This window comes from Equus asinus, chromosome 19 (genome assembly GCF_041296235.1).
Source record: "Equus asinus isolate D_3611 breed Donkey chromosome 19, EquAss-T2T_v2, whole genome shotgun sequence".
Lineage (NCBI taxonomy): Eukaryota > Metazoa > Chordata > Mammalia > Perissodactyla > Equidae > Equus > Equus asinus.
In genome coordinates, this window is record NC_091808.1 from 26,862,624 (window position 1) to 27,077,435 (window position 214,812).

At 37.9% G+C, this 214,812-nt stretch overlaps 1 protein-coding gene across 3 annotated transcripts; it reads right to left on the minus strand.

Annotated features, from left to right (window-relative positions):
- Positions 1-33,582: 33,582 nt before the first annotated feature.
- On the minus strand, positions 33,583-161,549 carry CPS1 (carbamoyl-phosphate synthase 1). 3 transcript variants are annotated; one of them, XM_070489802.1, is made up of 40 exons: positions 161,285-161,549; positions 158,971-158,998; positions 149,678-149,824; positions 129,341-129,450; positions 126,102-126,246; positions 125,081-125,170; positions 123,046-123,102; positions 120,801-120,893; positions 116,654-116,743; positions 114,815-114,943; positions 114,146-114,252; positions 113,152-113,290; positions 112,396-112,473; positions 110,755-110,853; positions 108,536-108,631; positions 105,102-105,291; positions 103,987-104,144; positions 102,342-102,470; positions 99,424-99,568; positions 97,715-97,925; positions 96,153-96,351; positions 92,088-92,264; positions 88,606-88,724; positions 72,784-72,925; positions 71,386-71,451; positions 70,861-70,924; positions 68,964-69,145; positions 62,208-62,402; positions 61,723-61,790; positions 60,218-60,293; positions 55,742-55,819; positions 53,169-53,276; positions 51,461-51,550; positions 49,936-50,106; positions 47,648-47,722; positions 44,915-45,013; positions 37,620-37,679; positions 36,872-36,984; positions 35,372-35,501; positions 33,583-34,650 (listed from the first exon to the last, which is right to left on the minus strand). In XM_070489802.1, the coding sequence occupies exons 2-40, from the start codon at positions 158,995-158,997 to the stop codon at positions 34,552-34,554; spliced, it is 4,551 nt and encodes a 1,516-aa protein (XP_070345903.1). In that variant the 5' UTR covers position 158,998; positions 161,285-161,549; the 3' UTR covers positions 33,583-34,551. The 3 variants fall into 3 exon arrangements, with proteins under 3 accessions (XP_070345903.1, XP_070345904.1, XP_070345905.1); XM_070489803.1 differs by lacking the exon at positions 158,971-158,998; XM_070489804.1 differs by lacking the exons at positions 158,971-158,998; positions 161,285-161,549 and adding an exon at positions 156,476-156,521.
- Between the last annotated feature and the right edge of the window lie 53,263 nt (positions 161,550-214,812).

A 214,812-nucleotide genomic window follows, 5' to 3' on the forward strand; every position in this document is an offset into this window, starting at 1 on the left:
CAAACTAACCAAGTGAATTAATCAGAGTACAAAAAGGAATTATAAAGAACTCAGGAAAAACCATATAATGAAACAAGACAGGAAGATGAAACACAACCTTGCAGAGCTCAGAAAAGATGTAAGAAAGAATCACAAAAAATGAAACACATCAGAGAAGCAACAAAAAGAAGACAAGACTACTGAAACACAGTAATCAATACAGAGAAGAATTTTGGAGAAAACAATTAAAATGAATTGGAAATCATAGAAATTATAATTAGGAAAAGAAGGAGAAGGAAGTGTATAACACCGATTCTCTCAAATTTCATATACAGTATGTAAAATATATACTTTAAACAGTAAATCAAAGAAGGGGCATAAGTTTATTTAGAGATAAACAATAGATAACCTAAGAAAAATAATGTAATCCACGGAAATCATTTCACAGAGAAGGGGCTAAAAAAAGGAAATATATTCTAATTTCATTTCTGTTCATTCTAAGAAGTAAAATGATATAGATCGTTAGATCATGAACTCAGATCTACAAAATACAAAAAGAGAAGAGCTTCAGAGAAGAGATAAATGTAAATAAAATAAAATCTTTTGTTTTTCTTATTCTTACTTGAGTTAAAATATAACTTACTTGTTTAAAGTAATAACAGCAACAATGTACTAGGTGCTTATGAATGACAGCAACGTCATAAAGGATGGGAGGAGGACTTGGGAATACTCTGTTGTAATGCCATAAGTTACCTGGACTAATGACTAATATCGCCTAACTTGGAGGTGGATTAGATTAATTGAAAATGTACTTCGCAAATTCTAGGGCAACAAGGACAAAAATACTTTAAAAAAAGAAGTATAATTAATATACTAAAAATGAAGATAAAATGGAATCACATAAAATCCTCAATTGAAACAAGAGATGGCAAAGGGATAACAAATAAAATAAATAACAAATAGAAAACAATTACAAACATGGTATATATTAATTCAACTATATAAGTAATCATTTTAAATATAGAAGTTCTAAATATACCATTAAATATAAATGACAGACATTTTCAGAGTGGATGTAAAAACAAAACTGAACTATACGTTATCTACAAGAAACCCACCTTAAATATAAAGACTCAGGTTAAAGATAAAGAGATACAGAAAGATATCCCATGATTACACTAATTTTTTTAAAAGCTGGAGTAGTTAATTTGAAAAGAGCAAACTTAAGAACAAGGAAAACTATCAGGGATAAAAAGGAACAATACAAAATCACAAAGAATCAATTCTCAAAAAGACGTAACAATCTAAAACATAAATGCACCTAACTCTGGATCATCAAAATATGTGACACAAAAACTCATAGAACTAAAAGGAGAAATAGACAAATTCACCATAATGGTTGGATAATTCAACACCCCTCTTTCAGGAATTGCCAGATTAAGCAGGCATAAAATCAGTAAGAATATAGTTGACCTGAAAAGCGCCATCAACTTGATCTACTTGACATTTATACAGTACTCCATCTGACTACAGCAGAATACATTCTTCTCAAGCTCACCCAGAACATTCATCAGATAGACCACATTCTGAGCCATAAAATATACTTTAACAATTTGAAAAAATAGAAATACTTCAAAGTTTGTTCTCAGACCATGATAGAAGTAAACTAGTAATCTACAAAAGAAAGATAACTAGGATGGCCATAAATATTTGGAAATTAAACAACACACTTCTAAAAGAAACACATGGGTAAAAGAAGAAGTATAAAGATAACTTTAAAAATATTTTGAACTAAATAAAAATATAACCCATCAAAATTTTGTGAAAGCCATGCTTAGAGGGAAATAGCATTAGATGCCTATATCAGCAAAGAAGAAAGATCTAAAATTAATAACACAAGCTTCCACCTTATGAAACTAAAGGAAAAAAGAGCAATTTAAGCCTAAAGAAACAAGAAAAAAAATAAAGCAAAAGATAATAAAATTGAATACAGAAAACCAGTAGAAAATATCAACAAAACAAAAGATTGGTTCTCTGAGAAGTTCAATAAAACTGATAAACCTCTAACTAATCAGGAAGAAAAAGAGAGAAGAGATAAATTACTTATATCAGAAGTGAAAGAGGTGATGAGGTGATGAATGTTAATTAAATCCTTTGTAGTAATCATTTCGCAATATATATGTCAAGTCATTACGCTGTCCACCTTAAACTTATACAAAGCTGTATGTAAACTATATCTCAATAAAACTGAAAGAGAAAAATAGAAGTGAAATAGATGTTATTACTATTGATCCCGTGGACATTAAAAGGAAAATAAAGAAATAGTATTAACAATTCTATGCCAATAAATTTGATAACTTAGATGAAATGAACCAATTCCTTGAAAGATGCGAACTAACAAAACTTACACAAAAAAAATAGATAATCTGAAAAGGACTATGACAATTTAAGACATTGAAGTAATAATTAATAACTTCCAAAAAAGTCACCAGATCCCGATGGTTTCACTAGTGAATTCTATCAAATACTTAAGGAAGAAATCATACCATATTCCACAATCTCTTTCTGAAAATAGAAGCAGAGGAAACACAACTAATTTAAAATTTTATGTCCACAGGAAAATCCACAGGTGAATGTTTATAGCAGCCAAATGTTTATAATCACTAAAGACTGGAAGCAATCAAGATGTCTTTCAATAGGGCCATGGATAAACAAACTGTGGTACATTCATACAATGGATAGTCAGCAATAAAAGAAATGAGGTATCTTTATTAGTTTCTTTAGCTTCCATAACAAGACACCACAGACAAAGTGGCTTAAACAACAGAAATTTATTTTCTCACAGTTTTGGAGACTAGAAGTCCAAGATCAAGATGTCAGCAGGTTTGGTTTCTCCTTCAGCCTCTCTCCTTGGCTTGCAGATGGCCACCTTCTTCTGTGTGCTCACATGGTCTTTCCTTTGCACACACATCTCTGGTGTCTCTCTGCGTATCCAGATTTCCTCGTCTTATAGGGACATCAGTCAGATTGCATTAGGGCCCACCCTAAAGACCTTGTTTTAACTTAACAACCTTTTTGAAGGTTCTATCTCCAAGTAGAGTCACATTCTGAGGTACTGCAGGTTAGAGCTTCAACATATGGATTTTGGGGGGACACAACTCAACCCATAACACTATGAAACTGTGAAAAGATCTGAGTGATTCTCAAATGCATATTGCTAAGTGAAAGAAGTCAGTTTGAAAAAGCTCATATTGTATGATTCAAAGATTCCAGTTGTGTGGTATTCTGAAAAAGGCAAAACTACAGTGAAAGTAAATTATCAGTGGTTGTCAGGGTTTCATAGAGTCCTATGAATCTTTCAAGACCCATAGAACTTTATAGCATGAAATGTGAACTTTTATGTATGCAAATTTTAAAAATCATTTAGGAATCAGGTGATCCCAGAATGGAATGTAGAATGTGGCAAAACAATTTAACTGTACTAAAAATATATCAATGTTACCGAAGGGACTGGTGGAAAAGTGGCTGACCTAAGTAACTTTGGAAGTGAATGGAGCCTGTAAATAAAGGCAAAAGAAACTGCACATAAGCTCTGTACTCTAGTTAATAAAGTTGTTTCCAATGGAGGTACAGGTTAACAGTTCTGACAACTCTACACATGTATACTGGAAGTGAACAATAAGTAAATGGACAGCAGATGGTGAGAGCCATATTTTTCACTGTTGGAGCGGGAGGTTACAGATAAGCTAAAGGAGGAGGCTAAAATGATCATATGGTAATGGATTAGACTTGGAGACATCAGTATGAACTTATGTTTAGCTTCATACAGATACAGATGGCTACATATGAAAGTATGTGTAGATATGTGTCTATACATAAATTAGTTACACGCAGGTATTTTCTTGGTCTGTCAGGTGGGAGGGCTGAGAAACAATAACACCTCAGTAGCAGTGATCACATATAGTATCCACACCTTGACTTCTATTACCACTCCCCAACAAAAGAAACCAGGGCCCCTTGGAGAAATGACTGATTCCATGACTCAGACAGGAAATACACAAGATGAGCCTGGAACACCTTGTAGAATCAAAAAGTAAGAAAGTACTATAAAACAAAACAAAAAAAACCCTCACAATGATGGCCTTACATCAAAGAAACAAAGGGACACAGGAGCCAAATGAGAGAACTCCCAATGATCTATGCTCAAACAATTTGAGCAACATAATAAAATTGTATCAGGTTATAATTCAATGTACAAAATAAATATCCATTAACCCATACTGATATAGATAGATGATTAACTATATTAATAAATTTGAGAGAAGAGACAAATCTCAAGTGCAGAAGAATTTCAAATAATTTATATAAATACTTCATTCTCAAAGAGGTGGAGCATAACTCCCCCCTCCTTAAGTGTGGGGTTTTTTTATAGTGACTTCCTTCCAAAAAGTACAGCATGGAATGGGGGAGATAAAGAGTAATTTTACAATGAAAAAATCGGATGAGCATCATCACCCCAGCTAGGTAACCAATATTAACATTAACAGTGATAAGTAATGCCAATAGTATGGACCCACGATATGATGAGATGAAAAGGACACTTTATCTCAATGGTCTTCCACCCCAAAATACATAACCTCATTCTAATCACGGAGAAAATTTCAGATAAATCCTGACTGAGAGACTTTCTCTGAAATGCTTGACCAGTACTCCTCAAAACTGCCAAGGTCGCCAGAAACAAGGAAAATCTGAGAAACTCTCATAGCCAAAAAAAAAGCCTAAGGAGACAAGATGACTAACTGTACTGTGGTCTCCTGGGAGGGATCCTGGAACAGGCAGAATATCAGGGTAAAAGGAAGGAAGTCTGAAAAAAGTATGGACTTGAGTTAATAATAATATATCAATATTCGTTCATTAATGGGATATACAATACTAGATATATAATGACATAAGCTGATAAGAATGGGGGAAACTGAGCATAGATTATATATAAACTCCTGTACTATCTTTGCTGCATTTCTGTAAATCTAAAACTGTTCTTAAAAAAAAGTTTACTTACAAAAAAAGAAAAGAATGGATACACAAATTGGCTTATAAAACCAAACCCAACTGTTGGCTACATGAAAGAAACACACATGTATTTAAATAAATGTGACTTTCAAGTTTGAAAACAAAAGGATGAACAAAGACATACCCAACACATGAAAATGTAAAAGAAAGAGATAAATAAAAGTAAGAAAATCAGTGTTTGGTCATAAACATAATAACTAACCAAGATGAATACAGAGACAAAAGCAATAAAATAATGTAGGGCATTTTTAATGATAAAGGGTATGATATGCAATAAAGATCTTACCACCATGATTATCTTTTTACCAAATAAAGTGTTGAAATTCAAAACACAAAATCTAGGGGGCCAGCCGGGTGGTATAGTGGTTAAGTTCATGCACTCTGCTTTGGCGGCCCAGGGTTCGCTGGTTGGGATCCCAGGTGTAGACCTACACACTCTTGTCAAGCCGTACTGCGGCAGGCATCCCACATATAAAATAGTGGAAGATGGGCATGTATGTTAGCTCGCAGCCAATCTTCCTCAGCAAAAGGAAGGAGGAGGATTGGCAGTCGATGCAAGCTCAGGTCTAATCTTCCCCCCTGAGAAAAAATTCTGTTAAAAAAATTAAGAGAAATACGCAAAAACAAATAACTTTGCCTGTCTCTGGCCATGACATATCAAGTGAAGAAAATAAATAAATATTAAGCACCATAGATACCTTATTTGTACATGTTCTTGGAAATTCAAACATATTCACTGTATGTAAAGTCACCAAAAACTTCCATTAAAGTTTTAAAAGTACAAATATTGCAGATGAGGGGATTTGTTCATTATGCAATAAAACTAGAAACTAATAACAAAACTCAAAAACAGTTAAAGTCCAAACACTTGGAAATGTAGTCCTTTTTATTAAAGAATTATTGGATTAAAAAATCAGGACTCAGGGCCAGCCCAGTGGCATAGTGGTTAAGTTCGTGTGCTCCACTTCAGTGGACTAAGGTTCACAGGTTTGGATCCTGGACGTGGACCTAGCGCTGTTCATCAAGCCACACTGTGGCAGCATCCCACATAAAATAGAGGAAGATTGGCACAGATGGTAGCTCAGCGACAACCTACTTCAAGCAAAAGAGAAGAAGATGGCCAATAGATGTTGGCTCAGGGCAATCTTTCTCACACACTAAAAAAGAAAAGAAAAATCAGGATTCAAACTGCAGATTACTTAGGAAATAACTAAAGTGAAAACAGTGGCAATAAGAATCTATAAGATTCAGATAAAATTATGGCTTAAAATAGTATTCTTAGCATTGAAAACATTATTTATAAAGAATAAAACAAACTAATGGAGCAATCAAAAGATGATGTTCCAAACAAAACATAACAAAACAAACTAAGAAAATTGGAGGAAGTGATTAGTCAAGGAAACAGCAGAAATCAATGACTTAGAAAAAAAGATTTAGAACTATAAATAAATCTGGGCAAGTTAATTGTGGGGAAGAGGAGAAAATAACGATAGCATACACAAAGTATTAGTTAACTTAATGAAGAAATAAAGGATGGGGCAGCACAAATATACAAAAGAAGAATAGCAGTGAGGATCCAATCACATAATACATTTTTTAAAACATGGACGTACATTGCTTAACTTTTAAATAATTTAATTATGCAAATTTATTATAAAGCCTAAAGTAAATGAATGATTTTTCTTAAAAAAAATACAAAGTTCTAAAAATAACTCAAAAAGAGATAGAAAACCTAAACAGAATAATGACTTTAGATTAAACGACTTTCAAAAGCCATCCCCTTCTCAAAAAAACACCAGTTCTGGACAACTTCACAGTGGATTGATATTATGTCTTTAATTTTTAAAGCCCTAGTATATCAAAGAATGTTTTTTATTGCAGTAACATTGGATTATAGTATTATATAACTTTCAGGTGTACATCGTGATATATTTTGAATTCTGTGTAGATTACACCATGTTCACCACCCAAAGACTAATTACAATCCATCACCACACATGTGCTTAATCACCTCTTTTTCCCTCCCCCCTCCCCCTTTCCCCTCTCGTAACCACCAATCCGATCTCTGTTACTATGTGTTTGTTTGTCACTGTTTTTATCTTCTACTTATGAGAGAGATCATATGGTATTTGACTTTCTCCCTCTCACTTATTTCACTCAACATAATACCCTCAAGGTCCATCCATGTTGTCACAAATGGCCAGATTTCATCATTACTTATGGCTGAGTAGTATTCCATTGTGTATATATACCACATCTTCTTTATCCATTCGTCCCCTGATAGGCATCTAAGTTGTTTCCAAGTCTTGCTATTGTGAATAAGGCTAAGGTGAACATAGGTGTGCATGTATCTTTATGCATTTGTGTTTTCAAGTTCTTTGGATAAATACCCAGCAGTGGAATAGCTGGATCATATGGTAGATCTATTCTTAATTTTCTGAGGATACTCCATACTGTTTTCCATAGTGGCTGCACCAGTTTGCACTTCCATCAGTACAGGAGAGTTTCCTTCTCTCCACATCGTCTCCAACTCTTGTTGTTCCCTCTCTTGTTATGTATAGCCATTCTGACTAGAGCGAGGTGATATCTCATTGTAATTTTGATTTGCATTTCCCTGATAGTTAATGATGTTGAACATGTTTTCATATGCTTCTTGGCCATCTGTATATCTTCTTTGGAGAAATTTCTGTTCAGATCTTTTGCCCATTTTTTAATTGGGTTGTGGGGTTTTTGTTGTTGAGATATATGAGTTCTTTGTATATTCTGGATATTAACCCCTTATCTGATACATTGTTTGCAAATATCTTTTCCCAATTGTTAGGTTGTCTTTTCATTTTGTTGATGTTTTCCTTTGGCGTGAAAAGCTTTTTAGTTTGATGTAGTCCCAATTGTTTATTTTTTCTTTTGTTTCCTTTGCCCGGTCAGACATGGTACTAGAAAATATGCTTCTAAGACTGATGTCAAAGAGCGTACTGCCTATGTTTTCTTTTAAAAGTTTCATGGCTTGGGGTCTTACATTCAAGTCTTTAATCCATTTTGAGTTGATTTTTGTGCATGGTGTAAGATAATGGTCTACTTTAATTCTTTTGCATGTGGCTGTCCAGTTTTCCCAAAACCATTTATTGGAGAGACTCTCCTTTCTCCACTGTATGATCTTGGCACCATTGTCAAAAATTAGCTGTCCAGATATATTAAACCAGACTAGGATAAAACAGAAAAGAACACTACAAGCTAATCTCATTTATTAATACAAAGATAGGAATTCTAAAGACAATAAGAGAAAATAGGTATTTTCTTAACATGATTGAGTTTAATGGAAAAAGCCTAGAAAAAAACCCTTAAGATCAGAAACACAGCAAATATATCAGCGATCACTATTATTGTTTATGGTTATTTTGGGAGAACTAGCTACAAGAAAGATGAGTGAAAAAAAAGTAGAAGTAAAAAATTGAAAAGAAAGGGAATTTTTATTTGCAGATGAAATCTTTGAATGCTCAAGAGAAATAACTGAAAAATAACTACAAACAAAAGACTTCAGAATGATGGCTGGATACAAAATCAATATATGAAAATAATAACCTCAAAATATACAAACAAAAGTCTATTGGAGGATATAATGAAAGAAGATATGTCCTTTGAAAAAGTGATTGTGAAAAAATAACTAGGAATAAACTAAAGAAAAGTATAAGATCTTTACGTAGGAAATCTTAAAGTGTTAGTTTAAGTTTTGGGAAAGACCCAAAGAAGACTGGAACAAATGGATAATAATCCTTGTTCTTGCGTGTCAAATCTCCATGAATTAATTTATAAATTTAAGGTGACCTCAGTAAATAAAAAAACAAGCAGAACAATGGAGAAATGCAGGAAAAGCAATAAATCTTTCTTCCCACTTCACACCACATGAGAAAACAAATTCTAGATGGATTGCAAATGTAGATGTGAACGAGAAAACTATAAAGTTCCTAAATTTAAAACATAGGCAAACACATCATTACATTTGGGTAGGCAAAAATTGCTGAAATGGTATACCAAATGTGCTGATCAAAAATTAAAACATTGTTAAATTTAACAGTTAAGCCTTAAGAAGATTTGTCAAAATACGTCACTAAAATTCTGAAAAAAGCAAACCACAGAGTGGAAGAAATTTGTAATACACACAGCTACACAATAGTCAACTATATTCAACCAGAGGCTCAAACCCAGAATATATAAAGCACTCCCATAAATCAGTAAGAAAAAGGAAGATAACCCAATGGAGAATAGGTGAAAGACTTGAAAGGGTAGTTCACAATAAAGGATATCTAAACGACCAGCACACATATGAAAAGCTGTTCAGTTTCATTAATCATCACAGAAGTCCAAATCTAACCCATATTGCAATATCACCACACATCCACCAGAATATCTAAAATACTGTAAAAAAAAAATACAAATAAACGATAAAACGGACAAATTTTAGTGAGGGTGTGGAACAAATGAAACTCATTTACTGCTAGTGGGAGCATAACTTTGAAAACCTGTTTGGCAGTATCTACTGGAGACGACCATATATGGATACTCTCTGACTCAGCAATTCTCCTTCCAGATAAATGCCCAACATAAATAAACACATGTATCCACCAAAAGACACATACAAAGATGTTCATAGCAACATAATTCAGAATGGCCAAAAAGCGGCAATAACCCAAATGTCCATCAATAATCTAATGGATAAATAAAGAATGGTATATTTACAAAACAGACCATGATTCAACAATGAGAATGAACAATCTACAGCTACACACAACAACATGAATAAATATTCTAAACATATTTTTGAGCCAAAGAAGCCAGACACAAAAGAGTACATGTGTATGATTTTGTTTATATGAAGTCAAAAGCAGTCGTGACTGATCTATGGTGTTAGGAGCAGGATAATAGTCACCCTGATAAGGAAGTAGAGACTGGAAGGGGCCTCTGTGGAGCTAGTCATGTTCTGTCTCTTGGTCTGGGTGATGATTACATGTGTATATTCACTCTGAAAACTTGTCAAGATGTATATTTATGATATGTGCATTTTTTCTATACATGTGCTATACTTCAAAAACAAAGTTTACTAAAGCAAACTTTTATAACAAGACAAAGCAAACTTTATCTAGAAAAACTAACATCATGAATTAGCTTGGAGATTAGGAAAGTTGAAGAATAATGAAAAGGCACCAGCTTTTAATTAAATCATAATTCAGAGTTACAATAATTAAAGGCATGATCATGCAAACTAGTCATTGTCTGTTTTCCCCTCCAGATACGTTATCTGCCTTTCTCTATCCTGCTCTGTGCCCCTAGGAGACTGAAACTCTGTGGAGTTATCATCAGGCAGACTTCTGGTTGGGTTCAACAACGGTAGGCACTAGCCGGAAGTTGGAGGAAAGGAGGAATAAGAAGTCAGGTAATTATTTCCCTGGATCAACTCCTTCTGTGCTAGGACTGTAATTTTGGAAGTAGTCACATTTCTCAATGGCCACATCTCCTTTCATTCCAGGTATTTCCATGGCCACAGTCCTCCCTGAGTTATGGCAACAGTGCTCCCTGTCTTGTCTCTTCAGGCCCATGGGTAGTAAAGCTTTCTTGTGTTATTTCTCCTCCCTGAAGGCTTCACTATACCTATTGAGTTTCCTTAACTTTGTCCACTTCTCTGTAAATAATGCCTTTCAGTAATCTCTTCAAATAACCCTTTGAGCGTATCATCTATTTCCTACAGGAGTCCTGACTGATACACACTATCAGTGGGAACAGAAATATAGCTGTCATAAATAGACAGATTATTGGAATAGATAAGGAAGTCCACAAACTTATAGAAATTTAGTATATAACAAATGTAGTAAGAATATTACTTGGGTTTCCCCAAGTAATATGAAATATTCAATAGAAGTATGAAATATTCAATAGATAGTGTTGGGGTATCTAGATAAACTTCTAGAAAAAAAAATGTTGGTTGCCTCCCTCTCTCTTAAATCTCCAAATGGATCAAAGACACAAATATTGAAAAAAATCTTGAACCACTAAATAATATAATAAAACATGAGCTTTTCATAAGTAGTAATCTCAGATAGACAAAATCTTTTAAGTATATACAAAACACTTATCATATATGAATTCAAGAACTTAAAAATAGACTACTCATTCTTAACAGAGAAATAAATAAAAATCCATCTCAGACAAATTCAAAAGTGAAATAACAACAAATGGCAAAATCAAAATGGGAAAAATAATTCAGATCTAAATAAAGTACAAAAGCATAATTTCTTCTGTATATTAAAGCTTCTGCTAGTTAATTTTGTTTTTAATGAGCAAAGGACATGAGATTGCTCATCAAAAAGGAAAATAAATTATAAATCAATGTTGTCTCAACAAAAAATAAATAAAGGAAAATATTCATATAAATATTTTCATCAAGAGATTCATCTTAACCCTCTTAATCTGCGTTTGGCCATGTGACTGGTTTGACCAATGGGATGCTAGCAAAGAGGATGCATGCAGAAGCTTAAAACATGCTTAAACACTGGGGCTTCTGCTTTTTTGGTGCTTTTGGAACCTAGTCACCATAAGAAAAACACAAGCTAGCCTGCAAGCTGCTAGAGACCCATGGCTCCATCTTTCATTGACCCACCAACCTCTAAACATGAGAGTAAAGTAATCTAGGACCAAATAGCCACCAGCTAACTAGTCACAAGGAGAAACCCAGGCAAAATCAGCAGAACTGCCCAGCTGAGCCTCTCCCAATTGTCAACCCAAAGAACCAGGAGTTACTGAATAACTGTTGTTTTATCCATTGGTTTGGAGGATGGTTTGTTACACAGTAAAAGCTAACTGACAAAAATGGAAAACTTACAGAGAGAAATTTGTCAATATCTATTAAAAATAAAAACTTACACTTCCTTTGATCCAGCAACACCATTCATGGGAAATTATTCTATAGACACACCCAGAGATGTGTGGGCTATACTCACACATGACAAGAATATCATTATCACAGTGTTTCTGATAGCAAAACATTAAAAACAACCTACAACTTCATCAATATAGAAATAATTAAACATAATATGGCTTGTTTGTACAATGGTATTTTATGCAATCGGTAAAGAGAATGGAGCAACTCAATGTACAGATATGGAAAAATATCTGAAATCTATTTGTAAATGAAAAAAGCAAGGAGCAAGACATGCTTTAATTGGAGTTTAAAAAGTTTGTTGTAGAGGGTTTTGGAAGATGGTGGCACAAGAGGATCCTGAGCTCCCCTCTTTCCACAGACACAACAAACCTACAAGTTACATGGTGATCAAATTCATCTGAGAAAGATCTGGAAACTGGATGAAAAAGAACCTTCACAACAAGGGACAGCACAGAGAGGGTGGAAGAAGCAAACATACAGTGTTGCTGAAGAAAAACCACACCCTAGCCACAGTGCTGCTCAAAAGCATGGAGCTTTTCCTGAAGAGCCGCAGACTTGAGCTCCACATTAGGATTCCAGCCCTCAGATCCAGCACAAGAGATATAAGAACCTAAAACACCTGGCTTTGAAAACCAAAGGGGAATGCACCCAGGAAAACGATAGAACTTCAGGGAAAGGGAAACACGCTCTTAAAGGGCCTACACGCAGACTCACTTGACCCAGAAACCAGCACAAAAACACCAGATAGAAAACTGCATAGTCCATTATCTAAAAAGACTCACTTACTAAGCTTGGAGTCTATCCCGGAGAGGCAGGAGGAAGCTGGTCCCCCAGCCCCCCAGGGACTGAGATACTTGTACGAGCCATTTTTATGACCTAGTTCAGCTGTGCTGACACAGATGCTGGCAAGCACCGTTTTGGAATCCTTCCTCGAGCCTGTTAGTGCAGGCGCCTGCTTTGCCCACCAAAGCACCCTAGGCAATGAGGCCCAGACAAGCAGCACAGGCAGCCCAGCCCAGAGATCTGCCCCACCTACCCTGTGTGCCTGAAACCCACTTACACCACAGGGCCTCACAACCAGCCACACAAGGGATCTGCCTGACCCACCAGCACACCTGATTCAGTTGCACACCCCTAGGCCACACAGCTATACCATGCCAAGGGCCTGCCTTGCCCATCAATGTACCCAAGGCAGTTGTGTACCCCTGGCTTGCAAAGCCAGCCTGCATCAGAATCCTGCCTCACTTAAGAGTGAGCCAGCAGTAGCTACGGGGCAGGCAGCCAGCTGCACCAGGGGCCTGCCCTGCCCACCAGTGTGCCCAAGGCAGTCGAGCACCAGCAGGCCATGCAGCCAACCACACCAGGGGCCTGCAGCAGTTGCATACCCTCAGGCCTAGCAACTAGCCACACCAGGAGCCTCACCCACCCACCAGGGAGCCTGCAGCAGTTGTGTGTCACTGGACTTGCAACCAGCCACACGAGGGGCTTGATCGACTACTAGCACCTGCACAATAGTTGTATGCCACCAGGACTCAGCCAGCCACGCTAGGGGTTTATTCTGCCCAGTAACATGCCCATGACAGCTGCACATGGCCAGGCCTCACAACCAGCTGGCTTGGGGTCCAACCACATCTACCCATGTGCCCACAGAAATAGCAGCCCATACAGAGGACACCCCTGGAGTATTTGGCATGAATGAAGTGAGGGGAGCATGCTCCTGGGCCCTATAAGACATCTCCTATACAGGGCAACATTTCCAAGTTGAGGAGATGTAGCTGGTCTACCTAATACATAGATATAAGTACAGAGAAGTAGGTAGAATGAGAAGACAGAGGAATATGCTCCAAATTAAAGAACAGGACAAATATTCAGAAAAAGAACAAAACAAAACAGAGATAAACAATCTATCTGACAAAAACTACAAAGTAATGGTCATAAGGATGCTCACTGAAGTTGGGAGAAGTGGAGAGAAGTGGAGAGAAGAATAGACGAACACAGTGAAAACTTTAACAAAGAATTAGAAAATATAAAAAGGAACTGATCAGACTTGAAGAACGCAATAATGGAAATGGAAAATTCACCAGAGGGAATCAACAGCAAAGTAGATGACACAGAAGAACGGATCAATGATTTGGACAAAAGAGTAGAGGGAATCATCCAAGCTGAGCAGAAAAAGGATAAAGAATTGAAAAGAATGAAGACAGTTTAAGGGACCTCTGGAATAATACAAAGCATAGTAATATTCACATTTAGGTGTCCCAGAAGGAGGAGAGAGAGACAAAGAAGCAGAAAACTTATTTGAAGAAATAATAGCTGAAAAATTCCCTAACCCAGTCAAGGAGTCAGACATCCAGGTACAGAAAGCATAGAGAGTACCAAACAAGGTGAACCCAAACGGTCCACACCAAGGCATATTACAATTAAAATATCAAGAATTAAAGATAAAGAGAGAACCTTAAAAGCTTCAAGAGAAAAGCAAAAAGTTACATACAAAGGAAACCCCATGAGGCTATCAGCTGACTTTTCAGCAGAAACCTTACAGGTCAGAAGGGAGTAGTACAATATATTCAAAGTGCTGAAAGGAAAAAACCTTCAACCAAGAATTCTCTACCCAGCAAGATTATCATTCAGGGTGGAAGAAGACATAAAGAATTTTCCAGACAAGCAAAAACTAAAGGAGTTCATCGCTCCTAAACTGATCTTACAAGAAATGTTAAAGGGACTCCTTTAAGTGGAAAAGAAAAGACCACAAATATAAACAAGAAAATGGTCAAAGAAAACATATCACTGGTAAAGACAAACATATAGTAAAAGTAGTGAATCAACCACCTATAAAGCTGGTATGAAAGTCAAAAGGCAAAAGTACTAAAATCATCTATATTTACAATAAGAGTTTAAGGGCTACACAGAATTAAAAGAAGTAAAATACGATGTCAAAAACATAAAATGTGGGGAGCAAGGGTAGAAGTGTAGAGCTTTCAGTATGAGGTCGAATGTAAGAGACTATCGATTTAATATAAATTGCTGAACACATAGGTTGTTATAGATGAACCTCATGGTATATATGAACCACAAACAAAACCTATAGTAAATATACAAAAAATAAAAGAAAGAACCCGAACATAACACTAAAGACAGTCATCAAATCACAAGAGAGTAAGAACAGAAGAAATGAACAGAGAAGAATTACAAAAACACCCAGAAAGAAAGTTACAAAATGACAATAAGTACATACCTAACTATAATTACTTTAAATGTAAATAGACTAAATACTCCAATCAAATGACATAGGGTGACTAAATGGATAAAAAAACAAGATCCATATAAATGATGCCTATAAGAGACACACCTCAGAGCTGAAGACACTCACAGACTGAAAGTGAAGTTATGGAAAAAGATATTTCATGAAAATATTAAACAAAAAGAAAGCAAGGATAGCAATATTTATGTCAGACAAAATCGACTTTAAAACAAAAACTGTAGCAAGGGACAAAGAAGGACACTACATAATGATAAAGGGAACTATCCAACAGAGGCTATAACACTTGTAAATATCTACATGCCAACATAGGAGCACCTAAATACATAAAGCAAATATTAACAGACATAAGAGGAGAAATTGACAGTAATGCAATAATAGCAGGGGACATTAATACTTCACTTAGATCAGTAGACAGATTATCCAGACAGAAGATCAATAAGAAAACAGTGATCTTAAAAGACACATTAGCCCAGATTGACTTAATAGATATATACAGAACAGGCCATCCAAAAACTGCAAAATACAGATTCTTTTCAAATGCACATGGAACGTTCTGCAGGATAGATCACATTTTAGGCCACAAAACAAGTCTCAATAAATTTAAGAAGATCAAAACAACATCAAATATCTTTTCCGAACACAACAGTATGAAACTAGAAGTCGACTACAAGAAGAAAACTGGAAAAATCACAAATATGTGGCAATTAAGTGAAATGCTACTGAACAACTATGGGGTCAATGGAGAAATCAAAAAATTCCTGGAGAAAATGAAAATGGTAATACAACCTACCAAAATCTATGGGATACAGCAAAAATTGTACTAAAAGGGAAATTTATAGCAATACAAGAAGAAACAGGAAAAATCTTAAATAAACAATCTAACATTACACTTAGAGGAACTCGAAAGAGAAGAAGAAAGGCCAAAATAAAAGTAGAAGGAAGGAAGTAATAAAAATCAAAGCAGAAATAAATGAAATAGAGACTAAAAAGGCAACAGAGAAGATCAATGAAACTAAGAGATGGTTCTTTAAAAAGACAAACAAAATTGAGAAACTTTTTGTTACACATACTAAGAACAAAAGAGAGAAGTTTCAAATAAATAAAATCAGAAACAGAAGAAATTACAACAGATACCACAGAAATAGAAAGGATTATAAGAGAATATTATGAAAAGCTATATGCCAACAAATTGCATAATCTAGAAGAAATGAATAAATTCCTAGAATCATACAACCTTCCAAAACTAAATCAAGAAGAAATAGAGAATCTGAATAGACTGATAATTAGTAAGGAGACAGAAATTTTAATCCAAAACCTCCCAAATGAGGCTGGCCCCGTGGCCAAGTCTTTAAATTCACATGCTCTGCTTAGGCAGCCTGGGATTCACCAGTTCAGATCCTGTGCGTGGACCTGTACACCACTCATCAGGCCATGCTGTAGCGGCATCCCACATAGAAGAACTAGAGTGACCTACAACTAGGATGTACAGCTATGTACTAGGGCTTTGGGGAGAAAAAAAATCCTCTTAAAAACAAAACCTCCAAAAAAATGGAAGTCCAGGATCAGACAGCTTCCCTGGTGAATTCTACCAAACACTGAAAGAAGATTTAATATCTATCCTTATCAAACTCTTTCAAAAACTTTGAAGAGGATGGGATGCTTCCTAACTCATTTTAAAAGGCCAACATTTTTACAAGGCTTCATAACTCATTTCACCAGGCTAACTCATTTTATTGATGCCAAAATCAGACAAAAGCAACGCAAAAAAGAAAATTATAGGCTAATATACCTGATGAACACAGATGCAAAAATCTTCAAGAAAATATTGGCAAATTGAATACAAGAATATGTTAAAAGTATACAGCACAATCAAGTGGGATTTATCCAGGGGTGCAAGGATAGTTTGATATCTGCAAATTAATCAATGTAATACACCACATTAACCATATGAGGAATAAAAATCACATGATCATCTCAATACACCCAGAGAAAGCATTTGACAATTTATGATAAATTTACATCCATTTTTGATAAGAACTGAATAAAATGGGTATAGAAGGAAAGTACCTCAACATCAAAGGCCATATACGACAAACCCACAGCTAATATCATACTCAATAGTGGAAAACTGACAGCTACCCCTCCAGGAACAGGAAGCAGACAAGGATGCCCACTTTCACCACTCTTATTCAACATAGCGAGAGAAATTAGGAAAAAAACAAATAAATGAAAGGGATCCAAATTGGAAAGGAAGAAGTAAAACTGTCACTATTTGGAGGTGACATGATTTTATATACAGAGAACTCTAAAAAAATCAACAAAATCTGTTAGAAATAATAAACGAAATGCAGTAAAGTTGTAATAACATACAAAAATCAGTTGCCTTTCTATACACTAACAAGAAAATAGCAGAAAGAGAAATCAAGAATACAATCCCACTTACAATCATAACAAAAATAATAAAATACGTAAGAATAAATTTAACGGATGTGAAAAACCTGCACACTGACACTATAAAACTTTGTTAAAAGAGATTGAAGAAGACACAAAGAAATGGAAAGATATTCTGTGCTCATGGATTGGAAGAATTAGCATAAAATGTCCATACTACATAAAGTAATCTACATATTCAATGTAATCTCTATCAAAGTCCCAATGACATTTTTCATGGAGATAGAGCAAAGAATCCTAAAACTTATACGGAATAACAAAAGACGCTGAATAACCACAGCAATTCTGAGGAAAATGAACAAAGCTGCAGGCATTGCACTCTCTAATTTCAAAATATACTAGAAAGATATAATAATCAAAACAGCATGGTACTCACAGAAAAACAGACATACAGATGAATGGAACAGAACTGAGAACCCAAAAATACACCCACACATTTACAGACAGCTAATTTTTGACAAAGGAGCCAAGAACATACACTGAAGAAAACAAAATCTCTTCAATGAATAATGTTGGAAAAACAGGACAGCCGTATGCAAAAAAAAAAATGAAAGTAGACAACTATCTTACACCGCACACAAAAATTAACTCAAAATAGATTAAATACTTGAATATAAGAACTGAAACCATAAAACTCCTAGAATAAATCATAGGCAGTATGTTCTGTAACATTGGTCTGGTAGTATCTTTTGGAATATATCTCTTGAGGCAAGGGAAATAAAAGAAAAAAGAAACAAATGGGACTACATCAAACTAAAAAGCTTCTGCATGGCAAAAGAAACTATCAACAAAACAAAAAGACAACCTATCATTTAGAAGAATATATTTGCAAATCATGTATCCAGTAAGGGGTTTAGCTCCAAAATATACAAAGAACACATGCAACTCAACAGCAAATAAAACCAAACAACCCAATTGAAAAATGGGCAGGGAATATGAACATTTTTCCAAAGAAGATATGCAGATGGCCAACAGGCACATGAAAATATGTTCAACATCACTAATTATTAGAGAAATGCAAATCAAAACCACTGTGAGATAGCCCCTCATGCCTGTCAGACTGGCTATTACTAAAAAGACAAGAAATAACAAGTGTTGGAGAGGATGTGAAGAAAAGTGAACCTTTCTACACTGCCAGTGGTAATGTAAATTGGCCCAGTGACTATGGAAAATAGCATGGAGATTCCTCAAAAATTAAAAAAAGTACTACTATGTCATCCAGCTATTCCACTTCTGGGTATCTATCCAAAGAATATAAAAACACTAACTGGAAAAGATATGTGCACACCTATGTTCACTGCAGTGTTATTTACAATAGCCAAGACTTGGAAACAACCTAAGTGCCCATCAATGTATGAATGGATAAAGCAGATGTGGTAGATATACACAATGGAATAATACTCACCCATAATAGATGAAATCTTGCCATTTATGACAACATGGATAGACATTGAGAGTATAATGCTAAGTGAAATAAGCAGATGGAGAATGACGTGTACAATTTTACTTATATGTGGAAGATAAAATAACAACAACTAACAAACACATAGATTCAGAGAACAGATTGGTGGTTACCAGAGGGAAAGGAGAGTTGGGGGAGCGTAAAAGGGGTGAAGGGGTACATGTGTACATCAATGGATGGCAATTAGACTTCTGGTGGTGAACATGATGTAATCTATACAGAAAGTGAAATATAATGATGTACACTTGAAATGGATTCAATATTATAAACCAGTGTTACCTCAATAAAAAAGAAAAAAAGTCCTCCTTTGAATGTTTTCGTGAAAGCAGCTGCTCTGGAGAGCAGAAATGACTATCTGGAAGATCCTTATGGAGGATGACATATTTTTTCACCATGAGCTCTGTTTACATTTTGAATTTTTCACAATGTGCATAACTTTCTTATCCTAAAAGTAAATTAATTAATTTTTAAAATCACCATGTTTTGTTTAAAACAGGATCTTCCCATTACTCTTGGGATACAATCTAAATTCTTTTGTTGCCTGCTCTGATCACCCTTTCAACTGGCTAGGTGAGGCTGTCAACAGCTTGAGTCCTCTCATTTGTTAAATGCCTTTAGCTAGAATAGAATAGTTATTAAACTCTTACTCCAAAGCTAACTCTCCTCTATCAAGATGGCCCAAGGACCCAGGTTATAGAAAGCAGACTTCTCTACTGGCTGACCTGGCTGATGAGAAAGGTCAGTCTCCCCGCAACCCTAGGGAAGAGACCAAAGTGTGGGGGTGGGAGGAAAGTATGTATGTACTGATCCCATGTTTTATTGTCATCGACTAAGAGTGGCGTCAGTGGATAACTGATCCTGTCCCCTAGTTACTGTCAGAAAGTATGACAATAATACCTACTCAAAAGCTTTAATAATCATTTGGCAGACTTCCAAAGCTTAATTGGATTATAGTCAACAACTGATATCATAGGTTAATTCATTTCGTCACCTAGGGGTGAATTTTTGTAACCAGTTTATCTTGGAGGTGTACCAGAAAATGTCTGTCATTGGCTTATTAATATTTTTATAGCCCCCATGAACAATTGGGAACACCTGCTTTGATCTTTTTTTCCAGAATAGAATTCTTATGACCATATTATATAGCTCTCTGGCATAAGGTTTTGGGAATTTGAGTGCCCTTTTATTCATTTGTTGGAATAGATCTGACACTAAAAAATACTTTGGAATCATATGGCTTGTCAAATATTCTACCTAAATTCAGATAGCAATTAGAGGTGAGGAAGAGCCCTGACCTTAACTGAAATTCTGTTTTCTAGAGTTAGCCAAAGAAGATATTTTAAAATTATTTGATGTTTAATATCTTAAAAATTGTTTAACAAGAAATAAAACTCAAAGAGACCACCCATCTACAGACAGTGAATCTTCAACAAAGGAGCGAAGAACATACAACGGAGGAAGGAAATTCTCTTCAATAAATGGTGTTGGGAAAACTCGACAGCAACATGCAAAAGAATGAAAGTAGATCATTATCTTTCGCCATACACAAAATTTAAGTCAAAATGGATTAAATTGAGGTAAGACATGAAACCATAAAACTCTTAGAAGAAAATATAGGCAGTACACTCTTTGACATTGGTCTTAGAAGGATCTTTTCAAATACCATATCTTCTCTGGCTAGGGAAACAAAAGAAAAAGTAAACAAATGGGACTTCATCAAACTAACGAGCCTCTATGAGGCAAAGGAAACCATGAACAAAATGAAAAGACAATCACAAACTGGGGGAAAATAGTTGCAAATCACATATCCAACAAGGGGTTAATCTCCAAAATATATAAAGAACACATACAACTCAACAGCAAAAAACCAAACAACCCAATTAAAAAATGAACAGAGGATATAAACAGACATATTTCCAAAGAAGATGTACAGATGGCCAACAAGCACATGAAAAGATATGCAACATCACTAATCATTAGGGAATTGCAAATCAAAGGACAATGAGATAGCACCTTACACCAGTCAGAATGGCTATAATCACCAAGACAAAAAAACGACAAATGTTGGAGAGGTTGTGGAGAAAAGGGAACCCTCATATACTGCAGGTGGTAATGCAAACTGGTGCAGCCACTATGGAAAACAGTATGAAGATTTCTCAAAAAATTAACAGTAGAAATACCATATGACCCAGCTATCCCACTGCTAGGTACCTATCCAAAGAACTTAAAATCAACTATTTAAGGAGACGTATGCACCCCTATGTTCATTGCAGCATTATTCACAATAGCCAAGATGTGGAAGCAACTCAAGTGCCTAACAACCAATGAGTGGATAAAGAAGATGTGGTATATATATGCATACAATGGAATACTACTCAGCTGTAAAAAAAAAAGACAAAATCGCCCCATTTGCAACAACGTGGATGGACTTTGAGGATAGCATGTTAAGTGAAACAAACCAGACAGAGAAAGACAAGCACTGTATGATTTCACTCATACGTGGAAGATAAACAAATACATGGACAAAAAGAACAGATTAGTGGTCACCAGAGGGGAAGGGGGTTGGGGAGTGGGCATAAGGGGTAAAGGCGCACATATATATGGTGACTGACAAATAATAATGTGCAACTGAAATTTTACAGTGTTATAAAATATTATGACCTCAATAAAATAAAAAATAAATATTTAATTGGATCCCTTAAATAAGCGTGTAAAGAGAATTTTACTTACTCATTTTTCTAGATATTCCAAATCATATAACCTGTTTCTCATTGCCCTTAGAATAAAATTCACGTCTTACCATAGGTTACCATGGCTATTTCTAATCTCATCTCTACTCCTCTTCTTCTCATTCCCTGTAGTCCAGCCCTACCAACTTTATCATTATCTCTCCAACTCACCAAGATTGTTTCTTCCTCTGGGAAGTTGAAATCGCTGTTTTCTATGCATGTAGTATCTTTCCTCCTAATCTTGTCATGAATGTTTCCTCCTTGTCATTTAAATGTGCCTCAACTACTATCTTTCAGACAGGTCTTCTTCATCCTCCTAGTTACTCTCCATCATCTAATTCTGTTAGATCGTCCTCATATCACTTATCACTATTGAGTTTAGTGATTTGTTTGCTTATTTTCCTAACAGTATGTCACCTCCGAGACCTTATCCATCTTGTTCACCAGTCTATCTCCAGGGCTTAGAACAGTGTCCAGCACTAGCAAGTGCTGAATAAATATTTTAAATATTTATTAATTGAATAAATACATAAAGCTGGATTATCAAAGTAGTGACCTACATCGAAGGACAAGCAGCCATAAAATCTAGGTTTTATACGATATGAACAATTTTGAGGATTTAATCCACTATATCCCACATTCCTTTAAATGATTTGTAGGAGATATTTATCTTGCATATTTATGCACAAGAGCAACTAACAGCTTGTGTGCTCTGATCTGGGATCAGAAGTCTCTTGTACCCTATTTTGTTTCTATCCCTGGCTACGAAGAAACACAGGACCGAATCTGAGACCCATCTCTAAAAGCCAGATAGAAATTTATGGTGCACATTTGGAGTCTTGAATTCACCCCTAGAGTCATTACATAGTATCATTTTTTTCTGTTTCTTTATTTTATTTTATTTTATCATGTTGTACTGTACGCATTTCTGTAAGTTGTCTTACATGCTACTTGGAATTAGACAAGTTAAAAAAATAACAAATGTATAAAATATGAGTGTGTATTCAATATTTGTAGGCAGCCTAGCTCAGGATCCCTTCCTCTGCAAATCCTGGAAGTGCCTACTCTCCCCAGAACAAAGGTGGCTCATAAAGTCCATCGGGTACAGTTCAGCATTGATCTAATACTCTCTTACAGTGTGTTCTCATTGTTTTATAACATAGATCCTGTACTATTTTAAGTCCTTATACACTTATAAATGTTCTCTACAGCTCCTAGAATAGTACCTGCCACATAACAGGCATTCGATAGACCTTTACTAGATCAACGAATGAGAAAATGGCTTAATACGTCACATGGCTCAATGAAGAGGTAAAATTGTTTTTAAAACTTCTGAAAAAGAACAAAATGACTTCAATCTTCCTAATATTCTGGAATCATACCTATCAAAGCAATGGGAAATTAGGGAATTTTATGCAGATTTCCTACAAGAACAAAGAAAGTGTTGATGATGTTCAACTGTATAAATATTAAGAGACAGTCTACATCATGCCTTCAGGATATAGAATTTTATTAGATAAAGATTCATCAGCTATGCCATGCTTTTGTATTGATTCCAAAGTGCTTTTTGGATGAACTTTGAAAGCCATTTGCTGAGTGTGGGATTTTGTAGGCTTGGGGTTGTCAATAAATGTGTTTTGCTGTAATTAATAACTATATGTTCTTGCACCTGTGGGGAAGATGAAGCATCTTTCTAATTTCACGTTCAGCGATAAACATGAGCGACTGTCTGCGTGATTCCTCTTTTGATTGCAGCTGCCAACAACTTGGAATGTTTTTAGTCCGGTGAACTCTACGTTCCCTCATTAACTGGTATCCCTATTTATTTTTCTGCCTAAATGGGTAGAGAAGTCGTTTTGTTTAGCTCATTTGGATCTGTTGAGAAAGATACTAGCAAATCAACACCTGTCACTTTTCAGTAAATCCTAAGAGGAACTAGGGCTTTGTAACAGATTTGCCTTGGCAGGAAACAGAATGCTCGAGGATTGCAGTAAATGACTGGATTCTGTGAAACTGCCATTTCTTCCCTTAAAGTGGAGAATGAGCATCAGTCTATTATGGATGTAATTAATCCAAATCCCCTACAAGACAATAAAATTTAATTATGGATTCTTAAAAACTAAGAACCCACCAATTATTGTTAATAGGGTTTTTCTTGATCATAGCTAGTGAGTTAAATTTGTTGAGGCTATTTTTCCAACAGTTAATTTTTTTAATATCATTTTGTTTTTAGCTAAGTAGCTTTGGTATAACATTGCTTTGTAGTGGTAGACCAAATACAGCCCTTGACTTTAGTTTATTTCCTATATTTTGGAGAACAATTAGTTTAGAACTAAATTCTTGAATGTGTCTTTACATAACCGGTGTTCTCTGCACCTTAGAGAAATTCTATCCTTTTTATCTGTTGAAAGGAGTATTTCCTCTCATCTCTGAACAGCTGGGTAACTGTCTCTACATTGATCTTTAGGTGCATCTGTGCTTGAGTGTACAACCAAAGCAAAACATTTCAAAATTCATTCTGATTTTGCCAGATCCTATACTGTTGTGAGTGACACCTTCATCCCCTGAAAGTGTATTAACAAGGACATTATAGATTTAGTGATCCTTCTATCCACAAAGGGTTAAGCTGTCCCCAGAAATCAGCAGTTTATTCTTTAAAAGTAATTATAAAAGCTAATATTAATTGAATGTTTGCTGTGTGCCTGGTACTTTTTCTATAGCAGCCTACATGGATTATCTCATTTACCTGCACTACAGTTCTATAAACTAGGTACCATTATTGCTCCCTCTTTACCGATGGGGAAATAAAGCACAAGGAGTTTAGATAGCTTGTCCAAGGTCATGCAGCAAGTCACTAGTGGAGTTGGACTTCACAGTTTTGTTTTGTTTTGTTTTTGAGGAGGTTTAGCCCTGAGCTAACATCTGCCACTGATCCTCCTCTCATTTCTGAGAAAGACTGGCCCTGAGCTAACATCCGTGCCCATCTTACTCTACTTTGTATGTGGGACGCCTACCACAGCATGGCTTGCCAAGCGGTGCCATGTCTGCACCCGGGACCACACCCGGGATCTGAACCGGCAAAACCAGGGCAGCCGGAGCAGAACATGTGAACTTTGCGGCTCCACCAGCCGGCCCCTGGAGTTGGACTTTAAACCCAAGAAATCCAGATTTTAATCATTATACCCCAGTACTCTCAGTTGATTAGAGGGTAGTAGAGTATGTACACTCACATTTGTGCTCATTTCTTTGACACGTATCATGTGCTTACCGTTGCAAAGCACTGTGATTGATACCATAACATCTTATACATGTGTTTACTACACTTAGGTGTTTCTTTGGTAGGTTGTGTCCAAAGTAATAATTATTGCCAAGCAGACCCAGTCTGTTCCTAGTTCTAGCTATGCAACTCCTTCAGAACTTCCTTTTCTAAACCTCATCCAAAAATATCTTTCCAGCAAAGATTCTCCGTTTTGCTTTTGAGTCAGTCAAAATTACCATTATTATAGACCTTGACCACAGTTGAATTTAAAGTACCACGTAGCCTTCAATAGCAAAATATTATTTTGTGCTGTGGGAGATCTAGGTATCTCTTCAAATAGGAAAATGTTGCTTGGTGCCGCTGATGAGGTTTGCATTGTAAACGGTGTTTACAGCCGTGATGGTGACTGTGTACAGAAATCTTCAGACTTTTGGATCAACTGAAATTATTTGCAAGTCATTTAATTGGAATTAAGGGTGTGTGATTAATTGTAATATGTCTGTAAATTCTTTGCTACTCCTTCCATTGAGAGGTGGAGTTTAGTTCCTCTCTCGTTGTATCTGAGTTGGTCTTAGTGATCTATTTGACCAACTTCAATTCAGGGGAAGTGACATTCTGGGAATTGTAAAGATAGATCATAAGAAGACTTGAAGCTTCCACTTAGGTCTTTCAAAATGCTTACTCTGGGGGAAACCAACTGCCATGTAAGAAATTCAACTACCCTGAGAGCATGTTGAAGGGGCCAATTATAGGTACTCTGGTCAATAGTCTCAGCTGGGTCCATGCTTCCAGTTATCCTTCCCAAGGTGCTATACTTGCAAGCGAAGCCATCTTGGACCTTCAAAACCAGCCCACTACCACCTGAGTACACAAAATGACCTCAACCAATGTCACAAAAGCAGAAGAATCGTACGACCACATCTAGTCCAAATTTTTCACCTCCACAATTATGAGATATAATAAAATAGTTGTTATAAGACACTAAGTCTTGAGGTGGTTTGTTATGCAGCAATGGATCAACACAGTGGAATCAAACCTAACATTCTGATTCTATCATCACATAATCCTGAAGTCCCCAGGCCCTAAAGAAGTCATTTCACATTTTAAACAACATTTCAGTTCTATATGAGGATCCTCCTAAATAAGTATGGACCTCTGACTCTCCCCTGTAACTGGCCCCTCAGAGTGCATCTCCAATGTATTCAGGAATGAGTCCGTTCAAGCTGGCTGTTCTCCTGGAAGACTTCTTTAACCTCTGGGTCCACTGAAAGGCTACCAGCTCCCAGAGCTTCTAACTACAACTCACATTTTCATGAACATCTTCACAAGGACCCAAAGTTCAGTTCACGTGACCCAATGGGTATTCAGACAACAGCCAAATCTGCCTCCATCTGCTTGTCCATTTCGCCTCTCCTCTTCTCTCAGCTCCTTTGATCTCCCCTTTGCTCTTGTTTACCCTCTCCCTTGCAGCTCCATCTCTTTCCCAGACCCACTGCTTCTCTATACTTCCTCCCTTCACCTCTGTATGACCATGGGCAGTCAGTTACTATTATCTTTCAGCCTAAGGCAGTAGCGGTCCTGCCAGCCAACTCATACCAATAAACACGTCTGATTACCAACTACAACATGTCATCACTCCTTTCCATAAAAATCTAAATTCTGCTTAGGCTCGTTCGAGACCATCTCCACCATAATCAAAACCTTCAAATCAAAGTAACCACACTGCCCAGAAAATCACATGTCACAGCGTGAAGAAGTATAATGTCCAACCCCATCATACAAAGAAATTGTCTGCCGAACTGTCACTGAGGCCATTCCAGGAATCCAAATTTGTGAAAATTAGTCTTTATAATTTTATGGTTTTGTTCAATATAATTATATTATTTCTGATGGATATATCAAACTTATTTTAAATTGGGTTAATCTGACTTTGCAGAATATTAAATCTGGCTATCTTAGTCAAAGTAGTATAATATGGTACTGAAATATGTCTTCTTGTATATTAAGAGAAATAACAATTTGCAATCTTGTCTTCCTAGAATACTTTTTTATTCAGGAATTTCTAAACATTTTAACATTGCATCAACGTCATTTTTATATTACTAAGAGGTTAATGATATTTATTAGGACTTCCAGTTTTAGGGCTCATTTTCTTTCTGAGAATATAATAGATATTTAGCAAGATGTGTACTTACTGGTAACCAATATCTTTCTAGTCTTTAAAACTGAATATACAACTGCCTACTAGACATCTCTATTTGGATGTTCCAAAACAATTATAACAACAATAATAATGGCTAACACTTAGCACTTACTCTTTATTTAGCACTACTAGAAGTGCCTAATTTACATTTTCTCAGTCTAACCTTCACAATAACCCTATGAGTAGGTATTATTGTTCCCGTTTTGCAGAGGAAACTGAGGTATGAATAATTTAAATAACCTACTCAAGATCACACAGCTATTGAGTGTCAGAGCCTGAATTCAAACACAAGAAGACTGGCTCCAGAGTCTGGCTTTTTTGTTTGTTTGTTTAAGTTCTTTTTAATAATGCCATAAACCCATGTGGACACAGTCTGGCTTTTAACCCCTGACTACATACCATTTCCATTCTGCCTTTCATGTACACCTGAAACTCAAGGTCCTGAAACAGAAGTGACCATTTTCAACCACAAACCTGCTCTAATTCCTGGGTTCTCTGGTGCCCAAAATCAGCATGTGGCCTCTCACCTGTTTGCCCAGGCTCCACATTATTCTTCATTCATTCAATCTATTCTCCATTCTTTAGTCAAGGTGGGATTTCCCAAAATGCAAAAGTAATTATGTCACCTTCTATCTTAAAACATTTCAACAGCTTTCTGTTATCCTTAGCGAAGTGTTCACACTCCTTAACATGGCTTCCAGGGCTCTTATGATTTGGTGTGCTTCTTCTCCAGCCTCACCATCAACCCTGCATGCTCAGTGCTCCCATCACACTCAGCTTCCTCCAATTCTTCAAGCACAGTGTGTTTCCCTTGCTCCAGGGTCTTCATGAACACTTTTTCCACTGCACATACACACTACAGAACACACCACACTTCTTCACCTGGCAAATTCTTACTTTGCCCTTGGGTTTCATCTTAGATATTACTTCCTTATGGAAGCCTGCCCTGATCTGCCCCAGCATGCATTCATATAGCCCCTAAACTTCCCTCACACAGCATTAACCAAGTTCTATTATAATAGTTTTATTTTTAACTCTGCATTCACCACTGAACTATAAGCTTTTTAAATCCAAAACTTCTCTATCTTAAAGTAGCTACTCAATAAATATTTGTGAAATTAATGAATAAAGTTCACAAAATGAATAAAGACACAACAAGGCTAAAGAAAAGTGATACAGAGATATTATAGACAAGAAACTACATAATTCTAAATTAAATTGTCTGTTTTCTACAAAAAACAGATTTGCATGAATATTCTGTGTGAAATATTCTATGATAAGAAATTAAAAAGCAGTCAGAAGAATGGTAAACGGCCATGAGAAAACTACAACGGAGAAAAAAATAAAATGAAGGTATAGATAAAATATAACTTCCAGAGGTCTATAAATACATCCTTATTTAATATCATGGTCAAGGAGATATACACAAGCATTCATAACATTACTGAAACAATAACTAAGATTGAAGATAATTCTATTGATCTATGCTAGTTTTGAAGAGAAAGTAGATTGAAGATTTATGAAAATTAATGTTTATCTGTGTGTCCTTTACGAACTGCTCCTGCCTCCTAAAGATGTGAAGAGTGAAATTAAGACAGGAGACCCAATGTAAACTGGATCAAGTTCCCTGTGGCCAAGAGAGTAGATAGAAACCTGTAATTAAAAGAGAGGACAGAATGTCACCATTCTGATCAAACACTTCTCAGAACAGTCATTTTTTAGAATCAAAATTTCGTGGTTTCAATGGTTTTGAACACCTACTATCATTTAGATTTGGGGAATACAACAATCAATAAGGGGAATATGTCCCTCTCATAGACCTGTATAAGTACCAGAAACTCCTGATTGGTTCACAGCTCTAGGTTTTAGCTTGATGAAAAGGGATGCTGAGATGATCTGGAATTATTTATATGGATCAACCTCAACGGATCAATGAAAACAATCATTGGTTAAAACCAATCCCATCATATGGACGTTAGTACAAGTACAGTAACCAAAGAACCTGTGTGCTTCATGGCCTTCTGAGAATGTCAATTTGGAATCAGCCTTCCAGAGAGATTAGCATGGCAAAACTCAAATAAGGTGAGCCAGGGATCATTCTCTGATGAGTCAGTCTACAAAGTACCATCTGTTTGCAATCAGAAGTCCCTGGGGTCCGAAGATCAGCGGATTTCAACAGAACCAGGCAGTAGAGTTAGTAACTTCTGAGGTAAACAGGACTTCACACAGTACGGCAAGGCAGGTAAAGATAGATTTAGCACAGGGTGATTTTTTTTCTCTGGAGGCCCCCAATGTTGGGAAAGTCAATTCAAAGTTGCCTAATTGTATTGATACAGTGAATAAAGTATGAGCCTAATTTACATCAAATACTTATGCCCCATGGTTTTAAAAATGTTTAGAAATTCCTACTCACTCACATTTTAACTGCAACAACACCATTTTTCCCCTGCAGTTCCCTATATGTTTTAATTATGAATGGGAAAGAAAGTATATCAAACCTGGCAAATGATATGACATTACGTCCTCAATTTAATTAGAAACATTTTTAAAAAGGATAAATATGTAAATCCTCTTGAATGGAAAGATTAAAATAAATGTTACAGTCTAATTAAGTTATTCCACATAAATTTCATTTGCACCATTCTATGTGGAAATTTGTAAAGAGCCATCGAAAACATTTAGCAGAATATTTCTGTTATGCTAAAGACCTCAAAGCCTTTTAATATTTCATCCTTCAGGATCTTGCATAGGTACAAAGAAGAGAGGCTATAAAAGAGATTCCTGAATGCCCTTAAATTTCAGAAAGAAAAATATAGTCATCTAGACACTGGCTATTAGAATGTACCTTTATTAATAAAATACATACATTTTTTCCAGTTATTTCTCTCCTTTAACAACACTTTTTGAGTTTGTTGGATTCTCTTCTTTCACATGTTGATACTTTGTCTTCATCATGGCTGCGAACAGCACTAAGCTTTGTGTGGGAAATTGTGATTTGGGCACACAAGCACCTTTGACATTTTTGTGATACTACTGGCATTGCTTCCTTTGATGAACAAATGCACTTCTCTGTGGTTTGTGTGTTTCTTCTAGGGAACACCTTAAAAAAATAATTAGCAGACTGATAGTTTCGGGAGAGAGAAAGCGGACCTTTACTGCTGCCAGAAAAGCCAATTTTTTGTTTTGGTCAACAATCAATAGTTTTCTTTGTGGATACAAGTCTTTTATAAAATGAAAGTTGTAAAGACTCAAAAAATGATCTTTAAACAACAGGAAGCATGCACAAATGGCACTAATTTTGACTTGCTGAAGTTTTTTTCTATTAGTGCATTGATCTCAACAGCTGTGGGTACTTAAACTCTCTTTCTTGAACCCTTGCACCCTACATTATGCACAAGATAAGAAGTAGGGACAATTATCACCAATTTTTCACAAAACCCAGAGAGCTGCTCAGGAGGAGGATAGAGGTTCTTCCTCCTGCCACATTACCTTCACACTCACCAATTGCAACAGCTTCTCATAAAATAGCACAGTAATTTCATTAGGAAGAATAGAATTTTTATATATGAGAACAAAGGGAAAAGATACGGTAAGAGAAAGAAGAAAAAGAAAGTTGAGTGAGTCTTTTTCAAGTTAAGGGTGTCTCAAATTATGTGTAATGAAAGGTCTTTGTGGGTTTGATCGGGTGTGTGTGAGCGTTTATGGCACCTGTGCCTGTGGGGGGGCTGCACCAGCAGCCAAATGGTAACGCTGGTGTGTAATTACAGAGCACTTAACTGCATTCAGCCATGGTTTGTTTCTCTGATAATTTCCACTTTCATTGTTCAAGAGGCTGTGGACACTGTAGAAGCTGAGGTTCAAGTACCTGCAGCTGTTGAGATAAATGAATGTTGAGCTGTTTGTAAAAGTTTTCGGTAGGAATGCTGTCTAAGAGGAAAGTTTGACAGGAGTATAGTTAAAATGTTCTCCTTACCTTTCCAAAGCCATAAAATCCTAAATCTATAAATACATCATTCTTTATTCCTCTTCTTCATTTCACAAGCTGGCTGAGCTCCTTTCCACCCCACCCAGGCGAGCCGGTCCTCCTCGCATGCTATTAAATTCTCAGTGTGGAAAAAGTTACTTTGACTTACTGTTCAGCTCTACAGACATAGCCCCTATGTTGTCTGCACTTGCAATGTATAACAGATTCAGACGTTTAAAAATGTGTTAACCTGTTTATGTGAAAGAATAAAAATGTCCCAAAAGGGCAAAGCTTTGCCAATCTGAACACAAATCTCCTTCCATTTTCTTACATTTCCCTCCTCCAACCACAGCTCTTGAATGCATTATTTGTTTGTGTTTAAGTCTTCTTATAGTTTGGAACATTAGAAAACAGGTAACAAAACAAAAATTGACATAATTCCATTTTCAGCACCATGGAGAGAGTGTATCGTGTCTTCTGTTTTCCAAAGACCCTTTATTTCATAAACGAAAATATAGAGTTTATTTAGAAACAATGCTGTTTGATTAATTATTATTACTCTTCTCATTTTGCTGTATTTTCACAAATAACCTGTTCAAATTAATATGAAAATTGAGAACCTTTATTAAATTCCCACAATATAAAACTGAACCACTGCTTCAAAATTTTGGTGCTTTCAGCAAGCAATTCTGTTTCAAACTATGAGTCACATTTCTAAATTGGTCATTAGCAGCCTGCTTACTTTTGGTAAAAGTATACTTTTCCTCTATGTGTGTGTATGTGTGTGTTTAGATAGAGAGATAGATAGATGGATGGATGATAGATGATAGAAAGATGATGATGATGATGATGAAGGATAGATAGATAGATAGTTGTTAGATAGATAATAGATAGAGCAAGCAATAATAAATCAAATGGGGTAAAATATTACCAATAGGTAAATCTGGGTAAAGAGTGTACTACTTTTCTTTTTACAATTTTCTTAAGTCCAATATTACTCCCCAATTGAAAGTTTTAAAACCTCAATGTGGTTTAAACATGCACAACTAAGAATCCAGTCTCAACTTCTGTCCATAGCCCTTCTCTCCAAAAATACCCTGTGCTCCAGTCATATCAAACTACTTGTAATTTCCTCAAATGAATGCCCTTATCCTCTAGTCTACCTGGGGACCTATGACACAGTGTTTAAGACAACACATCAAGCTCTCTCTCCAGAAAAGCCTTTCCTTAAGCTCTGCAGGCAAGTTAAGTGCTGTTAGAAATGACTTTTACATGACTGTCTTCATTAGAAGATATAAAAAAATGAGACTACATTTTGTGTGACCTTAGGCATGTCACTTAACTTCTGTATGCCTCAGTTTATTATATGGAGATGACAGCACCTACTCATAGGGATATTTTGAAGATTAAATGAGCTAACTCATTTAATGTATGGTACTGAAGAAAGCAGGTGCTCCTAATGTTAGTTATTATGGTGATGCTGGTAGTGTGATGGTGATAAGTAGCATAATATCAGAAAAATACTAGAATAATAGGAGCAGGAGGGATCATGGTATATCCTACACCAAACATTGCAGAAACTCATTAAATATTTTCAGGTGAATGAACAGATGGTCAGAGAGTACATTATTATAACATTACGGGGAAGAAGTAATAAAGGTCTCAACAATAGTGGTAACAGGGAGGACAGAAGGAGAAAATTAATTTAAAAAGCCTCCATGTAGATCTATGGCAAGTGGTAATCCCTTGATTACGGTGTGAGAGAGAAGGGATAAAAGCTGTTACATCATCATTATCTTAGGATCTTCACAAAGCCACACTTCAGTGGTATTTCTGGGATATGGTGTCACCATGGCTATTGGCACTATCTCCATCAGGCAACATGGAACAGCCTGTGATTGGGTTCAAGTACTTTTTTCTGTGTTATGCAAGATATTTGTTTAAAAGTTTACTTTATTATATATGTGTGGAAATCTCTAGTCAGTATGTGGTTGTAGCTATATATTTGAAAGGATCCAGATCAAAGGTGGTATATAACCACATAACCACATAATAAATCTTTTTAATGAGACTTATGAACAAGAGGGGACAAAAAAAAGTGTAACAGCCTTGGCTTCATTATTGTTAATATCAATTTTCTCATAACCTATATGGGTTTGCATAGAAAAAGAAAAAGTGGCATAATCCTGGACCAAAACCCTGTTTCATCAGAGAAGTGAACTGACTTTGTATATCAATGTAAAAAAAATAAATAAATGCAAGAATGCAACTGTACTGCCTCTTAGTATTTTATTTAAAAGTTCACCATTAGAGCACTTGTAATAACACAAAAAGTTTAAAAGCAACAAAGGCTGCCCTGTAGGAAGGACTTTTCTCATATGCAGAAGGAATGCGGACCTTGTACTTAAAACATTTGGGACTCACAGTGCAGTGTGGGACTCAGTACATCGAAGAATCCCTGATCTGAAGGGAGACCGTAACTTCCAAGTTATTCCAAAGCTGGGGGAGGGGAGGGCATAAATCCAAAAATTTCACTTGGCTCAGATTAAAATCCAAAGAAAAAGAAGAACAAAACCAACTCAGTAGTATCTTCTATTTGCTGACATACTCCAAAACATAAAACTGCAAACCAGTGTCCTTTAAAGAAATCCATTCTTTAAGACCTGTGTCACACTTCTCAAATTTACTTCGGAGGGAAGAAACAATGATATTCCTGGATGAGCCAGATAGAATTATCACTGAAAAGAAGTAATACACCAACATCACAATGGAGGGGTTCACAAATGAAATCCGTGTTTCATTTTAAGAAATTTTTGTAGTATTCTGCCTTGTTAAAGCGTCCTGAGTGTGGCAGATTTTACTTAAGAACAACAACAGTAATGTCAGTAAAGTATATAGAGAAAGAGTTTAGAAGATAAAGCAGCAACTTTTTCTACCTTGATCATTGTTAATCAGCACCACAAAATGTTAGCTGCAAATAAGCATGTAGGTAAGCTTAGCCCACCGAAAATAAGGCATTAATAAATGGATGAATGCTCACAAAGAACAAGTTACTTAATTTTCTAAAAAGTGACTGACAACAATTTAACTGTGAAAGAAAAGAATATTAAGGGATGACTAAGTAAACTGAAATAAAGTTTGGTATCAATATTCATGTCTCGGAAAGAAAGTTGGGAATCAGTTCCTTTAGATAAAACGTGGTTTCAATTGATTGAAGAATGGAGCTGGGGTGTCGATTTCCCTATGCCGCTTTTCCAGCATTGTACTGCCTGTAGTGGAAAAGACTCTTGGAGTCCACATTGCGAGATTTCTTCACAGCTTCAGCAAAAAGTTTGGTCACCTGAAAATATAAGGGTAGGAATTTTAGCAACCTACATGACATGAAAGTGAATGTTTAATGAAGCAGGAGTGAAAAGTCAGTTTCTGCTCCCAGTTTTCAAAAGGGCATGGGATAAAAGACACAAAAATTTTTATTTAATGTGGACTTTCTCCTATATCTCAGACTTCATCATGAATAAGCTTATTTTCCCCCACAGGGATTAAAACTGATGAAGAGAAAAAGTATGATGGGCAGAAAGCTGAGTCTCAAAAGACAGTTCTTTCCCTCTGATAAATTTGGTGGGTCATGTCCAAGTAGAAGTGAACACACTCAGTGATCATTTTCTGTGAATTCTACAAGTCCTCGCACTATATCTGGATCTTCAATTATCATTAACCTGTTGCTTTTATGTGGGGCCTTTCATTTAGAAACAATGGAATAAAAGTTTGTATCTCTATTCCATGCCACACCACACTTTTTATTTCAAGGATAATTGTATGGGTGACGAGAGAGCCATGGCTATCCTCGGCTTTTGATTATCTCAATTACTTGATCACCAACTGTCTCAGACCGTGACCTACCATAAACGCACCATTATTTTAGACTCTATTTAGAAATTCTTCTCCATTCTGAACGTGACAAGAAGGGGAGAAGAGAGATGTGCATATATTGACGAACACTTTTAAGGGAGGCACAGAAATAAAAACTCTCATGCAGGCTATATTTGAGGAAAAGAACATACTTGGAAATTAGTGAGGAGAGCAATTCCGCTGTCAACAGCTGTCCTCCGAATCACATAATTATCGTGGACAAACTTAGTGTTGTTATTGGGGAGGTTAATCACCAGGTCAATACTGCCATCTCTAATCAATCTGGAAGAATAAGCAAAATAAACAAAAGCTTGCAGATGACAATGTATAATTTATAATTAGTTTTTAAAATACTAACGTAAATTACTCTCTTAACCATTCAAGTCGATACCATACTGAGCTGACTGCCACCTGCCTCCTCTGTTCCTAAGTAGATGTTCAAATTATACTCATTTGGGGTATAATTTTTTTATTGTGTTCTTGAAAGAATTCTGGTGAAAGTCTAACATTGAATAGAAAGGTTTCTTTTCTCTTTAAAATTCTAGCCATAGTAAGAATTGATATTTTGATAGATATTTACTTATTTTACAAGGAAGTGATTCCCCAGCATTGAAGGCCATTCCGTCTCCACACTCCCCATCCCAGATTGACTTTACTTCACTGCCTGCTTCCCAGTGCCTTCAGCTGGTATGAGAGTGCAGGTCACTTGATTTTGAATTAAACCATTTCTCATTCTGTTGCTGGGCTGCTACAAACTCTTGGAGACATTTAAATGTCAAAAGCATGAAGCAGCACTAATTACTGTTTTACAAAGCCCCAAGTAAGGGCTTATAGCATCATTGGAAGTCTACTAAGGTCTGAATAATTTGCCTTTCTTTTATTAATTTGATCATGATTTATAGGTTACCTTCTGAAGAACCTTAACAAATAGTATATTGCATAGAATTTGGTAGGGCTCAGCCATATAATAGGCTATAATATCCTGGCGCAACCAAGAATTATCTCCTATGTACCCATGCCACATAGTTCTGTAAGTATTGATGTCATGATGTTCCTGAAGGCTCACATAGTATGCTGAAACAATATGTACGACAAAATCTAATGATGATATAGCCTAAGACATAGTAGCCAACCTGATCGAAGGATGGAAAATTAGGTAATTCAAAGGATGACATTATCATAGCACTTACCATAGTCTCCTGCTTGTAGCAAGCGCTCAATAAATGGACTCATTCATTAATGCACAACCTCAGTGAAATGCAGGTGGTCAATCTTATACTTGATATATACATGTAGTATACACAATATTAGTTTGATATGAAATATAAAGAGCTGCATTATGTTCTTCATGCCCATGATTCTCATCACTACCTTGGTGTCCATCAAGGAAAGCACTCTTACTAGGAAATACTTTGAAAGACATGACATATCACCATGTACGTATATGGCATTGTGTGTTCTATTGTAATAGCAAAGTTCACAAGAATGAAGCTTCACTATCATCCACAAATTTACTCACTTTAAATTAGTTGACTAAGAAGACTTTTAGAAAACTTCAGTAGGTTAAGGTAAAGTATTCATATCATACTAGTTCCCAGGGATAACCCTCTAACTATTTTGTTAAGTCAGAAAAAAGTCTGCCCAGTTCTTACTTTCTGATGGAAGAGAGGCTGGGATTCTGTCCTTCCTGAGACGGCCATGCCACTGGGGTGGCAGGGACATTGTTGGCATTGAGCCAGTCTGACGTGGCTTCCGTAGCAAAGAGCTGCATTTAAAACGGATAAGTCAGTTACTGCATCACAGGGAAGGCCTTCATGGAGCAGAGAAGCCCACTGAGATATGCATCTTATTTAAAACATAAAGTAGAAGAATTTAATAACCTCAATTATAACTGGTTTAGTAGAGGAGGAAAAATGAAGAACTATTCATGGCTGAGAATTCATCGTTATCAGGTCAACAAAGACCATGACCATGGGCCCACCCTGAGCCTTGGGAATAATTTTGTTTTACGGAACCAGCCTTTGTATGGAGGTATTCATTTCAAAGAAGTTTTGTGTCTAACTGTGACAACTAGAAACTATGACCTCCTATGGAAACAGGGAAAGAAAAAAGGGAAAATATATAGAAATGCATTGTAACTTTGTTCAAATTCTGTAGAAGCTAAACTAAGTTTTTACCTGGCAAATTGTATGAGTTTGTGGTAATTTTACTATAACTTAAAACTAGTCTTTCACATTATTTTATTCATTGAAGTTTTGAAATTATCAAGTTAGTTGTACCTTTCAGGTTGAAAGTATATATTTGAGCTATTTCATTCTCTAAGATTCTTCAATACTCTCCTTATGGATAGATTTCAATGCTGACAGAAAACAACTTGGAAAAAAGATTAATATAACCTACCTTGAAACCTTCATTGTGTAATTGCTCAGCCACACCAAGGAATCTTGGACGGAATGATTGCTGAAATTAAAGGAATTAACAAAATTCACTTTCTAGATATACACACTCATTATTTAGTCTTATGCAATATGGTATTTTCTCAAATCATCATAAAAGGCAATGCCATATGTTGCCAGGGGGCTTGATATTCAAATACTACAAGTTTTGTCCTTTTATCTTCCTATAGTGAGTATGAGTTCTTAGCTGTTTTCCAATATAGATGAAATTCCATCCACATTATCTTGCTCTCTACTGTTTTGCTTTTCCCCGTGTCCTCAAATGCCCTCACTCCCTATTTAATCCACTTAGTCTCTGTCTGTAGATTCAGAGCACCCAGATCTGCATGGGTCCTTTTCCTGGTCAAGGAGAATTTAAAGATACCTAGGTTAGGACTCAACACCATGTCAGCCTTGCTGGATGTTTTGCCTGTTCAACCTGCTGTAATTGCTCAGGTGTAACTCTGCACTGGCCTTTGATATGTAGGCAGTGTCCTAGTAGCTCACGCACAGCTCCCTGAAATAAATCAATCATTTGGAACTCAATTTTGCATTTACCCTAAGGCAATGAAAGGTTGTAGTTGAAAGAATGTGCTCTGGAGTCACCAAGCTGTATTTCAAATCCTTGCTTTACCATCCACTAGTAGCGTGTGCCTAGAAAAGACAGTGTCTTTGAGCCTCCATTTCTTCATTTTTAAAAGAGCAATAAGGATAATAGTATATGTACTTCTTGGGGCTCCACAATTAACTGTGTGACCTTGAGCAACTTACTTAACCTCTCTATTATGCACTCTCCTCTATTAGATAGGAATAGTAACAGTATCCACATCCTAGGTCTGTTGTGAGTATTCAAAGAGCTAATTTATAAGAAAGCACTACTTAAGTGTTAGAATAATAAGTTAACATAGTTACTAGCCCATTCTATAGTTCTCATTAAATATTAATTTTTAATATTTGCCCAAAGTTAATATCTTCACCTCAAATTACAAAATTTACTTTCTAGATATGCATGCTCTTGATTTAGTCTTATGCAATATGGTATTCCCTCATATCATCATAAAAGGCAATGCCATATGTTGCCAGAGACTAGATTCCTGCCCCTGTACCCTAGTTTCCAAGCCAGGGTTCCTCTACTGGCTGTCACACTTACAACACAAACCAGCTTCCTCCTTACACATATTTTATTTTTGGACAGGCTTTCCTAATGTTCCATTTCACTATTCAGATATTTTCTTACAGTCCATCACTATGACCTTCCTAGAGCCCAAGCTGGACCATCCAGCTTCTGAGTGCTGCTTCCCTGGATGCCTGCACATTGCCATCAGGGGTCCCCAGTTCTGAACATACCCCCTTCCTGTGCCCTAAAGCGAGTATTTGCAAGACAGTGGTCAAGGTGAAAGAAAACAAAGCTAAGTGGCCTACCTAAAGATCAACCCTTGACCTTGACCTCATTAACATGAATAGCTGAGTAACTGAGCTACACAGAGTATACCAAATCATACAAAGTAAAAACATGCCCATTTTGCTTTAAATGAGGACATTTTGGCTGTTTTATCTTGTAAAAAGTTTGTAAACAGATGACATAACGTGGTAACTTTAGTAAATGTTTTGTAATTTATTTAGAAACTGTATTAATAATGGTTGAAAAACAAATCATGGATACTACCTTATTGCAGAGTTTAAGGGAAACCAAGAATTGTGATAACAAAACATATCAAGATCCTTGCACAATTTTGATAATGCTCAGCCCATGAAACCTCCTAATATTTACTCGCAGAGGATTTCTGAGAACAGATCTAAGTCCTAGGAAAAGACTCCAAAGACTATGTTCAAATATAAAATTCTTTCAGATTCTGGCCCTCTCAATTCCAGAACTGCAGTTTTATGAGAGGAAACTATTGGCAAATAGAAAAGATAAATGCAACTGGATGAATCTGAGCTAAGGCAGGCTCAGGGGTTATTCATGACAATCTTCTAGAACACAAATTGTAACCATGCCCAGGATAGTAGCTTTCTATTCTTTCTTAGGACCAAACAAGAAGAAATGCACTGGGATGCAAGAAGCTCATGGCTAGACATGAACAATAAAATTTCTAAAGTATAAACATCAGAGAGTAACTCAGTGACATCAGGGCAATTTAATGAGGTATGTGGCAGTCTCTTTGAGAACAGATTACGCAGAAGAAAAGGACAATTGTTCAAGTTTGATTCTGCTTGGAAAGCAAGGGGCTGAATTAGATGGCATTTTAGGTTTTTTCATGTTTTAAGGCTCCTTGAAATTCAGCAAGTGTGTATTAAACATTCTAAATGAATTTCTGAATTTTGTCAACTCCCGCTAATATGGAACATTACATTGTGACCTTCTGCTAAACACAGAACAGACTTAAGTAAGCACCAAAGCACATTAGAAGGTCAACATAAAGGTGTCTAGCAAATGCTTACTGACTAGTTGGTACCTTAATCATGCACTGAACGAACTGTTCTCAGTCTCTTAAATTTTTCCTAGCAAAAATTCACCAATGATATACGGCTATATGAACATAACGTTGAACCAGTTTTCTAAAATACCATTTCACGAGTACAGCGGTTCTCAAAAAGTGGTCCCCCGGGGAATCAGCATCACCCGGGAATTTTTGTTTAAAATATAAAATTTGGGCCCTATCCCAGATCGACGGGATCAGGAACTCTGGGAGTGGATTCCCATAATCCGCGTTTTAGCAAACCCTCCAGGTGATTCTGATGCACAATTAAGTTTGGAAATAGGGAATAGGAAGAACCTCCTTCACTCATTTTGTAATTTGAGGTAAAAATGCATTAAGCTTGGCCAAAGTCACAATGAAAAATGTTGAAGAAGGAGTACAAGAATCTAACTTTTTTCTTTGCCATTTTAAAGTAAAATAAGTCAGCAAGTCGTCGAAGACCTGAAGACACTAGTCAGAAGCTCATTATGGAACTGTTTCAGTGCTGTCCTCCAAGTGGAAAAGATAAATATCTGACATGACAGTATTGGCAGTTCCCAGCCAGGGAACCACTCTGCCTCTGGTCTGGGGTGTTGGCTTTCATAGCCACATTATAAACTTCTATCAAACATGTACTGAACACTTGTGACACATAAAACAACCTCTCTACAAAAAGAAATTACAGCTGTCGGCTTGCATCTGAGTAGCCCTAGATTCAACAGCTGATTGAAAATACCTGCGCAAGAAACCGTTTGTTACTAAAGGTGAAAAGTACAAGCTGATTTATTTCCTAGAAAATGTTTATAAGGAAGAAAGGCCTTTAAAAATGAAGAAAATATATATTTCCTCCAATTATCATTTTCACATTAATCCAACTTCTGGCTACAGAAAAGAAAGCCAAGGTAATATCGTGTGATGCTTGTGGACTCCACGGGGACGTCTGGACTGAGAACTCTATAGTTGTTCCTAATGATTCCGTATTGAAGGTAAAAGGTTATTCACGTCACTAGGAGTTGTCTTTTTCAAATAAAATGCTCGCTTTGTGTTTCTGAGCAATGCTGAAGTGCAGACATCAGGATGGTGCTCAGCACTCCACAAGCGTCACTGAATAGCCCAATCAGAGGGGAAAAACAGTAAGGGCTCTTGAACGACTCTGGAGTGAATCATTTATTGCTAAAAGATCTTCCAGAAAAGTTCACAACGAGCCAGACTGCCTACTCACAGCAACTAAAAATAAATCCTATGGGATGAAAGGAAGCTGGAAACATTGCAGGAAAATCATAGATGACTTTGTTGCCATATAAACCTGCATTATACCTTTCTTATATTAGGATCTATGTCGATGGAAAGCAGAGACACAGTGCATGTAATAGTTAAGTTGACAAGGATCCTTTGATGAAATCTAAGTCTTGATTTTTTTTTTTCCTAAGTGCTAGTTACACAAGGTTAATATTATGAATATTTCAAACTTCCCGGGTAATTTGACCCATAGGGTTTAATTTTGAGAGGGCAGAAACAGAGGGTATGTGTGCAAAAGAGTAGGATGGGAAAGAGAAGAGAAATAAAAAGTTAGGAAGACTACAATATAACCAATGAGCACACACATATGCTCACACACATGAGCACACACACTCTATTTACTAAATATTGAGAAGTGGCTAATACTTGCTAGTAACTACTCAACTACTATTTAAAATATGTGTTCAACTACCAACAAAAGAAAACATGTTTCCTGGCTTAGAATCTCTTTTACCTCTCCTCCATATTTCTCTTTTCCCTCAATTTTCTCTTACAACCAGTTGTGAAAAACTGATTTAAGATATTTTCATTAAATTCTTCTACTCATAGCAGGCAGCTGGGTCAGGGTGGGGAGATGAAGAGAAAAGAAGAGCTCTATCTCAAATAAATGGGGTAGATATTGACCATTTTATATATGTAGGACTAAGAAGGCAAATTAACTCAACAGCACTGGCTATCACTGCTCTTCTGTGAGTGAATTCTACACAGCATCATATGATATGAATGACTATCTTAAGAAATCAAGAAGAAATTTTAGACTTTCTTTCTTAGAACTTCATTACATCACTCAACTAAATGGTTTCCCTTCTATTTACTGGCCCTAACTCCCATTTATATACAGTCATGCGCCAAATAACAATGTTTCAGATGACGGACTGCATATGCAACAGTAGTCCCATGAGATTAGGACCATATAGCCCAGGTGTGTATTGGCTATACCATCTAGGTTTGTGTAAGTACGCTCTCTGATTACACAACAATGACATCACTTAAGGACACATTTCTCAGAACGTGTCCCTGTCATTAAGCCACACATGACTGTATTAGCAGTACTATTTTAGGTACTTTTCAGTTCTGACATTACAGATTCTAATGAGTTTATATAAATTTTTCTGACCAAGTGGAATCATGTTAAATAAAATGATTTAAAAAAATATAATGTATCCTGAAATATGGAACCCTAATTACTTTACCTACAGTTGCTATGAATGCTGGGTAAAAAGTTGAGATTAGATTTGGTCCCATTCTAGCTAAGAAGACACCCAGTGAGTTTTATAGCTTTTAACACTCTAGCTAGTATATTCTGTTATATTATTCAAATACAATTATGACTACACATTTTTAAAAATCGCTATAAATGAAATTCCTCCATATAGTAATGGAAAGACTATACATTAACTGTTGGGGATGGAAGCTTTTCCTTGCTTCCTACATAAGGTAGATCAGAAAATAATTCTTGTCAATTCTGGAAGCTTAGACATCTGCTGACCAATTTTGCCACAGCTGTAAATAGTTTATTAAATGTGTCTTTAAATACACTTTTTTTAAACTGTGTAATTAAAATACATATATTTTTAAATCCCTAACACTATGTACTTAGTCACAGGGAGAAAGTTCTTTGCAATAACTCATATAATTACTAGAACATTGATTTCTTTTAAAAAATACATTTAAAGGTAGAATTTCAATGGACAGAGCCTCATTGTTTTAAGAAAACTCTTTTTTTCCCTATAGAACCCTTTTTTCCTAAAAGCAAAAGTTCTGTTCAACGATGCCAAAATCACACAAATACTTCATAGAGATCAAATTAATTTTTGCTTCCCGTCTCCCTGCAGCACTGGAACCAAACAAGGCACAATTTTATACATCACTGCCTTCTTAAACTGGTATTTTGAAATGTTAGCACTATTATGATTAGTTGTAAAGATGGGGATAAGGGCATGGTCTCCTCTGAATGCCCCCAGGTATCACATTAAACTTTAAGCCATAAGTGGAAGTTGGGCAAATACTCTGACACTTGTGGCTTAATAATACTTAATATCTATTTATAACATGATGAGTCTCTCATATGGTGTGATCTGTCTCTAAACTGCCATTAAGCTCTGCAATTGCAAGTCATCTTGTTAGCCTCTGTTCTAACTGCTCACCATTGCCCTTCTGGTACCTTTATGAAGTAAAATCCCAAGTTACTCTTTGCAGAAACTTCTCTAAAGCCACTGCCCATCCAGTCTCCAGAGCCTAATTTGCTGATATTAAGATACCCTAATGAGATAGCATCTATAATAATCACCCACAGGCTTGAGAATACCTGGTACTGTTCTAATTATATTTTTATTGATTTTTGTGTAACCATGCAGGGTTTGAGCTTATTAAAAGTACAGCAGGGGTGATATATAAGAGCATCTATTGTTTTGATAGGACTCAAGAATGACTAATCTCAAATGAACGTGAATGACCAGTTGGGAAGCATCTTGTATTTTTTTCATAAAATTTATAAACAGAACAGTTTGTACATTCTTGCAATAATTATTCCAAGGAGTAATACAAGTTTCCTGGCTACCATTTTGCCCTAAGATTTACATTTGACTTGCAATGATAAACCAATTATGCCCTTTTCCTTGTATGACAATATTCACTTTTAATTATTTCACCTGCTTTGACCTAGAAGGCTTACTGAATAATAATACTTCAAGAACCTCCACAGCATACTGTGGGATACGCTGACTTTCTTAGGCCCATCAAGTTACTGCCTTTCAAGAACTTTCAATTAGTTGCAGACTGTCAGGGTAAGAAAATTTCTCAAGTAATGGCCCTGTCTTCTTCAACTTTGAATCTTTGACATATAGCAGAAATTGAAATGCAAATGAATCAATATAAGGAAGAAAGGAACAGAGGTCAGGAAGGGATAACATGACTTCAGTTTGGGACATGCTGGGTTTGAGACATGCAGAGAGATATCCAGCAGATTGTTAGAAATACAGGACGGCTGAGGATGATGATTTAAAGGAGATCATTACAGATAGGACAGTGAACACTGCAGACGTGGATGAGCTGGCAAAGGGGAAAGTCAAGAGATGGAGACAAACAGAGACACAGGCAGAGAGAGAGAGAACGAGGAAGCGAGACCCAACCTTACAGAAAGCCCATGTTCAGGGGCTAAGGAGGAAGAACTGAGAGCTAAACATAGACAAGACATAACCAAGGAATAGAAGACATTCTTTTTCAGGGAACCCTAAATCCCTTTCAGAACAAATACTCCTTCACTAGAGACTTTCTCTTTCTGTTTTTTAATTTACTCACTTATTTGTATTGGCCACTGCAATGGAAAAGACAAAAATCGGGGTACATATAGAGAACAAATGTCCATTCTTTCTATAAATTGCTGTTTTCTTTAATGGAATTTAAGACAAATCACCCCTCTTCTTTAACACAATCAAGGTCCCTTCCCTCAGCCTCTCCCAGCATGTGCCCACGGGCGTACACACTACCACACACCACTTACCTGGATTCCAATCAGGATGCCTTTCTGGGGCATCTTAAATCCTGTGGAAAGCATTGCTTTTAGGAAAGCTGTATGAATACCTTCACCAAAGCAAGCCACCTGTTTAGAACAAATGAAAAAAATAAAATAAAGGGAAGCAAATAATAGTCAACTGCTCTTACCAAAAAACATAGAAATGGAAAGCACTTTACTCATAGACTCCTTTGCTATTTGCTAGATTTTATTGAGTTGCCCAAAGACCGTGCAATCTGAATCCAGGGATTAAAAGGCTGGCTAGGGCAGACGTATCTTATGTTTTTAATTAAGCATAATGAATGAAAAAGCAATTCTTTCTCCATCCAACAACACTCCATGGAGCTACATAACTAGATTCTATTGTGAGTTATCTGGATACAAATCACAGCTTCTGGTCCATAATGCGGTGAGTTACCAAATGTTAATATGACTTAATGTTTAAATAACAGTGTAAGTCACGAATGCTATGCAGCAGTGCACGAATTCATGGGTCAGTAGCACAAATGCACAACTGCTGATCAATGGGTTATGAGTAATTTCACACAGCTTATGAGAAAGCCTTCTGAGAAATTCAATATATCCATGAGAATCTCAAAGGAGCTTGTTTTTTTTTTTATCATTTTCATAAAATGAACCAAAATACCCTCTTACTAATCCTGAATACCACAGCTGTATGTAAAAAACAATTCCAAACATATAATGTTAGGACATGCAGAAACTTCATCTAGGGTAATTGTGCTACAGTATAAATACAAATCTAATGGCCACCATAACTAGAAGATAAGTGGCATACTTGAGCATGCTGGGAGCAGACTTTGCCACGCACATCGTCATTGGGCACAGGTACAGCACCACCGTTCTAGTAAACAACACCAAAGGCTAAATTCACTCTTTGAGCCAGTGCCTCCCTTACTCTGAAAGGAACGTTCTCAGGAATATGACCTTCAGTCGACTGCCAGCACACGCTGCTTTTCACTCCACAGTGAACGTTTTCTTTGGTCAAACACTGGCCACCTAACTTACATAATGTCAACCTAAGTTAATGGGACCCAAATTCTACTGCAAGAACCAAGGGAATCCCATCATAAGTGCAGATACAACACATGTAAGAGGCTTCAGCAGTTCTCTACAAAAAACAGAAAGTAGTCAGATAGTCCAGTAAAGACTAAGACTAACATTCCCACCCCATGAGCAGGAAAATAAAACGCCCCTTCCTAGATCAGGAGCTAAAGTTTTATTCAATCCCACAACAAGGGATTTGAAACTGAAAATCTGTCTTTGAAGCAGAGTTGAGATTTCACTAAGCTAGAATTATTCTGATTTCAGTTATAAAATAGACCTTGTAACAGCACACTTAGTGACACTTGGAAATATTATTCTGATAATGGAGGAAGAATTCCCTCTCTACACTTCTGAAACACAGACAACAAGGGGGAGCTGAATTTCTAATTCTTTCATATTTTCATATTTCAACAATTCCAATAATTTATGTCTGGAGGCAGAATGGACACTGGCACTGAAAATCTATTTTCCACACTAAAGAAAACAGTGTGAAGGAAAACAGATCTCTCCCTGAGCTGAAACCAGGACTGACTGAAAATAGCCCTGCTACTGAGTGGCCATGGGATCAAGAGGAACCCAAAGAGTGTCTCCTTAAACAGCTGAGAAACAGAATGTAGGTCCCTTGTTTTAAAGTTAGGTTTTCTCACCTATTAAACTAAAAGAAGCAGCAAAGAGGCTCGGAGAAAGCAAGCATCGGTCCAAATACAAACAAGAGAGTCATTTATTCCTCACTGCCTGCCTCTCTGTCTCACTTGGCTCCTCATCACAGATCTTACTTGTAACCAGGCAACCAAATAAAGCATCATGTATTTGCCGCAATTAAATATTTTTCCCTTTCAGGTTTCCCTTAATACCAAGAGGAAACAATGATGCCTCAGAGTCTGATGTTGCCACTTCGATGTGCACTGATGAGAATCTGAAGGTTGTATCTAGTAAGTCTGTCAAGGGCTAGGTGATTCATAAAATGTCCTGGCACTGACATGCAGGGAACTTTCTAGAATCTGACAGCTCTCTACAAGAAATACATTTCACATTCTTAAAGAAACCTTCTGCTGACAGAGTCCCAACACAAGTGAAGAGGGACATCCAGTGGCCAGACCCATTATAGTTTTTAGATAGTCCCCAGGAGGTTGAAAATTGCTTTGAAAGTGGTTCTAGGATTTTGCATATATCCACAGATTCTACAATATTTAGGTCCATGATCTTTCTAATGCTGTACATTCATTTTACATATTGCTGAGAAAAATCCAAGGATCTAATTTCATATTAGCAAGTAGGAGGGGCGAGGAGGAGGTGCTGTTGCAGAGGGACCTGAGAACCTTAAAATAAAAAGAATCACCCAGAAGATATTTACTTAGACGTCTAGAGAAATATTTGAAACATATTCTCAATGTGTAATGTGGAAATGAATTGGGGACACATGCATTATATTCACATGTTAAAATAGAAATGGGAATTTAGACTCTGGTCCACAAAAGTGAAAGATTTTTCTTCGGTTCAAAATTCTTAAGCCCTTTCAGGCTTACTCCAATAGCAGAAGAAATTTGTGTCCCCCTTACTACTTACTAACTTACTTATGTTACTATAGTCAGATCATAAAGCCATAGATTTCAAAGTAGATTTAATGAAAGTGTTCATGGATCATTAACTAGTTACCTCTCCAGTGGAAGCCATTTCACATCGCAGAATGGGGTCAGCATCCCTCAACCGGGGCCAGGAAAACATTGGAGCCTGTCAGAAATAACAGGGAGGAAAAATATGTGAGAGAAAGGTATAAAAGGAATAAAAGAAGATAAATATATTTAGTGAATCATCTCTCAAAGGATTCATTTAGACTATGGTGAACACGTAAAAAGTCTCTTTGGTTTCAACATCTGACTTGAAAAATATCTTTAAAACTCTGTTCCAAGAATTTCTAGAGCTCTAGGCCAAAAACTTGGGTTAAATAATCACAAGTTATTTCTGTAAATAGGGCCCCTGTGACCAGTCTGGGCCAGTGTTTCTAATCTGGCCTACACATATTCTCATTGGAGTGATTTCAAACAAAGTCTACTGGGCATTGGTCTCCCCAAATACAGAGTTCAAACACATTTTTTTTTTCTTGGTAGGCTTTTGAAACATTTCTCTTCTTGTTCTGATCATTTGAACTTGCAACAAGCCACCTTGCCAAAAATGTCTGTCTGTAAACTGACTTCTGAGACATTAAACTGTTGTTGACACCTCTTAAAAATCTTTGATAAACATTCTGCTTGGAAATACTTTTGCCCAGAACTTTCATATGAACTAGAACACAGATAGGAGTGCTTTCTTCTCATTTATTTTATCAGTGCAATTTACTAAGAATCAAATTCTTATTTCTTGCCTAGATCCATTTATCTAGTCTAGACTATTTCTCCTTTGATTCTGGCATTCCTCTAAGTTATCATGGGAATTCTAGCTGGGGTCATTTCACTGGGCCATCTTAGTCAAGTTATTATATATTACTGCAATCCAATTTCTCTACACTCTCATCTGTTGATATCCCCTCCACCTCGTTGGGCTATATTAAGATTGACTATGAACAAGTGATTGGAAAAAAAAGGTCAATATTCATATGCAATGATAACTAGGAAATAAGTAAACTAGAAGATACAGTGAGTTTTGAAAAATGCATATCTATCCATCAATATTGTTTTTAGTTGGAAATTCCTTCACATATGCGCATCCATGCTTGCATGTGTCTATGAATAAAGAAACATGAGCTTGGAATTCATATATAGAATCTCCAGTAGAAAAATATGTTTCAGGGTTTCCTATTTGTTGGTCTCAAACAAAAAAATTCCTATGAAATATATATTCCCACTGAAATCTTTAACAATTTATGTCGTGCCATAGTCTCCAGCAATAAAATGCCACCCTCCCCCAACATAAAAAGTGACATTCCATCTCAGTGCAGTATAAAACCCAAGGCATCCTAAATTATTAACTGAAGTAAGATTAATAAGTATTTTTTGATTTATAGCTTCAACTTAAAGCTTCCACTGTAAAAGTCAGAGGTCAGAGTCTTAGCTGTATCACAACTATGCTTGAAGTCATATAGGAAGGAAAATCTTCTGAAGGCATCCAAAATATGTAAATACCACGAGTCTATCACACAAGATAAATTAATTTATAAATTAATGCTTCATCTAAAAGTGCATCATCTAAAAAATTCAAGCATATTTATATCATATCTCACTAATCCTCATGCCTGTCCAGTGAAGTAGTTAAAGTTCATAACTATGAATGCTCTGTGCATGGGCATATAGAGGCAGCTAGGGGACCAAAACGGTTTTATTGTTAAGGTATTATTAGAGACATACATATATATTGGAAATTAGTGAACAAATCTTGAATTTTCCTGGTCACTTCATATAAAGTTACCATCAATTTCATCACCCTCCCGGCACGACTGTAAATAGCAACTCCTGTCTCAACTTTTCAAGCAGAAAAATCAAGCCACTGAAGAAAATAGGAACTAAGCAAAGGCAGCCGTGGCAGCGAGAATTTAACCAACACCACAGAGCAAACTTTTACAAGATTCATGCATTCCTGAAGTCTTGGCACAATTCAAAAGGGGCATAATTCAAGCCCTATCCTAAAAAAATATGTCCAGAATTTCTGCTTACCTACTAAACTGGCACCACCATGCATCAGTTGCGTATATATAGTTTATAATTTAATCAGCTAGACAGTTTTGAACTCAGGTAAGTCTAAAATATTTTTTTGTATTTTTGAAATGCACAATAGTTCGTATAAAGTTGCCTGTGGTACAATTGCATTCATTATTCAAAGGGAACATAAACCCATAGTCCAGCACCTTAGTTAGAAGGTTCATAAAGTATTAAGATTATTTTTGACAAAAAATTATTCCTTTAATTTACTTGGAATTTACAAAATGACTAACAGATTGTTGAAAATGTTACCTTAATTGCAACATAGTCAGCAGGAATTATGGGATGCTCCAACGTTGGAAGAGGTTTTTCATCAATGTTCTCTCCAATCATCACCTTGGTGGCCACATCAATGAAATCTACTCCAAGTGTTTTGGAAACAAAGGGAAAGGACCGAGAAGCTCTCAGGTTGCACTCAATCACCTGGAGAGAGTGCAAAATTCATGAGGAAAGAAGGATGGTAAGAGCCAAGAACAACAATATTGCCTTCCTCCCTGCCACTTGGTGTCCAGCTGTCGTTGCCTGGGGATCAGCTCTTGATCCTCCAGGCTCTCCCTTCTCTCCCCACTGCTGGCACTTTTGCTAACTGGTTTCCTTTCAGTCAGTATCTTTGAACCCTGACTTTCTTCCACCTCCTTGCCACAATTCCATCCTCACCCATTGCTGACAAATTTATTTTAATGCAGAGCTCGGATAATGCCACATCCCTGCTGAGAAGCCTGGATTGGATTTCCACTGATCATCAGATTAAAGGCTAGCCCTTGAAGGCCTTCTACTCTCTGCCTCAATACACCTCTCCACCTTCTCTTGTATCACTCCCTGGCCCCAACCTTACTTTCCAATGTACCCTCCACTATTCCCCTAGAAAAATGATCTTGTTAAACTGAACTAGTCGCAATCTCCCAAAATGTGCCGAATTTTCTCATAGATGTTCTATCTATGTGCAATGCCCTCTCCACCTTCTATTTGTCAAAATCCCAGCCATTCTCTAAGATCCAGCTCAAAATCAAAATCTACCTTGAAGTCTTTATGACCCACCTCAAACCAGGCATAGCACACTCAAATACATGTTCATGCACACATGTACACACACACACACACACTAGCAGAAATGCTCTGTCTGTTCTGTGACTCCAATACCATTTTATTTGTGTATCCCTTGTATTATAATCTACTTTACATTATACTTATCTAAAAATTCATCTTCTTCCCAGTCCTCACTAACTAAAGATCTTTGAGAGCAGACATTGTGCTTTACACATCTTTGTAGTCACCATATGACTTGGCATAGTAGCTGCTGAATCAACATTGATTACTGATTAGTTACATTAAATAGACTAAATTAATTAAGGGTAACCCAGTTGATTCAACTTTTTTTTTTTTTCCGCTAAATAGTATCCACAAAGCCTTCTTCTCTGGGCAAGGAGTAAAGCAGCCCTTAGCACACATCATTTGTGGCTACTCTACAGATGCAGATCACTTCATGACAGTTCCCGTTCCCATCTGCACTATCCTGCAGAAGGAGAACAGTGATCTTCTTTCCAGTGGTCAGAGTGTTTTACAAAGCTGTGACTGACATATCAGTGCCACCAAGAGCCTGTGCCTTCAAACAAGGCAGGCATTATATGCTCTGCAACATCCCACACACGTGCACGACCAGCTGCAGAGGTCTCAGTGGCTCTGTGGCGATGTTTACAGAGAAGATTACCAGAGGCACCCAAACCAACATGACCTAACACAGCAGTGGTGTCTTCTCAAAGACCTTGGCACTTCTTACCAAGACATCATTTCCTCTGACAAGAAACTGGACGTTGAATGGGCCAGAGATGGCAAAGGCCTTTGCAATCTTTCGAGTAGCATCCTTCACCTAGGTCAAAAGGACAATGACATAATGCTAAACAGCACACCTTAGTTAAAAAAAAAAAAAGGTACAATGCCCTAAATTTAGATTTCTTTAATTTCTCTTTACAAAGAACTACATCTCCATTAATAATAATAATAGAAGCCACTATCAGGCTTCTATTAATAAAATAATATGTACTAAATATTCACACAGGATAGTAGGGAAAAGAACCAATAATTTTACAGGATCACCTCCCTGCTGCATGCCCCTATCCACCGGCAATTATATACTGTGGTTTTACTTTGATGGCCAAGTGGAATCCTTTCAAACTAGCTGCCTCAGCATCACAAACCGCCGTCCAAACTCTCTATCAATCTAATAACCTACCTGCTGAGAGGTGCGGGCCCTGAAATTACGTGGTATTGCAAAGAGACCACAGAGATTTCTTTTATGCTGCTTTTCTGTTGCCCTGGACTCTACAAGGCTGGATATTATAGTCAGAAGGAAATAGTGTTTCCTTGCCAGGAGGCTCTGCTTGTCACACACAGGCATTCCTGTATCCTATAACGGGAGCCAGAGGCACCTATGCCGAGAGAGGGCACTGACTATAAGAAACAAGATCTCCTCATTCACTACCCTTATGAGAGTGGTCCAGCAACTTAATTGGTTATAAAAGGAAGTAGAGTCCACGACACCTTGAGTTCTGAGAGATTTGGAAAAATCTCAGTTCTTCAGGTCATTTAGCCTGACATGAGAAACTGAAGCACATTTGAAATCTGGGGATGTTGTTCTTTTATGCTGCTGGTATTACAAAACATCCCACTACCATCACATTCTAGAACAAGGGAAGACTTTCAAAATCCAGCCAAATGTACAGCCAGCCAGACAGGCCTGCCCAGATTCTGGTGGCAGGATTATTGGAAAGTCTCACTAAAAAAGCCAAGCCAGACCTAATATACCTGAAGACTAAAGGAATATAACAGTTATCTAAGATGAGAGTCACTAAGAATTCACCTAGCAGTGCATAGTGAGTATGGAGGCAGAGTCAGCATAGTTGGGAAGCTCTTTAAAGCCATAGTTCTAGAAGAGGAGTCAAAAGATACATATGAGAAAGTGATGGGGTGAGAGGAGGTTAGGGGCGGACAGTGAAACCATCAGTTCCAGAAAGTTCTTGGATGACTGCTGTACACCTTCTTCTAACTCAAAGACATTGCTTTATATGATGCTCACCTGTAAGTGGCTCTCAAACATTAGAATCATCTGCAGGCATAGTTCTCCAAATGTGGTCCCCAGACCAGTAGCAACAGCATCACCTGGAGACTTGCTAAAAATGCAAATTCTGGGGCCCCAGTGAGAAGTACAAAATCAGAAACGGGGGAGGAGTCCAGAATCTGTGTTTTAACAAGCACCCTAGGTGGTTCTGATGCACACTGAAGCTAGAGAACCACTGCACCAGTATCCAACCTAACGAGGCCTAAAGAGCAGTGAAGGAGAACGCATTTAAAATACCCAGTCAACTCAGGGCAAGGAAGTGTCCCTCACAATCCAATTGACCTGGAGTATGTCCCACATTGCTACCTCGTTAAAACAAATATTTTCAACTTTGCTTTTTCCTCTTCCACTTTTATTTATAAATGATGACCTTTTCAATGGCTCCTTGGCTGATGGTTTGTGTGGGCAGTATCAGAGTAGCATCTCCCGAGTGGACACCTGCGTCTTCCACATGTTCAGAGATGGCATGGGAGATAACCTGGCCAAAAGAAGATTTTAGAAAGATTATCAGGCACCTACTTCACAGCTACTGCCTCGCCCACCCCTTTGATTCTAACACATGCCTCAAGCCTTAACCAGTTCCTTTGCAAAGTCCCTGATGACAGGCAGAAAGGACTGTGTGCATAGACTTATTACGCCTCCTGTGCAGGGACAGGCTGCCACTAGGGGCAGCAAGAGTGGCTGAGAACCCACCTCCCTCTTCCATCCATCAAAATGGCAGAAATCATAGGAAAAGAGGACAAGAAAACCAACTTATATCAACTTTTAAGAACAGATAGGAAACTAAAGCATTTGGGAGGCACTGGGGGTATCTTTATCTTTTTCATCCAGGTTAAATTTTAGATACTGGGAAAGAAAAGAACATGTGAGAGGTGAATATCTAGCTAGGAAGATGTCATAACTTAGGTGGACCAGAAAGAAGACTTGAGATCTAAAGATCAAGAGATCTTTAAACTGAAATTTGAGAGAAGAGGGAAGCAAGAGGAAAATATTCTTGTCCTCTTTTAGAGGTAAGGAAACTAGGGTAAGAAAAAATATAAGAATAAATAACCCAAGTACATGTGACCACTATGTGGCCAAGTTGGGACTTGAACCTTATCTGTAAGATCCAAAGTTTACGGTCTCAATCACCATAACCTGAATGTTATAATATGTGTGTCATCGGGCAATGATAAGGTTGAGAGTGGTGCAGAATAACTGAGTGACTGTAAAAGACTTAAATAAATTCCAGAGAAGATATGCTTATCAGATTTATAGGGAACTTAAAGCAGAATGACATTTGAGTCTCAGTCCTCCTGCTGTCACTTATGAGCTCTGTGACCTCGGCAAGGTACTTTATCTGCTTAGCCTTGGTTTCTGATAAGATGGGGATAACAATGCTATCTGCCTCACAGAATGTTTGTAAGGATAAACGAGAACATATATACAGTGTCTGGCATAATATTTAGTGCATAGAAAGCACTCAAGTCTTTTTATAGTGTCCAGAAATGAGGAGGAAATAGTCCCACTGACCCCTGAAAAAACTGTAATATATCTGAAGTGCTATGTCCATTTTTGAGTGTGACTGTTAAAATATCATGTGAATAACGTGGAGCATTTCCAAAAGGTGACGGTCAACGTCTGAGAGAAGCTTAGGCCAGAGCACCTCCTGGAAACCTGGAGCCTGCTCAGGCCAACAGACCAGCATGACTCTCCCAGCACACAACGGGAAAAGATGTGGATGTCTCTAGGCCAGTCTTACGTTTTCCACTGCCACGTTAGTATGATCACATTCTTCTTATCTTATGCGTCAGTCTCAAATACTTAAAGTGTTGAAAAGGGAGGAAGATTAAACTTATGCTCTGCAACCCTGGAGGCCAGGAGGTCAAGGCTGAGAATTCTAGCGAAGCACACCTTAGTTCAAGAGGAGGAATATACGAGATGTCCAAAAAAAAAAAAAGCACCTCCAAAATCAAAAATATATATAATCTTACAACTTTCTGTGCTCTGTATCACCAAAAGAGCTAAACAGAAAACAGATGACCAGGTTCCAGGGATGCTGTGAAACAAATTCTCATCTGTGGGGAGTGAAGGCTTGAAACTATTTCTAAGTATGTTTCAATTCAAGATCATATGATTCTGTGGTAAGAAGTCATCGTTACTACATATAAACATATTTTTTTAAACAACTCTACTTTAAACTGTTAATCTGGAAGGCAGAAAAAGAAAAAAAGAAGATTTAACATCTTCAGTAATGTTTGAAGTATCTGGAAAGTAGATGAGGGCCAACTTTTTACTTTCCCTTAAAGTAAACAAAATGCTCTGGACTCACGAAAATATAACTTCCTGTATTTCAGGATTAATGCATACACCTTATCAGCACAACCAGCAAACTAAAGGAAAGCGTTCTTCACATTTTTATTTCTCCCTGAAGTTGGAGGCAATCATTGTATTCGCAATACAAGATGTGATATGGCAAGCCAATTTTATCTTATTATCCTTATCCACCCTACTCTGTTTAGTTTTTCCTTTATTAACCCAATGAAAAACGGAAGGGTGGGAAATCAAGAGAGAAGAAAAACTAGGGATTCAATTAGGAACTTCAGAAAGAAAAGTATTAGATGTTTTTATAATATCCCTTGAAACATAAAAGGAAGACGACGGACAAAAGAAAATGAGAGAGAAAATCTATTCAAAGAGAATGATGAGTACAGGATGATAATTAATTGTGAATATCATCAAAGAGAAATTCTAACAGTATGAAACACAAGAAATATGACACCCATGGCACATCAACTGAATTGTCAGTGAATTTGAGAATTTCTTTGAGCAGCTGGTCCACTATTATTAGAAACCTGTTTTGTGGAGATCATGAACCCTAATCTGTGTTATCTTTCAAAATTGCCAAGAAAAAAACTTTTTGCTGGGAAGGGGGAGATGGGGAGACAGGGATAAAATACTTACTCTTCCATCTTTGCCAACGGCATCCATTTCTACTTCCCGGGCCCCCTCGATAAATTTTGTCAGCACCACTGGGTGTTCCTGTCACCAAGGAAAACAGACAGTCAGAAACTTTAGCTGAAATTGTGTGTATAGTATCAAGGAAATCATGTACCTTAGGTAAATACCAGGGCAATACTTGCAAAAAACTTAATGTTAAACATACTATACGAACTTGTTAGCCAATTCGTTTTGTAAGAACAAGGCCATTCTCTGCTTAAAGTGAGGCAAAAGGTCTTTATCCAATTTTTGGTCCTCAGCAAATTGAACGTGAGTTTAGAAATTTCACATAGAGACTTCTGGATGAGTTAGAGTAAAGAGGGGTTTAAGGAGGGGGTGGAATGTGGGTTCCTTCTCTGTTTCCAGAATCATGAATCTCTCTCTAACTATAAATATGTATTATTAGTTCCAGTCCTTTCTCTCTTCCTACATGTATCTTTTCCAAGCAATGCGGTTTCCTAAGTCAGTTCTCCATATGAGAATGGTGAAAGAACTTAGAAGGAGAGTAGCATTCCATTTCAGTGTTATTAGGCCAAAGACAAATCCTCTCCCTAGAATTGGCATGACTTAAACCACATGGAGGATGATGTTTGCAACTGCAAAATCAAATGTTTTTCTTTATTAGTCTTAAAACACTCTTCCTTTCTCAGCTGTTTCAGACCGCTGATCATACTTGAGGGGCTTCCCACACTCAGTTCCTTCATGACAGTGTTATGATTGCCCTCCACAACCTGACTACTACTTGTGCTCTCCAGACTAAATGAAGAGCTTGAACGAAGAGCTCTGGGGTGTAGGTGTCTCTTCTTCTCCATGTCCTGGGCACCAGCAACCCGTACCACCTGCTGTTGTCTTACTGGACCCTGCCTTCACCTGTCCGCATGCCTCTGTCCCCATACTCACTCCACTTCCTCAACTCAGGTTCATCTTTCAAATCTCAACTCATCCTTCAAGGCCTAACCCAAATGCTACCTCCTCCCTGAAGCCTTCTCTGGACATCTTTTTCCTCTGAAAAAGTGACCCCTTTTGGCCACTATCATGGAGTTCATCATCTTCTGCATGTGTCAAACTTAGTATATCTCATCTTCTTTAACAGGACACTGTAAATAGAATTGGATTTTGCAGAAAATTTTAAATAACCATTGTTTTATGCTATAAGTAAGCTTCTCTCTTCTTAAAATTTATTATTACACAAGGCAAACTTCCACACTTCCTTCTCTTCAAAAGCCTATTGGGCAAACAACTGCTTGTTAGTCAAAAAAAAAAAAAGGTTTCTTTCCAACTCCATTCCCTCTTTCTTAAATATTGGCTATTACTGTGGCAGGCCTGGCAGAGCTGTGTTAAGAACTACCAACACGGGGTTGGGATTTTTTTTCTATACTGTATTATAATGATAGTGGTATAACTTCAAAAAAGATCAAGCTTATCAGCTGTCTTGGTCAGCTTCTCTAGTCCAGCCTGAGTGATTTACTGAGGGAGCTGGAAAAGCAGGATGAGGTAGCAGGAAAAATCTAGTTAGCCTGTGGTCTCAGTGGAGACTGGATTCAGCCTTACCCAATAGGGAGCTCTGGAGCATGAATTGCAGTACAGAATAAGTTGCATCTTGAGGCAAAAGTTTGACTAGGGTTTTGAGGGTGGTGGTGAGTTGAGGGCCCTTGCCTCCTGATTGACGAGGCTCCCATTTGACTGAGAATAGTTCTCCAGAGAAGTGCTGCTGGGAGGTATCTGCTATCGCAGGAGTTGGGGGAGGGGTGCTCCCACAGGTAAAGGTATCTGAGTGTGGAAAAACAGTGTCCACCATCCCGGCTAATTGAAAAAATGTGTGAAATAGTCCATACTATGTTAAGGAAGGAAATTTCTTTAAAAATTTCAATCTTTCAGCAGCATTATATATTGTTGGCCTTCTTAAAACACTTTCTTCCTTTGGTTCCTATGCTTTCTCAGACTCTTCACAGTTCTTTCTTCTCTCCTCAGCCCTTAAAGGCCGATATTCCTCTCCTTTCTGTCATCACTGTTCCTTTTCCTCTATACTCTCTCCTCAGTGACTGCTTCCATTCTCAAAGCTTCAATTAAAATGATATGCTATATATTTCCAAATCAATACTTACAGCTCTATCTCTAACTCTGATCTTGATCCTCAATTCCAAATCTGTCTAACCCTCTGCCTTCAAAGCAGCTCTGCTTGTACTCCTCACAGGTACCTCATATCCAAAAGGTCAAAAATTAAATATATTAGTTCCCCCTCTAAAATTTCTCCTTCTCCAGTGTTGTTTATTTCAATAAATGGTACCACCATCCATCAAGGTAGAAACTCTGGAGTCACTTTTTATCCTCTTTCACTCTCCACCTCCATCCATTCACACTATTCCCTTCAGTGCAAATCCTCAACATTTCTAGAATGCGTGCACTTCTCTCCATCTTTGCGATCATTACTCTGACCCAGGGCATTGTCACCTCTACCCTGAGGTACAGCAACAGCCCCTTAACCTCTATCCATGAATTTAGTCTTGCCCCAGAATTCCTTCTCTCTACTACAGCAGAGTGATCTTTTTAAAATAAAAAATATGACTAAAATCCAAACTCATTATAATGATGGACAAGGTCCTCTCTATCTGCTCCCTGTCTGCTCTATCTACTTCTCCATCATCATTGTAATCAACACTCCCCACCACGTCTGGTGTCCTAGCATACAGTGGATGCTTTAACAGTTTCTAGAAACTCCATGCTCTCTCTCACCTTGAGGCCTTACACATGCTGGTCTTTCTTCTACTCACACACACGATGTGAAACTTTGATCCAATTAACTCTGAATGAGCTATTTTAAATCAATTTCAAAGTCCCTTCTTCAGAGACTGGACGCCAATACTAGTCTACTCTCCCTCAGCATCCTGTATTTTCTCCATTGTGATGCTCATCATCCATATTTAATTGCAATTATTTGATGTCTGATGTCCCTGGCAAAGAGAGTCCTCTGTGAGAGCAGAGTCTGTATCCATCTCTTTATGAGTGTAACTCCTGACACTGAGACCAAAGCCACTGAGACCAAAGCCATTATATAGCAGGTGCTAAATATGAATGAATACACAAACGATGGGGCTGGTTTTCTTCTAGGTTCACTGAATTGAGTGTCCCAGATTCTGCTGTAGTTTGATGGGGAGACTTAAACCAGAAAATACTCAATCAGAACCTCTCTGCTAGGAAACGTTGGTCCTCTATCGGTTCTATCAACATGCTAGCAGAAAAAATATCTTTACAAATATTCCACCAAGTAGAGGCCCTACGAGATCCAGTGTTCCAGGCGGAAAAGAGAGGACACCTGCCTCATCACTCACATGCGACCAGCTGGGTCTTAGCTGCTAGTTTCTCAAAACGGGAGCATGGCAGGAGCTCCCGCAGGGAATAAGACAAAGAGGACAGTCTGTATCTCCCTCTAGAGCACAGCGATGAAAACTAGCCCATTGGAGATTTCCCTCCTCAGCCATCTGACCTCCACATAAAAGTGAATTCGAAATCCACTTGGTTTTCTTTTTCTACACTCTTTGTCTCTTCTCACCTTTTATCCTTATCCACTCACTCCGCTGACCAAATTTCTTTGGGGAGCAACTACCACACAGAAGGGAGGTCCAGCTTCATGTGTGCAGGAACAATCCATGTTCTTATTCCTATTTGAAATGCCTCTGATTTCACTCTTCAGCTCCCTCCAAATTCCACTTGCCTAACATCAAACTCTTCTCTGTGAGTTGTGCTTTCTCTCTCTCTCTTTTTTTTTTTTAACCCCAACTAACTTTTGAAAGCTTTTAAAAGGAAAACATTACTTTCATCCTCTACAATACAAGGTCTGCAGATCAATAATTCCAGTGGGTAAATCTTAAATGGATCACACTGAGGTAATGCCAAAGGAGAAAGTAAAAGCTGGGGGCAGTAGAGAAAGATGGTTGAGTCGCCACAAAATTATAAACATTTTTAACTGATAAATGGATGTGCCAAAATGAAAAAAATCAATAGGTGAGAGAGGAGATTTACTATTAAAGTTAAGGCTTGATTGAGGCAGTCTCTCCAGGTGTGAGAATTAAAAATCAGGAAAGCCTTCCCTGGTTCACGAAGAGCACGGCTGGGCAGCCCTTGTGGCGGGAAATCCCAGGGATAACTCGCCCAGCATCGAAATCATAAACAGACAAGGATGCTCATCCAGACTTGCTCCTGGGCTCTAAAATCCTATCAATCTCAAATGTGCACTTGTCTTCCTTTTCTTCCACTAACCCTAAGGATCTAAATATAATTAAATGTATTTGTGTTTTCTCAATCCCATATTTAGGAGACTAACAGGTAGAAGAAAAAAGGGAAAACATCCCAACAACACCGTGTGGAAGGAAAAACAACATATGAAATAACGTAGCAATTAACAGAAGAGGTAAAAGTCGCCAGGAGGAAACTGGAAGCTACCTGAGAGACTCTAGTGGCTTCCTCTAGGAATTTCTTCATCTCATCCTCAGAGAATACCACATTCATGGCAGATCCACTGGGAAAAGCGGGAGAAAAAAGAAACAGATCAGTTTCTTTTACAACTTCAGAAGCAAAGCATGTTAGACTTGATTGCTTCTCAGAACAGTTCCAGGCAACCTCTAGTTCTAGTCCAGGCTAAGTAAGAAGATGCCTTTTTCTGCGTTGAGACTTTATTCCATTTAATCTACAGAACAATCAAACACAGCAAAAAGCTACCCAAGGTTACAAAAAATCCATCTTTTTAGTAACGTGTGCAAACATAATGTACAGTATCTGCCTGAGACGTATTCCTAAATGTTTGAGAAAGAATGCTATCTGAAATCAATTTACTCTGAATTTTGATATTTTCAAAGTGAAATGGGAGGGGAGGAAAGACAAAGCAATAAGCTCATGGGAAGAAATAAGAAAAATGTTACTTTCCACTTCCTTTTAAAAAGTAGTATTTTCTCTCCCTTTTCTACTCTATTACAAATTTCTGAGTAAAGAGCTTTCAATTTCTTCATCTGTTTCAGACAGAAAGGCTAAGGCAATTACGTTGATAATTCACAGCGTAGGAAACTGGAACGAAGATGTAGATTGCACAGATGAGAAAAGAAGAGCAGTAGTCAATGCTGCTTTCTGCAATCATCCTTCAAATGTCTGTGTGTTGGTTAAATTAACTCACATTAATACCCCAAAGAAGTATGGAGTATCCTTAGACGGTGGTTTACACAAAATGTCATTCAAATAAAAAGGAAAGTTTTCCACCTCATTTGAAATTTTTCATTATTTTAAAGGATCCCATCTCAAATCCCATTTACACTTTCAAATTGTGCACAGCAAATTGTGTTTGTCTTGTTATCTCCCGTGCAGTGAAGTAGTACCTTACATGTGGCAACATCTGAGGAGAGTAAGCGATAATTCACAACTTCTCCTTTGATGATAGAACTTAGTTTCAAAGCTTAATAATAAAAGAAAATCCTCACCGTCCGTGTCCCTTACCACTACAATTCATCTCTTAAAAAAGGTGAGCTCAAAATCTCAAAAATTCCAACCAGAGGCACCATCACAAGGAGCTGAAGAGCAGTCAAAGATAAGCTATCATTTCTGGGTAATTAGAAAACAGATTCTGGAGAAAGATACCCCAAGTTCGTTTTGTTTTATTTTTGCGTTTTGGTTTTTTCAATTACCCTCTTCTCTAATGTAAAACTATCCTGCCTCATTTTGGCAAGGAGATGCCCTAAGCCATGCTTCTAGTATGTAGGACTGCAGTCCCTTCATATTGCCACAGCCTGAAGGGAGAGCATGAAGCTGAGGGGCCGTGCACAGGTTCTCAATCTGGCCATGCTGGTTTGGGGATCTTGATGGATTTACAAATTACTACACATCAAAGCTGAGTGCTATTACAAAATGCAGTTCTCTCTCTCCTGATTTTTAAATCATTATTTTGGAAAACAGCATATTACCTCAAAACATAGGAAGGTCTCAACAAGCAGGGGTAGCCCACAGACTTCGCAAACTCCAATGCCTCATTCTAATTAATGGAAATGACAGAAAAACGTATAAATCGTTTAAGAGATTCAATAAAAATGCAGAATGGATCATTATAACAAGTAGTAACCCAACTCTTTTTATTCTTTCTCTCAAAAGACACCATTAAAATGTAAATTGGACATTGAAATACATAAAATGTCTAGCTTCTAATTCTAAATATCAAATCTAGTTCAAAAATAGTTTGAATTTCCTTTCATTGTCTGAATCTTAATGAGAATACTCCTATCAATTTATAATGAGCATTCAACTGCAATCATGGAAATATAGCAACTTAAAGTAAATTCACGGAGCATAGTGCATGCTATCTGCCCTGTAGTTAACATCCGTAGTAGCTAACATTTGAGTTACAACTCTTCAAATGAGAACATTAAAAACAGACAGGTGTTTCTCTCCTTACCAAACTGTTAACAGCTTTCCATGGTGCCTGAGCCACCTTCAGTTCATCCAAGACGGCTGAGAAGATGGAGCGATCCTCAGCCCTGTCGATCTGCAGAGGGCTGGTGCCCATGATCTTGACACCATTCTTGTACAAAGGAACTGCCAAGTTGTTGGGAATCTGTCCCCCGACTGATATGATGCAGCCACCACATGCCTGGAAAAGACGTCCACAATATCAGCCATGGAGTAACCTCATCATGAATGAACAACTATGTTAATACTGTCTTCATTTCATTACTGAAAATGCTTAACATGACCGTGATGTTATCATTTCTCCCATCAATGGGTAATATCAAGTTATACCACAAAGCGATAAACGGTCTTAGTCCTGACTTTCCAGGCACTTGCATGCTAAACTATGTAAGATTCCACGCAACTACACATGATTACCATGTAAGACTTCCACACACTACATAAAGGTGTGACATTCACATTTGTGGCAATTAGAAAAAGGAAATCAAGACAATGAATGTTTTCATCATGTACTCTCCACTATAATCAATTCATTCTTGGGCTACTGTTGTAATTTCCTAAATGGATGCAGGTCTCTCCTTCTAACACTCAACTCTTCTGTTCCCCCGCACTCCCGCCTGTCACTTTCAGATAAATCATCCTACAAGATCACTTCACAAAGTTACTCCTATCCTCAGAGTTCTCCAAAGATTCCTGTTGCAGCAAGGATAAAGTGTAAACTCATTACCATCAGGGCACTAAAGACTTTCTAGTCTGATCTCCCATCCCTCCTCTCAGCCCTAAGAAGACTTCTACTTACTGTCCCCAACAAGGTGCATTCCCACTAGCAGACTTTCTGCACCAGGCAGCCTTTCCCTGCTGCTGTTTTCTTCCTCTGCTTGTCCTCTCCCTTCGCTAAAGTCTCACACACCTGAACTAAAGTCCAGCCTAAATCCTCCCTCCCATTTTGACCTCTTCGCTCCTTTACTGCTTCCTGGGCACCTGTCTACAGTACCCAGTAACTGATTTTAGTTCCCTTTTCCTACTATTTGCCTTCAAGCAGTCTCTGGATCTCTAACCTTCATCTATTTGGGAGATGACTAAATCTCAACTTTTCTTGAGACTGGTGACAGCGTGAGGGCAAGCCAGTGCGGGATTGTGGAGAATTGGATGTGAAATTAGAAGTCCCTTTTCATGTTGTGTCCCTCATGAAACTCTCCCTGAGGTTCAGTCCTCTTGTCTGTAAAGCTAGGATAATAATACCCACCTATTTCACAAGGCCACTCTGTAAATTAAATAAGATAATAAACACTTAAGGTCTTATACATCATAAGTGTATAAATAAGACATTATTACTAATCTCAGAAAATATAATATCTGATAGGCCATTGATCTTGGCATAATTTATATTTGCCTTAATGACCTACTAACGAATATTAGAATTGTTGAAGTAATAGATATGTGTCCAATGTATTTTATCATTATTCAAAATCATTCTGAACTACTACTCTTAAAAGGGACGAAGCTAATTTCTCTCTGCTGAGAGAAATGATATTACTGCCTAAGCAAACACCCTGCCTCGAGAGCTTAAATGAATTGTAAACAGTATTGAAGAGAATAATCCACAGTTCTGCATATTTATAAGTGGACTTAAGCTACTTTTATCATCATTTTTTGTATTCAATACACATTTTTGCCAAACCTTTAAGAAGAATAATTCTCTTTGCTATAATAATATTTTATTTGCTTATTATTTTTAGTTTATTAGCAGTGTTAATATTTTAGAGGCTTAAAAACTAATTCCTCAATTAAGTGTATACAAAAAGTCTCATATGAAAGAAGACTTCAAAATAACTTCTAAAATTAAGGGAGAAGTAGCAACGTATGAGCAAAATTTGAAGTCAGTTGGACTAAATAGGAGCTTAAAGCTGAACAAAAAGTCTTAATAACAAATAGACCAATACTTTTTAAAATAGCTCTATGAAATTGGTTTCTATTCTTCAAGAAATTAACAACTTTCAACTCAATAATAACATAAATTGTTATTATTTATTAAGGCTGTTACTATGTACCCTAGACAATCTGTTTTGACCTTCATAGCATACTCTGAGGCAGTTATTACTCTCCCCATTTTACAGCTAAAGAAACTGAGGCTCTGTGAAGGTAAGACGATGTGCCCGTATTTCCTATCTCATAAGTACAGAGCCACTACTTACACCTGGTTCTACATTCTGTAAAGCAGCAGAGCTTAACTAATATACTAAATCTTTGAATCTTAAGCTAATTATTTTTCTGGCTGGTTTCAAAGGTGGTTAATGTTAGAGAATATGAGAAGAGCTGTTTCTAAAGCACTCTTTCTGAAAAGCAGTAAATAGAAAAACTTTCACTGCAAAACCCTGTCCTCGTTGTTGACCTCCGGAAATAAAGATCATCATTGGGAAGATAAATCCCACTCACATGAATGTTTTAGAGAAATGGTGTGACACTGTAGTGCAGGTTTTGCCCATATAGCAAAGGAATCCAACAAAAGAGAACATATTCGTAGGATGAAGTTGACAAGGGACAGTGTTGTGGAGGAATTCTATCTTAAATGGGCCCCAACACCAAGCCCAGAACTTGTAGGGAATTAGGGAAGGGAACCCAAGATCCCACACAGGAAAATTATCATCATTATCAGAATCACTTACTCCTCAATAGTTTCAAGTAATTTACTGAAATACAGTATTCTAAAATTCAGATATTGTTTCACAGATTTCTAAAATCATTAGGCCTAGAATAATTCCATTAGGCTCCCAAAGTTCCACTCATCTTACCTAGACTAGTTTGTATCCTTTTTACCCAGCTTAGCTTCCTGTTTTGTTTTGTTTTAAAGATTGGCCCTGAGCTAACATCTGTTGCCAATCTTTTTTTTTTTCTTCTTCTCCCCAAAGCCCCCCAGTACATAGTTGTATATTCCAGTTGCAGGTCCTTCTAGTTCTACCATGTGGGATGGCACCTAACTTCATTAAAAAATGACCCTGACTTTTGGAATTTTATGTTTTCTCTCCATTTTACAAAACTCTGCTGTTTATATATCTGCCAGTGATAATCACCATGTTTTACATTTTAGTAGTTCACATTTTAGTAAAACATATTTTACACTTTAGGCAGAACCTTAGGATTATTATTTTATTCTTTTTGTGTGTGTGAGGAAGATTGGCCCTGAGCTAACATCTATGGCCAATCCTCCTCTTTTAGCTTGAGGAAGATTGTTGCTGAGCTAACATCTGTGCCCATCTTCCTCTATTTTATGTGGGATGCTCTCAGTGTGGCTTGACAAGCAGTGCTAGGTCCACGCCTGGGATCTGAACCTGCGAACCCTGGGTGCCAAAGCGGAGCACGTGAACTTAACTACTACACTACTGGGCCAGCGCAGGATTATTTTTAATTAACGTTAAACCAAATGCTAGGGATGAGCCCCAATTCTAGTTTAGAGTCAAGAATTACCAGTTGTTTTTTACCCTTCACTAATTAATGTCTGTCACTCCTTCACTCATTTCACTCAAGGTGTGTTGTGGAGGTACCATTGTTTATATATATGCAAAATACTAGGTTTTAAAAATAGAATACTTAAATAATTCATCAGAGTATACTTTTATGGGATATTATCCAATTAAATATTTATTGCAAAGCAAGAAAAATTATTTAAGCAGGACTCAAACCAGACAGGGACATCAAAGGTGTCGGACACGTGGTCTGGTATTTTTAGACTCAATCTGTTTCTTAATGAATAAATACAAAAAGAATCGAGAAACAGGTCCTAAATGTGGCTTGGATGTAGAAGAAAACAAATGTAGTTTGTTTACATAACTTTTCAAACCATGAGTCTCCAAAAGAAGAAAGGAGAAACGTAAAGTTAAGAATGGATCTGTGTGATTCTTATTCATTGTTGTAGCCTATAAAGATTATTGGGTAACTCATCCCCAGAAATAGATCTAATAAGAGATCTAATAAAAGAGAAGTACAAGGTTGCAACTTCTATACACAATGTGATAATTTTCAACTCACATACCTCAAACTAATTTGAGAACATCTTTTCTCTTACAAGCAGTGTCCTAAGCAAAACTGTGAACTAGCGAAATATCATCTATCAAAGCCTTGAAGATGGCAGACACCAATGTCTCACTTTCTTGACCCTGCCCCACACTCACACATCAAAAATAAGTAAATAAATAAATAAATATGCAAATCTCTTCTCCAGGAGCAGAACCCATGAACACAATCACAAAAAAGTAAATTGTGATTAAGTTTAAAGGGTCGACCTTCATAAAGTATTAAAAAATGTCTGCAGCCAAAGGAATACATTACTATAACATTTCTATTAAAGAAATAAGAACAAGTCGGGAGGAGATTTCAGCACTCCTACCTTCCCCTCTCATTCAACCTCTGATCAAGATCTTCCAAAGCAGTCTGCTTTCCTCACAGGGCATTTTATTTTTCTGACTTCCCCTGAATATGTTCCTCAGAGGTGCTTCCATGATGCCATGGAAACAGCCTTGGTCCTGGACTAGACCAAGAGACCCGGACCAGGAAACCCATCATACTTTCTATCATCCCATGTAGCTACGTATCGGTGGGAAAGATGATTGCCCTGTTAAGCGACTCAAATGTGTGCTTTTGAATTAGTTTAGACATGCTTCCAATTTTCTACAACTTACGGCTGAGTGCCTCAGTGCCTTCAGCACCACTTGGGTAACCAAGCTCAGTTAGGGTAGTCTCCTGAAGGTCAAGGCGCACCCGTCATGAGAGATGGGGGAGCCTGGGCGCCTGCTGTGAGGAGACACATAGCAACCTCACAAAAGAGACACACATATGTGTGATAACAACCTCACAGAAGAGACACACACACACATGATAACCTCACACAAGAGACACACACACGATAGCAACCTCACACAAAAGACACACACACACACGATAACAACCTCACAAAGGAGACACACACACAAATGTGATAACAACCTCACATAGGAGATACACACACACAAATGTGATAACAACCTCACAAAAGAGACACACACAGACACGTGATAACAACCTCACAAAAGAGACACATACACGTGTGCATGTATGTATGACATGTGTGCATGATATGGAACATTTCCTGGGTGACACAGCAGTGGAAGATTTTTCTTACATTCTCCAACATAACATTTAAAATGTACAGTAGCACTATACTTTAAATGCCACTTAGCTTCAAAGAAGCCGGTTTATTTCCCTCTACCATCCTGAATTCAGTTATAATAAAAGGACTCATTAATATCTATGTGTAATTCATCCAAAGGCAGTCATAGAAGTTTTTAATCTTTCCTTAAAGTATTTCATGTGGAACTAGTTAATTGTGTGTAAATGCCTGCTGCTATTGCTTGTAAAGACTGTTAATATTTTTTAATCAACTATGCAATTTTTCACATATTTATATCTGAAGTCCCAGTTTTATTTTAATGTCTTGAAGGTAGAGACCTGGTTTTATAGCTCTCTATCCTGCTGAAGATGGTATTTAAAAGGTACTCAAGTAACATTTGTAGAATGCACTTGTTTTGATGCTAACCTACATATCTGAAACGAATATTAAGGAATCATTAAAAAAATGTCAGAGAGAGAACTAAAAATTGTGTATATTCTACCTAGTGGTTTAATGTCATTATATTAAAATATCGGTAGGCCAGGCCAAAATAGACAACTACAATGATACATCTATCCTAAACTTGTCTATTCTTCTTTACAATAACAACATCATCACGTCGTTCCAGCACTGTTCTTTATACTTTAAAACGTGATTTCAACCACGAGTCTCACGTTCCTTCACAGTACCTACATGGAGCACACGTTTACAATCACATGATTCATTAACATAAAAAAAGAAGCACAGAGAACTTAAGCAATTAGCACAAGTCAATGAGTTCCCAAGTTAAAACTAGAATTTAAGTATGGAGGCTCTAATTCAGTATCTTTTTTTCTAAGTGACCATACTTTACACATCGCGATGATTCTCCGTGCTAAGGAATTAGCTGTAATGACATCAAAAGGCACAACTGCTGTACATTACGCTGGAGTTTTCCAGTAGTTATTTCTTTAATTGTAAGATAATTTAACTTGTTCTCAGACTTAAGTAACCTATGATGATATGACCCACAGTGAACATATACTCGATAATATTGGAGCGGAGGTAGAAGAGCAGGGGTGAGAGAAGGCTATAAAGGTACCAAATCATTCAGAAGGGACTCATCCATGTTAAATTGAAGACTGATGGCTTCATCTGATAGCACAAAGGATTAACCAGTCCTTTATGAACAACTGACTTCTCTCCTCTGGGAACCACTCATCATTGAACCGCAACAGCACATGAACTGGAGAGGCTACTCCTTGTATGTCTAGATGACCAATTAAATCATTCTGCAAAATATTTATTGGGGTTGTCTTCTACTAGTTGATAAGTCTGGTACATGTTACCAAGAAGAGTTTTCAGTCTAGCTGGAAAGCTTAGAGAGAAAAGTGAATTTTATATGGAAAATAATCACTCTGTCCTAGGGCTTCAAGAATCTAAGGTTAGGGTAAATTTTTTAGAGTTTCACTACAAAATTAGACAATGGAAGACACTGGCAGCTCATTCTTCAAAAGGGAACTACAATATAAATCTACATACATGAATACACCTATGTAAAGTGTGCATGGTATATATTTTTCTTCTTTTTTTCTTTCCTTTTTCTTTCCCTTTTTTTACCTCCTGATGGTAGATGTCTAGGATTCTCTCCAAAGACAACTCTTCAAAGTACAGTTTGTCACACTCATCGAAGTCTGTGCTCACAGTCTCAGGGTTGCAATTCACCACCACCGTCTTCTTGCCAAGTTGACGCAGTGTGCGGATACTGGAGACAGCACACCAATCAAATTCCACACTGCTGCCTGCAGAGACAGCGAGATTGGGGAAAGGGGTAAGAGAAGCATGGAGTTACATCACAAAGAAAAGCAGAAATAGATCGCCAGTCAATCCAAGCTAAGGAAGCTAACGTGCTTTCAGCTCAATTTTTAAAACTCCAAAATATAAATTTTAGATCTATTATGCACACTACATTAAGAGTAGGAAAAACAGAGACTAATTAAACAACAAGAACATGTCGGCTTGTTATATGCTACGTTCTGCAATAGGTAATCTCCACATGTGAAGCCTTCACAACCTAAAAGTTAATGGGAGATCACTGCAATGATTCAAAAAAAAAGATAACCTTCACTTACTGAAAAGAAACTCAAAGCGAACACATGGACCTCAGTACGTGAAAGTAGTTAAGGCAGTCACCAGAATACTTGAGTTCTGGTTTCAGCCCTTCCACTCATCCTGCTGTCTGAAGGCTAAACCCAGTGATCCATCCTGAGGTGCCTTGCAGCTCTGACATGTCTTGATTGATTGAAATGTCTGGTCCTTTTCAAGCATTTCCTTTTAAGCTTGGCAAGGCCACCCCATGCAGAGTGAGTGACCTTCTAGGAAGCAATTTGAAGTATAATAATGGCATAAATGCCTCAAAATATCGCCTCTACTGGGATGTCATAGAACTGAAAGTTCTGAGATTTGTACTAATTCTTTGCATTGACATTGTCTCCTAAAAATTCTTGTCAGAAGTTATCCAAATATAGCAGCATGCTAATTCTCATTACCAATTAAGTACGCACTTGATTGTCAGCTAGGCTGGTTAGTCTTCCCTGGGCCCTAAAGTAATGAAGATTGTTACATAAATGAAATAAAACTTGAAGAAGAAGGAAGAAAATTCTAGAGAAGGGTAAGACCTAATGAAGGTCTTCAGACCAATTAGCCATAAGATAACTCAGGCGGGAAAGGTATAAACACTTTTGGCTTACTTCAAAATCTGACCAAAGACTGGTAAACTAGCATATCCTGAAACACTCGGTTAATTGTAAAAAACTAAAATAAACTATGCTTAAAGTAACAGAGTAAGACTATATACATTTAAATCATATATTTCATCATTTCCATATTAGAATACCTTGCAGAGACTAAATGTTAAAAACACCTGTTGAAAAATATCATTGTCTATTTAAATATACACTTTGTAACTGTAATAGATCTTAATTCACTATTAAATATCTAATTTTAAGTGGCCAGGGGGAAATGTACCAATTTCTGGTGAGAATATTTTAATTAAATCATAATGTCCTGCCCATGCACCAATGAGAAAAGCTCCTTGCATTCGATATGAACAGAAGTCATATGTTAGGTCAGAGACTGTATTCAAAAATGTAATTTCTGGCTGATGTACAATGTTCTTGAGCCAATACAGATCTTTGTGAACAGCTATGCTAGAAGAGAAAAAGTCAAAGTGTAATTCATTGCCCAACCCCAGTGAGAGGCTCAGTTTAGTTCATGAAGATGCAAATGATAAAGGGGTGACATGATGAAATGAAAGGAGATGGAATCTGTAGTTGAGACCCGCATTTGAGTACCACTTCTACCACCTAACAGCTGTATAAGTTTGGCCTTCACCTCTCTGAACCTCAGGTTCCTAATTTGCAAAATATTTATTATAACAGCATCTACTTTACATAGTTCTTGAAATAATGGAATTAACATGTAGGAAAAGTCCTATGTAAATATGTTATCACTTTACCAATGTGATATGGACCGCAGCCAAGCACCATCATTCCGTGGTCATCAAAATTGATATCATGCTCCTGCGGGGAGGGAAGGACAGAAGATGTGGAAATTAGTATGTTATTCTTCCCTCTAATTAAACTATGTGTCCTGATTTTGAGTGTGTCTTTCTCATTCTTTCTCTTGTTGACATGCATCCTCTCTTAGTCTCTGGGAATCTACAAGTATAAATGTTATGTAACCTCTACTTATTCATAAAAATACAAGTTCAATATTTTTTAGTTAAATAGTCATGAGAATACAGCATAATTGTGTGATCATGTAACTATTGACCTTATCACCTTTTCACTTTAATTTCATCATCTTAAAGCAATTCTTAGAGAACTGAGTACAGAAATACATCATCACATCTGACCCACAGGATGTCATTTTTATTACCAAGATTACTAGATAACCAAAGACACAAAAAACATGTATCCCTCCAGGTGGATCATTTCCTAAATGTAGAGCTTTCTGCATTCAGCAGTTTGGCAGTTCCTACCTGACCATTGTAAGTAACATAGAGGTAGTTTGTGACTGATGGGTATTCTGCAGCCAGTGTATCAATCTGCAAGAGAAAACAAATAAAGAAATAGGGATTTTACTCCCTTTGTTATAATTATTTTCAAGAATGACTGTAGTTTTTTTTGTGTGTGCTGCATTCGTATTCTTTTAACAATGCCTATTACTGTCCAATATAAAGACAATAAAAACGTAAGTACAATCCAATTGGTTTCCAATTCTGAAAATAAGAGGGGGGATAAAACAATGATACAATCTAGTTATCACTTGAGCAATAAATGACAATACACACCCCAGAGTATCGCTGGATCACTACAATAGTACCTGTCACGAACATGACCAGTAGTCAGATAGTCAACTGGTTACCAGAAAAACTTACCCAGACAGCTATCTAAAGCAGCTGCATATAAAATCTAAAACCAGAGCAAAATGACCTATATATAAGGATGTCTTTGGTTTGCAAATTAACGCACAGGTTTCAGTTCCCTATGGCACTGGGCAATGGGATGACAGGAATACCATAAAGCTTGGGGAAGAGAGGAAGGGGATGAGATCTCACTGAACATATTTGGAAAAAGTAAATCAATTCAGCTCTCAAGGGCCAGGAGCTCAGCTTAGTGAGCAAGAATTTGGGGCCGACAGGGCAAGCAAGTGTAAGGCAGGTGCAAAGGAAGAAAGATAATAATTGCTGAATAGAAAATATTCAACATCAAGCCTGAGACCTAAGAGTATGCATGTGCCCCTGAGCACACAGGGAAAAGTCAATGATTTTAAAGGACAAAAACCAGCTGGTGGTAGTTCAAGCCAAGATATCTCTTCTACTAAAGGCCAAAAAAAAAAAAAAAATCACAATGGTACACCTAGGAAAGTTCTTGTGTGATTGTCGTGAATACTAGATGAGCTCATTATGCCCAACCCTATCACAATGAATACTAAATGAACCATAATGATGGGGCACTTAAAATAAAGTATTACCCTGTAAAAAGTTAGTGCTAAAAGAGATAACTACTCTTTTCAAGAGGGTCAGCCACCATGCGATGGTATTTTAAGTTCTTCTGTTACACTAAGGACTTCTCTTACTACAGATATATTTGCACACAGGTCAAAAAGGAGAGGAGAGGTCATTTTGATTTTTTTTTTCATTTAGGCCGAGAAAATCATGTAGTCCCTCTTACCTTTACAACCCAGTGCCCTTTCATCCTTTCCCTTTTAAGCACAAATCAATCCTGTGCTGAATTAAATTGGTGACATCACGGGCATTAATTAGACAAGTGGAGTCACTTTGGAGTCCCACCTCTCCTTTTATTGGCAATGGTTCTATGAGTTGGTGCCTACATTTCACTCAAGGAATCCTGGGAAGAAAGGGAAACTCCTTTACCTGTTTAACCCAAGGGTGGATGTTTTTCTTTAACCTCAGCTCCCTTGTCTGGGCCTCAGTCAGCCCGAGGCATTTTGAAATCTGCTTGTCTGAGAATCCAATTTCCTTTGCCTTTTTCAGGGTTTCTTCTGTAATGGACTCACTAGGATTTAATGAAAAAGAGCTTTAAGTTTGGACCAAACGCAATAAAAAGAAGTGAATTATTCAATTTCAATAACACCAAAGTTCCCTTATTTTCCACCTGCAACATGTTTAGATCTCCTTTCTTTTTTTTTTTCTTGAGGAAGATTAGCCCTGAGCTAATATCTGTGCCGATCTTCCTCTATTTTATATGTGGGACACCTGCCACAGCATGGCTTGACAAGCAGTATGTATGTCCGTCCACACCTGGGATCCAAACCGGCAAATCCTGGGCGCCAAAGCAGAGCGTGTGAACTTAACCGCTGCACCACCAGGCCAGCCCCATAGATCGCGTATCTTTTTAAAAAGCACAAATAACCTACTAAATCTTCTAGCCTGTATGAAGTCTACTATTTGCAACGCTGGCCTTCTCAAACCTGTGGTTTCCTACTTTCACATCCTATGCACCCTCTTCCCTTATTTCTTGAAAAATGGCTTCTGCATCTACTGTCCTCATGAATTTGCTCTTTTGAAAATAATCAGGGACATCCCTGTTACTAAATCCAAGAACCCGTTCTCAATGTTCATTTCCTCAACCTGTCAGCATATAACACTTTTGATGTTCTATTCTTTAGAAAGATATCTTCCTCTGGCTTCTAGCAAGTTGCTTCTCACCCTACTTTATTACTCACGACAACCATTTACTATTTTTTCCCCAAGGCTCTATTCCCTGTTACCTGCATTTGCCTGGCTACCTTCTCCCCTCTCTAAATTTAGCCACCATCATTGGCTCAAGTAGCCTAACTAGTTGATCATTCCCAAATCCATAGCCCCTTCTCCAATGCCTGGCCTTGTGCTCCAGGTCTTTATGTAGATGAGCTTTAAGAATCATCTTCACCTGGGCTTCCCAACACCACATCAGACTGGGTATCCTCTCGATAAACTGTCTCTACTCACTAATATCACATATCTGTCTACATTAAGCAGATAGTTTTGTGGATTTGTGATTATTTTCCACTCTGGCCAGATCTGTCTCCTCGCTTTCCCCATGCTCATTTCCATAGTCTAGACTGTATTCACGTTGTTTCTCTCACCTGTAATGTCTTTGACATTCCTTTTACCTACCAACTGCTCTCCAACTCACAGCTACCCTTCAACGTCAGTGGAAGTCAAATGTCATCAAAGCCTTCTTAGTCTGCCCTACCCACACTGATCTTCCTGTACTCTTAGCTGAGTCTTGCATGGAGCCAGGGGCATAGCTGGAACCCTATGTCATCATCATCAATATTCTTAATGTTTCTTAGCTTTTACTCACCAACCAGACTTTTCTTTCTGCTAGATTCAAGTTCCACAAGAGCAAAGACTGCAGTTGGCTCATTTATCAAACCACTGCCAAAGCCTAGCGCACTGTCTGGCCCACAGGCGGCATTCAATAGATATTTACTAAATGAATGAAGGAAACTGTAACTCTGTAGCTTTTTTATTTTATAGAAAGGACAAAGGTGTTATTGAAATCAGCTTGTAACTAGAATTCAAAATGCACACAAAAATAATTTGCAAAGGGTCAAGGTACAGAAGAATAAAGTACTACTGTAAAAACATCTTAATCAAATATCTGTGGGCCAGCTACTTCAAGTCAAGCTATTTTAATAGCCAATACAATGAAATTCAATTATAACAGTTTTATAGGGAAGACAACGAAATTAAAATATAACAGTGTGTTTTCAGAAAACCTAATGATAACTAAAGCCTTTTCATTGAAATTCTGTTAATAGACTATAGTTGAATTAAATCTATTGCATTTTTGTTCATTCTATTCTTTAATCTGCTTTATTTAATTAATTCATAGTCTGAGTCTAGAGAAGAGTGAATCAAGCTGGTGTGTTTAATCTGTTTCTCTAGCTTTTTGGTATCGGTACTATTTCGAAGATTTATAGCAATAGCTCTTCCTCGCCAATTCACTTTTTCTATTGCACCTAAATTCCCTTCTGTCTCTCAAATCAACTTATTTCTCCCAATGAACTTAATTTCTTCTCTTTTTCCCATTTTGAATTTTTAATCTTCTGAAGAATTTGACAAGCATTCTCCCAGAGCAACACATTTTCCTGTCAAATTTTTGAACGCAATTGATTATTAAATACAATTAGTCATTTGCTATACATGCCAAGCACCGTGCTACATGCTCTAGAACCATGCTGTCCACTATGGTAGCCACTAGCCACATATGACTATTTAAATTTGAATGTTAATTAATTAACATTTTTTAAAATTAAAATTTTAGCTCTACGGTCACACTAACCACATTTCAAGTGCTCAATAGCCACGGATGGCTAGTGGCTAGTGTATTAGATGGTGATGATTATAGAATATTTTATCCTCACAGAAATTTCTACTAGATGGTGCTGCTTAAGAAGATACAAAACAATACTTGAGACAATGGAATGATAGTGATTCAAAACATTTTATGGAGAGATAAGCTATGTGGTGCAATGTGAGGTCAGAGAAAAGAGATAATAATGTGAGTGGTTGTAGCTGAGACATACGATGGCAGTAGAGAGATGAGAACAGAGCCATAAAGAAAGTTCAGCTTTATATGGATGAAGGACTTGAAGGATGTACTGTAGGCAAGGGCAACTTCCTTTGCAATAATTTGAGGGCAGCAGTGGGCATGGCACGTATAGGAAACATACTGAGGATATGCAGTTGTAAAAAGTTAGCAGGAAATTGTAGGTGGTGAAGGTGGTACGATACTCAGTGTCATTCTTTCACTAGTGTTTTAACACTTAGCGAATATGTGCTGTGCATCAGACTCTGTGCTACCTATTTTAATGATGGAGAAATCAAATCAAATCTCTACATTTACTAATTATACTATACTATATATTCTATAAATGTATACTATACTATATTACTAATTACTAATATACTTCAGGTCAGAGTATATTAGGAAGCAAACAAATAGCCATAGAGGTGTCTGCACTGTGAGAGGTGCTATGAGAGAAATGTACGCAACAGGAGGCTGTGGCTCAGAGGAAGCCCTCCCAGATCCTGCTGGGGAGGTCTGGAAAGGTTTACCAATAGGTGACTGCGAAGCTTCGGAGGGCCTTCGAAACACCCAAATTTATGGTTACCTTCAGTTTTGCAAAACAATTTTTTGAGAAAAAAGCAGAGGAGGGATTTTTTGGTTGTTACTGCTATTTATTCTAGAAATGTATATTTCCACTTTCCTTGCCAAGACTATGTTCCTAAACCAATTGCTCCTTTCTTAATGTGCAAGTGTGTATTCAGCCTCAAAGTGGAAGTGCTTACAAACACGCTATCCTTCTAAATTAGAACTTTGGATGATGTTCTTTTTAAATAAATATCTTCGTGAGTCTCACGGAAGATCTCAAAGCATGTTAATGTATACATGTGTGGGGAAAGGCTACACGTTTTCTCCATGATATGTAATTTTATTGAAAACATAGGTATGAAGCTTGTTAGGTGGAGAAATACTGTACGTGTAACATTGAGCCAATTCTTACCCATAGATTTTTCTAGCTACTTCCTAGAACATTTCCCATCATTGTGGGATAGCAGTAAAAGAAAAGACAAGCAAAGAATAAATAGATCTTCAATAAGACATTCCCTTATTATCACAAAAACTATCTGAGGCAAAAGCTATATATGTTATTATATCAACAACCACACTGACTTAAATGACGAAAACCCTAACCCTGAACCACAGAGGTCTGGACACACTTAAGCAACACACCTTGAAAAGAACCATCACACCTATAGTTATGACTGTGCACCAGCACAACCACAAGTCCTTCAAGCCCAAAGACAACCAGAAGCAATGTATTTATCTTTAGCTCTTTTGGTCACGTTTTTTCTTTTTCTTTTTTTTTTTTTTTTTGCCTTGAATCATTTCTTTTTATTTCTTCTTATATCAAGTATCAGTCAGTTCTTCAAAGGTTGCTATATTGCTTTAAATGAAAATCACAGATAACGGTATTAAACAAACGAAAAAAGAAGCCATTTAGATTTATCACGTTTCTATTAGGAATGCAATAAATTTGCATTTGTTTTGTCCACATTTAGCAATGCAGTCTTTTCTATTGCTGAAATATGCTAGTTCCTCTTATTCTCTTCCACCAAAAGAGTCCAAGAGAGCACATAAAGACCTCTCCAGCAAATACACACAGTCTTGCTCCCCCACCCACCAAATAAAATTGGACTCTTACCAATAAAAAAATTTTTAAAAGAACAGAAAAGGAAGGCTGATTGACAGATTTTGCCTTGTGTATAAAAAAAAAAAGTGAATTAATTTTGTGCTCAGCTCTGGTGGCAAAAAATAGTTATCTGTCACTAAGACTAATTCAGTCGTTCCTGCTCCCCATAGCATCCCCACCCCAGAGAGTTTTTCATTATTTAAAGGGGATGCCTGAGAAGAGCAACAGTAACACAAAACAATGAATCATGAGTGAAAGAATTTCAGAACGGGGGTGAAAACTATTTCTCCCTAGGTGCCGGTTCACATCATACCAGGAGAGAGATCTGAAACAGACGCATCGAGTTAGACCCGCAGGGTACATGGTTTAAGCTCACAAGCTGATTCTTAGAATATTTTCCTGGTGAGCCAAATACTGCTTTAACTTTTGCCCAATATTCAAACAACTAGATCAATAGCATGATATATTTTTAAACACCTTGAAAATTAGGGTGTATTAAATTGAATTTGGCATATGAATAGATCCATGTTCATCTTGAATGCAAATATTGGGTAGGTCTGTTCATTTAAAGTTCAAAGTGACATATCTTCTATAGTATTTCATTCATAGTCTCTCTGGCTGTTAATTTCTACTCTTTAGACATGTTCATGAAATATTAGTGCAAAGCACTTTGCAATCCTCCTCACCAGGAAAAACAGATGTTGATTCTGACCTACCACAGCAATCACAGAGACATAGACAGGTGAGACCCCTTCCCACATTCATGGTGCCCTATCTCTATAGGGTACACCTAAAAACCAAAACAGGGGACACATTGCCACTTTATATCTCCCTCACTCACTCTCTCCGCTGCTTCTGCATAACAAAAGGCTAGCTGGCATGTCACTACACACAGAAGAAAACTGACTTTATTCCCTACTTACTCTAATGCAAAATTTTACTTTGAGTCCCATTATAATAAAATAAAAGAAGAGACAGTTTGAAGACACAATTCATTAGCTTTGGGCCAGTGGTTTAGATAAGATTAAACCTCTTCAGAGTCAAATACAAGATGAATAACCTTAAGTGAACATAAAGCTCATTTAACAAGATGGAGATTCAGACACATGCTCCTCATCTTTATCTGCCCATATGGGGCTGCCCTCCATTTTGTCTACCAAAAAGAACTTCCAGCAGAGCGAGATTTTTTTTTAATCAAGCTGGGTTAAAGCTTATTTGGGGGGCAGGGCTGTAAGGTTTCTATTTTTCCAAAGGAAAATGAAAACCTTCCTTTGGAACAAACTCAAAACAGAATAATTACTAAAAGAAATATAAATGCTGAATTCGTAATTCAAAACTGCTTGTGAAGCCCCAGTGGGGAACGCTTCCTTTATGTTATATTGTAAATCAAGGGAGCATTATACCAAGTGAGAAATGTGATCAGCTGAATGGAGCATATTGCCCTAACGCACACAGTTTTAAAATACGTATAATAAATAAATTACCCCTCTGTTATTTGATATGTATTTGTGTGTACTAGTATGTTGATATTTATCTTTACTCCTGTGAACATGAAAACATTAAATCTATATTTCAAAGCTGTCCTCTAAAATATGCTATAAGCACAAGTTTTCTTTCTCCTACCAGCTTTCCTGGCTTTCAGAGTTCAAGGGCAAACTCTTCAGAGGTTACACTTTCATCATGGCATAATAGAATCTAAACAATAAAACAAAGAAACACCAAATAGCCATGATGCTGGCGTTTCCATAATCTTCAGTTTCTCTCTACTTAGCAGCACAAAATGACAGTCTGAAATTTTAGAGGGGGAAAAACATCTTAAGAACAGACAATCAGACTTTTATACACTGCCGTAATCTAACGGTTAGACCGCGTGCCTCGGCTTCCACAGCAGGTCGTCTCTCGTGTGCTCTCTGGTTTTGTAAACAATACAAGCCTTTCTTCTCTCTCTCTCTTCAACTTCCAATGTAGATTATGTTGTTGTTGGTTAAAATTCTACCCCATCATCTCTGAAACTTCCTCCACTCACACTTAGTCTTCAATAATAAATGATAAAAGGAAATGGAATAAATTCCCCTTAATGAGGAAATTTTCACCTGGCTTAGAGGAGCTGGGGAAATCTATTAACCGACTGGAGGAACGCCCGCAGCACTCCAATTACCAGGGGAGCCAGCACACTTCACACAGTCCTCTCTTCCACTTCACTGGCTTTTATCTGATCCACCAACTCACAAGTAATACTAAACAAATTTCCCTCCAGATTGCACAAGCTCTAATGTGAAAATGAGCACTCCACTTGGCCTACAATTATGGGATGGGCTTGCAATTTTATTACCTTCTTTTAAAAAATCCCCCAAAAGGCAGACGCTGGGAAAGCACCAGGGCTGATGCTCAGTAATGACACCTGCTTTACTAAGAGAACTGAGTAAGATATCTGTTCTCTGCCCAAGACCCCTCACCAGCCTCTCTCTGGAGCTTTGCACAGCTTCACTGATTATTTTTGGCATTTCACAGGTTCGAGACCATGCCACAATCACAGGAATGCAATCAGTCGAGAAGTTGTCCTCTCATCTTTTCTTTCAAGGAGACAGGTTGTTACCTCTTTCCTTAAGAGAAATGCGAAAGATATTTTTCAAAAGCAGCAGTCGTGTTTAAAAAAGCAAAAGATAACACACAGGCAATGGTAAATGCTACTATTGTCTCTTAATGTTTGAGAGCACCATGCCTTGTTTCTGTGCAGCAATGTGGTCTTTGGAGGGATTAAAGAAAACCTCAATCTTTCTCTGTCACATACAAGACAAGCAATACCTAGAGCCAATGTTCATGCAAAAACATGCTATCATGAAAACTGTCTCTTAGGATCTGGTTCCATTTAGTCACAATAATGCCATAATATCTCAAGTGTTGATTTTAAAGGGATGGCACACTTAAAACTATATTTCACCTTAAAGGCTATTAACAACAAATAAAAACAAAGAAGAAAACCTTATGAGAAATTGATACTGTAGATATTTTGAAGTAGACAATTTTTAATTTCTAAATACTATGTTCATTTTTTACCAATCTTTAGTGATCCCAATAATGCAGAAATATTGTGATATTACTTTCAATCTAGTAAGGCCACTTATATACTATTGATTACAACATAATAATTATACTCAATGAATATCAAATAATAATAACGGGGAAAATAACCTAACATAGGTTAACTATAATTTTTGAGCTTTAATAAATTACATTTTGTATCTCAGGAATTCTCAATTGAAAATCCTGTGACTCTCTCTTTCTCTGCCCTTGATTTGGTAATGATGAAAAACAAACCACCAAATCACAATAGTAAGTCACGTCTATTAGTGTATAAGAAAGTATTCTGTTATACTCTGCTATGTTCAAAAAAGTGTACTTCTGCTAATCAAATAGCTTTCACCTGATCAGATTGAACTAAAGGGCAGAGTCCATACTATGGACTATTGCTTCTGTTATTTCTGATTAATAAATTTATTTATAGCTTTAAATCCATTCAATGTATTCTTTGCCCAAAATTAAGAGATTATATCAAGTAAGCAAAATCCTGGGTTTTCCCAGGAACATAGGTTTCTTAATATGTCTGGAATTTAAATCCAACAGATTAAAACAAAATACTGTATGAGGCCTCAGTAGAAAAACTGAGATTGAATGAGCATTCTTTGGTGTTTTAAAATCTGTTCTTTTCACAAATAAGTTTATTTGGAAGCACTATATTTTAAAACCTCTCCATCATCTTTGTTTAAAGCAAATCATGTTTGCACAGAGTATTTTTCCAAATGTCACATATGTTGTCCCAAGCAACAAATGTATAACTTTCAATATATAACTTTCTTTGGCTTCTAGAAACTATTCCTTAGAATCTTATTAAAATAAACTGCTTAACTGAATCCTCTCTACTGATAACCGCTGCATAGATTTTTTTCTTGCTGAGAAATGTAAGCCTTTTCTAGAAAAAGGGAAAATTAGATGCCATTTCTAGGATGATGTGAAAAAACTCTAGAATTAAATTCCCAGTGACATATCACATTAGATCTACGTTAATTTGAGGATTACTACCTACCTGGAAATCAAACACCTTTATCACTGAGGGTTTTTTGAAAGAAGACATAAAAATGAACATTAATACCCATGATAACAAAAATTTCCATCTACTTCATCTAATGACTATATACTCAAGAAAAATTGAGTAGCTTACTCTTCAAGCTGCCTAGAGCAAAGGATGGTTAATCAGATTAGTCAGTCCACTTGCTAAAGAGGAGGTGGTGGGATAGGGCATGAGGCAGTATGTGCAATATCAACATGGCCATGCTGATGTGGATGTGACGGCCGTTACACTATCATCATTATATTTACACAGGCAGATAGCACCTACCTCCGATTTCAACCTCAGATAGGCAAACAGCGCTGGCCGAATCTAGAGTCAGGCCCCAATTATGCTGAGAAAAAACCTCAACAATCAGATGAAATGATAAACTTGTAAAGTGTTTAGGACAATGCCAAGCAGATAATAAATGCTTCATAAATGCAAATGCCAGAGGACGAGGAAAAGGGGAGGAGCAGACACATTTGAGGAGACAGAGGAAGAGGAGCGTAAAGTGGAATAAAACTGGCAAGACACCTCCATGTGGCCCCAGCACCTCAGCTCTTCTGGGTCTCTTCCCTCTCCTCTGAAGCATCCCTGAATCCATGCCTTGGTGGCGAGGGTCACCACACTTTGTACTCCCTGCACATCACAGTTGGTCTGCTGGACAGAATGCGCACCCAGGTGTTTCTCTGCTGTGGGGAGGCACAGCTGCTGCCCTGCGCTGCTCAGGGCAGACATCATGAACTTAACTCCAAGAGCAGATGCGGAGGCCTTGTGCCCCCATGAAGGCATCCCCATGAATGAGCAGTGAAACGCTGCTGGAGGGTCAGGGAGTGATTATCTAGCTTCTGCAATTAGAGCTCAGGCTTTTGATTTTTCTTTTTTTTTAACTAGTGTGCATCTGAGACGTAGACATATAGTGTGAGTCACTAGTGAGGTCAGAAGACATAACCTGCTTTCTGCAAATCAAATCAATGGGTTTCACTCAAGTGTCCCACCATCGCGATTCCTACTCTGCATTCAAAATAACAGATACCCACATACTTCGAGTGTATGTGAATGTCCACAGACTGGAGTGGGGAAAACAACAAATGGTATCACAAACATATATCACAATAAAGTAGCGTGAAAATTATAACTTCTCATTATATGTTGTATATGTTATATGTAAGAAAATATATTTTTTTCTTTCCCTAAATTACTTTTATAGTTAATACATTTTAAGGCTAAAGTTGTTCACTGTTAATTTTTTTCTACCAGAAAGTATAAATTATCATTGGAAAGTAGAGTACTGACCCTTCTTCTTACAGCTAAGTTTTAACAACTTTTAGGTGACACTTCCCCTAGAAAATATCAATCAAATACAAGTACAAAATGTTCTCGTCTGGTTTTGTCACGCCTCGTGAGCAAGTTAAATAAAAAGTCAATAGAAACTAACACATGCAGGAGAGGACAATCAGAGGGAGTGTTCCAGCTAAGGTGACACCTGCATTAATACATCTGCCTGAAGTTTGTGGCTGCAGGGAAATGGCCAACCTTACGGAGCTCAATTTAGCACTTGAATGCCCATGTGGAACTCACCAGGGTTGCCCTAGATTGTTTTCCCAAGCAATACGCACATCTATGATTTGTCAGCACTCACCAATGGATGCAGTGTATCACATTGAACATAGGGATATTTGGATGAAAATTAGGCCCTACAAAGGTGTACCTTTTAAAAAAAAAGTGTACCTTTTTATACTGCATTGACTGTAGCAGTAATTGGCAATGAAGGGGCAAGAGAACGTTAATATTCTCAGAATTAAAATAGTAAAAAAAATCACATGAAGCCGATATAAGATTGGATAAAGGCAATTTCTGGATAAATTTGCACATTAATCCATAATAAATTAAGTGTATGTCAATAATTAATAGAGAAATAGATACAAATCTTAGCTTCCCATACTTGTATGGTATAAACTGTATCACAATGGTCATATCCCCTACTTTTGAACATCTAAAGTGTATGAAAACAGATTCCTTTTAAACAGTAATCTACAATGTTGCTAACATAAATAGTAGCATTGTTGGGGAAAAAAGCAGAGAGCAAAATGGCCCATTCAAGGAAAATTGCTCAAATTGAATGAAATGCGGAAGAACAAACAGTTACAAATGGCGGAAACATTACATTTGGTGATTTAACATGGCACAGGCCAAGCAGAGGCTGGCTGTCTCTTTTAAGCTAATCACTTGGAGGCAGGATTGCAAACTTAATTCAACTTAGTTTTAGCCAGTGAAAGAGCAAAACTATACAATGTAGGCAGGTATAATAAAATCCTCGAGCTAGATATGTCAGTCAGAAATAGCTAAAGTAACCAAAAATCAAAATAAGGAAGTAAAAAAAATAAAAGTGTTATAGGCAGAAGATAAGCAGACGCTCAAAGCTAGTAATTAGCAGTCACATTTTTTTCTTGCCTGTTCACTTTTTTTTTTTAAGTATCATGATTTCTTTCAACCTAAAATTGCTAATCCAACTTGACAGCATAAATAAAAATGTTTGGGGTGCAATATCCTGAAATAGCTCCAGTTCACAAACAAACCTTATCATAGGTGACTTCCCTCTTTACTGACAGGAAAAGGGGTTCAACTGAAAGATCCTTGTACCTGTGTTTGTCTATTAATTACTAATATCATTGAAACCTCCACCATATGTGCTGATTCAACATTGACAGGACGATCATTCCTTTATCGACTACTATTACCATACTGCAAGTGTCTATTGTATGTAGTCTTAATGCCTCCAGATGTTATATAATCCACCTTTCCACACACTAAACATACATACATAAATATATGTATATGTGTGCATACATATATGTGGATATACATGTTTGTGTGTATACATATACACACTTAGAGCAGCGCCTGATATGTAGTTAGAAAATGTGATGATTATTATCTTACACTCGGAAGGCATTCAAAATTGTTTGATTGAATCAAAATTCAAGTCTCTGTATTAACAGAGTTCTAAATCCATTATCTTATTATTTTAGGAAATCAGCTATATTAGGAGAACCTAGTTGATGAAGACATTCGATATATTTATCTATTCAATTTATACCTCCAGGCCAGATTTATTTGCATGACTAAAGTTGAATCTATGTACTAGTGGGGAAAGGGTTACACGTGAGATTTTTGTAGTTTTCAACAGATCAAAATAAGCATATTTTTCTTCTAGTGAGTATTTATGCAAATGCTATATGGGAGGAGCACTATGTATGAAAGAGTTGGTGTTGGTAATGAGTGAGTGTGGGAAAAATAGGCACACTAAAGTCTAGATAGCTCAGTAGTGAAGGCCAATGGATAGAACTTATGCAAATGTTGCAACTCTAGTAAAAGTTCTGACAGATTTAACTTTTCTTAAACTCCTTACAAAGTGATCTGGTAACATGAATAGATTAAACATCTAAATCCCAATGCATACGCATAATAGGCGTTGGAAGCCTACATGAAACCCTACACTGGAGTCCTACAATTCTCATCACATTGAGGAAAGAGAAACTTTTCAAAACCTAAAGAAATCCACTGTAAAATACATTATCACTCTAGATCTGTTAATGCCACTACACCATCTTATAAATTTGGGACACTGCCTAGGCCAGTCAGCTTTCCAGCATGCTCTTGGGCAGCAATAAAGAATTTAAGAGGAAAAGGAGAAAGTCCGTGAACTCAGATAAAGAGGAGAAACTTTTGCTGAAGCCGTGTGAATAATGGTTATCACCTCGTGGTAAGCTTGGACACCGCTCTGGAAGCCTCACCAGGCTGCCATTGCTATGCTCACGAATTTGGGACAGCAGACTGAATTCTGACTGCAGCAAGCACTCAGAGGTGGGATGCCAAGCTGATTATTCTAACACCATCTAACTCATCTCATCACCCTAAAGAAGGCTGCAACTCTATACATCATCCTCAGCATGATACACGTTTATCTCCACTCTTCAAAGATAGGGATTTCTTACTACAATTTCCACTTTCTCATAGATGTGGAAAATCCATCAGTTATTTCCATAATGCCAACCTTGTTACAAGCATTATTTTGTGTTCCCCTCTCCAGTCTGTGGACATTCGCCTATATATGAAATATGTGGGTAGATTCAATTTGAGAGTCAAATTCTGGATTTCATTTCAGATGACTGTATGTAAATATAAGGCATAGACTGGCCATCAATTTGAGTGATATTCTCATCCTCTACTAGAAATATGTTTACTGGATTTTAGAAGAATTTTAGCATGATTAACAACTGTAGAGTGGGAAATTTTGTTCATTAGCATAATGGAGTGCTATTGATCTTTTGATAAGAATAGCATTTTACTAGCTATCACTGCTTCCTTTAAAAAAATATGTCTCATATAAAAACAAGTGACAATGCATCATAAAGAAAATTAAGAAATGTACATTGCAAAATATATAAGCAAACGCAAATGGTGACTCTGAAAATGAGTATTTAAATACATATATCCAAAAATCACAAAATACTCTTCATTATAATAAGTAGCATTTTCATTTTTAGGGGGAAAGAGGGAAAACCTTCTTGGGCACTCATCATGTGCCAGCTGTCCTTTACACTTAGGTTATTTAAGCTTCACAAGAAAATCTATAGAGCAGACATTAGCAGGAAGAATGTGAGGCTAGAGAGGTGAGGGAGGTGATGCACCCATGACTCACAGTGGGTAAGACCACACGCCATCTGTCTGATGGGCTCCACAGCCTGTGCTCCTTCCAACACACAAGGAAGGAACCAGGTGAAACTTAACCCATGTCTAGCATTCTACACTTCATCTTCTTTAAGTTTCTCCTTTTCTTGCAACTGAGATCCCCATTGCCTATTTTCCCAGGGACCTATAAGAAAAGTGCAAAGGGACCTGAGGACATTAGCACCAGAGATCTGTTGAGGCAAGAGACTTGAGGGTCCTCTCATATCACACCAAACAAATAGCTTCCTCCTGGGCCCATACCTGAAGCCAGCCTTCCCAACACTGGAGCAGTTGAGATCTTGAAACAAAGTGAACCACAAATAAATACAAGTGAAAAAGACAACTGATCTTCGTAACCCTTCTCTAAACTGGCAAAATATAATTCACCCGCATAATGCCAACCGTTAATAGACAGCCACTGTTAGTGTTGGAGCAATATATGCCTTGATGACTAAGCCTCTCTGGATTTTAGAGACTGAGAAAAAGTAGAAGACGTCACAAACCAAGCTAATGGTGAAGATAATCAAAACGGGACAAGAAAACTCAAGTCCTGCACACTGACATTCTATCAGCGGCCATATCCTTTCTACTTCAGACCCCTAGGTGCCATAGAATGATTGAGACAGGTACCTTCAGTGGTCATCTATTCTTATTTTATTTATATAACACCTCTAAATCATTATTGAATTGCTATGCATATATTTACAATACTCCCCCCAAAATGAGTTAAACCGTAAAGTAGCACTCAGATAATAATGAGTTCAGGGTTTAGGTTTCCTAACACCAAGGATCATCTGTTGAGTTCTTGAAACAGCAGATAATTGTAAGTTTAACTTTTTAGAAACTTTAAAGTTATTAAAAGTTTTACATAAGAAGTGTTTAATGTAGATCCTTATGAACAATAGAAAATATCTCTACTTACAAATATATTTATACTAGAAAATGGAAACTGTCAAGTTATCAGCAAATGTACACAACAGGATGTGGAAGTCAGAAAGATACTATAAGTGATCTGTAATGGTGACTCATTCTAATCCTCCAGGCATCTTTATCACTATCAATATACACTTATTTCTGCTTAGCTAGAATCTCAACCTGCCTTCTGGTTATAACAAAAACTATTCAATTAAAACATTGAATTTGTCCAAAAATCAGAATGTATAACAAGTGGAAATTTAAATCACAATAACATCTGCTGTATTTCACCCCAGGTCTCTCGACTGCTACAATTGGGATACTATAAGTTTCTAGCACCCTCATGTGGTCTAATTGGAGCAGTTTCATAGGCACTTGAAATCAGTTGTGTGAAACTGAAAACAGTGGAACAGACTATAATTCAACATGGTAGTTCTGCTGAATTCATAAACCAAGACAGGAAAACTCAAGTCAGCAAATTTCTAAGATGGATGTATACACTCGACTCTTAACTTCTTTGCTATCTACTGTTCATTTTATGTGATCAAGAGAAAGGATGGCTTACAAGCAACTAGAGCTAGTTTCATTTTTGGCATATTGGAATCCCCAGTTTTTAAAACCAAGCATTTGCTGTGGGCAAATTGTTGAATAGATGAAAAAGAACCTCATCTTCTCAACAAAAAGCAAGTGTTTTTAGTTCCCAGTTTGTGTGTATCTTGTTTAGGTAAACACAGCAACCCAACTGTATGTTGCAGTTGCTAAATAGTTGAGAAATCAGGGCTTTGAGATCTTCCCCAGCTGTCCTCAACAACATTTTTAGTGATTAATTTTCACAAATCATTTGAGAACAATTTATACAAACAAAATTTTCCCTCTCTAAACACAAGCCCAGCCTTGTAGGGGAGACATCTTTCCAAGAGTAGTGTATTTCCTTAAAAAGGAGAAGCTAAAGAATATTATACAGTATTCCTTAAACTGGTAAAAAATGTTCCTCTTATCAAATATACATGTTTAAAACCTATCCACAATTTCATAAACCTGAGGTGCCCCAACAAACGGTCTTCCTACAAAAAATAAAAAAGTAGATTTTAAAGCACTGACATTATCGAACATTCTGATCATGAAATGAAATTTTAAAATAATTGGCCATGAAGGAGATAAGAAATGTAAATTAGTGAGAGGTAAAGAGTTTACTAACAGAAACTTGAATGTGGCTGATTTGTGTGCTGGACTGGAAGTCCCAATGTTAAAAATATCAGCAGAATACAAGAATATATTTGCTCATCGATATACAGCACTGTAGGTTGATATCAATGTGGGTTGATATTAAAAGAAAAAAACAGACTTCAGAACTCAAACAATATATAGAAAACAGGAATATTACTCAATTATTGATTAATAAATTTAAATCTTGGTAATGTTTGGTAATTAAATGGCACATGAATTCATAAATGTACACTGATTCTCATAAATTCAAAATACCTAATAAAAATCTCACTACGTTTGATGGCAAAGGCGGGGATAGGGGATAGTTCAAAATAGTAATAGAAATCTTTCAAAAGTTAAACATCTAAAAACTGCCATTTCTTCTGGCTACGGCTACTGCTTTCAACCTTGGCACTATTTACCTCATTGAAGAATAATTTTGGCCAAATGCTTAAGGGTAAGTTGAAGACTATTCAAAAAATGCACAGAAGATATCTGGAGTGGATCAGAGCAACACTGGCTTACCTGTTGAGCCCTTTCAGTGTCTTTTCCATGTTTAAAATGTCACGCATCTTATACAAAAACCACTTGTCAATGGATGTGAGCTTCATAATCTCATCAAGAGACATGTTGTCTTCCAAGGCCTGCCAAAAGGAGAAGAGAGACTTTCTTGGGCAAACATTTTGTAAATGTCTTATTTGGTTGAAAACATACAGCAGCCACTCCTCTCCATGTGCCCCAGAGAGCCTGAGGCCATAGACTGAGATATAAATCATGAAACTGGTATCATATCATTGATGTTCCTCTCAATCAACCTACAGATACTGGCAACCATATCCACCATGGGATACAGAGCAGGTGCCTCAGTTACTCAGAGTGGTGTGTGCTCAGAAAAATCTCCCTAACAGGCTGAGCCGCCCTCTCTTTATGTGACTGTATTACCAATTACATCCTCAATTTGGTACATCTCTCTGGAGTTAAGCAGAATCTCTTAAAACAAGAGTTAAGCCAAATTGGTAAGAAAATCTAGAATCATTATAATGATCATTTGGCTTGTATTTTTGATAATTACCCTTGAGCAAATAGAGTATTTTTGTCACTTCATTCCACATTCACAAATTAGTCAGTGAGAATTTATGGATCAAATCTGGCTGGGTGTTATTTCTCCAGACTATTTCCTCACAGACTTCAAACAAAAAATTATTTTGAATCAGTAACTACAACTTTTGCGCTGACAGGCATTTTATGGAATCCTAATATAATCCAAAACAACGCAGCAATAACCAGTTCCGAAAGGCAGCCCAGTCTTTTTCTCAAGCTTACTTTACCAATTTCTCAAAAGTAAAATTACAAGTATGGGTTTAGGCTGAATAGAAAAAGCAACTGAAAGAAGAGAGAAACTCTCAAAACCAAACCTTCATGTTCAAAAGATGTCTACTCTTATTCTTCACTATTTTTAGATCTATATTTACACCCAATGAAACATAATAATCAGATAACATTCCAAAATAACATATTTTAAAATGGCATACTATAGTTTTACATCCCAATGAGAAATATATGTAACTAATAACTCTCTTGTTACATTTTAACCCAGGGAGCTTAATTTTCTTAAAACTTTTACTCATTTCTAGTATTAGAGAGACCATAATTATAGGTGCTGAGATATAGCACAACTCATGATTCTGTTGACTAGAATAAGATGACATCCAATGGGAATACTCAAAGGCATGTTCATTTCATAATCTATTTATGTTTCTTTTGTTTCATTCTCCCTGTAATTATAGCCAGGTTCCCACAGACTGAATATTCTCTGATTTTCCAAGTGATTAAAGGTAGAAGTAGCTGTTGGCCATCAACACTGTGAGGGGGATAGAACCTTAAGTTAGTGACACTTTTGACAGACCAAAGGAAGTTTTCACACGGTCACAAACAGTAATCACGCTGCTACTGACGGAGGACCTAGAATCCTGTAGTCATTTCACTGCTAGGAAGGACAACTATAGTCACATCCATGGCTGTGCACAGAAAGCAAGATCCTGCCAGTTTTAGGACTTTGTCTTCAAGAACTGCAGCTCTGCCCTGTCACACGGCCGTAATGAAGTTCATATTGACCCCAAACAAGTTTGAAGTTACTCTAATGTTCTCCAAATCAAAAATAATGCCCTATATTCTCCCCAAATCAAAAGAGGTGATGATTCAGTCATCCTGAAATAAGCCTGCTGCAAAAATCAGACCTCAGAGCAAGCTGCCCTTTTCTAAGAATCATGAAAGCGAGCGAAGATTTACACACTCCCTTCAGTCTTTTTCCCCTTCAGCCCTCCTTAGTCCTTACCCTTTGTCAAAATCACCCAGTTCCTGGTTGCTGTGGAAATGAACAGTAATGGTGACCTCTAACAAACAGAAATCAGTTCTTCTCCCGGCACTCTGCCAGACAATAACTTACACCTCAGACCTGCACTTCTTGCTCCTGTGGAGGGGGCTCTGTGCAAGAAAGAATCTCCACACATTTTCCCTGAATTCTCATCCTTTATAAGTCAGTTAAGGAAGAATGAGAGATTTGCTTGAGTTTCACAACCTCACTGGGAACTTGGAAATACTTCACTTTTTCATCTGCCTCAAAATGGCAAACATGATAACTAGACTTACGGAAAAAATCCATTTACTGCCTTTGTCTGGGAAAACGTTGTACATATAAAGACACACATACACAACCACACACACATACAAACATGGTGGATTGCATTTGAAACAGAAGACTGGAATAGGAACAACAGAGAAGATGAAATGGCTCTTTAGAATAACCTCTGATCCTTACTCCACCCGCTACCACTCTGTTACTTTGAAAGTCAACATTGAGAAACGTCCATCAAAAGACACTGGTATCTCCCAGAATTTAAACGGAAACTAAATATTCTGCGTTTAGAAACCATAAAGGTGAGCAGAGGACGCATCATATGCAACGAAGGAAACATTTCCTCTCCTTCTTCCCTTCTCTGGAAGACTCTCAATAGACAGACACAGTTGCAGTGAGTTCAAGATCACGGATAGCATTCTTCTGTTGCTACAAAGGCAAATTACGAAGACGGATAAAATTCATATTTTCAAATTACAAAGACGGATAAAATTCATATTTTCAAATTACAAAGACAGATAAAATCCATATTTTCATCAACTCATCCCACATGCACACACGCACAGACAAAATGGTCAGTGGGGTTTTGTGGCTCCAGCATGGTTTGATATTGTTGGAGGATAACGCCTAAGCTTCCTTAAATGTCAAAAAGCCATTCTGGGATTTCTGACCAGGCAGATCCCAGCTGCCCAAGTCACCTTTTATAACATCAGATGAGTCAAAGCTTCAAAACTCTAAGCTTAGTAAACATAAAAGGAGATTAACATGACATTTAATTTGCATAAAAGGGAATTAGTGGGTGGAAGTGAGAAACGTGGGGGTTGTTTGTTCTAAAAGTAAGACCAATAAAATAGTTACATAGAAAAGCCCATAATCATAGAAGTTCTTTATCGTGTGTTGTTTAACACAGAAAAAGAAGAAAATAAAAGATTATTCTAGAGTCTTGGGCAACACATACTAAGTGATACTGTTTTATGCATCTTCCTTTCTAAACTACAATTTTACACATTTTCAAGAAGCAAGTAATGAGAGTGATAGGAAATGACAAGTCAATATTATCAAATCTACTTAAGAGTGTTGATATTATATACGCCAAAAGAGAGGAACACTTTATCTATGCGATCATCCTTTAAAACTGCAATGGGTCCTTAAGTCCAGGCTTAAAGTCAAATAAAAAAGGGTAATTTTTCATTCATTCTAGAATAACCCAATGAAATCTGTAGAAGTCTCCAGTTTAATAGTATTGAAGAGCATTAAAATTTTTCCACAAACCCCTAAATTCAAGACCATTTTGTAATTCAGTTTTACTTTAAAGTCCAGCAGACTGTATTGTGAAAAAAAATAGTGGCTCTGGGCCCCTTGCTCCAATTACCTTGGCAATGGCATAGATGCGAGTGCTGGATGGCTCTGCCAGCTCTCTTCTGAGATCTAGGCTGGATGGCCATTCCTTGTTCATTGGGAGACGGGAAGTAAAACCATCTATAGACGGGTGACACATCCGTAAGGCCTTTTGGAAAGTCTCCTCAAAGGTGCGACCAATAGCCATGACCTGCAACACACATTTAAGAACTCATAGTTAAAGAAAGCGCTTATATATTTTTAATTTGTAACAGAACTATAACGGAATATTTTTCAAAACGGATATAGAAACAAAACATATCGGAAGAACACCACTCAAATTTAGCTGTTGCTCTTTTTCGTCCTCTCGCCTCTTCTCCATGATTTTGATGAAACGAGTCTTTAACATTAGGTCAGGCTGTTACCACATAGGGAATTTAGCTGTGTTTGCTGAAACTGATGAGGAAATCACCTGGACCTGCCCTGGATCAGAGTATTAAGACAAGGAGTCTGTGGCCAAGAGTATATGGACCCTTCCTTACTAAGATCGTCCCTTTCATGCAGAAGTTCTTTAGATTGGAAAGCAAATAGAAAGAATAGAAGAGAAACCAGACAGCTCTTAACACAAAAACAGAACTATTTCTAAATAGGTATCAGTCAGTATCCAAGCCTGGTTGGCTTTCTTTATAGCTAAGCACTGATATTAATAGAATCTTGAGAATCATAACAAATCGTAACAAATTCTGACAGATTCAAACTTGAATGTAAATGGAGACTAAATTCCCCATGACAAATGCAATGCATCTTCCCACCATCTTTGCAGCTCATTGTACACTAATCAATTAGAAAAACCCTGTGGTTTTTAATTTAGACAAGTTACGAGTCAGAACTAAACTTAAACTGACCTTGAAGCCTGCCTGTTATTTTCAGTAGATGCACACTGTCTTTGAATCTTCTATGGATTGCTATGCATTTTTAGTCTCCAATTTAAAATAATAACAGTCACAACGCTGCCTTCAGTAAACTTCCGTGATTCCTCAAATAGACCTGAATTTCCATCAATGTCAGTTTAGTAATCTTTACGTCAATTGTGCGACAAGATACATATTCAAAGATCACTAATGCCAAACAGATAACCTTTTCAAACTACTCCAAATTTAATTAGAAATAAGGGGAAGTTCTCAGGAGGAGAGATAAACAAAATGTTAGTCCAGCTCAGATGAGCAATTCATGAGGCATAGTTGCATTTGAAGAGTTAGAAAATATGCTCATAGACCTGCTAGCCTAGGTGTGGGAAAGAGTGCCAGAAATAAGACATTTTATAGTACTATCAAATTAAGAAAATATTCTCAGAATATTTAATAAAATTTGTATTACACATTTAAAAGTTGGCCCTAAAGTAACTAGTTCTATAAGTAACTCAATATGATTTTTTATTATTTTTAATACACTGTTTTTGTTGTCATTAGTGCCATCAAGTCAATCCAACTCTCAGCAGCCCTGCGTCCAGCAGAGCAGAACCCTGCCCGGTCTTTTTGTGTCATCTTCTCACCTTCCGGTGCTCCATCAGACAATGCTATTCATAGGATTTTTGTGGCTAATTTTTTCAAAAATGGGTGGCCACATTCTTCTTCCTAGTCTGTCTAGTCTGGAAGCTCTGCTGAAGCCTGCCCACCATGCGTGACCGTGCTGGTATTTGAAATCCTGGTGGCATAGCTTTCAGCGTCACAGCAACATGCAGCCACCACAGTATGACACCCCACTGACAGGTGGTGTGCTTCCCTGACCTGGAAATGAACCTGGGCCTCTGCAGTGAAAGCACCGAATATTAACCACTAGACCACCGGGGCTGGGTAAGTACACTGTGCATGATGGTATACGGAATACATTCACTAAAAGAGAAGTAAAATACATGTATAATAATAAATGAATACATAACTGTGTTTGCTCAAAATTTGTGCTTTTTAATACTTTATATTATTAAAATTCACATTCATGAGGTGAGAATTTCACCACTTTTTAGTGGAATAACTATCATGGCTTTCCCTGATTCCATTCTACTACATTCTCATAGCACCTATATGTAAATACAGTATTTTAAATTTTACCACAGCTTAATTCCTATTGCATTTGGTTCTGTTTATATATTCTGAACTTACCAACTGCAGATAATGTGCCACAATTACCTTCATCGTACTCGCCATTTTAGCCTCCTAGTGTCTTGTATGTGGTAAGAACTCAGGAAACATTTACTAGCCTGAGTTGAACTAAATGTAAGGTGTTAAATAGTCACTGTCAACAAAAGTCCCTCAGATAGTAAGCCCTAAATGAAAACATTGCAAAATTATCTCATAGTCTTTGGCCTACAAATTTTACTGTCAACATTATGAAAAGGGACACTTCTCTTGAAATGTAAACTGAAGAACAGGTTTTTATTTGACAGAAGCACTATCAACAAAATTTTTCGTAGCATTTGAGTCCTAATTCTATTGTGAACCTTGAAGCATGATAGAAAAAATAATATTTAAAATGACTATGAAGGAGGAAAAACTACTACTTGGTGTTGTACAACTAGTAGGAAATTTTAATTTAATAGGTCATGTTGTTCCTTATCTGTCATTACTTTAAAACCTTCCAGTAATATCTTGGAAACTAAGGAAACCAAAATAGTAATAATTCTGACTTTCATGTGTGAATCTGATTGATATTAAAATTGATCATAAAATATCTTTTTGTTTTTCTTTTCCCCTGCATTGGTGATGGTTTTAAGTCATATTTTCTGTGAGTAGTGGCATGCGTTTCTGAAATGGCTAGTCTGAGTTTAGGCTACAATCTGTGTCACGGGACAAATGAAGGTCAATATAGAAAGATACGTCATAAATAGCTTTTTCCTCTGTACTCTAACCAGCTTAGATACCTAGACAAAGAGACTCAGAGCACGTACACTGGCCATATAGAGATAGAGATGAGATAAAGTAAGATACATAGATGGATAGATAGATAGATGACAGATAGATGGACTATAGAGATTGAGATTCATGCATACTGCTGGTATGCAACAATTCTACCTATAAACAATGATGATAATATTAATGGGATACATTTATTGGGAGTGTGCTATGGATCTACCTTAAAAGACATTGCTAAACATTTACATATATTAATCCTAAACCTTCTGAGAACTCCACAAGGTAGGTATTATCATCTCCATTTTTCAGGTGGAGAACTGAGGTTCACTGTCTTCCATAAGTGTCTCAAGCTAACAAGTGACAACACAAAGAGTCAAACTCAAGTCAATCTGGTTCCAAGGCTCGTGGTCTCTCCACTACGCCAAGCCTCCTGGATGCAAAAAGAAATAAACGCCTTGGTGAGGGAGGCAAGAGAGTGACTCTTAGAAGCAGGGATCCGAATTCTTTTCTTTGTTCCTGCACAGAGGAGCACTGCATCTTTGAAGACGGAATAATGAAAAGCTAACTTTAATTTCAAATTTCAAATAGAACATTATGAAAAACGGAAAGGTGCTAAAAGCCTAGGACATTTGCACTAAATGTTTCATAGCGGCTAAATATTGCACTGTACTCTTCTCCACGTAGAATTTCAGAGCTGGAAGGGCCATGCCAGATTTTCCAGCCCAGCCCTCTCTTGTACAGGTGTGGAAAGTGAGGTTCACAGAGGTTAAAGCCACAATTTGCACGAATGGGCTAAAGTTGAATTCTTAACTTCAGTTCAGTGGTCTTTTTGGTTAACCATGTTGTTTTTTACATCATTTTATTTTCTTGATTTGGTTATAAAACACATTACAATTCATTTATATATATGAATGCGTATTTTTTTCATATATGTATATATATTACATACTCACTTATAAGGCCTCTCCTTTTGAATAGAAGCTCTTAGAATTCATTAAATGGTCACTAACAAATGACTTATGTTAACAGTTAAATAAAGAGCTGCTGAAATGCTAGGGAGGAAATGAAATTCCTATATATCCTCCAATCAAGAACCCAGTATCCAGGCAAACAGGATTTTCAGTGATGTCAGGAATTTGACAAAAGAACTGAGAACAAGGATGAAATACAAGTAGAAACCAAGGACTTACCTCTCCTACACTTTTCATAGAGCTACCAATTCGGCTAGATGTCCCATGAAAACGATCAAGATCCCAGCGAGGAATCTTGGTCACCATGTAATCCAGGCTAGGTTCAAAGCAGGCTGATGTCTTCCCTGATACAACGTTCTTGATTTCTGGAAGTGGGATCCCCAGGGCAATCTTTGCAGCAATGAATGCCAATGGGTAGCTATGAAGGAGGCGACAAATTTATTTTTTTTCTTTCAGCAATAAGTATTAAAAAGAGCCCAAAATATAAATTGGTCTTTCTTTGAAATTTTGATATTAGTCCACATCTAGGTATAAAACAGACCTTATATGAATAGCCACTTATAAAATGAGGCATGATAAAATATAGAGACACAGATCACAAAAGAATTCACTCTGTGCCTGACACGTGGTGCTACAACTCCCAACCTTCACCTCTTCAATCCAAAATCAATAGCTTCCCTGATAAATAAAGTGCTCACTTGTGTATAACCTCCACTAAGATAAAAATCTGCAAAATACTCTTTTGAAATAATATGTATATGTCTGCACCTAGGAAGACAGTGGAGTTAGCTGGTACTATGGGGTATGTAATGGTCAGAAAATGTAGTCTTTGCAAGTTTGGGTCCTTGTTCTGTCTCCAAATTATCTTTGAACTTTAGGCTCCTTACAAAACTAACACTCTAGGAACTTGACTATCCTCTGGAATGTCAGTTTTGGTAATTGTACTTGAGAAAATAATTCATAGAACTATAGAATTACATAGGAGTCATTTAGTATAACTCTCTCATCTAAAGATGAGGAAACTGATAGAGACCATAAGTGATGTGTCCAAAATCACAGTCAGCAGAAGAAACAGAATAAAAACTCAGGTCTTCTACTCTTGCTTAGAGCAACGCACCTTCCACCATTTCATGAAGCACTGTGGAGCTACATTAAAATATCATTAGAGGTAAATATTTTGTTCATTGAAATGCCATATGCTAAACATATTAATAGAAACAAAAGGTATTAATTAATTTTCCCCCAATTATGCTTGATAGCAGTTGTTAAATAGATAGCAAATTTATTTATTTTTTACAACATTCACCTGTAGAGAAACCCAACATTGTTTGGTCTTGTGGAGTTTTGCTAAAATAAAATACAGTGTATTGAATTCTTGGGTCAAGTGAACTATATTATTTGTCTACCATTTATTATACACCTGAAGAAGCCAGTTGAAGACTAAAATTAAGGATTAATTTGCACTTTTTAACAACATCTGTAAAGTTCAATTAAGAAGAAGATTTTTCGCAGCCTGCATTGACCGCCCAGATTTTGATTAGTTTATGATTAGCCAGCAAACAAAGCCAGCTAGCAATACCATTTGCCACAATCTGGCAGCAAGCTCATTAATAATCATGTCCTTAGGGTCCTAAATAATTTGGAGCCAGCACACAGGAATGGCGACTATGGTTTGTAAACGCAGCACAGTCTTCCACTGGCTGTCAATTCTATCTGCGAAGAATTTTCCAATTCTATCTGTGAAGAATCTGCACACCCGTGGTTGATCATTCTTGTCTTACCCAGTGGCCTTCGAGGCCAGGGCAGAGCTGCGGGACAGTCTGGCATTCACTTCAATGATGCAGTATTCCATTGAGGTAGGATGAAGGGCAAATTGAATGTTGCATTCACCCACAATGCCCAAGTGGCGAACGACATTGATTGAAGAACGTCTCAACATCTGAAACTCTTCATTGGAGAGTGTCTGGGCAGGGGCCACAACAACCGAATCACCTGTACATCCAAGCAGCATTCGTTATTAGACAGTATATCTAAATAATCAGCTTTAGTGACTTAATCTATTTGCATGATACAAGACACAGAACAGTGTCAGGGTTCGTTGGGAAAAGAATTATCTTAAGGTGATGCATGTAAGACACGTCAGGTATTATCCCCTCTGATTCTTGTTTTGCCTGTACTACTCTGACGCATTATTTACAGAAAGCCCTCTAACCTTTCCCAAGCTCATCCAGCTATCAAGGCTTCAGTCATCTACCTACTGGATTGACATTAACCTCTTTAATTTCCAGTCTCTTCATCTCACATTCTCTCTGTCTCTCAAGTTCTTCCTTCTATAAAATACCATCTCCTCTTCACCCAGACTGGTTCATCCATCTGTTTTCTGTGTCTCATCTCTTCCCATTTTCTCACTCCTCTCCAATCACAGTCCCTTGAATCTTCAATCACCTGGTCCTTAGTCACCATCCCTTCTGCCTACAAACATGCTCAGATCTCTACTGGCTGAAGTAGCCTCCCTCCCAACATTGCCAGACCATCACGAGAACCAGCTCTCTCATTCTTTACATGACTAAACTTCTTGAAAGTTTACCAGTTCTGCTCCTCACTCATTGCCACACGATTCCCTTCCATATGGCTCACATAACCAACTTTGCATTGAAACTGTCCTCTTGCACATTCAAAAAGCCACATTAAATCCCCATTCTTGACCTTTCATAGCATTTAACACAGCTCAAACCAAAGCTTTGATAAAATTTTTTCTTGGATTGGCCTAGTTGGTATTATACTAACCTGGCTTTCTTCCTAACTGTCACTCTTCCTTCATTTTCCTCAACACTCATCCTTCTCCTGCCCTGGAAATCCATTTCCCAAGGTTCAGTCCTTGACCCTATTCTCTTTCTTTCTATGCCTATGCCCTTGAACACTCAGTCTTTGCTTCCAGTTTCCATTATTTCCTTTATACCAATGACTTTGTATCAACTTCTATATTTCAATCCCTTTTTACTGAATTCTAGTTCCACATTCTTAACCCTCTTCTTGCGAGTTCTGGCCACACCTCAGATTTAGCATTTCTAAATTCTAAGTGATCATCTTTGCCCTCTAGACTAATTAGTTTCCCTTCCTGAGAATCTATATCTATTACTTGTGGCTATTTTCTCTTTCACTTAGTGACTAATACCCCAGTCTCAGCTCCTTACTTCTCAACACCAAGTCTTATAGATGTTACCTTCAGTATTTTGCTTATATTTGACCCTTCCTCAAATGAAATCAGGATAATAATACCTGCCTGACTTCATAGGATTTTTGTGAAGATCAGATTAAATATGAGAATATTTTTTCAATACTGTACAATGCTATATATGTGTAAAATTTTATCGTTAGTCTGTTGGCTAAGAATAGTAATTTAAAGAAAAGAACTTAATAAAGACTGCTATGGGCCATCAGAGATATGAACTGAAGTCATTACTATAATTCTTGAACATTCTTTGCATACCTGTATGAACACCCATGGCATCAACATTTTCCATACTACAGACGGTGACACAGTTGTCATCAGCATCTCGGACTACTTCATATTCTATTTCTTTCCAACCTGTCACTGACCTCTCCACCAGAATCTGGTTGGTCATAGCAAAGGCCTGGAAATAGATGAGAAAAGAATAAGGAAAGGCACTTTGAAAAATGTTAAACATGGATATTTGGCAAAATTCCCTGGCCTAAAACCTGGTCAGCACTGAAGTCTCAGCCTAGTCTCCATCCTCTCTGTGCTCTAGAAGTCACGATGTGTCAGAAAATCAGTGAGGTGCCAGGAATAGCATCCCACAGTGAATATGCTTGATTTACATTATTGAGGCTTGCCATTCAAAGTGCTGATATGACATTAAATCAAACCAATTTAGGAAAAAGAGAAAATAATTGAGCAATCAGGCAAAGAGAAATGAAATTATTTCAGCAGCTAGGCTTCTGTGAAACCAGAAAATGTGATGTGTGAATAAATATGGAAAAATAAGTCTAAAGACTCTGGCTTTCTCTAAAATAGCTGAGGGTGCTTTGTACAGTGACACACACAATAAAAGCCAGTTGATGTTGATGAGGAGAAGAAAGGAGATGATGATGGTTGTAAACAGTTAGCCAAGACGGCATATGAAACTGGGGAATTAGAAGAATCATATGCGACCATTATTATGGTTAATCACTGCCTAAGTGCTTAAATACTCTGAGTCATATATCATGTATGCCTGATTAAACAGATATGAATTACTATAATTATCATTTCATATTTACCCACCAGTACCCACCAGTGGGGAGATTACTGAACCCAAAATATACAAGAGGCAGTCTTTGACCTTAAGACATTTTAGTGGCTGAAAATCCACAACAGAAATGTCCCTATGTCTCATAATATATTTGACTTGCCATGGCAGTGAAAGGAAGAGAAAGCAATTGGGGAAAGTAGTTTGAATATTTTCAAATTGTTAGCACGCAGTGTAATGAAATAGTAACTCACTAGAAGTTTTTCTGTAACGTGTGTCAACGCTAATTTTATAACCTCGTTCAACATCACAGGCTCCAGCATGTGCAACTGAAAATATAACACATTTGTCCCCACAGCTGCCCATGATGAGGTTTTCAAAGCGGTTAGGAAACTCTGCAGCCAGTATGGACAGTTTAATAATGATGAATTTGTCTTTAGGATTGCCTACTAAACGAAGAAATCTGGGAAACGAAGGGTATGAAGTTGGGAAAGCTTTTTGAATTCTAACGGCGTAGACTGGATATTGGGGCACAAGGACAATTAAGATCATCTTCTCCTGTTGCCTCAGCTTCTTTTTTTTCTTTGAAGTCTTAGATTTTATACAAAAAAAAATTAGCTTAGGGACCTGGAGGAGTTAACGCAGAGTCTAACGGTGCTAAACGTAATCTCAAGAGAGTAAGAGGTGCTTAGGATAGAGCGATACAAGTCATTGTCCTCAAGGGAAGAGCTGGCTTTTCAACAAAGAGGACCATTTGATGGCTATTGATTATTTCAGAGGGATATAAATAATCAAAAACTATCCCATTCCAAAGTTGTCTTCATTGTAAACATTTTTAGACAATTCAGTATTCAGAATGGTTTTATATACTGTAAAAAATATATTTTTAGTAGAAAATAAGTACATATTGTCACTATTGGCAGTAACAACGAGATTGCCAATATTAAAACGTTGGGAACATCTAATATGCTAGAAGAAAAAGAATCTTATACTTCCATAAACATGTCTTTTCTTTACATACATGATTCAGAAGTCCAGAGTGGAAACAAGAAACATTTATATTAGACATATTTCTCTTTTTCTGGTTTGTTTTGGTAACTTTAGAAAAATTAAATCCAAGTTGTTGACATGTGAGGTTGTCATTATAGTTATGTAAATAGTTATTTAAATATATTTAATTTTATTTATCTGTTCTCAAAATCCTATGTCAGCAATTCAAGGGCCACATTTTGTTTCACTCCAACAAGTAAGTAATGATAAAGCTCTAAGCTGTGCTTGAGCTATTTACTCAGAATGCCCCAAAATAGCCCTCAGATTCATTTCGTTGAGGGCATGTAAGTTATACAGGCCTCTCGGCTGCACACACCTTCATTTATTCAATAAACAATTATCAAGTCCCAGCATCGCCAGGCACTGTTCTATTCTGTGGGAATAGAGTGTAAGCAAAACTCTACTTTCATGGAGCACATTTTCTGTGTTAATCTCTAATTTATTTTCTTGTAGCGCATCTTAATTTTCTCAAGATTTTCCCTTTAACACTTAAGAAAACACTTATAGGAAAGTGATTTTGAGATAAAATAAATTATAAACATTCAAATATCACTTTTGCTTATGTGTGTGTGGCAGTTGGTGGAGAGCTCACTCATTTATGTTACTAAAAGGTTTATACTGTATATATTTAAACCACTAAATCTGAGGTAAAGCTAAACCTCTTCACTTACTGGCTGTCATCCATGTCATATAATTTCAAAAGATAATGGAGAAATGGGAGATTATATTCCAAGGGTTTTTTTAACCACTAAAATATATTTTGGCATTATGAGTGTTTTGGAGCAGATTTTGAAGCAGAGGAAGACGGAACTGGATTGACTTCCTAGCGTTGAAATCAATAGACAGTACAGTAAAGATGGATGTTTAGGTAAAGTGAGCATCAGTTTACCCGGGACTGTCTGGGTTAACGTTGAGTTCCAGTGTAAATAATTGTACCATATTTCTCTTTCAAAGGTGTTGTCCCTTGGACAACGCTTTTAGAGAACATAACAGTGATTTAATAAACAGAGAGAAGGCTGTTTCTCATCTATATAACGTTCTTCAGTTGAAAGGGCATATCAAGTCAGTTTTCTTGGTTGGTAAGAATTTGGGCTTTGAACATACATACTTTTGTGCTGAGGTCCAGTAAGGTCTCCTTGTCAGGACAGAGGCCTGAGCCTAACCCGCCCAGGGCATAGGCAGAACGGATCATCACAGGGTAGCCAATGGTGTCTGCCGCCTTCAGCGCATCCTCAGTCTGTCAAGAACAAGGACTCGGAGTTTTAAAAGCTGACCACACTAGCAGAAAAGATCATACCAAGAGAGACTGGCACTTCAGATAAATCAGTGTATTTATGGAGAAGGACTATGGAAATGTTCTATTATTCCCTCATGTCCTTCTGAAAAACAAGCATTGTTTTACAAATTTTAAGTAAAATTCTAGGATTTTTTTTTAACATACAAGAAAGGCCCTTTTTTATCCCTTTGTGGTAAATTTTATTTTGCCATGTAAAAAATAAGGTGATGGCGAAAGCTGAAATAATCATTATTAATTTGAGAATGCAGGTCATATTGAATTTTTAAATTCAGTTTAAAAGTCTTCATCTCTTAATGAAACAAAGTTTTCCACTGCTGAAACTAACTTGGTGTTACTACAATAAACCATTAGGAATACTATATAGAAAAAGATTTTTCATTTTTCAAGTGTAGTCAGAGAGTAGTCCCGGAAGCCTGGAATTTTTTTTTTTAACTTACAGACTACAACATATGGTGGCTATATTTTTCTGTCATGGAATATTATTACACTACCAATGGGAATGTAATTACACCTTTCCCATATGCCTGCTTCTCCTCGTGAGGAAGCAAGGACATAATTAAACCTGGCAACGAAAGAATAAATGTATGGCAGAAGCTTTCCAAATATTCAGCAGCGCTATCCTGGGATTATTCATGATTGACAGCTGTGCAACACGGCAGGTACTTGATACCATTCTTTTCTGAAACGTCCATAACCCATTTCCAGTTGTCCTAGCAGTACTTGCCTTATCCCTAAGGATCTGCCTATTTCTACAATGGGGCGGCTGCGTCATAAACTGCCTCCAGCACCGCCACTCCACTGACTATGCCTGAAATCAGGAATAAAGTCAGAGGCAAAAACAGACATACAGCAAGCTGACTTTTTCCTGGTGCCTGGTAATCACCTATCCATAGGCGCAGGATACGATGGAAAATGATTAGCAGAAATGCGAAATAATCTGTCCTCCTTAAACATCTAAGCCACAGGTTTCTCAGTCATAAATCTCATTGATTAGATCCTCTGACCTTTTTTCCAGATAATTTCATTTTTAAATGTTTATTCCCTTCTAACAGGAAAATTTAAATCTAGTCATTTCCCATTTGCAGGTCATTCGCACATACAGGATGTGTGACAGATCCCAGGAAGAAGGTAAAAATGACTTTGGCATTGCAAGTTGGTGTGGTTTTTAATTTTAATTCAAGGGATTTGTGATTCAGTAGCAATTCAATCACTGATAAACCACTTTATCTCTGGGCTTACGCTTCTCTTCTTAAAATAAAATATTAATACCTATCGCTAACATTTCAGCATTGAACGCTGCAATTAATACACAATGTCTCTGAGGCACTAACACATTTCTGGAAGAACACATACACAAGTATAATAATTTAAGTATTATTTTTAGGCATGACAAACCATTCTCCCCACAATGCAAGGCAAATAATGGCCTTATTTCTCCAGAACAAAGGTTCCTTACTGATTCTACAGCAAAGCTTGGAGCAATCCTTTCATTAATCTCATTTAGTTTGTCCGAGAACAACTGCCTGTCTTCTGTGGCCATAATGGACTCAACCGAGGTCCCCAGGACTTTCACGCCATACTCCTTGAGCACACCTCTCTTGAATAGTTCCACTCCTACAGAAGAAGCAAATATAATCAGTTTTTAAAATCTCAAACTCTTATGTCTTCTTTAATAGAACTTGTTTTTAAATCTCTAAATTAACTCCAAGAAGCAGTACAGTCCACAATGGAGTTATACAGGCGGTCGATAAAAATTTGAAATAAAAATTCTGAAGACATTCAAACAAAATATTTTCTGATATGATGTTACTTATATTACCATCTTCTTCAAATGATTTATGATCCTCATTAATAAAAATCATAGGATCACAGTGAGCCTTAAGATTTTAGTATATATCCTTTCCTTTTAAGGTCCATTCCTACGAGACTCTCATTTAAATAATCCCAGTGATACGGCTTTCTGTCGTTGTTAAAAATCATTAAAATTCTCTGTGTTTCCACAACTTGCCATCTAACTTTGTCTAAGTCTTTTATATTTGACATACCAATTACATCACCAACTGCTTACCCCAAATAGCTAACGAGATTCTCACTCATGATCTAGTGCCAAAGGTTCAAAGCGTTTTAAAGGAGACAGAGCATTGGACTCAGCGGATGCATGAAGGGGCGGGAGAAGACTGACAACCGCTGCAGACAGCATAAGACACATGAGAGCCCAGAGCACTCAATCAATGTGAATTCTCATTTTTCATTCATAATAGTTCTCAAAGCTTCAGTGGTAACAGAGAAAAGCAAGATCCCAGGATGGAGGAGGGAGACCCAGGAAATCTACATGGCCGCCCTGGAGCAATACAGCAAAAGGTGTCTTTTTGTCCCTCAGCTGTCCTGTGAAATAAACAAGTAATATCCATCATATGACATTTTCAGGTGGCTGTTTGCTAACTGCTTCCTCCCAGATTTGAGTGAAGCTTTTATGAACACACAGAGCACAATTGTGAGATGGGGTCAAACAAAAATATTATACATAAGTGTATGGGCCAAAACTCAAAAATTAAACTTAAAAGAACTCACCACAGTTCAAAGCTGTCTGGCCACCCATGCCTAGAATTAACCCATCTGGCCGTTCTGCCTTGATGACCTCTGTGACAAACTGAGGGGTGATGGGGAGAAAGTAGACAGTATCTGCCTGCTTTATTCCCACCTCATTGGTCTGCACTGATGCAATATTTGGGTTCATCAGGACAGTTTTGACATTTTCTTCCTGAAAGAAACAAAATATATGCCGAATCTGAATACATGGTCAAAAGAAGAGAATGACCATATTTGAATGAAGAGTACTATTGGATAACAAAGCTTTCAAGTTAATCTGTGGGCTGCAGAGATCAGTAATAGCATTAGTGAATGGGAGGTAAAGGGAGACAAATATTTGGTGAGAAGAAAGAAGAAATTGCTTGAAAATACAACTATCTAAAAAGAACTGGCTGCCTCATGAGGTTCACCCTGAATTCCTTGCCTCTGGAGGGATCAAGCAAAGCTGGAGATGACTTCTACAGAATTTGACTAGACACCACAGTACTACTGAACTTTACAGCTCAATGAACCTTAAAAGAATAAAATAGTCCCCACACTTTTAAATGACTAAAATATAAAATGAAACAAGAGGCAACATCCAAGCTTCTTTCCTTTCTAATGTCTGTCAGAGAGCAACACTGAGTGCACATTTAAAAGCAGGGTAATGTATTCCCTTCTTGCTGGAGGCACTGAAAGCCTTCTGCTGGTTTCCATTTTTTTTTAATATTTTCAAGTCTGTGCTTTAACAAAAAGCATTATACAACTGTTTATACATATAACATAGAAAGAAAATGACCATATGGCAAAAAGTAAAATAAACGTGTGTGTGTGTGAACGTATCCATGGGCTTACCTTGTTCCTGACATCTAGAGAGACCTCCAAAACAATTCTTCACGTAGGCTACTAAGGATAATAGCTTTCTAAACCAGCAAAATGCACATTTTTGTGTATTAGACACTTAGCAAAATAATTATCATGAAATATGGCCAGATGGTGCTTATTATTCTACCTATTAGCATGTCAATTTTGAACTCTTCTAAAAAGTCAGCAAGATATCAGATGAAAGTATAGAAATCATCCTTGAAAGCCCTACATATCCTTGAGGGAGGATCTGAATGAAAAATTAAATGTGTTTCACACTACTTTAAATTCAAGTAGTGCCTTAAAACTGGTAATGTACTTTTTCACTAATCTGTATGATTTTTATACCAAGACTATGAGAGAAATTTCTACCTTACAGATGAAGAAATTGAGATTCAATAAGGTTTCCAAAGATCGTACAGCTGATTAGTGCCAAAATTAGGACTCAAATCCAAGTCTTGTGACTCAAGTCCTATGCCCTTTCCTCAATATGAGTCATCTCTCAAGATTTTAATGAACTGTTCTAAAAGAGTCTGATTAACAAAATATCGAACAGATACACACATATAAGCAAATGCATTTAAAATGTGAGTTGGAATTTAAATAGAGTCCAAACTGAGAACACGTCCTCAACAGAAGTTATAGATCTCACTATCATAGATAAATAACTACAGATTTAGGCATATTTGTTTTTTCCTGAATGTGCTGTACAATGAATATAGCTACTTTTATAAATCAAATTATACAGGAACAGTTCCCATAAATGCATGTGATGAGTGCCCATGCATTTTAAAACTTAGAAATCATTTCAAGCCGTTTTGATAAATTTTAAATTATTTTTTTCTAATGTAGTTCTGGCTACAGAACATAAATAATCTAATTCTTCTTAGACATTTAGCTCATAAATTCATCTCTATTAACCTCCTAATTAATCACAATACTATATCTAATAATTCGTATTCTTCAGTTAAAATATATAACTTCACCTAATGGACGTAAAGCACATAAAAAATAGAAGCTGTAGAGGCTGGTCCAGTGGCGTAGTGGTTAAGTTCACACACTCTGCTTCAGCAGCCTGGGGTTTATGGGTTTGGATCCCAGGCACAGACCTACGCACTGCTCACCAAGTCATGCTGTGGAGGTAAACCAATACAAAATAGAGGAAGATGGGCGTGGATGTGAGCTCAGGGACAATCTTCCTCAAGCAAAAAGAGGAAGATTGGCACAGAGGTTAGCTAGGGGCCAATCTCCCTCATCAAAAAAAATACAAGTTATGAAAATATTAATTCTATATAAAACAACCAAATAAGATAAAAAAAAATTGTATGCTAGTTAAACGCATTCTAAACCTTGAACACTTTTAGATTGTGTTCTAACCAATCTAAACCACTGGACTTCCACTAATTATCTAAAAATAAATTGAATCATAATACAATGAAGTAAGGCATACTTTGAAAATGTGCATGAAATAATGCGTGTGCACGTGCGTGTGCACCCATGCATGCATGGAGAGGACTATTCAATAAAAACAAATGGGCAGAAGAGGAAGGGGCTGCATTCCACCTATTTTCAACAGATATCTGTCAGGTGAAAATCTTCGTATATAGAATACTGAATAAAGCAAAAAGAAAAAAGAGAAAGATTTTGGCCAACTGTTTTCTGTGTTTGTTGTCCTGGTCTCCTGATGCCTTTCTTTCACCCAGCCAGGTCTCTGATGAATTGTTTTACAGCGCAAAGCCTGAGGCAAGGCCACAGAGAGCTCACATTGCCTCTGGATGGCCTGATTATCACCAAAATGGGGAATAAATGGGAACTAGCCAGGGAAATAAAGACACCAAAGAGAAGCCATTTAGCTCCTCAATGGAAATACCTTACTACCTTACATGTACAGTGGAATTTTTCTAATGGTTTATTTTACTGTGAGGGTAAAGGAGAGGTAAGGGGTAAGGGTTGGAGAGATCACGAGAGACTTTGAAGAAACAGGGAGGGAGTTCTTCCCAACTTCGGTATCGAATCCTCTTTTCCACTTGAAAATCCAGCCATACCATCTTGGTAGGTCCACCCAGTCCAAGTCACAGGCCAGGGACTTTGGTCCCCTAGTGACAGGTAATAACTTCTAAAGCTTCTAAAGCAGGTGTGGTTGCCTTTGCTCCCCCAACTGGATCTTCTCTTGTCAACCACAGAGATGCCTGAAGCATCCTGTAGAACATGGGAAGATGCCCAAATTCCATCCTTCACACAAAAGACAAGTGGATTTTAAAAGCTCACTACCTCAAAAGGAATGAGCAACATCTATAAATGCAGCTTTATATGTTTTCAATATAAATAGGTGAGAACATAGATGATTTTGAAGACCAATCTAACCTTCTTAATTTGCAGGTGTGAACCTTTGAGAAAGTTAAATATCTTGTCTGTGATCAAACTTTCTTTAATATAAGATGCGTAAGGAACAGTTAAGGAAATTAATTATAGTGACTTTGAAAAGAGGTAGTGTCATAAATCTAAATTGTAAAGTACTAATTAGACTCATTACAGGGAGTATATTAATTCTTGCAAAGATCATATTCTCTCACCTTCATGGCTTTTACAGCTTGTGATCCCGAGTAATCAAATTCACCTGCCTGACCAATGGACAGGCCTCCTGATCCCAGGATAAGGACTTTGGAAACCTGTAAGCAATAAGAAAATGACATTGCTTTTATTATTAAGATGGAGACATGAGGCATTTTCAAGAGTGGGGAAGACAAATTATATTGTCTGAGTTTATGTGGTGATTTAGAGTACAATGTTTAGAAAACTATAATATATGAGTAAAAAGACTAACAAGTTAAACATCTCCAATTTCAAAGCAATTTCTAAAGATCGTGCAGTTTTTTTCTCTTCAGTAAAAAGTTTTTGGAAGAGGTCTACATTTTATTTAAACATATATAAACATCTAAAAATAATTATATAAATATATATAAATTCATACATCATTGTAAATATATACATCTATATGTGTATATGAATACATATATATTATTTTTAGATAAGAATCTCCTTAAAATTTAATTAACTAAATTAAATATTCCACAGGTTTTCTCTGGACAAAGGATCAGCATAAATACAAGTGAGCCTCAAGGCTTTCCCTAACCAATGAAGACAGAAGTCAGGAGGTGAGGCGACATGGTATGCCTTCATATTTACATTTCGCCTTTACAGTTCAGCGCCAGAAATATTTACAGAAAATACAATAAGAAGAAGATCATGTCTTGGCAACATAACGGAAATTCATACAAAATTGTTTGTACTATTTCAAACAAGTAATGATACTGCTTATTTTCCAGCCACAACCGCCAAGACCTTCAGAAGAGAAAGATATTCTTGGTCACTGAGACAGACCATGACCTGGGAAACTTGGTTTGTTTCAACAAATAGTTATTGAGCACCTACTCTATGCAAGGCACTGGGGGATCCCAAATTATGCCTTTTCCCACACCGTTTATAGAAAGAAAAGCATCTGAAGAACATGTGTTAACACTGAGAAAAACACTACGTGGTACCTGGATTCTTTAGCTACCAGGAAGCCTCAGTTTGCTCCCACACTGAGTGGATGGATTACCTTTAATCTCTCCATTTTAGGAAAAGAAGCTATCATGGAAATCCTCGAAACAGTCCATCTAACTCAACTCATCATTTCATGTAAACATATGATATGATGTAAACATATCATTTCATATAAACATTTACATTTCATGTAAACGTCATTTCACATAAACAACTTATTTCACATAAACATATATACATAAAGTATGTGTATATATACTTGAAAATAACACATATATCCTTCTAAAGCTTATATAATAAAGGTATGGGTATGTGTGTGGCTTAACTATGACAGCAATGGGTAGAAACCTTGTCTAGTAACACACACATTCAAACAAATCAGGATTCAAGTCTTATGCTACATTAATCCTTATCCATTTGCTTTTAGAGGTAAAATGATGTTATTCCATTCATGATGTTAAATAATAATTCTTCTTTGTTGTTGTTAGTGCCACCGAGTCGATTCTGACTCCTAGAGTCCCTGTGTACAGCAGAGCAGAACCCTGCCTGGTCTTTTCTCACCATCCTCTTACCTTCCGGCGCTCTATCAGACAATGTTCCACTGCTATTCATAGAGTTTTTATGGCCAATTTTTTCAGAAGCAGGTGGCCAGGTCCTTCTTCCTGGTCTGTCTAGTCTGGAAGCTCTGCTGAAACCTGTCCACCATGGGTGACCCTGCTCATATTTGAAATCTCAGTGGCATAACTTGCAGCATCACAGCCACACGCAGCCACCACAGTGTGACAACCAACAGAAGGTGATTTGGTCCCCTGACCGGGAAATGAACCCAGACTGAGGAAGTGAGAGCACTGAGTATTAACCACTAAACAACCAATTCTATCATCTACAATGATTCTGTAGTCTGAACTGTATCTCAAGCTTACATAGGGCTATAGTTTATTAAGTAATGGGAACTATATCAAATTCTAAATTAAATTAAACACTATTCTTTATTAAATTATTTTATGACAAATATTCTAGAAGAAGTGAACTTTAAAAGGTATGATTTTAAGTCAAAACATGAAAAGTGTAATGAACATCATCAAGAACAGATCAAAAATTAGATGCTAAAATGATGGATGTTTACAATATTACCAATCATCTTTCATAGACATTAAAATGGTTTACATAATTCACTAAAAAAAATCATCACGTGATAGAGAAAATCCAAAATACATAAACCAAAAGGAAGGCTACAAAGACTGACCTCAACTCTAGACGCAACCAGCGCCGGCTTCGGTAGAGCGGATGTAATGGTGGTACCTTTCCCCTTCTTTATCAGTGAGAAAAAGGAATCAAACAGGTACTAGAAAGACATAACCAGCTGGTCAGAAGCTTCAAAACCCATGAGGCTGCCACATGAAATACAGTGCACTCAGTTAAATCTGAACCTCAGAGAAGCAACTAATAGTATTTTAGGATAGTATTCCTATGCAATATTTGGTTTTTGCCAACTATGGCAAAACTATTTACTAGTGTAAGAATCAGATCAAATAAACACTTCTAACTGGTTACTTCAAATCCTATCAAAATAAACTTTTCAGAATGAACAGTTCAAATAATGCCTTCTGAGAATGTCAAGTTTTCAACCCCTTAATTATGAATCTTATTCTTCTTCTAAATAAAATTCTAGTTATGCAAAAAAAATTGAAACCATATTATTTATACATCCTAAAATTAGAAATAACTGGATTTTAAAAATTTCTATCAGCTCTAAAAATATCTCTAAAGATTATTGTTAAGTTTTACCAATGAATTTACTTGTTGTTGCACTAGACATGACAAATTTCAAAAAGATACTCATTTTGCTACCATTTGGCAGGACAAAAAAAAGGATTAAGTGATACGGGATATTATATGCCTTAATTTCAATGTTCCTAATCTGAAGTACCAATATAGGAAAATAATTTAAATTTTAAAGAAGTATTCAGCATGCATTAAGCGATATGTGCATGTAACTAAATTTTATTTATGAGTTTCATCGTGGGTGGGTAATGTTATACTGTTTTCGGCTATTAAGAACCATTATTTCCTAATAATATTAAAGCAACAAAATACAAATATCTGAAAAGGCAATTCAGCGATGAGGAAGTAGGGTTGACAGAGGGAAAATTCTTATATTCCTCCTTGTTTTACCAAGTGTCTCTTCTGAGAGTATCTGCTGACAAGGAGGAATTGACAGCATTAGTCCTGGAGGCCCCAGGATGGGGGTGAGAGTAATCGCACCAGACTGAGGGTCACAGCAAGCTCTTGTTTGGAAAGATGTCCTTAGCACTGAATCAAGAGCTCACAGAAAAAAGCAAAACTCTTTGAATTAAAAATAAAACTCCTCCAAGCAGTCCCTGTGGTTCCTTTCTGAAGCCATCTGACTCATAGCACGTGCCCTCTCCCTTCCCCCACGCGCCTTCTTCCTTCTGCTGTTTGTCCTCTTCATCCCGACACAAGCAGTTGCCATAGGGATTTTTGTGAAGTCACAGATGGGGGATTAAAATTTCATTTCAGTTATGAGAACAAGAAAGCAAGAGGGAATTCATTTGCGTAGTACAATAATTGTAAATTTCAGAACTAAATATATTAGAATAATAAGGACTTAAATAAAAATAGCATCACACTGGGTTTCTTAAGGGCTTTCCCACTTTAAATTTTAAAAAAGATAGAAAGTTTCTCCATGATGTTCATGGGGAAATTTTAATACAAAATGTGTCTTATCAGAGCCCTCTTCTTGAGAATGTTCTGTATCCAGATGATCTGGGGTGATTATTTTGGTTTCTTGAGTTTTCACATAAATGCATTTCTGATTTGAAAAAAAGAATGTAAGTATTTAATAGGCCTCATCCTTCTGGCATACCTCAGTGTCTCTTGGCCCTGGGCTGACCTCTGGGTGGAACTGCACGCCGAAGAAGGGTTTGCTCTCGTGCATAATGCCCTAAAGGAGTGAGAAACAGAAAGAATTTCCTTTGCTAACAATTCCCAGACTATACATTATTCAGTGGACAATAAAGTTCAAATTTAAACCCTGAGTTAAATGCATAAGAACATTCTCAAAAGTAACAGTACTGTTAAGTAACATAATTGGAGAATTTAAGAACTGACGTTATCAGACCATTTTGGTAACAACAGAAAATACACCAACGAAGACTCAGCGAGTGTGACTCCCTTAAGAAAAACAGCTGATTTGGTCTGTAGCCTTTGGTGCCACTCTAGGCTCTGTTCAAATCAAACTCAAATCTTCTCCTTATCTCCAGCTCCTAAATTACTTCTCCAAGGGTCTTCTCAAAGACTACTTCAGTGCTAAGCAAGTCCCAGAGACCCCCACAGACTGGGCCCAAACGGATCTGGAACAATTGCTCATTGACAATGAATGTGTAAGACAGGCATTGATTAAAGACTCAAAGAGTGGATCTGAATGAGTCAACCGATGAGAGAATAAGACAGAGAAATTATTTTTTTAAAGCACGGGGCTATGGGAAGTAACCTGTAAAAAGACTTCCTCCACAGACACCCCAAATAGCCTACATAAACAACGGGAAAGTGTCTATATAACAGAGTATTGACAGCCCACATTTCTCGTCACCAACTGAACAGGTTTACTGAGAGCACTCACCTCGTTTGTTTGATCATTGATATTCACAAAAAGTGACTTCCAGCCAGTAGGGAGGGTGCTGTCCAGGGCATAGCCATGATTCTGAGCAGTAATGAAAGCCTGCCTATTTGAGATATTCAAAACAGGCTGATTCTGCCCTCTGGAGAGAAAAGGAGAACAAGAAGGGGGAAAAGTAAAAGTGAAGAGAAGAATAAGAACGCATTAGTTGCAAAAATTGTGAACAAGAAAAGCCTATTAAAATTCAAAAGTTTCAACTGCTTAGTGAAAATTAGTCTGCGAGAAAAGTCACAGATCGTTAATCCCAATAATTTTAGCAACAAAAATCAATTCAGGAAGCTTTGTTGTGTGTTAAATATCAGGTCTATTAAACTTCTATAATCGGTTTTAGAAAAGGAGGAATTGCACTCACAACAAAAAGTTAAAAGTTGCTCACTAGCTTAACAGAGACAGACAAACATAACCAACTTATTTTAAGGAGCTATGGTACTTTTAAAGCCAGAGGAGAGTTTTGAGGGACAGTAAAGAGATGACCACTCAGTCCTGAATCATTTTGAATTATACTGTATGTGGAAAATGGGCTGTTGGGAAAACTCCATGTTGAATAAATTAACACCATTTGGGGTAAGGAAGTAGAACCATCGAGAGGATCTGAAGATTTCCTGGTTCTTAGGTCACACTAGACTCTTACAATGTCATCAGTGCTCTGAAATCAAGCTTCAATCAGAACAACTTCCCTTGGAATCTCATTTGATTGAGTATTATAACCTCTATTTATGCCAAAGGAAAGAAAATAACTTTAAACTACAGCCAAGTTATCGTTAGAGAAGGCTGCCTTTCAAAAACGCAGTTAACAGAAAACTGTGAACCATGTAATAGTGTGGTTATCTACTTATTCTGAATAAAATGGCATGTAAGTTCTCTAAGTCTTTGGGGTTTCACTACTAACAGCACTTCAGAGCAGTTTGACCTGCGAACAGAAGCAGAACTGCTTTACCTGTTGGCCATGGGCATCTTGTAGGTTTTGGCACCAGCTGCCAATCCTGTTATTAAATTTCCTGTACTGATTCCAAACAGTGGCTCCTTGCGATCACTCTCCAAAACCTAAATCAGGGAGAACTTTCATTAACCCAGAAGTACAGTGCCAAAAATCGCTGCCTCTGAGGAATAAAACGAAGTATCCTTTTTTTTTGCTTAATTAACAAGGTAAAAAGAATAGTAATCAAATAAAAAGCTAGATTATAAATAAGGACGTGATTGACGAATTTGTAGCATTAGAATTCAATAAAATGTACTTAGCATTCAGACTAAACTAAATCTAATTAGTATTTCTTTAGAGACTTGAAGGTCTCATAGGTCCTAGGGTCATGGCGAGGATCATGAGTCATCATTTCCCAGCTATACAGAAAGACACCTTTGGAGATTGGACTCCAGCTCCCTTAACTCGAGGACACGATCCCAGTTCCTCTGCCTGAAGAAAGACTCTTTTTCTTCTCCCTCTTTGTTGGTTCCTTCTACACAATATCTGTGCTGACAATGTCACAGAGGTCACATAGGAGTCCTAAAATTACCTGAATAAATAAACCTATAACAGCCTTTTCAGCACTGTAGAGCAGACCCCCTCCACCTCACACACAGATACACACTACCCCCAAGTTCACTGCACCTTTTTGACGTTCTGAATTAGTGGCTGTGCAAGAGCCGGGTTCCCAGGCCCTCCAGCAATTAAAAGCCCATCATACTCCATGTTGGTGAAATCGTGATTCCAGGGAACTAAATGCACTTCAGCTCCTCGCTGGAAAAGAAACACCAAATCAAATTAATAACTTTTCTCTTTGCTATAGTATAACTTTGCTAGACCTACTCTTGACTCTCCCTGAAGGGAAGGGAAAAATAGTACATGATTCAAATAAATAATGCTGAGCAACAAATTCTTTGGTGGCTCATTGCACTTTGGGTGATATAAATGGAGCCAATGGTCAATAGAAAGTGGAGGAACAACACTATGAAAGTTTTGATCCTGAAAACGTAGGTAACACACTGTCCCGCACCTCGGAGTTTTCAGAGCCTACGGGCTTCCTGACTGGGCGAACGGGGAGAGGTCATCATCACTAGCTTCGTGAGAGAACTGCAAACAAGATAGATCCATTTGCTGCAAAATTTAAGTTGGTCCACCTCTCACCTTTTTCTATTTTGCCTTTTCTGTCTGACTAAAGCTTAATTAGCCTTCTTTCCCAGGGTTTGCTCATATTACCTATAATATGTATATTCTGATGGAAAAATTAGAACTCTTTTATATAAAAGTGGATAGGAGTAAGTCTTTCACAGTTTCTCTAGAAGCATTTCCTGAACAAGGATTTGAGAGCAAGAAGTTTATTTGGAAGGGATTCCAAGAAATACCAATAGGAAGCTTCACCTTGAGACACCCAATAAAGTATGCATGATCAAGCAGTTACCACTAGAGACCACCAGATCTCCAGCCCACTGGGTAACTCTGAGAGCCAGTGTAGAATATCCACCCTAAAGAAGCCTAGCCACGGGGCAAAGGAGCTGGAGCATTATACATTGACCCTCTCTAGCCATTGATTGGGGCTGCTGTGGGGATCATTAATTCTATGGCATTTCCTACCTGCCAGCATGCTCCAACCAACCAAAGAGAGCCCTCAAGCAAGGAGATGCAGAGGCTTGCAACTGGAAGATGGGCAAAATGCCTTCAAATGGTAAAATGAGAGGGAGATAATGGATAGGCCATCCACAGCATCTGCTACTGAAGAGTCTATGCACATTTTCCTTAATAAAATTGACCAGGATTTGAAATCATCATTTGAATATTGCTGATATTCTCTAACAAAGAGAGGATGAATTGAAGAATTTTCCTGTGCCCATGCCTATTTGATATTATGCAAATCTGTGTGTGTGTGTGTGTGTGTGAAACAGAGACACAGACAGAGAGACAGAAAGAGAATGGAAGAGGGAAGGAGAAGGAGAAATGCTGGAAAACAAATTTAAGAAAACGTTGTGACAATGGTTACATTCTCCTTAAGCATTTTTAAGGTTTAACTTTAACCAGTGTATAAGATTTGATACAGAGCAATGTGAAAGTTTGTGCTACATCAGGACAGGGCCCCTCCAAACATGTGGTGCATGATGAATGCAGCCCTATGGAGCAGTTCTCCATCTGACTCTAGCTTTTTGGTCATCTCTAGATCCCAAGAAAGTGACCATGACATGTCTCAGAGCGTCAGTCAGTAAGTGAGAAGAACAGTCATCATTTTCTTCTCTGTTTTTGTGGATTTTGAGGGGCTTTTTTTAAATATAGTAGCCTACATCTCTAATTTTAACAGGGATAAATGTGTTATTCTGTAGATCAAAGGCAACAAGAAGAGAGTAGATCCCCTGACATTCTGAGAGAGCGCACAAGCTTTCTCTGAAACAGAGGCAATCAGCTTACCACTAAGGATCAACATGACAAACCCTCACCTTTGAGACCAAACAAATCACTCACCTTTACGAGCAGGCGGATCACATTGTTTTTGATGCCACAGTCCACAGCTACCACTTTGGTGGGGTTTCCTTTGCCATACACCTTGACATCCTGCCATTTTAAAAACCAGAGAGTGAGAGGGAAGTTCCAGCTATGAGCAACACACTAACATGATCAACACATCTGAGGATGCTTTGCACTTGGATTAGTAGCAGATTGATTGCTAACTACTAGCGAGTGACTTGCAGTTAACAATCAATTTGTAAGACAGGCACAGCAAGTGCCACAAACTGTATCTTTTTTATGAGAAAAAAAGCACTTTGCTGTTTTATATAAAATGTTGATTACAGTAATAACAATGATCCCTAAGAAATTGTTGGCGTCCATAGTTAACTACCTTCTTTCCCATGTTTTGCCTCATTAACAACCAGCAGCAATGGAATTTTAAAGAACTATTGCCTGATTCAGCACTAGACAGTTGTGGTAATAGATACATCATGCTTTAAATGGCACTCCATCCTCAACTCGCAATAAAGTTTGGATGGGGTAAAGCTACTGTGCCTTAGGCTGATGCGGTGGGGCTATTGGATGAAGTCAGTACGAGGGTCAGACAACTGCTAAGCTAGTGCAGCCCCTGGTCCCGCTGGGTTGCTGTGAATTGTTTGCATTTAAACGGTAGACTTCATAAAAGGATCCCAGAGCATATTACAATCATTACCTACGTCTTAAGCACTGCTTGGAGTCAGATCCGCTTTTACAGGCATTTACCCCAGAAGCAGTTCCCCAAAGTCATAAGTGAGAAATAATAGAAATAGAGAGAGAGAAAGCGTAGGGGCTGGGCGCCCGCACTGCCTCCAGCTTGGAGAGTTAGCGGGCACATTCTGAAATTTAGGATGATTTCAAAGTTTGCAGGAGGTTTTAGATGAAAATTGCAATCTGGATATTTGAAAGAACATTTACCTTAACTGAAATGTCTACCTCCCCAAGAAGTCTATAGAATATGGAACATAATCCTTAAACTGTACTTGAGGAAAAAATACGAAAAGAGTTTATTATATTTTTTCTCCTGCTGACAATTCTAGAGAAAAATACCCCAGTCCTTCCATGATCTGTGGGAATTACTGCTGAACTGATCAATGAATGCTATAGATAATCTCTATCATCAGATAGTTTGAAAAAGTACAAATTTATGCTTAACCTTAGGCTTCTGCTACAAAATAAAGCAATGTTTCCATCTAGTTGTAGCTACATCAAATTGCAATTACAAGGCAATGAATTAAGTTATCAACCACATCCAAAAAGAACTCACAGAATAAATATAATCTATCTATATATATCTATAAAGATACAAATATGCATTTTTGTCACAGCTGAAATGAAGTTCTCTAATTGTGCCAGCATGAAGAACCAGAGCAAGCTTTCACCATAGCAGTGTCTCCCTTTGTTTCACATAGACAAAAAATTCAGACAGGCTTGTTGTTGGTCTCTACACAAACACATTATATACTCTCCACACAAAACAATGGAAATTAAGCAAAACCTCACAGACGCTTGAATATATGAGGACTCTCCAGGAGAGGACTATATTATGCACGGGTTTTTTTTAACCTTATTTGACCATAGAATTTTTTAATGTGAATTTCTCCAGGCCAATGTTCCTCACATTTGGAAAATGCTAGACCAGATCCCCAAAGGAGTTCTCAATTCTAAAATTCTATCATTCTGAAAGAAAAAATAGCCCTCTCTAATGCTGTGTCTCAAACTAAACCATTTCACAAGAAAATGTGGAGAAACAAATACAGGAAAGTATTCCATGTCATTTGAATGGATAGATTTCGGAATTAAAAAACAAGTGAATATTGCACATGGCATGATCAGATTCTAAATACATAAACAATTGTTTATCTAATTTAAGATTTACTTTCTTCAACAGCTCATATTTCCTACGCGTCAGCATGATGTAAATGCATATCCATGCCCAACATGAGTATCAAGACTCAGTACTGATTCCTAGGGACCCAAAATCCTGGTCCCCCATTTCCAAGTGACAGGAGTAGGAATAAGTGATGATATCAATGTGTGTTTTCTCTGAGGCTGACATGCTACTAATCAGGCTATTTTCATTCTTTTAATAACATTTCCTTAAAAAAAAAAAGCCCAGGTTCACCAAAGTTCTCACAGCTGGAACTCTTCCTCATGAAATATTGTTCTGATTGGCGCTGTATTACAACATGAATCACTTCACAAATTAAAAAGTATCAGCAGGTGTTGGGGAGCATCCCTTCTAAAGACCCTCAATGAGAAGGTCTGGCCACAGCAGGGAGGGGAGTACCCCCTACAACCAGAGTCAGTTCTCTGGTGCATCCACCCACTATCTCATCATACATTTTACAGCTTCTGATTAGAAATCCTTGAGTCTCACTTTGCAAAGGTAAAAGATAGATGGTGTAAAACTATGCAAACTTATTTGAATATTATTACATGATAGCGTGACTATGGTTATCAATAATTATTATTGCTAATATGTTGGAAGGCAGTATGAGACGATGTTTAAAAGCTGGACACTGGAGCAAAGCTTTCTAGGTATAAATCTTAGCCTGTTGACCCTGGAAGAGAAGTGCATGGCCATCTCTCCCATAGTGAAAATAAGCCCCAAGGTGGAGCCAGCCAATAGCAATGACTTCAAAAAAGTTTCCATGGGCCTGAATTCTCCACATTTAAAGCACAATGGTAACCAAATACATTCTCCTAGGAAAAGAAAACTATTTTGTCTCCTATTTTATGTGGTAAAAACAGAAAGTAGCAATCCACCCTTTAAATTTCAAAGTGCGCCAAAAACTTTTCTTTAAATCAATTTCAGAGCTGTATCCCACGGACGTCTCAAACTCCTGTTGAAATGCTCACTATGCTCACTCAAACTCGCTGAAATTCCCAACTGAGAAAACAGGGGGATCTTCTATCTGGTCACATCCTGTACCCCATTCTCCCCTCTATCCAAGCCACCTCGCTGTCTTTTCCTGCTGTTGCTGCTCGGGTCAGGCTCTCATGGGTTTAGCTGCAATAACCTTCTAGTTAATTGCTCTTTTCTCCAGTCTACTTTGCTGCAAAATGATGCTGAATGAGTTGCCAGTCATTTCCAGTTTTGTTATTTAGCCAATGACATGAAGCCGTCTAGATCTGGCTTTAGCCCTTCTCCACCCATCTTTAGCTAAACGTGTGCCTCTTTGGTTCACACATACCAAACTACACACAACTCACACACGCCATGTTATTTCATGCCTTTATGCATTTAAACATTTCCCAATTTTTCTGCCTGAGACGCAGTCCTCCTAGTTTTCCATCCACCTAACTACCTGCTCCTTGTCTCAGAAGAAGCCTGCCTCCTCTGCAGAGCCTCCCCTGATCCACGTATCTCACCGGATGCTACCTGTGCATGCCCTCGTGGCGCCGTGTGCACCTTCCAAGGATAGCATTTACCACAGGACTCTGTCCATGGTGATTACCCATTTATCTACCCCACGAGGCTCTCACGGTCCCCAAGGACAGAGACTGCAGCAAGAGACTCACAACTACTTTAATAGATTTTCAATCAAAACCAACAGACATCTTTCTAAGAGGTATTCTATACCTTCTTGTAAATATACACTAAACGTATCTCACTTTGGGGCAGCACAGTCATCATTATAAATATTAATTTTTGAAATGAGCTCTAATACAGTAAATCTTCAGAGTGTGAAGGAAAACTTTTCCCTGTACAAAATGACCCAGACTCTGATTAGTGAGTCTGATTCTATAAAGTGCTCTTGGTTCTGTGGCTGGTTACTTGCTTTGACTCCCAATCACTGCCATGCCTATCTTTGTCAATTCAATGGCCCCTTTATTTGACACTGTTAAAGCCTTGAGCTGGAGAACCAGAAAAGAAAAAAATGTTAAAATAATAGTAAATGGACTCTAAATTGGGACATGAAGTTTTCCCTGTAAGTAAAATTAGTAACTTTAAATTTACTGATTTGTAATATATATTTTAGCTGCTTTGAGACCCTTTTTTCCCTCAGTTCTTGTGCTTCTGGAAGATGACGTCTGCCTAAGTTAAGATTCTGATAGTACAAGAAAGGGATGTCTAAAGAGAATAAAACAAAACTACAAAATATGAAGGAAAATCTCTCACCTTGGTTGAAACCTCAGCAATCAAATTCCGCTTATTTGGATCCTCAAAAGCCACAGACTGACCTTCAAATTCAATCTTCCCAAGAGTGGTACCCTATCAAATTAAAGAATTAGACAGTTAGAAGGGAGCGGCGATGAAGGTGCCAACAGGACAAATTCCCAGAGACCTAAACAGCTGCTCCAAGGTTTAGATGTCTTTATAACTGCTCATAACCATCAGCGAAAGGCTTTCATCTTCTCAATCTGGAAAGATGAAGTAATTTGCAAGGTACATTTTCAGAAACATTCTGAGAAGTAGAATTAGTTCTCTTAGGGCTGAGGCCGTCACCTGGGGTAAGCAAAGGCAAAAGGCATCAGAATCAGTTCTCCAGCTTCCAGACTGGTGCAAACTGGAGTACTTGAGACACCTATTCCTTAGTGCATATGACCTAAAGATATTTCACGGGAGACGTGGACAAAACAATCTGTTGAGAAGAAAATAAGAAATCTGAAAATTGAAAAGGATGTTTTCCTTTGAAACATTCCTTAGGGGAAAAAGTCACTTGGGAGCGAGGGAGGGTAGAAAGTGCCCGCATGTCATTCAGACACGACTGTTATTTCAGTGCAATTGTTAAAACCAGAGTGCTACCTCACACTCTTGGGAAAATAACTAAAAACCACCTTTCACTTCCATGCTGGATTATTAAATTTCATGGTGGTCTCTACTTTCCTATATAATCTAAATTATAAAATCCCTTCACTATATTTATGGATCTCTAATTTTGAAATTTGTTTTTTAGTCCTCATTTCCTTTTTCTTAAACCTTGCTGAATGAAATACAATCTTACTTTCAACCTAAGATTAATAGAATTGAACGCTACAATATATGTTTTTAACATGAACCAGCATCACTCATAATCAAATATAATAGGAAAGATGATTGTTTTGTCTGTGTTAAGCTACTCAGCTAAATATTGAAAACCTAACTGCCTCTGATAAAAGGAGGGTTCATCTTAAACTAACATCCAACATGAAGAACCTAGTATGGTCTTGTAAAGCATTTTGCCAAATTATTAAACTTGACTATATTCTATTCAACCTGCCAATTCTGCAGCCTGAATTGGATTTCCAAATTTTATGCTCTTCCCATTCTGGTAGCATCATTATTGGGTACTGCTCCCACAACATCACTGGGCTAAGAGAACACAAGAATCTACTTGGGATGTATGATCTCACTAACATCTATTCTCAGGAAAATCAAGGAGGAGGGAATAAAATCAGAGGCAGAGTAGAAGGATCTCGAAGGATCCCAAGAGCTCTCACTGTCTTCCTTCTCGTCATGGCTATGTGGTCATGCTTTTATTTTCAAAGCTGTTCTTTCTTTCTGTTTACAGAGATCCTGTGTCAAGATATAATCCAAAAGGAATCTACAACAGATTATCTTGAAGAATCAATTTCACTCTGAAATTGGATCATTTATTTATTTTTCTTTTGTATGTAATATAATTCAATGAGAAAACTTTAGTGGCGTTTGGGGAATTTGGTTAACGTTAACATGGTAGTTTCTTTCTGGTCTGGGATGTGAAGGTTTATGTAGGAAAACAGTAGTGTCCACCTTGTATAACAAGAAGCAAGCAGATGGTGATATCCTCAAAGGAGGGGTCAGAGGTTTGACCAATCAGATATGAAAGCAAAAGATAAACTTTCCTTTTATCAGCTTGGTCATTGGTAGAGTCTCAAGAAAGACTACATCATAAGGTGACACCTGCAGGGCTCACGTGGCACACTCAGGAAGCATAACTCGCTAATTGACAACATCCCCCTGAGGACCCAACAAAGAACAGCACCAGGGCCGTGCACTCCCCGGGTGGCATCTGCCAGCTGGTAGGCATTCAACGGAGGCAAAATTGTCAGGCACCGAGCTACCTTCTCCACTTGCTTCACTAATCCTGTCACGTGAGCTGAATTCTAAAGGCCTTGACATGTTGGGATGGTGAACACAGAGTGGGCACTCAGTCAACTGCTGCCCAGTGAATTACCCCCCAGTCCATTCGGTAACAAACATCCCAATCATGTATTCAGTCTTGAAAATTACATCCAAAATAGTAAAAGATGACAGAGACACAAATGGCAGAAACTGGCCAGATTCAATTTTTTTTACATACTAATGGATTCCTCGGGCACTGAGAACAAAAATAATGTGTGTGTGTGTGTGTGTGTGTGTGTGTGTGAAGAAACATAGATTTTGGATAAGATGAAGATCATACCTTATCCCGAATTATTTTAGTCAGCATTCTTGTATCCACTCCATAAATTGCAGGAACCTGTAAGAAAAGAAATCGTAGTGATAGTGAAATTGGAGGAAATTAGATCCAGCATATTGTTTTCAAGTTACAAACTTAGCATCATCTATCTTCTTGAGCAGTAAACAATTTCCCTACTCCTTCTTTTCTCTGAGCCAGGGTGAGTGTGTTGTCAGAACACGGTAAATTGCTGCTCCAATTAGGCACAGGACTCTTAATACCCAGGCCCTTCATCAGAATAAAAAATGAGAATTCTGAACATCAATCTTCTGCTACAGTTTTGTTGCTTTTAACCCAGGACGTTACATAAGTTATATAGATAGGTAGGTAGATAGATAGATAGATGATAGATAGATTTAAATAATTAAATTTGTGAATTTCATAAGCAAAGACATGTAAATAATATGCAAATCCATGTTTTAAGGCAAATGTTCCCGGCACATAGTAGCCAAAGATTTTTCTGAAGGTGCTTAACTAGTCATGCTGTAATAAAATATACCCTCCCTATTAGTAAACCAGGCAACACCACCATTTGTTTTAGTTTCTCCGACAAGGTTGGATAGAGATAGATGTGATATAATGAAAGAGCAATGAGTCAGCAATCAAACTATCAGTTCTAATTTCCTTTCTTCCCCCAATTATCTGAGCGATGTTTGAGCAAGGCGTTTTCTTCACTTGTACACAGAAGGAGGTGAACTGGGTATTATCTTAGACCCTCTTCTAGTAGTACTATGTCTGTGATCATGGAAGAAGATTCGAAGCACATTTAAAAACCAGCCAACCTAAAGGAAACATTAAGGGGAGACGGGGAGTCTTCTGAATGCGCATTAGGAACATTAGCTCTCTGGGTAATGGAGGTAAATTCAGATAATGGTTGAGAAGAAAATAATAAAGTCCTGGGAGGTGAAAGAGATGCCTTCTTCTCTCTTTTAAAATTTAGAAAGAATGAGACCCAGGGAGTGGAGATCAAGATGTTTTGATCTGTCAGAAAGAGGCAACATTTAGCCCCAATTGGTGGACACTCATTGGAGAGGCAGAGCTTTCTCAGAATAATATTCTGACAACTGCAGGCCAGCAGCAATCAACAAAAGGCAGCCACGGCAACACTGGAGATGAAGCTAAATTCAGCAGGTCTGTTAACTTCAAGTACGTCTGACATTCGAACCAGGAGAATCCTCTCATTTGATTAGAAAATAATACTTAAGGAAAGGATAAGATAAGCTTTACAACCTTTTTCGTTTATTACTTCAAATGAAGTTATACCTAATTAAATGTCATAGAGTCATAATGTTTAAGCCCAAAGAGACTTAATGGCAATCTATTTACACTCATCTAGAAATAAAATGAGGAAGGGCCAGCCCAGGTGGCCTAGTGGTTAAGGTCCACACACTCTGCTTCAGTGGCCCAGGTTTGGTTCCCAGCCGTCACTCGTCACCACTCATCGGTGGTCACTCTGTGGTGGAGGCTCACATACAAAAAAAAGAGTACGAATGGCAATAGATGTTAACTCAGTGCAAATCTTCCTCAGCAAAAATAAAAAGGAAAAGGAAAAGAATTAAAATGAGGAAAGTATGATATGATGACATGACCTGTGCAAAGTCACCCAGTTAGTGAATGGCAGAGCTGGTACTACAACCCATGATGCAAGTCACATACCTAGATCCTGAGTAAAAGGGGAGGAGGAAGTTAAGTTGTTCCAGAGAATAGAAAATTCTAAAATTTTCTTTCATCCCTTTCACAGAGGAGAAACGCTTCCAATCAGTTATGTGGGCCACCTAGTGGATAAACTGAAAATATGTGGTCCTCAGTGTTCAGAGGGGAGTGAGCCCCGAGAGTCTCATCTGTAGGAACAGAAAGACTCACCCTCGGAAATAAAAAGATCCAAATTGCATGATCTGCCTGACCTGCTTGGCCCTTTTCAATTCCATACACCTTCCCAGCTCTCCAGGGACCCAGAACCGTCCTTAGGTGACGCTGGCTGCCCTCCCGTATGTCTCACCTTTTCTTCTTGTAGCCACTGCCCCAGACTCTTGGTAGCCAGCCAGTGGTGGTAGTCATCACTGTAATTTAGCACCAGCAGCCCCGCAACCTGGAAAGACAGGCTGTCATTTTACATGGGTGACCACAAAGTATTGTCCAATTCTGGTGACTTGAATGAGTCAGTTTGCACTTTTTTAAAAAAAGCTTTATTATATCCACTGATACAAGGCTTAAACTCCTGGAGACTTAAGAAAAAAAAAAAAGATGATCAACACTTTTCTCTTAAAATATATAATTATTACCTTAATTATCATGTGGAAGATCAGTCTTACCTGGTTTGACAAATCCTGAGACTGTGAGGTCCCCCTTCCTGGCACCTATATTTTTCCTCCATAGCATTTGTCAATAATCTAATTAAAAAGTACTGTTTAACATACATGATAAATAAAATAATTTTTTAATCTACATTTAAAAAAGACTGGGGAATTTGGGAAAAATTGTGAGAAACTAAATGACTAGTCCAAGACACTCACAAATGGAGTGGTGAATTTGTAGTGTACATTTTTGAGTTGTTGATATGGCCCACATTCCTAAGACATTATCCAAATTTACCTTGAATAGGAAATTTTAATACGTTCACTTTTAGACTGGTATATAAGCTCTCTTTTATTCATCTCCTAAAGAGGATAGGGTAAAGGTAAACAGTTGATACAGAGCAGATGACCAAAATCCTTTTAAAAGGTGATTTATCACCAATTCTTGTAGCACAGTTGTTATTTGAACTTATAACTACGTTTTTCCAAATGAAGCCAAGTTTCATCCAAGGCATTAAAACAAATCCAAAGTGTCCTGACAAATGAAACTCAAAATGCTGTCACGTTAAGATTATTTTCATATACCGCAGATTGAGGTTGAGAACATGAATTTAACAGTTTATACTACAGTACTGAGGAAGAAACATTGGCCAGCCTACATTCTTAAAATGAATCAACTAGACCCCCTCAGATTGAGACGTTTTAAACAGTCGTCACTGGAACTACCTTAATTCCATCAGACTCCAAATATTTGCTAAGTCCCAGGTCGTCCAGCGCCGCAGTGTCAGGGACGCCACCGTTCCCAACAATAGGGTTTGCCATGGCCAGAATCTGTCCTCTGTAGGCAGGATCAGTAAGAGCTTCCGGGTACCTGAGTACAGAGGTCAAAAGATTACCAACCAAAAAACGTATGTAAATGCAATCTACTTATATGCTCTTAATTATTGAACCCTTGAAAATTAGACAACATGGGATTAAAATCCTACAAGCCTGTCTAAAGATTTTAGCAAACCTGGGGAAATTCTATGATGGAATATGGAAATTTATCCCATGATATGACTGATATGAAAAGAAAAACTGATTCAAGTATAAAGCACATCCTCATATAATTTTCATTTCCTCAGTTGCTTAAGTTTATTAATTCCTTAAAAAATTGCTTCAGAGGGTCTTGATTTTTAAGAAATTGCTCCATATGAAGTTTGTTAATATCCCGAATATGCCCCCAGCAGACCAGGCACGAGTGAGTTCAAACTGAAATTTACTGTTGAGGGCGCCAGTTTCAGCAGAATAGCGACTGTCAAAACTGAAAAGCTTTTTTTAATATCTTTTCGGATACTGAAGAGTATCTTGATTACGTCAGTGGTGGTTGCACGGGTGTATATGTTTATTAAGATTTGTTGAATATTTCAAACACTGAGTTAATTACTATGAAAGAAATACTAAATAAAGTTGATTTTTTATTTAATTAACTTTTTATTGCAGTAACATTGGTTTATAACATCATATAAATTTCGGGTGTACATCTTAACATTTCAATTTCTGTGTTGACTACATCGGGTTGACCACCCAAAGTCTAATTGCCATCCATCACCATACACGTGCCCTTTTACCCCTTCAATCAAAACTTGATTTTAAAAATATTTTTGTTTTAGAAAGAGGTGTATGTTTGAGAATTATCAACTTAAAACAAATCAATTCCACAACAATTGACCTGAAGCATTTTTGATTTCTAAACTAAAAGATTCCAAACAACGATTTTAAAGTACTCACATGGAATCAGGGAGAAATGCAGGAGGGCTTTATTTTAATGTTCAGAGAGGGAAAAAATAAGAATACATGTATTCTTATTTTTATTGTATATGTTTAATTATATACCTATTTATTACATCTACTATATATTATACATATTTTTATTATATATACAAATATATATATACAGAATTCTTGAGTAAGAAACACCATTTCCATAAACACTAGGAGCTCTCTACAGCTATTCTATGCATTGGAACACATTGCAATGAGGTTTTTTTTCCTCCTCTTACATTTTCACTTTCTACAGAAAGAGTTAAACCAAATCTTTCTTGCGGACTACTACCAAAAGTGAATTTAGGTGCTGAGAGAGACAGAATCAACAACTTTGCTGAAACCAAGAAAGTTCTGCTCAGGCAGTAGTCAACATAAGTTTTCAACCCCATCCAGACTAAGCCCTCCAGAACTACCTTTGTCAACAGAACACCCAGTCTTTCAGCTCAGGGAGCCAACAGTGGTTACATGCTGTGATATTTACCCACACCTCCATCAGCTGATGTCCCAGGTGCCTCTCACCTGTCAGGAACTGAGAACTTTTTAACCAAGCTTACACACAATATAAACGCACTTCTCGAAGATGAAAAACAAAATAATCCCCTTAATTATCAACCACCTTACTGAGTGAGCCATGCAATGAATGAAATCAGCATTTCTCAATGGAAAATAGGTTCTGTAGACTAATCTTATTAATGAATGCCTTTTTCTACCTCAAAAAACATCTTTAATTAATTTAATTTTACTTTATTCTTTCTCTCCATAAAAGAACTGGCTGTTCCTTTTAAACATATGCTGACAATACTCTCTCTAGTAAATGAATAAATACAGCTTGTCCTGGAGAACTGCAGTGTTGGAAGAAAATTAATCCATCACGCCCTGTTTGACTTTTGTGATGTGACAAGATTTATTACCCATAATCTATCACAGAGAAGAAAACTCTAGTGCCCTCCATCATTCTGATCTATATTAAACAGTTGTTTGTTGGCAGGTATATTAACACAGCTAGTAATTAGTGCTGTCGAAAAGCTTAAATAATTGCCTGGTAAAGCACAACTTTGCAAACAGTTTTCGTACACTGTAATTTAATGTTCTCAGCAGTGGAACTATTTTAAAAACCACCTAGTAGTCTTCATTTCAAACAGAGTCAAGAGTTTAGAGAAGAATGTACATTAATAATATAAGGAAGTTTGGTAAATCAATATCTTCAATATCAGTTAACCCAATGTCCCTTTGTCCTTAAAAGGTTAACTAAATTCCCCTAAAGAATTTATCAAATATTTTGTAGTTTAGACTGTTGAATCTCTAATGGAAACCATCTAGTCATTTTTTTTAAGATTCATAATTTTTTTAAATTGCCACCTGTAAATTACTACATAGTACAGGCCCCTCACTTTTTATATGTAGAAACTAGGATTCAGAAAGGCTAAGTGATTTTCTTAATACCACACGACCAGTTATTAGAACCGAGACCAGAACGTCAGCTTCCTGGTTCCCAAATGAACAAATGTTTGTTGGCTACACATGATTCTGTAGCAACTTTTCATTGCCGTATGTCTATTAGGAGATCTTAAATACTAAGTTGAGTCTCAACTGACAAATTTTGAAAATATGAAATCTATGCACCTGCTCTCCCATTGATTACTTTAAGACAGTAAATGTATCTGTTATTTCACCTTTCTTATTAGAGTGCAAAACTATGCAAAATACCTAAGGACTTTCTTATCTCCTTAAAACAGCTAATATTAGGCATGCAAAACTGATTCTTAACTTCACTGATGGAATGGCACTGGAGTGAGCTACCCGTCCTCTTCCCCGCTCCAATTTGCACTTTAGTCAGATCCACATTTCCCTTGCAGAAGCCATTTGATAATCTCACATAACCTGTGTCCTTGCACCCTAAGTTTCTAGAATGAGCTTGTTCTTTTCCCAGAGAAACACCAGTGTCCATGTCCTTCATTCACAGCAGTGGAGAGGAGTTTGTGTCTATGCCTCTTTCCAGGGATGGCTGGAGTAGGCTACATACAGGCACAGTGCAACTTCAGGACAATATGTAGCCTTACAGTGGGGTGGTGATTTCAACTTCCCGCCATGAGTAAGATCAGCCAGTTATTCCTCCACATAGAGGAAGAATAAAGCCTTGAAATAGAAGCATTACTCACCCTCCCAGGCCAGTATTAAAAACCACTTCACCAGCAACAGAGGATGGATGGCCAAAGGAGTAACCTTTCATCTTAGTTCCATCTTCCAGGACAATGTGTGCCGTCTGTGCCTAAAGAAAGAGATTCATGAATGTTAGCAGAATACTAAAGAGGAAGGACAACCAACTGAAAAAAATCCAAAGGTACAATACACAAACTTATTAAATAAATGCACAGCATACTTGATGAAATCACACTATCCGAATTTGGAGCTGCTCTCCTGTTACTTGTCACTTTTCTTCAAATGTATGGCTTTTGTCACTGGCAGGTGTTTTGTTTTGCTTGAAAGAGGAACTGAAGCATGTCAATACATTGTCTATTCTAAGTCTACTTGTAGAGTTATTGACAATCCAGAAATAGTTCAATTTAGCTGAAATGCTATGTGTCTATCTTTTCCCTCTTAATATTCCCAAGCTTTGTTCAAGTATAGCTTTAAGGGAAGTTCATGAGTTTGCAAAAACATTGTGAATTGTACCATACAGCTCATCATCACTCTGAGTTTTAGAACTAGAAGGAATCTTCAAGGTTATCTATCAAATTGTGTTCCACACAGCCCTTGCGTTTGATGGAGTTGTCCCAAAGGCTGTCCCCTCCGCACCAACTGGATGGTCATAAAGAAGCTGGAACTTTATCATTCAATTAATACTGATACAAAAGCAAGCACTAGAGAACATCTAAAAATATATCATATTTTGCTTTTTAGTAGAGCTAATAATATCAATGTCTGGTTCTCTAGACTACAAAGCATTCTGAATTTGATTACTTCGCCATACTAATCTTTGAACCCAGCTTCTATAAAACTCTTGGCTAAGAAGAGGGACAGTTAGAGAAACTTATCCTAGAACAGGTGTCATCCACTCTTCAAAAATAATCTAAATTCTGTTGTTAAAATAACTTAGGTCTAACTCGCAATTTCCATAAAATTCAGGGGAGTGAGCAATGAGTTAAACCACACTTTGAGATATAAAATCTAGATTCTGCAAGAAGTTCTATAGGACAAAATAATTGGAGCATAACTTTAAAAATAAACTATAAGGAGGAACATCTTTGCAATAAATGAGGAAATTTGAATAGTAAATTGATATTTTCTTATAGTTGGTGTAATATTTTTTAAGATTGAAGATAGTATTGTGGTTATATTTTTGAGTCATTTTTTTAAAGATATACACTGGAATACTTAAGGATAAAATAATATGATATCTGAGATTTGCTTCAGAATAATCAGGGCTTAGGGAGAGATACAGATGAAACCAATTTGGCCATGAGTTGAAAACGTTGAAGGAGGGAGATCATTGCTCTGTTCTCTCTGCAAGGGGTAAGTACAGCAATTAAAGATGGAAACATACTAATTCTCTACTCTCCTGCCCTTACGCTTTTGGAGCTAGGCCCATAGTGTCTAACCCTTTTCTATCCTGCCACCCACCTCCACTCCCATCACACACACACTTACAAACCTTAGTATACACCAGGAACTCAATAAGTGATTTCTTTCTAGACCTCTCTTTCTATGCTCCTCTGGCTTGAAAAGCACTTCTCAGCTTTTCAAGTGTTAAAGTAGAAAAACCTCATTATTTTTCTCTAGTAATCTTCTCTGTAGAAATATGATGCCTCTTTTAGGTGCAAAGCACACAAGACTCTTGAAGCTGGAGTGATTGCACTTCAAGGTAAAGCAGTGTTTGATTATCGTGAAACCAAGATACCAAGTGCCTAAATATTGTTTACATGTGAGTGTGCATACACATTAACTCATATTTACACACAAAATTATTTTAGTATTTCCTATTAAAATTGATATGTTCAAGATACTCCGCTCAACAGGTAAGTTTATTTTTTTTAATCAGAGGTACAATGCATGGATTTCAAGTTTGTATTTCTGAGAAAGACTGGACAAAGTGCTGTACTGCACATTTTGTATGTGTTTGTGTGTGTGAGTGTGTATTGTCTGTCCATGGGCAGAGTTAGCCAAAAGAATTTCGTCCTTTTCATGGCTTATCAAATAATCTTTGAGTAAAGTTTTGTTTTATCTATAGCCTTGGAACCAGTGTTCGAGATCTCAAGCTTGACACTTTATCTTTAAATAGTTATGGTTTATCTTCTCTGCCACAAACTGAAAAAGCTTTTGGAATTACCCAGCACAAAGGAAATCACAATAAGTAATTAACGTAATATGAGTGATGACAAGACTTCCTTGGCAGAGACCAGCTTCACACACAAGTTCTGCATTCTGCTTCCGTATCCAGGAAATCACATTTGTATGTCACTTCTTCTAATAACATTATTTTCTTATTTTATATTTTATTTTAATTTGTCAACTATTGTTTATTTATAATTCAAGACAGAGGTTAATGATTTTAGCAAGTAAGCATGACAATGTTCAGTGTATTTCCAAAGATTATCATAAGCTAATCAAATGTCTGTGAAGATTGTTCTCAGGAGGGGTATGCTTATGGGAAAATTCCCCAGGTATCTCTGACATATTTCACTAGGCGAAAACTTTTGGTGCAAGTAATGGAAATTCACTGTCAGAAGATATTTTGTACTGAAAATATTATTTTCTGTTCTTGAGAAAGTCATGTGTAACCTACGTGCTTTCACAAAATGGATGTAAGGAAGGAAAGATTTTCTTAAATAATATGTAACTTTGATAAAACCTAAAATAACTGTACTTACTTGGCAAAACTTGTGTGTGAACTGCAAATTTCAATTGTTTTCCATATACCAGTTTACCCTATTCTGAGCCATACCCGCCTAAAATATCGCCTCTGTTTATATCTTTCCTTTGCTTTTCTCTATCTTCATCTAAGAATCTCAAATTGCCTGATCTATGGGTTAGACACCATCTAATTATTTTAAACAAAGGTAAAAATTAGCATAAGTAAATCTGACTCTTGTTAGCCTGTTCCTACAGTTCTATTTGGTATTTTTCTTCCTGTCTCCGTGGGACTAGTTTTCTACTTCGCTTTCGTCTTTTAAAGATATATTTGAGAGGATATTTACTGTTGCCTGAAATAGTCCCTGAGATTGTGTTCAGTACGTCTTTTTGCTCTTTTAATTACATTTTGTTCTGTTTGGCAGCATTTAAGATCTTCCAATCCTCTTTCCGCTACATGTTATATTGTTGCAATGCTTCCGTTTATTGCCTATAGTACCCTCTAGATTCCACTTAAATACATTGGCCTCCGATGAGTTTAAAATGGTGAGTGCCAATTGACCTATCTATGAATTGATGGAGGAACTGAAGAAAGAGCTTTTATTTGGAATCCCCTCTTCTATCCAACAGTTCCCAAATGCTATTTCATTCCTATGAGTCCAAAAGAAATCACCTTGCTACCATTGTATGATTTTTAGTAGCCTGAGTCCCAGCAGAAAGTCCATTGTCTAGGAATTAGACTATAACATGACGTGATCATTTAAGTGCTGACTGCCAGGGCACTTTGGTACTCTGAATGCTGAAAGAACAAAGGAAACCTTAATGAAGTCTGTACACTCATAGGATGTCAGAAAATGTAACTGAAGGATCTATAAATAGGAGTTCTATAAAACAAACAACCTCTGTTGTGACATGGTCCCTAAGTGTTTAATAAAAATATATGTGTCAATAAGACAGTTTAGACCTTAGAGTCACCACATCATTAAGCTCCTAGCATTTGCCAAGTATCAGGCAAGGCTCTGGAAATACAGGGATAAATGTCTCCAGTCCCTCATTCAGTCAAGGGCTAGGACGTGTATGGATACTAAAACAGAGGACACCTCGAGAAGGTTATCACGGAAGCATCTGGAGATACAAAGATAAATAAAATACCACCCTTTCCTTCAGGAGGTTTCTCTTTAATAAAAGAATTCACCATTTCTTTTCCATTCGTGCTTTAAGTAACAAAAATTAAGATTTTAAGAAAGAAATTCATGTCAAATTTTGAATTTAAAGTTCAAAATTTAAAGATGCCTTCAAGTCTTTTGTCAAATGCCATCTGTCTGCTTGGCGAGACCTCCCTTGACCCCCTATTTAAAATTACAGGGGCCGGCCTGGTGGCATGATAGTTAAGTTCTCGCACTTCGCTTTGGCAGCCTGGGGTTCACGGGTTTGGGTCCCGGGCACAGAACTACACACCACTCTTCAAGCCAGGCTGTGGCAGCATCACACATACAATAGAGGAAGATTGCCACAGACGTTAGCCCAGCGACAATCTTCCTCAAGCAAAAAGAGGAAGACTGGCAACAGATGTTAGTTCAGGGCCAGTCTTCCTAACCAAAAAATAAATAAATAAAATAAAGTAAAATTACAATACGCCCCCCTATGCCAGCCCTCTGTCTCCTTAGTCCGCTCCTTCTTCGTAGCACCCATTTCCTTCTAACACATCAGCCAGTGTCTTATTTAAAATATTTGTCTTATCCCACTGCAAAGAGAGCTTGACATGGGCAGAGTATTGGGTCGGCTTCATTCACTCGTGTGTCTGCCTCCAGGGCCAACACCAGTGCCTGGCACAGAGCAGACAATCATTTAACTTTCGTTGGATGAATACAGAATCACTGTGTGCCAGTCTGAAGAAAATAACATAAAAATATACTGAAAAGCATTATTACACATTCAGTTTTTAATTTGTTCTAGATATGAATTTAAAAATAACCAAATACCTGTTTTGAATGGCCATTTCCTTATATTTAACTAACAGCGCCTTTCTGTAAGATCGTAAATGTGGTCTCATAACGTTGGAGATATTATCGTAGGAAAGACATGCAAATGGTATTGAGGGAGAAAGGGGCGAAAAAGAGAAAGGTCAATGGATGGTTACACCAGGATATGCATATGAGTGTGCCGCACCTGAGTGTTCAAATATACCTCATGCAGCATTAAGACAAATATCATGGGAATTCAAAACGAAAGCTTTGCTTATATCAATTTACTAGGTGTTTCACATGAAACAGGCTGACAGTTCTTGAATTACATAACAAACTTTCATTCCTTTTTTCACTTTGCAAATACAAAGAATGAGAAAGCTCTCCTCACCTAGTGTGCTCTAAAATATAGGAGTATGGGAAGAAAATCTCATATTCTTCTACTTAGTTTTAGAATAGCTTATACAAATGAATCTTGAAGAAAAATTATTTTACATTTCTTATATTGTTCTCATATATTTTTGCCAGAGTAAATTCAAGTGAAAGATCTAAGTCAAATTCAAAGAGCTCAAAAGTTGATGTGTTTTTTTTTTCTGAGGAAGATTTGCCCTGAGCTAACATCTGTGCCCAACTTCCTCTATTTTGTATGTGGGTTGCCACCACAGCATGACCACCAACCAGTGGCGTAGGTCTGCAGCCGGGAACTGAACCCACGCAGCTGAAGTAGAGCATGCCGAACTTAACCACCAGGCCACAGGGCTGGGCCCATCAAAATTATTTTGAACATTGGACACTATTTACTTTTTAATCATCAAAATTAGTTGAATAAACAGGTACTATTATTCACCTTGCTCAGTTTGAAATGTGAGTCTAACTTGCTGCTGCCTCTCTTACAGAGTTATACAAGCAAGCAACAAAGCCTAAAGTGAGTATAATCTAACTGCCTCCTGGTGGAATTGAGAAGGATTTTAGTCTGTTTTGCTCTCCCTAGACATGCAGAACAACTGTTCTCTTTCTAACTACGAATACTTATATGAGCCTTATTTGCAGATGGCTACTTTGGTTTTTTTCCTTGACTTGGGATAAACAGCCTCAATTCTGTTAATATGTCTTTACAGCTCTTCATTTTACTTTTTGCCCTCTGGATCTTTTACTAATATTCAAATAACTTTTCTTAGTAAAACCTTCATATAAATTAAATTGCAGGTGTGACAAGATCCACTTAGAGGATTAATTTTAATTGAGTACTCATTTTCATTATAGTACAATTCTTTATCACCTATTAAATGCATATAAAATTATAAGAATATTCTTCAAATGTCAAGATCATACCCAATAAAAAAATTTAACTTTTAATTCATTGTCTAACTTTAGATTTAAGCACCTCAAAGTCAAAGGACTAGTTAGCTGTTGTTTTTACCTTTTATTCCTTTTTGTCTCTTTTTTCTTTTTGTGGCACCTGAGCTAACATCTGTTGCCAATCTTCTTTTTTCTTCTTCTTCTTCTTCTCCCCAAAGCCCCCAGTACATAGTTGTAGATTCTAGTTGTAGGTCCTTCTGGTTGTGCTGTGTGGGATGCCACCTTTGTGTGGCCTGATGAGTGGTACCATGTGCACACCCGGGATCCGAACTGGCGGAAACTTAACCAGTCGGCCACAGGGCTGGGCCCCTACCTTTTATTCATGTTGGCTCAACCAAATGGACAATAAAATGCTGAACTATAACAAAGAAGTTTCGGGTTGTATCTAGTCTTTGGGTTGAACAAATTCAACAAATACGGGTTGTAGTCTACTCTATAATTAGTCTTCAGCTTAGTAGTTAAGAGATTTTTAAACTACCTTTATTAATCAAATGTAAATCAATCCTTTTTCTCCACTCAATGTTATTTATCAACCCAAATATACACAGTCCACTAAAGGTAACAAGAAGAGAACTCTTACCACAGGGGCAGCCAAAAATGAAGCTTCTATCTGGAAATCTCATTTCAATAAGGTCAAGTGCATTCTTTTTGGCAAATGCTTAGATCACAGATTTTGAAAGATAAAATAACTATCCATTTGGAAAAAAATGTGTATGTATATATATATATATAACTCTAGTCCCTAAATAACTATTACCCAAATTTGCTTATATACTCATAATCTAAATTAGAAACCAGTTCAGAAAGACATTTCGGGATAAGACTATAATTTTCCATTCAACCGGGGAGGAATTATTTTAAGTACCGATAGGGCAGACTTCTGGAGAAAAGCAGACACCTTAGGGAAAGAAAAAAAATCATAGACCACAGCCAATCCCTTCCTCTGCCCTGCCCCATCCATTCCAATCCACGCACAACGCTGTCCGTTAGGGACTGTTGGAAATTGGGCTCTTTGGAATGGAAGGGAAGAAGAAGGAGCAAAAATGAGGTTGGGCTGGAGAGAGCAATTTTCATCATCTCTTCCACCTTCCACCCTTTGGCTTTCTCTTTCCCTCCTGTACCCTGCCTGGTAAAATATGGATTTCACTTGTTTTTTGGTTTGTTTTTTTGTTTATTTCCTGAGTTTTGGTCCTGGATTTGTACTCTTGATCAATTGTTTTGTATTAAAGGTCAATTCTGCAGATGCCTTTGGAGACTTTGTCAGAAAAACAAGCCTTGAAGAGCTCCTAGGCGTTATGACTTAGATATGCCCAAGATCTTACGCTCATTCCTGCCCACTCTTCTCTCTACCTATCCAAAATCCAGCTGATCATCTTTGTACATTAACCAAACGAGCAGTAAAAGACTTGTCCTTTCCAAAGTTAAGGTTAAACAAAAATTGGCACTTATAATTCACTGCCCTACATCCAAGTATATGACTAATTTCTCCAATAAGATTAGAGGCAACACAAGACAACATCGAGGACGGAGACCCTGCCCTCTCTGTCCAAGGCAGCATCACCAGCACATAACCCAGCATTGGGCACATAGTAGGTGATTGTGGAAGTCATTTTGCACGTCTCTGAATTCAGACCTTGGTCCACAAAGTTAACTTTGGAAAGGCCATTTAACCCCGGGGCCACTAGGTAGAGGTAACAGGAGTGACTGGCAGCTTTGGGAACGGAATTGAGCAAAACTGGTTCAGCCCTTCTTAACTCTCTTTTCAAAGATACCAGTTCTCAGTTGTACATCAGGGTGGGAGATGTGCAGTTGTGACTGAATACGTTTGACTCAGGGAATGTAAGTTCTAAGAAGCTCATTTGGTTGCATATCTAGGCAATGTTTTCCAAATAGCTTTCACAGCAATAAAGCTAACATTCAGATCTACATCTGTTGAATACTATGTCTTATTTCTCAACTGATTCTAAATTTAGAGGTTAAGGAGAAGATATGATTAGGTATCACCCCACAAATCCTACCGGTAGTAGATATCTAGCAAATACTGATTGGTTGAATGAATGAATGAATGAAGAAATGACTATAGGTGGCAAAGATGCTGTGTAATTTTACGTTTGTTTCTTTGGGACATAACCAGCTTGCAAATTGCACTCCTGCCTTGCTCCACTCATATTTTGACTCTTCTTCTTAGGCTCTGCTCACAAAGGTGAGAAGCCACGGCAATTTATAGCTATACTGAATTCCATGTGGTTCACCTCCTAGGAGACGAGGGAAGGGAATAAAGAACACCTGCTCCAGTGGTATTTTCTCTTCCATGTTCCACCAAGTGGAGATGTAAGTGGCTGCAGCAGTTCCTTTTTATAAAGCCATTACATCATAATTAAGCTTTGCTCACACTTTGGTAAAATTACTTTACTCAGATAATCTACCAACTGTTTAGCAGATTACTGCTAGATGATCAAACAATGAATTCGGTAAAAGAAGAAAAGTTACAGCAGGAAAAAGTATAGGCACATGCTCTCTTACCCCACACCCATCTTTCCCATTATTTCTTTTAATACTGAAAATATTAAACATTTGTTTTTTTCATTTTATTTTCAATATAATTCTTACTCTTAACCACATTTTAAATCCTTAATTCATTTGTTTTATTTTTGGTTGAACTCTTTTCTAAAACACATTTTTAATTCGATATTTTTCTAGTAGCGGTTAGTCTTACAAATCTTTCAGAATCAAAGATATTGTCTAATATAAGATATTGGAGTTTCAGTCTCTCTCCCTTTGGCATCTTTTCCTCACATCTCTTGGGAGTAACAACTTTCAAATCACATGTGGTCCCACGGGCTAGATAACAAAGTTACTTAAATAGTTATTACTCCAATTAAAAATAATTCCACTGTTGATGGGAATGCAAAATGGTGCAGCCACCATGGAAAACAGCATGGAGATTTCTCAGAAAAATTAAAACTGGAACTACCATATGATCCAGCAATCCTACTTCTAGATCTTATCCAAGGAATTGAAATCAGGATCTCAAAGAGACATTAGCACTCCAATACTTACTGCAGCCCTGTTCACAGTAGCCAAGATGTGGAAATAACCTAAATGTCCATCAGCAGGGGAATGGATAAAGAAAATGTGGTGTATACATACAATGGAATATTACTCAGTTTTTAAAAAGGAAGGAAATCCTGCTACATATGACAACATGGATGAACCTTGAGGACAATATGCTAAGTGAAATAAGCCAGTCACTGAAGGACAAATACTGCATGATTTCACTTATATGAGGTATCTAAAAGTCAAACTCATAGAATCAGAGAGAATCATAGTTGCCAGGGACTAGAGAAAGGGAGAAATAGGCAGTTGCTAATCAACGGATGCAAAGTCTCAATTATTCAAGATGAGTAAGTCCCAGTGATCTGCTGTATAACATTGCCCCTCATGCTGACACCATGGTGTTTCAAAACAGTACTTTGATGTCCACTGGTTTCTGTTTTTGTTTTCCATGGCTTTTATTTTATTTTATTTACTAATTTTACCTTCTCCTCTTGAAAGCAAGGACAGATATTCCACACAGGTATAGTTCATGCTAAAGGATGGAAGATGAAAGTGAAGAATGAATTGCAGCTGTGTCAGCAATCATTGCTGAATAAGCACCCCTAGGTTTCCATGCCAGCTAGGTGTTGTGCAGCTAGCATCTTCAGAAGAGTCGTCTATGCTTTCTAATCTTCATTCTTTGGGTTTCCTAATTAATTGTTTCCATTATTAATATTAGTAGCTATTTTAGGTTAACGAAAATCTAATTCTCCATCACTGGGAAAAAGGAATAAAACTGGATTCTGCATACATAACCCAATCACTCTCTGCTTTCCCTTTACTTTTCATCTAAAATGCTTGCCAAACTACTGTAGGTCAGTAGTAAAGTTTTTTAAATAAATAAAATAAAAAATAAATTTATTTAATTCACTGATGCAGTTTCATAATTACATTAATTAATTACGTTTCTATACCAAATTCTCAAATAGTTTACAACTAATAATTAGTCCGTTTTTATCCCCGTCTAAAAAAACTGAGGCTCCTCTATTTTTATGGTTATTGTTGTTGAGGTTTATGTACAGTGCTGGTACATACTTGGCACTCAGTAAATATTTGTATAATTAATTTTGAGACTACTAAGTAAACATACATACTTCAATTTTTCTCTAGTTTGAGTCCATATGTTAAAGCACCTCCCATTTTGTACTTTTTTGGTTTTCTTTAAATTCTGGAGTAATCCCTATATTTGAAAAAACTAAAGCATCACCATTTCTTAAGCATTCCTTATAGAAGCAGATTGACCTGTCACTATCCTATTTCTACCCTTTGGCATTTATTTAATGAGACCCAATTAAGACATAAACCAGACTGCATACATAGTTATCTATGCTTATTAAATTCTAAAGGAGTTGTACAAATAAATTGTGCATATAGATTTAAATGATAACCTTTTCCTGTTCTGAGAAAGATATCTTACTTCAAATAGAATCATGAAGCTATGTTGGAAAAATGTGTTTAAGAGCACATTGCCCTCACTGAGAACTCCACTTTGATCCCCTCCTTAAGACATCACTAATAATAGATAACATGAAACTGCTAGGCACTGTCTCTAAAGATATTAATGGATTTTCTCCTCTAACCCTCCCGGAAAACACTGAGGTAGGTAATATTAAGCTCTCCATCCTACAGCTGAGCTAACTCAGGCTTACAGTAGTAAAGATCAGTCCCCTAGTAAATGGAGGAGTAGTGGTTTCCGAACCTCATCAGTACGACCTGGAATCGACACTCTCCCACCTCTACCATAGTCCTTCCCTAAGGAGCCAACATGTAGAAAATTTCAGCGTAAACTGAGTTATGTGTTACCCCTTTTACTTTTTCTAAGCTTACTTCTATTTCTGCTTTCCAATTTTTTAAATGGAGATAAAAAGCAATTCAATCGTGAACTCTACTTAAGTTTATCTATAAGCCATGGGTGCGCTGCAACACGCCCAGGCCGACCGAGAACTACCTCTTTGTAAGTCTGTAAATTGTCAGAGTGAAATGTCGAGTCGTTCATCGTATCCTGTAGTCTGAGGAGAACAAACGGGTTTTGGGAACTGTTCGCACCGATCCCGGGTCCTCGAGTTCCCAAGCTCTCGCGACTGCTAGGACCACAGACGCTGGAGCGGAGGAGCGCCCAGCTTCCCTCCAGGAAGGACCTGCTGCCCCGCCGCACGGAGCGAGCCTGGCGGCCAGGCCCCGGCTCTCGGGCCTTCAGGGTCTGCCTCGCCGCAGAGAGCCGCCTCGCTCACGCCCTTCCTGGAGCAGCCCGTGCCCGCAGGAGTGACCGAGCCAGGCAGGGACAGAAGGGCCCAGGACCAACACAGGAAACGTTAAAGGGCGAGAGCCTCCTATCAGGTTGACTGAAGCCTTGTCACACCTGAATCATAGCTTATTTCTTCTCTGCCGATCCTGTTTCCTCGAACTTCCCTCCACCAAAGTTGTTCTCCAATAAACATCTGACTCCCCAAACACCATGTCAGTGTCTGTCTGCTTCCGGAGAACCTAAGTCATGATAAACGCTTAAACCAAATGAGTCTGGATAAGAATCCAAAGGCTTTGGAGAACCTCAAGAAAGAAACTTCTATTTATGAGGGTTCCATCTCAGAAACTACCAGCTGCATGTAGAACACTGCAGGACATGTGAACGATTCCCGTTCTTCATGTATCCCTGAAACATGAGAATTAGCCCAAACTTCAAGTGAATTCGACACAGCGCTTAAAGGTAAGTCAAAGTCCTTAGGCCAAAGCTAATGGTATCCCCAAGTTGCCCAATGTCCAAGAGTGACCATTCACTTTCTTGGGGCCACTGAGTACAAGTTCAGCATGCAACTGCCTAAAATAAAACTCGTGCACACACAGAGGGGGAGAGAAATTTCTCTACATCTTCTAAAAAGCTCTTGATTCACCCTGAACCACTGTTTAAATTGTATCTGCAAATAATACCGTTATCTCCACCTCTTCAGAGTTATATTTTTCTCCCATCTGTGTAACTATGTTTGGAAAACATACAAATCAGCCCCTCCCCCTCCCCCGAAAAAATAGGCCAAGAGTTTGTAACCAATATGGATTGCAAGGAAAATGCATTAAAACTAGTTTATCCTCCTAGTGTGATTTCTTTTAGCCTGGAACACACAGATATTGTGGATCTGGGAGCCAGTTAGGTTATAAAATAAGGAGTCAAAAATTGTGTTTCCTAGTGACTTTATATGATTTTGAGGATTAAAGATTGAAATTAGAAGTCTCCATGTCCAGTGATACTAAATGGTACTTTTATCTGCAAACTTATAGGAGGAACATCAAAATTGTAGATTTTTCCATGCATAATATTTGACTGGGCCAAAACTGAATTTTCCTATATATATGCAGTTACTCCATTCTTAATCTTTTATTTTACAATTTTATTTTTCTCTAAGTTAAAGTGAATTACACAAATATCTATATGATCGCTATTTTTATATTGCTTTTATAATGGGCATTTTAACAAGCTCGGCAATCTTTGGCTATTGTGCTTTCTCATATTTGTAAAACCTGGGAATTCTTTCACAAATTCTAAATAATCTTTGATGAAAGTACATATTTGTGAACAGGGTTGCATATAAGTAGAAATTGCAATAAATTCTCTATTTCTCTGTTGGTTTGTCTGCTGTGGATGTTGATATTATTGTTTCACCACATCTTAAAAATTTTTTATTTTTTCAATGACATTTCAAGAACGTGATACGGCAAGTAGAGCTGACATTTTCCCTAAACATCTCATCTCTTTAGGGCTTTTAATTTTTCCCTAAAATTAAAACTCATTGTAAACCAGCACTGATGGGTCTATTTTTAGTTCCTAGTAAGATGATTGATTGGCTTTGTGAGACCACGAATAAATGACTGGAATTTTACACTCATTCTCTCTGTTTGAGATCAGGTTTAAAAGGGTAGATGTTTCAAAGCATTTCTAGCAGAAGAACAATGCAGCAGCTATTAATGGAAGTCACACAGCTCAATTCTCCTTCCAAAAGCTTTGAAAGTGTGTCCCTGGTGCTATGTTCGATTGATTTAGAGGGCTCAGTCTTAGGAAGTCACAGTCAAAATTCAAACATAATTTGTAATGTAAGCTATAAAAATTTTGAAATGGCCTCGTGTTTATTATTGTCGTTAGGCTTTTCCTTTGAGTTCAGTGTTATGTTATTAAAACTAATCCCCTCGTTGTTCATTTATCATTCCACATCCCAGCATCATTCTGGGCTAACTTTGAGGATACCGATCCTTTACTTTGACCCAGTTTTCTTTGGCTCCTTTAGTTCAAGACACCGGAAACAAGTCAAAATGAGACTCTTCCTGCGATCTAAAATTTCTTATGGCAAACACCTACCTCATTAGACTTCTGCATCTGTGGAGCTTACAGGACTACATGAGAAAGAAGCAAATTGAAAATTGAAGAACAGAATGTTGTTCAAGCACGTGACAATATTTTGGTTGAAGTGGAAGAAATATGTCAACTAAACAGCGTTGCTGTAAAATATCATATTTATAGAATTACTTATGGCTATAAAAGCAAGAATCCTTACTGATTCTTTGACTTAACCCGTTCTCAAAATGGAACCCAACAAAAAGGAAAAGGAAAAGAAAAATCTATTTTGTATTGAAATAAAGTGCAGTACATAAGTGGACTCTTGATCAAGCCATAAAATTACACCAGGAGAAACTATTTGGAGCATTCTGAAGCCAGGTTAAACGATGGCTTCAGATATACAAGCACAGTCACAAAATGTCCAATTAAAAAGATCCATGTGTAGGGGCTGGCCCCATGGCCGAGTGGTTAAGTTCGCGTGCTCCGCTGCAGGCGGCCCAGTGTTTCGTTGGTTCGAATCCTGGCCGCGGACATGGCCCTGCTCATCAAACCACACTGAGGCAGCGTCCCACATGCCACAACTAGAAGGACCCCAACGAAGAATATACAGCTATGTACTGGGGGGCTTTGGGGAGGAAAAGGAAAAAATAAAATCTTTAAAAAATAACAAAATAAAAAAAAAAAGATCCATGTGGGATTTGAGGCCTAATTAAAGTTCTAAGCAAATTTGCTACATATATGCTTCACTTTGTGTACAAAAACAGACACCCACGTGTCCTTGCATTTACTATACCACTTACCCATCTGTGAGATGGGAAGAACAGCACTGTTTCCTCCCATAGGTGTGGGAATTCACCAGTAAAATATTCTGGGTATAAAGCCTCAAGCTAATTTAGCAATAAGTTCTGTAAAAGATTTGAATATAAAACATTATAGCCACAATAATCTCCTTAAGCTAGTAGTGGAAATGAAACTGATTTACTCTGGGAATCCGACTGGTAAATCACTTGTCTTTGTAAAGTATCTGCATATCAGAAAAAGTGGAGGGCCCATGTGTTCATTTCCGTTTTCACCAAGGCCTAAAGTTATATAACATATTTGATTTCTGACTTACCTGATGTTTCTCAGCTATTAGTTCATATCAGTACTCATCCTCTTAAGAATAAAATAAATCTGAACCGTACTTTAGAAAGCAGGAAGCTTAAAGCCAGACTTTATTTCAGTTTATTATTGTATAGATAATATAGTAAAAAGTTAAAATCTTGAAGTATTCTTTACTAGTAAATGAAATTTATTTTTGATTCTTGGAGTTACGTTATCAAAATACGGATACCTAAAGTTCAGAATTACAGCACAGTTTGCTATGTCTAGAATATTTAAGGAGACTTCTCTGCAGTTACAATGTCCAACACTTGATGATTTCAAAGTCGTGGAACAGCAGTAATCAATTAAGCCTTACAACATCCTAAGCTAATAGGCTTACAACATTCTAAGTTAAATTTCAGTCATCTGCCTTTGGTTAAACATAAACCAATGTTGGGGAAAAAATCACAAGGTTAATTTACTTGAATGCTTCTATGTTCTGGACATTTATAAACAAATGAGTCAAATTCATAAGTAATCTTTATTCTAGTTGTTTCTCATTAAAATAAAATATAGCATTTAGAAAAATTGCTTTACCAAATACAGTCATAAAGTGCAGATTTATTAACAAGTACGTGGTGGGCATCTGCTGTGTGGTGAACTGTTCTGAATCTTGGAGGGATCTCCAATAGTGTAAACTCATTTCTAGTCTATGGTAGGAAAGTAACATGGTCTTATATTTAGATCAACAACACAGAAGAAACTTATTCAGTAAAATACTGAGGGATAGAGAAATCCTGTTGATTCACTTGTAAGAACTTCACATTAGTCAATAATCTCCTTATGAAATTTAAAAGTCAATATATGGCATTTATGAAATTGAAAAAAAAAATAAAAAGAATAGAGGAGCCTTGAAACTATTTTCACGATTGAATTCATTTAGACCAGATGAAGAAAATGCAGTGTAAGCTGGAGACCAGTAGGGCTAAGGAGTCCATCACCAAGTCTGACCCTGGCCCATGCAGCTGTGTTCATCCTCGGTCATATAAAGACCCGAGGGAGTACCGGTCAATCAAGGGTGTTGTCGTGCACAGCAAACTCCTGAAGCTTTGAAGCGAGCTCTGATATGACCATTGCTTAGGAGAGATTGGGAACTCTACTACACCTCCAACCTTTGGTACCAGTCAGAAACATGAAGAATGTCTAAGGAAGACGTGAGAACAGAGGAGTGTTCTCCTTTTTCTTCAACAGTAGGACCTAAATTGGCCTTTAACCCATCAGTAAGTCTGGCTAAGCATGGCCAAATAGAAACTTGAGGTGCCATCAGAGGGAGGGGGATCCTGAGCCAGTGCCAGTTCTCTCAGCATTCCCCCAGCCGGAATTCTTAGCTTCTGACCCAGGGCTGGAACTAGGGTGAGGTGAGTGAGGAGCCTGGGGCACAACATCGAAGGAGGCACCATGGCCCTGGTAGTGATAGCCTCCTCCAGTGTGGCACCTTGGGGCTCACTCACCCGCCTCTAGTCTGGGCCCTGTTCAACTACAGCTTCTTCAAGGGTTTTATGGCAAGAAGCTCAAAAGGTCAAGACACTGTTGATGACAAACAAATGAAAGAAAGGGGGTATACAAAAAGTGGAGTGCATAGGGCCAGCCCCCTGGCGTAGTGGTTAAGTTAGCTGGCTCCACTTCTGCAGCCCAGGGTTCACAGGTTGGATCCCAGGCGCAGACCTACACGCTGCTCATCAAGCCCTGCTGTGGTTGCATCCCAATAACTAAACAATTCTAATTGTAGGAATTTTTGTAGTTGCCAGTTTCTCATCAAATGACAATAGCCCCTCAAGACTGAGCTAAATAGTTACTTGTGTGTTAGAATCAGAATGTAGTATCTTACGAAATGAAGACCTTTCAAAGGGCATAATGATCCCTGGGGCTCCCTCGCATCTGAAGCCCCAGATAGAAGGACGCAAGAACTCTAACGGCCCAGCTTAATCATAACACAGCCACCATTTTTAAAAATGATTCATGTTAGAAGCAGTGCTTATTGAACTCTTTTATATTCACAGGGATCTTAACCTTTTCAATTTAATACCTTTGATTTCCAAGTTCATTTGCAAGTGAAAATAAAACCATTTGGTCTTGGTGACTTTCCAAGACTTGTGAACCCAGGATTTTTAAATCTATAAGTTTCTTGAAGTCAGAAACTGTTCACTTACTGTTCACTTATTACTCTCCCTGTATATATAACTTCCAGGGTAGAAGTTTCAATATTCACTTGTTAATTAATTAATTAATTAATTAGGATATTAAGATGTACATCCTGACTTTTGGAATTGAATTCACCATAGTGAGAAAAAGATTATTTGCTTCATAGTTCTGAGTCTAATTTATTTTAGTCATTTGCTACATAAGGACATTTCATTGAATGACAGACTGTGCATACAACAGCGGTCCCATAAGATTAGCACCACACAGCCCGGGCGTGTAGTAGGCTGTACATTCTAGGTTTGTGTAAGTGCACGCTATGATGTTCACACGACGACAAAATCATCTAATGATGCGTTTCTGAGAATACATCCTCGTCATTAAACAACTCATGACCGTATAAGCAATATCTCTGTAGAGAGAGGTTTATTCTTAAGGCAAAGGTGAAAAAGTCATCGTTATAAATATTTGAGAATTTTTATCAGACATCTTGTCATTGTGATAATTTGTAGTCCATGAAGAAACTCTGATCTAACTCTCTACTAAGTTCTTCTACTAAAATGTATAGAACAGAATTTTTTTTAAGAGTCCAATTTTTGCTTTTAAGGTATTTTATAGATTTTTAAGCACTGACCATGTGTGTTGATCACACAGTCCTTTGAGTAAGTCAAGAATGATTTCCCCACTACAGATGAGAAAATTTAGGTTTGGAGAGAAGATGTGACTTGACCAAGTTCACGGCATTAATAAGTGAATAAGAGGGCTTGGAATCCACATCTTTTTATTCCACCCAATGTGCTTCCACTGCACAGCAGCAACTGGCTGAATATAATAATGAGCACTGAACATTTCCAATACTAATAGAAAAAGATTATCATCTCTAAAACGTTCATACTTTATGGTGGTTGGTCATGTAAATCCTTGGTATCAAATTCCTTTAAGATGTAAAGCACCTTGAAATTCTTTCCTCTTCCCTATATGTGAAATACAACTGTGACTGTTGGCAAGGTATGCTCTCTAAATGTCAGCCATAAACACACGAGGAACGCCACATAAGGGACAGGTGCGTCACTGCTGTCGTCAAGCCACTTCCTCCGCCTGGTACCAACGGGAGAGAAAAAATGCCTCCAAAGACATTGAAAAGACAGCCAGTTTACAAGGCAGCGCCGATGGATCCGACCACAGGGTGTCCTCCACAGTCCATTTACCATCTACAACCAGCTATAAGGCTACTGGCGGTTAGCGACTGTCCCCGCTGCCCTTCACCAACCATTATGTAACCACGTCCTAATGATTTTAACTATCTTTAAAATATGACGCCCATCAAAAAAGGGTAAATGTGGATATGTCTTTCTAAGAGAGTTGAGCCTTCTTCCTGAAGGCAGGAAGAAAAGTAGATAGAAGACTGTTTCAGAATAAGTGAGTAACAACACAAGCCCCCTTGGACTGCTGCATAGAATTTTAATTCACTATTGTGAAGTTCAAGATCTTCTATTTTTCATACCTGGCGTTTCTCCAAAACTCTGGCCAGAAATGATTGAGTTTGAGTAATGGCTTTTATACCATGAAATGATGGCTTATTCTTCCTACAAATTTGTCATTCTTGGCTGTGAACTTTGGCAGATCCTTAAAATAGAGCTGCCACCCAGAGCTAGAAAAACTACTTTCAGAGTTGTCCATCCGCATAATTAAACCATTTTATTGTGGTTGCCTAGAGCACTTATTACGATCATGGAGAAGTGGCGTCTAATCTCAGTCACTTCTGTGCCATTTTAAGTAGTCATCAATTTCTCTGTTTCTGGTGTTTCTTGGAGATACCCCTATCTCTATCTACCCATTTTTGTGAGAAGAAGCTATTCCAAGGGACACAACTTTGAAGTCTCAGAAGACACATTTAACACTAGGTGATATTATTGTCACTCCTATTTGTTTTCTCCGAAGTGATAGATGAGTACCCGTGAGATATACTAACATTAAACTGAAACCAAGTATTCACTCTCATAGTTATATCTAGTCACTACATCTTTGATGATGTTTTAGAACGTATCTCCTTTAAGGCTCTCTCTCTTTTGTTTTTCTTTTAGATTGGCACCTGAGCTAACAACTGTTGCCAATCTTCTTTTGTTCCTGCTTTTTCTCCCCAAATCTCCCCAGTATATAGTTGCATATTTTAGCTGTGGGTCCTTCTAGTTGTGGCATGTGGGATGCCACCTCAGCGTGGCCTGATGAGTGGGGCCATGTCCGTGCCCAGGATCCAAACCCGTGAAACCCTGGGCCACCAAAGTGGAGCATGCGAAGTTAACCACTCGGCCACGGGGCCAGCCCATAATGTTCTCTTTTTACAATTAAACTGAATCCAAGAAAATGGCTGTTCCTGGGTTTCTTAATTTAAAATGGTAGTTCCTTATGCTTTCTCTTGAGATCTTGAGCTAGTTCTCTCTCACTCTCTCTCGCTCTCCCCCTCCCTCACTCCTCACCTCCTGCCTCTTTCTGTCTCTCTCTCTCTTCCTTTCCTTTTATTTCTATTCTTCTCCCACTCCTATCAGTGGAGGCCGTGAGAATCTGTGGGGATTGCTTAGCCCTGCAGGTATCTCTCGAGGCTACAATCATATTGAGTCCTGACATGAGTAGAGCTGTGGAAGCATCTGGAGGGTTCTGCAGTCAACCCAGTATAAGCAGAACACTCAAAACCATGAGAATCTATTTTCACATCAACAGATAGGGGTTGTTTGGGGTTTTTTCCTGCTTCGCTTTTTACAGCTCTTACTACTATAGAAGCAGTATATTTAAAGCTTCTGTGATTGTTTAAACTTTATATTCACTAAGGATGATTTTCATGGCAAAGTTCCCATGGAGTAATTTCAGACTTCTCTGGTAACAAATGTTGTCATAAAGCTATAGCAAGGAACAGAAGTTCCTCCTGGAATCTCACAGTTCTATGGTAGGGCAGGGGAAGAGCACTAATGCTGCCTCCCCGGACCTGTCCCTCAGGACAGACCAACTCGAAGGGGCAGAATCATCGGCTGCTAATTGCCTCCGTGTCTGAATCTGCAAAATAAAAATAGTGAATTTGGCCTTCTAAAAGAAGGGCTAAGAGGAAAAAGGAAAAAGCAAAGGCGATGTCTACAAGATGATCTGCAACTATCCAAATTATGTAGATATTATCCTTCCAAAATTTTTTCCCAAAAAGTGATATTTCAAAAGAGAAAACTTTTCAGTGAGCTGACACAAAATAAAGACTTAGCACTCCACCTACTGTGACGTGGCTCGTGCACAGAGAAGCAACTCCATGTGCGAACCCAGACTGTGGGCAATAGTGTCTGGCACAGACAAAGCCCCGACAGCCTTTAAAAATATTTACTTTCTCAACAGAAAACTTACATCTTGTATGTTCACAGGAATTGTGACCCTTCTTTATGTTGGGTGAAAATTACCATAATTTTACTCAAAGCAGATAAAAATGAGCGCTTGATAAATCAGTAGGCTCTAGAGTAAAGCAAATATTAATAAATTAGCACTTCAGAACTACGTTCAAATCTGAAATTGCTTCATAAGTGACGCCTCTGCTTCGAGCTGAACTACACCCCATAGGATTTTACCAGAAACAATGACTATGGGAACGTTACCTTGACAGAAAGGAGCCTGATGCCGGGTCTTGAAAATCTCCATGGATGGTGTGCAGTCACCTTGGTGAAGCCAAAACCAGTCTTCAGGGCCTTCACCACTTGGCAAGCTGTCAAAATCCTCGTCATCTTGAAGATGTTGAGTTGTGACTAAAATTAAATGGAATTACATATATCTTATGAGAAATTTGTTATGAGAATTTTTATTGAATGTGAAGGAAAGCTGTGGAGGGGTGTGCAGTCGGGGTTTAAGGCTGACTGCACAGCGATCTTTGAATTTCCATTCATTCTGCCGTTAAATGTCTTCAGCCACAGCTCCTCCCTCTCGTAACCCCTCCTCCCAAGATAACGTCCAGAGATGTTCCATGGACATGTAACACAAATTGCAACACATCAAACACTGACTTCTCCTGCTGAGATAATGCTGTGTCGTAGAAAACCACTCACCCGTCAAAGGAATTGTTTATGTAGCTGAGTAGAATGACCCAGACACAGTTGACGACTCTAAGAATCCCACTTACCCTAAAGAGAGCAACTTTCTGATAGTGCCAAGGAGCAAAGGCTTTACTTGTGTTATATGTGATACCTAATTTCCCTCAAAAGAGACTGTGGATTCCCAAAGAAACTTGAAGACTTGCCATTTTCTGATTGGAAAAAGACAATGGAAACCACATACAGTAAAAAGGACATCAGAATAAACTTTTCTCTACAAATATAGAGTAAACCTAACTATATTGTCTTTTGAGTTAATAAAGCAGTACATACATTCTTCCTATTGTATGATTCTGGGTTTCAAATTTTAAATCAGTCAGTAATATTAAATAAAACACAACTGGAGCAAAGTAGCTTATTACGTCCTTCTTAAGTGTTAAATTTATAAGTATATGAAACAATGGCAAATATTGATTTTAATGTAAGTACTATTCCTAAGTCAAGATTTTTTCCAGTTATTAAAATGTTACAGGGGCCAGCCCTGTGGCCTGGTGGTTAGGTTCGGTGTGCTATGCTTCAGCAGCCTGGGATCACAGGTTTGGATCCCCAGCGCAGACATACACCACTCATCAGCCATGCTGTTGTGGTGACCCACCTATAAAATAGAGAAAGACTGGCAACAGATGTTAGCTCAGGGCTAATCTTCCTCAGCAAAAAAAAAGAAAAAAAATTACATGTAAATTCTCATATTTCAACCAGAGTTGAAATTGATACACTTAGCCCTTCAATCTCCTGTTTAATTAGGCAGCTGAAGGGTCTCACTGGCTAGTGGAAGCTCTCATTTAAGTTGTGTGTCCAGGCAGATCAGGAAGCGCTGCAGCATTGTCCTTTGATGTCCTTGCAAAGGAGGCCAAGGATAAAGCCTCCCCAGGGCTTCCCATAATGGAAAGAGGACATAGAACAGCACAGAGACCGTAACCTCACTGACAGGACGAGTGTTAGAACAGAGGTGGGGACGGAGGATGGGCTGTTTTTTTTTTTTAAAGAAGGAACAAAGTTTAAGCTTAATCTTCTTCTGTCTTACAGAATTCTGTATTCATATGCAAACATTCTCTGAGGACAAACTACTTCACAGTTCCTCATGATAGAAAGCTGAACCAAACAGTCTCCATCTAGAGTATATAAGTAATTCATAAAATAAATAATGTTATGATAGTGTGTCCCAGTGCAATGGGAAGATAGATAGGTAGATAAATAGACAGATAGAAATAAGAAAATCTCAACTCCCCTTGTGCTTGTCCAGTAAGATTTAAGTACGGGATTATGTTGAACGTGGTATCTTGAAAGATGCATAAGAGTATACGAAGCAGATGGAGGAGGAGAAGGGATGGCATGAGAAACAGCACAGACATATGAAATCATATGGCGTATTAAATAAAAGTTGGAACATTCTGATAAAGCCTAGATGCAGGGTGGGAAGTGAACACGAACCGTATCATGGAAGACTTTGTGTGCCTTAAAATGGTTGGTTTCAATCCATAAATAGTATTCATAGTAGTCATGGCAGTGTTTTGAACAAGAAATAAAGGTGAAATTTGTGTGAAGGAAAGGTCATGAAAAATGAATAGGAGGAGGATGAAACTGGCAGAAGGAAAATTCCAACTTAGAGAACATAGGACTTAGAAACAGTATTCACTGTTTAGTCCTATTCTAGGTATCTCTCTATATATAAAATATATAGTGAGGCTTTCCTTAGCCTAATTAGAAAATGACATACAGTTATTATGAAAGAATTTTAAGGTGAAAAATGAATTTAAACCAGTCATGGTCCCATTACTCAGAGGTGCCCATACACTGAACACCGCAGTGTACTTCTGCCTTCATTCCCCGAGCTTTGACTCAATGTGACACTTGGAGTACTGAGGAGTCCAGAGTTTGAATAAGGAAAAGACATTGGTAAGCAGCTTCATAACCATTTATAACAGTTGACTAAAAAGCATGATGGACTAAACATGGTTTCCCAGAGAGATGCCAACAACTCTAGGATATAATTCCATGACTCTAAAACCTAAAGAAAAATGTAGGCCTGAGAGTTGTCGTGGGCTTTCATTTTTGCCAGTAAAAGATCCTGGGTGGAGGCTATGGTCCATGTTTCTAGTCACTAGAATGCAATGGGAAGGGGCAGAAGGCTGGGACATATTGGTTAAATATTCTGAATTAGAGACAGAAAATTCATCCATCGCGATTCCACAGTCATCTTGGGGATTGGAAAGGCTGACAAGTAAAATGGTGAGTAGTTCCTTGTTTGAGCATTCAAGAGAAACTGAAGTCAACAACCAGACTGGAAAAAAAATCATTACATTAGCAAGGAAGGTTACATTAGGACAGATCAAAGGGGTGAGGTGAGAAGAGTTGATTGGAGTGGACACTAAAGTCAGACATGAAAAATTTAGTGGAAATATTATACTTTTATGAAAGACATTTTGAAGGCATTTTAGAAGAAAGCGATTTTGGTTTGGAATGATGTTTGTTTTTCTCTGATCACACTCACATGGTCCTCCCCTCACATCAGACCTCCTCCGCACACAACTAATCAGGATGACAGGTGTGCGTGCATGTGCACACAGTGGGTCAGGGAATCTGTGCATTTGAAATGTGTTTTCCATGATCCAGGTCATTGAAGGTCCTCTAATCTTACAAGTCACTCACTCTAAAAAGGAAAAGATTCTATATGAATTTAGCCCTTCTTTTCCATTCAGGTAAGTATCATAGTCATCACTGTTGACAGCACTAGGGCTACTCTCCTCTGTACAATCTCATGTAGGAAACTAAAAATTATTAAAAGTGAACAGTCCTCAATTTTGGAGTAAATAACATTCTAGTACTTTTTAATCTAATACTGAGAAAGTATTTTATTTCTTCCTAAGTTGGAAAATGCCTTGAAATATATCTATATGTATACATAGAGATTAAAATATATATGTATAGTGTGTCTATGTGTAGAGAGAGAGAGAAGGAGGGAGAGAGAGAGAAAAGTATCCTAACTAATATAATTATTTATTATTTCTTATGAGGAATGAAAGTATTCAGTCTTCCAAATCCCTAAAAGCACTTAATTTGATAAATTTGTCATTGGGATGTCTGGTATTGAAAATGATACTATATCAAGTACTACGTGGTATTTATTTTCATTTGATACTTAAAGAAATTTGGAAAATTCAAAAAAAATAGATAATAGCCCACCCTCCAAACATAACTTCTGTTACTATTTTAGTTTATCTTCTTCTAGCATCTATTTCTATGCTCTGGTCATAATTTTTAAAACTATGATCAACTTTCATTATGCTTTTGTGAGGTAATATTATGTTAAAATATGTTCAATGTTATTACATGTTCTTTCAAAACCCTAATTGAAATAGCTGCCAAATATTCCATTTTCATTGCTTCTGTAGTTGCTACAGTGTATATCAGTATTGCCATTTTTGATGGATATTGCCAAATTTCTTTCCAAAGAGAGTATATCCATCTACATACCAGTTACAATCTATTAGTGTCCCTTTCAATACATCCTCACCAACGTTAGACATTATCTTTCACTGGCTTATTTGAGCACAGAAAGTAGTATTTTGTTTTCATTTAAATTTTAAATTACTAGTGAGATTGAACACTTCCACGTGCTTTTAACTAGTAGCATTTCTTCTTTTTTACATCTTTTTGTTCCCATGAATCCATTCATATTTAAGATCAAGAAAACGTCTTAAAAGGAAACATAAAACAGCCTGCATTTGTACTAATTTCAAGTGTCTTCTTCATTTGGATGATTCCTTGACATAAGCAAGGGGAAGCCTGCAACCAACTGGGTAAAATGAGACCAGCTCATGATGGAGAATAAAGGCCTCAGGTTTTGGAATAAAGAGAAAATAATAGTGTTAGTAATTCCTTCTCAAAGGGTACAGAAACTGCCAACTGCCTTCTTGAAGTGTGTCTTGCTAGGTAATGAATAAGAGACAACTCTAAGAAAGTGACACATCTACCAAAATGTCCTTTCTCTAGCAAGCATGGGAGAGGTGCTTCTGGAAAAATGCTTGAATGAGTGAATGGATTCTTGGGTACTGAGTTCCTGCCTGATCAATGAGGCTTGTTTAAGCAGAAATAAAATTATGTCAGATGAACATAAGAGGAAATAAAGATATTTAGGAGTAGGAAAAGACAACTGCCAATTAAGAATTCTACAAAAGGCTATTTCGAAGAAATAAATTTAAAGCAAGAAGCAAGGTATTTCTGGAGAGCAAATAAATTCAGAGTAAAAGAAGATGAAGCAAACCCCCAGAAAAGAAATTCTATTTTGTATTTGAGCAGGGATGCATGAAAATAGAACATAGAAGGTACATGTGATTATTATGGCTCAATTCTGATTTTTATTAGCCTAATATAACAAGAACACTGTCACAAGTGAGGATAGGGACAAAAGTGGCTACTCTTTGAAGGAAGGTGGTGTGGATCTGTACCCACATAAAAGAGTTATACTGTATCCTCTCACAGAAACTATGATAAACTGGTAGGAGGATTCCTCAAATAAAGTTTAATCAGGGAGAAGACTTATCAATAATGACAATAGACAGATATTACTTTGTTAAGGTGATGGGGTTTTTTAATAACCAGATGTCTAGGGAAATCCAATCAAGTAAGACACATTCATTAAGGTCCAATTGGCATTTTGAGGGGTAGAAAGTGAGGAACAAATTTTTATGAATGTGCTTATCAATCTAACATTTGATAACAGAAAGGCTGAAGTGATACACAAGATTGTGAAAAATGAACTGGAGAAGAGACCTTGTAAAAATGGTTTCACACATTAAAATCCAAGGCACATGTGATTTATATTCTAGAATAATAAAAAGCTATCATTTATAAGAACCCATTTGAAAACACCTTAAAGAGAACAGGTTAGAAGTTACGAGCAGTATGTTGTGTATAAAGAATAAATCTTGTGATACTAATTTTTTCCTTAAAAAGAGAGACATTATTACTAGACCACGTGGAAGTATTAGATGCAATCTACCTTAATTCAAGAGCATTGAGTTTACATTCTAGACCATTATTAGCTGCATACATGTTTGCTGAAAATGTGTATAAGCGTAAGAGGACAGGTGAATCAACCGTCAGTAAACCAAGCTTGTTATGTATTTGTGGGTTGAGAAGGACGGTGTGGACAATGCTGTAGAAAGTTGGTTCAGCAAATTCAAGCAAAGTCAAACACAAACAGAGTAAAGTACAAGCAAAGTGAGGTCAAGTGTAAGTCAGTCCAAAAAGAGGAAGAAAAACAAGCTGCAAATATAAGTTATGGAGAACTGACTATATGGAAATAGGCCAAAAAGCATATGGAGCAGTCATAAAGTATAGCAAGCTGCCTAAAGTTAGTCATAGTAAGCTGTAGTCGTTAAAGCCATACCTAGAAAGCAGAATTTAGAGTGGAACTTAAGAAAAGAAGCTCAAAGTTCACTAGAAAGTTAAATATTGAATAACTTAAAATACTAACAACATATTTTTGACCATGAGATGACTATTAAATTTAAAATTGTGTTATGTAGAATTCCTAATCAAAATCCTTCAGTCTTCCTAAAGGTCAAGAAAAAAAAAAGGGAAAATTCTTGGGTAATGAATAAGAAAGATCCTACAACAGAAGTTAACACATTGGAATTTACAACCATAAGGTATTAACATATATCAGAGATATAGAGAGAGATATATACCACTTGCTATTATACCAGTAAGTGCAAATAAATATTTAAATACATTAATTAATGGCTCCAACAGTGATAAATATGACCCTTCATGAAAGTTGAGGTATTTGCCATTTGTTGACCACCTACTGAGTGCCAGCCGCTAAGTGAGGCACTTGGCATGCCTTATTTGCTAATTTAAAAATGATCTCCAAACTGAACATAGCTAATACTATTCCTGTCTCACAGAGAAAGATGGTAAATGAGTCCCAGAGAGTTAAGTAGCTTGCCCAAGATCACACAGCTGATAAGATCAGAACTCAACTCTTAGCCAGCGTCCAACCTCTTTCCAGCATGGCAGTTATATCTGGGAAAAACAGAGGCAACGACATGAAATGACTTAGAAAGAGTAGGCTGGTTAAGATCCAGTTTCATAGAAAGAATATATGATTGTAGAAGTAACAATATTCAGAAATATTATGACTTAACCTGGAAATGAGTAAAATGGAACTTCAATAAAAATTAAATAATGAGAAGAAACTACCCATAATTTCTCTGATTTATTATTATGTTTAACATTAAAGTGATATTAGAAATAAAGAAGGTATTATAGAAATAAAACTACAGATTTTTTCCAGTAATTTACCTGGTAGAAGTAATCGGTCCGGGAGCCACACTTCTGGCTAACTACCTGATTTGGCTGGACTTAACCTAAAATAGCAAAGGATATTTTATATTTTTCTGTCTTACATCCTGTTGCTTGAAGTTACCTATTCCAGAATCTGGATAATTTAATGCCATTGAATTTTCAAGATTGCTCATAAATAAAGTCTAGAATTGCTAAAAGAATAACTAATTCAAGAAGTATTTATTGAGTGCTTTCTATATAACAGACACAGTATATCAGGAAACAGGATTGTTTTCTGCTGAAAGATGCTTTGTATAAGATTGAAAGCTTTTTAAATGTTTTGCACACATTCCCACTAAGCAAACAGAGACTATAAAAAATTGTTAGATAGTTTTATAGAGCTGAAAGGAATCTTTAAAATCATCTTTTGCAATTCCTTTGTTTAGTAGATATAAGAAACAGATATCTAAATAAGCCAAAGTCATCTCACTATTTTTGAGTTATTTAACACTAGATCTAAAGCTTTTAGTAGAAATCACTGTAGTAACATAAATTCTGAATAATCACTTCATTTCGAGGAGAAATAATTTTATAAATGATGGAACAATTGGTGAAAGAAACTAACAATTACATAAATCAAACTCTACACTTGATGTTGGCCTAAGCACTTTCTTAAAATTTGGCCTAAACATGCCTGACAGGTAAATTTTATAAAATAGAATGACCAAGTCGTTAAGCACATGTCATTCTAAAGAGCAAATAATTCAAAGAAAAAAGTTTAAAAAATTTAAATCGTCATCAGCCTGTTTTACACAATGATTATCATTGCAACGCAACATTCTAACGCAAAAAAACTCTTCTAATGTGCTGAACAGAACAAACACCTCTGACAGGCTTGTTTTCTTAAATCTCGTTGAGAGTAAACACAAATGATTTTGCAAGGCTCGAAAGAGCAACCATGGCCATGAGGAGGGGTTACCTATGATAATCCAGGCATGTGGTAGGAGAGTATTGGACCCTCTTTAAATTAAACACATTTGAGGGTTACAAAAAAAAGCAAGTTGTGCAATGTGTCTTGAAGTTACCGGCTTCATGAAGTAAGGGGCAGCAGGTTATACTGGAATGACGTAGGTTTTTTTTTTAAAACTAAAAACAGGTCACTTACCCACATTCCTACTCCACCCCCTTTTAGAGTACATTTCTTATATTAAATCTGATTTCTTCCGTGGCCTCCTGTTTTCCCAGGAAGACGTATTCTGCCCTCCTAACAATCAGACCACTACTCTCACAAACGGTAAAGGTCCATCTTCCTAAAATATTATTGCAAATTTCCATGAATGGACCATACAGGTATTTCTTCCTCCAGATTTGGAGATTTCTGAGTGAGTCATTGAAAAGCAGTGCACCTTTTTTATTTTATCAAGGTTAAAATTTTTGGAGAAAAATAGTACTCTTGACAGAAAACAAGAAAAACAAGGAGATGGAGGAAGAAGAGAAGGAAAAAGAAAAAGAAGCAACATCCCGATGCATGAATTCTACAAACTGTAACATTCACAAGTGTCTGCTAGGATTTTAACTCCTGACGCTTCCTTGGGTGTTGAAGAATTAAATGTTTCATTCTGGTATTGTTTATTTGACGCCATTTATTTTTAACCTCTACTTGACCTCATCAAGATCATCCTCAGCTGATAAGAAGAAGAAAATACGTAATGTTTTTGCTAACCGAACTCTGGGGAAGGAATTGATTATTTCAAGATAACGTTCTTGAAAACTTTGTGGGCTGGAAAAGCAAAGGATTGAACATTAGAAAGTTGCAAACTGTATCAAGATTTCAAAAATTTGTTTTTAAAAGTTAATTGGGCTTAGAAGTTGAGGTTAAGCAGTAATAATAACAATCCTACAAAAAGAATGATAGACATATTCTAAAAAAGTAAGACAAATGAAAAAAATAAGGTTGCATAATGGAAGAAGTATTAGTACCATGCTAGTTGTTCTGGATAGTACACCAGTATGTAATTTGGAAAAAAGAAAGGGTTGTTAGGATAGAATAATATTTGTACTAAAAATAGTGACTGCATTCCTCAAATTTTTAAAGACCTTGACTCAAAAAGTTACTTGTCCATAGCTGTCTGCTTTTCTCCCATTAATTATCAGGATTAATTAGTACTTGATTAATTAATCAATTTTTCCCTACTATAACAAAATAGAGATAGATACAGGGTTTTCAGGGACATAGGGTAGTTATAAAATATTGCTTCTCCCAACACAAACCAAAGATTCTCTCAAAAATATATCTAGTTCTTCTCAAACTTCACAAATAGATAGATTTGCACATCCTCTAGATAAATTGATTGTGTGATAAGCCTTTAAATTAAAGACAGGCCTTTTATTAGGACATAATTTTTTTTTCTATTGGTGTATGTTTTAAAAACTTTAAAACCTAATGAAAGTTCCTGAAACCTTCAACTAAAGGTCTCTCAGGAGTGTATTCTAATTTCCCCATTCACACTCACCTGGAGCACCTGTGAGCCAGTGATCATTCTGTGAACGCACATGAAAAGAACTGTTATCCACTCGGCTATATGACTCTCATTTTACTTCCATTTTTAACACACAGTGTAAGATAAATGTTTCTTTTTTCTGAAGGTATCCCAATACTTATCTTGATAGCACTCAAAAGCAAATTGAAATATCACAGTAAACTAAGAAAACAATTCCAATTTGAGAATAAACTTTTTTAATGGCCCAAAATTCAAGTCCTGAATTCTCTAGATTTTTGCAAATTGTCTTTGTGGGTAACTCTCTGCTTAGAGGCCAGAATCAATTTCAATGAAAATCAGTCTTTTAAAGAGCAAGAGCCTTTTTAAAATTATGTTTATATTTAAACAAAAGTTGTTTATCATATCAACTGACAAAAAATCAGCAAATACCATTGAATGCCATCATTTTTTTAACTGTTGTTTTCAGGCATTGGGGTTTATAAGTAGTTTTTGGTTCAGCTTATAGCCAGACACAGTGATGTGATGCAAGGACGATAACAGCCAACATAGCTCATGAACACTGAAGATAAGACATATAGCTTCACAGTACTATAAGGAATCAAGGCATACTCCTATGCAAATCTAAAAAACAACAATAATAACACTGAAGGGCAAGCCTGAGTCCTGGCAGAGACTAGAGCCACTCAATAGGAGGGTCCAGTTCTACTGTGACGTTCTTTTACCACCTTTCAGCTAACGGCCACTGGCTGGAAGCCAAAGTATCTTAATACGCCCCATCTCTGACTACTTTTTTCTCCTCTCTTCCTCATTCTGCCACAAAAATTTCACCAGAGAAAATATAGAAGGGGTACAAGGAACAAGAAAAGAAAAGAGTCAAAGGAGGAATGTGGGATTCTAAAAATATACATCTAAAATATGCAAATGAATTTCATAATGGCTTGACATATTGCCAACAGTGTCAAAAACCACACAACTTCTGCCTACTGAAGTTTTCTCTTCATAAAATGGAATTGATAAAGAAAGTGATAAGGATTAATTAATATAACAGATTGTGAATCATTTAACCAACATAAATGATGCAATATTTTACCTGATGAAGAAATTTGAGGCTGAATATTTGTTAGATTGATTTTCTCAGTTTGTCTATACCCTGTCAATCCTTAAAGCCATGTGAAATCATACTTTCTTTGTGAACTTTATGTACATCTCGTTTGTACCACACAGTTAAGTTGCTATTTACATACTCTTACTTCATACACTGATATTTTCCTGATTAAAATCATTAAATAGCTCCATATTGCTTATTGACTACACTGCAAAGCTAGTGCAATATATACACTCTTCCACAGCTTTAGGCTCTTTATGCCTCATTCACGGTATGTGATCCTAAATTAGTTTCTTCATTGTCTCTGTTTTCTATCGATAAATTGGAAATACTAGCAACTATGACCTCTCATAGCCCATAAATGATAATTAATTTTATGTTTCCTTCTTTCAACATTTATTGAAGACCTATTATGTGCCAAGAAGGTGCTGAATCGTAGAATAGAATTAAGATTCAAACACAAACTTGACCACTGGAATCTCTCTCTTGAAAAGCCGTTCAGGTTTATTCTTGAAAAGAGACACAACACGTATTTTCTACTCTCAAGACTGAACAATAAAGAATAACCAAAAGAACTGAAGACCTCAGAAACTCAAGACCTGCAAGACCCGAGAATAACAGGCCAAATCAATATTCCTCTCCAGGAGCTCTTCCAGGATGAAACCTGATCACCTGTTAACGCACTTCACAAAATATACAGCCTCGTGTCATCTTTCATATCCCAAAGGAGCTGACCTACACCCTAGAAGTCACTTCAGATCCAACAACTTCTCAAGAGAACAAAAGGAATCACACTTTTTCACCAGCCAATTTTGGGTAGTGGGGCCAGTGATCGACACTGAACCAACTAACTAGAGTAGAATTATAAATATCCCCTGCATATGTGCCTACAAAGACAAGGGATAAACCATGAAATCTCACCTTAATTTCTTTAAAACAACCAAATGCTTTCTGAAAACATATAAAAGATGGAGAAATTCATGATAAAGTGCACTTTAAATGAATTTAGATTAACATTGAATGCTATAAACACATAAGGCATAATATAAAAAAAAAAGCTTTAAAATAAATAAAACCCCTAACACCCATGAAATTATAAATCTATAGCTACTGTCATACCCAAAAATCACAAAGAGAAAAGTAAAGAGTCATACCAAATTTATATTAAAGTTACAAGGATTTAAAACTCAGGAATAGTAAAATTTCGCAAGAACTCCTCACCAGAATCCAATAAATTACTCAGCTCACGACTGTTCCTTCTTTTCCAAATCTTGAATATGAGAAGCTAAGAAAAGATCAAAATCAGAGGAAACACACTTTTGACTGTTAAAGCGTATACACGAGGTAGCTGGAAACAGGATTGCCATGTCCAGGCCCAAGTTAGCAAAGTCCTTTTTTAAGGAGATTAATCTTTTTCTTCAGCCTTGAAATGCCTGTGCTATGTCTGTGAAAATAACTACTCCACTACCTTGATACTGGATGCTGTGTTTCTTCCAGACCTAAGATAAAGCACTTTTCCTTATCTCCTCCAAAGACAAGACGTGGCTCCAAAGTCCAGGAGACAGGTCGTATCGAAGACCAACAGCATTAGAGGCCTGCCAGGTCACCTGACTCAGAATATGTGTGGGGGCAAAAAAAAATGTACTAGACACTTCAACAAAGAAATTCTCCAAATTAACACATTTCCTCAGTAAATGCATGTCCTAAATATCTTAGTAAATTTCAAGATGAAATATGACAACCATTCTTTTACACACTTAATATATGGTGCTTCAAAGTGGCACACCACACTTGGAATGAACCAGCAAAAATATGCTCCAGATTTTATCAGCAATTATATTTCAAGCCTGAAGCAATTTTTTGCTTCAAGGAATATCCATACACTAAAACTAGAGTGAGGAAAGTTGTAATTAAAGCCAGCTGAAAAGAATTTATGGCTTTAAAAATATTTTAAATAATATTTACATATATGAATGACATAAAGAGTTAAGTAAAATGCTGTACAAAATGTTTCCCTAGATGGACTCAAAGCATCCTCTTTCCCATTAACCTTGCTTTGCTATACTGAAGTCTCAGCAATCAGCAGAATTAGAATTTTTAATGTTAAACATATAAACCGTTGTTCAAATGAGGATGGAAAACACGGCTATGTGTTTATACAAGTCAATTCGAAACCCCAAAACAGAGCTTTGACATAAATTCATTCTATCACAGTGGCTGAGTTACTTAACCTTCGTCTGCCTCATTTTCTCATAAGAAATTGAGAAAGATAAATGATCATTAAAAAACAGTTCTTGGCCTAAAGTTGTCTCTCATCCTGTGTGCTATGTGCAAAGAAGGATTATTTACAGTAATGCATTTCAGAAGGAAGTTTCTAGTTATACGAACCTACTGATGTGAATTTATTCCTAATATATTTTCTTAAACTACTAAATATGCAACATGCTTAGCTAGTCAAGATGTAGAGGTAAATTCTATCCCTGGTCTGTTGTAAATCCATTCCATCCTTAGTCAAGTCAATTAACCTTTCTATATCCCACTTTCTCTAAAAACTGGGCAAGTCAATGCCACATAAATGACAGGAATGTGTAAGAGTTAATGAGAGAGTATCTATCAAATGCCGTGATCTCAGAAGAGAGCACGAAAGGACACCAATCTGATTAAACATCAAGTGGCCCTGTATTGATAGCCTTAGTAGAATTGTTAAGGACTAACTTGAAAAAAAGGGAGTGTATCCTGATTCCCCAGATTTTGTAGGTCTGACTTGGTCATCATTTATCCATTCATTTATTTATTCATTCAGCAAGTTGATTATCTTCTACTATATACCAGATACTCCATTAGGTGATGGTGAAATGAACTGACACGCTTCCACCCTTGGGAGACTTGCGTAGGAGATGTTTAACAAATGTAAATGAATTGGGCCTTTCAGTCTATTAGGACAGCTTCATAATCAATCACACAATATATGATTACAAATTATATTACAATGTATAATTACAACTCTGCAGGGGAAAAGCAGGATATCTAGCTAGAAAATAGTAGCGGGGAAAAAATTTAGATTGGATGGTTAGGGACGGTCTCTCTGAAGAAGTGGTATTTAAGCTGAGATGTAAAGGATACATATTAATCAATGGGTAACATGAGAGGAAGAGCATTCTAGCCTGGGAGACACTATTCATGAAGGCTTTGAGGTGGGAATTGAGGATGCCTTCCAGGAACTGGTTGATGGGACAAGAGGATGGTGAACAAGGGAGGACTGTCACCAGGAGGGATCTGACTAATAGTCAGACTCCAGATCCATGGTGGTAGGACATGTTAAGACATAGATTTGTCATTTATAGACAAAAGGAAGCTGGAAGGATTTTTAACATGCTGTCAGTCTGCTCGGGCTGCTAGGTAGCTTAAACAACAAACCTTGATTTCCCACAGTTCTGGAGGCTGGGAATTCCAAGATCAGGGCGCTTGCATGCTCAGTTTCTGGTGAGAGCCCCCTTCCTAATTTCCTCACAGTGCAGAGAGAGAGAGAGGAGGCAAGCTCTCTGTGTCTCTTTTTACAAGGACACTAATCCCCATTGTGAGAGCTCCACCCTCATGACCTTATTACCTCCCAAGGGCCCCATCTTCAAATGCCATCACATTGAGGATTAGAGTTTCAACACATGCATTGGAGAGGGAAGAGGCCTAAACTTTCAGTCTATAGTACATGAAAAGTGAAATTATTTCATTTGTTATATAAGGATCAATCTGATTGCTGTAGCTTACATGCAAGGTGAGTCCATGTAAGAAGCTAACTGCAGTGGACCTGTTAGGGTGCCCTGCCCAGATCCCCCTTACCCGGCCAGCATATCCATCTCCTGGCCACTGTGAGGCTTCGCTGCTAATCAGTCACATCAGACACTTTTTCCAGAGAATGGCCCTGGTTGAAGACTGTCGCCTTGCTCCATTCCAGAGTCATGAAAGGCCAAACTCCTTTCCTTCAAGAGCAGACAACTCTGCCACCTGATTTGTGATCCGGAGCCCTCCCTTGTGGATCAGGCCAAGGCTCGAATTTCCTCAAGACCACATATTTAATGTTATTTAAATGGTGGAGGGAGAAGTCTGATTGAAGTAGATAGAGTGAATGGAACATAAAGAAGTGGAGACAACCTCGGAAGAAAAGCAGTTCAAAATGATAGAAGCTGGATGAGAATGTGAAGCAAGAAAGGTTTTATTTTCTGTTGTTTTGGTTTTGTTTGTTTGTTTGCTTTAAGCATGCTTTTTTAATGAGGAAGATTGGTCCTGAGCTAACATCTCTTGCCAGTCTTCCTCTTTTTTTATTTTCTCCCCAAAGCCCAGTACATAGTTGTATATCCTAGTTGTAAGTCATTCCAGTTCTTCTGTGTGGGATGCCACGACAGCATGGCTTGATGAGCGGTGTGTAGGTCCATGCCCAGCATCCAAACCAGTGAACCCTCAGGCCACTGAAGCAGAACCCTCAAACATAACCACTTAGCCATGGGCTGAGGCCAGCACCCTCGTTTTTTTTTTTTTTTTAAGGAAGGTGATGAGGCCATATTTTTAGTTGATGAGACTGCTCTTTCTGAAAAGGAGGAGCAAATTTGCATGAGAGAAGGAGTATAACCAAAAATTGAAGACTTTGAGAAAGAGAGTCATGGTGGAATCTAGAGAGCATGGAGAGAATTGGTTTATGACATGAGTGGGGACAAGTCTAGCATTCTAACAGGAGGGCAGCAGGAGTAGATGCATGAAATATCCCTTCTCTAGGGTTTGTTGATTTGGTAGTGTGAAGATGAGAGCATGGCCACTTGATGGTTCCTACTTTATAATGAAGTGGGAGATAATGGTTTTCAACTGAGGATGGGAAGATTTGAAATAATTCCTGTGAAGAGTAAGATCATGCTCTCATTAGAGAACCATAGCAGGACATCCAATAGTATTGGATTCCCATTTGAGGTTGATGATTATGAATTTATAGTAACACTAGAATATCCATGTATGTGGTTTCCTCCAGCCATGTTCAAATAGGGGGTGCAGACATATAGATGGAGGATTGTTCACCAAAGGTTTGCGTTTTGCCAGGCCAGTTAGAGAGAAACAGGGGCATGGAAGTTAAGGGTATCTGCAAAGGAATGATTATAGTGGTAGACCCTAGACTCTAAGCTAGGTAAGAAAGGAGGTTCAAAAAACTTAACAGTTGGAATACTTGAGTATAGAAAGTCAAAGAATAAGAAAGGGGCTATGTGGGAAGAGGTATATTTGAAATTTGGAGGTGATGCAACTTCTAGTAAAGCGAGGTCTAAATGTGGTCACAGGAGTTGGCAACTGAATTCGAAGTTGAGGCTTAGGAGTGGGATTGTTGACTGAAATTGATTTTCACCATATCATTTGGTTCACGCAACTCTGGCACTCTGTGGACAACCAACATGTGCCAAATAACATGAATTCTCTTTACAAAAATAATTAACCAGCATTACATTACAAAGCAATCTGAATAAGTAAATTGTGCTAAGCGAAACACGAATATTCTCCTGTTTTCCCCTTTGGGGAAATCTGCAACTTCACATCTCAAAAATAATTGGTTTAAATAACATTCTAAGAACTTTTTTGTTGCCGTTTTTAAGGGGTTAACAGTACTACTGTGGCCTTGGACTTCTCTAAGTCAGCACAACTGATCAATCAGCATTTCACTGATTGCTTAATTCCTCCTCCTCTACATACGAGGGGGAAAAAGCCCTTGCAAAATGTGTTTGTTCTGTTTGTTATTCTGGACAAAGCCGATAACGAGTTGCAGCTGCTGTACAGAGTGTACCGCTTGCCGAGGCCATTGCTTTAACTTATAGACAGAAATGGAGCAGCCAGAGATGTGCCTCGGGCTGAAGTGGGTGCTGGAAATAGGACAGCACTCTCCAGCTACAGTGTATGCGTTTCATTATCCAACAATTTGTTCTGCGAGGACAGTTTGATTGGCCAGGCAAGAGACTCAAAAAGAGAGATCTTTAAATATCACGACTCAGCTGAAAGAGTCCTTCGGTTTCCTGACCTGAGGAATTCACTTTTGTCAGTCTCCATAAAGATGCTTGTAATAGTAGCTGATGCAGACTCTGAAGGTGTGTGTCCCTCTGGACACAGTGCACCGCTGACGATTAGAGTCTTGGAGCTAGCCTCAGGTCTCATAATTCCTAGTGCTAAAGCTACTTGCAGATCCAGCCCTTCATCCAATTGAATTTTGTTCCTTCCTGTGGAACTAATGATTGTCAGGCAAAAAGATTTGAGGTCAACTACTTGCCCTTGACCAGTGATAGATGTTTAAATTGAGCTAACTAAGGAAATAGCCTCATTTGTCCATGATTTGTGATATCTTTTTCTATTTTATCCTAGACTACTAACTAGGACATGAGGAAAACAATAGTAGTCACTATTATAAGGATTAACACAAAATAGAGACAGATTTCTGGGATGGAGGGATAAAATAGTAGGCTTCTTATGCTTTACTAGAAAAGTTTCCCAGATTAGCCACTTACTATCTGTGTGACCTTGAGCAAGTTGCTTTAATTCTTGGTATCTTCATGTATAGAAAGTAATAAGAATGCCTCCTATGGAGTACTGTTGAGAGAATTGAAATAGAATAAGTTATGTAAGATGTCTGGCACTGGTGAGTTAAGGATACTGTCTGTCAGTCATCGTGTGAGTGTGATTGGACTAGTCACTTTGTAGCACAATTTGTCATTCTATAGTAAAACATATAAAATATGCATACTCTATGGCAATTACATTTTCTCAATGTGTAACTTAGAGAAACACTAAAACATGCACAGAATGACTTAGATATATAGATAGATAATCACTACAGCAGAAATGAACCAAAGGGGATAATATTTAAATGTATTAATGTTCTTTTCTTTTTCGAAATTCTTTTTACTGACCTTCACCACATACACACCCCATTTGCTTTGGAATAGTTTAGAATTATTATAGCAGGAATACAAAGAGAAAAAAAAATTAATAGTTGTCTGCTGGCATCCCATTGGTATTTTGCAGTAACACAATAGTCCTAAAAAATAAGAGGTATTTTAAAATCCTTGAACTCCTATTTATGTATCAGACCTAGCCTAGAGGACTCAGATTACATAGCATTCTTTCATATTCCAAAGAGGCCAACCCTTCCTGTTATAATCACTAGACACTGAGGCAGAAGGTAGAAGATAAAAGGACAAAATGGCATAGAGGAAGCAGACAACCCAAAGCTCACCACTTCCAGGCTGAGGGGTGGTGGAAAGAAGAGTGTAAACACAGTGGGAACAAGGAGATCAGGTCAGGACCCCTTTTCCCTACTCCCTCCCCAGCCCCTCATCCAGGTTCACTCTTCAAGGAAGTAAAGGAATCATGGAGACAGCGGCAGGCCAGCAGATGCGTGAACCTGAGACAGAGCTCATGGCATTCCATGAATGGAAACTGGAGACCCGGAAAAACCCAAATTTCCACTGTGGCAACACAGAGGTTCTGATAGGACCAGAAGAATTAAGAGGCCCAGGGTTAAGATGAAAAGAGCACACTGCAGGCAGATCATTTCATACAAAGGACAAATAGCTAAAGCCAATATCACCCCAAAGAGCAGATGGGACCTAACACCACAGCAGGGACCAGCACAGAGAGCACACGAGCTCAGCCTCTCTGTAGGTATCAGCAAGGATCCAGAGGATACTGCATCAATCCGTACATGCACCCTTCCTGTCTCCACCATCAAATCATGCAAACCAAACAACCAGATGCCATCTTGAAGAGAAATAGGTGAGCAGATGGAACTTGGAAAATTGAGCATTTACATGGGTCAACCAAGCAGGGATAGAGTTACCCAAAAGCAGTATGAGAACACTGGCACGAAAGTTAAGTTGTCTTCTCAAGGTTCCCCTACTAATTAGTGGTGAAGCCTAGACAGAAAGATCTCTGAGGTGTCCTGGTGAGTGAGAAAGGCAGCTTACAGAGCAAGATATGCAGTATAACATTAATAAAACAAACACATGGCACAAACAACACCATACAACTATCGTCTATGAATGACTGGGAAAAGGTTTGAAAGGATATTATTAAATTGGTAATAATTTTCTTCTCTGGTGGCAGGAAGAGTTTTTCCATAAGAAGGAGTGTAGTCAAAGAAGATTTTGGCCTTATCCATAATGTTTTAATTTTTCACATTGACAATACAGCAAGGTACTACTCAGGTTGCTAAAAATTGATAATATATATGATACTAAAAATGGTGGTTTGAGAATATGATGATAAGTAATATTTTATAAATTCTCTACTTATCTGCAATATGTTACATTACAGAAAATTATAAGAAAATGCAAGCATATGTATTGGATAATGTTGAAAGTTAATAAATTGCACATTGTTCATCCTACAATCTCTACTGAATGTCAGTGGACTGATTTTTAATCATGCAATTGTAATAAAACAGGGATCAATGGCATCCTCTCAAGAACACTAACACAAACAAAAATAGTTACTCAAGACAAGATCATTTCTATCAAAAAATAAAAGAATGAGAAGTAAATTATTGAAATTAAAATGCATATCTTTACTTAAATACGTAGGGATATCTCATTTTAATATATTGAATAAATTAGCCACTATAAACTTATGTTTTCTTGATTTTTTTCAAAGACCAATTGAACTCTCACTCTGGGCTATATCGTACAAACTGTTATAGACAAAAATAGAACATTTGAAATATGGTATCATTATGTACATATATACATAAATATGGAAAGAAATAAAGATAGAGGCTTTATTATGATAGGAAATACAGGCCCCTGTAAGGTTTATAATGGCCTTTAAAGCTTCAATAGCATATTGGGACAAGATAGGAAATCTGAAAATGGCACCTTATTAATTTGGAAGATAATTTCATTAGATAATTATGCAATCTCTATTCTTATTTCAAATCCTGCCACAAACAAACAAAAATGGCTCCCCTAGCAAAGATAATGAATGATTCTGCCCTCCCCCAGGCCAGGAGGATCAAAGCACCCATCTTCTCCAGGAAGAGCATCCACAGCTAGGTGTTGTCCTTTCAGCCTGAAAAGATTCGTGGTGCTGCAGAACAGTGTGAAGAGGAAACAGCACATGTTCTGTTGGATAACAGACTGTTTTAGCCTCTGCATAAGGCCAGCCTAAGCACAAGCACATTGTCTGTCAACAGTCCCCGATGAATCACACCGACACTGATCCTAAAACGATCACTGCTGTCTTAACAATTTTCGTATAAAATGACACACTGCACAGGGAAATGTGGTAGCTTGCTACACGTCGATGGTATAAGATGTCCATCTTGGACTCAGGGTACCATGTTTGATTATGACTGAAATTGAACAGCAGTTGAACGTCCCTGCTGTAACACCTACAGAACACTCAGGTGTGTCAGCTCAATACTTGGGAGCGCTGTTTTGGCAGGTGTTATTTATGTGAAGGAGACTGGCATTTCTGTGCTAGGGCAAACTCGCCATCATGTACATGAGGTCTCTACCAACCCCATGCCTATGACTCCAACCGGACTAAAGTAGTCAGTTGTCATCCCTTTCAGAATACACAGCAAATGCAAAAGAAAAATACTCACATGGAAAGAATTTTACCAATTGTAATTGCTTTGTTCCTTTCCCCTTATCACTAGCCCTTCTTACCACTAATTGGTTTGAAAATTAACCCCTTAGCAATGTACTGTACCTGAACCTGGTGGTGATTTGAGGAAACAGAAGACCAAAACTGATAATTCATAGTATATGATATACCACTGCAGCTTATCAGCATTTCAAAGTACAAGAGTTTAAGAAATTCCTATGAAAATGTATCTGGTATCATTAAGGAGGGGAATGTTGAACTTTATATCTTTCTGAGTTTCTGGTGTGTTCGTGAACATGATACAAATTTATCGCATACTTTCAACTGTTGATATTTCTTCCACTTGATACAGTGAGGTCACTTGTTAATACTACATGGGCTTTTTTCTCTTGATGTTTATTTATCTTGCACTATTTAATTTTGGTTTTAGAAGTAATCTAAAAATTATTCAATGTTTGCATCCAATAACTCATTCTTATGTTCTTTCTTGCTTACTCTCATTTCTCTCTTAATGGATATAGGATCTATCAGGCAATTCAAGTTCTCTACAAAGGCGTTTTGCCTACTGATACCTACAGCTGTATCTGTAGTTCCGTGTTCTTTGAAGACCTACTGGCTCATTTTGGATTGCCAATCCACTGGGCTTATATCTACAGAGCCACCCAAGCACTATTTAATCAGAATGGTTCTTTTTAACTATCCAGAAAAAACTTTGAGATTACTAGAAACTAAAGAACTGATTTTCCTGTAAATTTAAAAATTGTATGCAATTTTTAATTGTATATACACAAAATCCTTTTGTAGGAAATGAATTTCCACATAACGTGTTCAGGATGGATTTAGCTTAACGTGTGTGATAAGTCTGAAACAGACCTGAATTGGAAATGGCAGTATAATGTCAACTTTAGAAATTTTAGAAAAGAAGTTACGGACCTGGGTTTGAATCCCAGCTGTGTCACTTATTAGCTGAGTGAATCTGGACTTAATCTCTTTAAATCAGTTTTCTCATCTGAAAAGTGAGAAGACGTTAACACTCCTCCCTTATAGTCAGTGTTGTGGATTGTCCTTTCAGGCTGTCTATAGACGGGCAGCGATCTAATTTTGGGGAGCAAGGATTAGGCTGCAGCTGCCTAGAACTTTACCTGATAATGAGGAAGTTTCAGTGTCATCAAAGAAGGGAGAAGGACAAAGGGAGCAGAGATTGAACTTCTTAACTGCGTGCAATAAAAACAGAAAGTATTATAGCTGGGATGATATTTTTGAAATATTAACTGATGAATTTTCTTCTCCAGGCGTCCTTCGTGTTTCCTTCTCTACCCACTGAATCACACAACAGCATTCCTTACTTCCAGGAGAAGACCAAAAGGTCATTCCTCAGCTTTCATGTTCAGATTTGCCTTTTTAAAGTCAGTAACTGAGACAACAGTCTCGAAAGCAAAGCTTTCAGGTATTATTGTGAGAAAACGGATTTGTGGGTTCCAATAAGCCGGAGCTTCAACTACTCAGCATAGTATTTATAGTATAAACTTAGAGCAGGGATAAAACATGAGGTTTTCTCGATACTGAAAGGTAGAGCAAGCCTTTAATGGGAGGTGGACCAGGGAGGGAGGAAGGAGATGAGCCAGATGAGTCTTACAGAGGATGCAGCATGCTGACATGGGCAGATGCCTAACCTGCTCTTGGCCTACCCTCCCATTCCACTATGGTTGAAGGGCAAATAAAACACCCAGAGCAGAGATGCAGATGCATTGTTTCTCAAAGCATAGCCAGGGAACACCACAAGCTCTTAGGAGAATCAGCATGGCACCAAAGCAACATGGCACGAGGGCCACCACAGTGGCTGGAGAAGGCTCTAGACAGATGGGCCAGGGGAAGCCTGGAAATTGCCACAGAGTCCACTTTCTACACAGAAAGCAGCCATGAGTTCTCGAACATCTCTAAGGGAAAACAGGGAAAAGCTGAGGGCCTGTGGCCTGAAGAGAGCCAGAGTTAGGGCATGGGGTATAGAGCCTGGACTCTAGACCAGAGGCATAGCCAAGCCTGAGTCTATCAGCACCAGATGCTGCACATGAGACCCAAGGCTACGGGAGACCTGCCACAGCTCAGCGGAAGCCAGCAAGGACCAGAGAAGATCCAAGAAACAAGACACTCTTCTCCCAACGCCACGATGACCTATAAGCCACACAGCAACTTAAATCATCTCTGGAGATAATTGAAGAAGGGGCCAGAAAGACAGTCTCAGAATTTGACTGAATAAACTGGAAGTAATTGAACCATGCTGAAGTGGCAAGAGTAACAGTTTTCATCCAATTGAGCAAATAGGGACTTGAGCCAAGTTAGGTTCAGTAAGGGAAAAACGAACAATTTCATTTCCGTCCACCTGAGTTATGACTGTCAACTTTAAACTCATGCAATGTCTCATCAGTTACGTTATTTCCATATAAAGCAGATCCCCTGTGACCTCCTGGAAACATACTGCCTCTTTTTCCTAAGACACTTTGAAGTTAACAAAAACATTGGATCAATGCTGTGTCCTGAAGACAATAACTGCCACAGCGGAAGAACCCTAGAAATGTACAACTCTGACCCAAAGCAATGTATATTAATGGTTTTTGGTAATTGTTACAGGAACGGACAGTCATTTATCTTTCCAGAAAGAGTTTGCATTAAGCAGAAGAGAGATGAAGTGATTACAAACAGTCCCTCCTCCGTCAAAGGTGCCCTTCACACCTTTCCCAGCACTAGTGGAGGGAAATCCCAGAAGGGAACAGAGGACCCATCCCTCACCGCGGGGCTGACCGGCTGGGTGCCTCTGCGGGCAGGCCCTCCACAGGCAGCCTCTTCGCCATTGAAACACTGGTTATTTCCCCATGGGATATTCTAGTGTTTCTTTAAGAAGCTGTGTGACAGCGACAGCCCGGTGCTAACTCATCAGAACACGTGGCACAAACTTCCAGCACGGCTCTGTCGCTCACACTACGTGTGTACTCATCAAGACACAGTCACCAAAGGGCAGCTAAGGACACTGGCTTGATCAACCGTCCACTGTCTGATTAAACCAGGCAGAGGGAGTTCTGGCGGTTGGTTCCCCGGCTCCCCAACGGCTTCCCTTTGAAGAGAAGGAAGAACAAAGGATCTTTTTTGATTACTCTGAAAGGAATTTTTCCCCACAATGTTTATTAATGATTATTTGACTGATCCCCCTTGGTAGGTCGCAGTCTGGTGCATGGTCCCTCACATTCCTTCCAGAAATAGATGTAGAGACTGTCCAAGAAGCCCCTGAATTGCAAAGCTAGGAAATACTCTATATGATTCTTTTCTAGAAAATTGATAAATTTTTATAGTTTTGGAAAGCCAAATATATAGCCTCTTACCACTGCTTCCAGCCCTCTGAATCTAGACATGCACAGCTGCACCTGGTGGGCGTATGTCAGGAATCTCCTTCTTCGGGGAGGTTATGACTGAGAACACAGACTCAGGAGCCTGACTGCCTGGTTCAGTTCCTGCTCCACCACTTACTAAATGTGCGAACTTGGGAAAACCCCCTACTTACCTTCTCTGTGCTAAACCTTCCCATCTGTAGGGTTGGAATAATAACATTACCTATCTCATAGTATCATAGTGAGGAGAAATGAGTGATTTCTAGAGAGAGTGCCTACAACCATATCTGGCATATAATAAGTGCTATACAAGTGTTAGCTGCTATTTATTGTTGTCGTTATTATTATTTTTGCAATCTCAAGAGACTCTGCTCATAAGAAACTTTCAGTCTTCCAAACCTCTGGCCTAAATTTAAGCCTTCAGAAAACCAGGAACCTTTTCACACTTTGTGTCTTCTCTGAGTCCATAGGCTTCCAGCCATTTGGCATGGTGCAGGGGCGACACGACAGGCCCTTCCAGGTGCTAGCTCTCATGCCCATGCTGCTCTCCAGGAACATCTCACACTTGAAGAGCTACTTTCTTCCTTTCTTGGCACTGCTCCTGCCCCTTAGACAGAACTCTTCTCTACCTTTCTCCACTTCCCCAGCCCCTCCCTCGCACAGCGGGGCCCCTGACAGATTAGTTCTCGAAGGGTCGTCTTCTTGAAGACCTGCTTAACCCAGACGGCCTGGTCCATCCCAGTCAAAGAGCATGAGCTTTAAGGCTGAGCACTGTGTCTCATCAAAAAAAAAAAAAAAAAAAACCCACAAAATCTTCCTGTTTTTCCCGGTCTTCCTGATGAGATCTGTGGTCAGGTTGGTAGAACTGCTTACCAACCACAAGGCCCCATGTGTAGGAATCATTTTTATTAGTACAAAACTCACTGGTAAATGTGTATTTTTATTTAGAAATAGCTATCTGACCAGTAATAGCTAGACCAAAGTTTTAAATAAATAACTTCAAACTAAGCTTAAGGAATTTAATTTATTTTTTATGGCACAACAATGTTTATGTAATTACTCTTTCACACCCAGTAACACTAAATAGTATATAAAGATACACATCTCTTAAGGACATATATCAAGCAATTTAATTTAATGGAACAATTCAGAATTCTGAGCCTCGGAATACATACCACTACACGAAAATGTGAAGCATTTGGTTATCTTTCTACCACAGCACGCTTCAATTTAAAAAGCTATTGCTTGTGCACAAGTCTCCCTCCCTAGTTGTACCCTAGTGGGAACAGGAAACAGTGGAAAAACAGAAAAACCTACACCTACTTCAGTTTTAAGAAAGACTGTTTCAAAACAAGAGAGTAATTCAGAATTTAGGACTGCTAAGTAGAAAGCCATTCATTTAGCATTTTATCAGAATAAATTTTAACCTAATACTTTCCAAATAACATATTCCCCTCCGAAATGACTCTAAGTCAAAGATTCATTAATCTTTTCTCTTTAAATTTGGCAATGATACAGACCTAGTTGCCTTATTTTGAAGTTTCGATCAGCCTTACAACCCTCCAGAATTAATTAAACATTTTGTAAAATGCCTTATAGTTCTTTATGACCTAGTCAAGACTAATAACGTGCTCAAACTTTCATCCCAGGGCCTAAATGAAAACCATGGTGCAGAAACGTAGTGTTAATCAGAGACCTAAGGAGTAAGATTACCAGAGAACTGCAGGATTCTCAGTTAACAAAACCCTGCGTCTTTGGAAGAGAGCATCACATGAACCAGTCAGAAAATCCTTGCTCTCCTCGCTGACTTAGGGACCTTGAGCTGCTAACTTAATGTGCAACTATACATTTTTCCAGCAATTAAATAGGGAAAATTATATTCAAGGATCTCCATCTCACAGGGACAATGCAGGCTAGAAAGCCACATACTGCACAGACGAACAGAAAAATAGGATTCTAACTATCCATCTGTACTTAAATCTTAACATTCAGGACATCCTACAATATGGCTAAAGCTTCACCTTATATCAAGGCCAAATTATAATCTCGTTCCCAAATCCTTTCTGTAGTGGGTTGTAAGCAATTTAAGCAAACCATCTGTTCAGAGAACATTCTACTAGAAACTCCTCCCCACAAATGACCCTTTTTTCTGCAGCTCAAAGCTACCAGAAATTCTCTAATCTTTTTGTCTTTTCTCATTCATTAGGCCAAGTAAAACAGAGCGTGGAGGCATAACCTACTCAAATTTGAACAAATATTTGAATGCAAAGCTTCGGGTTGGATTGCCTCATTAAAATGTTCCCAATTGATTACTTTATTGTTCACTTTTTCAGTAGGCATGGAATGATAAGTACCAAAGAAATAGAAATCCTAAAATAACTGGACAATCACTGGACAATTGAGAGACCATTACACAATGCTAAATAGAAACCACAGGAGCTAACGACTGGCAGAGAGTTCTGTTCAAAATTACAAACTGAACATTGAATTATCAGTTCTGCAGAGTTCATACTTTTTTTCCTGTCTTTGCCTGCTATGGCTAAAATTAATTCCCCAGGGCTTTCAGGCCTAAGGCCATAATCTTTCAACCTGCATACAAGTTGCTTCTTCTGTCATCATTTTTCCTGGATCGGAAAGCAGAAATTTTAAGTCATGTCCTGGAGAATGTTCAAGCTTTGTAGTTTTATTCAACTAGTGACGTGGCAAGAGTCTTTGGGACAACGTTACCGGTTATTTTTCAAAATACATGTGTAAAACTTAAATAAAAATATAGATTAAAAAGCTATCTCTTTCATGAACATTCCCCTGATATTAACTAAGACAGCTGTTCTCCAAGCTTATTGTGCGCAATAACTGCAAACAATGATTTTTAAAAATGCAGATTCTTGGGCCACATACCAGATCTACCGAATCTGGATTACTACAGTTGGAACTGGGAGCTGCACTTTCAACAAGCACTCCAGAAGATTCTGAAGTGGGTGTCAACTACATACACACCAGAACTAGAATATGAATGGAGGTTGGGATACAAACAAATAATAAGGCAGTATTTGAGATGCTACAGGAAGATTCTGGAACATGGCTTAACCGCTGACTTTACCATTACCAGTCACAACTACTACTCTAGCTAACTGTAATCTTCCTCAGCCTCAGTTTCCTCGTCTGAGGAATGAAAATACTAATATCTACCTCCCAGCACTAATGTAAGGATGGGTTTCCAGTACTGAAAACACTCAACGAAAGACAGCTACTGTAAACCAGCTGCCTTGTAATTGAACACCCCTCACAGCAGGCCAGACAAAAGGTCTTCGCTTCAGGACCTGTGATGTTTATCCTCACATCCTTCATGTGTATACCAAAGACAATTATCTCACAAATGCAGGTTCTAGGGTTAAACCATTTGCATGTAAATGTTAATGTCACCACTTATTTGAGCAAATTAATTAACATTCACGTGCTTTGGTTTCCTCCTCCGTAATTTCACCATAATGAGTACCTATCTCATTTAAAATGCTGGCAGAGTTCTAGTTAATGCTCAACCGTGTTGCTATTATTGCAACATGTAAAAGGGGATTTGATGGAAAAGAGTGAATAATTTTATTTTATAGGTGCGGATAGAAGAAGAAATGATGCAAATTACTTTATTAAGGATCAATGACATTTAGAAAAGCAAATTGTTGGCACTTTCCACAAACATGATTCCAGATCAGAAGAGTCTAATCCATTTAAAGAGTCCAATAACTCCACCCATCAAAAATTGTATTTCTCCTGATAATATAACAATCCATTTTGTACAGGAATTTGACAATTTTGCCCAGCTTTTCGATAAGCAACCTCATGTCTTTATGCAGGCTGCTGAATTGTCCTCAGTATCAACCTTCCTATCACGGAAGTAATTATAAAGTGGTGAGCCCTACCAAGACAGAACAGTACTACACTTTCAATAAAATGTTTACAGTCTACACATTTTTTAAAAATGAGGAGCTTAAAATCCCTAAAATTTATTACAGGAAAGTCGAAGTCCGTAGGAAGAGAAGATTTAGCTGGCGAAAAGATCTGAAAAGGCTTTTGGGTGAAAATGTTTAGCATAATATTGTGTGTATATCTCAAGTTAGAACAGAATTAAACTGACATGGAGCAATGAATGGGTGATAAAACGAGGATAGAATAAATGTAGTTAAGATGAAACCAAATAAAATCTATATTTTATCCATCCGCATCGATCTCCACAATACTGTTGTTTATTATCAAGGTGTCTAACCTAGTTTTTACTTCCATTGTGAAGGAAGACCTTCTATTGCTCGCTGCTGGTGAAATATTGATTAACTAGTGAAGAGTAAGAAAAAATATTCTGGAGTGCAGTCTTTCCAGATTTTTTTCTTCTTTTCAGAATCTCATTTTTTTCTCTCAAGATGCTAACATTTAGGGCTTAAGCCTCTGTAATGCAATAAACCCAACAACCAAGAGACGGCAAACGACAAAATGCTTCCCTAGTAGTATTGGCCTGACTGGAGGAAATAAATGGCGTAGATGGACTCTCTGGTTATCAAAAGAGTTAGCCTCTAAAATAGGTTTATATTGGCGGAGACTTAAAAAACGAAAATGAAATTTTGAACTAGTTCCGGGAGAAAGTGTAAATTTCTTAGCACTCTGCTCTTTGCTCTGTAGACTTCAATTCAACTTAATGTCACAATGACTTCTTTTACACCTACGAAGTGCTAAGCCTTAAGAGATTAAGGCATGGCTCCTGTGTTCAAGGAAACAAGAAGAGTCAGAGATGTACAACATTAACTCAGGGGAGAGTTATTCTGTTCTCACAGCTATGCCAACACCTAGCTTTATATTTCCAGCCCTATTTTCATATAAGTCCCTTTAAAAATCTTAACTTAGACTTCTCACCATCCTGATAAATTCAAACATGCACAAAGCCAAACATATAATAATTCCTTCCTCCCCCACCCAGAAAAAGCACTCTACATTACAAATTTTCTCATAGCATCACTATTTTCCCAATCACCCAGGCTGTGAAAGCTAACACTTCCTTTGATTTATCCTTGACTCTCTTCCCCCATATTCAGTTAGCCACTATGCCCTATTGCATTTTCCTGAGTAATGTACCTCACAACAATATTTTCCCTTGAATTCCTACTACTAAATGCACCTTATTTCAGATTCCCTTGGCCTTTTTCTATTATCGGAAGTGAGAGAATGACAAAGCTCTGCTTCACTCACACACGTGACTTGCAACTAAATGAAGAAGAACATAGTAGACATGGCTGGAACAGCTTCACAAGGCTCCCCACTGAGGTCTCCAGAGTAGACACTGTTCCTGCCCTTGCTGAAGCACTATTATTTGACTCATCCTCCCTTCTTTGAGCTACATTGGTGTATTTCCGGTAAGTTACCTTTTTTTTAACTTACTGATTTCCATTGCTTGCAACCAGAAGAACCTGAACTAATAAAAAAGGAAATAAGATTGAAAGTTGAGTAAATTAAATCAATAGACAATACGAGGAGATCTAGAATGTCACCCAGATCTATAATATTTTGCTAAAGCTTCATTGGTACTTTTGACACAAATAAAGAAATTATGAATGTTAAGTGGAAGCCAGTGTTGAAATATTTTTTAATGGGGCCTAAAGCAGTACTGTGTTCATCAGAGAGAAGGCAGTCGGGTGCCTAAAAAGGTTCCTGTTTTTCTGCTGTGGGGTGAAAATGTCTCATCAATGGCAACCTAGACAAAATATGTCTCAAGATCATCACCTCCCTTTTGTTCCTTTTATATGCCCACTAAACAATCCACTATGACTTCAGGTCCTCACATACCTCAACATGTGCAACAGTGACTTGTGCTGAGAATGGAAGCCTTTTAGCATTTCCTACAATGTCAAGGAACATAGACTTAACTTCCACAAATTCACAAGGAAAATATGTCTCTGAGCCCTTGATGCAACCTTCTTGTCACTGACTCTCATTCCCCCAACCCTGCTTGGCTGCATCAAATTTCAACATCTGTATCATCGTCGCTAGATATAAAGAATCCTGTGCTCATTCCTTCATTTTCTAGTCTTTTTTATCTGTCAAGCATTATATTAGGTAACGAAGATATAATGGGCACAAAAGATGGACAATAACTAGTTTACTAATAACTAGAAGTTTATTAATATTGTGCTAGTGAATGTAACAAAGAACAAATTGAGGATTCTACTGTGACATATAGGAGGGTGACTTATCCTAGTCAGGGGTGTCAGGCAATGCTTTCCGAGAAAATAACATTAAAGATGAGACATGAAATATGGCTCCAGATTCCTCCCACTGAACGTTTTTTCCTGTCACTGCCAGACAAATCTTTGACAGAAGTTTCAACCCTTCTGTGTTCAAAATCTCTGCCCATGAGGAAAATAATTAAACTGGGGAAACTTATCTTTGAGAACCAGTAGGCTGGGTGACTTCTAAAGTCCCTTACAGATCTAGAGATTCTATGATTATTTTTTAGTATCTGCATAACATTCCATATTATCGGAGTCATGCACTTAGCTGGATGTCTCTGATGTATTTCCATGTAAGAAAAGTAAGTTACAAAGAAATTTGAATTGTTATTCCATTTTTAGGAAAATCAACAACAAAAACAACTAAATATAGGTGTCTTTGTTTGTACATGGTTTCATGAGCATAGAGAAATATGTGAAGGGAAACACATCAAGTTATTAAGAAAGGTCTCTTAAGAGGAAGAAAGAAGGTAGAAAGAAACAAGAAAAAATGGCTGTCGAATAACAAAAATATCATGGTTTAAGTAAAAATTCAAATATAAGTATCTCATCTATATTATTTCTACAAATCTATGAAAATTGAAAATAGTAAAGGTTTTGGTCTTTACCAAATAGAAGTATCACAGATAAATAGCAGTACTGATCAATCAGGTGAAAAGATTGCAGCAACTTGTATCATTGGTTTCTGTTTCTGTTTTAACACTATGCTTGCAATTAAGCAATGTTCAAGCTTGTGATTTTAACTCAGAAAAGCATCTACCCAGCTTCAAAGGCTCTCTTTAATCCAGTTTCATCCTCTCTCTTCAATCAATTTCCCACTACTTCCAGAATGCATCCACCAAGCACTTTTTATCAATAACCTTCAGCTTTATGGCTTTTGTGATAAATTTCAGGGTGTGTGGGGAGGCGGGGAGAGAGTAAGATTTCTTGAATTCTGCTATGGGGTAGGCACCGTGCTAGGTACTTCACAGTCATGAATCCATGTAATCCTTACAATAACGTGAAAATGGAGTTACTGCTACCGTCTCTGTTTTACAGATAAGGACGCTGGGTTAAGTAACTTTCTCGAGTTGACAGCACCAAAGGAGCAGAACTTGAGTGTTCACATAAGACAGCCTAATTGTAAAACTCATCTTTTACCCACTAGGCTTTGTCCTCTGCCAGCCTTTCCATGCTCATCTTCCATGAGTCCCCCAGTGGGCTCTTCACTCCAGCCCTATCAGTCATATAGGACTGCTTGCATTTCAACCACAGGTCACTCTTTCTCTCACCCAGTCTCCCCTTCCCAATCTTCTCTTTCTTCTTCTTCTCCTTCTCCTTCTTCTTTCTCTCTCACTTTCTCCTCTCCATTTTACTTTGTTTGGAATATACTCCTACTCTACCTGTATATTAAGCAAACTCTTAATTGTTCCCTAAGACTCAGTCCAGTTACCTGTCTTTTTGCAAACCACTCATGGCATGACATCTCTAGACAGAACCAAGAGCTTCCTCTGTGCACCCACTATGCCTATTTTTTTTTACCTCTACTGTGGCACTTATCACTGTCATAATTATTTGATTATTTAGTCACTACTCCACTAAACAACTCTCCTCTCCATGGCTGTGAGTCATTGTCAGGCAGAAACGGTAATAAGTTATTCTTTGTAATTCCAGAGCCCCATACAGGACCTGGTACAGAGCAAAAATAAATGCATAGTAATTGAATAAATAAGTGACTTGTTCCCTAGAGTTCGGTACACAAATCCAGGTTCATTTAGAGAGGACAGGTTAACGAACAAGACAGAATAAACATGATAGTTTGCCCTCTATTCTTAGAAGATAGCACAGGCTCTCAGATGAGTTAACTGTCTGAGGGAGATTTGGGATCGGAATAATTATTTGGAGAGTACAAAGTTTCAGGGAAATTCTATCTAGGTACATATGCTAAGTTTTACATGGTTCACCTGTAGAAACTGAATCCTAACTCAGGGATGTCCAGCCATATCAAAAGTTCCCTTGCTCTTCTGGGGCACCAATGCTGGGAGAGTGAGTGTTTCATCATTGACCCATGTGGACAAACGACTAATGACACCAGGAGCCTGCTAAGCTCTTATCCCTACCAGGAAGGAAAACCTGTAATAAAAATTAGATTTAATTTCCTACCAGCCCAGTGGATGAGACTGAGAGATGAATTTAAGTTAATAAGTAGAGAAAAAGAAATGCAACACTTCTTACTTAACCAATTTAGTGTAGCTAGGATCGCTGAGTTCCAAGCAACACAAAACTCAATAGCTTCAACAAGAAATAGTGTAGATTTTGCACACGAGGAACAAAGAATAAAGTCTTTGAAACCAACAAGAATTAGTGAAGCTCCAAAGTTCTAGGTAATAAGAAGCAGTGGCCTTTGTCAGAATGCTGTCTTTGAGCTGAATTCACTCCAGAAATCTTCAGTCCTTTCATTACTCAATCTGACAGACCATCTGATTGGTCCAGCATGGTCACATGCCCACAAATTGGCTAAAGGAGATGGGACTAATTTGGGGGAGAGTCCCACCAAGACTCCAATCAAAGGAGGATGACACGTTTCCCGTAGAAATATTGGAGTGCAGTTACCAGGAAGTAAAAAAGATAAATAGATTTGGGGGCAGCAAAAATGACATATTCACTACCGATTCATATCCCTACTTTTCACAATTTAGAATGCAAGCTCCATGGAGACAGGAACATTTATTTGTGTTGTTCTTCAATGTATCCTCACCACTAAAATATCTCCTAACATATAGTAAGCGTTCAATAACTATGAGTTAAATTAATTTGATATGTTGTCTTTAAATAAATTACCCTTTGGTTCTATTAGCTAGTAATCTAGTGGGTCCAAGAAGGAAAAATACAAGCAGTAGGTAACTTTTGAGTAAAATCAAAAGTTTAAAAAATAAATCAAAGTCTAGGCAGACTATTTGAGAACTCTGGGTGGACCGAAAGCTATATGAAGATTCCAGAAGCTTACAAAAGATAAATAGCATAGTACATGTTGTGGGGCAAGGCATAGAGAAAACAGGGGAAGGGAAATAATATTCCTTAAGTATCTACTTTCTGACAGCTTTTGTAGTAGGCACTTTTACATATACCATCTCACTAAATATGGTGTACCAAAACTTCAGGAAATACACAGATCATAACGACTACTGCAGAATGCAACTTTATTCACTTAATCGTTGTACATATGCTGGTGGTCTAGTGGTCAAGATTCACTGTTCTCACCACAGTGGCCCGAGTTCACTTCCTGGTTGGGGAGCCAGACCACCTGTCTGTTGGTTGTCACACTGTGGTGGCTGCGTGTGGCTGTGATGCTGAAAGCTATGCCACTGGTATTTCAAGTACCAGGAGGGTCATGCATTGTGGACAGGTTTCAGCAGAGCTTCCAGACTAAAACAGACTAGGAAGAAGGACCGGCCCACCCACTTCTGAAAAAATTGGCCATGAAAACCCTGTTAATAGCAGCAGAGCATTGTCTGATAGAGCACCGGGAGGTGAGAGGATGGCGCAAAAAGACCGGGCGAGGTTCAGCTTTGCTGCACACAGGGCCTTTAAGTGCCAGAGTCCCCTGGGCAGCACTAACAGCAACAAGAGCCACGGAGACCAAAACTATGGGTTTCTCATGAGGGGCTTAGCTTTGGGGTGCTCTTTTTCTATCTAGGGCCTCAACAAATGATGACATGGTCTTTTTTCTAATTATCTAAGATTGTGATGAGATCCAAGGACCCAAGGAGCAACATAAAATGTCCACTATGATCTCTGGAGTGTTTTAGATCAAAACAACTTCAACCATACAGATAAGGAAGTCCCTTGGTAGCTGAGCCAATAGCCCTCTCTGGTTGACAACTGCAAAGACAAGCAACAAAAATTATAACTGTCCAAAATAAAGTTTTATGATTCTAGAAAATCTTGCTCCCATTTTGGATTCAAAATCTCTGGAATAAAAATAAAATTCTTTTGGTCTTCTTTCTTAATTATCCTATCAGTCAAATTTCTTAGCTGTAAATGATAAAATCTACTCTGGTCAGTTTAAGTAGAAAAAAATTCTTAAAATAATAATACCCTTAGCTACATTAAAACATGATCCATAAAATTTTTAAATGATAAATTGAACTTCATCAAAATTTAAAACATTGAACTTCAATGGTACCATTAGGAAAGTGAAAAATAAGACACAGACTGAAAGAAAATATTTACAAATCATATTATTGATAAAAGACTCCTATCCAGGAACTCCTATGTAAGAACAGTTACAGCTCAACAACAAGAAGACAAAAACCCAATTTAAAATGGATAAAAATATTTGTATAGATATTTCACCGAAGAAGATATAAATGACCAATAGAAAAGATGCTCAATACAAATAGTTACTAGGGAAATGCAAATTAAAACCACAATAAGATACCCACTTGATGCCTATTAAAGTATAAACAAAAGACATACAACAACAAATGTTGATGAAAACACAGAGAAACTTGAAACTTCATATGTTGCTGGTGGGACTATGAAATGGTACAGCTGCTTTGAAATCAGTTTACCAGTTTCTTAAAATTTTAAATATAAATATACTATATGACCTAACAATTTCACTCCTAGGTATCCACTCAAGAGAAATGACATGGAAGCATATATCCACACAAAGATTAATACACAGATATTCATAGAAACATTATTCATAATAGCCAAAAAGTGTAAACAATCCAATTGTCCATCAATGGACAAATAAAATGATATATCCATACAAAGCGATACTATTCAATCATAAAAAAGAACAAACTACTTATAAATACTACCACATGGATAAACATCAAAAACCGCATCCTAACTAAAAGAAGCCATTGCAAATATTGTCTGATTCCATTTAGATAAAATGTCCAGAAAAGGCAATTCTATGAGACAGAACGTAAACTAGTAGTTGTCTAGGCTGGAGATGGGAATAAAGACAATTGACTGCAATTGATGGAAATGTTCTAAAACTAGATAGTGGTGATGGTTACACAAGTCTGAGAATTACTGAAAATCATTGAATTGTAGACTTAAAATGGATGAATTATATGGTTAATGCTCTTTGAAGACTTTCATTCTCGGCTAAGACAGAGTAAGAGGGACTGGATACATCATTCCACATGTAACAATCAAAAAACCCAGAGTATGTATGAAACAACTGCTTTTCAAGACTCGGAAAGCAGGCAGGCAAGGTCAGGGGTCCCAGACAGACTGGATACAATGAGGTGAGCCCCGTGATTGTCCCCAGCTTACTGTCTTAAAGACTTTTCAGGCTTTGGCTCAGGGAAAGAGGACTGAGGTGAAGTCCAGTGGACTCCTTGACTTTGAGGACATGAAGTTGAGAATCTGAGGAGACAAAAGCAGCTAGAGTTCTCAGTATGGATCATAAGAGAAGAGTGAGCTACAGAGAGAGGACTTTGGAGAGCTGCAAAGGGTACCTCTCAAGTACTCAGCATTTGCAAGTGAGGAAACTACCCAAGGCCAGAAAAAGAACCATCTGAGAAGATCAGAAGAAACGGCAGACTGAAAGAACTCATACTTCATAGGGTATTGGGCAGAGTCATTTAGGATAGAGTTGCTTAAGTAATGGGGAATAATTAACCCTCAACTGAATACACATCTGGTTCTCCCTAAAAAACCCTAACAGCAAGATCCAAAAGGGTCAAACTGTTACCGAGTAATTTAACTGTGTCCTAAAACAAAGCTCAAGAATATTCATAGGAATAAAAAATCTCAAGCACCCAATGAGATAAAGTCACAATATCTTACGTCCAATCAAAAATTGCCAGGCATACAAAGAAGCATGAAAATATGACCCACAATGTGAAGAAAAATGAATCAATCAAAATTGACCCAGAACTGATACACACATTAGAATCAGCAGCAAAGAAATTACAGCAGTTACCATAACTGTATTTCATATGTTCAAACAGTTAAGTAGAAGCATAAGATATTTTCTTAAAAATTGAACTTAGGGAGATGTAAACTAGAATGTCTGATATTAAAAATCCACTAAATGAGATTAACAGCAAACTAGATATTGCAAAAGAAAAGATCAATGAACTCAAAGACATAGCAATAGAAACCCTCTAAAACGAAACATGGAAAGAAAAAAGGAATTTTTTCAACAAATAAACAAAGCATTGGTGAGCTGTTGGACAACTTTTAGTGGCATAATATATGAATAATTGGAGTCCACAAAGGAGAGGAGCAGGGGGACAGAAAAATATTTGAGAAATAATGGTTTAAATTTTCTAAATTTGATTAAAACTATATACCCATAGATCAAATAAGCTCAATGATCCTCAAACACAGGAAACAAAAAAAACTGCACCAAGAAAGATCATAATCAAATTTCTCAAAACCAGTATAAAGAGGAAAATCTTAAAAAGGAGCCACAGTAAAAAAGCAACTTTGTGTAGAAAGGAACAAAAATAAGGATGAAACCTTATTTCTCCTGAGAAACAATGCAAATGAGAAGACAATGGAGGCACACAATTAAACTACTCAAAGAAAAAAATCTGTCAACCTAGAATTCTATAACAAGAGAATCTTCCAAAAAAAATTAGTCATTAGGGAAATACGAATTATAATTTCAATGACATGCTATTGCATACTTATAAGAATGGCTAAAATAAAAGGGACTGGCCATTCCAAATGTTGGGAGGCTTTGGAAGAACTGGAACTCACATATCTTGCTGATGGGAATGTAGAATGTTATAACCACTTTGGTAAACAGTTTGGAGAGTTTCATAAACAGCCTAACAGACACTTACCACATGATCCACTCATTCCATTCCTTGGAATTTACCCCCAAAAGATGAAAACACATGTCCGTAAGAAGATTTGCACACTAATGTTCTTAGTAGATTTATTTTGTAATAGCCAAAACCTGGAAACAAACCCAAATACCCTGATATTCACACAGGTGAGTGAATAAAGAAATTACAGTAGAACCATATAATGGAATACTACTCAGCAATGAAAAGACATGAACTATTGATACAACAGCATGTTTGCAGAAAGAAGCTAGACACAAAAAAAAGAAGCTAGAATTTATACTGTATGCTTCCATTTATATCAAATTCTAGAAATGCAAATCTATAGTGACTGAAACAGATTGGGGGTTGTCTAGGGAGAGAGAGGATAGGTGGGAAAAAGGAATTACAAAAGGGAATGAGGAAGCTTAGCAGGTGATGGATGTATCCATTATCTTGATTGTGGTAATAGTTGTACAGATATATATCTATGCAAAAATGGGTCAAAATTAAACACTTTATAAGTGTGGTTTATTGAGTGTCAATTTTATCTCAATAAAGCTGTTAGAAATAGCTAGCTAGGTATTTACATAGATAGATAAATTATATAAATTTAACTGAAATCAATGCCAAAGCATATATCACCGTCTAGTTCATTCTAGAATTACGATGTAAGAATAAATCAGAAAATCAGAAATTTGATAAAGTATAAATAAGTAAATAAATAAGGACAATTTGTAGTTCTCAGAACTGTTTATAAATATATAACAATAAACATCTAGACGTGCTTCCGGGAACACGACAGAGACGGGCTGATGAGGGGACTGCAGCTGCCAGTGCTGTGTGCTGGAACTTATCTCTGATGATATCACTGCAACCACCAGAACCAATGACTAAGGAACTTTTCCAACAATCATCACTCCCTGCTAAACCCAAAAACCTCGGCCAACGTTTGCATCACACCTCATGCTGCCGACTTTTGAACTGAAATCTCATTTAGGTCCAACTGATTGGTGGGGCATGGGTCACATGTCTGTGTCCAGCTGCAAGCAAGGCTAGGAATTTGAGCTCAACATCCATGTGGGGCAAGAAAATCCTTATGATGTATTAGTTTCTCCATGGACAGAAAGGCCATTTAGAAGACAATGGGAAGTTACAAATAATGATGGATGGCCACTACAATCATTATTCAGAATCAGACCCATGCCAAACTACTAACATTTCCTGAAACGTTACGTTCCAGGAAACGAAATTTTGTAAACTTCAATATTTTAAACTTCAGGTACAACACTTTACTTAATGTTTATAAGTGACACTGGAGAGATGGATGATACAGTCTTACTTTCAGAATTGCATCAAAATAATACGATATATATTAGGAATAACAGATTCATGTACTCTTTACATTTTTGAGAGATTTTCACATAACTTGCCTATTATTTCAGAAGGCAGTTGTCACATCTTAGGCAAAATGCAATCAGATCTCCAAAACTTGAATTAAAGTATTAAATAATAACTCTTCCTGATAAGGCAGAATTAACAATGATGTAGAAAAAAATGGAGTAGGTATATACAGCACAAGAAACACTTGGTACAAGTTGATAAATACATTTAATTTTATACAGAAAATGATCAAGAAACTCAATCAAGAACGTATTCAGATTTTGCAAGACCAATTAAGAGAGAAAATCTTCTTGACTGTGGTAGATTCTCTTATAACTGTGTGAGAAGAAAAGGAACTAAAGATGTTTTCAAGGTTTGAGTTTGGAATTAACAGAGAAAAAGAACATGATAGGAGCAAATTTGTAAGGAAAGTTAATGTGTTAAAGTTGGCACATGTTGGGTGTGAAGGGCCCATGGATCACCCACATGGAAAGGCTCAGCAATCAGAAGTTTTGGTCTGAAGTTTAAGAATCATGGTATCATTACATTCAGTTCTCAACGTTTATTTTGTTTGATCTTATAATAATGAGAATTAAGTTCAGAAAAAAAAAATAGTCGCAGTTAAACAAGATAGAAACATGGTTCTCATATCCATGAAATCCAGAAGTTGGGCTGCTATGGGGCTCCACAGAACAGGGACCCAGTTCCTTTTCTCATGTGGCTTGCTTTCCCAAAGTTATCTCCTGTTCCAAAAGGGTTGCTGGAGCTTCAGCCATCAAATCCACATTCCAATCAACAGAAAGGAGAAAGAAGGAAAAAGAGCATGCCCTCTGCCTTTAAAGACACTTCCTATAAAATGTTCATACCGCTTCCACCTTCACCTCATTGGCCAGAACTTAGTTAATGGCCACAGCTCTCTACAAGAACGGCTGGGAAATATCGTCCTTATTCTAACCACCCATGTATCTAGCTAAAAAGAATGGCTTCTTTTACTCAGGAAAAGGAGGAGAACAGATAGTGGGTAATAATTAGCATTTAGCATAAAGACCTTGGACAAATGGCTCTCACAATACTATTTCTTCCACCAAAGAAAGTAAGTGGTAGTAACAGTATCATGCTAGGGATCACTGTAAATGAAGCAGAATTTGTAAAACAGAAAATCATTCACAATCTTTGGTACCTTGATAATTAGTGAGCAATTATTCGTGAGTACATAGAGCCACATTGATGGCAATTAAACTAGGATAGCACAACCATCTGAAGTCACCAATCATTTTTTATAGGAGCAAGGGAACAAGTCTCAGTCATATGGATAGCAAATATAATGTCCTGGGTCTGATAGATAATCATGATATGAAATTATAAAAGATGGATGGCAGTTATCAAAAATACAAAGCTCTCATTTTGGATAACCATTTTGTTGATCAGTTCAAATTACAGGATAGCCAGAATGAAGTTCAACAAATAAAATTATTTAAGACAGCCTTCTAAGAACTGTATGCTATTTTGTATCACGTATTTCTCTAGAAAAAAGCTTGAAAGCTATTTCCTCCTATTAGATAAACAAAAAAAGGAAAGAAATCTGGAAGAAACATCAGTGAGAAAGAAAAAAGGCTAAACTGTGTAAATGGAATAACTACCATCATTTTTCTTTGCCATTACCTTGACAGTAAAAGGTTCACATGGAAGCTTCTGATTTATGGTCCTTTCAGGCAGTCAGTGCTGAACAAAGCTACATTGATTTCCCCGGACCAAGGTGGGGCAGTTCAAGGCCACCGACATTTGCAACTCACACTTCTATTGGTTGAACATCTACAAATTGGATCTGACCCAGACCAAATTTATGAATGGGGCTGCTCTTGGCCTACCTATCTTATCACGGACAAATAGAAACCTTTACCTTACCATAAGTCATGCTCGTGAGCGCACCCTGGACTTCTGACCCATCTCTGTGCTGGCTCTCTGGTTTGGAGACCTTAAGACTCTCTTTGAAGATTATGAACCAATAAAGTATATTAATCTTTGATACAGCTGAACTTTTAACTGCTGAGAACAGGATTATTACAGCTAGAAGACAAGGTTAAAGGAATTAGGTAGAAAAGTTCAGTACATTTGTTCCTGGGTTTTCCTTAGGTCAATGTCATTAATAAAGCAGGACTAAAAATTCCTTCATAAAGTATTTCCTCTTTCACAGAACATTATAGGGCAAATATGTAGAGAAATAGAGACATAGGAAAAAGTAGACCAAAACTTGGTTTCCCTGGACATATATTAAGCTATGCATGAAGGTAAAGAAGAGAGAGATTAAAAGAACAGTAGAAAGAAAGAGAGCTAACATTTTAATAAATAACTGATAAAGAGGAAGAAAGGCCTGACATCAATGAAATGGTAAAGAAAGGAATTGGAAAAATATTGTAGAAACAAAGGAAAATGGAAGTCTAAATTGTACAGCTGAGGTGTGTCATTTAAAGGCTTTCTGCAGGAGGTGGCATGAGCTGAGTTTTGAGGGACAAGTAGGAGTTAGCAGAGAGAAGAACACGTGTGAAGATAGAAAGATGTGACCTAGAAACCTACGTGAGGAACTGCACGTGAGGGGTGAGGTGGGGTACAGGCAGAGCTGGAGCCAGGGTTCATCTCATCGAGGCCGAGCTCAGCATCATCCTGAGAGCTCTAGGGAACTGCTGACGGAGTATGAGCAGAGAAGTAACATATCAGATCCACATTTCAGAAAAATCACTAAACCAAAGAGAAAGACGCACGGGAGTGCAGGCAAAGAGGAAACAGAAAGACAATAATAAAGAGGAGAAATGATAAGAGCTTGAACTTAAAGACACTGGGAAAGAGGAAAAGAAGGTAGATTCAAGAGGCATTAGGAGGTAGAAACTGTGGGCCTCATAGATTGATGGGGTGAGAGAGTGAGGAAGAGTAGAGTAAGATGGTATCATCCATATTTCAGGTCTGAGTAACTGGTGGCTGGTTGTGTCATTCTCGGAAATATGGTTTCAGGGAGAATGAAGCGGTCTAGGGGAAAGACAGTGAGTTCAGTTTTGATAATGTTCAATGTGAGCTGCCTATGAATCATCAGGAAACGTCAGGAGGCAACTGGTTGAATCTGAAACTCAGCACAATTCATGGTGCAATGACTCAGGATAAAACCTGGAGAAATTCTTTAACTAGAGAATTATACTGACATGAACAAATTTGTTGAGAATCATCAAAATTACAATATATAAATGAAAAAAGTAATATATACAAGGTGTTATGTGCCCAAAATTCTAAAAGCTATCAGTCAGTTTTGAGTTTAGTCTGTCGTCCTTCCTCACTAAGGAGTTAGTATTGACCTTCAACCAGTGTGGCCCGGGTAGCAGCCTCTCTAAAAGCCTTTCTTTGTTGCTCTAGGCATGCATCATATTACCCACGAGGTCTGACCAGCAGTGCGATGTGAGCTTATTTCTAAGACTTGAGCGTTGCTTATGGTGTCATGAAAGTCTGAATACTGAGTCTTTCTTCATCAGCTCCCGTGGATGTCTACACAGTGATGCTGACTCTCAGGTTCTTCTACTGAGATTATCATTCTTCAGTAGCAAGGGCTGTCTTCTTCTTCTCCTTTTAGCGGCTAAATTTTCTTCATGATATCTCTGTTAAATATAATAGACAATATAAACAAGTCTATTAAAGAGATTTTAGAGTCCTAATGATTCTATGAGTTTCTTCCTCCTAGATTCCCCATTCACAATACTATATACCCCTGGAAGTAGCTCATTCATAAAACTACTACTATCTGCTCTGTTCACACCTAAAATTGCATGAATTACACTAAGGACACACTCTTCTAGGCTGAGTAATTGTCTTTCCCCAGACTTCCGTTGACCTAAAGAAGGTAGTGTATGGCTAGTGGGGAAAAGCTCCCAAATGCCATCTGTTAGAGTTCTAGATATATTGGTCTCTATCTTCTGCCCCATCTCAGGTAACGCAAAAGTGAGTCAGCCAAAAACAGAGAAGGATCATCCTCCCAATTGCTTGTTTCCTAAACTCATTTAGGATTGTATAGACTGTGCAATGTCAATCACAATTAAGAAGTAAGTTTCCCTCCTCTTGACTGCCTTGCCAACAAGAAGTGGGTATCCCAGAGTGCACTCAGGTCCTCAAGAATGGGGAAAAAGTAGGTTTGTAGAGTCTGTTCAATCTTATACCAAAGGAATTTAGCTATATTAGCAAAGAGTACATCCTTTCCTAATGACTATCCAATTGGCGATTCTATCCTTTATTTCTGTAGGACTCCAGTACCTTTAGAACCTGGACGTAGGGTCAAGAGAGCATAGTCTGTGGTGTCAGATTGCCTGGGCTCAGAGCTTGGCTCAGCTTCTTACAAGCTGTGTGGCATTGAGTGATTTACTTCACCTGCCTTAACTCAGCTTCCTCATCTATAAAATGGGAAGAACAATAGAACCTAGGCCATGAGGTCGATGTGAGGATTAAACGATACAATTTGTGTCAAGTATTTAAAAGAGTGCCTGGCATACAGTAAGCGCTCAATAAATGTTAGCTATTAAAGAAACACTTTTTCTTGTATTATTTGTTTGTTTGTTGTATTGTTTGAGGTCGGGTTTTTTTGTTGTTGGTAGATTGTTTTGTTTTGTTTTTTAATGAAGGTTGGTATCTGACGCAGCCATATGGAAACCAGGGAAGAGTAAACAACAAGGGATCTTCACGGATGGACGCACACCAAGCTTTGCTCCACTGTTCCGGGCAGTGACCCATCAGTACGTGTCACTCAGGGAAGGAGAAAGCACAGTGGCATCCTGGCACCAAGAGCACAGCATCTCCCTGAACAACAAGCAGCTGGGCTGGAACAAAGCCAGTGGAGGAATGCAGTCTCTTTGAAAAAGAATCGCAGCACATCTTCCTATTTTGACAACCCAGGGAAAGGGGGCAGCTACACAGAACAGAGCCGCACGTGCACTCTGAGATGTTCCAGTGAAAGGCGGCTGAGAAGCATATCAAGTATTGTGCCAACCTGACTTCTGTGCTCACCCAGAGCCTCAACCCTCACCCGAGATGTGCTGTAAAATGGAGAGAATTTTGACTATTTTTCCCTGATAGGGCATAACATTCTTTCTTTCTTCCTGGATCTGGCTGGTGCTGCTGCAGCTGTTGCTGAAGTCCTCTGAATACGAATGCTCCCATCGTAACCTGAATATGTTCACCCTTCTAAGAATGCTGTGTCTGAGTTATTTTTAGATTCCTGAAATTTTTATCAACCACAAAGGTAGTAAAATAAAACAAGCCGTCATTAGTTATTATAAGCAGATTATAAACAGCAGTTACAGACAGAAACCGAGAAAAGAGGAGAAAGGAAAAGAGAGGTCACGACAGAGAAAAAGAGAGAGAAATACAAAGAAGAGGAAGGAGCACACACCAGCTGGAAATAAGAGGAAAAATGTGAGCTAATATTTATGCACGGGTTCACTTTCTCTCTCCCTTCAGACGATCGAACGTTTACTTAATGTCTCTCTCTATCACTTGTCGAGCAAAATAGCAGCACCTTCTGGGCCTCCAGCTCAGAGAAAGGAACTAAAGTGTCATGTCCCCACAACGCTTCCTAAGCTGGGGTCTCAAGTATATTGTGCAGGGAAAGCAAAAATCCCAAATACTATAACCTGAATCTCCTCCATCCCAAGAATTGCCGGCGCCATCTAGTGGCAGCATAAAATATAACCTCCAAGAGGTTATCGACGACGGAATCACTTGAGCTTCTGACTTTATTTTCTATAGAGTTAGAAAGACTTAATTTACCCACCCAGTCCCAGGATGCCAATGCTGGGAGAGACCTGGAGTGACGTCAGCAACATGGCAGAGTGAGCTGTTCCCTTAGTCTCTCCCCCTGTTGAACTACAACTAAATGGACGCTCACTGACCAACAGAGGAAGCCCACACAGCATAACAGGATGCCTGAGAGACACATGCAATTCTACCTCTGAGGGTGGATGAACTGGTACCCCGGGAAGTGGCAGAGATAGATGAGCACACTCTGCTCTCCCCTGGTAGCCCTGTGCACACACACAAACGCTTTCTAACCTGGTGCAAGTGCCCGGAAAGTGGGAATACGCAGCGAGGTGACAGTAAGAGGAGGAGGCAGTAACTATTAGCCTACACTCGTGGTTGCTCTCCCGGCTGAGAGAGGGAGCCCACCGCACCCCTGTGCCATAAAGGAGCAGCCATAGCCCGGTCCCAGCAGGAAAGCCCTGCCCGTGGAGCTCAGCAGCCCCGCGGACTGTGGGTCGTAAACAGGGAGCTCAGCAGATTTCTTCACTGGAGCAAACACTTCCCAGGTGTGCACAAGCACTCACGGTGCAGCTGCCCTCCCAAAGAGAGAACATGTCCTGGGTGGCTGAGGAATAGGCACGGCAGCTTTGAGCCCACTGGTGATCATTTTCTGGCAGAGAGGGGGAGCTCAGAGCACCCCTGAGGTGCCAAAGAGTAGCCCTAGCCTAGCAAGGAAGCCCCAACTGACAAGGACAGGCCACACAAGTGCCTGAATGCATCCCAGCCTGGAGCAAGCACCCATAATACCCCCACAGCTTCCAGCAGATGGGGTGGGACCAGAAACACTAATCTTGCTCCCCCCTAGCAGTAACAAGGGGAATCTGCATCCTCAGAATACCACAGACGCCCCAAAAAAAGATTAGTTCATCAAACACCATGAGAAACTGCAGCAACAATTCAGACAAGAAGGAAAATGACAATTGTCCAGAAACCAACACTGAAGTCACAGAAAAACACAATCTAAATGACAGAGAATTCAAAATACCCATCATAAGGAAACTCAACGACTTACAAGGAAACAAGGAAAGACAATTCAAGGAGCTCAGCAATAAAATGAATCTCTTCACCAAAGAGATTGAAAATATATTTTAAAAAAGCAGAAATTCTGGATATGAAAAACAATTAATCAAATAAATAATAATCTAGAATCATTAAGAAATAGAATTGATCTTATGGAGGAAAGAATTAGTCTTCTTGAAGACAAAAATGTAGAAATTCTACAGGTGGAGGAGGAGACAGAACTAAGATTTTAAAAAAAACAAAGGAATTCTTTGAGAAATATCTGACTTAATTAGGAAAAGCAACATAAGGATTATAGGTATCCCAGAAGGAGAAGTGAGGGAGAAAGGAGCAGAGAGTTTGTTCAAAGAAATAATTGCTGAGAACTTCCCAAACATGGGGATGGTTTCAGATTTAAAAATAAATGAAGTTAATCAAACGTCCAACGTTATCAACATGAAAAGACCCTCTACAAGGCATATAATAGTAAAAATAGCAAAAGTTTGGGATGAAGAAAGAATATTAGGAGCAGCAAGACAGAAGAAAATAACCTACAAAGGAAACCATATCAGGTTGTCAGCAGATTTCTCAGCAGAAACCCTACAGGCTAGGAGAGAATGGAATGATATATTCAAAATACTGAAAAACAAAATCTTTCAGCCAACAATACTCTATCCAGCAAAACTTTCCTTCAGATACAATGGAGAAATAAAATCTTCCCCAGATAAACAAGAGCTGAGGGAGTTCATTGCCACTAGACCTCCCCTACAAGAAATAATTAAAGATACCCTCACACCAGCAATAAAAAGGCAAAGGTCTACAAAACTCTGAGCGAGAAGATAAACAGACAGACATGATCAGAAACCTGCAGCTCTCCACTAGAACAGGGAGACAAAGGCTCACTTACAACTTAAAAGGGAAAGGGAAAGAAAGCATCAAAAGTAATGATAAACACTTCAACTCAGCCACAAACTCACAAAATTAAAAAAAGGACAATATGTAACAGCAATTACTCAGAACAGGAGAGGAGAGGGAAGGAACCTGCTTAGGTTAACGGAGATAAGAGGCTATAAGAAAATGTACTATCTCATCGCCAATGTCTTTCATACAACCCTCACGGTAACCACTAAACAAAAAGTCAGAGCAGAGCCACAATTCACAAAAAGAGAGAGAACTGAGAAATCCCTCTCAGAAAACCAACAAAATGAAATGGCAATCAGAAATACAAAGGAAGAGAAACATTGGAAACATAAACAACCAGAAAACAAGAGATAAAATGGCAGCATTAAGCCCTCATGTAACAATAATGTCTCTAAATGTAAATGGACTGAACTCTCCAATCAAAAGACACAGAGTAGGGGCCAGCCCCGTGGCCGAGTGGTTAAGTTTGCACACTCTGCTGCGGCAGCCCAGGGTTGTGCTGGTTCAGATTCTGGGTGTGGACATGGCACTGCTCGTCAGGCCACGTTGAGGCGGTGTCCCACATGCCACAACTTGAAGGACCTGCAACTAAGATATACAACTATGTACCAGGGGGGATTTGGGGAGATATAGCAGAAAAAAAAAAAAAAAAAGATTGGCCAGTTGTTAGCTCAGGTGCCAATCTTTAAAAAAAAAAAAAAGACACAGAGTAGCTGGATGGATTAAAAAACAAGATGCAACAATATGCTGCCTCCCAGAAATTAACCTCAGCTACAAAGACAAACATAGGCTTAGAGTGAAATTATGGAACAAAATACTCCAAGATAATGAGCAACAAAAGAAAGCAAGTGCTGCCATACTTTTATCAAACAAAGCAGACTTCAAGTTAAAAAAGACAATGAGAGACAAAGAGGGGCAGTATTTAATGGTAAAAGGGGCATTCCACCAAGAGAACACAACACTTATTAATATATATGCACTTAACACAGGGCCACCAAAGTACATAAAGCAATTATTAACAGATGTAAAGGGAGAAATTAACAGCAACACAATAATAGTAGGGGACCTCAACACCCCACTTACTTCAATGGACAGATCATCCAGACAAAAATTCAACAAGGAAATAGTAGATTTAAATGAAACACTTGATCAGATGGACTTAATAGACACATATAGAGCATTCCATCCCAAAACAGCAGAATATACATTCTTCTCGCGTGCCCATGGATATTACTAAAGATATACCATATGTTGGGTAACAAGGCAAGCCTCAATCAATTCAAGAAGATTGAAATCATCCCAACCATCTTTTCTGACCACAATGCTATGAAGCTAGAAATCAACCACAAGAACAAAACTGGGGAAGTCAGAAATATGTGGAGACTAAACAACATGCTATTGAACAAGCACTGGATCATTGAAGAAATCGAAGAGGAATTGAAAAAATACCTGGAGACAAACAAAAATGAAAATACAACACACCAACTCTTATGAGATGCAGCAAAAGCAGGGAAATTCACAGCAATACAGGCCCACTTCAACAAGCAAGAAAAATCTCAAATAAGTAATATTAAAATGCACCTAACAGAGCTAGAAAAAGAAGAACAGGCAAAGCCCAAAGTCAGCAGAGGGAGGAAAATAATAAAAATCAGAGCAGAAATAAATGAAATAGAGACTTAAAAAACAGTAAAAAAGGATCAATGAAACTAAGAGCTGGTTCTTTGAGAAGATAAACAAAATTCACAAACCCTTAGCCAGACTCACCAAGAAAAAAACAGAGAAGACTCAAATAAATAAAATTAGAAATGAAAGAGGAGAAATTACAACAGATACTGCAGAAATACAAAGGATTATAAGAGAATACTATGAAAAACTATCCGTTCACAAATTTGATAACCTAGAAGAAATGGATGAATTCCTAGACTCATACAACCTCCCAAAACTGAATCAAGAAGAAACAGAATCTGAACAGACCAATCACAAGTACAGAGATTGAAACAGTAACCAAAAACCTCCCAAAAAACAAAAGTTCAGGACCAGATGGCTTCTCTGGAGAATTCTACCAAACATTCAAAGAAGATTTAGTACATATTCTTCTCAAACTATTCCAAAAAATTGAAGAAGATGGAACACTTCCTAACACATTCTATGAAGCCAACATTACCCTGATACCAAAACTAGACAAGGACAACATGAAGAAGGAAAACTACAGGCCAATATCACTGATGAACTGAGATGCAAAAATCCTCAGCAAAATATTGCCAAACTGAATACAGCAATACATTAAAAGAAGCATACACCATGATCAAGTGGGATTCATTCCAGGGATGCAGGGGTGGTTCAACATCCCCAAATCAATCAATGTGATACACCACATTAACAAAATGAGGAATGAAAACCAGATGATCATCTCAATAGATGCAGAGAAAGCATTTGACAAGATCCAACTTCCATTTATGATAAAAACTCTCAATAAAATGGGTATTGAAGGAAAGTACCTCAACATAATAAAGGCCATATACAACAAGCCCACGGCCAACATCACACTTAATGGTGAAAAACTGAAAGCCATCCCTCTAAGAACAGGAACAAGACAAGAGTGCCCACTCATGCCACTCCTATTCAACATGGTACTGGAGGTATTGGCCAGAGCAATTAGGCAAGAAAAAGAAATAAAAGGAATCCAAATTGGAAAGGAAGAAGTGAAACTTTTGCTGTTTGCAGATGATATGATTCTGTATACAGAAAAACCTAAAGAATCCACCAAAAAAGTACTAGAAATAATCAGCAACTACAGCAAAGTTGCAGGGTACAAAATCAATTTTAAAAAATCAGTTGCATCCCTATACACTAACAATGAACTAGCAGAAAAATAAATCAAGAATACAATCCCATTTACAATTGCAACAAAAAGAATAAAATACCTAGGAACAAACTTAACCAAAGAGGTGAAGGACCTGTACACTGAAAACTATAAGTCATTACTGAAAGAAATTGAGAAGACATAAAGAAATGGAAGGATATTCCATGTTCATGGGCAGGAAGAATAAACATAGTCAAAATGTCCATACTACCCAAAGCAATCTACAGATTCAGTGCAATCCCAATGAGAATCCCAATGACATTCTTCACAGAAATAGAACAAAGAATTCAAAAATTTATATCAAACAATAAAAGACCCTGAATAGCCAAAGGATTCCTGAGAAAAACGAACAAAGGTGGAGGCATCACAATCCCTGACTTCAAAATATACTGCAAAGCCACAGTAATCAAAATACCATGGTACTGGCACAAAAACACACACACAGATCAATGGATCAGAATTGAAAGCCCATAAATAAAACCACACATCTATGGAGAGTTAATCTTTGACAAAGGAGCCAAGAACATACAATGCAGACAGGAAAGTCTCTTCAATAAATGATGTTGGGAAAACTGGACAGCTACATGCAAAAGAATGAAAGTAGACCATTATCTTGTACCATCCACAGAAATTAACTCCAAATGGATTAAAGATTTGAATGTAAGAACTGAAACCATAAAAATCCTAGAAGAAAATATAAGCAGTACACTCTTTGACATTGGTCTTAGCCACATCTTTTCGAATACCATGTCTACTCCGGTAAGGGAAACAAAAGAAAAAGTTAACAAATGGGACTACATCAGACTAAAAACCTTCTGCAAAGCAAAGGAAACCACCAACAAAATGGAAAGACAACCCACCAACTGGGAGAAAATATTTGCAAATCACTTATCAGACAAGGGGTTGATCTCCAAAATACATAAAGAACTCACACAACTGAACAACCCGATCAAAAAATGGGCAGAGGATATGAACAGACCTTTTTCATGGAAGATGTACAGATGGCCAACAGGCACATGAAAAGATGCTGAACATCTCTAATTATTAAGAAAATGCAAATCAAAACTACAATTGAATATCACCTTACACCAGTCAGAATGGCTATAATTACCAAGACAAAAAACAACAAATCTTGGAGAGGATGGGGAGAAAATGGAACGCTCATACACTGCTAGTTGGAATGCAAACTGGTGCAGCCACTGTGGAAAACAGTATGTAAATGCCTCAAAAAACTAAAAATAGAAATAACATATGACCCGGCTATCCCACTACTGGGTAGTTGTGTATCTTCCCAAACAACTTGAAACCAACAATCCAAATTAACATATGCACCCCTATGTTCTTTGCAGCACTATTCACAATAGCAAAGACATGGAAACAATCCAAGTGCCCATCGACCTATGATTGGATAAAGATGTGGTGTATATATGCAATGGAATACTACTCACCATAAAAAAAGACCAAACCCTCCTATTTGCAACAACATGGAAGGACCTGGAGGGAGTTATGCTAAGCGAAATAAGCCAGACTGAGAAAGACAAACACCACATGATTTCACTCATATGTGGAATATAAACAAACACATGGACAAAGAAAATAGTTCAGTGGTTACCAGAGTAAGGGGGGTGGCAGGTGGGCACAGGTGGTGAAGGGGAGCACTTATGTGGTAACAGTCAAGAAATAATGTACAACTGAAATTTCACAATGATGTAAATTATTATGAATCTCAATTAAAATGTAAAGAAAGAAAAAAGAAAAACCTAATGAACTGACATTTCAAGAGAGCTTGTTCTGGAATGTGAATAAAATTGGTGCAGCTGCTGTAAAATAAAGAAAGAAAGAAAGAAAGAAAAATAAACACACACACACAAACTGCTGGGAGAGACCTTCACGAGATCAACGGTCTCGACTCTGGCTGCACAAGAGAATCACATGGAAAGCTTTTTAAAAATGCATCAGTACTTGAATCTCATACCCAAATACTTATTGAAGAGAAAAATAATCAAAATTTTTTTAATAAAAAAATTATTTTGTTCAAATACAATGAATCAGAATCTCTGAGAGTAGGGCCCAGGGAATTGATATTTTTGAAAAGCTCTTCAAGTCATGTAAGGTGAATCCAGCCCTGAGAAGCTCTAGGCTAACCCACCCCCTCCTTGTCTTACAGCGTAGAAAGGAGGGAGGAGTCACCCTGCTCAGGCAGTCGCTGGAGGAGCAGAGAGGGGAGGGAGGCCCTCGCCCAATCTGTGAGGTCTTGTCAGACAAGGTGACAGTCACGAGACGGTGGAGGGTCAGGGCAGGAGGGAGGCAGGAGGCCCATCCCGACGGAACTGTGGCTGCCTTTACAGCCACTCCACACTCCTTCTCCCCGTGTCCTGAAAGACGCCCCCAAAATGTTCCAGCTAAACCGGCATGTGCAAGCTGTATTCATTGGGAAAGACACTTTTACAATAAAAAAGGTGTAAGGCTCCAAAAATAAATAGAATGTGGGTATTTTTGTCACTTTTATGCATTTTACATATTATATTTATTAAACTTTTTAACAACTTCTACATGCACAAATTTTGCTATCATTAGGAGGTATAAAGAGGAACCCTTCTTTATTTATAACTAGGCTCACTTCAAAAAACCTTTGGAACAAAAGCAGATATAAAACAGAAACTTTTTAAAAATTTTAAATCAGAGTGAAAGGTAATGAAGACCAAATAGTGAGATAACATCGGGAAGAGTCAGCACACAGGAATGTTTCTTAATTAGATCTTACACAAATTCTGCTGAGCTGTTAGAACTAATTTAAAAAAACGGAAGATATGATCAGTTACAAGATTTCCATTCCCTGTTTGATAAAAACAGACCAGTTGCTCAGAATAACAGTAGTTTTCCTTGACAGGAAATAAATAACACATAGTTATTAGAGGGTGATAAGGGCTATGAAGAAAAATAGAGCAGAGAAGAAGGATGGGAGTTAAGTATTAATGGGGTGGCCAGGAAAGATGTTGAGGCACCAAGCGGTGCAGCTGTCTGCGCAGTAAGTTTGTTTCTTGCTCACATGAAGTCCTGTGCAAGTTGATGTGATGATCTGATTCAAGCAGTAATTCAGGGTCCCGGGCCTTTTCCAGCTTGTGGCCCGTCTCCCCCCCCCAGGTCCTTAGGATTCTTCTCTCCGTTCAGCTGGAGAACGTGGAAAGAGAGAGAGAGAGTAGGGAGGGAAGACTCCCTCTTCTTCCACCTGAGGAGACAGGTGCCATTCACTCTCATTCCAATGGTGAGAACCAGTCAGAGGCTCCACCTTGAAGCTGCAGGTCTGGGAAATGCAGACAAAGAGGGAGGGAAGAAAATGTACACAAATGAGCATTAGCAGTTCCTGCCCACAACCACTCAGGAAGCTACTGCCATAATCCAGAGGGAAGATCGTGCTAATGGGACCAGGGTGATGACAGTAGAGCTAGTGAGAACTGAAAGGATTCTGGATATATCCTGAGTTAGAGCTGACAAGGTCTACTGAGGAAGTGGATATTGAGTGTGAGAGAACTAAAGGAGTCAAGGTTAAAGCCAAGGTGGACGATCTGTGATGCTCGGACATTCCTGCACAGGAGCTCCTTCAGAAGACTCAATTTGCCTGAGTTAATTCTTATGCGGGCTCTTGTGGCCATAGGAGGAGGAAGGTTTTATTCAAGGACACCTGGGAACAGAGGCAAGAAACATTGATAACAAGATGGTGGCTCTTCTTGGACCAGGAAGTTCTTCTGAAAGATGGATGGAGGACTTGTTTCCACAAGGGGCTCTGGAGACGAGGCATACACAGTTTTCTTAAATTCCTCAAAGATCAAAATGTCAAGTGGGAAAGTTGAGCATTCCCTCATGCAAATTGTTGTTGCGGGGTGGGGGTGGGGGAGTAGCAGGTGCCATAGATGCTTCTGGTGCATTGGCAGTGCCCTGCTGGGTTGAGGGTTTTTGGTGAGGAACCTGTGTAAAACATACTCCAAGAAATATTTGGTATAGGGGAAAAGGCATGTTGGTAATGACAAGGATCTGAACTTTTGAGAAATAATGAAAATATTTTGCATTCCCCACCCGTTTGCCTTTATTTAGCAAAAAGGAAGGAAGGAAAGAAGGGAGGGATGGAGGGAGAGAAAGGGAAGAGGGGGAACGGGGAGGGAAGGAAGGAAGAGAAGGAGGGAGGAAGAATGAATGTGTGGTACCTTATTCCCCCATAACACACACACTCACCCACACATATATACCCACTCACCCATACACACACCCACTTACACACACACGACATGTGCACACACCCAGACTTACCTCAAGCAAGTAGTGAATTCTGTGCTCAAAGAAGAGACGTGTAGCAAATAGAAGAAAAAAACAATGAAAGTTGCCCGCTAAACGCTTTTCTTCATATATTTTGCTTCCAAAAGTCTAAGCCCATTTCGGGGATAGGGGTATGAAAGAAGATTCTCCTGAATAGCTTAAATATGCAAGTGAGAAACATGAAGACAGGAAGCCTTTTCCTCCACTAGATGAGATTTTCCTCACCTGGAGGGGACAGGCGGGAAGAAAGAGAGTTGCTGCTGGGAGACCGCATGCCCTACAGAGAGGGATGGGTGGAGCAGGTACTGACCATCTTTCATTAAAATTTTGATATTTTGTTCATCATGGATTTTTTTGCATTAATTTAGTTTTTTAAATTTTGCCTTAAAATGTGATTTATGTAATTGGTGAGTTTTGTGGCGCCCCTCAGGCCCAGTCCCAGGGCCTGGGGGACGCTCATCACAGATCCCAGTGCTCCAAGCACGCCATGCCACCGCACCCAAAGTGCCATGCTAATGGAATGAGGGACACCCAGTGGTGACCTCAGTGGACAGATGACCTACAAATAAAGAGGCCCCTCTGATGGCCAAAATTTTACACTGTGTAAGAATTTTGAATTATGCGGTTAAGTAAACCATAAGAAAGAATGAAATTAATAGCAAAATTGAGGTTAGAAATAAAAAATTAAGTTGAGTTCTGTTTCTTGCCCATTTGAGTTCATAGACTGAATTCACATCCATTTTACCTTTAGTCCTCAACCCTGGCAGCGCACTGGAGTCACCCAAAGTGCTGTTAATACATACCAAAGACGCAGCCCCCCTCCCAGCGGGTCTGATTGAATTGGAGTATTTTAAAAGCTCCCCAGCTTACCCTGATGATAGCTGGGGCTGAAAGTACAGCCTGTACCGTCAGCCATCCGTCATGCAGGCCCTGCTTACTCTGACCACTGAGCCTAGCGGAGGCCCAGCCAAACGGCAGCCTGTCCCGACTGTCTTCTCTACCTTCCCTTCTTTCGTGACTCAGGATAAATCTCAGTGCATCCTGCAGTGAAGTATCAAACAAAACCGAGCTCATGACAAAAAGTAAGAGAGTTTGGGAACACAATTAAAACAACCAATTTGAAAAGGGAGAGTGGCTTTCTCCTTTTCCCTCTGCCCCCCAGTCCCATCACCCAGACATAACCACTGTTAATAGTTTTGTATGAATCTTCTTGTGCTCACCAAACACTTATTTTTAAAATAAACATTTTATCATAAAAAAAAATAAATAAAAAATAAAACAACCAATTTGAAACGGTCACTTCACCTAAAGCCCACAGAGTGTCAATTCTTTAAAAAGTGAGTTTGCATTTATGTGATCACTTTTTCAAGATGCCAAGGTCATTTTATAGTTAGAGAAGTTAGGAAATAAAGAAAACACATTTAGAATACAATAGCACAAACTGATTTTAGTTCTTTTTTATGAAATTAATTTTTGCCCTGCTTAACTATTTCCTCTATACAACATGCCCTGTGCCACCTTTCCCTCTTAAAGCCTGGAGTAAAGCACACCTCTCCACTCTGTGTCCACATGGGCCTGGTTTAGAGGGGGTTAACCCGGTTTTCAAGGTGTTTGTAATCTCATAGACTATTGGTAGTTCAGCACTCAGCATCATGACACCATGATGGATGTCCCTGAAATAGCTTGTGAACCAGGTTACAACTTCAGACAGCTTTATTAACCCATCTGTTCATGCACAGGAATGGAATCATTCCTCTACAAACTGCAAATGACTGTCAGTTCAATGACAATGCTGCAAATAAGATGTTCAACTTGAAAGAGTATTTGCCTGCCCCTAGGGAAACGTTCCTGCTGGGATAAGTAGAACCAAGAGCAACTGAGAAAGAATGACTTCCTCCGCTTGCCAAATAAAACCTACGACCAGCTGATGAGTACGCAAGAGAAGGAATCAACCACAAGGTGACTGAAAGGGATCAGTAATGGCCAAAAATATCCCTCTACCCATCCACCCAGGCTCCGAAGAACCCAAAACTCCACCATCAGCACTGGATTCCTGTGGATTCTATGTCAGTATACACACTTATATGTCCATGTAAAGTCTAAGGCCTTGGCCCTGAGGATTACACCTAATTGAATTGTTCATGTTACTCAGAAACACTGAGCACCTGACTTGGAGGAAAATTATGCAGAAACAATGATGAATGGGGCAGAAAAAAAACTTTATTACTTTATAATTTGACCTAGGATTCACCCAGCCTGTGTTCTTTCTGCAATCTTCTCCTGATTCCACTCCATTCTCCTCCAATTGAGCCACTAGTTTGCCCCCTTTTTGAAAACCTGTTTGAATACCCTCTTGGAGAAGCAAGTGATGAAAGATGACTTGAAAATCCAAAAGAGAAGGAGTTCTTCATCTCAAATCCATAGAGAGGGCTCTGGGGACAGAACGCAAAGAATCCATGAAGTTAAATTGAAAAAGAATTAAAGTACGTCATTTATTTTCACTAACATCTAACTGAAATTTAGTATTTCATTTAGATATAAATGCAGGTACCAAACCACAGTAGGATCAGCAGTATCTGTAACTTTGTCACAGAGAGAATTTACTGGTATTTTTCCTTCTCGTTGCAGTTCTTACAGGCATCGTGAAACACTGTATATGTCATTACTTTAGATTTATGACGAGCACTAGGCCAACAATTAGATTCTGTTATTTAATGCGTAATAAGAAGCACACATACTACTGTATCACAATTTTTAAGTTATGATGATAATTGTATTTCAACGTGACGTGTTTTCCTTGAATCCTGTGTCATTTATATTGTGAGTTTAAAAACACTGTTCTGAGGAGGAGTGACAGGCTTCACCAGACATCCAAAGCAGTCATGACACAAAAAAGTTTAAGAACCCCTGAAATGGAGAAACTTCTCCTTTCACTGTGTTATTGGTAGTTAGACTTTTGTGTACACTTGCTACATGCCCCTAGCATGTAATCCTAAACGCGTATCAGCAAGGCAGGCAAGAAACCAAACATCCTCTACTGAATTCTTCACTACCAGTGACCCTCTGGGCTTCACGGTGGAGGACAGAAGGCGTATATATTCTATGCTTCGTTCCAAATAAAACATTAACAGTTATTTCCTGCAGATGATCAAACTTCAAAGATATGAAACTCGTTTACTTGTATTTTTTAAAAAGAAGAAAATTGTCCACTACTCATTCACCACAGCTATGCTATTTCTGATTTCTGGAGTGACTTTTGGAGCGCTATAGCAATTAACTTAACCTTTTGGAACTTCTACTTTTCTATATGTAAAAAGCATAAAGCTGAGGATCACTAAACTATAAGACTCTGTCTAAAGGTTCTCCAGCCATCGAATACTGCTATTGCTTATAACATATTTTGACACTTCCAAATGATGAGTGTTATAAAATCATAAAATGGGATAGCACAGAAGAATTCTCGAGGGATAATGAAGACTGATTCTCGTAGATTGGTATATTGGGTTGGCCTCGTAGCAGTCTACACTGCGAGCTTCAGCCCTGCTACCGGCTTCTTGGTTCCCAGCAACTCCCCATACCACAGCACCAGTTGCTGCCAATGGCTCAGATGTGCTCTCACAAGCTTTGTTACTACCATCCTTAACCTCCACCAAAGCCTCTGCTAAGAAGGAAGAATTGAGAGTGGAATAATATGACTATTCCTCAGGTTAATAGGCTTGAAGGAAGGCCTGGTCATCCAGCTGGCATATGGCCCCCCCAGATTTGTGCTCAAGGTGACCTCCTATCTCTTTTCATGGGGCAATTGTTGGAGACTTGATGCCTTAATGGTGGTAGCAAGGTAGTAGCTGCCCACTGACACAGGACAATCAGAACACCAGAGAGAATTAAACGAATCCACAGATAGCAAATGCACACTTGCACAACTAATGCAATTTAAATAAACCCACATTTAAATCATTCTGCAGGAACTCAACACAGGCAGTAATTACATCAACCAAAGAAATAAAACACTCTCTTCTAACCAATTAAAGTCATTCAAGTCAATTATTCAAACAATTACTACCAAAACAGAATTCAAACCTTCACGTGAAAAGAATTTGTTTATAAACTGACTAATCACCTCCAGAAATTAGCTCCCTGGAAACATTGTAAAGTGTCCCAGTCCAGAGCACCATGGCCCTCAAGGCAATTTTCCAGCTTTGCCCCCACATTCTGCATCTATAGATGAGGAATCCAGAGACCCCGGAGTTTTGAGGAACTTCTCTGAGACAAGAAACTTGTGAGGCAGAAACAGAACTAGACTCCCAAGCTAGCGCTCTGTAGACAATATTCTTATTTTACACACACAGGAAAAGTATAAACTGAGCTTTTTGAGAATTATATTAACAAACCAACAAGTTCATCATGTACACGTGTATTGTGTGGCTCAAATTTTAGATGATAGTTTGATGGTAGAAAAATTGATTAATCCCACTTTCATTTTCCAAGGAATCCAGCTTTTGTTACTTATAGCCATGGCTCACCATTGAAGGAAGAGAGCCTCTCTTCTCACTTTTGGTATATCCTGTCACCATTAATTAGGCCAATAAATGCCCTTCCTCAATCCACACTACCTTCCACAAGCATCCTGGAATCCTCTCTCTACAGACCCAATGCACTTAACTCCACAACTAGAACAGGAGTTCAAGTTGCAGTGGATAAATTTTTTTAGTATTCCTGAAAACTGACAATCTGCAGTCCACTAAGACTTCTCTTAGCTTTGCTAGAAAAATCTCAATAAACATTCTTGGGAAAAATGTTCACCTTTTTTTCTATAGAACATAAAAAATTAACCTTTCTACCATTTTTCTGGGTAGGAAATGCAATTAGAAATTAAAAAGTAAAAGAGATGAGGGAGTGGGAAATGGGATATAGGCAGAGTGGCAAACACAAGTTTTTAACCCACAATTCTCAAAGGAAAAATGACTTTCCCAAGAGAGAACTTTCAGTTATTGTCCAAAGGATGGGTGGAATCTGTACAGTCACTGATAAAACCATTGGGTTATTTCTGCTCACAATGCGCCCTTAATCTCTGAAGACAATGGTACCTATACACAGAACAATCACTACCACAGCAGGTGCAGCAGGAATGGATGGAGGGAACAGGCATCATGCTAATAAGGAGACAGTCGGAAACCCACAGTCTGTCAGGCCCTGGAAGGGAAATGTGGTCATGAGCAAATTCAGCCTGCAATCAGAAGCAGAGCTTTGATGCTACAAGTCTGAATGATAATCACGGGCCCAGATACATGTTGTCATCCTTTCTCACTTTTCAAACAGAAAAGATGTTTTTGTTCCAACTATGGCGTTGGAAGCACTATAATAATACCTTGTATTGACAACTGGCTCGTGTCTCCGCTAAACCAGAGGAGGTTCCTCTTTTCTCCAACACAAAGGGAAAGTTATACCCATGATCTAACAAACAGTATGACTCAGTCTTCATTTTTTTCTTTTCTTTTTTCCTTTCCTCTCTTTCAACCTTAGGCAATAGCCAATTCGTGCAGCTAAAATAGAATAATGCAAGCAAGCCAAAGAAAAAGGATGTAGAGCAAATCAGATATTTAATAAAGAAAGGAAAAGGCCATTTCAATGCAGATTCAATTAGTTTCAAGTCCAAAGGTTTCCCACAGGTCCCAGAACAGACCTGTGAGTTTTACTGAGTGTGGTTCAGATGGCGTTTTTTAAAAAGAACTAGGACATTTCCCTATGGTCCCTGACACAGGCAGGAAAACTGATTTAGTGGCCTGGTTCCATTCTCAAAATCTGAAACTCCAGTATTGCATTGGTGCCTTCTGGGCATTTTCCTGACATTTCACTGATTCTAAACTATTCTCCATTTGGCTTTTTACAAATTGATATGTATAGCTGGGAGCACAAACACGTGTAAAGCTAAATTTACTGTCCAAACACTGGAATAAGGAAAGACAAACTAGGGGAAAAGAAAACTAAAAAAAGAGAAATCAGACTTAGCTTTAAAAAAAGGGGGGGGGTTCCACAATGTACGAAGCAACACCTGAAATAATCTTAAACTTACAGAGAGCACGTCATTCAAAGAACACCTGTGCCAAGAGGTGGCTTGAGGAACCGTAGTGCAATTTCCATTAACCTCCTCATTCTTCATTCCTTACTACGCACAATGGATGCTTTTTCTGTCTTATGTAAGGTTTCACAAATCCAAGTTCCGACAATCCATTCTGTTCTCCACCCCATGAGACAGACGCCTGGGCCACTCCCATGTATAAATTATGGAGCTGCCACAAAATTCAGATGACTCAGATTGAATCTGTTATATATCAAGGCCCATCTATCACTTGTACCAGCTAGTTGTAAGACACCAGAGTGCAAATCTCCCTACAGAATATCCAAACGGCTATGGTCAGAGGGCAGGAGAGAGATGACAATAGGCTGGCAGGGAAGAAGTTGGGGACAGTGACAGCATTACATCTAGATCTACGTGAAAGACAAGCAGGGAGGCAAGTTGTTCAGTAGATCCTTCTGAGAAACTAAAATAGATTCTTTAAGGAAACAAGAGGGTAGAAAGTTAAGAATATTCTGGAGTTAGACTTTTTTTCCAGAAATTGTAACTAGGGACAAACAAAGATGTGCCTCAGTGTTTTCTGCGTGTATAGGGCAGGACTTATTTATAGAGTAAGGCTTTAATGTAGGCAAACACAGCCCTCAGTCCTGTGTGATGCTTGCTTCCTGTGACTCTGGCACAGGTGGAGTAGATGGAGAAGCTGACCAGAAGCAGACCCATGGGGAGCTCTGGGTCTCAGATATCCTCAATTGGAGAAAGTGTTCTGGACACTTGTATGTCCCCAAAATGATCAGTCATTAGATGCTCTTCAAAGACACTGTTAAGAAAATGAAAAGAAAAGTTACAGCCTGGGAAAAAACATTTACAAATCACATATCTGATAAAGGACTTGTGCTCAGAAGATATAAAGAACTGTCGAAGCTACTAAGAAAACAAACACCCTAATAAAAAGAGGGGTAAAGGATTTGAACAGACACATCACCAAAAAAGATAAATAGTTTGCAAATAAGCATATGAAAAGATGCTCAATAGTGTTGGTATCTAAGGAAATTAAAACCACAAGGAGATGCTACTACAAATCCACTAGGATGGTTAAAATGAAATGGACTGAACTTACCAAGTGTTGACAAGGATGTGGGGGGAACTGGGACTTTCATACACCAGTGGTGGGAATGTGAAATGGTACAACCATTTTGGTAAACAATTTATTAGTTTCTTAAAGTTAAACATATATTTAATACACTACCCAGTCATTCCACTGGTATTTACCCAAGAGAAAAGAAAGCATATATCCATATGAAGACTTGTACATATTACAAGCACCTTCATCTGTAATACCCAATAACCGGAAATGACCCAAATGTTCATCAAGAGGTGAATGGAGAAGCAAATTATGTACATTTACAGAACAGAATACAACTGAACAGTAAAAAGAAATAAACTATTGATACAGGCAATATGAATAAATCTGAAAATAACTATGCTGAGTGAAAAAGGCAGAGTACATACTATATTATTCTATTTCTGTAAAATTCTAGAAATGCAGTAATTGTAGTCTGGAATAATCACCCTCTGCTCACCTTTACTTAGTTCATTGCTATACTTCCTTCCAAGCTCAGCTCAGATATCACCTGCCAGGAACCTCCCTGCCCAGGTGCGTTGGGTGCCCTCCTATGAGTTCCCACAGTTTCCTGCACATCCTATAGCAGAACACTTACATATATTGTAATTCTCTGTTTACTTGTTCATCTTCTAACTAGACTGCGAGATACTTTAGATCAGAAACCACACCTTTTATTTTTGTATTCTCAAAACCTGGAACACAACAGGTGCTTCAGAAACATCTACTTGATACACTTATTGGAAGAAAGAGTAAATGAGTGAATGAATGAACAAAAGAACCGAAATATGAATCAGAGACTATAATTTGAAGGTGTTTCAGATGCCCAACCCTTACATATCCAGGCAGGACCAGACTTGTGTATAAACAAAATACATGGAAACAGATATAATGTGATTTTCGCAGACAAATATAAAAGGTTTGTCTCCCACCATATACACTTACATTATTTGAACTCTACTCTTAAATATTCAGGGCAAGAGAAATACAGGTTTGGAGCAGGAAGGATAAATTAGGAATTTATAACGGAGGCTGAGGGTATGAGGAGGTCTGAGCAGCCAAGGGATGGCACTGGAGCCCTGATGTCAGCAGAAGGCAAGGAGGGGTCAGAATTCCTGAGGCTTGAAGCTGCCTGGGTGGAGGAAGGGGGTGAATGTGAGGTTCAGTATACCAGTTATAGAAACAGAAAGTCTGGGGTCACCACTTGCTCGATGGTGACCTTGGAAAAGTGACTTAACTTTCTAAGTCCCAATTTTCCTCACCTATAAAAGCAGGATATTAATAGTAGTGGCTACTCATGAGACTGTCCCATGGATCCAAGGAAATAACTCAAGTAAAGTGCCTGACGCACAGTAAAAGCCCAGAAACAGTAGAGGGCTGTTATCTGGAAGGGGCTTGGCCCTTTTGCAGTCCTGCCGACAGCACCAGATGCTCTGGAAGGTTTATGAGCCTTCACACACAAAGTGACAGCAAACCTCCAGGTCCCCTCAGCACTATTCTGCCTGGCCCCGGGCTTGATGGTGCACAGCTTTATTAAAGAGCTTTCAGTCAGGCCCCATGATGAGAAGGTGTGAAGCAGAATTATGCTGCCTGAAGAAAATCAAGTTAAAGTTTTAAAACTTACAAAAGATCTGTCCTAACTAGGTGTTCTCCACCTGGCTCAAAACATGCTTAAACTTCTGGTTGACAGATATTTAGGATAGATCTAAGAAAGAACTCTTGGAAATACGAGGATGTTAAAATCCTAACTGACTGCCAAAAGAAGTTATGAACGCTCCTTCTCTAGAAGGATTTCAGACGTAATAACTACCTATACGTTTAGGTTATACCAGGTTAGAGTCAACAGACACCTCTCTGTTTTCTTTCTTCTTCCCTCGCTCCCTTCCTTCCTTCTTTCCTTTCTCTTTTTCTTTCTAACAGTACCCCAGGAAACACTTTACGGGCCTCAGGGTATCAAATATAAAATGGATGGTGTGACAATTTACAGCATTTCTGTCTCCTTGTTACCATTTAAGCACCATGGTTTTTGTACTCAATTTCTTCTCTCCCTCTCTCTCTCTTCTCTATCTCTCCCTAGCATTTCTCAAACTTTATTCTGCAAGAGAATCATACAGAGAACTTGTTTATAAAAAAATGCAGATTCAGCCCAACCCTCCTGAATCAAAGCCCCTGGCAGTGACGTCTGAGGATCTGTATTTTGAATAGGCTCCTGAAGTGCACAATGTATGAGAATTACTGCTGTAGAACTTGAAGTTACCCCGCAGAAAGTGTCAGATAACTCCTTGGATTTCAAGTCCTTTCGCTCAGGGGGGCAGGAAATTAGCCTGAGAATTTGTTTCTGTTTTTTCTGTATATGTTTTATTTATGGATTTATTTTTTTGTTTGTTTAGTCATTTTCTGATGTCACATTGGTTTATAACATATTAAATTTCAGGAGTACATCACCATATTTCAACTTCTATACAGACTGCATCATGTTCACCACCAAAACTCTAATTGCCATCTGTCACTGCAACCCAAGAATTCCATCCTGGCTTTCCCAGCCAGTTCTGAGAGCAGCCCTGGACCAGGCTTTGAGGTTCAGCCCAGGTGTTGTGACAACAACAAGGAACCAGCTCCTTGCCACAGCAACAACACCGACTCTTCCAGCCCTTTCCTCTGCACCACAGTCCCTGGCTGACCAGTAACATGGTCAGTTCCAGATGATCCTACGTGGCAGTAAGAGGGTGAACCGGCTGAATTCTTGAAGTTCCCTTCTAGGTGTGTAAGTTGCACTGCTAAATCCACAGCGCCCTGAAGTCACAGCTTCTCCCACCTCTTCTCATAAAGCATGATCGAGTCCCTTCGATACTCACCCACACATTTAAACTCTTGCCTCTCATGGCAAATAGAAAGGGACAAGTAAGTACAAATAATGTGGCTACCAGGCATCTCGGAAAACTTTGAAGTTTCTCTTTCAATTGATTGAGAATTACCTGCTGGGAGGCAATTCTGACGCTTTAAAGAGGGGCTACCAGAGCCGGAGGGTCTCTCTGCTGGTTACTGTCCCTGCCAGGGAACAGGGCTGCCAGACATTCCAAAAGAGCAGTCAAAACGGGACAACACTCTACAGGGCTTTGGTGAGACACCCTCTCATTCCCGAGATGAGCTCTGTGTGGCAGAGTGGGGATGAAGGCAAACATAACCCCCCTGAAGAATGATTCACTGATGCGAGACGGCTGCTCCGTAAGGGATCCTGTAAGAGACGCTTTCCATCTCCACCTTCAGTATGTATTTTAAGCATACAGAGAAATGGGGACCTGCATAATTTTAACAACACAATGTAGGTATGTATTTCCAACAAAGGCTCTTTTTCATTTTGCTCATAAAGACACAGACTAACACTGTTGATCAAGATCCCTCTCAAAAGGTAAGTGTAGAGATGAAAAAAATAGTTTAAATGTTTGTACATTTTTTACCAACTTTCTGTACTCACAGTCTGTAATCTACCAAGGAAACCCCAGCACATCTGTGCGTCACATAACAGCAGCTCTCACCCAGCAGGTACGTTTAGAGAAGGGAATCTGTCAGCATGCTAATAACAGTTCTGACAAGAGGGCAAGGAGGTGCCGCCAGCACCACAGGAAGTACTGTCTCTGGGAAGTTAAAAGTGCACCGTAATGTGCATGGTGCACGTCTGTATGTTCTTGTTTCCTCCACTGGCAATAGCTCCTGTCAATCCATGAATTCCGTTCTCTGAATGAAATAGAAATCTGCTTCCGTATTACAGAGTCCCAGCTGGACGTTAAACCAGCAGCAGGATGATAGCAAACTCAGGCTTACATGACTCTTGCCTTACACTTCTTTGAGCTGAAAAGCAAAGAGTACTCTCCACAAAAGATGTGACATTTAGGAGAAAAGGGAAAAAGCTAAAAGGCATTTGCCTGATTTTGTGTGTGTGTGTTTTTGTTTTTGAGAGAGGGGAGAATTTTCCAGAAAAAAGAAAGACTATGGAGTCTTATGATCTGTCTTCTACCATAGGTCAATGACACAATCAAAGAAAGTTCAACGGAATACATAGAAGGAAACAGAGAAGGCATAATTGCTAGGAGATCAGAGGCAAAGGGAACACCACAGAAACTGAAGAACGTTGCCCCTTTGATACTAGACACATAGCATCCTTTACCAGAATTTCCCACTGGAGACCACTAACTGCCCACCGAAGTCAGTCCTGCCCTTCCTTCCCTGTAGCTGGGCACACAGCAGCTCAGCAGACTTCATTTCACAGCCTCCTGGGCAGCTGGAGGTGGCCATGTGACCAGAATCTCCCCAAGCAGTAGCGTGGGGAGTGACAGGTTCCACTCCACGTCTGGAGCTAAAGGCATCAGAGGTGCACTCCTCTGTGCCTTCTGACCTTCCCACACAGACACACCTGCAGGGATCTTGCAGACAAGGACAGCACACCAAGAGAGGGAAGAACAACAAGATGGAAGGAATGTGTGATCTTGAATGGTGGCGTGGAGCAAAGCTAACCCGAAAGAAGAGAAAAACAAATTTCTATTCATTTCAGGGATTATGTTTTTGAGCCTCTTTGTAACTGTAACTTAGCTTTCACTCTGACTAATACACAGTATAACACTTTGAAATTAGGGCCTTAGACTAGAACTAAAGAGCCCTCAAATGATACTTGTTTCATCTGTTTTTTTTTTAAAGATTTTATTTTTCCCCTTTTTCTCCCCAAAGCCCCCCGGTACATAGTTGCACATTATAAGTTGTAGGTCCTTCTAGTTGTGGCATGTGGGACACCACCTCAACGTGGCCTCATGAGCAGTGCCATGTCTGCGCCCAGGATCCAAACCGGTGAAACCATGGGCCACCAAGTGGAGCGCACGAACTTAACCACTCAGCCATGGGGCCTGCCCCTCATCTGTTTGATATGAACCTTCCCCGACTTCTAGAGGTATTCTGTTTTAAAGGCAATAATAAAATGATTGCTTCCTGAGAGTTCACACAAGACAGGTTCCTAAATTAAGAGAAGGAATATTTTAATATTTTCCCCCCAAAAATTATAAATTTATTAAAAGTGGAATGGTCCTTGAAAAATCATCAACAATCAAACCTGTTTTAACCACAAATGTGTTCAGCCACCATAACCACAGGTGAAAACGTAGGTACTGTTATGTCCCCCCCAGTGCTTATGTTGAAGTCCCAGCTCCCAGTAC

Excerpts from the sequence above, each read along its gene's own strand:
- CPS1 (XM_070489802.1), bottom strand. The coding sequence starts at position 158,997 with ATGATCACTGGCTCACAGGTGCTCCAG. Across the intron at positions 71,452-72,783 it reads TCCACCCTTGGGTTAAACAG|ATTGATACACTGGCTGCAGA; the intron begins GTAAAGGAGTTT and ends TTTCTCTTGCAG. Across the intron at positions 55,820-60,217 it reads AAGCCACTAGAGTCTCTCAG|GAACACCCAGTGGTGCTGAC; the intron begins GTAGCTTCCAGT and ends CCTTGGTGACAG.